This window comes from Salarias fasciatus, chromosome 5 (assembly GCF_902148845.1).
Source record: "Salarias fasciatus chromosome 5, fSalaFa1.1, whole genome shotgun sequence".
Lineage (NCBI taxonomy): Eukaryota > Metazoa > Chordata > Actinopteri > Blenniiformes > Blenniidae > Salarias > Salarias fasciatus.
In genome coordinates, this window is record NC_043749.1 from 15,673,064 (window position 1) to 15,907,294 (window position 234,231).

At 41.2% G+C, this 234,231-nt stretch overlaps 2 protein-coding genes and 1 long non-coding RNA gene across 14 annotated transcripts; 1 reads left to right on the top strand and 2 right to left on the bottom strand.

Annotated features, from left to right (window-relative positions):
• Nucleotides 1-376: 376 nt before the first annotated feature.
• Nucleotides 377-64,037, top strand: cadpsb (Ca2+-dependent activator protein for secretion b). 12 transcript variants are annotated; one of them, XM_030091232.1, is made up of 32 exons: nt 380-811; nt 14,904-15,017; nt 17,051-17,383; nt 26,651-26,731; nt 26,948-27,181; nt 28,639-28,760; nt 32,468-32,579; nt 33,611-33,750; nt 34,153-34,219; nt 34,462-34,570; nt 35,682-35,894; nt 38,503-38,514; nt 41,490-41,626; nt 42,198-42,385; nt 43,120-43,221; nt 43,327-43,390; nt 43,496-43,619; nt 45,958-45,990; nt 48,298-48,404; nt 49,830-49,859; nt 50,419-50,427; nt 52,500-52,656; nt 52,756-52,897; nt 53,664-53,825; nt 55,176-55,331; nt 55,434-55,581; nt 55,724-55,798; nt 55,907-55,990; nt 56,406-56,438; nt 56,536-56,643; nt 62,542-62,646; nt 62,741-64,037. In XM_030091232.1, exons 1-32 carry the CDS (start codon nt 479-481, stop codon nt 62,915-62,917), a joined length of 4,011 nt encoding a protein of 1,336 aa, XP_029947092.1. In that variant the 5' UTR covers nt 380-478; the 3' UTR covers nt 62,918-64,037. The 12 variants fall into 12 exon arrangements, with proteins under 12 accessions (XP_029947099.1, XP_029947100.1, XP_029947101.1 ...); XM_030091239.1 differs by lacking the exon at nt 53,664-53,825 and having other exon boundaries at nt 377-811; XM_030091235.1 differs by lacking the exon at nt 45,958-45,990 and having other exon boundaries at nt 379-811.
• Nucleotides 14,819-38,301, bottom strand: LOC115388227 (uncharacterized). The gene is made up of 3 exons (XR_003931457.1): nt 38,247-38,301; nt 22,648-22,650; nt 14,819-14,876 (listed from the first exon to the last, which is right to left on the bottom strand). It is a non-coding gene; the product is annotated as an uncharacterized LOC115388227 (long non-coding RNA).
• Nucleotides 64,038-64,510: 473 nt separating the features above from the next.
• On the bottom strand, nt 64,511-174,786 carry LOC115388224 (receptor-type tyrosine-protein phosphatase gamma-like). Its single transcript, XM_030091231.1, has 29 exons — nt 174,702-174,786; nt 150,424-150,528; nt 115,743-115,922; nt 108,629-108,777; nt 101,676-101,771; nt 97,272-97,338; nt 94,687-94,844; nt 93,340-93,532; nt 88,527-88,711; nt 83,433-83,541; nt 83,277-83,326; nt 82,428-83,175; nt 81,038-81,176; nt 78,326-78,417; nt 76,524-76,615; nt 75,474-75,570; nt 75,276-75,358; nt 74,791-74,925; nt 74,563-74,697; nt 73,595-73,767; nt 73,366-73,501; nt 72,717-72,863; nt 72,160-72,253; nt 71,032-71,108; nt 70,710-70,838; nt 69,596-69,742; nt 69,362-69,504; nt 68,469-68,604; nt 64,511-67,613 (listed from the first exon to the last, which is right to left on the bottom strand). The coding sequence occupies exons 1-29, from the start codon at nt 174,784-174,786 to the stop codon at nt 67,467-67,469; spliced, it is 4,227 nt and encodes a 1,408-aa protein (XP_029947091.1). The 3' UTR covers nt 64,511-67,466.
• Nucleotides 174,787-234,231: the final 59,445 nt, after the last annotated feature.

Sequence of the window (234,231 nt, forward strand, 5' to 3'; positions counted from 1 at the left end):
CCCGCTTCCACCACAGGAAAAAAAAAGAAAAGAAAAGAAAAAAAAAAAAAACAGAAGAGGAGCCGCTCCGGTCCCCTCATCTGTACACTACACTCGCCTGCCCTGCCCCTCCCCTCAGCTCCCTTCTCACCTCCCCCCTCTCACATCCGCAGCGGTGACTGGCCAATAAAAGAGAGAAAATACGTAAGCAGCGACGAGCGGTCGGCGCAGGCGGAGAATGCTCCGTGTGAAGCAGACTGAAGCTCTTCCAGCTCCACTCATACTGCTGACATCTCTCAGCGAGCCAGTGCAATCAGGGCCCATCCCTGTTTCGACTAAGGGCATATTCTACTAGATATCCAGGCTCGGATACGACTATTGCAGAACTTATCTGCAGACTTAAAAAAAAAAAAAAAAAAAAAAAAAAAACGAGAAAACAGAAAAAGAAGACGCTTAAAAGGTCAGTGCATCTGCAGGGGCGCGTCGCTTCCAGGAGAAGATGTTGGATCCGTCGTCCAGCGAGGAGGAATCTGATGGGATAGTGGAGGAGGAAAGCAAAGAAGCGATGGCACCTCAGGCCGGATCCCGCATCTCTCCCAGCAGGACCAGCGAGAGCTCGGGTGGACTTGCTCCCAGCAGCAGCCGCAGCAGTGCCCGTCCGACCAGCCCGAGCCCGTCCGCCGCCAGCGAGGAGAAGGAGGACCTGGAGAAGCTGCACAGAGAGGAGGAAGACCGCAAGAAGAAGCTGCAGCTCTATGTTTTTGTGATGCGGTGCATCGCTTACCCGTTCAATGCAAAGCAGCCCACAGACATGGCAAGGCGACAGCAGAAGGTAAGGGCCCTCGGTGCAAAGCCATAATTAATAACCACATGATGGCGAAATGCCTCCTTTCATATCGCAGATGTTGTCATTGATGACCTACATAAGCTCCAGCACAGAGGGGGGTTTTGGCCACTAGGCCTATCCGGTAGCGTACGGATCGCGCGCAGACCCCCGTGCACGCCACACTTTGTTATTTGACGCAAAATGTAGAAATCCTCGGAGCATGACAGGAGCAGAGAGAGACGCTGCGAGCTCCGGATAGTAAGAGCTCTCTCACAGTGCTGCAGAGCTGCAGACCGAGTGCAGTCCATGCTACTCCAGTACACAAGCTTATGAGTGAGAGCAGCCCTACTCTCCAGCAAACCCATTAATTGAAAGGGCATTCAGGAGATAGTGGATGGCGATTTACAACAGGACGGCCGTCCATGTCTTTGTTGGCCTACATCTTTGCTCTCTGTGGCTTTGCATCCTGCCTTTTCAGCATATCTTGAATTTCAACCCGTTTGCGCCATCATTTATCCTGTCAATTTGGCCTCCCAAGGTGACTTTTAGGCACAAGCCACTTGAGGAGGGTGGGTTAATAGCCTCTCTCCTCTGCAGATGAGCGTGGCTTTCCTCAATGGGCTAAAGTAAATTAATTGCATTAAAAACCAAATTTCTACATCCGCACGATTAATGCCTTTATTCAGTTTTGTAAACAAGATCCAGATTCAGAGGTTTATGAGAGTTCTTGTGAAATCTGCTGCTATGTTGCTCCCTTGATGGTAAAGCCAGTTTTGGGTCATGATGTCCTTACTGTCAAAGTCACCATGCTCAGGCCCTACTGGACAGAAGGAACAATTGATTGTTTTCACAGATGATTAGCAGCTTTATGTCCTTGCTGTGTGCTTCTTGTTGTCACAGCAGAAGTAGGCCACTGACTGTTTATTTTCCAAGTTAAGATCTGACCATCATGACCAGCATGTTATATATATTTTCATACAGAAAAAGCCAGGAAGGAATGTGGATGTTTAAGTGTTAGAACAGCCAATTCTACCTTCTCTAACAAGGCATAAGTTGTATTTAGTGTGCTCAGTGGGCCTGGTGAAGAATTATTCAGCACAGTTAATCACAGGCCAATTACATGTCACTCACCCGTTTAAAACACTTATAAACAATCCCATGGAAATCCCATTTGTCGCTACTTTAGGATGCGGACGACCCGTCTTCCTTTGGACACAGTTTTAGGCCATATGGTCTGAATTTTCTGCTGACTCACGCACAAATGCATGTGGGAGGCATAAACCACAGTGTTTCCATCTATTTGTTTGTAGTAGTGTCGACTGTAGGTTACTGATAGTTTAATGTCTGCTTACTAATGCACTTTCGGATCTGGTAACACAGACTGCCACAATAATTAGCTGTGGTTGAGTGAAATTTCTGCACTAACAATTCTGCTTCACCAATAAACCAAAGCATGTCTGCATTCCTCCAGTCGGATTTGTTTCAAATCGCTCAACAATGGTTTGAACTAAAACTAAATATACATTTTTTTTTTAAACAAAGTAAATTACTTTGTCTGAAGGTTTAATGACACACAAATATTGAACTACAAGGAGCTCCACAGTCACACAGATGACATTTAGTAGTAGTAGTTTGTAATGTCATTGCATTGTACACCGGTCAGCATTTCAGTGTTACAGTGTGTTTCTGTCCCACGTGGCTGTGAGAAGTTATTCATTTGCTTAGTGAAGATAAAAAAAAATACATATAGTAAGGTCAATTCATCTTATACCAAAACCTGACAACAATGTGGGTTTCCTCAAATGTCCACAAGCAATGAATTACTAAGCAGCTCTGGATGCACAATCTAATGCGCCTATTAGAATTTTGGATATTATTGACGAGCCACAGCAATATGATGAAGCAATTTTCACTATGAAAAGACTTAAAGGCCTCAGCAAAAACATGTGGAGCAGCTCCACGATAATCCGTTATTAGAAGCTCTGGCACACAAACAGCAGTGATGGGCTATCACACAGAAACAGACCAGGCTGCAGTGAGCTGGGCTGCTGCTGCTGCTGCTGCTGCTTCAGATGTATTCTCACAACCTTGTGAAAGGATAAACCGACAGGGCAGTAACAGACAGCCGCTTCCCTTTGAGGAGTGGAGGAAACAACTTCTTGTTCAGTCTGAAAGATGCCTTCAGAAAGCCGCGGCATGGAGGCTGCTGCTAGTTAACAGCTGCTCCAGTGTGTGCGCAGGAATGACTGGTGACACACTTGTTTGTGAGCTAGGCTAATCATCATGGGAGACACTGACACTAATTCCCCTCCAGTGGTGAATATAAAGCCAGTAATCTATTAAGCACATTGAAAGATAATAATTGTTTGGTATAAATTGTGAAATTGCGGTGCTATTGTGATGCACCATCGATATTCGGAAATATATGACCCAATTAAATTCAATTGTGAGCTCTGGGAAATAGCAAGGGATAGTAAAATGATGATGAAAAGTGGTGGGTTTTTTTTGTTGTTTTTTGTCTCCTCATGTGTTTTCTCAAGAAAATTGCTGGTTGCTCAGGCACAGGTGTTACTAGTCTGGTACTTCAGTCCACAAATCACATGAAATATTTGATTTGAGTTAGATTGTTATTAGAATTTGTAAAAGCAAAAATATAGATCAGACAGTATAAAATATGTAAATATGTTCGACTTGAAATACTTGCCAAAAATTCGCACGTTGTCATTAAGAGCATGCCAACTTGTTTTCACATCGAAGCAGCACTTTTCTTCAGCGCTGTCCCACAAAGTCACCGTCACGACCCTCCGTTGTCTGGTAACGTGAATGCCGACCTGATTCATGAAAGTAGTCAAGGAGAATCAAACACGGTGTTTCTGCACATCCCCAACATCACACCTGGTTGTTTTCAACCTGAGAAAATGCTCTTTTTTTTTTTTAATCAAAAAGTGTGAACCCTGAAGATAATGGGATCCAATCAGTTCATCTGCCAGCAGCTTTACTTTATGGAGTTCTTCTTGGCTCAGCGTTTTACTACACTGTATGCTGGATGGTTAGAGGGAGAGAGGCTCTGAACAGTGCAGCAGGGTTTGTGATGGGAATTTGAAACAGTCTGAAATGCAAATTGGTGATACTTGGAAGAAGTTTGCTACTTTGGCATTTAGTACTGCTGGCAAAGGATTTAGGGTGTCTCATTGTGAATGATTTTTCTTTTCTAGGAGCTTTGTTTCTTTAATATATATATATATTTTTTTTAAATCTTGAACTACATACTAGCTTTCCAATCATCTCCCTGACAGCTTACCGTGTCTGGATCAGAGCTGCCCATATGCTCAGCTTTATTGGACGAGGGAGGTGTCAGATTTCTCTCACCTCTAATTATCAATTTGTTTTAGATGATGAAATAAAAAAAAAAATCTTGGAAAAATATTGCTGCTAATCACAGAATTAATTAAAATATGGACATCTGCTGCATTATTTTAGACAAAATATGAACAAAAGCAGGGCACTTTTGTAGAGCTCAGCAGAATCTTTCTATGGTAATTACTGTGACACAATAAAAGTCAGACATTTATTCTTTACTGATGATTTTTGATACAGAGGATGCACCTGATAACAGCTTGTGTGTCGACTGATGGAGGATAGATAACAGAAGTGGCACAGGGATCACTGGACATACTGCAACAGAATCAAACAGCATTAAAAGATATACTGTTTCAGCAGCACACATCTTAATTAACGTGACTTTACCATTTCTCCTATTGAGTATCTCATTTTATTCCTGTTCCCCTTATTTCTCTGAATCTAAAAGTCCTTTTGGAAGATTAGATGAGCAGAGCTATTTGAATGGCGAACACGTAGCTCGCGATAAATCAAGGTGAACTGTCGAGGCTCATTATGTTCATGAACTACACAGTCATGTGGGCAAGAGGCGGCGGCAGTGAATGGAGAGCTCAAGTGTGACACTGAAGTCATTTGCATCATTATGTAAGATCTCTAAATGGTGTTCTGCCTGAAAAAAAGGCATCTTTCAAGAATAAAAGACGCACCGCTGTCAGTGTCAAAGTCAAGCTTTGAGTTAGTAACAAAACATGTTGATCAGAATTTGAAGGCTAATGTCAAGAAAAAATAATAATAAAAAAAAACCTTTCATAATTTAAGAAGTGCAAGATTTTTTCCTGCATTGAAGAAACACAAGTGAGAGATAGAAGCTTTCCATTGATGGCACGGATACTAAAAGTGGATTCAGAAGGGGCGACAGCTGAAGAACAGCAGGCGGACTACCCCCTCACCCACTGTCTATGCAGCCGCGTGGAACGTATCGCAGCTCCACATATTAAGCGTCTCCTCCGTCGGAAAGGGAAGCTGAAGGTCTTCTGAAGTCATTAGAATATTAACGTCTTCTAATGAAGGCCCGACCGCTTTGAAGCTGGCACCTGTAGACGAGATAGAGCTGACTTTTCTTTAACCTGATAACGATCCCGCCGTCACCGCTGATTTTCACAGAGCGGTAAAAATAGCTACAGAAATGCAAATACTTCGCCATGATTGCACCGCATTTAATCTTGTGGAGGGATTATTTCACACAGGTGGACATCAAATACCAGTAATGTGGCTCAGAAGTGACCTCTTTACTGTCTGCATTCATTAATTATAATTTCAAGTGTTTATTGTCTATAAATCTTGTCTTTCATCCAGAATGTTGTTGCCAAGTAGGCAAACACGAAATGTCTGCAGTGAACATTTGTCTAACCTTAATCCTTATGGCACATCACGGAGATGTATTGCTGCGATCTGAAGGACACGCTATCCGGACATGCACCAGATTTGTGTAGCTGTGTTGCGCTCTGCATTTGAGGATTGAGAAAGATTAATCTGCGGTGTGGACAGGATTTATTTTGCTTTGCTGCTACATAGGATAAAATCCATACTCACAGTTCTACACACTCACTATACGAAGAGCAAAAATAAGAGAAAAATGAAGTCCTGGCCTGATGAATTTGGGTATTATGAAACTACGGTTCAGATTTATTTTCTGTCCATTGTTGACATGAATTCTGCAACAGTTGAAGCATATATAAAGCATGCATAATGTATGGCAAACTGAAATATTTAGGAGGCTCAAATAACCGCAGAGAGATCAGCGTGCTTGAAAGATAAGAGCTGCTAAAAATGTTTATGCAAGGTAGACGTTATGATAATAACATGAACTTCACACAGCCACATAAATACTTGTGTGTGTGTGTGTGTGTGTGTGTGTGTGTGTGTGTGTGTGTGTGTATATGTGTGAAATGAAACAGTTGAGCAGAAGCAGGCTCTCTCTCATTGAACTGTCACACTGATCACACCCTTTCTTTTTAGACTGTGATTGTGAGTTTTTCACATAATTACAACATAATTTTCCTCATAATTATGAGATTCTGAGTATAATTATAAGTTCTGAAAGTCACAATTACACACACAAGGAAAAAAAAAAGTTTTGTGAGTCTTTTTAATGTTGACACGTAACGTGTAGCTGTGTGTTCATCACACGTTTGAGTCTTCTAAATGAAATGAAAGCTGCTCGGCTGTTGGTGGTCATTTAGGACTTGAGAATGTGTTTGTGCAAATGAACCCTGTGAAATATTGCTTCAAAGGGAAAATTACTCAGGTATGAGTGGGAAACCGCGAACAGGAGAGAGACTGAGAGAGAGAGAGAGAGAGAGCAGCAGTGATTTTCCACATTAAAGACCGAAGAGCTCAAGCCGGACCATTACTGCAGTCCTCTGTTGAACCTCTTTCCTGCTTTGTGATGACTCTTACCGAGGCATAAAGCACACAAATACCAGCCTGGGGCAGGCACGAGGCTATAAGTCAGGTAGACGGTTTGCTCTGAATCCTCTTTGGGTGTGACATGTTCACTACACCACTCCCCATCTGATGCTCATCAAATCCCCAGTCTGCTCGCTGTCTGCTTTGGAGGAACTGCATTTTAATCAGGATCATTCATCACTAACATTGATGACAGAGGGAACATTACCGAGCACGCACTCGAGCAGAAGAGCAACCCGATAACCTCGCTTCAATACCAACCTTATGCTAACATGTTCACATCATTAACACTGACGGATTCAACAGTTTTTACTCAGCAATCATTACCTACATTAGCCAAAGCAATAACCTGACTGGACTTTACGTTAAACACCATTAATTCCCTTTATTATTGGTGGTGGGTGATTAGTGTTACAGTGTTATAGAGGTTGTGGGTTCATATGTCTTTCTGTGTGGGGTTTCCATGTTCTCACCATGTTTTGGTGAATCTAAATTTCCCAGAGATGTGTTGTGTGTTTGTGCTGTGATGGACTGGCGAGCTGTCCAGGGAGTATCCTGCCCTCTCTCATAGTAAGCCGTTTGCCTTAAACACCCTGTAAGCCTTTTTACCACAGCATAAAGCATTATAGAAGATGGATGGATGAATAAAAAATGGATTGATACGGGAGGGCTTGGCTTTTGCTCATTGTTTGGTTGATCTTGATGACTCCTAAATTCATCAAATTCCACCGTTTTAGTATTGATGAATGTTACTATCAGCTGTCTTTAGCCTTTCACTTCACCCCACGGAGATTAAACAAGGTAACGAGGCAACGCTGCTCAAGGTCACCACAGAAATGATGGAGAAATCCTGAGTGTGCCGCCCCCACCTCACAGTCACTGCTGAATGGAGGCCGATCTCTTGACTCGTCTATCAGTAGTTGTATTAAAGTTGTTTTTCTTTATTTTTAGTATGCCTTTCTGAGAACTATTTTTATAATAGTTTTCCCTCCTTTGCTTTTTATTAATAGACTTCAACACCGTTTAGTTGTGATGAAATTGATGGGATCTTTTGTCAACAAATCAACGGTTTCCTATTGGTGAATAAACACATTGCAAACATCAAATGAGAGTTTTCTGAAATAGGAAGGAGAGACAGAGAGCACAGGGAAGGACAGTGAGTGGTTTGTGATGGGCGGGCGGCAGCAAAGGATTTGTGTTTAAGGCTCCTGAGGAGAGTAATGCACCAGCGATGGAAACACTGATCCAGCGTCAGTTTCGTTTGCTCTACACATCATGAATCTGCGCTTTGGGTGATACAGTTAGTGGTTATTCGTGTTTTGAGTTTGTGACCCTGTGAAAGCAAGGTGGATGTTATTTTGCCACACCCAGCTCTGCTGACGTGGAAAAGGAGAGAGAACAGCTTCACTGTATGCAGTGTAAAGAGTTGACTTGATTTGATTATCAGGTAATATAGATATTATTATATTTCATAATCCCTAAATTACAATGTTTTCCATTCCTTCAGTCATATTAAATTTTAGTTAAATCACTCTTACATTACTATCCCACAGCTGCAGAATTTGGCCCCCATCCGTCTCTTAATCATGGCGACTAGACTATCATTATAACATGGAAAACCTTCAAAATCTGGCTGAAAGCAGTAAAAACAGAGCTCTCAATCTAACACAAACCATCAGGGAGCCCATCAAGACTTCTGCAGTTCGATCACACAATCACGGACAGGCAGGATTGTCATGTCACACATTTGTAGAATGTCCAGTCAAAATCACACACTGATATTGAATGACTGACAGATATCGAAGTTTCGAAGGAGCAGCATGACTGAAATGGTGAATTCTGCTGCCATTAAATCTGAAAAAACTCCATCCAGCCTGGATATGATTACTGTCATAAGAGGTTTAATCTTACAGTGAAAAAAAAAATCCATTGATACTTTAAGTGCAGAGCATTTGAAAACTATAAAACACAGTGTTAGACTTTGCTGTGTGTAAAGATAATTACATTATAATAAAAGTCCTCAAATGGCTTTTGTAGAAATCTGGCAGAGTTTACTTCGACTTCCAGATCCTTACTTTGTAAATATCATGTCTGCAAGCAGTAGTCTGCTCTCTGTGAATTGGGAATGCATTTCTGGGAGACCGTTCAGTGGATTATTTTTCTCTCCCCATTCCATGGATGTTCATATGTTCATACCATTTCATGTTCTTAAGGGATTATTCTGCACTCACTAACTGGATGAACATATTGAGGAACCAGCAGAGCTTTATGGCCGACGCCAGTCAGTTGGTGGTGTGATAATGGATGACTGTTTCAAGCAGGGGCTTTGCTGGTTGTGAACACAGTGTTCTCCTGTATATATCAGCAGCGCCACGCCACGGCGCCCAAATATGACAACAGTGCGAAGGCTGGTTATACAGAGCCAGAGCTCCCTCTTTCATCCCTGTTTGCTGTGTGTCATGCTCCGTCTGCAGAGTATACACCTGGCTGTTTACTAACCCAGAGGAGTGGTATTTACTCACACAATGCTGCCCGTGTGTGCGTGTGTGTGTGTGCGTGTGTGTGTGTGTGTGTGTGTGTGTGTGTGTGTGTGTGTGTGTGTGTGTGTGTGTGTGTGCGACTTCAGAACAAATCTACGTGAGCATGTCTGGTTGAGGATAATAGCTTTGTGCATCTGTCTTGTATAATTGTAGTTTTGCGACCATAGTCAAATGCCGGTGTTTGGTGTTTGATGAGGCCTGATGCTGGTTGATTTTGTGCAGCTGTCATGCGGCGCTTGTGCCCTTACTCTGTTTGCTGTTTACTCAGATGTGGGCTGGCGGCGGTGTCATCTGCAACATGAATGAAATGTGTTTTTGTCCGCCGAGAGGACCCACTGATATCATGTTTCGTGAAAAACAATAGAAGAGTTAAAGCTGGTTTATTCTGAACTTGGTCACATTTAGTAGCTTTTTCTACCTTTTCATCAGTTTTAGTGAAGTTCAGTTGTAAAACATACATTTGCATGTTCCATGTGAACATGCACATCGAATATTCAGTATTTATTTCTCGAATGTTTTACCAGCATATGTTTATCTAGGATTTTTGAATGAGTTGACTAAATCAATTACCATTAAATTTGCTTCTGCTTACCACAGACGACTTTCCATTTATTTTGCAGCCATTTAATTTTGGAAAACAGCCCAATTTAACCGTCTTTCAGTGTTATATAACTTCTTGAAGGAAGCACAAATGTGAGTCAGCACAGCTGAAGCCGTATTGCCCAGAACTACACGAGCTACAGTACACAGTGCACTGCATTCAATTAGATAATTACTCCAATCATCACAGCACTGCGAGATCCAGCTCACAAGTTGACGACGACGACGCGTTCATTCAAAACTTTCGACCAGATACAGGGAGTTATGAGAAAAGTGTCAGAACTTTTCTGCCGGTGTGAAATACAGGTGTGGTGATGGAAGCTGCTGTAGTCGCCCCTAAATTTATCCAAAAGTCAAATGTTTCTACCATTCGGTGTTTTGTGTTATTCTCATGAAAACAACCAGATATTTATTTTAATTTGATGAACTTTCACCAGCCAATAACAAAAGGACACGTTCACTATTCACCTGTTTGGTAAAGGTTTGCCACATTTTAATGAAATCTTTCCTTCAAAACATTCATTTCATTGTATTTACTTTGCTAAAGCTATTCAGCGTCATCTGCACACCATGTCGAACTGCTATACTTAACAGCTAATTTTGTTGCATTATTTCTACATAAATGTCTGCTGTTTGTAAATTGTGAAAAAATGACACACATTGACATCAGAATAGTTTAGCAATCCATTTTCAGTTCACTGAAGAATCACTGAAGGAAATGAAGATTTTGCCACATATCTGCCTGAAGGGCTTTAATAGCACAAACCTTTGTTAAAGGCTCAATGGGCTTTAGGAGACAAGACTCACATTTTAAAACAATCTCCTTTTGAAACTGACAGGCTTCTCTAATACACTTCAAACAGAAATTAACACATTTTATCTGTCGTTGCAAAGACCTGAAACTAGGGTCACATTTTAAAATATTTCTTCAAACCACTATCTTTTTTTTATTGATGGAATAATTCACAGCAACTCAAGTACTCTTTCAGCTATACTGCCGATGTAGAAAATAAAATCCACAGTCTGTTTAAACCATAATAAAGCTGGTGTACATGTGCATGTCCTATCTATTGATATGTGAAAGCTGATTAATGTCACTGCTTGCAAGCAAGTGAATCACTGCATAATACTGCAATCTTGATAAGAGCCACAGAGAGGGAATCGATTGGAGCAAAGCAGGAAAGTAAGTCTTGGGAGTCTGGCCTGTACTGATGAATATGGAGGCATTTTCTGTCATCCATCAAACTGGTCACTAATCAGCACAATTCTCCAATCAGCAGAGAAGCAAAAAAAAAAAAAGCATGAAAGCTGGGGCATCATAAATACTTTATGCGTTTGAAGTGTGTTTTGGTGAAGGAGTGGGCACAACTCACCTGCTCCACTGCTGCGCGCCTCAGTGTCAGCCGGCCAACAAATCACGCACACATGCACGGAGTTAGCAGCTCGCTGTGTTGTCACATAAAGTCAGATCAGCCAAGAGAAACTGTCAGCACCAGCCAAGGTATTATTAGCTTTGACCTTTCATTGTAAAAATTTCAGGTGAAACACAAATGTGTTCTGCCAGCGTTTCGACCAAAATATCCCTTCCCAGTACCTTAGCGACTCGACTATTGCACGTAAATATGCCGCAGTAATAAATGAGATTGATTGAGGGCCCTTTGGTTTTGGTCATGTGCTATATTTGGCATTAAAAACTTGGTATTTTAATTTAATGCTCAAAGAGAGTGAAACATTTCAACTAAAGTTTAAGATAATGAATTGTACTTCATTAAGAACAAAGTGAATAATGAAATCCTCACAATACTGAGGCTAGTTGCAATTGTTATCTAGCATTTTGCTTGAAAAATTAACCAAACAATTAATCAATTATTGTAAAAGCTGCTTGATTAGTTTCCTGTTGGTGGATTGCTTGAATGGTAGTTTCAGCTGTAATTACAGCTGCTCATTAATTACGATTGAAATGGTTTCAAAAATCCAATTTCATCCACACTCCAGAGTCTCGCTTGTGCTGTTTGGAGTGTCCACCGTAATGCTTTTCAAAGTGTGTTCAGGCTGTGCAGCAGAGCTGGGATGAATTTAAAGAAACGCTGCAGTATGGACGACCTCAGGTCTAGTGGTGCAAGTGTTCACTTTGCCCTGAAACATCTCAGTCAGCTCGGTTCAAGTAAGTTTTCACGCTTCTTTTCAAAAGCCCAGCAGCCAACAAGCAGCATCTCAGACTGTATTTTCCTCAACATATTACACATTATTCATGCTGTCTTCTGATGTTGTAGTTTTTATTCTGCTTTGGAATCATAACAGCTCTCAACCTGAGCTTGCAGAAACACTCTTGGGTAAAATGTGTAGCTTTCTTCCAGATTTACTCTTTGGTCTCATGAGATGTAGAGTTCTATAATAAATCCTTCTTTCACTGCGTTATAATCTACATTATAAGCACAAGCTAAATAAAGTGAAAGCTGCATGGCTTATTTATTCTCAGCCTCTCAGAAATGGACAACTAGCGAAGGACGCTCATGTCAACTTCAGGCTCCTTGTGTCTCTATAGACGAGTCTCATTTACATAGTAGTGGTAATATTACCATTTCAGGCTGCGTGATGTTCCTTGAACTTCACAATCTGTGGAAACCTTCTCTTTTAATTTCACAGCTCCAAAGATAAATAAGCCTGAAACCTTGAAGCCTGATCTTGAGTGCTGATCTCTGCTCTTATTGATGTGCTGTTTTGTGTTGCTGGTGCAACTTTCATGTTTGAACTTTAAGTAGCAACATCCCAAGTTTCAGTCTGCTGCAAGGCAAGGGAAAGGCTCGTGCGTTGATTCGTCATACCTCGACTTCAGTTGTATATTATTTTTTCAGACAGTAACGACTGAGCTCATGGATCTTTGGTGTCGGTTCTCATACCTGTCTGCACACCTGAAGTCTTTCCCACTGCAGCCCTTCAAACCTCATGTCCCTTGACCCTCACTTTCTAAAAATAATGAGGGGGCATCGGGGCAGTACGACGAACACACAGATGGCATTGAGATTGCCTCACAGGCACATGATATGTGCTACTTTTCCATCTCACTCCCACACCAGAGTCTGTCACTCGCAATGTGCTTCTGAAAACACGCAGACACACACATTACCAGCAGGTCCTTGTGCTTGTTTGATATATACAACAGCTTGACCTGCGAGATTGAAGCCAGTTGTCAGAGGGATATTGTCAGCCGATTGACTGCGAGGTCACTGACTCAGGAATGATGTGTGAGCCGAGGGAGGGAAGGGGAAAGCACCACACGTGTGCAAAAGGTAAAACCAGAATAGCAGGTGATTTTACTGGATAGCTGTTGAGGAATGGGAAATATAAATAGATGACATGTTGCTTCCATTCCAGCACATTTTACACTAATAATTTTGTTTTTTTAACACAATCCTTAATTTGCAATGACTTTGAATTATTTACTGTTTTTCATCGAAGCACAATAGATAACACCATTACACTTCATTTCTGAGTTACACCAAGCAGACAGGGGTTTTTCTGTCTTCTATGAAGAAACACAAAGAATCTGTCGCCACAACTTTACATTCAAACGTATCCATCCATCCGCCTTCTGTACTGCTTCATGCAACATAAGGTCTCTGGAGCTGATCCGAGCTAACAGTGTGTGAAGGCAGGCTGCACCAGGGACAGGTCACCAGTCTGTCTGGTAAAGACGGAGAGACGAACCATCACATGCACTTATATTCATGCTTACTGGGAATTTTGTCACACCACTAACCTCAAATACATGCTTTCAAATTGTGGTAGGATGCCAGAGTACTTGGAAAAGAATGGATGCACAGGGAGAACATGCAAACTTAGCACCGAAAGGCCCTCAGTTTCTTACTTAAACTGCATATATCCACAATATGAGAGAAGAGTGTAACCACAACACCACCATGGGGTCTTTATTGATTTATCTCGACTATTTTTCCTCCCAAAATGTGTAGCGCTGCTGGGAGGAATTCAATGTTTTCATTATTTGTTCATATCCACTGTGGCCAGAAACAGGTCAAAGAAGGCATTATGAAATCTATTGAAGAGCATGGCACACCTGGCTCAGACACAGGGAGGTACTTGGATGAGAAAAAAAAAATGCTTCAAAGACGGAATTATATTTTACAGGAAAAATCAAGTGTTTTTGTCTCAAATTACATAAAAAGAGACACAGATGCAGTCGTGAGCAGTTAGACCAGTAAGCAGCTGCTGACTTGGATGAAGGCAGTGTTTTACCTCTTCATTTCTTGTTTTCACCATGACTTTATGCACCTTGACCTCACCTGTCGATGATATTCAGGCTGAATGTGAAAACTGGCCTGGAAAGTGTCCAGTTGAGTGACGTTAGTGACGTCTCCTCTGTTTGCGGATGATGTTGTCCTTTTGGCTCCACTGGACCGTGGCTCACAGGGTCTGTTTCAGCCGAGTGTGATGTGTTTGGGTTTTTCGGGGTGTTATTTCATGCAGGTTTGGGTTTTATTCATGAGTGATGTGTAAAACGTGTCGTCTGGTTGTTCGCAGTTCGGAAGCAACAGCTGCAGTATCGTCGCCTCTGAATGCAGGCATGAAGACAGAAATCAGCTGTAAAGCAAACCTCTCAGTTTAACAGTTTTAATTCCCGCTCCCACCTCCATTCGCAATCTCTGAGCGGTGATGGAAAGAACGAGTTTGCGGATACAATCGGGCAAAATGAGGCTCCGGAAATTACTCTATCTGAAATCTTGAGCAGCTCGGGGATTATGGAGGACTATTATTGTGCCGGTGGATGACGACCGTCTAAATTGGGATGCAAAGGTAAACCTCGGGGAGACATTGTGCTTCCCAGCTGGCCGGGAAGAGCTTAGTGTTTCCCCAGGGGGAGCATGAAAAAAATTTCTGGGGAAAAGGATGTTAGGGCAAATCCCTGTGGGTTATGTGGGTCTGACCTGGGTGAACCATTTAAACTGATGCAGTGTTAATCATGTTAAACTATTGTGTGCATGCTTTCAATTTGTTTCACTCTGTTCCTTTGCTCAGATGTCCCCTCTCTCTCTCTCTCTCTCTCTCTCTCTCTCTCTCTCTCTCTCTCTCTCTCTCTCTCTCTCTCTCTCTCTCTCTCTCTCTCTCTATCTCTCTTATTTTTTCGTCCACAGATAACCAAGCAGCAGCTTCAGCAGACCAAGGATCGCTTCCAGGCGTTCCTCAATGGAGACACACAAATTGTGGCTGATGAGGCATTCATCAATGCTGTGCAGAGTTACTATGAGGTACTGGCACACTGTAACCATAGCTGCACAGTCACAGTCACAACCACGTTTTCTCCAACCACAAGGACCTGACGCTATGTGCATTCATGTCTGATTCACTTTTAAAATGCTGCAAAATATTCTAGAGCCCGACTGCAGAACGCGCAAGATTGTTGCTGCGGTATAGGAGCAACATGCTTTCGATTCTGTGTAAATTTGCAACCAGCCCTTCACTCTGAAAGTCCGAAATGCACGACACAGTCCTCTCCTGCTATTCCATGTCAAAATGCCTGAATTGAGAAGGCTGAGTGGTAAAATGGTGGCTGAAGCTTTTCACTGCGCAGATTATGAGTCAGAGCATGTGGTTGACACAGCCGTCTTTTCCAACCACACTATTCAAAATGCAGATGAAAAAGTCATTATTAGCAGGCACACGGTACAAAACGGATAACGAGGTGCATCATGGGATGTGCTGAAGGCAAAAATTCATGACAAGAAAACAAGCTGTTATGAAAAATTGAAGATTGAGATTGGGCCCGTATGGATAAACATGGATAATGGCTTTCTTTTTGTGGAAGTTAATTACAAGCCGACCTCTGCTCCACGTGAGCACGTGAATATTAAATAAATAACTCCAGCTTGTTTGTGATTTTTAATGTCATCGTCAAACTCCGTGCTCTGCAATTGAAAATGTGGCTGGTGGTGGAGATAATAATCTCACTACATAGAATGTGCGTTCAGAGTGAATGAATGGGAGTCTGCTTTTGGACGAGGCTCACTCGAGCACCGCACCGCCTGCCTTCCCCCAGCCAGCCATCATCAGTGTCATAGCAAACTTTTAGGCAAACACATTTTTTGCAAAGCGAGGAGCGTGACATGTGATTACTGCCGGGGACGTTTGACTTCCATTCCTCTCTGAGCTCGTGTCGCGCCTGTCTACCAAAAAGAAATATCAGGAAAAAAAAAATACAATCAGAGATTTGCATACAGACGTGCGTTTTATGCGTCGACAGTAGCTGCTTTATATGAATGGTTTAAGGTCAGCTCAACATGAATTTTCTGAATGATTTCCCTGAAACTCAGACATGCTCTGCAAAAACATTCAAATACTGAAACATCTAAAATATGTTTAGATTATTTGACTCTCAGACAGTCATGTCTGTTGATCCACCTTCTTCAGAAGTGTAGGTAACATTACAAATAGCCACAGTACTATAATTACATAGCAGTTTGGGGTCCTTGCACTGCATCAGTTGTGTTGAAGTACATTTACATTGTTTCTCTTCTGAGGACACAAACAATTTGAGGCAACATTCAATTTTATCTGAAATAAAAAAATAACCAAAAAAGCAATTGTTTGAGTTTGGATACAGATAAATGTGAGGAGTAAACTGAACTAAGATATTTCATGCAGATTAATTGACTCAAATGTCTGCTATTGCTGGCACCACAAACTGTGGCTGATAAGGAAATAATACTTTGTTTACTTATTACTATATTATTATTTTTCAAACTTGTAGTTGAGTGTAATTAAGCTTGTACTATAATTTTTCGTTACTCTGTGCACCCGATTGATGATCATAGGTGGTTGCTTGATATCCAGGGTGCTTTTTTTGTGTTTCACCAAGCCATAACGCATTGTATCAGCGCAACACGGAGAGCAAATTCAAAGCCTTTTACCAACGAGAAAAGAACTCTTGATCAAGTATTCCAGAACAGCATTGGCTGGCTTTTCAGCCATCATGGATGCGAAGAACAAAATGTGACTGTCAGAGTGACAAAGTAGTCGGCTCTAATGGTTACATCACTCGATCCTGTGACAGTATAGTCTTGTCTGCCTCTCTTCTTGATAGTCTGTCATCAGCAGGAGGCAGAATGCTTGTATTGAGTCACAACAACACATACGTGTCTGTTATTTTTCAATTCAGTAAACATCAAAAGGGGACAGATATTTAATGTGTGACGGCAAAGCTTTTCGCGTCTCCTCAGCCATGTTTTTTTGCGCGTTATTTTCCATGGTTTACGACGAGTAACTCTGGTCTCTCACAATGTAGGTGTTCCTGAAGAGCGACCGTGTGGCTAAGATGGTTCAGAGCGGCGGCTTCTCGGCCAACGACTTCAGGGAAGTGTTCAAGAGGCACATCGAGAAGCGCGTGCGCAGCCTCCCGGAGATCGACGGCCTCAGCAAGGAGACGGTGCTCAGCTCCTGGATGGCCAAGTTTGACACCATCTACCGTGGCGACGAAGACCCGCGCAAGGCGCAGCAGCGCATGACGGCCAGCGCTGCGTCCGAGCTGATCCTCAGCAAGGACCAGCTCTACGAGATGTTCCAGAACATCCTCGGCATCAAGAAGTTTGAGCACCAGCTGCTTTACCAGGCCTGTCAGGTAAGTTATCATACTGCACCGACCGGATGGGGTGTGGCGGATGTGTTTTTTTTTCCCCCAGCATACCTTCTTTTTTCTTTTTTTATTGAGGAGGCAACAAATTATTATTGAAAAAGCAATAAAAAGATTGAAACGTGAATTCAAAGATTTGAATGAAATGATGCAATCTAAATGTATTGAAGACTAACTAGATAAAATAACCTTTCTTTTACAAAATCACAAGTGTGACCAACAAAACCTGCTCCTTGGGGCCTGATGTGCTCCACTTTTGGTTAAGTGAAAATGGGTGCAAATGTGACGTTGGACACAACCATGTGGGACTTTCAGATCCTCGGCTCTCCAAGACAAACCTTTTCTGTCGGGATTCTATTTAAACTGGTGGTTTTCAAAGTGTGGGCCGTACATCCTCTGAGCCACATGGAGGTGGAGGAACAGAAAAAAAAAAAGAAACGCCCACACTGAAAACCTCTGAGACCACAAAGGTCTGTTGAAGCAAGATGTCACATCAGACCCTTTTGTGGCCTTCAAAGGTTTGAACATAACAACACAAGACACGTTTATTTCTTCAGACTTTGGTATATGGCTGCAGGCTACACTGAAGTGACAGCTTACATATAAAAAAAGAGTGTTTTATAAAATATTAAAAATGCATTAAATTGCATAAATATTTGTCCAACATACAACAGCTAGTGTTGGTGTTAAATGGACAAAACAGCAATTTAAAATCAAGCATATTGTCTGGAGATACACCCCTTGATACCCAGCCAGCAATACTTCATTGTGTTTGAGATATGCTGAGATTGCTGCAGGATAATAGTGGACACTGGGGTGCTCGTGTCGGACATAACTCTGCTTCTCTTGCTGCCTTTACAGCTCTCTGTGGGACTGCTGAAAGCAGCACTAATGTAGTTTTTCCCTTGGAGCTTGATTAAAAGTCTTTCCATGGCAGGATTTGGAGTCAGCCCGTCACACCTTTACATCACTTTATCATTTAATGCACAGGGAACATACCTATCTCCTCTTGGTGGCATCCAGGCATATCAGATGAGCCGAGATTTATTTTTAGATCCCAAATGTCTGTGAATCGTGATTGATTTTGATGTCAACGGTAGCAAAAGAGTAAATCTGAGGAGATGGCATGTGTTGCTGTTAAACAAATTAGGTGTTTCAGGATTGTTCAAATGTCTCAGCTGCAAAAGATCAATATAGGCTCTGTTCTGCAAGAGAGCTCATTACTTCGGTCCTTCTAATGCTGAGGTACAGCGCAGCGCCGTAGCCCTCATATCCACTGTGTATTTTTCCTCCCAAGCCTTTGAAGATGCTTAACCTACTTTTTTATATGCTGGCAGCAGAGCTGTGAGTTTAGGGTCAGAAATCTGCATGCAGAACATAATGCCATTTCCCTGAACAGATCTTACTCTGCACAATGCAGCGCTCCTGATAAACACCGAACAATACTTCACCGGGAACGCGTAGTGCATACTGCAGCAATGTATTTGTACAGCTTCGTAATGTGGTTTATGACAATTACAGGTAGGTGAAAACTGCATATTGATTCAGGTTTATAGTTGTAAAAATTATTCATTTCTTTTAAACTGATCATTCATTTACTTGTACATGGATCAATTAAAAAGCATTAGCTTTTTTTTCTTCTTCTTCTTCCTCTTTTTGCTACCTTCCAGCTGTTTTTGGCATCCATTCTTGTTTGGTCTGCTCTTGTAATGAGAACATCAGACTGCCTTAATGATGACTTTGAGCGTCTCTCAGCGAGGAACCAGCAGCCGTGGTGATACTGCTCTCTGCTAAATGATAAAACCCTTACTAAAAAGGAGATGCGGCAATCCAGTCAGCATGGCTCAGGGCTGCTGGGATTCGATGAAAGGTTTTCATGGATTGGCTGGGTTTCAGAGGCCATCATTTTTAGCTGCTATGGTTGGGGATTTACATTTTTTTTTTTTTTTTTTTTACAGTTACATCCAAAGGAAGCACTGGTTTATTCCTGTCTCACACTGAAGTGTGAGCAGCCCCTGGAAATGACTAGCAGACTGATTAGACTGGTGTGGCCAGCTGCTGCAACAGCCACACTCTGAGCATGCTCAACTCCCTGATGGCTGCACAGCGATTCAGCTGCAGTGACACCAAGCATGGCCAAGTAACTGTAAGAAAATGCGTTTGGTGTCTACATCGAAAAACCACAGCTGGTTTAACCGTGTTCACAGCGCTTATGGGCAGTGGTGACTTTCAGTTTCAGTTCAGAACAGGAGGCAGAACGCCATCTTATGAAGTACATACTGTGTTGAATGTATAAATGCAGGCCAATTGTGCCTTGTAACGTCCTTTTAAGATTGAACAAGCGCATGACATTTATCAAAATTTCCTTCAAAATAAGCCTCATCCTTACTTCGCCTTCATTTTCAAGCTGTTTTTTTGTCTTTGTGCAAAAACTACAAATCCAAACAGCAGCTGTAGCAACTCTTCATTGTGAGTGTGTGTGTCACTCCAGTAGATCAGATTTTTAAATAGAGTAACTGTCCACCAGGCTCTACGAACACAGCAACGTCAAAATAAGGCAATCAAAAAAAAAAAAAAAAAAAGAAACGCTGACCATGAAATATAATTTGAAAAAAAAAAATGCAATAAGCAAAAACAGGCTAAATCGACGCACCCACGGATTCCACACAGTGCAAAATGCAGCCAGTGTTAAAAGTGAGGATGTCTGCTGTCCCTGTTTGCTGACTGGAGGTCAGAGTTCACAGTCCTGTCTAGCTCGATATCTGTTACAACTGCCCGACAACAATCCATCAGATTATAATCACGATAGTGGTATAAATATCTGCCACATTCTTGATGCTCTGTTAATAAATGGTGAACCAGCAGGCTTCTACAAGTTATTTCTATTTCAATATCATGCATGACCTTTTTATTTTTAATCTCCGTTTTCACACATAGAAACTGCTGTCTCTTTTCCTCCTGGTCACACTTAAGTGTTTCTCTTTGCAATTCATTAATTATCACAACTGCTACGTTTTTTCTTCATTGCCTGATAAATGAAAAAACTGATTGTTCATCCCAGATATCGTCGCCACTGCCGACAGATTCTGAGGTGTTTTAATCACTGATATTTATTCACATCAGTGGACTCTCGCTAACTAAAATTATTCCCTGATCTCAAGCGGCTGATTAAATTACCGCAGGCTGGCAGTCGCGGAAAAGCACAAGCGAGTCAGAATGAGACTTTTCACCCCACAGAGACGTACAGTAAATCACGGCCTGTGGGCTCGGCGGCCTGACAGACCACACTCAAATCAGCTTTGCCTTTGACAGGCTTTGAAGGTGGCCCCTCCTCTTCCCCTTCAATTTGTCTTGTCAGCAACTGTTGGTTGGGAAATGAATCCTGAGCTTTCCCTGGTTTAGCCTGGAGCTGCTGTAATTGCGTAATGGAGCCTCTTCGCCGCACTCAGGGTTCGGGAGTGGACCGAAGCGTTTTCTGTGCCTGCCGAGGCACCTCTGAGCCGCCGGGTAGTTCGTGACCATGCAGACGCAATTTTGGTGTCTGGACTATGTTTATCACATTGAAGGAAAAAAAAAACAGAAAAACAATAAGCTTCAAATTTCTTAGTAAAGTTTTGGAATTTTCAATTCAATTCATAACCTTTTTCTTGCATGAAACTGCATGAATTGGCGATGCAAAAATTGCAGATGTTTTAAAAACCCAATGAGCAGAAATACATGTTGATCAGAAGATGGTTAATACTCCTCAATCCTTACAGCCTAACAAATCCAAATATAAAAGAAATGAACAATTATGGGAGCATTTCAGTAATAATGATAGACAAAATAAACCACATATTATCAAACTATTAGAAATCTGAGGGCAAGGATTTTGATTTCTCGTCTCTTTCTATTACACATTTTGACAGACACAGATTTGAATAGAAGCCAGCGTCTGTGTCGTCCTGCCCGCTATCATTGTGCTCAGTGTTCCAGCATCCACCCAGGAATCTTTCATCAGCCGGTCCGCGAACTACGGTACCTGCCTGCCTCTGCTCTGACCTTTGACCTGCTGTCGGCTTGGCTCCACTGACAGCAGGTGGCGCCGCCTTTGCTCGGATCCCATGCTGCTGTTGGCTTCAGCATCATGAGGAGAAACTTACCTTTTAGCTATTCTTCCTCGATATGAGCCTGCCTGTGCGCCTGTGTCGTGCCTGCTGGCCGTTGACAGCAGTGACCTTTCGGTCGTTGTAGGCTGAATGAGATCGGGGTGCTGTGGCGCTCGGCAGGTGATGTCAGGACTGGTAATTCATACAGATAATGCCCTAAGCTCTCTGGCCCTTTCTCACAGCCAGGACCTTCTTCTTTGCTTTTCACTCCTGTCAAAGCTGAGACGGCGGTATGGAGAGAAAGCAGCCCCATCCCCCACCCCGTCCCGTCCCCGTACAGTTCCTCCACTCGTTAGCCATTTTGCAGATGAGCTCCAATCCCACAATGACCAATTTTTTTTTTTATCTGCTGCTGTCTTATTTGATTTCAGCAATGAAAGGTTTTTGCTGAGAATGTTCCTCGACGTCTGCTGTGCTCTGTGAGTTTGTGGGAAGGAGGAGGCGCGCAGATGAGCTACAGTAAAAATGCAGCGTCAGACTCTGACCGGCCGGACTGCTGGTTTTTCAGGCATGGCACTGACGGTTCTTTTGGGATCGCACGAGTCAGATGTCGCTTGCACCGCAGTCCGATCGTGCCCAGAGCTCTTGAGTGTTTTGACAGGCAGTGCGGGACTGCCGGCAGGAGGAGGAGAGAAGCTGTTTGAGCACGGCCCAGGCAAGAAAGCAATCAGTATCAGTCACAGTTATGGCTGTGGATAATTCCGCTTTTTTGCTGGTGGACATAAATGTGAAAAAAGAAAAATACTGGCTTATGATATTTCCTGCCACGGGAGTCGGTTGAATGGCGGATCCGTACCGAGTGCCACTGTGTTTCCAATGCAGACATTCTGCTGCTGCTGGTGGCAAAGTCTGATTATGTGCTCTACTAAACAGGAACTCTGGGTTATGCAGTAGGGTAGTTGTTCAGTGGCCAGCGTTGGTAGCGCTCTGCACTTGATGGTTCACTCTGCCGTCCTTTTGAGATGCGTCTGGCTGACTCCACTTCATAATGCACATGGCAGGAAATGGGAGAAATGGCAAATAGGTTTGTCAGATATGTAAACAAACAAAAAAGCTTTTCTGTTGATTGCAGGGCTCAGGTATTCATAGATCCTGCCAAAACACTGCCTGTCGCTGTGTTTTATCTGTGTTCCACTGCTGTGTTTGTATCAGCCTCTTTTTCCTTTGTGTGTTACTTACTACACCCCTCCCCTCCTGTTAACGGCAGCTGCACTGTGACTTTAGCTCATTCTCTCTTAAAAAGGATTGCTGGAGGGGGCAGAGAATCAATATGGTGAAGCCTGAAAGACAAGGGCTGTTAATGTAATAGGAGTGGGTGAAATACCATAAGGCAGAGCGAGGTCAGCTCTGGCACGTGTCCCAGCAGCAGGAGACCGGCGGAGTTTTTAGCACCGTGTCAAACAGAGTCAGGGGCTCCGTTTGGAGAAAACTTTGCAGCTGTGTGGATATTATTATTTTTCTTGAATCCATCCATCCATCCATCCACCATGCCATATGTGGTGTAAAGATTTATTTCTAACATGAGTTATTTGTATCTATTTGTGTGTTGTTGTTTGTTGACTTCAACAAGTTGTCTAAGTGTTCCCCTTCCACTTCAACCAGGAAACACTGCATACAAAACACACTGTTAATATGCATAGTGCAAGAAGAATTTACAAGAAGATTGCTCCTCAATAACACCCGGTGAAGAGCTATTACAAGGTCTTTACAGTGCGTGGAATAAAATCTAAATCCTTTCGATTCCAATGAAATAAAAAGAATCCTAAATAGCTGAAATTTTTATCCAAATTAAATCAAATGTGGTTTCACTGAAATGTGAAGCATGAACAATCTCCATTAAAATTTTGCTGTAAAGCAGTAATTGTTCCGTGCTGCTGCTTTTTCCTGGAAAATTTAAATTCTCCTTTTTTCTGTTTGTACTCATAAAAATTACATTCAATTTTTTTACCAAAAGGTCATGTAAATTATGGATAACATTAAATAGAAAATAGTTTCATTTTGCCCAATTCAGAGCCATTCTTAAATAACCTCACCACTGTTCTAGTCATCCCGTGGCCCAAATACTTACTCTCATCAATAATATGAGCAATTTGTCTTCAATACCAAAAATTGCCTTTAATCACAAATTTTCAAAAGTGCTCATCTGGACATCAACAATAAAATGCAGCCACCATCATATTTCTTCTTCCTGTTTCGAAACACGTGTAAAAACTCAAGGATTTTACCACATAACAGCAGCAGACTGTGACAAGTTTGAGTTCATTTTCCAGAGTGAACGTGTGCTGCACCGCGATGTGGAAAGCTTTGTGACTCCCCAGGTGCAGCTGTGCTGCAGCTTTGTCTACATTATGCCACAGAGCCCATAGTGGAAATGGTGCTGACTGGCGAGTCACAACATCACATCTGACAAGAGTGAGACGGTTTGGCTGAAGGAGCGGAGCATACAGAGAGCAAGAAATAGACATCAGCCATCTCCACAATTTTCTTGTGTCAGCTAATATAAAACTCTCATTCACGATTGATGCAGGAGAGCCATGAATGTCTCTGCTTTTCATTACTCCAGGGCAAAATTTAGGCTAGCATGAAACTTTTTTATATGCCTGAATCTTGTCCAATACATGCAGTTTGCAAATTTGGATAGAAATGACATTACTGGTCGCTTGCATGTGCAAAAATCTGTTACGAATGGTGCAGTCAATTTACAGGAGCTTTCTTTTTTAGTCCCTTCACCTCCTACTGAGTTATATAAATGTGGACTCTCCTGATTGAAATGAACAAGAAAAGGAAAAATTCAAAACAGTTCACACTAGCCTGTGGTCCATTCAGGGTCTCTGCAGTGATTTCAAATGGTTCCTGCGAGGAAGTCATGAATTTCCTTTTGATTTTGAACTGTTCATACGTGATGCCACACTGTGCTTCTGTGATTGTAGTTGGAACGAGCTGGATCTCTAATTACCTCTTTTATGCCATGCTATACCATTTGTCACAGTTTCCGGTCTGCGTCAGCGCCTTTCGGACTGCATGGCCGCATGCCATTCAAACTGGGGCCATTGATTGTCAATTTGGTTGAAATGAGATGTCTGTTTTTCCAGGATTGGGTGCCAATCGACAGAAACATAAAACTTGCAAGTGGTCATAATTTTATGTTCTGTCTATGTGTGTGGTGCTGAATTCTCTCGGAGCCATGCTTTAATTCTGAATGTCAGAAGAGTAGAGAAGGATAAAAAGTTGAAGCGCAGTCTGACTTTGGTCATTTGTCATTCACATTAAAACGTGATTGACCAAAGGGGTACAGCGCCAGGCGGGTGTTACGACAAAAAAACCTTTCATTCAAAGCCCTGAAAGGCAAACTGTAATTAGACCAGTGCACACAAGCATGTTGTGTTGTATTTAGCTGTCAAGATCAAACACAGTGTCCTTCCTGTGTTCACCAGACACACGGACAGTCGAAAATGTTTTCATTATGTTTAAATGAGACTTTCTGGTCGTGCTGAGAGGTGATCGAGTTATCATTATTTTATTCTGTCACACTGGTTGAGATATTTTTTTTAATTATGAGAAAAACAATATATAAAATATATTAAAGGTATTATTTACCAAAGGAAAAAGAGGCTCTTTCAATAATTAACCAGCACATAAATAAGTGATTTATGCTCTTGAATCTTTTGCATGGCTGCAGGGAGGAAAGGAGGCGATACACTGAATATGAGGAGAGGAAACTATTGAGTTACTCATGTGTGGACTAATTACTTTTGTGATGAAAGGCTAATTTCTCCCATCTAAATTTAGACTTTTCTTCATCTTGTTCTCGGGCCAGCAGCTGCAGCTGAAAGTGTGAATGAGATAACGGAGGCGCTGCCCTCATCGCCGTTATGCTGTTATTTATTCATGACAGTTGACAGAGCTCCAAAAGACAAAACTACATTCTGCATAGCAATCTTTTTGTACAATATTACGAGGGTCACAGTGTCGCATCCTTGCAGCCTCTTGCCTTTAAGAGTTGTCTGGTTGCAAGTTTTCATTTCTGCGACCCGAGTTTGATGAAGATCCAAGTCTACAGCGTGGCGTCACGACTGTGATGAAAGAGGAAAATCCACTGACGGCACGCCGAGGCTCAGGGGAGACATAAGTTCAGAGCATTTAATGGCTTTGGGCATTAAATCCCACAGAGCCTCAGGTAATGAGTCAACTGCTGCTGTGGCTGGAGTCCAGGAATTGACGAATGTAAAAAATTGAGAATATTATATGTGCATGTGTGTGTGTATGAGAGAGAGACGGAAATACATTAGTGACTTATCAGTGATGTGGCCACATTGTGTTAACATTGAAAATAGATTTTAAGAAAACAAGGCCACTCTGTCAGTCTTAATGTGACTATTATGTGATCTCCGCATTCAACATACAAACACGTGAGTCCATGTTTTCTTTGCTAGTAGTCGTTGTATCTCTGTGCATCTTTGTGTGTCACTGCCACCAATGGCTAATTGGCTGTATTTCGTCAAGCTGGTGCCAGGGTGTGTCCCCTCCTTGTGTATCGGCTGTGTGTGCACGCTGGCGTGCACATGCACGTTGTAAGAGCTCGTGTGTGAATCAGGCCAAACTGGGACTCGAGCCGAAAAACACGACAGTGTAATTCCATTCGTCCATCCATCCATTCATGCATCCATCTTCTAAACCTTTTCATCCACTTGAGGGTGTGTGTGTGTGTGTGTGTGTGTGTGTGTGTGTGTGTGTGTGTGTGTGTGTGTGTGTGTGTATCTGTACACGCTAAGCTTGTACTTTGTGTAAGGGAAGCGAATGCACATGATTAGATAACAGTGACAGGAAACATGGCACAACTAAAATGCCACGCTGGAAATATTTAAATAAGATTGAAGACTACAGTCATGAGGGATAAGAAGATTAAAAGAAGCATATTATACATGAAGCACAACAGATAGTAAGGAAATCTGACACAGAATAAGGCAAAATACTAATAGCATAACGCTACTGCTGTAAAACCTCAAGATGCTTAAATGAGGCTGAAAGAAATTAAACACCACGTCACTAGGAGTGAAGAATGCAAAGTATGATCTAATTGACCCTCTCTCCTCTTTCCTATCAATAGCTGGACAACCTGGATGAGCAAGCGGCACAGATCAGACGAGAGCTGGACGGACGTCTTCAGATGGCAGACCAGATTGCCCGGGTGAGTCAGCCTCTGTGGGGGGGGCCTCGGTTAATATGTCACGAATATGGTGCAACTTGTATCAGCACCACAGTGTTAAAGAAAATTATGGAATTAAAAGAAGAAAAGCTTTTTCAACTGTGTATTTACAAATTGAATTTAATTACAAAAAAAAAAAAAAAAAAATCATATCCTGACTGTGGTTGTTTGCTGAGTGTTTTCTGTTTTTCCCACCAGGGTGGAAAGTTCCCCAAATTTGTGTCGAAAGAGATGGAGGCCATGTACATCGAGGAGCTGAAGTCTTCAGTGAATCAGCTGATGGCCAATCTGGAGAGCATGCCTGTGTCCAAGGGTGGGGAGTTCAAACTGCAGAAGCTGAAACGGGGACACAACACCTCCATCATCGACATGGGCCAGGAGGACGAGAACACGCTGTCCAAGTCCGACGTGGTCCTGTCCTTCACCCTGGAGGTAAAACCAAGCATGGATGATGCGAGAAAGCTGATGCAAATGTCAGCATCCGAACAGACGAGAACCGTTCTACACAAATCTGTTTTTTTTTTGTCGTCTTTAACTAGGATTTGAACATCCTTTTTACAATGTCTGCAAGGAAATCTGTCTAGAGCATAACTCCTAAATCAGATTTGTTGTTGACAACTTGTCTGCTCCAGACTAAGTATAGAAGCAGACAGCGGACCCGTTCGGGGGGTTGAACAGACGCTATGTGAAGAAGAGACTGACACACGTGCGCACACACACACACACACACACACACACACACACACACACACACACACTCACACACGCACACACCCGCGCGTGCACAAAAACCTTTTACCTGCTCCTTAACGGGAAATGTGAGTCATCTTGTTATCGGCTTGTCTGAGATGAGCTATCACCACAGAACTGGGAGTAATCGCACCTCTCCGCTCATGATGTGCTGCTATTTCAGATTCAGGAAGTACATCATGCGCAAAGACGACGACCCTGCTTTTTCTTGTTTGCTCACACAGAAGTGGGCATACCACTACAAAGTCTTAAAGCTGAGTTTATTCTCAACAGTGATTTAAAATAAAAGACTCATAATTAGGTGACATTTAAATTGTTCTATTTTTAGTGATGTTTCTGAGGCTTGGAGAAGTGAAGCTCTCAGTTTCCTCAGCAACTAACAAAAAACGTCAGAAGAAAAGTTACATTGTTTTGTGTGTTTTAGTCCATGTGAAATCCATCCATTGATTTACAATATTTCTCTCAATAACCAGTACCATGCTGCACCTGTAGGTAATTATGTTAATGCTGCTTGGTTGAGATGCGCAATGTGGCAACGCCACCAGTGTGATGTTGAAACATGTTGATCGATCTGCCCTCTTCCAATCATCGGCGTCCCTGAATTGCTGTCAGCTGTACTTTGCAGTGATTGGTGATGAGGGAAAGAAGACGACAGGGAACACAGCAACAGATACTGACCCCAGTAAAAAAAATAAAGCCTTGATTTTCTCCAGCTTGACTGTAAGGATGCGAGCCAGACGTTTTATTTTGGAGCAGTTTTGTGCCCCCCCCCCCACATGAAATCTGAAGCAACATAATCACCAATCACTCCCAGACTTGGTCCCTCTGTGTGACTGAAGAGTCAATTATTAGTGAATGAAGAGCGACAGTAAATGAACCACACTGGTTCCTCAGACATCTCTGGATCAAATAGTTTCATTTTGGCAGCATATATGTATTTCTGTCATTGTTTTCACTGAGTTACTCCTGGAAGTGTCTGTATTTTGGTACAGCTGAATCACTGATTGCAGTGCAAATACTCAGTGGCCGTGTCTTCAAAATAGCTTTTCTGTCGTCGACCTTTTTTTGCTCTCTAACCTCTTTGCAGAGATGACTCACTTCTCTTCTCTACCCTTGACTGAGGTGTCTGTGCTTCCCAGGTGGTGATCATGGAGGTGCAGGGGCTGAAGTCTCTGGCTCCAAACAGGATTGTTTACTGCACCATGGAGGTGGAGGGAGGAGAGAAGCTCCAGACTGACCAAGCGGAGGCATCCAAGCCAACGTAAGAGTCTGAGCATGCTCATGCGAGTGTGTCGTGCTCATTTGTACGTGCACAAATCACAATGTCAACACTGGAGCGCTTTTCAGAAAGCAAAAGCATCAAAGTTTATGAAGCCTGAAAACAAATCTTTTCAAGGAAGATAAACCTTAGCGGTTGATTGTGATGCCAAAACAAAAAAAAAAAAAAGAAAAAAGAAAAAGCAGCTTCCTTCTGGTTGCTCAACGGTTCCTTTTTATAATTAGGTTCATGCAAGAGTGAGAGAAAACTTAAAGTAGCACTTGCTTGCTCGATAACTGGAAAAATCATCGGTGTAGAAAATACATTTTGATCTTCCTGTTAGCTCTCGAACTCTCTCAGATCTCGGCTGCGTGGAGACGTTTCCGGTGATTCTGCTCGCTTCCTCTGATACCTCATTCCCTGCTGAAGGCACTTTGCATCTGAATGACCGCATTTAACAGAATCAAGGCTGTGCAGTTGAGCAAAGCTTGTATTAGGTCTGTGATTTGGTCCAAAGCAGGTGAATCCAATTGAGTGTTATTGATTTTCCAATAATGTACTCATCTTTATGAAGCTCCAACAAAATATCAGTCTGTCTCTCTCTCTCTCTCTCTCTCTCTCTCAGTTTGCATGAGTCGCTACTGATTTAATTGCTGCATACTCAAAACATTTGTGATTTCTGCCTCGCCCGATCAAGGTGTGAACTCTCTGTCCATCGTTCTGTGATCTTACCACATAGTTTGTGCATTTCTTTTTCTCCATTAAAAGCCCTTGTGGTTTGCATTTATGTTAAATTACCGAAATATCTCACTTGTTGCACCAGTTCAACAGAGCCTGTTCATGATTGTCTCTCTGTGAAGACAAATGTACCCGCTGCTAAATATACCTACCTCTTTTTCATTTAATTAAAACTATCACACAGGATGAAATGCAAGAGAAATGACCATGAAACATTCATGCAAAGATGAGCTATTTTAAGGTCCAAATGTCTTCCTCTGATCTCCCTAATTCAAATGCCAGTTTATGAACAGAGTATGAAAGAGATGGAGGGACATGAAGGAGCGAGGGGATTAGAGGAGAACAAGGAGATCGGAGTGTGTGTGTGTGTGTGTGTGTGTGTGTTGTGGGGGACGTAAATCTTGTCATGCAGTCTCTCTGTGGGGACCGGTAAACAGGAATCAATAAATGTTATGCTAAAGATGTGGTTTAAGGGACGGGTTTAGGTTATAGCCAGGATTAGGTTAAGTCTCCAGGAAATGACTGTAATGTCCTCTGAAGGGAAGGAAACATGACTGTGTGTAAGCAGTTATGGACAACACACGCACACACACACACACACACACACACACACACACACTCACATGCACACAGCGCTGAAGATAAATGTATTAATGTACTGACTGCTGCGTGTTATTTGCATACAGTAATTGGACGTGTTCAGGAACTGTGCTCCCAGACGAACATTCAAACCCGCCGTTAGGACTTTGCATTTAACTTTGATGAACTGATTAGAAGCTTGATATAGTCCACAGTATTCTTCCAGTAACTCTGCCCCTTGTTGTTTTGTTTGACTCACTTTTTTGAATGCAGGATTTCATAGGTTTTGCAGAAAGAGCTGCAGGAGCGGCGCAGCAATGTCACGTCCATTAATAGACCTTAGATTGAGGCACAAGGTCACCTTCATGCCAGCACAATGGTTCCATTTGAAATCAACACAGGCCTCCGCTGACTCCTCGCTGTCAGTTAGCAGCTTTTGTTCATGCTGGAGCTGCAGCATCTTTGTGTACATTCAGCAGCATTTAATTATAAATGTTAGAACTGCTTACAAGAGAAATGCTTCCCAAGCCTGGAATCAACACTGTGTTCGCCATCCCTCGGTGCAGAGTGAGAATCCAGGCACCTATATCATGCTGGTGAGGCTTCATAAAGGAGCATTAAATGTTGGCAGGCACAGATGGCAGCGAGAGGTAACACAGGCTCATTTAAGTTGTGTAACATGATCACAGTAAACTGCGGTCTCCTTGTGTTTTCTTCCCTCTTGTTTGGTTTCTTCGTTTCTTCATTTGGACTGTGAAAGGGTTGCTGGTGAAACGGTTCAGTCTTTAATGCTGACTTTCTTTTGAAAGATAGGCTCACGTTTTCTGCGGCATATCTTAAATGACTTGTCCAATTATATAACAGTGCGATCATGAAAGAAAAACAGACTATACAGAGGAACCAGATATATATAAATCTTCAGTGGCTTCTTGCTTATTTTATACCTACATATGGTCTAAATATCTTTTTTTTTCTTTCAGACATCACATTAAGCTTTTCAATCTGAATGAATTGAATGGGTTTTTTTCCAATAAAAAGACCAGTTTATCCCCTCTAAAGCAACTTCATTCTCAGGCTATAAGCGAGAATAAGTTATAAAGTTCAACTAAGATCATCACATAAGTCTTTGGCAATTGCTGTAAAATACATTCACTGACAAAGTTTTAGTCTTTTTGTAAGAAGTTTTCTGTTTTTTCTCAATACTAAATTCTTTTTATGTTCCTCCGCTGCGGCTCTTCAAAGAAAGCCCTGCTGTGGAAACAAAGACGAATCTCAACCTAAAAAGACCTAACTTTAGAAAGATAACCCAGTTATTTTGACAGACATAAACTGAAGTCTCATAATATCACCAGCCCGACTTTACCACAGAATAAAAACATTCTCCTTTTTTAATGCTGTAACGTTAAGGCTGATTTGAAAAATGAGTGTATTTCCTTTGAGTTTTGACCTCAATCTAAAGGCTTTCTTTGAGGATGGTCTTTTCTCTTTGCACTCTGGCTTTCGCCGTGTTTAGATTGGCTTCCTGCAGGTGCTTCACTTTCTTCCTTTCGAGTATAAGTACACGGCGGCCAGCTGGATTAGAGAGGCTCTTATCTATCTCACAGTGTGAAAGTCATTTTGAATCCATTCCATGGTTTGTTTCATAAGCGCTTAAACTCTACATTTCATTTGTTTTGTCTTAAAATTAGGAATTATCTCGTATTCTTTTGATGATTTTATCATGCATTTCTCTCATTTCATATATTTTATTAAACTGAAGGGCAGTTATTGGCATTTGACAACTCCCTTCTCACAAAGTAGTCCTTTTTTCCTGACAGCGGGGCTGTTTGGTTATATAAAACTCTTGCTTTGTGCAGCTTTAAAGATGTCTGGTGTATAAATAGCAAGGATACATTTTACGAAGTGACAGCAACACAGAGGAATAAAGTGCTTATGTGTTATCTTTAGTGGTTTTATCCTGACTTTGACGGAGTGATTCTGCGTGACTGTGCAGTATTTCCGCCTCTAAAATGACTTCCAGTCTCTTCATCGTCAGAGTTCTTCTGTGATGAACAGATTTATGTGTGTGTATTTGCCCAAAGATGACGCTTTCTCTCTATATTTCAATCCATGTGGCCCAAATACCGCAGCTCCAAGGCTTTCCCCCAAAGTAAACACAAAGTAAAACAAACATTATTACTTTGATTGAGGCATAATTTTTCTTTTTGAAACTCTTGACTCATGTGTTTTTTTTGTGATTTGTGTGTAATATGTTGTGAAGAAAGTGAAATCACTTTCCCAGAAGAGCTGCTGAAAATAGTTAGCCCTGCAAATGAAGTCCCCGCGTCGGGGCGGTGCCTCATCCCGCTGTCATGGAAGCGAACCTCCTGAGTGTGTTTTGTTGTGTCTTTCAGCTGGGGGACCCAGGGGGACTTCACCACTACACACCCTCTTCCTGCTGTCAAGGTGAAGCTGTTTACAGAGAGTACAGGAGTGCTGGCGCTGGAGGACAAAGAGCTGGGCAGGGTGAATTTTATTTGATTTTCTACCAACACACACAGATTCCGACCGCTGTGAGATTAATCTAAAGGCTCAGATATCACATAATCAGTATTAAACTCATGCTTTTAGTTTTTATATCACAACTGGTCGACACTAAAAATAACATTTGTTGTTACATATAGCTTCAATCGTCTGATAGAAATAGGAGTTTTAAATCCAGGAGAAAACCATGAACCCAAAAATTTGATCTAGATGGGAAAAGAAGATGAGAGGAGGGATGTATCACACTTCCATTTAATTGTGTTTCAGCAAGTTAGACATGAGGCAGGCTGGTAAAATGAGAAAATCTGTGCCCCACACATAAACTCGACTGTATTCTCACAGATTTTTTTTTTTTTTTTGAGAAGTTTTGCAAGTGGTGGGGGAGTTTTATCAACACATTCTTGCAAGTGTGTGTGCTTTCAGCAAACAATTCTCATTTCAGTACTTTCACATTGTGCTTGTGTTTGACCAGCACAGTAAAATTATCTGAACATGTTGCAGAAGTAGCTTGATCAGAGCTCCTTTCACTTTCCTGCCAGCATATCTCAAGTCTTTCAACACTTTTTAAATCGCCAATCCTACCCTGACTGAGCAGAAACATCAATCAGACCTCTACGCTGTGATTTTCGGTGGTGTAAAAACGCGATAGGTGGGTAAGGAAGGTGAAGTTTCCGGTTCTGCGTTCCAGCAGCAGCATTTCAGACACCCCTGTAGTGGCAGTGACCTTGGCTGTGACGAGGCTTCTTTGATCTCCCACTGCAGCAGAGTTGGCAGGAAAGCAGGCTTCCTCAAAGCTCTTTAACTGAGCAAAGAGAGATTAGACCTCCTCTTTGGGGAGGCAGAGCAAAGCACTGTTCTGATTCTCCACCATGACTAACTTTATTATTTCTCTCGTGAACAAAACACACGTCACCGCCAGTTCCTACATTTACTGGTGCTGCAAGATAAGATCAAAGATTTACTCATGCTAATAACACCTGATATGCATTTGTTTATTTGCCCCTTGAGTGCAGGTTGTCCTCCACCCGACTCCGAACAGCCCCAAACAGTCGGAGCTCCATAAGATGACCGTGACCAAGGCTTGCCCCGATCAAGATCTGAAGATCAAGCTGGCCATACGCATGGACAAACCACAGAACATGAAGCACTGCGGGTGAGCGATCCAACTGGGACGCACGAGGATGTTCTCATGTGCTTTTCATTTTTCATGTCTCTCCTATAGACCTCCAACCCTCTCAGCTCCTTGGCCTCATTTCTATTCACATACTGTGGAAAAATACTGTGAAGTGCACAACTCCCCCTGGTGGACGCCAGTCTGTAGTTTAGCTTTTCTGATTTTAAGCATGCTGAAAACATGGGGAGGCGTCTTTAATTAGATCTGCTTTATGTAACTGCAAAGAATTGAAACTGTTTTTCATGTTTCCTTCCTTCACAAATTATTTGATCCTAAATGGAAATGTAATTATTGTGTTTTATACAACACACTCAACAGTCAGTGCCGTTTACCACATATAAATGTGCTGCCTTTTGTCTCTGCTGTGTCTTATGTTAACAGGTATCTGTGGGCTTTTGGGAAGAATGTGTGGAAGCGCTGGAAGAAGCGTTTCTTTGTCCTTGTGCAGGTGGGATGTTATTCAAGTGCACATTCAAGCAGCATTGGCCTCTTTGTTGAAGTGGTTACTGTGTGAAGCACGTCTCTGAGACTGGTGATGATAGTGGGGATAAAAAACACAGAATAATACAATTTTATTACATGTGTTAACATGTAAACTATTTATTTTTAGATTTATTCCTAAATACAGCACAAAATGAAATAACTTATCATGTTGCTCCTCTTTGAGACTCTTGTTCTTTTCGTTTGTAGGTCAGTCAGTACACATTTGCAATGTGCAGCTACAGAGAGAAAAAATCAGAACCGCAAGAACTTCTGCAGTTGGACGGGTATACTGTGGACTACAGTGACCCCCAGCCAGGTGAGATAACATTATAACACACACACACACGCACACACGCACACACACATGCACACACATAGATGCACATGGAAAACGCTCCATCTTTCAAGAGGTTTCTGGTTCAATCCCTGATGTGCTCCTGATCTATTTTAGATCCATACTTCATTCATTCCCAAGATAAATTCAGTTTCCAGCAGTATCCAGTGTGTAAAAATTGAAACTCTGAAAAAATCTGACATGCCATACGCTCTACTAGTAAAACTAGAGTAGAAGTAAACTTCATGGAATAAACTGTGAATTACAGTCCTACGTTGCACGGTGTGAAAAAACAATTATTGACTTGGAGGCATTGTTGAGTAAGCCACGAAACCCCAAACTGTTCCCAGTGATGTGCAAACACCTTTCTTGGCAGCTCTCACCTCTGGTGTGCTTTTCTGTAAATAATCGTACACACTATCATGTGAGGCTGACGTGCAAGAATTAACAGATGAACATCTTTATCTGCCACACATACAACAAATGTACAGATGATGTTGTTCTCTGCATTTAAGCTCTTTCTGAGGAGCAGTGAGCAGCTACTGGGCAGCGCCTGGGGAGCGGTTTGGGGTCAAGGCCTTGATCATTGAGCCACAGCAGCAGCGGTCTGGGATTTGAGGACGTGGACCTCCAAACACAGATCGTTTTAGGAGTTTATCCTCTGCATGAAAATAACATGATTGACCCCAAAAAAAAAAAAGACCATGTTTTTAATCAACATTATTTTCGAATATTTCCTTTTTTACATCAAACTAACAGTTTGTGGAAATTTTCCCATTCTCATTGTTTCGTGCCAGAAATACATCCTAGAGCTTAAGACAACGCCTCAACTTATCAGCTTTGGGTGTCTCTACTTTATGCCACCTTGATTGTGTTATTGTGATGAAATGTTGCTGCAGAAAAGCAATTTACAACTATGATGGACTCAACTGTATATAATGTCAATACAAATCTTGTTTAACTAATTTGAAAGGAAACAAATCCTGCTAGTTTGACCTGGTAAAGGTTTGTTTCACTTGATGAAGCTGCAGCTTCATTTGCAAATACAATACGAATGTCTCACAACTTGCTCTTTAATGTTTCCTGCTGTCAGGCTTGGATGGCGGCAGGGCGTTCTTCAACGCAGTGAAGGAAGGCGACACTGTGATCTTTGCCAGCGATGATGAGCAGGACCGCATCCTGTGGGTCCAGGCCATGTATCGCGCCACTGGCCAGTCCCACAAGCCTGTTCCACCCACTCAGGTCCAGAAACTCAACTCCAAAGGGGGTGCCTCAGCCCAAATGGATGCTCCTATTTCTCAGTTCTGTAAGTAACCCGAAACACAACATGATCACTTCAAGCAAAAAAAAAAAAAAAAAAAAGAAAAAAGCAAAAAAAAAGCAATTTTCCATTCACAAATCAGTGAAAGCTCTAACCCATAAATGTCTCACGCCATGCGCTCCACACTGCAGTCACAAAATGTGCTGGTAGAACTAACACACAAGCACGCACACACATGCATCGATCTCTCACAGATCCCTCCAGCATCTGATGGACTTCCACTCATTGTCACCACTCCCACAGTGTTTAAAGGTGCAATTCCATGCTATTCCATCAGTCCGTTCACAAGGAACAATCAACCATTAAAGGAAAAAAAAAAAAAAAAAGAAAAAGAATGCCCCTATCATGCAGAGGCAGAATATGGTGTGCGAAGTTTGGATAAAAATTAAATAGGTCACCACACATAAGATTGGAACATTCAAGCCTGCTGGGGTTGAATTCAGACTGACAGTGCCAGGGTGTGCTGCTCTCATCCTGTTTTAATCCAAACGTAGCTCTCCAGCGCGGCTGCAGAGGCAGCTGTAGTTCTGAGATAGTTTCTCAGATGGCTCTCTTGACAATGAATGACCGCCGAGCCAGACGTGTCCAAAGTTTTAACCGATCTGTCATTGTACTTGCACCTCTAAGCAGTCCACAGGTCAGGTAGCAAAGTGAAGGTAAGACTGTCTACAGTAGTGTGGCATCTGTACCAACTTCTGTTGTAACTGTCTCTTGTGTCCCCTCTCATTTATGAAGAGAAGAAAATAGATGTTGAGATTAATTTTTACCCAATCTATTTGTCTTTTTGATTAAAATAGCCCGAAAATTCTAAATATCGTTGTTGCACTTGACAGTGATAATAGACCCTTCCTACTTACTGAAATGTTGCATACTGCTTGACAACTCACAATAATAGATCCTGCTATTCAGAACAAAACATTATTTTTTGTGTGCATCTTTTGTCTGCAAAGGCTAAGAAATATTTATTTTTCAGCGATCATGAACAAGATTTTTACCCTTTTTTTTCTTAGAAACAAAGAAATCTGTTGTCAGTCTTTAATTCAAATAGTCAAAAACTGACAGCTAGGGTTGCAAAACATCAGCAAAAAAAAAATTTACCTGTTAAAATCCCAGTTTTTATTCCACTCTTTGTTGAACATATCAGAAGACATGAATTGGGTCTGCTACTCAGAATCCTGTCACATAAAATTCTATGTTGTTTCTCCATTGGTTTCTTTGTCCAGTATGTGATCGTTCTTGTGGTTAGTTGACTCCTCTGATGCCAGCTGTTGCCATTCAAAGCCTCCTCACAGTGGCACAGACCTCCTCCTCCTCCTCCTCCCCCCCTCCCTGAAACATTGTGGCACACCACGCGTACATGTTTCACCCCCTGGTGGTCTTGAATGGCACTGGGACCATAACACATACAGCCCTCCTGACTCTGCTGCAGTGGACACAGTAAACAAAGAGTCCCATGAAGGTTCTGAACAAGCCGTCTGGTTTGGTGCTCGTCACACACTCCAAATGCCACCGTGACTGGGAATAGATTCATTTGTTTGCTACCGAAGAAATCAGATCTCAGAAATAATGCACTAAATGTGTGTGCTGCGCTGTGTGAGGATGATAAATGGCTTAAAGGAGTACTCCAGATATTCTATTCGCCTCTCCAGACTGTCCAGTTGATTTAGTTAGCAGAGATTTCCTCTTTTGTGGTAAAATCCCACATTGAGAGTCACCCTTCCCTTTGTTGTTCAGCCTATGTGAGATGAGGGGGGCTCTGGCATGTTGTTTTACAGCTATGTGCATATATGTATCAAAAATAAATGATAGGTAAGATCTAATGTTTTATCTGTGAAACGTCAGTTAGACTTCTCGACATTACATTGGCAGGATTGTTGTTTTATTTTTTTATCAGAGGATTTAAAAAAGCTTAAACTTATCAAAAGCAATAAAGATCAGATACACTGTATAATTCACTGACCAGGCATTCCCAGTAAAATCACGGAGTGCTTCTTTAAGGCATGCTTAAATCCACTACGGAAACTATTTATCCTGATATTTAAAATATTCCCCCAACATTATTTCTATTTATATTTCCAGGACCTTCATCGTCTCTTTTCAAAATAACGTCAAAGTGCCGGTTAGGGCCTTCTCATCATTTGTCATTAGCCTTGTTCCCTGTTCTCAAAGGAAGCCCTGTGTTTGATCTGCGGTTAGACAGACTGACAGTACTTAACGTGTAGCTTCTCAACTCCTTAAGTACTCGTCATCGACTCAGAATAAAAAAAAAGAAAACGTAAAACTGCAGTGGAGTGATGAGGATCATAAGTTCTGTCTGTCTCTCTCTCTCACTCTCACTCTCTCTCCTTCTCTAATATGGCTCAACATCTGTTGTTCACATATCCTCACATGTACTCACACACCACCACTCACAAACTATCATGTTGGTATAGGTTGTTGTTTTTGAGTTGTGTTTTCTTCTTCATGCTTTGCCTGGACCCTTCTTGAGTAATGCAGCTGCTAGGTCAGGGTCTCTCGTGATTGCTCTCCTCCAGCCTTGTTGCTAGTCTTTATGTTATTCTGGTTTGTCCCTTCTTACCCTGCTGTCTTCTAGCTGGACTCAAGGGTAAGTGCTTCCCTGTAGCCGGCACAGCTCAGATAATCCCCGCTGATTATCTGACAAATGCAACGTTCTTTCTCTCTTCTTTCCTTCTTCTCCTATTTTCACGTCTCGCTTCATGTCTTAGATATTAGTTGATACTTTTTGTTTTTAATTACCTCAACTTGAGGATCAAAGTATACGCATCCATCCGTGCCAGTATAGGATGCATGTATTTTATTCTAAGAACTTATCATTTGGCTCCGTAATGGTTAAAATTGATATTATAGCTGTTTTCTGCATAATTGCCTTCTCTCTTTTACTCCTATTGGTAACTGGACTCCTCAGAGTAAAGCAATATGATGCTCAAATTTGGCATGCTAATAGAAAATGTTAGATATTCCCCCACAAAGATTTAACATATTTGCTAAATGATATTGCTAATAATGAAACTCCCATGAGCTGAAAACTGATTATTTTGTGGCAGTTAGGTAATTTCTGGAAAATAATATGCATACATTTATTTAAAGAAAGATTCATTTGTGAATGATTGAATATGATGGCAGCATGTTTCACTTATCTTTCTGGATTCATTCAGTATGTATGTCGACTATGCTTTACTTCAGAGGGCTCAATTGCTTTTAATCTTTCTCCCTTAATTCTTTCTTGACGAGAGTTGGCAAATATGTATGCGGAGTATTCTGAATGCCAAAGACAAGGAGTAGCTAATGCCGCCCCTTCTGACGATAAAATACTCCGGACCCCCCTCTCCCCCTCCTCCTCCAGTAGATGGGCCTGTAGATAGAGGCTAGACCGGTAGTTCCACACCTCCAGATAAGGAGAGATCTCATTTTGATTTCTTTTGACTGCCCTTGTTTGCCTGAATAGGAGAACACCTGTGTCATGTGTCCATACTTTTGTATAAATACAGGAGTTTTCATTCATTTCCCCCATCTCCCAGAGAATGATACAGTTCTGCCTCTGTCGGCTTCATGCTATTTACCCATGTACTTGCACCAAATTGTATTGCTACCCTATTAGAGTTCTCCGGTAGTGGTATGCCTGTTAGTGTGCTCTGTAGAGATCATGAATACACTGCAACACATTCAAGTATTGTCAACTTGCAAATGCGTAGAGAAAAGAGAAAAAAAAAAGAAAAGAAAAGGGAATGCCAACAAAAGACAAAATGCAAATTTGAAAATGGGTCTGCAGATGTGCATGACATTTAAAAGCTTAATGAGAAGTCACACTGTTCTCCAGCATGTGATCATTTCTAAATGTATGCAAAAAAAAACAAAAAAAACAAGACAAAACAAACTTGCATATTCACATTGGTGATTTTGTTTCTGGTTGAAGTCTTTAAAAACAACTTTTTGTAAGTTATGATAATGTTCCTACAGCTGGATTTAAACTGCATTTCCTCATTCACTCTGACCAAAGGAAATCTCGCCAGCTCAATGTGTCTCACAGTCCAACCCCAGGCACCTTCTGTTCACTCTGTGGATGTTTTTTCTCACGATTTTAGGTCGTCCTCAGCAACAAGACGTTCTTTGTAATGTGCCCCAGAGTGAATCTTTTTTTTTTTCTTTTTCGTTTTTGTTGTTGTCATCAGTTTTCTACAAACACGTGTTTCACAACTTTTGTATTTTGTCCCACTAAGAGTTTGTCTTCCGAAGTGAATTCACTTCCATCTGTCACCGTCTTTCAAATCCAGCACCGGACGTCATTTCCTGTCCTCTCTCTGTGTTTCTTACACCTTATATGTCAACATGTGTCCTTTTTTTCTTTGACATTATGACCTACTGTCTCTGTTTCGTCCCTTGAAGTCTCTCACATTCAGTGTTCACAGTTTAATTGTTGTCTCACAGGTTTCCTTCTCAGATTGGAGAAAAAGAAAAAAATCCTCTTAGATAAGTGTAACTCTCTGTAGGTTCCCTCTGTCAGCAGATTTAGTTCATGTTTTGCTCCCACATCCCACCCTTGGCCTTTTTTTCCCCCCCCTCTCACTAACCTGGAGGTTGACAGATGTCAGTTGTGCTCTATTCAATATCTCGGTCCTGCCGAACCAAGATCAGGCCTCCACTTCCCACACACACCCCCAGATCATCCTCACTCATGTCAGTGTGTCCCGGACATGACACCTGTCACTCACACGGAGGACACGACTGCGCCTCTCATCTACTTCTCATCATCTTTGTCCCCATCGTTTTGTCATTTTCTATTTGAAAGCCATTGTATTAATTACAGAGCAGCAGTGCTTCATAGGTGGTTCAGAGAGTGGTTCTTTTTTTTCCGTACAGTTTAATATCAATAATATTTTTTTAATAGAATTTATTGAAAATTCAAAGATTAATTCAACAAAGAAAGTATTATTGGCAAAGATGAAAAGTTTCAGGATCCATCTTTAAGGAGATGTATGCAAATTTGAAAGCATATTTGTTTTCTACCAGTTTTTTTTTTTTTTTTTTCAAATAGCAATTAATACTAGATTTTTAAATGACTCTTTGCCACGTTTGTGTCTTTTTTACTAGCACACGTCAGGACCTGAGTGACATCAGTCGCGAATGGCAGAATCTATTGACCACATCAAGAAGAATGCATTTAATTCCATCTAACAGCACTTCTTCTGCTAACAGAACATTTTGGAGTCTTTAAAGTTTCGCTCCCCCCAGTAAAACCCGAGGGAATGTGTCATACTGAGATGCTTGCATGCACATACAGAAGAAACAACCGTCCCTCTGAGCTTAGCTTCAGATTAATAGAATCTCACTTACCAATGCAAAAAGAACAAAAACAACAAAAAAAAAAAGAAGCTCTTTACGCTGTCCGACTCAATGCAAGTTGACAATGTAAGCTGTAAGTGTTTATAATTTGCCCTTAGACGTAGCCAAAAAAATCCCTGGTGTCTCTTGTGCTGTAATGAAGTTTTGCTGACTGCCCGAGCCTCACTGATGTCCTCTCCTCTGAACCGTGTGCTTTTCCCTATGCCGTTGGCTGGATAGACGCTGACAGAGCTCAGAAACATGGCATGGATGAGTTTATCTCCGCTAACCCCTGTAGCTTTGACCACGCCTCGCTTTTTGAGATGGTGCAGCGGCTCACGTTGGACCACAGGCTCAATGACACCTTCTGCTGCCTGGTGAGTGCATCAACGAAACAGGACCCGAAAACCAGAGAGAGAATGTTTTTTTTTGTGTCAAATGTAAATTGCAAACAGAATGCAGTGATTAGAAAATCAAAAACAGATCTGTGCTTTGATTTGACAAATTCTACAAACACCTTGAATGTTCCCTCTCTCTTCATTCTGGAGCCGATTGCAGTTGATACTGGATGAAAAGATGCCGAACACACAAACATTAAGAAACCCAGACGTAATTTGTATTCACAGAACATGAAAAACAATCCCCCGAACCTGGAGCCAAACCCAGAACTTCTTGATTCAGCATCTATGTGCTGTTCTATCAAAAGCTGAAACTGAGAAATTTAATTGCATTTCAACACGACTTGAGGCCAGTTTTTCCCAGAAAAGTTGGAGCTGTGTGTAAAATGAAGGTGCCAGATCTCTGTAGCTTGGAAAATGAACCGTTTCAATTCAAGCACAGTTCAACAGCTGCTTTGCTGTTTCTCCATGATGTGTTTTCAGTTCTGGGTGGAGAGCAGGTAACTTATGTGCTTGGACTCTGTGTGTGTGTGTGTGTGTGTGTGTGTAGGGATGGTTCAGCCCCGGCCAGGTGTTTGTCCTGGATGAGTACTGTGCGAGGAACGGAGTTCGGGGGTGTCACAGACACCTCTGCTACCTGCGCGACCTCCTGGAGAGGGGCGAAAGCGGGGCCATCATCGACCCCACGCTTCTCCACTACAGCTTCGCGTTCTGCGCCTCCCATGTTCACGGGAACAGGTGTGGCCTTAAATCCCTTCTTTTTACCATGTCTGTGTCGTGTAAGTGACTTTCAGTAACCTGAATTACCTGAGTAGGTGAAGTGTTCAGCTCCCTGGAAGCATTGTGGAGATTTTGTGTCTTTGTGTCTGCTTAATTTCTGTCATGTTTTTGTTATTCGCTTTTGACACGTTTATGTTCTTCTGATTTTTATGTCATGTTGTTTTTGCATGTCATGTTGTTAAATTGGTTGCATATTTCTTTGTTTTCTACCATTTTTTTTTCTTTGTTTTTCTTTCCTCTCTGTCCTTTTGTTGCCATAGTCTCTTACTGTCCATATTATTCATCCTCCCATGCGTCCATTAAAGTCAGAGAGGGCAACAATTACTGGGGGCCGCTGGGCTATGAGGCCCTAATATCCCCAACCAGCTCCCAAAGCCCAGATCCACGCTCTGCCTCTAAACGAGCTCGCATATTCACGTTTAGAAAGACAAAGGAATCCAAAATACCGCTCATTCGAGGTCAAAAAAGGTGAGACATTATAAGTTATTTATATGTGTAGCATAAAAAGGGGCACAACATAAAAAAAAAAAAGCAACATCTCACACAATTTGCACTCGGCTTCTCAGGAGCTGCGAGCTGCCAGCCAGTGTTTTTATTCCTTATGTTTGATTTGTTGTTCTTGTTGGGCTGTAATGGGAAGTTGCATAAGTTGAATGTCGCTGGGTTAAAGCTTGTGGGTGTGATCCCCGCAGGCCGGACGGGCTGAGCACAGTGAAAGTGGACGAGAAGGAGCGCTTCGAAGACATTAAGGAGCGGTTGCGCGTGTTATTGGAAAACCAGATTGTAAATTTCAGGTGATTGCCGGCTCTGCAGCGACACAATACCCATAATCAGCGAAAGCGTGATTGCTGTGATCTTGTTCTGTTTTTTTACATTTTTGATTGCGTCTTTCCATGTAGATATTGTTTCCCTTTCGGTCGTCCAGAAGGTGCACTGAAGGCCACTTTGTCTTTGCTGGAGAGGGTTCGTATCAACGAGACAAACATTTTTTTTTTAACCAAATGATCAAACAGCAACTGTGCCGTGATGAAGGTTATATAATCATGGGCTCCTTGACGTGGCCTACAGGTCCTGATGAAGGACATTGTGACTCCAGTTCCACCGGAGGAAGTTAAAGGAGTCATCCGCAAGTGTTTGGAGCAGGCTGCTCAGCTCAACTACGAGCGGATTCAAGAATATGCGAAAATTGAAGGTAACCAGAACAACACAATGCAGCATCACACTATGAGTGTTGGTTGGAGTTAAAGTGCTAATAACACAATATAATATTGATTAAAAAAAAAAAAAAAAAAAAAAAAAAAGTTTGTTTTTGTATAGTTTTGGAGTGAAAGTGAAAAGACTGAATCTAACTAACATATGACATTTTCCCAACTTGGAAACGAGATTGTATTTGTCACTGTTTACTTTTTATTGCACATGGTGGTAATTTCACTTGGTATATGGTATATCTGTGTCCATATCCCAAATGATTTGTGACATCCCAGATTATCTGTGACAGCCTGTCAGTCACTCTCTGTCTCTCAGTCCAATAACTCTCTCCTTTGTTTCAGGCCTGCTTTAGCTCTGTGCTGTTCTGTAGGTCAAGTTGGCTTTTGTGTAGAGGTGTGTGAGTAAAAATGCATTCAAATCCAAAGCCCTGAAATCTGTCGATGTGCTGATCTCTCATTGTGCCTTGACTATTCAAGCTGTGTAGTGTATCCCGGTCTCTGATATTCTGACGACTGGACTGTGAGTTCAGCTTAACTCAACCTCCTCTCTGACTCCCAGCTCCCAGTCGGCGCACACTCTCCCTCCCCCGCCGTCCCACCGTAGCTCTCACCTCTCTGATTCCTTCAGCTAGAGTCTACCCGCCCGTCTTTTACACCCCCGCCCCCCCGCCTTGAAATAGCAGCGGCTCTCCTGTCTCCTTCGTCTTTTCGCTTTTTGCCGAAGACCACTATCTCTCCACTTCCTGTCCTTTCCTGTCCGCTCTGCTTCTTCCTCCTATCTCACTTTGCCACAGGTATCTCTCTGTTTGACTTCTCTATTATGTGATTATCTGTCTTCTAACCAAAGGGATGCTGGGATTGAACGCACACAAACCAGCATCAGCAGCATGCATGTGCTTTGAGACATAACAACATGACCTTTCTTTATTGGCATGGATCACATTCAAAATCAAACAGACATCGATAACATGAAGACATTGCATAATGTCTTCTTCTCCTCTGCTGCCTCTTTTCTTCCAGTAAACTCATTAAATGCATCGGCATGCCCTTTGGACATTGACATAGAAAACTCAGATGTTGTTTATGCCTTGAAAGAAATCCCCCAGGGTGCTAAAGATACTAAGGTATCCAACCTTACTATCTTTCCATTGCTGTGTGAATTGACGTCCCCCTGTCCTCGTGAGGCGCCTGGTTCAAAATAAAACCAAACATTGGACTTGAGTATCGGGGCTTCCCGCCCGGCAGAATGTCGTTTTCACCTGGACAGCCCCTCGCCCCATCAGCTTCTGACCTCCAGCCCTCCCACTTCTGACCCCAGCCTCTTGCATGCCACGATCCTGTTTTATAGGGAAAAAGAGGGAAATGTTTGAGCACCCTGTCTTCTGCTTGGCGTCTCAAGTGATGGATTTAACCATCCGTGAGTACCTGCATCATCCTCTCCCCTGCAGCCTCCCTCCCTCCTCCTCCTCCTCCCTGAGCGCTCTTTCACCTCATCACCCCCTCTTGCCTTTCCTCTCTCTCGCTCCTCTCTTCAGAGATCTCGCTCCTGACATGCTTGTTTTTATCTGTGCCTTTGTCTGTGAGAGTGAGTGGGGAGCGCACCAGTTGAGAGATCTGAGCAATACACCACACTGAATCAGTCGGGGGCCTTTTTTTAGCACCATCTGTTTGTGATGGACATGAATGAGCAGTCTGGTCTGTAAGCTTCTTTCTTTTGGTTGGATGCCCATCCCTTTGACTTGAATGCATTTTTATATTGCTTACATTGGTATCTCCTCCAGTCATTTGGTCTGATCATGTGTCAGTGGTGTGCTGTGCTGAACAGGTAGGCTTTTTTTTTTTTTTTTTTTTCCCACCGTGCCGGCAGAGATAGCGAAGGAGCATCTGTCGACATGCTATTGAACGGGGAAGACAGGATAGGGTGTGTGGATTCAGCAGCTTGACTTCAATCAACTCCAGTCACTCAGTGTGTCCTGTCTACGACTCGAGTAGCTGTTTGTGTGTCCTACCTGTGTTTTACGAGAGTCTAAGCGTTGTCTGTTTGTTAACGAACATCCCTTTTTTTGATTTTCAGTTTTCCACAGGCTGACGTTTCAGTGTTTCTGTTTTTACTGTGTGTTTGTGACGTTTGTGTGTGTGTGTCGCCTAGACGCCTCCGTCCCTGGAGCTGAAACCGTCCCAGCAGATTCTTTGAAAGAGTCACATGGCGGTGAACAACAAGCCCGAGCCTTATCCCCCCCCCGTATTACGACAGTGACCCTAGAGCCGTGCTAATTCTAAACATCTCCTCTTTATCTCTTCTCTCCCTTTATCTCGCTGAAGTTGAGAAGGGTCAAAAGGATCAAAAGGATCCAGGTGAACTCACGTTTAGCTTGTGACCTTAGCTACAGCACACACACACATACACACACACACACACACACACACACACACACACACACACACACACACACACACACACACACACACACACACACACACACACACACACACACACAGACCACACCCATTCTCAACCTCACACATTTTTCCCATTCAACATTTTTCTCACACTTTTAATATTCACATTTATACAAATTCTCAAATGTCTTGGCATGTTTTAGATAAACATCTATTTTTATAATGTCAGTATTGGGAGATTGTACTACTCTATACTCATACAAGTATGTTTCAAGTCTGCATTCTTAGAGGTTTTTTTTTTTTACACTTTTGTAACTTTTGTCCAACAGATGTAAACAGTCATGGTGGGAACTCAGAACCCATCAAACTCGTAGAGTAATACAATCTCCTACACAGAAAGAGGAGGATCTAGATTTTTTTTAGCTATATGTTAGTGTAACAAAAGACATAAGCAACATTTTAATGTAACCTCCATCATCAGTTAAAACATAAAGTAGCATACATTTCAACTCAAGGTCATATCTGGTAATGTAACTGTACACAAATATGTGTGTTCTTATTACATGTATGGTCATACATGTAAACCAATCCTCCCGTCACTCGAGCAGCTTCGTCCCGTAGACCAGCCTCTTTTCTTTAAACAGAAAACAACTTTCCCCTACTTTGGAGGAACCTATTAAAGCAGGTAGTTTAATTTGTAATTTAATTATGTTTTTTAGTATTTTTTTGTCTTTACTATAGTATTTGAGGCCAGTTTGGAAATCATGTTGTTTTTGAATTGGCCGATCAGTGTTGCACAATAGTCTGTAATATATGAAATTGAATTTAAAATGCTTTAACGGTTCTTATCAGGCTCAATTTGCTGCTTTTCTAGACCAAACCATGTTTAGATTTCCTCCCAAGTGCTCTTCTTCACGTAAGACTATAACCACAGAATATACAGTTACTGTATTACAAATTCATGCGATTCATCCATTAGCATTGATTATAAATCCCTAAAGACCGTGGTTACGTCTTACATGGCTGTTTGGGCATCTCAGATTTCTCCTGCCGATGAGACTTCATGAGAACTGAAAGCGTAAACCTGAAGTCCAAGTCAGCGTTTTCCACATCATTTTCCGCAAATATCCCAAAATAGATGAGTAACACTACCCAAGAAGATACCACTCAAAGTGGAATCAAAGAAGAAAAAAAAAACTTTCCGTAAAACTGCTACTGTTTCATGTAGAGTCGCGTATTTATGTGCTTTTAATTTCAGATGTGTGTAGCCATTCGGTTCCATGGTCCAGTTAAAATGCAGTCATACTGTTTTGAAGCTCCCATTTCATGACATGTGTCTGTTTAATCAATCAGATCATTCTTCAGCGAAGGTTTAAGCACACGATTTGGAGCTTTCGCGAATTATAGCACAAATTCAGTAGTAGAGAACAAAAGGAAGGCCCAAATGGCTTCAGAGCACAATCCAAGAACAGCACACTGTAAAAGTATTTTTCAAGTAAATCGAAATATTATCTCCTTAGTTGTTATTATTTCAATAATCTGATCTTTTTTTTTTTACATGGTAAAATTTAAGCATTTTTTCGATTATTATATAAATACGCTTGCTACAAGTTTTGACCTGCTGGTGAAGAAAATGTGTCACTATTTGAAAAGGTTCAGTAGATTTTAGTATGTATGCCAACATTTCATAATGATTACATTAAATGTCTAATAATATCTTCAGAGTGCTCCTGCTAAATGCGTTTGTTTTTAAATATCCAAAACTCCACAACTCTGCAACATTTTTTGATTAAAAAAAAAGAATAGATCTAATCATGTGTTACTGCATATAAAATTCAAGCTGATGGAAATGTTTTTACAGTGTGTGTTCTTGTTTTTTTTTTTAAGATACCGTGAGAATAGCTCCTTATTCAGACGGCTTTACCGCAGTGCCGCTTCACAATCTGCATGTTTCCGATGCCACATTGCGCCTCCATTTCAACGCCACTCAGTCCGACGACCCCACAAACACATCGGCTCTGTTGCTTTATGTCATGCAGCCCAACATGCATATATAGCGAGTGATAACTTGTTGTTGGAGGGGGGGGGGGTGGTAGGCCAACATCACAGTGTAGGTGCTGTGTTTATACTTTTTTTTTATTAAACAGTCAAAAATACAGACAGGGCAAATAAAATCTTCTGAATAGTCATCAAAACCCCCCCTGGGATCCTTCTCTGTGCTTGACTAACCACTCATCCCTCACCCTCATCCTTTTGTCTCAGAGAACGTAGGCCGCTTAGTCACGCCTGCCAAAAAGCTGGAGGAAACAATTCGCCTGGCGGAGTTAGTCATAGAGGTCCTCCAGCAGAACCAGGAACACCATGCGGAGGTGAGTGAGAACCCTCTCCTCCTCTCCTCCTCAAAGCACTTTCCCTCTACGCTCTCACTCTTATCTCACTCGCCCCACAGCAGGGAGTTAGTCTTATTATCAGTCTGCGATAAATATAACTGCTTTCATCTGTGGGCAACAAAACAAACCCTTTTTAGAGTTGAATTTAATTTAGGAAAGCTGAGCTCTAATTGATGTTCGACAGTCCGTGGCTACATGGAATCAGAGCGCCGTGTTTGAGTTTAGCTGGTAAATTAGACAGAGAATGATACGGCGCGCGCGTCTCCTGCCTCTGATCGCAGCGCCACTGCCGACGGTACTGATAGGAGCAGCCTCCATGAGGGGGCAGGATAAACATTTGTTGGGAAAGAATAATAAGTCAGGTTTAAGGCGGGTTAAAATTTTTGTTTTGCCATAAGAAATAATCAGTCATATTCACGCCTTTCATATAGTAAAAGTAGAAATTCAGCAGATAAAAACAGTCCTGCATAATGAGACCCTGCTTATGTGCAAAGAGCAGTTTTATTCACCGTTTTTGTTTTTTTTTTTTTTTTTTTTCCCCACCAAAAAGAAAAACACTTTGACATTAATTCAATAAACTCAGGTGTTATAAGATGATTGGTGGTCCAATGAAAAACTAAATACTCCTGCTTATTTTTATTTCCTAGGTATGAATCTACTTCAAAATACCAAATATTACACAAACAGTTAGCATAAATGTGTCCTTGGTTTTCTTTTTTATTGATTCTAATTAGCTGTGACAGTTTTTCTAGGCATTATAGGCAATATGTATGTCCTGTGTGTCATATATTCATGAATAAAGCTATTTTTTGATTAAACTAGCTTACCTGTAGAAGTTAAAGAGGTAATAAACCCACTAATATTTGGCCTCATTTTCATCATTTTTAGTGGTTTTCCAAGGGAATGCAAACTTAAAATACAGCAAATATTGATAATTAGAACTCTAATAAATCCTTTAATTAACTGAACAAGATACAAAATGCAAATATTTTCAGATTTAATATCGGTAAGCACTCAAATATATTTAGCAGGATTAAATGACTATTTCTAGGTTAATTTTTGTTACTTTCAGAAAATAGCTTTTTGTGTTTGTAAATCAGAAATGTTCAAAATTATTGAGCAGGAGAATTTTAAGCTTAAATGTATAAAGTTTTCATCTGAGAATTAACAACAGATGGGCACTGAGAGTATTTGCTTGGTAAATGTAAGACAGATATTCTAAAAACAGAAGTCAATATTCATGATTTAAATCCCGGAAAACTTCCCTCTTCTCTGCCCTAAACATCACGCTGACAGAAAGCATGGTGAAGATGTGCAGTTGTGTGGATTTAAAGGTGATCCAGTGTGATCTTAGATCATGCAGATAAAGCAGATTTATTGTATCTCTCTGAATATGCTTGACAGGCGGCAGTCACGAGTTCTGGAGATCAATCGGTACAGTATTTTTATTTCTTTTTCCCTCCTCAGTCCCCATCACGACCCTCCTGTATGGCATGTGCGCCACTATGGCAACAGGCACGTTTCTAGGCAGAGTGTGAACCCACAGGCACAGTGGCAGTGGGTGGGCTTGTCCAGATATAACATGAAAGCCACTTTACTTTGAAAATGACGAGAAAGCACTTTAGCTTGCACAACATACCTGTGACCATAAAGCATGTTCATCGGGCCATAAAGAGGTTTCCTTTCTCTCCAAGCATGCTAAACCAGTAAAATCCCCCAAAGTATGCTTCATGTGAACCTTTTGGAGTTTGATCCACCATAAACATTTGTCCCCCTCCCCCACTTCCTCCCCCCCCCTTCCATCCAGCGATTTATTTCACAGTCCGCACCTGTTCAAGCATTACTTCTCCAGCTTCTCCTCTTCCATCCCTCTCTGCTGTCCACTAGTTGAACGAACCTTATCGAATAAATGCCTAAAAAAAAACCAATACATGATTACTCTGTACATCTTCCTGTGTTCTCACTGTCATATGATTGGTGACTGTCCAAACAGGGAAAAGAGGTATGTAGTCGAAGTGGAATGAAAACGGTCATGAGGCTCTGTGCATGTCGAGTAGATGATGCCGCGTCTCCTCCCTCCCCAGCATCAGTACACTACCCCCCCACCCTCCGGGACTGGTCCCCTTTGACACGGTTGCATCGATAAAGCTCTACTAGAGTCTGTGTGGCTGAACGCTGAGTCTGCCATAGAGCTCTCGGGGTCCTGTTTGTGTCCCAAAATCACGATCAAAGGTTGGAGGAAACTCTGCCTGCTGACCTTTGAGTGCTTCCCCTTCCCCAACCTCCTTGGAAACTTTTGCCGTCTTCCCCGCCCCCCTTTTAACCATTTTAATACGATCTCTCCTTGAATGTGATGGAGAAAAGCCTGGTGTGCTGCCTGTTTCTAACATTAGAACTAATACACTTTTTATATTTTGGGAGTGGGCAGGTAAGTAGGCAGGTAAGTAAGATTTCTGCTGCCACTGTTGTGGTTAATCAGATAGGAGAAAAACTGAAGAAAAAAAAAAGACGATTAAAAAAAGAGCATGCAGCATCATTTGGAAAGATTAAGCTTTGTTTATTGAACTTGGCAACATGTTAGTCTGAATGATAAGCATATAAGCCAGGCCAAGACTGCCAGCAAAGCAACTACTTTACTTGTGCTGTCAAAGAGGAAGTCGACTGGAAGTCCTGACTGTGCTGGAAAACCGTCAGCTGGACGTCAGACACTTACTTAACTAATTGGAACCGACGTGATTCAACACGAGGGATGCTGTGTGCTGCAGTCTTTGGTGTGCCTCGTCAAAGATGCGCATGAGTCACATTCACATCTGGTGGGCGATGGATTTGCTGGCGATGTGAATGGTGGACCCCCACCCCCCCCCTCCTTTGTCCATTACTGCAGTTTGATATTAAAGCATGCAGGGTCGATTCACGTTTGCATGACGGAAGCACCTTGGTCCTGAGATAGATGGATACTGTCGTAGAGTCTCTAACATGCACCCGCACCCAGCAAATCTTTTAATAATTTTAATCTGGATTTACAATTAATCCCACTTTTAAGTCCTCATTAACTAGAGCTGGGGATTTGATGTGATTGGAAACACACACACACACACACACACACACTGGTGTGACAAGCATTCGTCTCTTTCTGTTTAAAAAGAAACATCATTTCCTGATGAAACGCGCTAAAGTCAATCAGTTTTCACACAGCTGAAGGGATTTATCATCAAACTAAAAGAGCTCAACTGGTGAATATTGAAAAGGATGCTTTGATATTTTAGGAGATGAACCTATTTGCTGTGTTGCAGTTAATTAGATGAGAATATTGATTGCGCATTAAACAGAAATCTGGAGGAAAGACATGAAACAAGAAGCAACAGCTAGTCCAACTCTGCACGAACGTTGGAAAATCCAGCTTTTCCGCCGCTCTCCTCCGGGCCGAGGCGTTCAGCTGTCAGAGCGTAAGATGCAGGGCCAGTGGTTTCACGCTCCGCTGTTGTCCAGATTTCATTACTTTTGTGTCCTTGGACAAAAACAATTTATACATTTATGTCGCATTTATCATGTTACTTTAGATAAAAACCAACCATCTGGAAGATGGTTAACACTTTCAGGCGAGAAAACACAGTGTAGAAATGGAACCGTGTATCTTTCTGTAGTTGTCAGGACAGTGAGTTTGGAGGTGAGCTTATAAATTATGAGGTTTCGAGCATGAGAAGAAAAGTCTTCTCTAAGAAAATAATGCCCAGGCTACTGATATCAAAAAAGATAATATGTATATTTATAGCATTATAAATCATATTTGTATGATCTGTTAGAAATGCTTGAACTCGCTGCTTCCTTCTGTTTCATGTTATCATGCAAACCAAATCAAAACGTTGCCTCAGTTCTGTTACTGCAGGCAGCCAAAGTGTATTTAAGAAAAAAACAAAAAACACCAGACTCTTCCCTTTACAAACAGTTCTAAGACATTAATGAATTCACTTTTATGTCAAGAACAACAAACTTTGTTCTTGTCTTCTGCCTTTTTCGCCCGGCTGTCTCCGAGCCACGCTCACCCCTGGGTGTCCCCCCCTGCTGTGTCTGTAGGCGTTTGCGTGGTGGACGGACCTCATGGTGGAGCACGCGGAGAACTTCCTGGCCCTCTACGCCATCGACATGGACGCCGCCCTGGAGATCCAGTCCCCTGAGAGCTGGGATAGTTTCCCTCTTTTCCAGCTGCTGAACGACTTCCTCCGGACAGACTGTAAGCTCGCTCGCTCGCTCACATCCACGCTGTGACCTGTGGGTATTTTCCTCTCTGAGACACTAATATATTCCTGTCACTGGTGCTTTCTTTCTGTAGATCATCTGTGCAATGGAAAGTTCCACAAACACCTTCAGGATCTGTATGCTCCTCTGGTGGTTAGATATGTGGATCTGATGGAGTCCTCCATCGCACAGTCAATTCACAAGGGCTTTGACAGAGAGTCCTGGGAGCCTGTAAAGTAAGGAGCCTCAGACTTTATAGCTAGGCTGTAGGACGGCTGCAGATGCAGGGCTTTTATATTCAGATGACAGACTGACTCTGTGGAGGCTGAAACCTAGGAGAGTAGCTGTAACGTTCACCCAAGCTTCCTGTGGGTTCACGATTAAAGAATGAGCCGACAGTGGGCTGAATAACCTATTTTCTCCGTGAAAGAAATGGGTTATTTATTCTGAGAATAGTCTTTGATTAATGTGTGTGTCTTACCAATTTCTCCGCGACACATTGGGGTCAGGGCAACACATAATATTTCTGTTGCTTTGTTTGTGAACTAACCTTCATAGTGTGTGCTTTGACATGTTAATAGAAACAGAAAGGCCTCCAGTTTGTTCTGTTGCCGTTTTAGTTTGTCTGTCGTGGCTTCAACACGTTTGCTTTTGGATTTTTCACTGCCGAGATTATATATAAGATTTACTGAGGTAAAAGTTGTTTTTATTTTTCCTTGGTCTTTATGTGTGATCATTGTTTCCAGTATTACTTTGCTTCTCCCACTCACTGCATTTGAAACACTGTATGTGTGCGTCCTGAGTCCAGCCCCTTTAACTCTCCAGGTATTTCTGTACGATGTGTGTCTTTGACTACTGCTGTCATGTTTACATGTGCTCGCGTACGTTTCCTGTCTTCACCTATTTTGAGATTTATTTTTCTGATGAGTGTTACATGGCTTTCTGCAGCTCCCACACCACTGTTATGGATTCTTTTTTTCTTTTTGTCTGTCTTTTCTGCAGGAGTTTAACAAGTAATCTGCCCAATGTGAATCTACCAAATGTGAACCTCCAAATTCCCAAAGTACCAAATCTGCCAGTGCCAGTAGCAGGACTATCAGTTAACCTTCCACAAATGCCTAGCTTTTCTACCCCGTCATGGATGGCTGCTATATATGACTCTGAGTGTGTATTCAACTAGTTTGCTTTAGACTTACTGAGCAGAGAGTAACTTGGTATGAAGATGCCTTCAGATAAAAGAAAAGAAAAGAAAAGAGCCATTTTACAAAAACACAGAGCGTCATCTCTTTTGAAAGACTGCCATTTGGAACAAAAATCAGCGATTTCTTAAAGGCTCAGCAGTTGAATGATGTCTTCTCTTGTGTGAGAAGTGGGTGATGATGTTCATGCCAAGGTCACTCTGAGAGGTGTTAGAGTAGATGGGGTTCTGCTTTCTGAAATGAGAGGTTGAAACACTCTCATTTGTCTCAACATGCATGCCGTTGAGCTGAGGTGTGGAGATACAGGCCAAAAAAAAAAAACAAAAAAACAATCAAACTAACAAAAATTCATAATATATATTCAAACTTTCAAGGCTATTGGGGATTTTCTACACAGAAAAATGACTAGTACGCCTTGCTGCCTATTTGAAAACATTTCCTAGTCCAGATCTCCATTGCACAAAATATGTATCTCCCCAGAGTTGCTGTCCACAGACATTTGCTTTAGTGATGCTTAGCGTTTCGTAGACTGTACATGGCCATAGGCTCATCTCTGACCTTGGCCGCCTGATAGCAGTCTGATTGGGAGAGCCGGCAGCGTGGCCCGGAGATGATAATACCGAGAGGTTTGTGAGGCAAATTGTCAAACGCCTCCCTCTCCGTTTCATCACATTTCCTTCCCACATGCTTATTGTAGCACTTTCCTCAATCAGCTCTGCTCAGGATGGCCACAAAGGTCTGCATGGTTTGTCTGGTAATTCTTCCAGGGGCCCCACCAGCCGGGGAACATGGATGTTGAGAGAGGGCATGTCACGACTGAATTTTTTTAAAAATGTGTTTTTTGGAACTTGAATGGCTTTTTTTTTTTTTGTGTTTTACATGCCCTCCCTCACTCCTCCATTCCCCTCCCCCTTTGTCTTGACACAGTGTGATCCGCTGCTGTATCTGCAGTGACTTTACCTGCATGTGGCCACTTCACATACCAGTCAATAATCATGCTCTGCAGCATGGTTATTGATTCCTTGACAGTAAACCCTGCCCGCTCTTTTTTCAGCCATACACTGACTGTCCACAAACTCCTGAGCAAACAGGAAATTAGACGCACGCCGGTCAGTGTATGGTCAGAGTAAAAGTTGACTGTGTCCGGGTGCAGAGGAACAGCATCCTCCTCTGCATCTGCCACAGTAACCCCCCCTCCCCCCTTCCTCCCTCCTCCCCCTCCCCTTCCTGAGACCCCCCCCCCCAGCCTCTCTCTGACAGTTTGACCCTCGTCTTCTGACCTGTGTTTGTGCGTTTGTGTTTGGATCAATGGCAGTAATGGCTCCGGTACGTCGGAGGACCTCTTCTGGAAGCTGGACGCCCTGCAGACCTTCATCAGGGACCTGCACTGGCCCGAGGAGGAGTTCGCCAAACACCTGGAAAGTCGCATCCAGCTCATGTCGAGCAACATGATCGAGAACTGCGTCAAGCGGTGTGTTTTCTTGGCGGAGGATAACAAACGCTCCGGGAAAACAAAGGAAAAACAAAACCAGACTGAATTTTTCATGCACGTGTTGTTTCTCTTGGATCTCAGCACCAGGATGGCTTTTGAATCCAAGCTGGCAAAGAGCAGCAAGTCCACAGATTTCCGCATTTCTCCAACATTATGCACCATGTTCAACGTGATGGTGGATGCCAAGGACCAGTCAGCTAAACTGTGCGCGATGGAGATGGGCCAGGAGGTAAAAACTTCATCTGAGTTACAGACTGCATGCTGGACTTCATTTTGACCCCACTGATAAAAAATACTGTAACACACGTCTCAGAGTATATTGTGAGCCTGACGAAGTAAATCAGCAGCGACCGTGCGCTCTGTCTCTGCAGAAACAGTTCCACTCTCAGATAGATGAGCTGATTGAGGAGAGTGTGAGGGACATGATCCAGCTCCTGGTTGCAAAGGTGAGACTTTAGCGAAGGACGTGAGAATAAACAACACTGTGACCTTTATTGAGTGGATGGTCAATAGCTCGGGGCTAATTCTGCTGTTTTTCCTCCTTTTTTTTTTAGTTTGTTGCCATCTTAGAGGGAGTGTTGGCAAAGATTTCCAGATATGACGAAGGCACCCTCTTCTCTTCGTTTCTTTCATTCACGGTGAGCTGAAGCTTCGTTTCTTTATTTCACCTCCTCGATTCAAGAACCGAGTGGTTTCTGCAGAACAACTCAAACATAATGTATTGAAAAACTGCTAGATGCCAAAGTTGGTGATTCGTCTGATTTGCTTTTACCAGATTTTTCTGGATTTTGTCCAAGAAAAGATCTTTTTTTTAATCTTGTGATAAGGAGTTAGAAAGTTTTATTTCTTCCTCAGCATGTTTGCAGGAGTCGTTGCTTTGTTCTCACAACATATGAGATTATTTTCTGCACATAAGCTGAAACAAATGTTATCTTTAAAGACCCCTGGGAAAACGCACATGCTCTTCCATATTATTGTAATAATTCCAGTTCATAATATGGTTTGGTCTTTTATTGTTTCACCTTCGATTTGACGGTTTTGTTTTGATTTCAGGTGAAAGCTGCCTCAAAATATGTGGATGTACCTGTAAGTTTAATCACGTTCGGCTGTGAGCTCTTCTCACCAGTAATTACACAAATAATGTGGCCTGATGCGTGACCCTGCTCTGCTTCTGTTTTTATAGAAACCTGGAATGGACGTAGCCGACGGCTACGTGACCTTTGTGCGCCACTCTCAGGATATGCTTCGTGATAAGGTCAATGAGGAGGTGTATATAGAAAGGTTATTTGATGTAAGTAAGATGCCGTCTCCTCCTCACAAGAAGGGAGGGGCCTTCCACAATGTGGCAAAACAACAGGGCAGAGGGGGATAAGTCCCATTTTGAGACCAGGAAATGTATTTCAGCCTGGCAGAAGAGGCTTTGCTGGCCTTCTACCTCTCTCGACTCGCTCTGTTTCTCTCTGTCTCTCCTCTCTCTGAATCGTTGCTGCCCTCTGCATTCTGGTGTGCATTGCCACAGTGCTTTTGGGCCTTTGTGTATCAAAAAAAGGAAACTTTTCTTTACAAAGAGTCCATAAAAGCATCCTCAAACCAAAAAAAAAAAAAAAAAAAAAAAAAAAAAGAAAAGAAAAGAAAAAGGATTATCGGAAGCAGTGCTCTCTGTGGAAAGGACAGAACAATGCACAGTGATCATGTAGCGGGGCTTTTTTAGATCACCTCTGTACTCTGCCGTCACACTCTTTCCACATGAAGCATGTCAGCCTGCTGAATGAATGACACTCAGTCTCCTCGGCCTCAGTCCACAGTGAAGCCCCCCCCCGCAGTCTCTTATTGTGAAAATACTGGGTGGAAGGTTCACTGCTGGATAGGCCCGAGTCACCAAATGATGTCAAACTCAGACGCTGACATGTCAAATACCCTTCATCTGTTAGAACAGTGGTTCCCAACGTATGGTTCAAGAGTAGCCCCAGGGTCCAGAGATACATTGGAGGAGTCGCACAGGGGATTCAGATGATCGGAGTGTGTGTGCGTGTGTGTTTGTGCATTACATCAGAAGCAGCCTATAAAATCCGCCTTTATACATTGACAAATAAACACAAATATGCTGAATTTATATCTGCTTTTGACATCAATTGAACATTGTCCCTAAATCGACGGTGTTCAGAAAATAGAAATTAACCAACTAAACTTCAGTTTAGTCACATAAAACTAAAAATAGAAATACATATATGAAAAGTATCAACTAATGTAGAAAATATATGAAGAGAAGGAAGCCATGTGGACGGTCCAGTTTTACTTGAGTGAAGTCAGTTAAAAAACACGCCTGTTGCTTTGCGGTTGCCTTCATAGTGTATTTTTCTACGGAGCTGTTCTGTTTTAAGCAGAAATCCATAAAGTGCTGGCCTAAAATAAGGCCTCCCTACTTCTCTATTGTTTTCCCTCTTTTTAAACATTACACTGTGGGCTCAGCTGAAGAGGGACTCACACCTTGTTCTATGAAGTCTACATAGGAGTTCTGACTCAAGCTGATAGTATTTTTTTGTGTAGTGCAATCCATCTCTACTCCCACACTTTTCAGCTGAGGAACAGCAGGACTCCTCACAGCTTTATCCAGCTCCAAATTTAAACCCGAGCAGATAGTACGAGGCGGCACATGCGACGAAGGGCTGACGATCGCGTGTGACCGCGGAGAGTCATGAACCAAAAGAGTTGGGAACCAGTGTGTCGGAGGGTGAAGAGAGCACTGACTTAACAAACATAATCCTGACGGGATACATTGGCCTAAATGTGTCCTCCATGTGTGATTTGAACGACACATAACGCTGTGACGTGTGCGCTTCATGTCATTCAGAAACTGTTCGTACACAGACCTGTGTCTCTGCAGGTGTGTGACAGCTTTGTGTGGTTCTCGAGACTCAGTTCTGTCTGTGAGGCGATGGTGTGAAGTTTTATTTTCATGTCTGACAGACTCTCAGTAGTCTGTCTTTATTTTTGTTTTTCGTTTGTTTTTCCTTTTCTGTTGGTGTGTGGCTGCAGAAGAGGGAGTCCCGTGCCGGATAAAAATCCTTCTGTTTGTTTTTTGGTTTTTTTTTTTCTTTTTGTTCCAGTGTGAGGAGTGATACTGTCGTGAAGTGGGTCTGCTTTTGTCTTTGAGGTCCACACTGGCCTGCCCACCCTCCCCACCCCTCCCTGTCTCCCTTTTTTGTGTGTTTTTTCAAGTTGTACCCCTCGTGTACAGAAATCCAACTCAGCACTGTCGTGTTCAATGAAAGATAAATCGAGCTGTGAATGTTGCAGTTTTAGCCTTTGAAGCCACGTGTCAAAGACGTCAATGTTCCTCTCTTTCATTCGAATGCATTTCCATCCATCCATCCGCATGCATGTGAAACTCGCTCCTCTGCGCTGCATCGGCTCTGCCTTATCTCTCTTTCTCTCACAGGTTTGTTTCAATCCTTTTTATCTCCTCTTTTTCTGATTAACACCATTCCTGCTGCCTCCTCTCTTCAAAAAAAAAAAAAAAAAAGAAAAGAAAAAAAGAAAAGTGGCACTTATCTCTAGTGTTGCATTGCGTTGTTTTATCACATTATGTTGGTTGGCATGATTTTAAAGTCAAATAATCTTCCTGTGTACATCTTCTAGCATGACCCTCCTCCTAAGAGTTCTGCCTCATTTGCACATAGAGCAGTCTTCCTTAGCACGTACTCAGCCACCCACCCACCTGCGAGATCTGCATGCACTGCACGCTCAACTCGACTGTGAAGTGGACAGGCATCTGCATATCCGGCTCAAACCCTTCAGCCACTCACCCAAAACCTGATCTCAACCAAACCTCGTCCAAACAAGCCCATTCACTCCCCACACTCCTGATTCGGGCCCTGTGAAAACTTTTCCTCTTGGTTTCCCGAAGCGTGAATTCCTGCCTACTCACATGTTTAAAGTTGACTTTTTTCCTATTTCTTGAAGGTATGATACTGTTTCTATTAGGCGTGCTGTTCTCTTGTAACTTTAAACGTGCACAATGTGGGGAAAGAAAAAAAAAATTCAGGCCCAATGCAAACCGGAGAAAAGATACAAGAAAATAGCACCGCTGCTCTTTGCCTGCAAACCATTCGCTCACTCTCATTCTATTTTTCTTTTGCTAATGAACCTGTCAGAACTATAATTTTAATTCCCCATGGTAGTTTTACATCTTACGGTGTAGGGTCTTTAACTGCATCCCATCATCGCCACATTAATAAATTATAAATAAAGCCTAAGTAATTGCCTTCAGTAACTGATGGGCCGTGCAGCTTTTACAAAATACTGACCTCAACATTTATTGGGAGCTCAAAATGTTGCCGCAATACAAAGCAGATAAATCTATCAGTGCTTTATGTCTTCCCCATTTTACTCATTCCCTCATGTAGCCGAGGCATCCGTCGCAGGGTGTGATTTACAGGGAGTCCACTCTACTGTGTGTGTGTGTGGTTTTCAGGAACATTACTTACTGACCCATCAAAAAATATCCTCCATTTATCCTCAGAAACTCTACTTACTTCGGTCACTGTAATCGAATTTACTTTATTTAAAACAGTTCAAACACACAATGCAGTTATTTCATGTAAAACTTTCGCTCTGGCGAAGTACCTGTGTGTAAGAATGGTCTGACTTTCTCTTGAGATCAAAAAAGAAATAATTTATTTGAGTTACTTAAAAAAATGTAAAAAAAAGAAGTTCTCAATAGAGTTCATGTGGAAACAAATTCTGTATTTACGTATAGTCTAATTTTGTGCCTTAAGTTTAGTTATGCAGGTGCATATAAACCATGGAAAGCTTGTTTTTCACTCAGTTTAATTTGACAACAACTTTTCTAAATACACCTTTGATTTCAGGCACTCTTTTTTTATATAGTTTTAGCTTATAAGGCATAAACATCAACAATAGAAGCTATTGAAAGAAAGATTAGAAAGTTTATGTTCTCATGGTTTTGACTGATAAAACATTTGACTTTTAAGAATAATTGTAATTTCCTTAAGATGCACTTAATGATAAACATGTTCAGTTCAGTTTTCTGTTTTATCTCACTTAAAAATAAAAAATAGTAGTAATAGCAATTTCTGATTAACAAATGCAAGTTTTCTCTGATTTATAAAGAGTCAGAGAAGAAATGAATGAGTTTCTGATGTGTGTTCTCAGTGTGAAGCTTGAGCCAGGATGCCATCACCTCTCATAAGCTCAGCGAGAAGACAAGATCGGAGCAGGAGTTTACATCTTTAAATTTAAATTTAAATCATAATCACAGTTTATAGGACGTGTTTAACCTTTTTTTAGCTCTTGTTTGGAGGATTTTACTACATCAGTAAGGGGAATGAATGAATGTTTCTGGAGCTAGTTTGTTTTGCTGTGTACGCTCTCTGCTACTTGTGAGAAAGACGTGAGGAAGACCAGGTGTTTTATCCAAAGGTAGAATTACCAGAGGTGGAAAAAATATTTAAAGTTAGAATACCGATTCAGACTTGTTTACTTAAGTACAAAACTGAATTCCCAACTTTATTGAACTTTTTCTGGTTGTGGTAGGAAACACAAACACACACTCACAAACACACACACGGCAAAGCCACATGCTCATTCTTAAGTAGGTAAAACTGATATAAAACTCATTTTATATATAATAAATATAATACTTCATGGATAAACTCTTCATTTCACAGCTGTTACATAAATAAAACACTAACAGGTCTTAATCAATAACAACAATAGGGTTGCGGCTTTTGAATTTGATTTTCAACACTACTCTTATGTCACCTTTTTTTATTTTAATCACAAGCTAATCCTGGAGTGTATGGTGTGTGTGTGTGTGTGTGTGTGTGTGTGTGTGGAGCACTGTGTTGTAACTTCAAACAAGTGACTTTGTATCACACACTCATTTAAAAACTTTATATTTGGGAGTATCTTCTAATTTCACCCTGTTGAGACTGGCGGGGCGCTGAGGTCGATCGCAGCTCAGTCTGGGAAGCAGGCGGAGTGTGAACAGACTGCCGGCCGATCACAGAACAAACAGGACTTTTAATTTTGGGAACAAAGTCTTGGCATTAAACCTCTATTGATTTGACTTATTCACTCTTCATTAGCCAACTTCTGCAGCCCTCAGTACACTTAACTTTTTGCCTTTCTCCGTCTGACTCACGGGGTCGAGGATTCAAGGAATCTTATGTGACTCATCGAGGTTAAACGGGGAACTCGGCAGTTTGTTGGGAGTAAAGCTAAATGTTCATCAGAAAGGAAAAAAAAAAACAAGAACAGATAGCCAAAGGATTCAGTGGAGTTTCTTTGACAGATATGTTTCTTTCTTCAGTGGTTCAATACTTCACATCACTTTCTCTCAACACATTTAGTCACATCAGGTTGAAAGTACTCGATTACAACAGAGGACAGTATCCGGTCTGAAAGCTGCAGATTATTACTATTTCTTCCACGGTGGAAAGAATCCGTTGAAGCAAGCACACAGCGGCTTGTGATTCCTCTGTAGACGATAAGAATATTTTTAAATTCTGAACATGACTTCATGTCTATGTTGTGACAGCCTGTTAACTTGCATTGACTTCTAATTTTGACGTATGAAATGCAAGACTGTCTGGTGAAGTGGGCTAGACGTTCACTTTTAACAGCTTCTCTAGATACTGAATTTTTCTTGACGTGATATTTAAAGGCCCCATATTGTAGAGAATTTGTGTATTTATGTTTTGATTATAGAAGATGTCAAAGTACTGCTGGGAGAATCTGAAAGCGCTCACTGAAGAAATTGCGCTCAGAAAGTGTAAAAAGTAGCTTGGCTGTCTAAATTCATCACGGTGGTGAAAAGACTCGCTGGTGTGTGTCGCTCTCAGGCTAACGAAGAAACCTAAGTGTCTGCAGGATTACTGAGCTTTAAAACTGAAGGTGACCTGCTGTTGGCCTCAGTGTGTCTCACTCAGAAGACCGTCAGCTGAAAGAGACACAAAACAGCCTGATCATGAAGAAATAAACCATATAAATGAGATTTAGGTCTTGAAAAGTAACATATGGGACCTTTAAATACATTTAGTGTTTCTGTATGAACTGAGTTATTGTCCTTTGTGTGTCTCCTGAAGCTTAGTTTGATGATGTGGTGTCTTGAGTATGTGTGTGAGTGTGTGTTTTTTTGCTGGAGAGTGTTGTGTTTGTGTTTCAGCAATGGTACACTGCCACCATGAACCTGCTGGGGACCTGGCTGACTGAGCGCATGGATCAGCAGCTGCACGTCTACCAGTTAAAGATCCTCATCAGGATCACCAAGGTGAGTGGGCTCACGTCCAGGCCGGGGTGCTGAGAGGTTCAAATCCGAACCTCAACGTGTAATACCCTTTCACCCCCCACCCTCCCCTCTGCAGAAAAAGTACCGGGACTTCCGCCTGCAGGGCGTCCTCGACTCCACCCTGAACAGCAAGATGTACGACACGGTGCGCAACAGGCTGACGGTGGAGGAGGCCACCGCCTCGGTGAGGGAAGGAGGCATGCAGGGCATCTCCATGAAGGACAGCGATGAGGAGGACGAAGAGGACGACTAGAGCCCGCGCACTCAGCCCCCCCCGCCCCGACCCCCTTCCACACTTTTGACTTTAGCCTGGTTACCGATGCATGTACCAACTCAGATAGCCACTCTAGGACCTCTTTGTCAGCTCGAAATGCCTATGAAGGAACTATTAACTATAAAAATAGTACTTATACTGAAGAAAATCTAAATGAAAAAAAAAAAAAAAGTGGAAAAAATAACCATGATTGGCAGTTTAGCTGTGTCATGATAAAGATAGCACCTATCTTTGAATCATTCATTTCTAAATTCATTTCTATGTGTTACTAAGCAATATGGAGAAACCATTTGTTTGACAATGTTGAGTGAGATTAATAGGTGTGTCCCTGTCCAATGCAAACCTATATGGCGCTTCTTTGTCGTATTCTACATTCATTAATGGTACATTGTCGTGATGATGAGTGTGTGTGTGTGGACCCTTCTCTTTGTCTTGTCCGTTTTTAAGTGAATGCCAACTGCTTCAAACTGAAAATAAAGACCTCTGTATTTGTTTACGGCTGTTCCAGATAAACTGTTGTCTACTCGCTGTTAATTAACATCGACAGTAAGTCCAGACCTGCATTTTTACCATGTGTCAATGCTATGTGATCTCATCTCAATTACGAATTAGACACGATTCAGCAGGAATCCTGAACTTCAACGAGTGGGTATTCTAGAGATGCAATATTCTCATAGCTCCATTTTGATAACTTGGGAGATTCTATTTTTATTTCAACATTAAAAGGCCTTGAAAACAGGTTCTATTTTAATTGAGTTGCACTTTTACAGAGAAAAGAGCAAAAATAATTTTTTTTATTATAAAAAAAAAAAAGTTGGTCCGTCTTTGTTCTGTAATTGTGTAGAATGAGATGTCTGGCATTTGTTTGGGTCTCACTGTTGTTTTGTATATATTCTATAAATATATATATAAATATAAAATGCTGTACATTGCATTCTGAGCCATCGCTGCATGCCTGTGGGTTCCCACCCTCCCCAAACGCTTTCTGTTTTCTGTGTGAATTAGCTGGTGGATTCATTCTTGCTTTTGCCTTATGAAAGCCAACAGTTGTAATATGCAAGAGCTGTGGCCTCTAAATAAAAATTATTGTACATGTCCATCCTCTCTCGTGTTTCCTGGCTGCACATCAGACAACGGGCGCACCGCGTTCGGCCGTGTTCAGCTGATCCATCCATTTAATAAACCACTTTGTCCAATTTAAGGTTCTACTGGGATCAGTGCCCAACTGCATCTCTTAAGTTGGATGAATCAGCATGAAATATAAATTAGCGTTGATAAACATGCTCAGATATACCTTATAAAATGTGGCAGAGCTATAAAGAATCGATCTACTCCAATGTGAATTCTCCCTCCTTCAGCTGTTCTGCGGGCTGACAGTAGGGGGCGACATGAGGAACAGGAAACCATGATGCAGTGCACCCAAAAGCCAGACTTTATTTAATGTAGAGCAATACAATTTACCTATTAAATAACACCATTACACTAGAATAAGGTATATAACGGCATCATAGGAATACACTGCTATGATACTGTCATATAAACTTGATATGATGGACAAAACCATTTTATTTCTTTTTTTTTTTTTTCCTTTTTTGCTTTTTTTCCTTTTTCTCTTTTGAGTTATAAAATAGACTTAACTACCAACCTGGCTGAAATGAGCTGAAGCAAACACACTGGCTCTCTGGACCATTTAACCAAATGTCAAGAAAATCTGATCTGAACGTCAGTGAAGCAACTGCAGCAATTCAGACAGGAATCTTTTCCACAAAAAGTACAATCTGTCACAGGGCCACTTCACAAACCAAATCTTTGTATGAAAATATAAACTTCTGTGATCACAAAGGTTTACAGGTTTTTTTTTTTTGTTTTGTTTTTTTTTTCTTTTTCAGTCAATGTGTGCAGCTACAGCACTCATGTTTTAAATGTGAGCAGAAATATCAAACAAGGAGGAGGCCGTTTCTGATGAAAACCAGAATCTGGTGTTAAAAAAAGAAAAAAGAAAAAGGTTTCAAAGCAGAGTGGTCAGGACTTTTGACTTTTCTCCAAATGTTGGAGAGTTTTAAGCGGGTTAAACAAACTCCCCCTTTGTAGAGAAGTGGATGGAATCAGGAAAGGAAATAAAAATAAAAATGCTGTCGTTAAAAAGCACGCAAATCAATCAGGAGCGAGGGGCGTTCAGGGTTCGAAAAGGGCTTATAATTATAGCAACAAGGTAATGCAGAGGAGGATTATCAGTCCAGATAAAATACAATTTACAGTATGAATTTAAATCCTTGTTTTCCAACGTGAGGAAAGAGTCTGATTATCTACTGGAAGGGGAGTTTACCGAGGCGACGGCAGAAACGAGCTTCACTCGGCTCCAGTTCACAGCAGAAACCTGCTGAGTGACCGTTTTAGACTCCAGTCGATTCAACAGATCTCAGGACAAAACCACTCACACGTCGCAAAGTGGAACCACGTCTTTGGTTACAAATAAAGCATTGATCCCCCTAAAAGAAACTACAGCGCCTACAGAAAGTTCCCACCCTTGTTCTTCTATCTGTTCAAAGCAGGTTTATCAGTATTAAAAATAAGGAAAAACCGATTGCACAAATTTCCATCTCTACAAGAATGGCTAATATAAGGCTAAATAAACTAAAAGCCAAAAAAACTCAAGGAGAGAGTTTGTCGACATCTGTGAAAAACAAAAACTTCATTATGAAGACAGATGAATATTATAGCATAACTAAAGACGATCCAACAGGGAGAGGAATCAAACACTCTTCCAAGGCACTGATCAGCGTCTTCTCTGTCAACTACACTCATTTAGTCTGCTGCACATTTCTTCTAATTTACAGCTAAGCCCAAAATCTTACTTTAACCAAGGCAAATTTTAACTTAAAGCGTCTCCCAAAAGAGAATAAGACAATGTTCAATAAGCCTCATATTGGGGCAAATAAATACAAATCTCAGCTTTTATTCACATTTGAACAAAATCATGTCCAAAATTATTCATACTGATGGAAAGACCCTCCAACCTGAAAGAGCTGAAGCTCACTGCTGAAAATATTGGGCAGAAATAACCAGCGCGGACAGGCGAAAAGCTGGTCGCTTATGGCAAGTGTTTCAAATAGCCAACGGAAGGCTTCCTCTACAGATTACAGAGACAGGTATGGATAATTTTGGTCATGCCAGTTGTTGTTCAAATGTAAATAAAAACAGATTTTTTTATTTTTTTACTTTTTTTCCCCACAATGGTCCTTCCTGTGCATTGCCTGAATTTGCCTGTGATATAAAGAATTCTGGGTTTAACTGTTCTAAACATCTGTAAAACAGCAGTGCAGGGGTCCGAGACAAGCCAAGTACGATCTGCCCTGAATATCTGGGAAGGTTCAGGAGCATCTGATGGAATTATGAGATAAAATGCAGCCGCCAGAAGCCCAGAGCTACACAAAGAACAACCCATTAAAGAGCAGGAGCATTTGTGCAATCAATTTCAGGTAATTGTTCCTAATCTGGACATATCCGTCATATTTCATTTTCACATTGATGCCAAAGTTGTTTTGTTTAATTATTCTCTAAATTACAATCCCCCACAGTGAATCAACAGAAAAACAACATAACTTCAAGGAGAGTGAGAACTTTGTGAGGGCACTGGTTTGTGTAAGTACAGAGAATCACTACATGTGTTAGCTTTTGAGTTTTGACTGCAAACGTTAAAAAAAAAAAAAAAAAAAAAAAAAAACTAAATAAAATTTTGGAGGAAGAAAATATTGCTGGAAATGTGTAGTTTATACATGACAAAAAAACTATAGATTTCCCAAAGATATGAATTTACAGCAAAGCCAGTGGACAAAGAGGCCGAAAGAACAAAAAGAAAAAACATTGGTTGGATATTAAGGATATAATATATATATATAGCGATATATTACAAAACAATAACAATATAAATCCCTGTAAAAAGCAATAAATGTTCACATTAGATGTTGTAACACAGTTTAACAAAATAAGCCATAAGTACATTTTACTAGACAGCAGTGAGATACTGGGACAATAATATATAGGCAGGTATGAGTCTTCTGGTGTGTGATTAAAAACAAAAAGAAAGAAAAGCCTCAGTTAGTTTGAAGTGACGAAGTGACAGAAGTCATGCTGGGCTGTGTTATGTTATGACGTGACTTTTCCTTTTGGATCGCCTCAACTCGTCCTGATCTTCATGCTTCAGGGTGATCTCGACGCGCTCAGAGATCCCAGTGCGGGATCGAAGACGGTTTTCCCTCACTGGAGTTAGGCAGTAACACTGATAGTATAGTGCAAACTGGACAGAGTTGCTTGTTTGTTTTTGTTTTGTTTTGTTTTTTTTCCTCGTGTCAACTTAAAACAGGTGCAAACGCTCAGCAGGATAACATTTAAGACCAAAAACATAAATATCAAAAAACTTTTATCAGTATAAAAAGTAATAAGGTTATTCATTTAATCAATAGTCTGGCAAAAAAGGCCTCAGATAAGTTCTCGGATTTTTACAAATCAAGTGCCTGGAACAATGTCCTCAGACGAGGGACTCCATGCTCTCAGCAGGGTCCGACTCGTCCGCGATCACCGCCACCCCATTAGTGTCCATGTGCATGGGGCTCAGGCCGCCCTCTCTGTCACCGACCAGGCTCAGCATGGCTTTGTAAAGGTACTGGTACTGCTCCTGCGCACACAAAACACAAAATATATTAGCGCTACAGATCACCGCTTCCTGGATAAATGGCCGCAGTAAGACGTGTGACGCATGTGTTGGTGTTGCATTAGTACCTCCTTCCTTTTCTACATTATTTTAAATGACCAATTGAACCAAACCGCTGCCGAAAACCATTACGAATGAACGCAGCAAACAGAAATCACACTTCAACGGGAAGCATCACATCAGTATGACGGATTTGGAGCCCATGCTGAGCTGTCAGACACCCCGGTAAAGAGCATCTTTCTGGGTGTTAAAAAGGTTTGAAAAACTAGTTTTTCCTCTGCACTGAAAAGCAGATAGGGTTTGTAAACACAGGGAATCATCAAGCCAATAAAGGTCAAGAGTTGGAATTCATTTTACCAGCTGAGGGGAAGAAAGAGAAAAGCTGATGTTGTGTTGTGTTTACTGTGTTTACTGATGTGCTTGATTTAAACTAACAACGGTGGTTTGTGTGTGTGATCCGGTAACAAACTGATCAATGCGGCTCTCAATACGCCTTCAAGCAGTAGGAATTGATTTCTTTTTGGCCACTTGAAGGCAGCAAAACAAACTAAACACAACAAACACCAGCTAGTCAAATGAATCTGGTTTAAAGTGTCTGTAAACAACTCATGAAATCTTTATACCTTCTTCCAACTGATTGTAACGTTTCAGATTAATGTTTTGTTTATAACCAAGATCTTCTTCTCACGTGTTCATTATCTACAGTTTGTCTTTAATTCCATCGTATTGAATTTATTGTGTTTTGGAATGTTAGCTCATGCACGTCATCGACATTGTTTTCACGTCGTGTGGCGGCCGCATGCGTCTGCTCCGACTCACTAAATCAGTGAAGACTCCCGGCCTCATGAGATTGATCATCTTGGCCACCTGATAGATGTCCACGACGCCCTCGTTCTCCAGCTGCTGCGACAGCGTGGTGAGCCCGCAGAGCATCCCCGCCGACACCGCGCCGTACCTGAGAGGAAGAGACGCTCACAGTCACCCGGACCGCCTGCCAAGGCGTTTCTGCACAACACCCGGGACCGCTCCACCTGTCGCGACAGATCGCACGGCTGATTTCCTGAGTGTGTCTTCAGCTTGCTCGGATCGCAGCATCACCTCAAATAATTGATTGTTAAAGTGAAGTGGCAACTGCACTGGGAAATAACCCCAAAAAACAAAGCTTTGAAAACAAGGTTCAGAAAACTGAAATTGGAAGGGTTTTTTTTTTTTTGTTTCTAATAAAAATTGCAAGCCAAACAACAAAATGGATCGTCAAGATCTAAGAAGAAAACAGTTCATCTGAATTAAATTGCACTCGTCAGGGGATTTAGTCTTATATTACATGTTGGAGATTGCTCTGCACCAGCATAACATCACGTTAGCTTCGAGTGCAGATGTGAGTTAATGAAATTAAGATAGAATGAGAAAAGAAACTGACTGAAATGAGGGGATGAGGATGACTCGGTAACAGACTGAGGTGTGAGAGAGACAGCAGGAAGTGTCCTGGTATTTGTGACGACTGTTTATCACCCAAACTTTAAAAAGCTCACCAGATTTCGTGGACAAATGGAAACACTTATTTTGAAAATCTAAATGTCTGAAGAGATTTCTACCATTTCTTAACCCTTTAAAAATTCAGTACGATTTGGAACTGAAACAGCTCCAGAGACTTAAAAAGAGGGTAAAATGTTTCAGAACAGAGAAGAATGGAGACGTGCAGCGTGACGTACTCATCGTGCACGATAGTGGGGCCATCGCGGGTCATGGCTTCCTCTTTGATGACACTGATGAGCTCGAAGGTGCTGCTGAGAGGAGCGTCAGGATTCGGCCACTTGGGGCACTGAAAGTGTCGGACCTCCAAGACGTAGTCGTCCTGTTCCAAGCCGGAGAGAGCGCACGTCACTACCACACATCACCGTAACGAGACGCGCTCGATCCACGCCACACCGCGGAGCGGCAGGTACCTGCGTGGCCTCCAGGATGAAGTCGTGGATGATGATCTGCTCCTCGTTGGAGAGGCACAGTCTGTCTTTACTGATGAGTGTGACGGTGAAGGCGATGCAGTTCATGGCCTCTTCGCGACTCGGCCAGTAAACAAATTCATCTTCAGCCTGCCGGGAGGAGGGGGAGGGGGGAAAAAAAAAAAAAAAAAAACGGTGACACAGACGAGGCTGCTTAACTGATTCATCGGCACATCACCTCACTGACGGCTCTCCTTTCTGTGCAGATGACGGCGTGTTCACACCTGTCAGGTCGAGTCTACCTAAAAGCAGATCCGGCGCAATCTGTGCTTCATGTGTGAACGCCGAACCGGCAGAGTGAGAGCTCCTCTAAAGAGCAGAAGCAGGTCCACGTTCAGACAGACGGTTGGATTGAGGTTTGAATGCAGTGCCGACCAAAGACGCCTCAACAAAGAACAACGGGATGTGACAGGTGTTGGATTCGCCGCTCCCATGCTGTGCAGCTTCACGAGTGAGCGGAATGGAGGGATCCCTGCTGATTTTCTCTCCACCCTGCGTAACGCCTTGAAGAGTTCTCTACTGCTAAAATGCCAACACAATATTACAAGTCTTTTTAGATAAACTACCAGTGTATTGGAAATAACTAATTTTATAGCATGTTTTCAGTCATTCTGCTTTTGTTTTGTCTCAATGGTGAATCATTTGGCTGTCAGCCGTTGTAAGAAAAAAAAAAAAAAAACTTCATCACTATACCATCCCTAAAATTCTTGAAATAAACTTAGCTACATTTTGTTGTTGGGACATGAAAGCAGAAGAAGGAGCACTTTTACTCACTGCACCACCTTGTGGTACAAAGCGGTAATACATATCTGACTGGGCTGTTAACTTGATAGATTCTCTGCAAAACACTGATGAATATTTTAAGTTTTTTTTTTTGTAAGTAAAGATATTACAGACTGTATCTTTAAAAATCTGTCACATCATTAATGTACCAGTTTATATATTTTGGCATTTCTCTTTGGGGCTTTGGTCTGACACAGGAAACCACATCATAGCAGCATTTTTAAGTAATAAACCAGACAAAAACTCAAACTTTGTGTGCTCTACTTTCACGTACCAGGCCCTGGTTGTCAGGCAGCATTACGATAATTTGAGCGTTGTGGTCCCAAATCATTCTCCAGAAGTCTGTGGTGGTGTGGGGCAAAGGATGCTGGGTAATGATGAACTCATTACTCCTGTAGTAGCCCTGAGGTGACAAAGTAAGCTGTTAGCCTCGTTTAAGCTCGGATCATTCACACAGGCGAAGAATTTATAAAATGAAACAGATCATTTTCTATTTCTATGACATCCTAATAAAAGTCACATCCGTCAGGAAAATCCTTCAAACGACATAATGAGCACAGATAAAGAAACAAAGCTCTGTAGCAGTCACGCCGTACCATTATGTAGGATGCATTAATGTAATCTGTTCCTTTCATGCCAGGCAGAGTGGTGAGTCCGACCCTTGCTCGCTCCGCTGTGAAGAGGCGCAGATAGAAAAGCAGCCATTAAATCACAACCCGGGCCTCTTTAATATATCACCGGCTGATAATGCTCACATTCATTACCAGGCCCGGCGGTTGCTATGGCAACAAGCACCTCCTTTCCCACCCTCTCAGGGTTGTGAAAACGCACAGACAGATTAACTTATCGGATTATGGAAATTGATTCTAATTTTGGAACATGAATTGTCTTGAAATATTGAAAGATAAGATAAAAATATTGGAAAAAAAAAAATCCCCACTTCATCCTAAGTGTAAATCCAAAATCCAGACATCAGTGTGAAAAGCAGAAAGCCATGTAAAATGTTTACTATGACTGCAGATCAGATGTTAAAATCTGCTCCACATATAAATGAAATTCAGCAATATTTCTGAACAATACAAACTCCAATATCTAGACATTAACATACCTCCCCATGATGATACACAATAAAATAAGTTAGAAACAGACGAGCTTCTTGAAAATAATTAAATGTCAAGATAAGTTCTTTGAATAGCTCTCTGAAAGGATCCTCAACAGCATTTAAGGAGCCAAATATCCCTTTGGTATGTGTGAATACAGAAGGGAAGGACAAAATAAACCAAATAATTCACAATAAACAAAATTTCTGTGCATCAATTTGGTGTTTTTGTGCGTTGACTAAAAGTCCACTGTGTGATTACTCATAAATGTTGTGAATATCTAATCACAACCCTAATTATTAACAGAGCTTTGATTAAATACTCACATCCCTTAGGGATAGAAATGCTTCTGAAAGACTGAACATTTCCACAGCAATCTTTAACTTCCACACATTCCCAGAATTACCCCCATCTGTCAGTGTTTACCACACCTATTACATCCTGTCTCCTGTGGCTCCACTCATCATTGTGTGTTTGAAGGAAACAAAAAGAAATTTGGGAGCTACTAAATATGGTCACTCGCACAGCGGAGAGCCATGAGACGAGTGTGTCGCAGCTGTCACCGTATGACTGAACTGAAAACGTCTGGCGCGCAGGTTCGACGTGATGTTTCCAAATACTCACAGGGAACCACTGAGGAATTGCGGTTCTTCTCCTTGTTGCAGTCTTTCTGGGCACTAAAACACTCCACAAAGCGCGTGTTGCACTGAGTCAGCAGCTGGCGAGAGAAAAAGAAAGAAAGAAAAAAAAAAAACACAAAAGTGATTCCTGGGAGTGACTGTAAAATAAAATCAAACACTACCAAATAGATAGGACGGTTTTTAACACCTCGAATCAACAGTAAGCCTCTCACATTAGTAATGAGCCTGTGAAGCCCAGAAGGAAGTGACATTATGTGGGAGCAATTAGTTTGTCTCTCCTGATGTTGAAAGAACGGGAGCTTGATGAAACATTCATCAAGCTTTGCATAAGGCAGCAGGGGTGACAGACATGACTTCATTACAGCGAACATCAGAGGCGCGCTCAAACTATTCCCGTCTGGGAGCCGGAAGAGTCACCGCGCGTGCCGCTAACGAGCGTTTGATCCGCGAGACCACCTCAAATTCGGCTGACGCCGCCACCGCGGGCCCGTGACGGCTGGGCTAACCGGACCGGTCAGGCGCCCGGACGGTTTTACTCACCCTGAACTGCTTCTCCAGCCGCGTGCGGCCCGTCGAGTTGGGCGTCAGGATGCTGTTGACGTAGCTGTGCAGCTGCCAGGCGGGCACCTCCGTCTCCCGGCACAGTATGGCCTCCATCAGGGCGTCGTGGATGAAAACATACTGCTCCTGAGGGCAGGCGCAGGGGGGGGACGTGATTAGTATAAACTATGCAAGTGAACACAAAAAAAAGAAAAATCTAAATGTATGAAAATAAAGTATTGCGACAGGTGACATATGACACAACTTAAATATAAAAATTAAATACAATATAAAGTATCAAGGAAGGTGTTGAGTTCAGCCAGCTAAAGACCTCAAACGAAAAAAAAATGTGACAATAGAGCTCTAATCCTCTACTAGTTAAAAAAACAAAAAAAAAACTGACATGTAAGTTCAGCCTGAGCACAGCGAGAGCGGACTTACCGCTGTTATACAATCGCCTGTGTTGTGGTGAGCAGATAACTAATTGTTCAGTGTGTTGTGCTGAAAGCACGGTGAGCGTAACCTTTAGCTGAGCTCTCAGCATTAAACCGAGCCACTTTCATAACTCCTTATCCATCTTTAATCACACATGACCTTTAGAAAAGAAATCCAGTTTCCAGAACACACTCGGTGGTGGGGAGCTTCTCACCTCGGTCTGGACCAGGTAGTTGCGTTGTGTGCGGATATGCTTGAGGAAATCCAGGACGCTGACTGTGCTTTTGTCCTTGATCTGTTGCAGCATGCTGTCGATGACGATGTACGTTCCGGTGCGCCCGACCCCGGCACTGAAGACCAGAGCGCAAGACCATCTGAGTGAACCCCAGGCGCGATCTGAAGCTCATAAGTAAGTCTCAGTTCGAGCAGCAGCAGTGACGTACCTGCAGTGCACCAGCACAGGGCCCATGTCTGCGGTGCGAGCTGCAGACGAGCGGTTGATGAAGGTGAGCACGGGAAGCGTGTACTCTGGAACTCCCATGTCAGGCCACTGGGTGTAGTGATACTGGACAACTACGCGCTCATTCAGCTTCCCTTTGGGATTCCCCTTCTGACCCTGAAACAAACCCTGTCAGTGTTATCCAGGTAGTGATACAAAAGCGTATGGAGAAAAACCTGAAGAGGAAATTTTGCTGAAAGCCACATTTGAGCACAGCGCGCAATAAAATATGTATAATAACACTGCAATACTGATAATACTGCCGTAAGGAAATGAAGATTAACTATCAACCTGTAGAGATGAAGGAGTCAAGGTGTGCTATGCTCCACATATCGGATGAAAACTTCCATTGCCTGTTGCCTATAAATGATTACGAAGGTAATATTACTTTTGCGAGATAAATGTCTGCTTTGTGTTTTCTCTACTGACTAAAAGCACTTTAATCACACTGTAGGTTTTTAGAATTGATAGAAAGAGGAATATGGATCCCCAGAAATTCAGGCAACTCAAAACCGTGACGGTAATAGTGTTTCACCACTGCAGAGGTGGGGGCATAAAGACAGCACATTAAAATTGTTATTGACTGGAGAACGAGACCGCAATAATTGTGACACAGGTTAGTTTTACCAGTCTGATAATGTTTTGCTACAATAATAATCTTCATACACAGAAAAAAATGTTGAATGCAATTAAAAGAAATTGTTTGAAAATCCAAATGAAAACATATTCTGAGAGAATTAAAAAACATTAAAGGATCTGCGGACTGAGCGTCTGATTAACAATGTGAAGCACATTGAAACAGCTGAACTCTAAACGTAGCTAAAGTCTCCTCACAACACCAGTCTCATCATGTCCTGCTAAACAGAAATTGTGAAACTAATTTTAAAACTGACAGAGAGTGATTTTGGTTACCTTCTTAACTTTAGTGTTTCTGATGAGGAAGCGTCTCAGTGTGTAGCAGGCGTGGACTTTGGTGCTTTTCAGTGTCACCACAATGTTTCCATACTGCTCGCTGTTTTCTGTGGGCCAGTACTGGTCACATTTCCTCTGAAACACAGACACACACATTAAATTAGGCTTCAGCCGTGCGCCCGCCGCTGCTTGATATTCTCGGACTGAAAGAGACGGGAGTGAACCTACTCTGCCTTTTTCCACGAGGTTTGTGATCATGACGATAATTCCGGTGTTCTGCTCCCACACCATCCTCCAGAAGTCCTCGAACGTCGACTTCAGAGGACCCTGAGCAGCTATATAAGCTCTGGGCCGATTGTAACCCTGAAATAAGAGCACGTCGGAGCATTGTTTACTGGTGAGATGCAATCAATCCTGTCTCAATTTCCCCTCAACTCTGCTGCAGCTCAGATAACTCACTGACACTGGATATTCGGAGGTCACGGGATTCTCCAACTGACAGAAACTGTCTGTGTTCAGGCATTAATAAGCATCATTCAAATAAATCACACTATTTTACTGGCTGTTGGTTTTTATTACCCTGACACCTCAGTTGACATTTGAATAAAGCTGTCAGCACATTTAGCACTGTGAAAAATTCCTCAATAACTCAAATACTTTGCAGAGAGATAAAACCTGCAGAGGGAATACTCAGCCCGGCTGGTGGGACTCACATCCACATAGTTAGCGTTGATGTAATCCGAATGTTTGGCATCTTTTCCCGCTAAAGCTCGTAATTTCACCCTGCTGTGATCGTCTGTGGAGAGCATCGACACGTTTGTGTGAATTATTGAGCGGGTGAAAAGCACTTGAAAAACATGATCGGTTTTCACAGTGGCAGTCTTCATAATCAGATTTTGCGTTCGACTCACAGGCCACGATGTTGATGTATCGGTTTTTGTGCTTGTTGTCGGGATGATTGGAATGTTCTGCTGTGATTTTCAGGTCGGCTGTGGAGCGCTGGACCTCCTACAGGGACACAAGAAAAGCCAAAAATGGGTTTTGATTAAACAACTGAGAAGCTCCGACAGAACTGAGGAAGTTATATTCATTTAAACTGGTAAATAGTTTGATATGATAACTTATTTCTTTTTTAATCTGAAGACCAATAGTATCACGACAATGGCGGCTTTCGTCTTTCTTTCCTTCGGCTGTTTCCTCAGCATGAGGAGCTCTGAGAGCGGGATGAACGGGGATTTGGAGTCTCAGTGAAGGACGCTTCAGCAGAACAGATGCTTACTGCCACTGGGGTTTGAACTCAAGCCTCCAGTCGAACAGCTTTCTTCTTTTCTTCTTCGCTACACCACAGCGCACTTACCCAGCCGAAGAAATGAACAATATTTTCCTCCGACAGAGCTCCACGGTGGTGCAGTTTGAAAAAAAATCACACACACGAGCCTCACATCAAATGACCCCAATTAGAAGGAATACTCCAGGGGTGAAGCTTTTGCCTCCTTTCTTAACCCAGTTACACAAAAACTGTGTTCCCATCCAGCCGACCAGCAGACAGACCTTCTCTAATTAACCTCTGTCGCTCTGAACTCTCTCTCCATCCTTCTCTCAACCATCTGTTCAAGATTAGCCACTCGGCACACGAACACGTGCACGGAACGATGTTCAACCGCTGCTCAGACACATGCATGTGGACAGCATGTTTCTGCATTTAAAAAAAAAAGACTATTGTTGAATCATAGCTAAACGTTTCGGTCTTTATTACCTTCCTGACTCTGCATGGTTGAGAACTATAGTCTGCACTGACCATGATAAACCACAAGCCAACCGTGTGTTTATTTTCATTTTTAATGGTCACATTTAGCTTAATTCTACTGTCAAATTACCATTATATGAATGTCACACTTGAAAATAGATATTTAATTAAAAAGAAAAACATTAGAGAAGGTTGAAGTGGAATGGGCGTGTACCTCAAACTCCTCAGCGAAGCCTTGCATGTTGTTCTTGTAGAGCTCCATGATGTGTTTAACAAACTGTTTAACAGGAATGGCCTCCATGTCGTCTGAAAGACACCAAAAAAAAGGAGTTAAACCATATTTTATATTAGTTACTAAAACAGGACAACCATCAGATCTTTTGGAATCGATATGACAGAAATATTTCATCATTTCATGATTAATAAAAAAATGATAAATAATATTCCCTAAATATGGGAAAGTTTCCCTCGTATACAAGCATAAAATGAGTTGCATCTAAATTATTTTGGCTAAAATATTTTCTTTCATAAATGAATAAACTCCAAAATAAAAAGAAGGCATTTTGTGCAGACTAACCTCTACCAGAAGCTCGTATATTTGGCATTCTGAGCTTTTATAGATCAGCGCATCTGTCTCATCTGAGCCAAATCTGTCTCAAATCACACATGAGGGATCTCAGATAAGGCTGGTCGGAATCACACAGGGACAACATTGCAGAGGACCCAGCTGTCATCGCCACCGATGCCGGCCAATGTCTTCACTAATACACCCCTGCAGCTGGGGCCTGCGGGGGCGCCGACTTGCCTCGGCGGTTACAGTGTGGAGGTGAACTCTCGCTTTTTGAATGCGCTCATTCATCAAAGGCGTCCAGAGGCTTATCAGTTTAATCAGCTCGCAGGCGTGCTCAGGGTGAAATGTAGCTTCGGCAGCCAGAAAATGTGACAGACTAAGGCCAATTAAGCCCAATTTTTTACTTGACAGGATGCACATAGAAGGAGTTGCACTTGTACTGAAAGAACAAGGAGAATTAAACGTGTCAAATATCCTAAAATACAGAGTGCCTAATAAAGAAGAGCGCGGGTCAATATTAAGTCAAAGAAAGAGGACTGCAGAGTTGATATTGGCTTCAGTTGTGCTCTTTAACGGTGATTTCTCCACCTTGAAAAGTCCCCGAGCCCTAAGCGACAGTAAGAGTAAAGGCCGATATCGACGAGCTGCCAGTTCACTGCTGTGTGGAGCATTAAGAGCGAATAAAAGCCACTCGCACAACTTGTGCTGCACTCTTCGCAGGAGTCATTGCACATGTAAATGAAGAGAAGTGGCGCTAATGTACACATCAAGGTAATAACTGGCAGCCATTTGAAAACGGCTAATGACTCGCTGATGTGGTCTTCATCAACAGAAAGAGATCAGTTGAAATAAATAAGTCAAGACTCCATTAGTGTTCACTTTCAGTCTTTCTCGGGTTAAACGATACACTAGAATTTTAATTCCATCGAGCAAAATTTAATGACAGGCAGTAAAAGTACACACTAAGATATGATTAAAAACAACTGTGTAAAAACTCAACTTGATACGACTGTGTTACTCAAGTGTGTTACACACGCTTTGAAATATATTTGGTATAAATATAAATCTATAGTTTTAGCCCACAGAAAGATAACATCACTATGGATGTCCTTTAATTGTTTGCTTGTAATTAGCTTCACTTTGACCCATGAAACTACACTAATATTCACACAGATATCATTCAGCAGGAGTTTTAGTTTCTTCCTAGTGGCCAAGCTTCTGTCTTTTCTCTCCTTCTCAAGAACTGTTAATTTTTTTTTTCCCAAATAAACCAATCCAAAATCTCTACTTCTGCAACATTGTTCATCAAACAAGACATAAAGAAATGTCTGATGTCATAAAAATAGAAATATAAGCAATAATGATTAAAATCACTGATGATGATGAAAAGAAGGAAACACAGATTAACCACATGTGTTTGGATTTTTCAACACTGCATGGCTCACCTGGTATGGGAATGATTGGGATGCTCTCATTGGCCACCACCCGAGGGGAGCTGCTCTCCTCCACATAGAAGTGAGCTGTCTGGAAAAATCTCCTGCAGAGACAAAGAGAGAGACAAAGAGAGAGAGAGAGAGAGAAGTACACTGAGTACAGCAGAGTCCAACTCTCAGCACAAATGATGCAGTAAAGTGTATTAGGGAGATGTTATCCCATTGTCCTTAGATCCGGTCTGTCAACATCAGCATAGAAATGTGGAATCAAATGACAACAGCAGAGAAGTGCTAATGAAAACCCCAGAGTGGCCGGGACACAGCTGATCGCACACGGACGGCGTGAGCAGCTCCTGGAAACAGCCTGAGCAGACTACAGGGAGCAGGTAAACAACTCATAGCGACACCAAACACACTGCCAAGTTCAGATCTTCAGGCAAACTGAAGGCAACTAATCCAAACACACACACGCTCTCTCTCTCTTTAGGGCCACTTGGAAAAGGTCCCACTGCACTTTGAAGACAAAATCACCCATAAAAGTAAATTTTCTGGAAGAAAAGAAAAAAAAAATCATAATCGTTTCCAGCTACTGCTGCTGGAAAGGTTAATGTTGAGAATCCAGCAATTATTGATGGATGGTTTCTAATTTTTTTTACATCCCTGTTGGATGATTTCCTCCCAATTTTTACAAAGCCCAAGGTCCAAAGTTCACAGAATGAAAAACTGCAAGCAGCCATGATCTCTTGAGAGTGTCTAAATTATTTATCCGGGCATATTACAGCTTTGTAAAAAGGTCAGTTGTGCATTTTTTAAGGTTAATGCATTCCAGACTCAAGATATCCTTTTAGACTTTAAGGACAAATAAGGAGTCTACAATTCTAATACGACTCAAAACAGCAAATGAGGCATCTTTTATGTCCTGAACCCTTTGCATATTCAATCCTTCCTCTCACACACAATGCATACTAATGAATGCATATGAAAGGCATATCTTAGTCATGAGGGATCAGATCCCAGGTTTTATCCTACCTGTACTTGATGCAGAGGAGGGAGCAGATGCTACTCATTCTTAAAGAGAAAAAAAAAGTGTGGCTGATCATGTAGGAAGAGAGAGAGAGAGAGATGGAGAGAGTGAGTGGTTGAGAGAAGGAGGAAGAGAGAGACAGAGGTGAAAAACAATTGGGGGAGGAGAGACCCCCCCTAGTTTGCATCACAGCCTCCCAGTCCAATGGCTCCCTGTGAGTGCAGATGTGCTCTGGTCTGTCTAACTCCCCCTGGCTCACTCACACTCTCACTCCGATTTGAAGATAAAAAAGAAAAAAAAATGAAGATAAAATTGACTTCTTGAAATAACATCAGGTTAAAGAAAAAAAAAAAAGAAGAAGTGAGATCTCTCCTTCAACACCGGCATCAGCAGCACCGAGTGTCTGAGTGGGACATGCTCTCAGTTCGACATCTGCCATTTTTTTTTTTTTTAAACAAACCCTCCAAGCCTCACCGGGTTCCAGATGTGATTCTGTAACTCCTGCAATAATTTCGACTGAACAGACTCATAACCCGAAACCAGCCAAATAAGTAAAGGTAGAAAACAAGTCAGCGCTATTGAACTCTAATAGATACTCGAAGCCATATATCTCAAAATCAACATTTCAAAAGCTAATAGCTGTGGTGTTAAATAGTTAATGCTCAAAACATCTGCAACCACAGAAAGTGTGTGTGTGTTTAATAGCTGCTCTGTCACAGAGGATGGAGAGTAAAGAGAGTGTGAACGGGCTGATTCCATCCTTCATCGTGGCCTTTTCCCCGGGGGAAAGCAGGCATTGTCTGCGAACTGTCTGACTTGTCACAACAACAGCTGTGATGGGCATTTCTAATCTTGAAGCTGCCCCTGCTTTTCTACCTAAATACCACAACTTTAAGGGATGAATTCCCTAAATAAATCTGCTGCGTCTCACTTTCACCCATCTGGTTTTTTTTTCTATATGTAGAAACATTTGCTGCAATAACATTACTAATGCTGTACTTATATTTACTTCATCTTCCACAGATTTACACACAAACAACCTTTGTTAATTTTTAATGTGACTTTTAAACACGTGTCTTTATGCCTGGTATTTTACTATCTGAATATATCACATATATTGGCACTTTCCTTGTATAACATACAATGGTAATAAAGCCTTCAGGTTTCTCCACAAGCATCTCAGTAAAGCGAAATACAATCCGACACACACTTCGGCGGCGGCAGTGGTAAATATGCGCAGGACCAACTGAGTAAATAGTCTACGGTGCTATTAGTAACTCATTAACCAGCTGACACGTGCTGGTGGCCTGGCTTATGTAATTACCGGGGCTCCAATAGCGAGGCTGGAAATTAGCCCAGCAGATGAAGACACAGCTGGGACCCGCGCTGCCTCTGCAGGGCCTTCAGGTCTCCTGCCCCTCACCCAGGTGGGTGATGGGCCCGATGTGCACAGCTCAGGAAACAGAGCTGCCTTGTGACCTGACTGATTGAGATTGATGCGTGTGCAGAAAGTGGATAAAAAGATACAGCCAAAGCGGAGAAGAGCCGAGTGGAAAAATCCTAGTAGTATCCTTATCTCAATGACACTCGGTTTACAACAGCACTTGATTAACTGTATCAGACCATTGAAATGAAGCTATTCAGTTTCGAGATGAAGCGTCTGGGATGAGGGTTTGTAGGCATAATGAAGGCCGTCTCACCTCCAGTAAATCATCACGATCAGGAGCATGATGAGGCACAGCAGGGTGAGAGCAGACACCACAACCAAGGGGACGATCCACACCATCCTGCCCATCCCGGGCTGAGAGGTCCGCGTCACGTTGGACAAGTTTGTTCGGTCTGCGAAGATAATTACAGACAAATGTGTATTTAAAATTACCTGTCATCCTCAAATGAATGTTTTGAACAATGGAAGGAAATCAGAATGAGCACACACAACATGCAGATTCCACACAGGAAGGACCCGAAACCCAACCTGGACTCAAACCGAGGTAAATTCTGTCATGAGGTAAAAGTGCTAACAGCTACAACTGCTGTGCAGTCGACGTATGAACACACACTATGGTGTTTCACCAGGTAATTAGCCATCACGTCGCCTTTCTTCCCTCTGTTCTGTTGCCATGCTGGTTTGAGACAACATGCATGAATTTAATGGCAATATATCGAGCCTGTTAAAAAAATAATTATCATCCAGTGCAACCGATGAAAATCCCTCATTTTTAATGTACATGCCGACTCATCAAGCAACTGATCTTAGCCTTTGATCATATACACGAAATCCGTTGATCTTTCAGTCAGTATGTGAGCGAAATTAGAGGGAAACTTCTGCAGGCACTTCCAGAGATGTCTCATTAACGGATGAACACAACCTCAAAACGTTATGTCTGTGGGTGCAGGAGGATAAGTTGTATTAGTAAATGAAAGAGTCCACAATAAATATACATGGACTTTGCCACTGGATGTTTGCAACATCAGAGACAAAACAGACATCTACAGAACTGAGACCGCTCCCGCACGACGCTTAAAATCCTTTTTTACTGAACACCGGCTGACTTTGCTCGTCTCCAGATTAACTACAGCTCCGCAAATGGTGGTTTTATTTTCTCCTGCAAAATGTGACTTTGAAAAGATCCTCAGAATAGTGACTGACTGCAAGTTTTAATCAATGTTCACCATACTTGCCATTTTTAACATGACGGCGGCGAAGAAGGGAAAAAAAAAAACTTTATAAACGTTCTTGCTTGAAGCAATGTCTTCTGAAATCTGCTTAAAGGAATTCCTGGAGGCAGAAGCCCTCTGGCACAGAGCCTGCTGCTTCCTTCGGGCCTCTGTGTTGTATTGACACAGAGCCTGGAGCTTTGTCTTTGACTGAGACGGTAACCAATGTAGGCAATGACTTGAATCAAGTTATCTGTTCTGATAAACTGGGCTCCATCGCTGTAGGTAGTGTTTATAGAATTCTGCTTCGGAAGGAAGTCTTGCCATGTTTAAAAGCCGACCACAGTTTGAGTTCAGGAAAAGATTTTTCCGTTTGAAAAACGGGGATCAAATAAGTGTCTTATCTGTGGAGAAAGACAGAGGTGCGCTCACCGGTGTGGACGTAGAAAGGCCAGAGATTTTTCCCTTCGCTACTGATCTTTGGAGACGTGGTAGAGCTTTGAGGGATCTGCATCTCGGCGCTGTCGTTACGGGGCTCCTGAGTGGAGACTAAATTTACATCTGTGGGCTTGCTATCCACGTCGGCCAGCTGCTCGTCGCCGGTGCTTGCAGATGCTGCGGTACCTTTGACTGTGGGCTTAAATTCTCCTTTCTCTTTGGCTGTGGGTGCCGGGGTGGGGATTAAAGGCTCTTTGGCCACAGTGTTGTTCACATGTTTCTCCTCATTATCAGGCGCAGTCTTGTTTTTCCTCTTCTTCTCCTCCTCCTCGTCTTCCTCCTGGTCTCCTTCTCTCTCGCCCTCCTCTTCCTCCTCCTCGCCGTCACGTGCGGCCTGGTTCTCGCCGGCCGGGCTGTCTGTCTCGGAGCCCTGGGGGGCCGCCTGCTCGGTGCTGGACTTCGCAGGTGGCGCCGCCGCTTGCGTGGGGTTGTGTGTGCCTTGAGGCGCCTGTGTGGGCCACACGGAGCTGGGCAGAGAGGAGATGACCCCTCCGCCGACGCCCAGGCCCGCCAGCAGAGTGCTCGTCACCACCGAGGCCACAGTGGCCTGGCTGCCGCTGGAGGACGGGCCCATCCCCGTTGCCATGGAAACGATGGAGAAGTGGATACCGGAGGACGTCCAAGTGGAGGAACCGGAGCTGATGGGAGCCATGTCTGCAGAGGACGCTGGAGAAATGGTGGGCTGAGGGGGGAACGAGAGCGCAGACGCATAATTTACTTAACAAATGACTGTCACTAAAAACACAAAAAGAAATTTGCACTGCCATCTCCTGGTCAACTCACCATCCCCGTCTTCACAATACGAGAGCCTTCAAATATCCTTGTTGTATTGGCTGCAAAATAAAAGACGGAATCAGCAAAAATAAGTCATTAATCTGGGATACGTTTTGTGTTCGAGTTGCAGAGGTTACAGCGCATTAATAGGTTTTGATCACGCACCTCTGAAGAGCAGCGTTTGGCTGAAATCACTGCGCAGGTCATGCTGACACACCGCCTGCACCCTGAACAGGTACAGCGCGTCGGGGGACACATTAGTGATGACTGCTTTCTGCAAGAGAGAACACACACACACACACACACACACACACACACACACACACAAATCATGACTAAAGCGTGTGTCCACTAGAAATGTGAAGTGTAGTTGTTGCTACAAAGTTTTTTTTTTTTAATGAAAATGAACGAGGTGACTATTCTGTCACACGCAGAAGAACAGGATGATTGATGCCTTTTAAAAAAACCTAATTTGCTGTCTAATTTAATTGTGTTTTTCAATTTGCAGACAGCTGTACTTCTACTCAAACTGTCCTCAGAATAGATGGGTGATTGCCTCTGACGTGGCGGAGCTGGTATTTGTCCAAAATAATTCAGATAAAGGTGTCCACAGATGGAAACTGAAAATGCGAGAGAGAGAGAGAGAGAGAGAGAGAGAGAGAGAGAGAGAGAGAGAGAGAGAGAGAGAGAGAGAGAGAGAGAGAGAGAGAGAGAGAGAGAGAGAGAGAGAGAGAGAGAGAGAGAGAGAGAGAGAGAGAGAGCGAGAGCGCGAGAGAGAAAGAGAGACAGAACTGAACGACAGTCCTGTTAAGAAACAGCCTGATCGACTGCATTAATGGAGCAGAACTGTACAGACAGATATCTGCACTCTCGGTCACTTGTTTCCAGTGAAATCATGTCAAAATAACCAAACATACAGCTTGTCTATAACTAAAATCTAGGGTACTCTGGTTTCCTCCAGCAGCCCAAAAACACCTAAAAACACAGACTTGTGGTTTGCTGGGCACTAACTAGCCCTAGATCGATTTTAGTGCAACAAGACTGAACAAAGCCAAATAAAATTGGTGTTAATAGTTAATACATTACATTTTAAAGCTTGAAAAATATCCAAATCAGATTTTCTGAATGTATAAAAAAAACTGCATTTTAATTGAATTTGTCGCACTAAAAACGTTTCCTCACAGCATTTGTCCTCCGAAGCACAATATTCTGCCTTTTCATGCCTCACCACAAGAGCACAGAACAGGAAATGAGAATTGTTAGACTGGTGGAGATATGACAGCTGTGCCGGAGCACCCCGGGGTGACGTACGGCTGATAGGGAGCTAAAAGGTCAGTACATTTTGGAAAATGCCTAAAGTGGAGGCTGTGGGAGAAGCAATATCTTTGTTAAACATAGAACTGAACCGTTGTGGAAGTATTCCTCAGCCGAGTGAGACCTGATCCTGATCCTTTCAGATCCTAAATCCTGGTGTTTTGGTTCGACTCATAACATTATCAGCAATATTAGAATATATTTTAATCAATCATCTCATTGTCATCACTTCCTGTTTTCAACTAGAATACATCCAAAACACAAAACACAAAGGAAACGGTAAAATATCCACAGACACTGTCAAGTTACATGTTCAAATCCCTAATTACTGTTAATATGTCAGTTTTATATGTTCACTCTCTCTGAAACCAATATTTTATAGGCGATGATCTAATTTTAGATGATAATGTTGATTGTTTTTTAAATGAAAAAGCTCAGCTAGGCGTGGACGCACCAGCTGTTTTCACCGAGGAACCAATTTTATCTTCTCGCCCTCTACAAGGAACGATAGGAAGGATGTTGGTCCTGCTTCAATAATTTCTCATTCATTTCCGATAAAACAAATCCAATTTAAAATACAGCACTTCAGAACAGCGCGCTGTTGTTCTTAGCAGTCATCATGCATGGCCTGTCCACTGGTCTGTCCTCTGTCGTTGACTTGGATGCGTCTGACCACTACTGTGTGTCTTTTTTTTTTCTTTTTTCTTTTTTTTGTGTAATATCACTGCTTTTATTCAGCAGGAGACCTCGTTGCAGTGGGAGTACACTATCTTAGTCCAGAAGTGGCTGCAAATTTCATTGAAGTCCAGGATGAAAGTCCTCCAGTTATTTTACCTTCATCCTGTGATTTCAGTGTGGACGCTTTTATCAGCGGACTGAAATCATCTCTTGATTCCGTGGCTCCATTAAAAATGAGGCCGGTATACGCTAAGGCTACACTGCGATGGAGAAATGAGAGAATCCAAAGGCTGATTAGAAATGGCAGAATGTCTAAAAGAAAACTAAGGACAACAATTTAAGGTAATACTAAATTATTGTGTACAGGGAAACCGTTACCATTTGGGACTCAAATACAGAAGTAACATCATTTTATTAATATAATAACTCAAATAATCCCAATTTCTATTCAATTAATCAATTTTGAAAATCAATAATCTGAAATGGCTTTAACAAATCCCTCAGCAGCAAGTTTACTTTTACTAAATTGAACTAATTACACAGTTAGTTCCTGTTTTTTTTGTTTTTTTTAACTTGGGCAAACTCTGCACAACCTGTCCTTTCAATCACACATCCTACAGGACTATAAATCCCTGTATGACTGTTTGAAGATGTTTAGAGGTTTAAAAAAAAACAGTGATTGTCATTTTTATGATGTATTTTATGATATTTTATTTAGAATAACTGGTTTTTGTCCAGTTTAATGAGATTTCAAATTTTCAAAACATTATTGAGAAGCTCAACTTTGGATGTGACGAATCCCAGAACAGAGATAGCTGGAAAGCCTGGTTTCCATCTCCAGTACTGTCCTCAAGTCATACATCTCATAGCTCTCAGATCAAAAATTTATAGTAAGCATGGACACATGCTCCCGAGGAACTCATGGAATGAAATATGCTTACAGGCCGCCTGCTTTTTAATCTGTACATGAGCCCAATGTGGAATGTCATCAAAAGACATGGTATCAACTTACACAGCTGTGCTGGTTGATGCTCTTTTTTTAACAATAAATAAGACATTAAATCTCTGTTGAAATAAATGTTCTTACAAATCAACCAGGACGGAACAGAACTTTCCAATGAAGGATTTTAATCATGTAAAGAACAGAGCACAGTTAGTCCATTTCTGTCTTAGGCCAATTTGTGTATGATTGCTGTAATAACCCTGCTTCCTGGTTTTCCTTCAAAATGTATTTCTGGCCTGCAGCTTTTACAGAACTCAGCTGCTTTAACTCTGACAAAAGACCAAGAGATGGGCCCACATTACAGCATTTAGAAAGTCTCTGCAATGGCTCTTCATGTTTGAGGAGAAATTGTAAGGTTCTCTTGTTGGTTTTTAAATGTTTCAATGGTCTTGAACCTTCTGATCTTGCAGAACTGCTTCCATTATTCGCAGACCTTGAGGTCCTCTGGCTCCGGCCGTTTACAGATTCCAAAAGGGAGAATTTGCACCCGCAGCGAGGCATTATTTCAGTGGTGTAGATCAGCCACGGGGAACCTGAGGGCTGCTGAGAAAACTGACATTTCTAAAAGCAGACTCAAGACCTACCGATTAAATTACACTTTCAACTAACATCACAAGTATTTGTTTTTTATAAAAATGTGTGTGTGTTTTTTTTTTAATTAACGCAATCACCTTTTCAAACTAAATTTATCATAGTGTTTTTTTTCCTTATCCATGTTTAATGCCATCTTGATGATTTAAACTTTTACTTACTTACAGCATTGGTATGAACTTTTTTTGAAACATTCTTGCTATGAGCCGATCGTGCTCATGAAATACCATACATAAATTTCCTTTTCCTCTTCCCTCCTATAAACAGCCACTTTCAAAATCTGGTTCATTTCATTCATGTGAAGTCTCATTTAGTGTCGTATACATCCTGGGGGTTGTGAACATATACAACTTGTGCATATTTATATTAACCCTAAAACCAATTACAATGTCACAAAATGATCTTGCAAATTTTAAACGGATTAATACAAAAAAAAAAAAAAAGAAGAAGAAGAAAATAGCCTTTTAGCATCTCTGCCCATGCACCATCCTGCACAATAAGGGTTGAACATCAAAGTGATGCAAAAAAAACACCATCTTGTGAGGGTTATTACCTAAAAGGATTAGCTAGTCCGAGGCTTCAATCCCGCCCCCTCTGTGCGGTTACCCACACAAAATCTGAGTCGCTCGTGCAGCAACAAAGCGAAGCTTCCAACCCACGACAATGACAAGTGCATTTATGGGAACACATGACCAAAGCTGGAGGTGGGAGTGTACCACCAGGGAACTGATCCCAGGTCTCTGAACCGAGTGTCCCCCCACCACCCCGCCCCCCACGTTCGCTGTTTATGTCCAGAGAGGCAGTCATGCAGAATATCAAGACAGTTGGGGTCAGCGCGCTTTAACTAGATGCACAGTTGGAGGTTGGATCTTTCACGAATGTGTGACCGGAGGGGGAAGGATGTATGGTGTGAAAAAGAACACTGCTGTAGGTGAAGCCTCCCGCAGGGTGGGATATATTTCTTGGAGACACACTGAAAAATCTTCTAGACGGATACAATAAGAACATAAGAGCTACTCATTGTTTAAAGCAGCCGAGCTGAATTATATGATCAGTGGATCAGAGATCTGAAGGACTACACTTGCTCTGCATTTGTTGCTTAAAAAAAAAAAATGTGTTCAAAGAGCTGCCTGTGCCGTCTGAAACCGCAACGATCCTTTCTTCTGAATTATTATGGGCTTTCAAACAATATAAAATAAAAGCACATACATTATTTTGTTGGTGCGGTTGTTGTTTGAATGAGGTTTTTTGACCCTAATATGCAAACAGCTACTTAAGAGAAACTCCTGTTGAGTCCAAAGAAGTAAACAAGCAGATGAAGGGAAATATTACATCTGGGGAAGGAGCCACAGGTGCGTTTGTCAGCGCGCTATCAGCCCGGCTCGTCTGTCTGTGACAGGGTGACGCTTCTATTGTTAGACAGGTGAGTGACAGGGGAGTGTCTGAGCCCTCATATCAACCAGCAGCCACTTGCAGAGTTCATCACGAGCTGCCACCTCCTGTACACACCGTCACTGATCCAGCAACCTCTGATCCTGACACATACATCTGAGGCTCCGCAAACCATTCGGAGCCGCTTCGACAGTAGCCACTGCTAAAATAAATAAATATGTTTGGAGAGAGCAAAGAAAGGGAGTGATCGGGGTAGATTTTTAATGGGAGCTCATCCTCACCATGCTCTGGTCCCCGGTCTTTGTGAAGGTCTTTTCATCAGCGACGTCACGTTTCACCCAGCTGTAGGAGACCATGTAGCTGGTGATGGGTGGGTGGTAGACTGTCAGAGGGCGTTCCCAGCTCACCATCAAAGCCGTCTGGTTCACTGGCTTGATCTTCATGTTCACAGGGGCACTGCTGCACACTGAAAGACCCGAATCGAGCAGAACAACGTGACAATGCGGCAGTGTTAGGGGGAAACACACACACACACACACACAGGAGTGGCATTAGATGCGAGATAGAGATGAGGGGCTGTGATTGGGAGGACTGCTTGACCACATGCATTTGTGCCTGCTGATGAGTGGGGGAAGAATTCAGGCTGCCTTTTAACAAGCCTAATATTACTGAATCCTGCTGACTTGATTGAAAGCGTTTTCCTCCTGAGTAGCCTCTAAATATGTAATATGTTGTTAATATTATGGATCAATGTAAAAAAAAAAAAAAAAAAAAAAAAAAAGGCACTCCTGTGAGCTCAGACGAGACCTTTAGATATCAGTGCCGTAATGCCCATCATGATGCTCAAGATCTTCTTCATGGCAACAAAGAAATGCCCCCCCCCTGCTGAGCATCCAACAGTCTTATATAATGCTTTACATGTGGATCAGATAATACAGCAACTTATTGTTTGTGCATACCCTGTAAGCCCCCTTGTGTAACATAAAAACTGCATGCATGAGAAGGATGTTGAGGGAAAAAAAAGTGAAAATCAACCTCAAGGTGGCAGTGCAGGCCACAGCATGGCTGCTTTCCACAGGGCTCCATCAGTATGAGTAAGGGACAATCTGGACATGCTTCTCAGCACATTAGGGCAACAGCAATCAAGAACTAGTGTCAAATGATTATGTGCTCTCAGACTTTCTGTCAAATTGAAATTGTCACCACAGCTTTCTCCATTTGCACAGTGTAGCCATGACGCAAATTGTGCCCCATGATATGTGAGAGGGAGAAAGGAAGACAGAGTGGAGGGTAATCAGTCAAAAGGAACACAGGGGAAAAACAATGGGGAGAAAATCTCAGGGTGTTGATTAGCTATGACAAGTGTGAAATACATTAGAACCTGTTGGGTATTCATTGTCAGCTTCTGCAGCTTAAAAACATCCATTTGATGTTAGTTGAATACGTCACTTTGCTTTTAGTGCCTGCATTATTAGTGTTGATATAGTCCTCTCCTGTTCTTATGGCCTCTTTATCCATCAAATCATCTACTTGATTTGTATCTGCAGTTACTCGGTGTGGTAATCATCTTCTCGCCTGCTGTTCTGCAACGTGCAATGAAACACTGTTATTGCTCAATGTTTGAAAAAAAAACAAAAAAAAAAAAAACGATTCAAATAATATGACAACAGGACATTTTTTTTTTGTGTGTGTGTTCGACTTGGGAGTGAACATGCACCGACTCTGAATTTCACTGAAAATGTTCCCGTCTCAATCTGTTGCAGCAAGGTTTTCATCCATCATCCATCTTGCACTGCATGAATAGTGAACACATCAATGCATTTATTAAAATGTACATAATACTCGGCGAGCGGCCAACTTATTAACATGCCAAAGGCTCAAACAAAATGTGGCATTTCTTTGAATATATAAACTATATTCCTTAAAAAAAAAAAAAAAAAAGTCCTCAATCCATCAAAGCAGAGCTTGAATGTTTCTCCGTGTTGCCCCCACCATGGAGCAGATGAGTTGACTGTTGTCAACAAATAGTTTTTTCGGCGTCTCACTCCTGATGTGGGAACGGCGCATTTTATAAAAGCTCTCTGCAGACATTTGAATAATGATGAGAGCAAGAATTTCAGTGAAAACTCACAGAAAGAAAAGAAGAGATAGTTCCTACCTTAGCATAAATAGGCTTTTTAAAACTTTCAAGGAGAGAGGGGTTTTGTAAGGCATGCTGCATAAATAACAAATGACAACCGTGTTTATTATATGATCTCTTGTTAATGCAGCGAACAGCTTGGATTTGCATCTGATATTACATTAAGTCTCAATAAATTGGGAAATATTTTTGTATTTATTTTGCTTCAATGCGATGCTTTAATTAACATTAGTTCATCGCACATTCTTTCTTTTGTAACCAGAAATATAAGCCAGTTCAAGGTATCACCTTAGGCTGTGGGAAATTGTGATTGACATTTAGAATGTGATTTTCTGACATTTTACACTCAATGAATTTGCTAAGAAAACACTCAGCAGAGTATGCGATAATAAAAGTGATACCAACCAAAATCATTATCCTCTAAGCAGGTGGTGGACTAAATCTGGTTTATTTCAGAGAAAAACAAAAAACAAAAAAAACAACAAAAAGAAAAAAAAATGAGGGGCAGACAGGCAGGATCACTGCAAACAAAAAAAATAAATGCTGCCCTATATATCCTGACATGATTACTGGACCAACAATCAATCTGGACCACACAAACTAATCTGCCATCTCCATTGTGGATCTGAAAGGTTAGCTCTGCATCTAATGGCCAAACAACTTGCATGGCTATAAAAGCCACAGTGATGGAACATTCAGTCAAGGTGCGGCCCCGGCTCTCACAACATTTTACAAGCAAAGCCATCATTTACCGAGCGTGGACAAATACCACCCCACAAAACAACCTTGACTGATGTCACCTTTGAAGAAAAGACTGACGCCGTTTATACCCTGCACCTCCAATCACCCATAGATCCTTCTATCTCAACACAGAGGCGAATAAATGTGAGACAGACACAAAGGGAAAATAACCAAGAGGAGGGGAGCAGGAAAAAAAAAAAATGGAGAGACTGTGGTCCACATTCATTCTGCCTCCTGACATAATGCCACAAAAGCAATTTCACAACTTAATTTGTATGGGTCTATTTTAGCTGTGCCACATATTAATGATGATTGCTGATCGGCCCTGTTAGAGTGCTCCAACTTCATCACAAGCGTGCCCAATCAATTCTCCCCACTAGACACCAACAACAACATTTTAAGGAGCAGCAGCCTTTCTCATTAGTCTCCATAGTTCCTGTACTGTTCTCTTAAAGTGAGCGCAACAAGATACTCGCATAAAAGAGAACGGCAAACTAAATACTGTGATCAAGCGCCGCATGACGTCTGTTTGGATTTAATGTGTTCTTTGAAGAACGACTTGTAGTGAGAGAATGGCGTGTGCCGAGCAATAATCAAAATGCTCCAGTAATTGTAGTGACTTAGCAGGTAAAGTATGGAGGAAAACAATAACAAAAAACCGCCCTCCAAGAAATGTTTCATTGACCTTTTGTTCAGAGCAAACAGTGAGGCAGAGGTTAGTTCTGTAATCTCACTGGAAAAAAAAGAAAATCCTGATTCAAAAGTGATGGATGACAGGACCTTTCTGTGTGGAACTAACATGCTAGACTCCGATTGAATCTGTGTGCTCGGCAGTGGCTCTCTGCTTTCAGGCCGCTATCAAGCAAGCTTGGTGATATCTTAAAATCTATGGTCTTCTGTCTTACAGTGGGATGGACTCAGGAGATTGTTCCAGTCATGTGAACAAAGCCAAATGAGCGATTAAAGCCACACCTGCACAGCACCAGTTTCCCACCATTCCCATGTCAGGCTTTTCTCCTGCCAAGGAAAGCTACAAGAACAGCTCCACACCTCCATAATCAATCCATCAATCCATCTCATGAATGTAGAAGATGACGTTGTTATTTTAGCATGTTGAAAACATTGTAGTGATTGTTAGGATTTATTCAGGACCAACATTGTTCAGCAGGACTCAGTTTTGGAACAAAAGGTCAAATAAATCAAATCACACGATGTAGCGGCGAACAAATCTAAAGGACTCCTAAAATCTTCATGTGTTTAGTATTGTGATGAAAAACTGTGTGACTGCAGCCGTTCTCCAACGATGTTATCCTGGATGAAGCGTTTATCTGAGATGAAGGAATGAATGCAGGGACGATATCAGCATGAGTGTATGAATAAACTACACGCATTTGACCCTAATCCTCCTAAAACACAAATGTAGGCACATTTATCTTTTTAAAAAGGGATATTTGAAGCTATTACTACAGTTTTAACTGCACCATTTATCAATTTAAAATGAAAGGCAATGGGATGGTAAATAAAAATCATGAAAGACTGTCACATATATTGTCATAGTCTGTTGAGTACATTTATGTATTCAACATTGAAACATCTTCGGATACAATTTTCTAACCAATAACTTCTGCTGCACATGCTCTTCAGTACTTGATGTGATACTCGCTAATTTCTAACATAACCTTGGCTCAAGGAAGTAGACATCATGTCATCCAGCATCCATCCATCTTCTATGTCTGCTTCATCAAACTTGGGCCCCTGGGGGCTGGAGCTCAGCCCGGCCGGCAAGGGCCAAGAAAACAGGCTGGACCCTGGACACAGCGAGCACGCACACGTGCACACACTCACACTCGCTCCTACAGGCAACGTGCACTCACCAGTTAACCTAACGGGCATGTTTTTTAGATTGTGGTTAGAAGTCAGAGTACACACAGAAAGCACTGACACACACACACACACACACTGGCACACAAGCAAAACAACTTCACACAGAGCCTCAAAGCGAAGCGTTTGTCCTCCCGCTGCGAGGAGAGAATGCTCACCACTAAATCACCTCTGCCCTGTGATATGACCATGCCCCAAGTTTACAGTAAACTTGCAACAATCTAGCAAACACAAATGAAATCAGAAATAATGGTAAACATAAGAGCTCCCTTTGTTGTAGTTCAGGAGAAAATAACAGGAAAAGTGGACGGCAGAAGGAAAACAAAGCTCACCTCTTGAGGCCTCGGTGCTATAAGGGCTTCCCAGGATCTCTGTTAAATCTCTCTGCCACGCGTCTTTTACGGCCGACTTGAAAACTTTCCGACTGTCCAGGTCCTGCAGCGGCCTGAAGTTGTTCCTCAGGTACTCGACAGACTTGACATGGTCCTGTTGCTCCGTTGTAAAGATGGAATAAAACGCTTCCAGCTGGAAGGCAGTAAGACAAGAAGAGCATATTTAGGCATTATTGTCACAACGCACGTGTGTGAGTGCATATGCACGTTACATTTAATGCATGGCGCAGGCCGGCGTTTGGCATCACTTGCTAGCAGCTGACTCCTCGCGGCTGGAGGAGAAGAGTATTTTGCAAGAAGCATGCACGCCGCAGGCACCAGTCGACACAGGCTTCAATCATCATCCTGCTACCTGCTGGGCTGTAACTTCTCAATGGGGCAAATTTGTGGCCATTGATTGCCATGAATGATCTCCTGCCGCGTGCTGTAATGACTACACATTACAGATACTGTGGAATCAATGTGTCCTATGGGTGCTTGGAGAAATGAATTACAGGTTCATAAAAGACTATCTGTGAGCGTCACAAACATTGTAGAGGTGGTCAATATTCCTGCGGCAGAAGTCATTTCTGAACAAAAGATTTGTCCTCCTGCAAGTTGATAGAAATTCCACTGAGTCTTGCAAATTTCCACAGCACAGAAAGCTCTAGAGGATAGGCAGCTGGGTAACCCGAGAATTGTATGTATAAAAGATGCAGCAAAGGACTGTGTATGGGATCAGCAAAAAAGCGCCGGGCATGATTTGGCATATATTATCTCTCAAAATCACAAACAGCAGAAACAGTTGGAGCGCAGGCATTTTAGCACATAGGTGAGTGCAGCAAAATGCTGTTTTTCACTAAACAGACATTACAGCGGTAATTGAGACGGCAGTGTTTGGCATTTAGCAGCTTGAGCATTGATTAATTTGGATAGTATAACCGTACTCCATCGGAAGCGGTTTTCTATTTAAGGGCCCACAGACGCCCTCTCAGACCAAAAGCATGATGTATGTGTAAGTGCTATCTCACACTCACTATCAGTCAAATGCCAGTAATTGGCTCCCCCTTCCTGCTTAATCAACCACTATATAGGAAGTTATGGTTTCATATGCAGAGGAGCTGGAGAGGAACGAGGGAAGCGGGAAGAAAGGGAAGAGGCAGATGAGGGGAAAAATTGCTTGTGCATCGCCACTGTGAGACAGCGTGTGATCCACCGACTGTGTGCAAACCAGGTCTGGCTGTGTGCGTGCGGTGCGTGCGTGCGTGCGTGCATGCATGTGTGTGTGCGTGTGTGTATTTAACGCACCTGCGAGTGGGACACGTAGACAGGCCTGGAGAAGATGATCCACTCCACTACCTTGCTGCAGGGCGGGGTGGTCAAAGAGCCGGTGTATCGGTAATAACTGTCCACCGACGACGGCAGCAGATCCCTCAAGATGAACGACCTGAGGTTGGTCTCTTTTTCTGGTTAAAGCAGGAAATTACAACGTGTCAATACACAGAGATGTACAAGACAAAGACAGAGAGAGAGAGAGAGAGAGAGAGAGAGAGAGAGAGAGAGAGAGAGAGAGAAAAAGCCACTGCATCTTTCACCTGGACCTTAAAACCTCTGCATATCATGAGCTACATTTACGTCAACCCTTTAAAAGGCTGTTTGGTTTCATTCCCCTCGTGGCATTTCTACGGGCTCCTTGAAACTTTCATTGGAGGAACCGCGGTAGTTAAATGCCTCAACACTTGTTATCACTCTGGTCAGATCTCTGTACTCGGATGGGCTGAGAGAGGAGCAAAGGGAGAGGAGTCTGATAAGATGGCCAGCTCTGACAGCTGATCTGCGGATGGGTGGTTGCGTCCTCTGTTCCATGTAACAACTGTGGCATGGGCCACAGGGATTAAGACAGATCCAAATGATTACAGCTCTATCCTCTGATCAGAACCAGGCAAGACTGTGCAGAAAAGAAAAAAAAAGAAAAAGAAAAGAAAAGAAAACAAACCAACAAGCAGGACTCGACCGGAGGAAGATGCCTTTATCTCCTGCAAATATGCCGTGCGGGTTATACAAGTGGGTTTGTTTTTTCCTTGAATTATGATGAGAAAAACCTAAATAAAGCTGAATTTATGTCAAATCCAATCTCTTGCAGCTCACGGCCTTATCTTTAAAGAAACAGAGGTTTGGGGTGTGGTTTGCATTCAGACTACCGAGGCACGGGAAGCCTCGCCCCCACGCCTCATCTGTACTCAGATTCTGTATGCGCAGCCTTTCTTCTCCCTGCCTTCAGACAGCCTACGTGCCCTATCGCTCATGGGCCGCACAGATGCTGATGGATGGATGACTGTGGGATAACGAGCTGGTGGAAAACCGACCGTCCTAACAGGGCAGAAGGCGAGGAGTGTTTAGCGCTGAGCAGGAAGAGAGTCCAAAGAAACCACCACACCCACACCGAGCTCTCCCCCCTCCGTCAGCTGGGAAATCGTCTTAGCACGAACATCTGAGCAGCTGTACGGCTGAGTGCAGAATCCACAGAGGCAGACTCATGAAATAATCAAGTTTTGGGAGCTTCTCTTCATCAAGGTTACTTAATAAAAGAATAGCAGTGCTTAATTACCTCTGTAAAACAAAAAACAAGCGACGTAGACTCCAGGCTGAAAAAACTAATCAGAAAATAGTCACTTTTTTTTTTTTTAACTGTAGTCAATGATATGTAAAGAAGAAAAACTTGCTGTAGATCATGACCTATTTTCTTGTTCAGCGGAAAAAAAAAAAAAAGAAAAATCACACAAGCTTCTCCCCTCACACATTAGTTTTTAGCATTCAGTAGAAAATCACTTTTTTTACAGCTTCACCAGCACATAATGTTCTACATCAAATGTCCATCTCTGGAAAAGAAAAGAAGTGAATTTGAATCACTATCAATTAGTGAGGCCTTGTCTTGTTAAAGCGGCACGAGAGCAGTCCAATTACTTTGTTACCACGCGTCCTCGTATATTCAGATGCACTTGTCAGTGAACGATAACGCACACAAAAAGACTGTCGGCAGCAGGTTGTTAAACAAGCCATACGTGTCCGTGTAAACAGAGCTTCTCGTGTCTCCATCTGCATTGAAGAATTACACAGTCGAACTAAAACTAAAAACATGAGCTGAAGCTCCGCATCAAGCCGAGCAGCGATAATTCAGGACAATACGAAGCGCTGCGCAGATGTACACAAAACACGGGCAGCTTTGATGTTAGCATGAGTCGATGCATTCCACAAGTCCAAGTGAGTGTGTGTATGGATGTGTGAGTCAGACTAAAAAGCAGGGGGTTGTCTAATTGAGGCTCACATGTAATTAATAGTTATGTCTCTATGAGTGAAGCTCCTTTGAGGGCTCCTACTGTGGAGCTACAGTAGCAAAGGGAGAGGCGGTCTCTTGCAAATTTTGCCTCCTTTTGAAGTTAAACTCTTCCCTTTTCCCCCCTGTTTAGACTCATTTGGCCTTCTCAAAAAAAAAAAAGAAGGGTTGCTAATGTTTAAGCAGCTGAATGCAATATTTGTTTCCTGGATGCAGGGAGGAGCACAACGCCCGCACTGTCAAGAGGAATTTACCTCCAGAAACAACCGAAACATCAACCACAGCAATGTCAGAGGGATTTCATAGGGGTCAAATTGCTTTTCTAAATCCAACAAGAACTTAAATCCCACTGTAATGTTTTGTTGTGAGGAGATTTGGGCATGATGGATAAAAAAAAAATATATATATATATCTCCAACAAACACGCAGACAAACAGAGGAAACAGAGGATGACTTTGTATCTGAGATTTAATAAATGTATGTACCTGTCTTCAGCAAATAAATGCTACTGTTCTGCGTGAAGCAGAGATTTATGAGGGGTTGCTGTGCCATTCCTTACCATGATGAACCACTCCTTTCAGTCCCTGGATAATAGGGTCCACAGCTGGGTTGTCTTTTTGTCCAAGCTGTGGGAAATGTCAAGAGACAAAGGATTACAAAAGGGATTACGCAACTAGTATAATCTTCTAAATAAAATACCAAAAGACGATCGACATGAACAAATCAAAGGGGAAGAGCTACATCTTTATAATACAACATAATCCAGCAGCACCTAATACCATCCATCACTGCTGTGGCGCATGTTACGCTGGCGTGCAGGGCTGGGATTGCATCGTGTCACATAAAAATAGATTCAGCAGTCTGTTTATTTCCAAGGGAAAAGTGCATGACAACTCCTGAACTTCAGTACTATTTCATAATGGCTTAAAAAATAAATGTTAACCTGTCTTATTATGAAAATTCACATAAAAAAGCAGCCCTGCATAACCACAAAGAAAAAAAAAGAAAAAAAGAGAGTTTGGATAATCGGCTCACTGTTCTACCTGTAATTGGCTTTTGTTTCCCACAGATTAGATTAAGGGTGTCAAGCTCATTTGAGTTAAGGGTCTCTCTTAAACCCAGTTTGTCTTGGTTCCAGTATATATATGAACAGGAAATCAAATCAAGGATCCTTTGCTGTTACATATTATTTCAGCTTATCAGTAAGGAGTCATGACTGGTTAAACTACAACATTAACCACCACAATAATGGTCTAAAGTCAGATAGTTATACATAAACCTGAGATGAAAGACAGCAGGTACACATGCACTATGCGATCATTTTGAATATTACATTATGATTCCTGATAAATACAAGCACTTATGTGGATGATGTTTTGGGAATGAATTCTTCTAAATAAACATGCTCTTCTGTAATGTATGGATGTAAACTGGCTGTTCCACCAGCAGTGTTGTAGAACAGAATCAATGCACTGACTTTAGTAATTTTTCCTCAAGTTTTTTGACCTATTTCTTCTTAATCCACCATATTTTGTGGATTAATCATAATTATTTACAGTACTGTAATTTCTCACAGTGTCGTCTTGTATCATGTGCATATTTGCAAATAGCCAGTTCATGAATTGATGGAGTCACTTGAATAAGGAGCTGAGCATCTTCTCAAACATATGACCAAGCTTAATTGACCAGATTTAATCTGCAACGACAAAAATACCAGCCTTGGAATTACGAGACCACCCACTGATGATCGCGCTTGATGTTTACTGTTGACAATATGGATACAAGGTTATCCAAGGCTTTTCAAAACTGAAATCTACCAGACAACTATTTACAGTGGCATCTGCTGTTAGTGCTTAGTTTTTGGATGCAGTATTTGAAATTGAAGTTTGTTTGGCAGCAGACTGTAGTGAGTCGCCACGCTGTGAGGAGAGATAGCTTCGCAAACAGCAGCAGCGATGCGTGAGCACAGCAGCAGCAGCAGCAGCAGCACGGTAATTCATAGAAGGCAGCCCGTCTCCACACTAAGTGTCTGAACACTTACACACTTTATGTATTTCGGGCTTCGAGTTTGAGCACAGTCAATAAGGAGCTAAGTATAGGAAATTCATTCAAATTCATTAGTGCAACTTAAATATGAATGTGTTTACATCAAGATCCAAAGCACAAAAACTGGCACTTCATCACTGTGGCACTGGATTTCTTTGGCCCTAACCCCTTATTAAAATACTGTTAACAGCATTGTTTAATGCCAATAGTACCTTAGTTGGTTTAATATAACTTGATGGATTAATACAGGCTCCGAGGCCAGAGCTCGAACCGCCACATCCCCGTGTGGCTTTAAATTCCACTGAATCTAGTTTAATCACTTTCACTTTGGTTTTGTATCTTACTCCTATCTCACCATATTAGCTTGGTTGTGTCTTATTCTATCTTTCAATATCTGGCAGTTATTCAATATTACTGTGTATATTTGACAGTTCTGAGAAGCTCATGGTCCAAATGTGTCACATCGTGTGCGGCTGGGCGGTCATGCAGAGGAAACACCATGATGACTGATATACTGTAAAGAAAAGCTCTATTCCTCTGTTTTCTGGACGTTTTAGTGTTTCCTTGGCATCACAAACAATACAGAAATTAAAGAGATGAGAAGGATGGACTCACGTTTTCTCCATCTCAATTTTAAAAATCACTCAGTATAACTTAAAAACACGTTTCTCATTCATGTCTTGTCCTCGCTTGTTTTGTCCTATGATCACTGCGCTTTGAATTTTAACAGCCTGCTGGGAAAGTTTTTATATGAATGAAGTTTGATTGATCACAAATATCAAAGGAACTCCAAAGTCGTCGTGAATTTCGTTTCCAGTATTCGGATCTCATTTCTTCTTTGGGCTACGGATGCCAGTCAAAAAGATCCTGTCATGTCCGCTCAGGTCTACCGCCAGTGATGATAATTGTTTTGTAGTTACTTAGGACGGTTAATATTGTTTAGCTGTACATTTTACAAAATTCCCATTGTCCTACTTAAGAGAAAAAAAAAAAGAAAACTGGACAAAACAGTGTTGGGATGCAGGGACCAATCCTCCCATGCTCGACATTAATTCAGGTCAGTCAGAGGAGAATAACCGTGTGGAACTGAATGCTGAATGTGGATAATATGCACACCTTAGAGGCCGTTAATAGGCCTTTGGGGAGCACAGGAGGAGCTCTCCTCATTGATTAGAAAAGGTAAATCTGAGCCAATGTGTGTGTGTCCGCTTAAAGAAGTAGAAAAAAAAAAAAAACCCTCACACTGTAAACTGCTATTCAGCGGATTGTGTATGGCGGTGCTAATTGCAGTAAGCAATAGGGTTGTCAGGACCCAGCGGAGGCATTTAGGTCCTCGTACACACACGGTCCATCACTGTCTGAGAGCAGACCTACATTATAAACACCTGTGTCCCCATTCCAGCCCGGCTCTGCCTGAGAGCTGACCCCTGCCCAAATACTATTAAGCCGAATGTTAGCGTGCATTGATCACCTGTCATCTGCTGCACAGGTATCGCTAATAGAAATTAGAGTAACACGGACAGAAACATTTTTAAAGCCGCCGCTCACAGTTTGTAAATCTCCGAGGTGTTTTTACACTTAACGGAAATTAGAAGCATTCTTGCCCATTAAGAGCTTACGTGTTCAGATCTTCGGGGGACAATTTGTTGAGTCTGAGTAAGCAATCTGCCACAGACCACAAGAAAAACAATCAGCAACCAGGTGAGGAGAAAATATCCTAACGACTTACAGTGTGGGAGCAAAGCTTCATTCCTTACAAATATTTATCATTTACTGGCCTAAAAAAAAAAAATACTTATGTCAGTACAAATGCTATTTAAAATGTTCCTCCGCACTCGTACCACAAGTTCACACTGGCCTTTTTTCTGTCCTACTGTCAGCTTCTTTTTTCCCACTTTCTATTTATTCACTCGTCTCTTCAGGCTCATAAACCATTTCTGACAGTTGGCAGTAAGCACCTTTTATATAGACAGTCGTTTTACATCCCTGTGAAAAAAAGATATTTCCCATCAATACCACCCGCACCTACACACAGATGTATTACAATGCCACTTTCCTCAAGAGCAGAGTAAATCTTCAGATGCAAACCAAATCTCAGATATGAGGGTTGCACCGTAACGCATGATCGGTGTGTTTTCGTGATGGTGAATTTATCAAACTGTAAGTTCAGAATCTAAATGTCGGCATCGTGAGTTTCACTGTGTTGTCAGTAGAAAATCATTTTACATACTCAAAATGGGGAGTAGGAACTGATTAAGGAATCGGTTAACACAACATTTTTGCAATTTGAGATCGCAAACAACAGGTTGCACGCGGCTACAGAGGACATAAGCACTGTGAAGACAGCACACACACACACAGAGACATATCTGCCTTTAAAGTATCAGTCGTGTTTATATTCATAGTCTCGCTAATTATTCTCGCACAAACTTTACAACACTCAGATTTATCATATTCTGGAGGTCATGTGTAGCTTAGAGTGTTAAAAGTTGCAAGTGTGACGATGTAACCTTGAAGCCAACTACTGATGCTTGGCTTGTTTTTCTACTGAATATGAGTTTTGTACTTTCAATGATTGAAAAAAACATAAAAGTGGTGATTGATGCAAAGCTCCTTTGGTGGAATAAAACATGTACGGATCATAAAGTTTTGATATCTCGAGTTTCTGCTGCATTTAAAAACCTTTGAGGAAAAATCCCACAGATGTTTCAGTTGTCGGAGGAAAAAAAAAAAAGCAGAAATAGTGTCTTCTGTTTTAAAACAAGCCAAGTTGAGGCTAAGTTTGTTTAGTTTTGCCAATAACTTCTGTGATGGTATTGCATGCTATCGCACATCAACCCACAGCTCAGTATTTGAACCGGATTACTGGATTTTTCTTCAGATGTGCTTGGGCATTCGTTCGTGTGCGATACTTTACCTCAAAGAAAACGGCCATGGCAGCGATGATGCGTCTTTCCTTGATGGCGGCACTGAGGCTGTCAAAGTCGTCTGAATTATAAAGGTAGATCTGCATCTGGGATGGGAAACAGAGCATAAACAGTTTGAGGAGTGGACAAGGCGGGCAAACTGTTCGGCCATCAATCACACGGACACCGTGCTGAGGAGCTGATGAAAAGCTGTTCTGAGGGGCATAAAAGAAGGTGTATTTATCACTCTTATAAATCTCCCATAATCTGTGTCATTCCTTTTTGTGTGCTGCCACTCCTGGAGGATGCTCGAGAAATACAGCATCCAGCACCTCAAGGCGAGCGTCCTCGCCGCCGCAGTCACGAACAGAGAGGAAGAACTGGTGAAACGCTCTCTTTTCCTCCTACCCCTGCTCTAACATCTAACAGAATGGTGCGCTTCTAATCATTGCTCCCAATTACCTTAAATCACCCACAACACGGCTTCTGATTTCACAACAAAGCGTAGGGTGTGTGGGTATAACATTTAAAAAAAAAAAAAAAAAAAAAAAAAAAAAAAAAGCAACCCCGTATATACCTGTCATGTCTGGTTTTCACTAAAAAAAAAGATTCATATTTCTTTAATTTCAAAGCAGACATATTATGGTAGGGCTGATCAAAATCAGCAAATGAGTCTAAAAGCAGCAATTGGAGCTGTCCATCATCTTACTGTCAAGCCTCTTTAAATGGAATAATCCTTTCATGTCAGTGAACCAAGTTAATTGGCAATAAGAAAAAGGTCCTAGATGTTGATTTAATTACAGGGTGTGGAGCCTTTTTTCTTGTTCAAAGAAACCACCCGGCCCAATTTGGTGTGCCGACAACAGATGCAAAAAGCCAGAGCAAATAAGTGTATAAATAAGGACGGATCCTCAAACGTGAACCACAGGCATGAACCAGGTACCAAATGACTCAATAAAGATAATTCAAGTTAATCAGTTTCCTTCAGAGCTCCTTTAACTGCAGCCTTTAATGGAACTAATTTGTTGTCTGAGAACTCAGCAAGAAAGAGGGCTGGCCATTCATCACCCTTCAGATGTTATTAACTACATTACCCAATTAAGCTGCCCCCCTTAGGCTTCATTTACTCACTGAAATGAGCTCATGTGACCCGCTCCTGTTAATGGCACACTTTGGAAAACTTGATTTTCAATTATATTAGGCATTACATAGCGATTGGGGGAAAAAAAAAAAAAAAAAAAAAAAAAAATCAAAAAATTTGAGCGATGTTGCATGCTGTTTACTGGTCGTTTAGGAAGATGTAACACGAAACCCCCCTTGTTATCACGATAGTCATCCGCACTCATATTGTGGGAAGTTGTTGCTACAAAGGAGCACAGGCAGGTGGTCTGACCAATCTACAAGCTGTCTGTAAAGGCAAATTGAGGCTCTGGCTACATTTCTTGAGCCTTAGTTAAGTCTAAATTCAGCGTATACCAGTTATATTTTTTCTCCCATTCTCTGGCACAAAGTGAGAGCGAATACAAAGCGCTGAAAGCTGCTCTGCATTCCCAAGTTCCACTTAAGCACAAACAGGTGAAAAACAAAGTCATGTTTGGCATGATTTCCCAAGACAGCAAGCTATCAAGGCAAGACAAGAAGACTGCGAGAAATGAGTTTGTGTGAGCAGAGATTTTATCACAGCCACACAAATGTATTTCTCCTTTCTTTTAAAGGTAATTCTTTCCTTTTATGCAGCTGAATTACCCAAAATCATTACTCCATCTTTTCACTTACGCAGCTACAAAAGAGCAAAGCACCCTGATTTTCTACAAGAATAAAGCATCACACTTTCTACGGCAGGTGTTATTGAACTGGAAAAAAAAAAAAAAAAACCCTAAATAGTCACATTACAGATGAGACGCAGAACATCTGACATTATCAAAGGATGGAGATTCATACCAGTCAATATCCTGCATGTTCTTTTGACACTGGAGCAACAGAGCGCAGAACATCCACAACAACATGATTTTCACATTGACCCAACATTGAACTGCTCTGAATAGATGTTTACAGTGTAACGGCACCGCAGACCTGTCGACGTAATCAAATATAGGAGTCTGCTCACTCCAGCGTTTCTACAGCTTCTTATATGGAAAAGAAGAAACCCACATTTGTATCATCTTGACCATGTATTAGTGTGGTTGTGGCTGTTGCTAGGCAGACGCCATGAATGCACATTGTTTCATTTGCTTTAACGGCATGCGCTGCTTTGTCCAGTAAATACAAGCGGATGATCTGAACATCTTCACCAATGATGATTTCTGGATTCGGATACCGAGACGGACGGTTGCAGTAAACCGGGCAGGAGTCTTAGCGGCTGGAAACTCCATCACTTCCCAGCATCCTTCACTGGATGTCATCATCAGTAAGTAAACACCTGTTTTTTTAACATGTTTTATTTCATTTTATACAAGTGTTTTAAGAATTTTTTTTTATATTTGTAGTGTGTTTTTTTATTTGGATGGGTTATCTGGATGGGCGCAAACGTATGGGCATCGACCTCAGCTCATTTACTCAGTCAAGGTCTCCAGTGCGAGCGACGCCTCGCTCTTTTTGTGTATGCGCGCCTCGACACTTCATACATTCATACATCTCGAGTGCTTTGCGCAAACGCATAGCCTTCCAAGGTGTGATTTGTAATCCATGTATAATTAATCTAACCTCGGTGACACCCTAATAAATTATTAGGAAAGATCTCCCCGTGGTACCCCGCGGGAGAAAAAAAAAAAAAAAAAAAAAAATCCACAGTTTCATTTTTCATTGCGCTGTTTGAGCGAACAGGTGGTCCATCTATCGATTTCTCCACTTCACTCCCATGAAAAAGACCATGGCTAGATTAATGTCAAGCTCGGGAGCCACCGGTCGAACAGCCCACCGGGTTCCCGTCTTTCCTCACGCAATCATGTTACAAAGCCAGATGTACTCCATAACACAGCTCATTGAATTTGAATATGTCTTTTTCCAACGTTTTACTGATATGTATACTATACTTGTGTCTAGGCAGGTGGGATTAAAATAATTCCTCCCACTGTAGGCGTAAACGCTTTATGTGGGATGTTATATGCAACGCAGGGCTGATTGTGACTCATTCGGTGTGGAGAGATAATTAGGCAGCAGATTGGAAAACGGTCTCTGTTTAGCAGAGACAAATAAGCCCTGGAGCTCAGCCTCCAAGGTCAGGCTACTCAAGCCTTAAAAAACAAAACATATACACAAAAACAAAAGCCGGTCTACGCGGCTGAAGTTCACCGGGTGCGCCGTTGCACAAACATTTACACACAACGCGCAGAGTTGTGCTGCAGACACCGTGTCAGATTCGATATAATCCGAAATACATCAAATTGTGCCAAGTCATAAATATGAAAAATGAAAATGGCACGTCTTACAGGATGGAGCAGTCAAATGGCTAAAGGCTATATCCTACACAACCATATTCCCCTTCAACCATTCATCATCTGATTTCACTCTTTTACCTTCTGGTTCACAGTGTGAAATAATTCATCATGTTTGATATATGCGGGCTGACTTATTGATAACACAGAATAATTTCTGAAAAGCAGGCCTCCCACTCTGTGCTGCACCATGTGCATATATGGTTAACAGGAAGTACCTTTTGATCAAATGTGGAAGAAATTCCCTTTATGCACTTCCTGTGGGAAATGCAACTGTTAACTGTGCATTTTTATGTGACTGCTCTATTGCCATGTGTGGCTTTTGTTGGGCCTGGTTTCCCCTCAGGTTTTAATAAAGCGAGGGTCAGGTCAGTCCTGTCTGGGCTGCATGTTTTTGACTCGCTTGTACGAAGAATGAATGACAATGTCTTTTGCATCAAAATAAGTCATTACTGACCGCAGCCACATCAGATTGTAACATTTCTACCATCAGTTACGCCCTTTTTTTCCTGATAACTTTTCCGATTCTGTTCACCTCCAACTTGTTTCTTCTAATGATTCACACATCAAATTAGTGATCAAATCACTAAATTTGACCCTCACATTTACCGATTTATAGAAACTGCTCAGCCACCTGGTTTTATGACGCTCCCGCATGTAGCATGTGTTATTCGGCTCATGGTGGCTGAATGCATAACAGCAAATCCACGAGCCACATTTGTATTCTCCTCCCGTATAGATTTGCGTCACTGTGTGCGTGTTTTGTTTTTGCTCTCCGTGGCCATGTGTTTGTGTTTTTCTTCCCTACAAATTATTTCTTTTAATAATGGAATGAGCGACTGTGTACTGTTCCCACACGTCCCCTGGTGAGTCTGTATTATGTTGCTTATTTATGTAAAAAAAACTCCCCATTAGGCACGCCGGCGTTTGATTCAACGTCCTTTTGACAAAGGAGTCAATGCAAAAAGCTTTCGTCGAGAATGCACACGCAAAGCTACACATCTATATTTCACATCTATACATTATATAACCGGAGGGCATAATTTTCTTGTTCTCTCAGCTTTTATTCCCCCCCCCCCCCCCCCCCCCCCCCACCAACAGCTGTCCAAATTAGCCATTAAAGTGAATGCCGTCGTCTTATTTAGAGGCGCACCATCAAAGGAGCCATATGCACAACAGCTTTATAATGGCTGTATATAATCTGCTGCCCTTTAACACTACGCTGAGCACAAAATGATGTGGCAAAAAATAAATCTAATTACTCAGCCATTCAGCATCAAAAGCCGCGCCTGCAGAGAGGACTCCAAAGAGGAGGGCCGAGAAACAAACAAGAGGAGGACTCTCGCTGCGTTCGGAGATGGATAGGACACAGAGGCACAGCAACAGCTACTCCCCGTTTCCATACGCCGTTCAATTTAAACTAATTATCAACAATTTGAGATCAGGAGGAAAGGGAGGTCCAAACCAATTTTTTTTTTTTTGTCTCTATAAACTCCACAAATATAAAAAGTAAGCTACATCCGCAAATTCAATTTAGATAATGAATAGAAAAATGGCATCATAAATGATAAAAAATTGAAAAGCGCTAATAACTCATTCTCTGCACAGCGCAGAAAGACTGCGCGTTCTGCTTTAATCCATGAGCCAGAATAAATAATACAGAAGGATTGCAGACTTCATACCCTTTTATATCTCTGTAACAAGAGTGGAGGTGATGATTTTTGTAGCTTTCCTTTATTGCTCACAGTCTGTTCTCTCTTCTTTCAGGCCGGTTCGATAATACGGCTTGAATTCTTTTTTATAAGACCGACGTTGCCTGAAAAATTCCAACGTCTTTGAAAATCCGCAGTCCTGCTTTGAGACAAAAGCCCTGTTTCACTTTACATTTGGGTCCAATAAGACAAACCGAGACAGTCGCGCATTACGTCATCCGGGGGAATTATCTCACCAATGTCTGAATGAGCTTGTTTGTAAGTAAATTAACTTGAAAGTGAAAAATAAAAAACAAAAGGCGGGGTTGTCTGGCAGTCTGGCTGTGCACACAAACATGACAATCAGCTTTTAAATCTCTCGGGTTGCGCACGGCTCACTTTAATTTTTAAAATTGTTTTGTCGGTGTATATTTGACCTGGGTATTCAACATGAGCGAGGATACTCTCAATTTTGCCTTAGTTTAACTTGGCTCAATCTGAATATTTTAAGTTTCTGGTGTTTTATTGAACAAGTTTCATATCAAAAGAAGATATTTCTTAAAAAAAAATAAATAAATCTTATTATGCTTTTAACTAGCCTCTGCTGGGCTTCTTTCTGGAGTCAAGTAGAGTTTATTTTTTGTCATTAGTATCAATTACTCTGATTTTTGTGGCCAAACGTCGTGATAACTCATTGCCGGGAATTTCTTGTGCCATCAGAAAGCTTAAAAAAAAAAAGATCATTTAAAGATGGATTTCTTAAATATTGGCTGTACGCTTTAGTCTTGACTTGTTTGATCTAATAGACACCTCATTTCTAATTCAAAGAATGTGAATCTTTCTTTCTATACTTAGTGCAGCAGAAAAATAAAACTAAGCCTTCGTCCGGCGAGAGTCGATACTTAACCAGATGTGTAACCAGGAGGCAAGACACCTGAAACTGGCACAAAAACTCATTCATTCATTCATTAAAAATCAAAGGTCACCAGAAACCTTTTTCTTTTCCGAAAATGCTGCCACATTATCTAACCAACTGGTCTTATCTGTATGATATATACACAAGGACTGAATCCTTGGTTTAAGACTTCAAAAAAAAAAAAAAAAAGTTAACATAATGTGAAATATTGAATTAAATAAAAAAATGTATAAGCTCTTTCTTAACCAGAGCGGCTGAAATATGAGTGGAATGTTGAAGGCGGTTTTCAGATAAGCATCGAGGTAGCTTTAATGCCTATATGATTCATGTCGAAAAAAAAAACAAAGCCACTCCAGGCACAGCCGCTTTACTGACATGCCTAAGATTTGAACCCCATGTTTAAAGGAACGTGGTTGAGGCTTTTTGCTGCTTGTGCGGCATTCAATTGGTGTCAGGCACACCATCAACCTTGTGCGATGAATTGAATGTTAAAGTTCAGTTTTCTTCTCTGGAAGCAGCTCCAGTAGCAGCGTGTAAGTCAAAAGCTTCAATGCCGATAGTCGAAGACTGTAGATGTAGATTTTAGTGTTGATGATTGTTTGGGTCAAAAAAAACCAGACCGTATATTTCTTCATTTCCCAAGTGGCAACACTGAGCTTATATGATAATTCGAAATGTGCAGGGAAATGTCTAAAAACACCCATTTTTTTTTTTCAAATTAAGTGAAAATTTTCAAATGTGTTCAACTGACTTCAAACACAAATGTTTTCTGCTGTGGCGTTTAATATCTAAATTAAAAGTCACAGCCATGACTCTAACCGTTCACGAAGGATCGTGGTCTAAACACTTCATGAACAATTCAGCAGGACATTCGACGACCTGCACATTTGTCACATTGTATGTTCGCAACAGGGACGTTTTACCTCCACAGGAAACTTCCTGCCATTTATGCTGTGCTCAGAGCCTGCTGATCCATTACTCTGGCCCCAGTGGAACTCCATCTTCTCAGCCTTAAAGCGCCCTGGCAGTCCAGCACCTCTCACGAAGTAGTCATCCTTCAGAAGGACGGCAACTGGAGACGGGGGGAGGGTAAAGAAAGAAGAAGAAGAAAAAAAAAAAAAGGTCGGTATCAAATTAAGAAGGAAACTCATGCAAAGGAGGTAAAATGAGATCACTGATCAAAGACTAGCCTCCAGAAGCTCAGGTCTGCTCATTATTTCTTTACACATAAGAACACAACTTCATTTTATGATCTAAAATCACGCGTGTCTTCATGTAACTGTTGTGGAATTGTCTATTTCAGTCATGGAATTGTGTGTTTTTTAGTTTGTATATCAAAAATAATCTGAATGTTGTCACTGATGTGTTGATTCTGAAATGTCTACATGCTTCAGATATGAATCAGCCATCTTTACTTCAAAAAAAAAAAAAAATCTCAAGCTGAACAACCTTGGACTAACTCTTTAAAGGGGACCACTTGTGCTCTTTTGTATCTTCTGTTAAATACAAAACATTTCACTGCAGACTGTTCGCAGAAAATGCACCTCGGGTTTCAGAAAACCTGAGATTGAGGGTGTCTTGTGAGGAAACGCCGCCCTTCAGGCTGACGTGAACGTTTGGTACGGACCCAGTTTGCACGGTGTAATGTCAGATCTTCACACGGGTCTGCATCAGGTCCGCCGCAGCCAGCCATGCAATTAGGCTGGTGTCAAATTACAAACTCTTGATGCGGCACTGCTAAAAGAGAGGTTTTCTGGACGCTGGCCAACAAGAGCAATGCCAGCTAAAAGGGAGGGAGGTCAGAGATGCGAAAAAGGCTTTTTTTTCTTCTTCTTCTTCTTCCTCCAGACAGAAACCAGGACAAGCGACAGTGTAGGAATAAAATCTGAAAAAGCCTTGGGAAGTTGCATAACACGAGACTCCCAGCTCACCCTTCACAATGACAACAGAGTAGCTTTGACTTGTTTTTATGCATAAGAAATATCAACACTGTTCCCTTTCCCCCACATTTATGTTAATATTGAGATTCACAACTACTGAATCGCAGACCTGATATAATACTAACCCAGAAAATGGTGAAACACGATTTCTTTAGTCAACTATTCTTTGCAACATTTTAATGGCTACAGAAGACAGAATCGCCATGATATTTGCTTCTTCAGGCTTTTAATGGGTGCTGATTTCAGAAATGGCTGAATGCAAAGTCTGTATCGACCCACACTGGAACCAACGGCGTGGCCTTCAGAAAGAGTAAAAACAAGTCTCCACTGTCTCCGACGGTCGATTGGTGGGATTGTGAAAAGCTACACAGTGAAACGGGTTCTGTCAAAGCCACCATCTTCCTTCAATCTTTTGAAAGAGATAGAAACATTCATACTCTTTGTGATCGTCCTCCACGTGTTGGCATTTTATTTTATTTTTTTTTTTTAACAAGGCTGTAAAAAGTTGGTGCTGCTTCTGCAGAATACGAGGCGTTTTGTCATACAACATAACGGACAGCCTCTGCAAATGTGAGGGTTTCACATTTTTCAGCAGAATTAAAGAAGATCTTTAGTATTTTGAGTGAGGCTACAATAACTTACAATGTCTTGTAAAGACTCATGCAGTACTCACCCACACACACACACCCACCTATGGGATTATAAACAATATCTATCCATCTATCGATGATTGCAAGAGATTGTGAGTAAATACACATATGAAGTGTTTGCCTGCATGCTTTCCTGGAGACGTTTTCACTGATTGCTCAATAACTAAGTGTAAGGGAACTTTTCAGACCCTTGAGCTGTGAAATTACACGGTGCTAGGCTAATGTGTCTACATTATGAATTTCATGTGGAAATTAGCTGGTTTTACTTCCAAGAGGACCTCCTCTGAATATTGATGGCTTCTGTTTTTATCTCGCATTCGCACTAAATTTGAATTTTGAGAATTTCATAATGATTTTGCTGGTTCAGTGGAATGGCAGCTTTCCCTGTGAGCCTGCTGCTTCTGCTAGGATTTTAATCGGGCTGCAGTTACGTTCCCAGACACATTTAATGCAGATTTCTTTCTCCAATTATATCTGAAACTGCCTAACAGCTTTCTGAAATCCCCCAAAAAAATTAAGCAGTAAGAAAACAGTCCCTCTGTGTGAGGGATGTTGTATCTTAACCTGAACTACGGATGCAATCAGTCAACTTAACAACCCCACATTCAAATAACTGAATGTGATGATCTCGGTCTTTAAGGAGTGGAGACTATCAAAAGCCATAATAGAGACTCAAATGTGAAAATAAATAAATAAATAAATAAAAAAGTGTTTCCCTCCTAGTGGCACACTGGGCTAAGTCTTGACCTTGGGGACGTTAAGAGTCATGACTGCAGAAGGGAACTCATTCAGCGTGAAAAAAATATCTAAAAATCCACGGTGCAAGCTGCAATGACTTGCTGTGAACCATGCAACGGCCGCAGCCAAAAGACTATCATCGATAATGATGAACACTGTACTTTGAAGGACATTTTTACGTCTGAAAAATGGGAACTGGGGCTCCCACTCTGCCTGCAGCCGAGCTCCAGCCAAACATCACATCCTATAGTGCATCGTGTAATCCTCCCCCTCAAGTCAAAGACATCACTGCTCTTATTAGGTCTTCTTGTGCCAGCAGCAATTTGGATTCACCTAAAAAGGCCTGTCTGCTTGTTGATGCACTCAGCTGTCTTCATCCAGGGTAAGTTTAAGCTGTGTTCATCTGCCGTGACATTTGAAACGCCACGACAAGGCTGATAAATATCCCTCCGCCGTGGTTATATGCTAATGCATCTCCAACCCTTTGCCACATCTACATTTGGCATCATTAGCAAGATTAGACCTGGTGCTCTGTCGGCTGATCCCTCCCGTTACTGGAGGATTTAGCCAGCCTACGAATAAGGACAGCCCACTTTTAATCATATCACAAAAGCAAACGAGGATGAGGAGTGTGTGAGCAAACAAGCACAGATTGTCGGTAAACAGATAACAAGATGAACAAGTTGTCCAAAGAGAATAAATAAAACCGAAGGAACTCAAACACTCAAGCCGATGGACAGGAGGGGACAAAGCCGAGTGCGACACTCGGAGGAAAGGAAATATGAGAGAAGATGTGAAGAGAGGAGGACCTCACTGGATGAGGGATGAGCTGAGCCTCTGTCAGGAGGCAAGAAAGAATCTGCCAACCATACTGATGTTCCTGTGCTGGTCTGCTTAAGCTGAAGGCCCAAAAGCAGGAAGGAGGAGACACGATGAGACATCCGAGGCTGAAAACGTCAGGTCAAAGGGAAAACTGGCCTGCGAAGGTAAATAACTCTGTAATAATTGTGCATCGCCTCTCCAAACGTGTGAAACATTTACAGAGATGACAATAAATCCCAGTTACTGCTGTTGTTGAAACAGTGTAATCCTGCATGCAACGCAAGAAAAGCCAAGAAACGGGGATGCTGGCTGGCCTTGGGAGTTTCATTAGAAATGCTGCCCTGGGTGTGTTTGAACCCTCCAACAGCAGAGGAGGAATTAGAAGCTAAGCCAAAAAGACCTTGAATCACAGCCTGTGAAAGAAAGGGAGTGAGGGTGAAAGTAAATCCTTGATCAGTGCAAATGTCTCTGGGGCCGTCCGATTCCCAATGAATTTGGTGGAGGCTTGTTTGAAATTTTTACAGAGAAATGTTTTTTGTTGAGGAATGCCGCTTGAATGGCAGCCAATCAGCCGGATCGCAAAGCGGGTCAAGGCACAAGGGGACGTCATGAAATCAATCGCAATGAACTTTAAGATCCATTCACTCAGTTCTTAATTACAACATTGACTTCTAAATAGGGTGAGGGATGTTAAAGGCCCTTTGTGGAGGAAGTGAGCGATCTGACGTTAGCAGCCTCTGACGTAAAAAGCGCTTAAATTTTGCGTGTGTTGAAATCCAAGCAACATGTGGGAATGTGGAAGGACTCACTCTGATGACTCTACACTATTATGCGAATCGGCCGATTCTTTAATTGTGCTTTTGGCAAAGTGAAAGCTTATTGTTTGGCTGTCTGGCCTGCAACTTAACCGTTGTCGTTCTTTCATTGCAGTTTTCAGCATCGGTACGCCGCTATCTCCTGTGGCAAAGCTTTAAAAATCTGTTGCACATTAGCAGCTTGGCACCAAACAGCGAAAATGACAAGGTAAGTCAAACCGCACAACAGCTTCAGGCTGGGGACAAAACATTTTTAAACACCCAGAATTACCAGTTGGATTACAGATGTGAAACTTAAATAAATACGCATGCGGAAATGTTATATATTAGAGGAACAAAACTGTAAATATGGCTCTTAAACTGGTAGAAAATACAGGATATTTGGCGCTTAAAGCCAGAAGGTCATGTAGCAGGCATAAAGAGAAACGTGACAGCCACAGCTGGGTGAACACAACACAGTGACACTCAATGGGCTCGGGCGCTTTGTTGCTTCAGACATAAAACTTGGATACAAATGAAAAACAAAAGATGCACAAGAAAAGATGTGTGAATGAAATGAAAAGGCAAAATATTGAAGACTGGAGAAAAAAAAAAAATAACACAAAACGCTGCAGAACTGAAGGCCAGACTTGCTTGCGTCCAAAAGTTTTTGAAAACACTCTTCTGAGATCATGAAGGATGGGTTTTGTTGTGAAATACTGCCAACTCCTGAAAAAAAATTTAAAAGGGCTGACATCGCCGTGACAAGGTCGATTACAGTTTATGCATTGATTCTCACCCTGTTTTGTTGATAAGATGTTGCAACCATTAGAACAAGATACTTTGCAGGCAGTGGCGATGTATCCATGGTTATTTCGTGGATTTGCCATTTTTTTAATAGAAAAAAGAAAGAAAAAGAAAAAAGTATATTTTAACTATTGGAGATTTTCAATCTAAACTCTACAAAACAACTATAAATTTAAAAGCACTTCCCATTCAGGACAAACTCATAATAAATAAAATTCACAATGTGCTGAGTTGAGTTTGCTGAATATTAAATTGGCCTTTTGTAGGTGGCCTTTGTGTTGCAATATTTTGTGGTAATGTAGTTCCATTTCCTCTCATTTTTGCAGCGCTTTGCAATCCAAAACTCCCTCTGTACTCTATGTGCACGAAATTACAGCCGGTCGTGTTAGTTCCATCTTTGTAAATAAGCAGCCCGCAGCGTTGCTCAGCTGTGGCAGCGGCCTTGGTTGTCATGGAGGCTAACAACTCTCATTATGATCAAACGCAAAAAGATGACACTACTCCCAGAGAGAAACGGTGCCAAAAGCAAAGAGATCAATTAAGGTCATGGTTTTCACACCAACAGTCCACATGAAAAAAAAAGTTGGTGCCAATGGTTTGAATTAGCAGTTAATCGAGTGAGCTTCTGTAAACAAAGCTGCACATAGACAGACTGCTGGGAGAGGGCCGGGCGACACCGACAACAGCCACGACAAAAGGAGAAACAAAAAAAATTACGACAGAATCAAAACTACTTCATGAAATTGCTACATAGGAAAGCTTAAAATATTTTTTTTTAAATTTCAACAGTGAAGATGTGATTTTTATTAGATCCCTGAGCCGTTTGATTACCTAATTTTTTTTAAATTATTTTTTGTACTGTTTGTCTATTTACTTTTTTAAATTAGCATTTTCGATAACCTTGGTGTTTTATTTAGTACTCTGAGCAAAGCTCATTTATATCATTCATTCATATCATTACTATTAAGATTATGGTAGCGGTAATAGTATTTGCAGCAGGAGCAGTATTAGCTGTAGCTACAGCTGTGTTATGAGAATTGTTGCAATAACAGTAGCTGTAGGATGTAGCAGTAATCAGACGCCTTGATCAGCTTATACACATAATTTTCTTTTAAAATCTGAGGCTTATATCTTCTTGGTATTTGACCAGCAAGTTTATTTTCTCCATTTGCAAACAAAAGGACACAACCCTGTTCATTTCCTAACTATTCATCGTGACTTGGATGGTCTCATTCTCATCCTTGGCTCTATAAAATCCAGGAAACACTGCTCGATTTAACTGAAAAGTGTCCGGCAGTGTGCAGTGTGGCTCAGTAGTGACGTGGGCTGAACATCAGACGCTCCAGATGTTTTTAATGAAACTAATAGTGACCATTTGTAGTGCTGTCACGTAGTTTGTAGTTCAGCTCTGATGCACTGGTGTCCAGAATATGTTGCCGAGATGGAAGGACACACACATATAAGCTCTTTCCACACTGCTGATTTTTGAGCTGCTGCGCTGGAAACGCGGTTACAGGTTGGTTTGTTTAAGAGCCGCTTTTGCCACAAATGTTGCTCAGTTTACGGCAGCTGCCATAAAATAAGACTGTCCGAGTCGGTCGGTTCAATCTGCCGATCAATTGGGAAGCACTGATATCAGGCTCAATCTAATACTGCCCATCTGATCAGGACATCACTGACACATGTGGTTTTAGTAGCAGCACATGCAGATTGGAAGTTGTCGTCACAATAAGAGTTGTCACCGTCACAGCCTGTAGCTGCACTTAGAACACTCACATTAAATTATCCCCGATCAATGAAATTGCATGTGGACGCATCGATCGTACATTACGTCCCAATGTCGTTCAAATAATTATTTGTGGACGAGGGAACTAACCGTTTATAGATTTGCGTGACCACGTGGGATGTTTGCTTTCTGGTTAATTGAGTGAATCAAATATCTGAAAAAAGTAGAGAGCTTCATCACAGTGATACATAAATCCTGCAAATCCAATACTGGCACAATTCCTGATGATTCTTTCCCGTACTGGATAATTGCGGCACTGCCTGCAAACGTCTGATATAACGAGAGGGGAAAATGTATTAAAGCTGCGGTTATCTCAAGCTGCATTGTATCATCACGTTGTTATACTGCAAGCCACTTTTTCATCGTGGTAAGACTTGAAAATATTATTGACTGAAAGTCGTTAACGGGCCAATGAGTTGAAATTTGGAGTTTTGTCATCACTGTGCTATTGTTGTGTCTTAATTGGGCTTGTTGGTCTCGACAAAAGAAATCCCGCAAACCTGTCTTTCCAGTGTTTTTCATGGTTGTTTGGTTCGAGGACTCCATGTTGAACTTGTCGAGCACCAGCTCCTGGTACTCCTCTGAAACCAGGGCTTGTTCGTCTGCAATATCCACAGGTGATTGGTTCTTCGCAGCACATTCTGGGAATAAGGCTGCCCAGCCCCGAGGTCCGTGGCTTCCTGTAGAGACACAAGACAAAAAGATGTAAGACCGATACCCAGATATCACCTGCACTCGGCTCAAACAATTCACAGAGCAGCCAAAAACAAGTGCTCTGCCCTCTAAATCCCACCGCGGCCGGGGGAACACGCTCACAAAATAAATTCATCACCTCAGTACAAGCCGGCTCCAGTCTTAGTTGTCCATAGATGATATAAATATCAACATGAGGCGTACTCCCTCGCAGTCACAGCGACTCAAAGGAAGCCCAAAGCAGGGATGGCATTAACGTGCATCACTGCCTCCTACCATGATTCAAAAACAATGAGAAATACAACAAATAGACTATTCAAGAGAAAATGCTCCACGTAGCCATTCATTTGCAATGGCTGCTGCACACCAACTTTCCCAAGAATCCTCATCCACTGTCTGCTCTTTTAATCCCCTATCCCCTACAGTGGCGCTCCTACAAAGGAATAATCCACAACCGACAGGGGTCCCCTTGATCTCTTCCCGGGTACAATTGGCCAATGCAACAACAAAAGCCGAGGGATCAGGGGAACAAGGAAGCATGCATGGATTTTAACTTTTCTGGGTTAACACAATATTCATGATCCTATTCCCTACAGATATAGGGCAACTTTGCTCCTGGCTCATGAAAAAGATATGAGAAGTTCCCTTTGCGAAAACACCCTGGATCAAGGGTAGCTTTATGTCTCGCTATGTATAAACACCTTGCAGTCAAACACACTGTGCTCAAGTCACTCAAAAAGCCACAACAACTCAGGATTTCCCCCCCCCCACTGAATATTTAATATATTACCACGTTATCCGGAAGACGGCCATTAAAATATGTCAAGCATAAACACAAAAATTGTTTTTGCAGGCTTTCCAAAGAATTAGAATCCTTCAGCCCTACAAGGGCAAAATGTGTCGTAAAATCCTGAAATTCTGAAAATGAAGATAAATTTTCTGCTAAAACCACCTGTAAGATTTCAGGCTTAAGACGTCTGGATCACATGGGAACGCGAGAATGGATTTGAGCTGCATTTCGAACTAATGACGGCATTAGCAAGCAGGATTAGGCCCGTCAGTCATGACTGCGGACTTAAACTGATACGTCTGTCGCAGAACAACCCCAACATCCTATACAGTGAAATAGAGCTCATTATGAGTCACACACTAATACACTAATACGCAAGTGAAAGCTGCAAGTCAATCACAAGAGAGAAAAGATTTATACGAATGAAGAAAATGTTAATCATGTCTAAAGTGTTCAGGCTTTTGTTTTAACTTCTAGAGAAATTTTAATCCACCCAGTATATCTTGCTTTGTATCTATTTGAAGATCATTAAAAAGTAAGAAATGCATGTCTTATTCTGATAGAAATCACTTGAAATGCACAAATCACGATCCAAAGAAGAAAGCTTAATGAGTTAATTTTTTTTTTATCCTAACAATGAAACAGACTCAAATGTAAAAGCCTTGCCGCTACGATATTAAAGGCCCTCTGTTTCAGAGAGTGGAAAAAAAAAAACAAAAGAAAAGAAAAATGGAAAATAGAAACAATAAGGAAGTTAAACAGAAGCAACTCCAGCTGGGGTCATCAACCTTTTTGAGACTTGAGATCTACTTCAAGAGTATGAGGCGATACAAACCGCTATTTATGGCAAACTTTATGAATAATTACAGTGCACGGTTCACCCCAATGATAACCAGAAGTGTCTTTTCGCCTGCTTGCTTTAAGAGGGCTGCCGCAGCAAATCGGTTTAAGCAGGATGACTACGATGTTACAGGAAGGCTTCATTTCAACATTTAACCAGGCGAGCCAGGTGACAACCTGTCCACTGGGCCTTCAAGCATAGAAAATACTAATTCTTTCAAAGATATTTTTTAAGGTAAGATTTTGAATTATTATTGCAGATTGAGCAGATTGAAAAAATAAAAACAAAACATAGGATATGACATATTTTATAAAGTCAATAACCCTCACCATTTCAAGTCGTGTTGTTTGTGCTGGGCGCTATTTTTAGAACATGCCCTGAGCGCTACGCACAAAGTCCCTGCAGGCAACCGAGTGCCCGAAGGCAGCGCAGCGGCTACCTCTGAGGCACAGGCTTCATAACCACACCACAACTAGAACCCAAACCAGGGCCTACAGCACGGCTGTCATGCTGCTTGGCTTTTCTCAAGTCGTTTTGAAGATAAGTATATGAAGCCTGATCTATGAATGCCCCCACCAGTAAACGTCTCCCATCTTGTAACAAATGACTCATTTTAAATCTGGGCTGTACAATATACTCCAATTTTCATGCAAATGTGCAACACAATATCACAAAGTACTGATTTAACTGCAATAAGTTATGTTTTCAATTGACTGTGCTTTCATATTATCTGCATTTCAACATAAACGGTACAGGTGATCAAATGGAGCAGTTCTGCACATGATACCTTTGTACTGGGAAATGTGAGTGTCAGTTGAAAATTAGTTGCCAGAGAAAGAGCATTGAGCTCATTAATATCAATGTAGCTGTTCGCATTTACTGTAAATGATGTGATAATCGTTATGCATGTAGGTTGGAGATGGGAGAGACATACAAAACATGCAAGAGCTGCCAGATTAGTTGTTGATTGAACGATGCCGCTATGAAGGACGCCTTTTGTCTTTTCGCAAGGTTCATAAACGCATCCGTTCTTCTGTACACTTGAAATGGAGGATACGTCTGGTGAAATTTAGTTGGGTGTAATCTGTATCTTCAATGCTGTCTAGAAAACCCTTACAATTCTGAAAATCCCTGACGACTTGAGGAAATGTTGCCATTCGTCAGAGTCCCGACCTCGCTGTCCTAACTGACGCCATGTCCTGCTGTAACACGACGTTCTCTTGCTGGTAAATTTATATATTTTAAAACAGTTAAAAGCAGGAAAAACAGCCAAAGCATTCTGCTGCAGACGGCACCAAAATAATTTTGTGTCTAAAATTTCTGCGTCTGAATCCAATCTCAGTCAACCTCATGGCACTCGCGAGACAAACAAAAGCGCGTCACTTTTCATGCCTATCCACACAGAACTAATAATTTCTAGGTCTTTGCCTCGAAATATTTTGCCAGCAAACACTGGAGGCTTGACTGAAATAATGTGTTGGGTTACCCACATATCATCTCCATTGTGGGGGACGCTACTGGGAAAGCAGTTCACTTTTGAGGCAGTTGTTCGGCTGGTTATGACTTACTCCTATCCCATTTGTGTTTGCAGAGAATGTATATTCTCTTTGGCAGGGCAGTCAGAAGCACAATGCCTCCAGCTGCTTTGAACATTTACCATTTCTCTCACCAACAAAGTGTGCTATGTGGGTTACCAGGGAGAAAAAAAATACTGAAAACTATTCTGGTTCTCTAGTGGGCAATTACAAAGCTCATTTTCTTGCTTTTTCCTTCTCGCCTTTAGTGAATTGTGGGGAACTATAAGAACCACTTCAAATATTTCTCAGACATGCGGTATATAAGGTTTCACACAATCTGACAGAATTCAGAATACCTGCGAAGTTACAAAAAGAAAGGTAAGCTTGGAGCTACTGCTTACAGACGTGAAAACAGGGAAATATGTGACTTCATTGCATTATAAGTACATGATATGACACGACAATAACATGTTTCTTTGGTCACTTTAATTCCAAGTGCAACAGAGTGTGAAAACGTGCCATCCTTTGCCAATCTTCCATTTAAAAACACATTACATCCCCATTTACTGGCACAGAGAAAATTTTGCCTTTAAAGAACAGAAAGGGAGGAGCAGCGCTAAAATCAGATAAGTGAGGGTTGCACAGCAGTCAATTAATCTGTCTCAATGCAATCCATCAGAATGACTATAATCTGGATAGTTAAGCCTTTCCCACTGTAGCCCAGGGTCTCTGTGAGGTTGAGGTGAAGAAATCTAAAAATACATGCTTGTTCCGACGACGACGAACGTATGAAACATGGCATACTTAAACCGAGCACACGGCTCGGAGAAAGAGACTCGGTTATTGGATAGCGCGACTCATTTATTTATGACTTACAGTTTACTTCTCAGTAAATGCACGATTAAGTACGGCTTGTATACATGTCTGAGTCCAAAGGCAAAAAATAAATAAATAAATAAATAAAGCTACAGCTCATCAAATATAAGTTCATTCATCACAAAAAGAAACACATGGATGCTTTGGTTCACTGAAACCAACTCATTTGGGGAATAAAAAAAAAAAAAAAACATCGTGAGAGTCATGGACACTAATTATAATAACAAAACCCACGTTTTGACAGTCGCCAAGGACATAAAAAAGATTCACCAGGTATTTTGGAATTAAAACATCGTGCTAGAACAAGAAGGGTTAGGCTCATTATCCATGGGAAAAAGGTGTATAGTTGTTCAGTAGCTGTAAGGGGCAGCCCATCTTCCCACTCTGTTTAGTGTATTTAAAGGCAAATCCAAGCAGGGTCACAATAAAAACTGAAAAAAATAAAATATCCTCGATGCCTATTTCAACCCAAAGATTAGCGATGATTACTTTATTTGGATCTCTGTGTTGGTATGGCTGAATTATACCGCTGCTGTTAGTTGTCATTTATGCTGTAATTGCTAAGCCCTGTAATGATGTGATTGCTTTGGAACAGATTTAATTTGCCAACAATGGGAGTCAGATGTGTGTTTTTATGCCGGTGGAAAACATAAATTCCAGGAAGGACGCATCGAAACAAATAGTATAGACTGATTCATCTGGTCAGCTGTTTACAGTAGGAGGCTCGCGGTTGCAGAAGATGAATGACAAGTGGCTCATTTGTGGATTTTCATTATGCATTTGTGCAAAGAGTGTACAATAGTCATTAGCACAGCCAACACGTAAAAAAAAAAAAAAAAGGGAAAAGAAAAGTGGTACACAGCAATCTGTGCAAAGCATAATGAGAGACGTACAGTTCACACCATATAGATTCCTTCAGATTAGACGCTAATATATTCATAGGCATATTTTTTGCTTTTCAATATTCATAGCTGACAGAGTACCTCACCAGTGACGCTAAGATTTAGCCTCTTGGATCACATTCAGCCTCATCTTATGAATTTTTACCTAAGATTTTCAGTGTTTTCACACTCTGATGCATTTTGATCAATGGGAAGACAGGTTTGATGATTTAAAAAGGAAAAAAAGAAAAAAAAAATCCTCACACCCGCATCAGGCTTTCACAGAAATGCAGTTGTATTTCCATTAGGTTATTCACAGCCCATGTTAGAAGACGGATGGGTGAGGTTGTAGCACAGGGGTTTTTTTTTTTTTTATTATTCATTCTGTTAATCCAACCTGCTCCACGCTCACCTCTGTGTGACGTGACACCGCTCTCCGCTATCTACTTCTTTTAAGTAAAACAGGCACATGTTTCTCTCAATCTGGCACTTTCAGTTCCAGGCGTCATCCCATTAACCTTGGGATAAACAGCCGTGCCTGCGCTACCATGGTAATGCTGACAGAATGGCGATTGCCTTGTCATTTCCGTTTTGTCCCTCGCAGTGAAACTGTGCGTGCCGCACGCCGGCTGGCAAACCTCCCAGAATTGGCACAGTAGCACTTGCAAAAATCTACCATGATGAGTCCATATGTATGAGGGGCACAGACAACAGATCCTGGGCGGCAGACAGCAGGCACGGCGTCGGTGCAGGGAGAGGTCACACCGGCTGTATAGAGGGAGGAGCGGTAACCGCGATCAGAGCCGCGCGCCTGTCGTACAATGCCTTCAGAGAGCGCAGTAGCATCGGATAACATTTTGAACAACATCCCCGCTGTCGATTTCAATAAGCGGGTAACACTGGAGACGCACACGCCGCGGCACTGGGGAGTATTAAATGTCGAGGTTAGACGAACGATGAGCTCAAGGCTGCTACAATGTCGAAACGGACGACCTGTGCGGCAACGTGCGCAAGAACAGGCCACGGCGTTCGAGTGTTCACTTCATCCAGATTAAAAAGTTGCTTTCAGAGAAAAATCAACACTCCAGAGAAAGTGGCATAAAACAGATTCCTTGATTGAACCTGCACCAGTCCGAGTGCAGCGAAATGCAGTTTTCATCTCCAGTGTAATCAGTAATAAGCTGAGTAAAAACACACAAGTTAGAAACTGTTGGTTTCTGGAAAAAGTTCAAACCAACAGCAATAATTATATTGGGACATGTCTGGCAGCATACGTAAAAAAACAGCATGTATAAACCTAAAGTTATTAGGACAAACTGATATCTGCAAAATGCTCTAATGCAATAACTTCCAAACTTTAGTACAAAGTGACTTCATGTACCATTTGCATTATAATCTAATTAAATAGTTTACACTGACATGTCATACTTTTAAAATGATCTCATTAAATGATGCTGTAACTTGAGCCAGACGCTAAAGGGTCTTTAAACACAAATTCATCTGTGATAGAAATTGTGAACAGCTGTAAAATTTAAAAGGTCCCCTTTTCTTTTCGGTGTTGACGATTCAGTAATTAAAAGGTAGAACAAGTGAAATATTAAGTAAACATCATTAGGCTATTCTAACAAGTGTTTTTCACCTATTGATTTTAAGAAAGAACTTTCAGTTTCAGTACAGTGGTGTAGCAGATCGGATTCTGCTACAGAGTGAGAATGTTCCCGGTTTAAGTCCGGGTTGAGCCTGGAAGCCATTCTGTATGGATTATGCATGTTTTCTCTTTTTGCATGGATTTTTTCTCCAGATCCTCTGTACTCCTCTCACAGTTAAAAAACACATTTGAGGCCAACTGGTGATTCTGAGTCTCTGTGATGATCCAGCACTCCGTCCAGGGCGCACCCTCCCTTCACCCATCACACATTGATCAGATGATATTCGAAGGGAATTTTCAGTCATAAGAATATCTAATTTTAAACCAGAAGAGGTCAACTGGTTGAACAAAAGTGAATCTTTTTGAAACTAACTTGAAAACCTCTTCAACATATGCGCCACTGAACAATTTACATTTGAAAGAATGACGCACCATTTGGCGAGTCGGTATGCAGTTGTCCTTGGGAGAAAAAAAAATGCGCCAATTAGTGCTAAGACTACTAAGAGCATAGACAAGACCAACATGAATATCATTATTTCTGCAGGTATACAGTAATTATACTAAATACAAGGAGAATACTGAGACGCTTCAGTCTGGAATAAAGTGATGAACAGACTAAATGGACCAAAGATGCCCTTACAGAGATCCACTGCCAGCATACATTTCCTCATCTGCCTCTCATAAATGAAAGAAATGTAACTCGAGCGCCGTGCTTCAAAAATACGACGAGCGTTTTCATCACTGAGAGACTTCAGATTCATGCATCAGTTCAAAATGTTATAGGTTTCTGTGCACACGGTATAGGGCCTTCCATTCCCTCTATATACGGAGACATTTTCAAGGCTTATATACTTTAAATAAACCCCAGCGTGGCGACTCCGAGGCACTAGTCTGTCGCCACGTGAGCATATTACAGCCCTATCTGCAGCAAAGTGCGACGCTGGAGTTCCTTCACACAAAACACACAGACACACTTTATCCCCTCCTCCCACTGTCTGTGTCATGCAGATCTCTTTACATGCTTCCCGGCAGCTCGCTGACCTAATGGCTTGGATGTGACGAAGGAGAGGGAGAAAGCTCAGAGCGCCGCTGAATCAACTGAGCGAAAGGAGAGAGAGCGAGAGAGAGAGAGAGAGAGAGAGAGAAGAAGAAGATCAAGTTTAGTGAACGACGTTGGTTTGTGAATGTTTAACAATAAAGATACGGACTCCCACGGCACTGAGCATAAGCAAAGCAGGAGCCATCTACAATTTACTGCCATTGCTGGGATTCACTGCTGCTTTGCAGGCGAGCGCAGTGCAACGCTTTTCTCTCCGCCGTGTGGGAATCTGGTCGTCATTTCCAGACATTCAGAATGAGGTCTTTTGAAAAGAAAAAGCAGCAGAGGGAAGAAGAAGAAGAGAGAGAGAGAGGGAAAAAAAAGAAGACTATGTACTCCTGAATGTAAAGAAGCCTGAATATATTTGTAATTGTGTGCGACTGCGTGTTACAACAATCAAAGTGAGGAAACTCGTCCTGACAAAACTGGGGCAGCCAATTTTGGTTCCTGACTGTTCGTGAGTCTCAATGGGGTCATGCTGCCAAAACTACATAACGCTACACCAGAGTAAAATGTGTGTTTAAAAAACAGTTCAGCTGAGGAGACTGTCCTTTATTTCATGCCGATAACGTACAGTTCAACAAGTGAGATATAACGAATTAAAAAAAGGCTCCTCTGAGCCACTGATGTCTTACCGAGACATATAGAGGAAACTTTCAGGTAGCGGAAAGCGCTGTTTATGAAAGAGAATCATCATTTGCAACAATTAGATTCATATCTCTCGCGTGTGTGATTCTGTGTTCGTCAGAAACTGTACTTTCAAAGGAGTTTTCTTGTCAGATTCCTTTACTGGCCCATCTACATAAGACGACTCAATTATCAGTGAACCGTGAAGGTAAAAACTCTAATGCCCTCGGTGGGCGTCAGTCGGCTTCAAAGAGGAGTGAGGGAATGTGCGATACAGAACAGTGAATAATTTCAACCCAGGAATTATGAAACGAGAAAATAATTGAAGAGTCTGCTTCCGAGCTTTTAAAAACCTTTTCTTCCTCGGCGCTGACCGAGCATCCACTCCTCTGAGCGAGATAGGGAGGAATGGGCTGTCGACGTATCAGTACAGTTTGTGAGAGGGGGGGGGGGGGGGGGGGGGGGGGGGGGGGGGGGGCACGGTGGTGGCACTGGGGGGGGGCCCAATGTGGGAGTACATAGAGGGCGATGCATGACTGACTCTTCACTTACACTTCACCAAATTAAATGTGCATTTATCTGACCTTGTCAGCCCCGTGATGAGGAAAGAGGTGAAGGCAGGCTAAAGTACACCAAATATAACGTCTTTATTCACACTGCCCGGGCGACGCGGGCGCAACAGCTAGAGTGACAGAGCCTGGGAAAGTTCATACGAGCCACAGTGTTTTGCTCTGCCGGGAGGAGTGAGTGAGTGGAAAATTCACCCCCAACAAGTAGGAGAGCTGCGTTTCTCTGCAGCATTTTAAAATAAATGCCTCCTCCAACACATTTGATTTTTTTTCCCCAAAAGATTACCAGCAGTGTAATTCTGACTTTTTATAATGACAAAAAAAAAAAAAAAAGAAGTGCTCATGCATGACTGATACACTTGTCTGAATGTAACTGGGGCGATTTTTCAATTTATTTAATATTGGTGGTTGTTCTCAACCTTGACACTCCAACCTGCCATCAGCTCTGTGCAAGGAAGAGCAAATATGGTTTTCTTAGTGATGTGCACATCAATATTGACACCCCCCCGCCCCAGGTTGGGAACTACATTACAGCACCATTACAGCATGGAAGTGGTGTGTGGAAACACAACGCTTAACAAAGCTTGTGACCAAAAAACAGATTTTATCTGGGTTTAGAAAGGCTTGTGCTTTTAAGGATTTGGCTCTTTATTTGATGCACCGTGTTATTGAGTGGAGTAACATGCAGTTTATCACTGTAATCAAGTTTTATGCGTCTACATGAAAAAGAACAAGAAATGCTCCAAATGCTTTTATAGATTCTTCTAAATAAATTCCAATAAACATGAAATACCTTAAAGAAGCATTACTTAGGTGGTTTGCCCAAAAAATAGGCAGTTTCACAAAGAAGGTGAATTTGTACATCAATGCAGTGAAACCTGAATATTTTCCTTTCATGAGCCAGTGTGAAAAACTGCAATATATATCAGCATCACACAAAACCATTTCCACTTCTGCCACCTCATTCCAAACAACTCCATCCACACATTATTGAATCAGCTCTAGTTTCAGCGTGCACATTAGTTTATTACTAAGATACGACTTTAGTCGTCTCGCCTTGACCTGTGGTCGCACCACACTGACTACACAAGCAAATCACAACCGTTCAGTATGGAGTGAAGGAATAATGCAATTGTAAAGCGACTGAGCGTGCTGAAGAGAGCGCCATATAAAACCAATGCTTTTTTTTAATTATTATTATCACATGTATGCGAGCTGAACAGCCGAGCTGTTTTTATTTACACATCTAATAGAGAAGCAGACTTGCAAATGAAGCCTTTACACCGTGTTCTCTTTACGATCTCGGAAGCCGCGGCATGTTTGTCAATTCTGTGAGATAAACCCGAATTCTAAAACTGCTGGAATGTAAAATGTAAATAAAAGAAGGGACTGAATAATTCACATTTGTCATGAGTGTATATTTCATAACTGGTACCCATCAAAGAGCTGGTGGAGCATCTCGCAACTGATAAAATGTAGTGGGAGACGGGCCACTCTACCAACTGAGCTGTCTCCGCCAGTTATGATTGAGCTGTTTCCACCTCAAAGCTTGGTGGATTCGATCCTCCATCCCTGTATGAATTATGAACCCCAGATTATGTCCAATGGTATCCAAGCACATTGGCACCATTGATGTGCATGAATGACTTGGGGAAAAATGTTGGTCAGGTCCTGATCTCAGAACTAGTTCTGTAGTGCCCAACTGTCTTTAAACACAGTGGGCAAGTTGATATGCTTTAATACACCTTTGCACATTGACCATCAATACTGAATAAGCCATGGGACACACTGGAGGTGGGTGTTGGGCAGAACCGGCTTGTTTTCAGCGTCTTGCAGCATCTCAACCAACGAGCGTGTTGGGCTGGGTGCTGTAGAGCCCACCTGAACCGTAACCTCAAATAAGTTGCAGTTGACGCCAAAGTAAAGAACGGGTGCAGACGTTCATCTACACATTTTCATTTTAAACTTCTTTAGCTGGTGATACAATCAAAGTTATTATAACCACTGCCAAGTTTAAGTTTCTTATCGCTGGGGTAGGTGAGGACACGGTGACAAAGAACGAAAAAAGAAAAAAAAAACTGAAGCAAGGAAGAAAAAGAGAATCTGTTATATAAAGTATAGTATAAGGGTACTGCTGGCTCTTCATTTCCTCACACTTAGGGTCTCCATGGTCCAGGGCCGTGATTGATGCAATCATATCCGCCCACACTACAGCACAGGAAGGAACCCAACGAGAGAACAAAAGCTGTACATTAAAAGAAAACATGGATAAATACAAACGGTAAGCCGACTATTATAGTGGACACTTGCTAACAAGGACACTTGTTACTAAAAACTAAAATTCCAAAGTGAAAGTTAAAAGAATCTAAAAGAAGATATGCGTCCATGTAAACACTGAACTCTATAATACCTAATTATTTGTAATCACTGGTAAAATAAATGGTTTTGCATATTATGTATATTGCAGCAGTTTTGAAATGAGAATACACAATTTAAAGTCATTAAAAATGCAATTATTAGCGATGATTGCCCTGCAGTCGTAAACATAAATAATACACACTATGTTATACACACTGTACACACATACAATATAAAGGAGAGTCCACATCCTCTCTGGACTGAAGCTACAATAAAATAGAAAATGTGAATCCTACACAATGTTTGTAATAAATACATGCTGCAAGGTTCAACTAGGTCATATGCAAAAAAAAAAAAAAAAAAAACAAATGAACAAACAAACAAAAAAAAACCCAATATGCATTTGAACATTTTCATGTTTAAATATTAAGTTAGTGTATTTTTACCTAAACATGCTGCCATGAGTTTCTAATGAAGGCAAATAAGGGTCTGACAGCACTGTTGTACAACCTGAGGTCATATACTTTGGAAATAAAGTAAAAAAAAAAAAAAGAAGAATCCTGATATGAACTCTGTTCGCCTGTTGACAAGATATTATTTCTGGCTAAAAAACATGAAACTACAGAAGCTGAGCGAACTGTGTCTGGATTCTCTTTTATTCAGTCTGTCCCTGCCGGGTAGCTAACGGTAGCAAGCCAGCTGTCTGCACATATCAGGCTGATGTCTTGTCAACACAAACACTGCAGATGAACTACTGAGCAGACTTTCAGTTTTTGCCCAGTCTGTGCTCAAAGTGATCATTAAGGTCGATGCCAGTACCAGATGCTTCAGCTAAATATCAGTTGATGTGCAGTATGTGGAAATGCATTTATGTATTTAATATGCATCATGTGTTTCAGGTTTTTTTTTTTTTCTTTCCCCGCACCAAGAAAATAAATTCTCAATTGACAGTTTTATGACAGGAGAATGAGTTTATAAATCGGCTAATTATGAGCATTTTCACAGTCCTGTATTTTCATGAAACGCCGCTGAAACTCAACCGGAGGGAGATCAGTACTAAAATGCATTTGACTTTAAGAGGATCGACCCTCCAAACACCTTCCTTATTTGCAGAACAAGGTTATTAAACATTCCCATCTAAAAAAAAAAAAAAATAGAATAAATTCTTGACCCATTGTTGCAGTCTCCCATCCCTCAACAGAACGGCGACAGTATCGGCTGCCTCGGAGTCGCTGCAGACACCAGCTGTGGCAGGTGATTAAAGGTATAGCTGTTGGAGGAGATAGCTGGCAGGGGGTTCAGATAAGATAACTACCCTCACCCTCGGTGTAATCTCGCAGCCAGAGCAACATAAAAAGCAGACAAGATTCAGTGAATCATCAGATCAAATGGATCATCATTAATCTGCTGCAATCTCTACGATCAAAATAAAAGAGCTCGAGAGCCATTTTGAAGTTCTACTTCCTTTTGCTGATGTCGCAGGTCACTGACTGACCCCAAGTTATATAAGTTCAAATTGTTTTTTTATATAACAGGAACTCACTCACTTTGGTGCGGGCCGATGACTGATATGATAAGACGTTTTGTTAACCGATTCTGTCCTTTGGGTCTGAATTATGAGTCAGAGTTCTCGGCATCTGACTGCTTCCTTGAGCGGTGTGTGAAGTGGTACTTCACACAGATATTAATCTACTTTATTAGTTGGGAAATATCTGCATTTATCCGTTTTTCCTTGAAACTACATCCAAAGTTATCACTGTGTGTCTGCGAGACTGAACAAAATGCTTTAGTGGGCTGCTGTTGGCCATAAAGGTTGCAGGCCAAATTCATTTCTTGTACAGTTGCAGGCCTGAAGCACAAAAAAAAAAAAAAAAAAGAAAAAAGAAAAAGCTCTCTGCCACTGCATTAGACACAGAGTGCTTTGGATTTAACTTTCCTCAAAAGCTTTGCTCTCTTCAAAACAGTCTGCTCTTCAAAAATTGGAACAAGCTCTCTTGACTCAACTGAAAAGGATCAGCCAGAGGAGCCATCTCAATAAAAGCGATAAAGCAAACCGGTGTCACGAAAACTATTTTCTTCCTTCTCTCAAGCATTCACGGCAATCTAATGACCAATTAGCAGGAGTGAAGCCAAATGTTTGAAAGTGAGGAGTGTAGGTTAGATGTCTTATCTCCCGAGAAGTGAATAATCACAAACTAAAAAGAGATGGGTCCACAACTAGGAATCATTATCGGCAGAGGCTCTTTCAAAACCTGTTCATGAGCCCAACAAGTTAGCCTGAAGCGAGTGTGAAGGGAGACGGATTGAAATAAATAAATGCAAATGTCGTTGCCAACGATTGGCCCCCACAATAGTTATTGTCCGTTTGTTTTGCCTAGCCATATATAGAGCAACACAGACAATAGAATAAAATCTGACGTCTGTACTTGAGCGAATATAAAGACCTCACTTGTCAAACTGAATGAAAAATGAAGGAGAAAATCCTTTAGTCAAGCAAGTATCTGATTATGTGCTCGTTAAAGCTTCCCACTGGCTGCTGATTGGTCGACTGAATGTGCTGATGGTTTCTGCCACCCAGTCGGTATGGAAAGCTGCAGCTTCACGAGATTCACGAGACCACATTTACTGGAGGGGAAAAAAAAAAAGCTCTCAAACACACCACATCCGGCAGGAAAGTCTCCAAGCTGGCAACGATGTTGACATTTACTGCTGCAACATACTGTCCACCACCTAAGTTTACTGCAAGAAATCATGAAATGACTTTATATACTGTCACAGTAATTACTATAAAGGGCACGAAATTGAAGAAAGGGAAAGTCCAGACGCCATCCAGCTGTATAACTACTTTGTATTCTGCTTCATAGAGTGCCATCATCTTTCTGTGATATGTTAGAGGAACTGACAGTAACCAGTCAGGATGCAATTACCACCGGACTCTGGAAACTCATTTACCTTGAAGCTACCAGCTATTGGCTTACCATTTCCACAGTGAAGACGGCACGTTGTGTGATTGAAGTCAACAATCTGCTCTGGAGACTCTGCCAGTCAAACGGAGGAGCTAATGTTGATTTTATTTGATTCCTTTAAGGAATTTATTGAGTGTTTTCGGAAGAAATAAACTGCGAGCAGGCCTGTGGAAAGCCTGTAACTGTTAGACAAATTAGAATCAGGTTCAAGAGCTGGGAGGCAGGAACCGGACAGGACAGACAACCAGGCCCCGACCTCCGTGAGCATTAAAAATGTTTTTTTTATTTGTATTTGGACACAAAAGTTTGTGAATACGCGGTGTCTATCTATGCACTGCCTCGTGCATACTTTAGACCAAAGGACCAAGCTTACTGTGTGCTCCACACACACACACCCCATCTCGCTGTTAATGAGTGTATCAGTCATACTTTAATCATGTTTAGCATGCAGCGTTGCTGGTGTGCGAGTCCCGAACCTCTTTAGCATGTACCATGCATCATAGCTCGGAGTGAAATCCTGCTGGCTGTTAAACTAATGAGTGACATCCGCTGGTCCGAATCATACCCGAGACCAAGTTGATGCTGTTATGTACAAACTATCTCATCTAAGGTATGGAATCAGAGCAATGGCTCAAGAGCCGTTCTCATAAATCTCTGCGATTGGGAGCAGCTTTGTTTAAGTTTGCATGTTCTCTCTGTGCCTGCATGCTTTTATTTTCAAGTTTTAATGAAGTACTCTGAAATCACCCGCGATCCAAAGATTAGCTTGTTAGGTTAATTAATGACACAAAAATACTTGTAGGCCTGAAGGTGTGTGTTGTGTGTGTGTGTGTGTGTGTGTGTGTGTGTTGGTTGAGATCCAAACATCCCTAAATTGGATAGCGAGCATAAACTATCGCTAAGGGGCCGACTTTATTTGAAGGGAGATATAATTAATGTGTGAAATGTGTCTTAATAGAGGCACATTTTCTTAAATTAGCTGCAAATAGTTTGCAATAATTTGCATCATTCTTGTTGACCTTTTGAGGCCGCAAACGGCAGACACGCTCACTTCTGTCTCCTTTCAGAGGCGCTTTGCCCTCGGTTTGGTCATCGCCGTGTAGAAAGTACTCTCATTTTGATTTAGGTCAAAAGATTTGACCAGTGAAGGGCACACTGCTGCTTGCTCATAAAAAAATAATCCTGGCAGTCAGCCTGCTCATTTAGGACCATTGTTCTACTTCATTGTCTTTAAATTGGTGGATTATTTTCCCAAAGAGCCCCGCAGTCTCACACAGTTTACCCATTACCGACACCCTCAAGCATCCTTAAAGCTAAAGAGGTTAGCACTTAGATGTAAGGGCGCCTGTTAAATATCATCCGAGTGTGCTTGAGCTAAAACGCTGAAAAACCTATCGCCGTGCTAACATCTGACTGAACCGTAAATGTTTTATCAAACTGCAGTCAGCGCGGCTGTTAGGTTACGTAACACATCCTTTGAGGCATTATCTCGACCCAAACGTGTTTCATTACACAATTAGCAGCGTGACCCCCCCACAGCCCTCGCTCCCCCCCCCCCCCCCCCCCCCCCCCCCCCGGCCATTCAAGATCCCAGCCCCACTTCCAGTCCAGCCCATGTCTCCAGGAGAGGGTGGAGGAAAAGACAAACAATCCATTCGTCTCTGTACGTACACAATGTGTCTCAGCGAGTGCTTCGGAACACAAAGACCCTCAAATGTTTTTGCTGCCGACTTCGAAGCCTTAAATACTCCATATGTGCCCGAGCCGGCGATCCACGTCTTTTAAAACGTTTGTCCTGATTTGAACGGGATGAATTATTAAAGATGCCGATGAAGCCCTTCTATGAGGCCTTGGCGACCGCTTCAGTCAAAAGGAAAAGCAGAAGAATGGCTCGTCTCATAATAAAATCCTTCCCTTTTAAAAAATAAAAAAAAGACAATATTTGAATCAAAGTCAAAGTGATTTCAACTGTCGGAGTGAGTGAGGCTGAGTCTATACGGCCATTGATTTCAGGTGGTCTTGCTGAGTTCTGAGAAGTGGGCATCTGATAAGAGCGGCGCCACGGCCGTCTCAGAGCCGGAGCTCAATCTTTAATCAGGGGTCATTGTGTTCCACACAGCAGCCCCAAACACATAAAAGCAGGTAGAGGAAGTGGTAAATCATACAGGCATTGGGGTCTAATTGACCACCAGAATAGGCTCCAGCCAAAATATTGTTTTCCCTTGGCGCTATCTGCTTCCATCTCGTGGACTTTCATAGAAACTGTGGCTTCCTGTTCTTGGGTGTTGGCCGCTGCATAAGTACAACATCCCCTAGTCTGTAAAAATAATCTCCAGGACCTTGTGTGAAGAAAAAGAGGGACAGAAATACATTCTGTCCCACGAGGAAGAGCTTCCCCTGCAATTCAAAAACTTTTAACAGTTTCCTCTTTAATTTGGAACAAAGCCATCTTGCCAACAAACGCCTCTGAACAGTGTCTGGATGCTCAGAAAATAATGAAATGTATTACATTTGTTTGATTCAACCGACTTAAATGAGTGTGTGAAATCTTCTGGCAATCAAACCGCAGAAAAAGGAAAAAAAGAAACTTTTCAAACACAACAGTGCAAATTCTGTCTGTGCTCATAATGTCTAGTCCTAGAATGAAATCAGGGCTCTGACAGAAATGTACTTATTGAGTACAATGGGAGTTATCCAACTATATACAACTAACACGACTGACGCTGCCCAGCTGACATTTGGGAGAGATGTGTTGTGTGGCGTTTGTGGGGCGTCAGTGTGTTCCAGCGTGATCCGCCTCAACATAAAGCTATTGTTCGACAACAGGCGACGGACTCACTGCGGTCAGATCAAACGGCAAAAGGAAGACCGTCTAGACAAAATAATCCCTTTAATAAACTGTTCAGTACAGTCCTTCTTAAATACTTTTAGAACAAGACTACTTGACATGTCTGAAAAGCAAAAAAAAAAAGCTAATAAAATCTCAATTTTGCACAGTTGACCCAATGTATTCTATTACCTTTCCCGAAGCCTTTACCTTCACCAAAGCTAAGCGGCAGCATATCTTGCGAGGTCATTGTCTCGACGAGGTTTGTCTCGTCCCAGACTGGCAGGGATCACAGCGTCTCCACGTAAACAAGGTGACCTGAACGTGGCCGGCATTGCTAGTTTCACCAGCCGTCATTTAGAGAATGTCAATATTAAAAACACCATCACAGCCTATTTTGGAACTGCATTCTATTTCAACACGATGGATTATTGTCATATTGCTCTTCAATCCTGGAGTGATGAATAAAAAAACCCTTTGATTTAAACGCTTAAGATTATTGATATCAATCAGCAAGAGGACAGTGATTTGATCATTTTTTTCCCTTACAAATTGAAGCAATGCTGTAAATAATGCCATTAGATGAATGCACCGAAGCAGTCGCTTGGTTTTTTTTCGACTGTTCGTTGAATCATAGCCAACAGTTCTGAGTGGCTTGTTGTGAGGACGACTTTGATGTATTTAATTTGAGGTGTAAAACAAGTAATGCTCATTGCATATTTTGTGGAGCTTCTCAAACAAAACAGACTCAATACGATGAGTCACTGTTTGTTTGTATCAGCTCTCTGAAGCCGAATGGGAGCAGCAGGGACCTCAGTTCTACTACAAACCTGATCTGTGTGTGAATTGAGAGATGTGAGCGTGTGGTTATGAAAATGTCCTGTTTTAAGTGGACAAATTTGTTCATTATTTTTGTGCATCCACCATGTCAAAATAGGGGCTCCATACAAACAAGGTAAAAAAAAATAAAAAATCTTCAAAGTCAGAAATTCAGGATTTAATTAAAGGACAATTTATGTAATCAAATTTGTGAGGGGAAAAAAAATGACTATCGATAGCATTTGGATTTCTGGGGAAAAAGAAACAGCTGCCAAACAAATATACTGCAAAGGGAAATTACATTTTTAGCTCCAGGACATTTAAGCATCAATTCCTGCAATTCAAATGTGCATGGCTGCATTGTTATGATAATGATAAAAAAAAGAAAAACTAACATTTTACGATTCTATCCAACCTATGCTATCACTATGACAATGTAAAACTCAGGATTTCAATAATCAAAATTCTGTGTGTGGGAGTCAGCCTCTTCCAGAGACCACCTTCATCCCATCAGCTGCTGAAACTGTAGCTAGTTTAGAAAACACGAGACAGCATTCACTGGACATTCAGCTCTGATTTTAAAGCATGGCAGGAAGAGGAACCTCTAATTAAAAATTAAATATTGTGTACAATGGCATCCTGGAGTTTTCTGTAACTAGTGACAGTTGTTTCAATAACCTAGCTCCTTAGGCAAACTTTACAATTCAGTTCCAAGTTTTTTTTTTTTTTTTTTCAATTTAACATCCAGCTCAAATGAGTTTGGCCCTTGAAACTTTAAAGTACTGTTTTTTTATGCAGAATGTATTTTATAACAAACTTCCAGCTCATTTACTTCATTTAGCTAAGGATTAGAAGCCTTATGTTTGTTTGGATAATGACTAAGTTTGAGAGAGTACATTTGTGCATAGCAGCTAACCCGGTTAAAAAAAAAAAAAAAAACATGATATAAAATAAAACTTTCTCCCTTTCAACTGCACAGTCGTGTTCCTGCACATTTAAAAAGTTGTTTACCCGTAAAGTATGGAAGACTAAAAGTTCCCACTCAGGGTTTTGCAATCTGTGTCAGTGCGCGGCGACGCCGATCCAGCACTGCACCGGCGTGAGGAAGCCTCCTGCTAATTGTAAACAGGAGAGGGAGGTGAGCACTCTGTCGAGCAGAACACAGATCTCCTCTGTAGAGCTGCAAAGTGAAACACTGATTAGTGACGCTACATTACTCCGCTTTGTCCAAGGGCAACTGTTTCATATCAGCTAAAGCGTTGGAAGCACAGACGCTAACCTCAGCACTCATAAATGTCCTGCAGCTGTGGTGAGACGGACATTTTAATATCAGAAATAGTGATTGTATTCAAATTTGCGGTCAAAATTATACGAAGGGATAATTAGTGTTTCGGCAGTTTTTCCAAATCGGGGGCCCGGAAAATGGAGATGAAGATAAAGCTTTGAGGCTGATGTAGATAGATGTGCTAATGTGTCGGGCCATCTGCACTATATGCATTTACTGTAGCATCGGTCCTCACTGAATGCATCGAATACTCAATCGTGCAAACTTCCACTGTGAGCCGGCACACAGACACGTGTGTGTGTGTGTGTGTGTGTGTGTGTGTGTGTGTGTGCGCGCGCTTCTAATCCTCTCATCTTCTATTGTTAGGCTTCTATTCAGCGACCACCTCATCTCACGCTAAGCAGTCACCTCCTCCTGAACTGTCACCCCTCATATTCCACCCGTGCAGTTCCTTCCATTAGTTTAATTAACTCTCCTGCGGGTCTCGGACCCTTCCGCTAAGCTATGACTTCAGCGCCTGGCTATTAGAGGAGGCATGCCGCAACCAATTTCTCCGCCGAGTGTGCAAATCTAATGACAACGCCTTGCTGGTCAGACTGAATCATTTCAGTCCAATTAAGCATGAGAGGAATCCGATCATACATGTCGTCCTTTTGTTGAGTGAAATACACCAGTCTTGTTCATGAGAATCAGAAGATTCTGGTTTTAAGGTCATACATTGTGGTGAAATTATATTTTGTAGCAAGTTCTGAGTCAGTGGTAAACTCTCTATTGAAACGCTTTGCTGGATAACTGGGCCTCCTCCTTCCTCTCTCCAGGATAATTCTTCAGCTGGGGAGGAGGAAGCGTTGTGTCTCATCACAGGACTTCGCAGGTGTATTCAACGGGGATGCGAGCCTCGGCTACCCAGCCAGTGTGCTGCTGTTTAACTGTCATGAGCCAGCCCGCCGCTATTTAGAGCTACGGCGCCTTCAGACAGCAGCGTCACGCCGCAGAGTGGAAGCAGACGACAATTTTACAACGGCGCTGTGGGAAGTGGCAAAAAAAAAAAAAAAAAAAAAAAAAAAAAAAAAAAAAAAAAATTGTCTTCTTAAACCAACTCCGTTTGTCAGGATGTTCATCTGGAAAATGAAAACAAGGCAGCAGGTAGGCTGCATCAGGAAGGGAAGAAAAATGGCAGATACACACTCCAGTGGAGCAATGAAACACTTGAACCGTACGACAAGTTTGCAATTCAAAGCTCTTACTCCACACAGTTACTGCTCAACAATAAATTATGCCAATAGTTGATTGTTTCCGAACCATTTTACTTCTAGATGAATCAATTTTGTTGTTTTCCTAACCAGTCTCTGAGAGGTCCACATGGTATCATCAGGGACAGAATGGCGAATAAAAACTGTTGATATGAAACGTGACATGATGATTTAATGATCACATCTCGGTCGCTAACAGAGCAGCCAGTACGGAGTCCGAGGATCCAACTCTCCGACTTGTTCTTGGCGCAGTCTTTCGCAGCAGTTGCCTGACCTTTTGACATGTCACTTTGACAAAAGTTTGTAGAGGAGTCGGGGCAAAAAAAAAAAGCCAGAGAGGAGCAGAACAGCTGAGGGTGGAGGTATTGACATTTTTCTCAAATTTTCTCAAATTGTTGCTCAAAAAGACAGGACAGTGACAGTAAATACTTTTTAAAAGTTTTCTAGCTGTGACATGTGTGTTTTTTTTTTTTTCTTTACTGCTGCTATTTCTGCTGGTTTTTCAGCAGCGTTTTACTTGTTTTGATTTGCTACACTATTTTATAAATGAGTATAATAGAAAACCAAAGATTTGTGTTGGTATATGAGCATGTGGAAGATTCTCTAAATACACCTGATTGAACAAAACACTAAATCAATCACATACATGGATGACATTGTACTAGAGTTCAAACTCTGTGACCGCTCTCCCACTGTTTCTGGGAGGATCGTCGGCTCATGCAGCTTTCTCAGTCTTTTCCACCCACTTTGAATGAATCTTTTGTTCAACTCTCAGTAATCCCACAGCACATGACACATATCTATTCACTCCTGTTTGCGTGCTGCCTTCGCTGTTGCATGCTTTCCAGGGATATTTACGTGAATCTGAAAACTGAAGCCAGCATTCAATCATCGCTTCGACTATTTGGAGCAAAACTCTTCCTTTGCAATCACAGGATATTTCAGACTGGCGGTAGCGAGGGGCCGGCCGGCACCGACCATCACAGAGCCCCCTAAACTGTCTAAAAACGGCAAACAACAGCGACGGGGGAACAGGCCGTGTCATCATTCTTGCATTAAGCAGCCGGCCATCAGATATGGAGGGCAGTGGGGTCAGTGGTGGATACCTGCCACGGGGGCCTCGTTCCACCGACAGCATAGTGATAAACCATGACAAGCATAAGGAGGCTGCAACCGTCTCCCAGGGGGACAGACGCTGCGAGACAAACCGAAACCTCTCACTTACTCTCCTGTCATGGCATCAGGGTGACCCCGCAGCATAAGGTCTGGACTAAGCAGACCATTAGCCACAGTCGGCGGGTGAAGGTGAAAGATCTCCACCCACACAGTGACCCCCTGCAGATGACATGTTATTTAAGAATTTTCACTCTCACAGCCTGGCTTGTTCTGTTACTGCAGCTATTTTGGGTGTTTTGGTCCCACTGAGGATTGTATGCAGCAAAAAAAGTTTCAACAATCATATAATTTACACCTATTTAAAATGTTTAAAAACTGGCAGGAGAGCTTTAGACAGGAGGCGTATGCACCATATGTCCTCATGCTGGCCAATGCAGACGGAGGACCACTTAGTGTGTTACAGGGGCTAGCTTTATCTGTGCGTGTTTGTTTTACCCCCCATCAGCTCTGCTGCAGTTTCCTCCCCAAAACCAGGAGTAAGAGCTTCAATCTGTTTCTTTATCTCTGAGCCAAGTAAACTAATACATGTGTCCAATGCACTGCGCTTTCTGGAGAGTTGTCTGCACTGTAGGTGGTCCCTGTCAGACTGCTGTTCCACATAGTTTTCTAGTTACAGCATTGATCGTTACATCTTTTTTTTTCTTTCTATTTTTTTTTGCTATCTCTTGTTTAAATCGCGATGAGAGTTTAAACAAAAAAAACGTGATCACGGAAGGACAAGCTAAATATTTTTACATGATTCTGCAAAAACGCACATGTTCATCAGCATCAAACAGAAAGTCGATACAATATGTGTAAAATGAAATGACCACACCGATGTAAGAAAATTCCATTATTGCTCACGGACAAGTTTTAAAAGACAGAGGCAAAGCAAAAAGCGTGGATCCACTTAACGCTTTACGTCGGTGCTTAAGCATTTCCCAAGGTAACCATTACTGCCACAGTGTGCTGGCTGCATAATGATGACCGCAGAGCGACTGCATGCAGCCAAAGTTCCGCTGGTGGTGATCGCATATGAAAGGTTGCAGGGGTCTCCACATTTAATAGGTATCTCTCTCTTTGGTGCAGGAACTTCCTAGAGACATCAGTTAAATGCTGCACAGTTTGACTTGATCCAGCCATTAATATGAGGTATTTAGGTTAGGGACCATAGCAGGCAGCCAGGGGCCATATTAGCATAACCTCTCTGGCAGAGGTAAACATCAGCTCTCGCCAAATTATTTTTCCCCCGATTTTCACCTGTGAACTTTGGCCTTAGCTGAACCGACATGTGTTTATTTCCTCCCGCAGTGATAAATTGGCTGCATGGCGAAGCCTCTATCAGCACAGCTAAACCCTTACGTCTGCAGCTTACTCACACAGTCCCAGTCATCCCAAGCTTGGATTTTTGAAGCTTAAGAGAGAGAGCATGCCTGCATATGTGGGTCCACGTGTCAGTCGGTAGGTGCAGAGAGGAAAGAAAGTCGAGGAAATATAACCTGAAGGCAGCCGAGAGAGAGAGAGAGAGAGAGAGAGAGAGAGAGAGAGGAAAAAAAAAAGCCAATTCATCTAGCCTTGGGTACCCCAAAATTGCTAATTAGACCACAAATCACGAGCTTGCATATGACCACATCCCCAGATGAGTGTTGAGCTAAGCACAGCGAGCAGCCATCTTAAATCACGCCTTAATCCACAGCTCGTCTCAGCCTCCTCGCCGCACCGTGGCATCCACATGCAAACCCCTGCTCAGGAGTGAGACGCAGCCGGCATTAGGAACGATAGACGAGGAGGAGAAATTGAAGAATGGAAGGGAGGAGGAAGCTCGCATAAAGAAGCAGAAAATTAATTCCTGGGGAGAGGTGGATGCAGTGGAGGATTGGTTAAATTCATTTTAAAATTAGAGTTGCTGGGGTAAGTATTGTAGGTATGTGTGTAAAACAGAAAGAAGAGAAATCTAAATTTTCCTCTGTGGCCTGTGTTTTGCTTTTACTACTTCCTCTTACGAGCACCTGAGGAATCCAAACTCAGGGATATCAAAATAGAAGCTATTAAATTATAATTAGCACAGATTATATAAAACAGCACAATATCTGAGGAGGATTTCAAATGTTCAGCACTAAAAGTATAGCAACTAGTAACTTGTGTCAAAGGCAAATGCACTGCAGTGTGATGAATTTCTCCAATGGCATCATATATAAAGGTCTTTCACCTGCTGACAAAACTTTCTTGATGGTTTGAAAATTCTTTCCTTCCCACTTTTGTGCAATCAGTGCAACAATAAAGTTCCAGTTGGGCAGCAGCTTTTCCAGTACAGACACCAGAAAATTGTGATATACCGGAGAAATGACAAAGAAAAAATAGCCAGTTGTGTTATTTTTATGAACTCTGTAGCTCCCATGTATTGTAGCTGTCACAATGTTTGGAATAGAAGCAAAAATATTAAATCAGGATATTTGCTAAGATTTTTAGTGACTGAAATCTGAAATAAATAAATAAAACCTCCTGGAGGAGCTGGAGAAATCCCCACACATGCACAGGACGATCATGCAAACCCCAAACAGAAAGGCCGTCCTACCCAGCCTGCTCCCTCCGCTGTGAGGGGGAAAGTGCTGAAGAGCAACTGTGTAGCCTCGGGATCTGAATTCTCGCCACCGACCACGAGTTTGATCAAGTGTCGATTTCATGCAAATGACTTCAGCTTCAAGAAAAGAGGTCACGCTTCTAAAAGGAGTGAAGGAGCGGCCTGCAAGATCCTGCAGTGAGCAATTAAAGCAGCTAATAGCTGGAGATGCTGATGTTCACTGGGACGGTTGACAAAGTGGTCCTTTATCCTCTGGCTTCAGTTTTTTTTTTTCCCCCCTCCTGCTGGATGCTAAAAATGTACTGAAACAGAGGAAGTAACAGATTAACAGCTCTATTTATATTTTCAGAAACTGGACACATCAGCACACAGCTCGCGCTCAATGAAAAGGTCCCTATTGACGGTTCTGTTTAATGCACCTTTCCGCTCGAAAAACAGAAAAATAACATAATAAGAAAGGACATTTGGGAAGCTGCATGAAAGGTTTAGACTGTCACTTATGTCTTCTTCTTCTTCTTTTTTTTTTCCAAAACACAAAATAGAGCTTCTACCCCAATAATCCCATAATACGCCTACATTATTTATCAGCCCTCGCAGGTATATGAGCTCCAACCTAAATGAATCATGCGACTCAACAAGACAAAGGAGGGCAGGATTGAGTGATCTCTCCTCTACCTGCTACTGTGAGCGGTCACCTCAAATCAACATGAATGTCTTTTAAATTTTAGGAGGGATTCTGGTGGCTGGCAGCCGTTTTAAATTCCGCTGTAGCGACGCTCAGGCTACCATTACTGTTGTGAACAACGGTGCTTCATAAACCAGATTAACTCGCTGATGTTAGTGCAATCACGGAGCTCCGATCCACATGTGTTGATTTAAAGAGCGAAACCGTATCACACACTCCACAGGCAGCGTTATCCCTCAGAAATAATACAGTACAAAAACCGGCTTGAAGCACTCTGAGCTATCGCCCTCTCTGCGCTCAGCACGCACCCTCAGCAGCCATTACTCTTGCAGCTGTTCTGCAAGCTAAGCAGGGACAACAATGGCTCCATGTTTACACAGCAAGTGTCCTTATAATTTACAATCCGGACAGGAATCAATAGTTAGCAGTGTAACTCGGTAAGCCGGAGATAGTAGTGCAGGATAAACGACCCGATGAGCCCACCGGACGACACTAACAAACACCATCCAGCACTTCCAAACACTTACTTTGCGCCCCGAATGCCAAAGCACAATTTTATGCAAACACATCTCGCAGCATTTAAACAAATGATCATCAATCAGGCGTCGTTTTACAGTTCGAGGGAAGCGCCGCGCGGCTTGGAAAATTGTGCCATTATGTCACGATTACAGCTTTGCCCCCTACAGTTAACTCCTCACCTCTAGGGGGATGTGCACTCATAAAGTAAGTCATCATGATTATGAGTTTAAGAATTTGCTGAGCCGCTATCTAAGCTCATACCCGCTCATCAGCATAACCACATTAGAGAGGGAACCTGTGGGCTGGCAATCTCACACACTTCCTCAATATTGCACTCCCAGCAGGCGGAGCATGTCCACATCTATTACGTTGGACCTCAGCCACCAACTAAGCTTAATATGCAGCCAGAAAGAACACTAACACCATGTGACACCTGGAATTTAATTAATTAGGTTTACACAACACACTTGTCGGGCCAACACATCAATCTGCCCTAAACAGGAAAACCAGAAAATTTGGCTGTTTTAATAGTGGCTGTGCGTTTGGCGCCCTGGCTTTGTGTGTCTAGTTGGTGAGGGCCAGAGAACTCGCCGCTGCAGCATCCTAACTGCACAAACAATCAAGTCCAACAAAAACTTACTCATATAATATTAGTTCAGGGTGCAGGAATACCCTAATTTATTTCCCCACCCATAATATATTTACCTCATGTAGAAAAAGGAAACAGATTGTCAGAGGCAGTGGGAAGTAAGATGATTTGGAGCTCAATTCTGCTAAATTGGTTGCTGCCAGTGTGATACATCATGGAGAATTAAGATGCCTCTCCCCCTAGCACAAAACTTCGGCAGCCATATTGGCACATCTGTCAAGGGCCCACCCTTGACAGAGACAAATGGACCAATTCTGGCACACGATGGCTGATCCAAACTGCGAGCAATAACCAAGATGAATAATGAGTCGGCTTGGGCTCTAGCAAAAAAATTCATTTTTAATAATTAGTGTTCCTGCACCTCTCATTTTCTGGGGAAATGAGTGCAGGTACGTCTACAGGTTGATACAACGCATCAGCAGGACCGGAGGAATATAGATGATAGTGTGTTAAGCTTCCATCATTGCGTGGAACAGCTGAGAGTACAAACGCAGGGTGCAAGACGGATGAATCCCTCTCTGTTCTCCCCAGAGCGGGAAATTAATCAAGTCCAGGGAGCGCTGTGGGTACAAGAGGCTTGTAAAGAAATGTTCCAGGATGAGCACAACAAAGTTCAGAAGGTCCTTCGATTTTACAAATACTATAAAAGAGCTCAGTTCCTGCAGTCAAAATGAAGGGGGGGGGGGGAGAAAGGAGGAAGAAGAAAGAAAAAAAACCCCCCACAAACTGCACCAATAGATGGATGCAGATCGCATGAAGCTACTCTACAGAGAATCAGCGCTGACGTAGAGACTGAATACGATAAAACTGGTTCTTTTCATGAAGCTTGACATGTGTCATCTGGTGATGTTTGTCGAGATGTCGCCATTGTAAACGTGGAAAATAGAAAAGCGTGTGTTGGTTTTTCAGAGCTTGTCACTTGATGTCAGTGTGCGTTGCCCTGAAGTCCAGCAATCCTGAGAAAAAAAACAGCTCCGACAGGTTTAATAAGGATTATATAGTAAGAAAAGTTTCTCATCGAAACTACTGCAATGAAAGACTCCAAGGTTATTGGTTTTACTTGGGAACTTTTAATACATGTTGTAAATGTTCTAAGTCTAGTGAAAGGTACCCTGAAATCATTTAAAAAATAAGAAGCTGATTTGCAAAAATTTATTCTCCCACAGAATTTCTAATAATCCTTACAACTAGAAAAAGTCAACAGACTCTCATTAATTACGTATCTGAAGTGAAAATACTGATAAAATAAATATTTCACTGTTCGCGTTTCTGCGAACAGATAATTGCAACACATAATGCAATAGCTGTAAATAATGCACCTCACATACAGCAGGTGCTGTTTACATGCTGCTCGGAATCTAAATTTTGATTCGATAGTTTTTTGTTCGCCAAACTTTGTTTTCACTGCACGTTGAATAAATTTTTTCCCCCCTTTTTTTTCTAAGCAATGTCTGATCACATAATTTCCTTCAAGGATAATTTACATTTCCCATGGCGGTAATAAAAGCGTAAAATACATGCACAATAATCTGGTATATCATTGCACGGTGCCTGACCTGAAACACTTTTAGACGGCATCACATATCGCTGTAATTTTTTACTACTTTGTAGAAAACTGTGCCCATCTGTCAAGCTTCCCTCTGCACATTTTTTTTTTCTTTTTAATTCAATAATAAACCTACAAATACACTTCAGGCGTATTCCTCCTGGATGGCATGTTTTCACTGACCCATAACACGTGTGTGTTGCACACCGCTCCGGCGGGCCTCGGTGGGGGACCGCTGATTGGTTTGTTTGATGCTGGACAGAATTTCTTGTGAGTTTTTTTTTTTTTTTTTTTTTTTTCCCCCCACGCCGTGTTAATCACACAAGGTTTTAATGATGAATCAGGACTGAGACAGTCAAATAAATAGGAGTGCAGCTCATAATTAACCGCTTCATCCCTGAATCAAAGTAAGGTCGAGTCAATTCAACAGAAAACGTCCAGATTGTTGACGTGTTTACATATCAGTTGAGGATGAACCACATCAGTCAAACATAATGAGAAATACTCTCATATGACTTAAGTATAGAATGTTAAATTTTTTTTGTTGGGGAAAAAAATCTAAAATAAAGAGGCACACAAAAGAATCACATGTATTTTTACTTGCTGACCATACAGATCAAATCCACTTGCAGAGTTTCAGATGTTGTTGACATTGTTGTTTCCAGTCATTTTATATCTATTTATGTGCTACTGATTTCTGGGATGTTATCGTCAGGTATGTCAGGTTGAAATACTTAAAATCATTACATCTCAGGCAGTATTGCTCCAACTGATTGAAACGTTAATATTCAAATCATTAAAGCATCAGTGCGTGACAACGATTCACTGTGATATATACAGACAATTATGATATCTCAGTGGTGATGAATTTGCAATATCTCGTGCAGCCTTGTGATGAGAGTGAAAGAGTGATTGCAGTGTGCTCCCTGAATACATCTCAAGTGTAATAACTAATGCAAAATTTCATCTGCTTAATGTGAAAAAAAAAAAAAAAAAAACTGCAATCAACAACATCCCCTTTCATATTGCTTATTTTCATCACTGCGTGACATACTGTAATGCTATTGGACTGTGTAATACTTGAACATTAAATTCAACAGTCATTGCCTTTGAAGCATTTCTTCCACAGAATGAGAGACGCAATCATATATAGACGGAATCAGGAGGGAAGCGTCAAACACAATGGGACAAATTTCGTTTGCTGAGGCAGGAGGAGACCCGGAAACCCTCGGAAAACACAACCTCGTTCTTGCAAATTAGTAAGCCTTTCTTATCAAAGATGAAATGTGTTTTTATCTTCATCCCTGGGGAGTGTGTCCCTGGCTCTCGGTATAGAAAGCCACATATTTCACCCAATATGTGTTCCCCGCACTTCCTTAAAGCTGTATATTAAGGGAGCTTTGCTTTAAACTCAAGTGCTCCTCATACGTGAGAGTCTACCGGGAGCAATCCTCCTCTTGATTCAATGCCTCCAGGAGGCAAAGCTCCTACTGTTGGGCACCATGACAACATGGCATTGCTCTTTTCCCTACAGCTTTAGAGAGTGGGGGGGTTTGAGAAGCAGGAGACAAAGTGTAAGTGCACTGCCTTCGCCGGCAACCGACGACTTCAGCGCTACGCCGCGAGTCACAGGGTTTAGCATGTCACACCTAACAGCAGATCAGAGGAATCAAACCACAAACTCACGTCTCACTGCGTGCAGTAGTGAAACGGAGCTGCACACTAATATATCTATACTGCAGGAAATGTACGACTGATATGTTGCTCTTAAAAAAAAAAAAAATAAAAGAAAGAAAGAAAAATAAAATATGCTGCTTGCCAACTGGAAGAGAATGTGACAAAACTAAAGTGGTGAATATATACATGGAAAAGGCAGCTAAAGGAAACAGCGCGCTCTCGTAGAACTGATGGTTAATTCAAGGCCAAAATAAGCAGCCCAGGCAATCAAGAACAGTAAGTTACCCAATCTTATTTTGTATCCTCTAAAGTACTAATTAAGTTGGATCAACATAGTAGTTGATTGAAAATGGCACGTCCTTCACTTCATTATACCAGACATGAGTGGAAAGATTGCTAATGATCATGAGCAACCCTTACTGAAGTAGGAAAAAAAAAAAAAAAAAAAAAAAAAAGTCGGGCTGAAGGGAAACATAATCCAGGCATATCAGACAATCGCAGGCTCGCTCGGTGGCTGCAGCGGCCCATCGCGGTGGCTTCCAACCAAGCATTCACACAGCTCCAGCTCCACTCAGGCAGACATTAGCTAGTTATTAACGTGAAAAAAAAATACACTGAGAGGCAGAGCCTTAAGCTATATTATTAATTCCTGAAGGTAAACTACTATATCATCCTAAGGATTAGAGCATATGGTCTTTGCTGCATTTTTAATTTCCACGATTTTGCACGGTTATCCTTTCTCTCCGAACCAACATCACAAATTCGTGAGTGATCAAAGCAAAAGCATAAATCTTTCATTAAGGAATGGCTCCATGTCAGCCCGAAATGTCATGTGAGCTAATTCAGGGGCTTGGCAAAATCTCATAATGCAGAAAAATTAAAATCGACTATTATCTCTGTGACGTGCGTCTATATTTTTCTACATCGACCGCTTGTATTCATTTGCCGTGTTTATTCTTTCTTCATTCTACACACTGTTAGAGGGAATCAGACATAATTCATCTGCAAATGCACGTTAAGGTGCTCCAACTGTTGTGCTGTAATTAAAACTCGAACAATAAATCAACAGGAGACCGATCAAAGGCAAACTAGTGCACATTATTGGCCACAAAAACAAACTACTGATAAAAGAACCCGGAAAAATGAACAGATATGATGCGAGAACCTGCAGGGACATAAAAAGCAGGGAAATTAATGCACAGCCCTGTTCCTGTGGGAATCTTATGTTGAGTCTGATTCGGTCCCTCTTATGAAAAATGCCTCACACCGTGCATATGCACACGCACCTTCAAATGACTTCAGGGTGCGGGTTTCGAGCTTTCTTCCATTATGGCCCATAATCAGAGGAAGCACATGCATGACATGGGATGGACTGATGAGCCGCCCTGTCGCTCTGCACCTCGTTTCTCAACTCGCTGGACAATGTATAGAGAGACAAAAATCTGAGGGTGTAGCACAAAAGCTGTATATATTTTGGTTTTGATGATAGCAACAGCAATAAAGAGTTAAAGAATCCAAAAGTATGTCTATTTCTGGTATTCTACACATTCAAAACAGTAAAAAATGCCTCATAGCTACCAAAAATGACACATTTCCCACAACACAGCCCACATTTACAAAATGTTTGTTAAACTTCCAAAACTGAAATAAGTTCTGGATTTAATAATCTTTCAATGGAGTTTTTTTTTTATTATTATTGATTGGCTGGAGTTCCTGACACTCGTATCACTCTTTTTAACGGTTCTCCCCCACAGTGGTCTGTTCACCGGCAGGCCTCCCACTGCGGGCTGCAGAGTGTTTCTCTCACAGCGCTCCGCTGCATGCTGTCCACTTCTGTGTCTTGCTGGTGGATCTCAAGGATGTTTTGCACCACTACCTGCTAGCTTTAGGCTAACCCCGGTGCGCGCCTCTCTTTTTTTACACTCACTTGCACAGAGCAAATGCCCTTAATAACCATTTAGCTGCAAAGGCACGCTTGTCTGTCCTCTATTCACAGCCTTGGCCGCTAATTACCTTCCTGAAGTAATGGACATTTTCTGTGTTCCCTCAATGCATTCGCCTTTTCTCAGTGCAGTCGGCCAGCTGCCTTCGCTGGTAGTCCACACAGGCCGCAAATGAAAAGAGGAATCAAAAATCCTCCTACGTCAGGCGGTTAGTTCCGTATCGCCACGTTTCTTTTTTGAAGATTCAATCTTGGATGAATTTTGATTCCACCTCTTACTGAGCATTTATGTAACTACGAACAAGCCCAAAAAAAATTAACATATGTCCTGGACGGTTACAATATAAGCATCAAAACAGTCTTTGACTCTGTTTGCATAAAGATGTAGTGGCTGTCAAATGGTCCTAAGATTTAATTGACCAAAGACATTTGGCAAGTCTAATTAGAGCCTTGTGTCTTAATTAGAAAAAGAGAAAGAACTCCACATGAATATTCAGACAAAGTGTGTCCCGCCGGACTGTGGACTCACGTTTGGCCCTTGTACTAAGAGACAATGACTGAATTGGCAAAATTAAAAGCTCTACACAGAGAAAAGAAGATGAATAAAGATACAAAGCTCTTGCTGCTTCCCGCAGTGTTTAAACATAGCGGTGGTTCCCCTCAAATAAATCAAATACCACTGCCTCTAACAACATTGAAAGAACATGTTAACCTTTATGGAGCAAGAAGAGAAGTGGCATTTCACTCAGCAAAAAATGACATATCGGGAATAAAACCGTTGTTTAAAAAGCTCAGCTTCAAATTAGAAAAATCCAGCTGGCTAAAGTCCAGAAGCCTGTTTATTCCTTATAATGTCTACAGATCCGTCTTGACATTTCACTAAGACCACTAACAAACAACAGGTGTGTGTTAAAAGCCACACGTTATTGCCGTATCTCACAGACTATAAGACACAGCCACCAAAGGAAACCGTCATGAAAAGGTGGGGAAATAAACAAAAAAAAAAAAAGTATATTTTATATTTTAGCACTCTGACATGACTGCTCCGTTGACCGACGATTAGCTTTGTTTATCTCTGTAGTTCTCCAGTCTCACATTTTCCAGACACTCTTTGCTGCATATCTGATCATTTTTAATACCTTAAAGAGCGACTATTTTAAAGTTAAGACAACAGTGAAACAGTTTCAGCTGAATCAGCGTCTTTTCTCTGATTAAATTCACTCACACCGAAACAAAATCTAACATATTGAGGCAGTCTCATCAGAATCATCTTTTAATCCAACAGAAAGACGAGATTGATTTTGATGTTATATAGGAAGCACAACAAATGAAAAAGGCGACTTAACTCTTTTTTTTTTTTGGGGGGGGGGGGGGATATTTGAAGCTATTAGGATTCCAAATAATGGGCTCCAAATACCTTGCACACAGTGGGGGGAAAAAGCAATCACGCCTGGGTAGTCAAAGCAGAAATTCTTTCACTGCCTCGACTACATGACTGGGGGAGACGAGGACTGCTATCAGGGGTGACATGAATACCAAACAAACTTGAGTCCAAAGTAAGCACAGTTCGCTTTTCGCTGTTATTTGCACAATTTTCTTGCCTAAAACCATGAGATTTGGGGCCCACAGCTGCAGAACCACAGACAAAATATTCCATCAGTATAATCATTTTCAGCGCTGCGATGCACTTCACTACCAGAGGGACCCAGTTAGTTATTTACAAGGTGGTGTTTTTGGACCTTGGAACCTGTAAATACAATTCCGCTGGCTGCTCTTTCCTTCCCGAGCCCTTCCAGTGAGGTGCCCTCGATCAAAGCGCATAACCTCCATTTCCCATCGGAGCGGCTTGATGGCCGACAGGGGGCTGTGTTTGCACTGGGGTGTGTGTGTCTCTGAATGAGAGGCAGCGCTCTAAAAACACCAAATATGCTTTTCAGAACTGCCCAAAAACAACCGCAACATGCTTACGTGTCGAGGACTTCGGCAGACGCTTTCAACCGATTACCGCCGTGTGGTATCAGGATGCAGAGAAAATAATTAACTTAAAAAGACCAAATAATGAAATTTATGGCTGCTAAGTGCCCAGCAGGCACTCTTCAAGTGCTGCAGATGGGCCGGATAATCAAAATGTTACAGGTGAACAGAGTTCTTTAATTTTGTTTGCTACAAATATGAGAATGGCTTTTCAATTGTTTTTTTTGTTTTTTTTTTTAGCATTTTAATAACAGGAAACACAAAATGAACACACTCAAAATAATGTGTGATAGAGCTGAAGTCAAAAGGTTAACTCTTATGATGATTTATTAAGATTTCAGACATCTGGATTCATCTTCATCATGTCTGTCATTGGACAGTCGTAAGTCTTCTACATTCGGATGGCTTCCTGGTAGATTTTGAATTTTACGGATATTATAAACTCGAGGAGTTCTGTTCGTGGGAAATCCGCGTGCCAAATTCCGTCGGAGACAATAGGATATTAATACAAGGGTTATTTGATAAAAGGATATTTTCTGGCATGCTAAAATAAACTATTTCCATAATTACGCTTTGCTGAATGCATTTATTTGCAGAGACTTTCCACTCTGATTCTTATGGCTCAGCTGCGGCCACTTCAAGGCCGCCACCCCAAAACAGACACGTATGCAAATGCATATTACACTGAGAACATTCACACACATAAAAGTGCACATAATGAATCATCCATTAGAGCATACATCAAACTGTTCACTCTGGGCCTCCATATTCATCCATCTTCCCAATTTGTTAAGGTAGATGGCTGAAAAATTAAGAGGAGAGGGCAAACCTAAATCCTCACAAGCACTTAGGTTGACATTAAAAGCATGCACATTATCAATAAGAGCGCAAATTAAAACAACCAGTCACGTTTTCACAGCTCGGCCCACCGCATGTCTGCTGAGGACACTCACCAACTAAATGTCTCACATTACTCTCTGTTTTTTTTTTGGTTTGTTTGCACTTCATGATCGACTTTCATCTTCATCAAATGAGTTCGAGTCTGTAAAAAGCTCTAAACCTGATCCGCGCCGCAAAATAGACATTTAAGCAACAGTGACTTGATTATGCGCGGCAAATCACAATAGGCTACATTATAATCTGAACATTAACTCACTTTGCTATAAATCGATGTTTTTCTTTCCCCATCGCATTAATTTAATTACAGTTATTAGGAGCAATAAAAACACAACAGAGGTATGCTATTATATGAATACTAAATGGGCTACCGCAGTGACGAGGGAATAAGTATTGCCGGTGAAACGCGAGACGAAAACACAAAATAGGACGACACAGAAGGAGTGTGTAAACCCCCCCCAACCCCCCACCCTCGGTGAGGTGACCGGTGCACAGACGAGAGCTCACCTGAATAGGACCAGTAGGGGTCACCAGCTGTCCTCCTCTCCCTCATTACGCCTGTGTTTCCATGATGGCCCCCTCCTGCGTGGTGAGGCTGGCCACCCGATCCAACTGTGGGAGGCAGAAATAGAGGTCAGACGAACCGCCGGCGGAGAAAAATCTTTCTTAAAAGGACCAAAGACGACGCCGATATCAAGCTTGGGTCTGCAAAAGATTCGCGGAAAATTAAAAACCTTAATACTAAATTTAGAGGGTAGAAAAGTAGCAGGATCGGATAAGTATGCATGACATCCTTCCACAATCCAAACAAATACTTCAGTCCGTCCTTCTGTAATGTGAAGGCTCTTAAATGCCCATTTATTGCGAAACGCTTGTGTAACCTGTGTCGAGTGTCTCCAGCCTGCATGAACACAACTTGGATGAAGCAGGTACACAAGTCAGATAACCGACACAAACCACTTCCGGTTCTCTACTCCGGAGGTTATGTTCTGGTATTACGTGTGATTTATCACATCTAATACATTTAAGGATTCACTCTGACAACCTAAGAATCAGAATAAGAAACATGAACTTTTAAAAATGTACTAATCTAATCCTTTTGAGTCGCTGTGACATTTAATTTCTTTTTGAGTAGACTGAAGGTTATTTGCAATCAGCTATTTTAAGTCTTAAGGCAGCACAACCTCAAACTGTAATTCCCCTGTATGTATCTATTGTTTCACCGCTGGTGTGTGTGTGTGAGTGTGTGCTCAGGCTGAAGGAGGCTGAAATGAGTGCAATGTCAAAGACACGGAGTGACTGAATGACTCAATGTATTACTGGAATAAAATGGTGAAATAAATCAAGAAAAAAAAGAGCACTGATTTGTAAAAGATTGCTGTGAGCATTGCGGACGTCATTCGCTGCCTTTCAGTTTTTTTTTTAAAATCATAGTGAACTCAAATTTTACTGTCAAATATAAATTGGTGGTTATGCCCAAGTAAATGTCAGAGACTGAACCTAAAAGAAGGGCCTGAAGCTGCATTAGTATACAGTAAGTTTGAGTCCCTCAATACTTCTGTTTCACGGAAATATTTAGTCAAAGTCCCTAAAATTCTTCTCATTTTAGTCGTTTCAGTCAAAACCCCTAAAGATGGCAGGTACTGAGATATATTTAATAAGTGAACCAAGTCTTCTCATAAATAAACTCCTGAATATCTTTGTCTCTGGTCACGTACAAGTGGACATGCAGTAGATAATACTGGAGCGATAACGATGCTGTGTACAAAAAAACAAAAAACAAGTGCTTTTATTCTGAGCCATCAATTGACACAAAGAGTTAATGGGCAGTAACGATCACCACTGTTTGGATCTACAGAAAACAAGAGGCGCTTCCTCCACAGCCTGAAGACTCCTCCTGCTCTCTTGTAGTCAACATCCATCACATCTCACGGCCGGATTTGGACGCCAGGAAAGAAAAGAAGACGCGCGCCGGATTGTCGATACGCGCACAATGCACGCTTTACTTCGTGGCAGCTTCCCCGCAAAGCTCCGATACACAACTTTGAATTAATGAAATGCAGAGAGCCTATGTTACCGAAGTGTTGACAATCTGTCCCATATCCTCCGGGCACAAAAGTCTTTTTAACTCCATTGAGAAAATTGCCCAAAAGGAATCAAACATTGTCAACAGAATTACAGCGAACGCTCGGGGCACAAATAGTCCTTAAGCGTACACACTCCCCGGAGCATGTAGCCTCAGAATTACAACAATCAAGCTCATTGGGGAAAATGCGCCGTGCAACGGATGCAGCCGGTGCCAGAAAAGAAGAAAAATGTCTCGTTGAGGCCATTGTCAGTCATGTGCACAAGCAAAATAAGAGTGTTTTGTGTTGCTTAAAGCAGTCAAAACCCGCTGTGGCATTCAAAACCTGGAGATTGGCTAATACCGGTTCCCTGTTGCTAGAAGGATGTGAACAATTGGGCGAGCAGATTGTTTCTGAGTGAAGGGAACAGCAGGAAAAAACTAAAACAAAAAGCAGAGATGACAATCTGGACGACTGAAAATGGAAGCACAAATCACTCACTTTCTGCAATGTAGCATTAGACTCCCTTTAGATAATCTGTGTGGTACCGCGGCTCTGTTTCTACAAACCAGTTCCACATTGTGAACACCATTGTGTTCAGCATTTTAAAACTCCTCACACGGTTTCCTTTGCAAACGTGCAGCCTGGCACAACAGTCCGTGTCACTTCCAAAACGACTAGAGCTACCAGAACAGTGCATTCAAGGAGTCTCAGCTTTAGTTCCTACAAAAAACACCAGCAAACGAGCCAAGAAAACACTTTTTCTTTTCCCGGCACTCCGGCCACAGCGGTCTGAAAACACTGATGACTAATCCTCCTCCAATGGAAATGTCAACCGGACATTTACGATAGAGATCATCATTGTTTGCTTATTTAAAAGTTATAAAATCTCACTCATCAATGCAACCACATGACACAAGATATGCAACAGCGTAACCATGACAACCACTGTATCCTATTCATTAGCGGTCTCGTGAGGTTAAAGGTTACTCAAGAACAATAGCAGGAGTCTCCGGACTCCTGAAGCGAAACCTCCTGTTAGACAATGAGGCGTAGTTAGCCTGATCAGCATGTACACACACATCAAACACACACACACACACATACACACGCCTAGTCGCTTAGGCAAGCTCTGCTCTTACTAATAGTTGCATCATTACTGAGGATTAATTAAACTAAGCACAACATCAAGTCGTATTTTCTGGCCTTTTGAAAAGTTTGTGCGTTGCCGCCTCTGAAAAACGGTCTTCAGGAAAGCACGAGGCACTCACGCACTGCCTCCCAAATCAGATTCATTGCTTAGAGGGAGGTCACAGAGGCTACACGAGCGGAGTCTTAAATGGCTGCTTTGTTACTATCAGACGTACCGATTTATAAAAAAAAAATAAATTAAAGAAAGAAGAAGAATAAGCGACACGGGTTAAGACACAGTGTGAAACGGAGAGGGCGGGGAGCCTTGGTGAGACTTGGAGCATATTTGAAGGCAGGTTGTGAAACAGGAGGGCTGCACCGTCTTTGATCAGAGAGCATAGGAGACAGCACCATGTCAACAGTTTACACACATCCATGTCAGCCGTCCCCTGTGGGCAAAGGATTAAAGCCACGGCGGCTCTGATAGAGCGGAGCAGACAACACAGGCAGCGCCGGGGCCCGAAGGAGGCTGGAGGAGAGCCGTGCTGCACTCACAGCCACGTACAGGAATCGGAAAATACAGGTGAATTATGTAGGTTAACTGGTAGGAGACCCTACATGTGCTACGTAACGCCCTAGATTTCCCCAAATCTATTTTTTGAAATCCGAGAAGAAGAAGAAGAAAAAAAAAAAGAAACGCTTGAAAACACCTACAGATCAACACTTTGTACACTTTATAGAGCTGCAAAAATCATTTTTCCTTTTTCTATTGCCCAGAGGGCAGTTAAATCATCTACACCACCATTAAGCCCTACTATTTGTTCCATAATATCACACTCAACAACAAGCCAAGAACCCCCGAGAGCCCTTGAAAAACAGCCGCCTAACAACGACCACAGGAGCATTTAACTTGCATTACTCATTGGGGGACGGAGCTAAAATATCAATCTAATCGCCGGCGTTCGCGTCAGGTATGCGAGGGATAGCCGGGCTGGCACATCCATGTCACCGAGAGGATTATTTGGAGACGGATTAAGCTATCAAATGCATCCCGGGCTACAATGTCCGTGTGATTTTGGATAAACTGTGTGACAGAGTGCCGGTGTGTTTAATGAGGCGGATAACAAAAAATGCAAAACAGAGAGCCATATTCTCTGCACCACAACAGCGTTTGTGCTGGAGATGAAAGGAGACCGAGTTTCACGGCGAAATTTCCAATGATTAGTTAGAAAATTTGAGCACTGTTAAAATTCTGTGTGATTTAGTTTCATTTCGAGGCTGTGATTATCATCCAGAATTCACCAAATATAACAGTAGACTTCTCAAATGCAGGTCCTGGTGAGTAAACACATGCTGCGAGGATTAAGTCAACTTCCAAAGCTGAATCCAAACCTCGGCTGTTTTCCACCAACGGACAGCTTAGGGAAATGCGAGTGGACATTAATTACAAGGAGTCATTTTAAATGACGGTTCCTGGATTTGACTGTAACCATAAAAATAATAAAATCAAAAAGTTCCTTGCGCTGTCATACACTGTCGGGATGTGTTTTAGTCTTTCATGGTTACCTTTACGTCTGTCCTCATTCTTCTCAGAGGTTTTCACTCTGAAAGTTGAGTCTTTAAAAAAAAGTCTTTACTGTTTCAACATTAATGATAAGTTATAGATATTTTTCTCCTGTCACTTTTCTGGGTATAATTTCTGAATCTGCATTGAAATATCTATAATATGCTGCCATTTTCAAGACTCTTGCTATCTAGTATTTATTTGGTTTTGCCATCAATTCTGTGCGGCAAAACCTTTTTTTTTTTTTTTTTTTTAATTTACTTATGAGCCTTGGTTTTTGACATATCCCTGTACCAAAAACTGCTTCATATATTTCCATAAATTTAATCTGAAAGCCAAAAAACCCTAACTTTATGTGAGCAGGCCATTTTCCAGTATAATTTATGGATTCGCTAGAGGCCAATTATAGCTGGACCATGGCCTTTGGGCCGTAGCTCGGACACATCTGAATCACTGTGGCCAGTTATAGTTAGAATTTAGTGCAGTAAATAGTCACCAAAAGTCAGGCACATTTAATCACTTCATTACAGCTGTGTTTGCATTCTATTCCAAATAGGTATGGATATTTGGTACATATTAATGAATTTAAAGCAGTTTAGATCGTTTTAACTTAATAAATAGTGGATCTACTGAGGAAAGATGGAGAAGGACGGCAGGAAGAGAAGAGGAATCCTCAGAAGACTGATGAATGCAGAAAAGGTGAACATGGAGTTGATAACAGAGGAGGCAGGGGGCAGGGTTTGGGGAAATAAACCCATTTTCCCTTTTCTTTTTCAACCGTTCCTTACAACAGCTTGTCTTGTCACAATTAACAAGACATGAAATTCAAAAAGCTGTTGCATCCCGAACCAATTATCAAGCCAAAATGCACAAATTCTACATTTTCATTTGATGCACCAATGAAGGGCAAGACGCTTCACAAAGAAGGATGTTTTAGATAAGCTGGAAATAGGAAGAGGAACACCAAAAATAAAATATTGGGTCTTAGAATAGAGCGCAAGGCCTTTTTTTATTTTTCATGTTATCTAGGTGTTCTCGTTTCATCTGATATAGAAATAAATCGAAGATCACTTAGGCTTGTTCAGCAGCCATCTGGTAATATTCGCACCGATCCTCTGTGGCAGCATTTGGCTTTAAAGGATCAAGCTGTCGATATTTTATATTTTTTGTTATTATGAGCAAATCCCATGAAAAACCCCAAACTCAGCAATGCATTTAGTATCTCAGCACTGCTCACTTTCCCTACCGAGGGCAGAATTCATCATGAAAAAGCCGCAAATACAGTTTTTTCAAATGACAAATAACCTCCCACGACAGCCGGGCGTTGAGGTTTTTAAGCAAATATTGTTCATCAACATTAATTAGAGTGCTTCTCGGGATCTAGTTTCAGTGTCGGAATAAGTTCAGTAATGAATATTTACTACAGCAGGAAATAAAAAGCCCACCATGCTCATGATCAGCGTAATGTGGTGGTCCGCGCGCAGAATGTGTCACTGAGTGAAAACAGGGTGACTCACAAGAGTGATTAGTGTTTTTTCTAAGTAACACTGAATCAGCACAGTTCAGGTTTTGGCCTTTTAATAATGATTACAAAAAAAGACTACTTCCTTTAACCTTATTTTTGGAATGAAGACTATTTATGTTTTGAACTCTGATTCTTCGGACATATTATTGGTTTGATAAATGACAAAATACATTAATCATGATTTAAAGCGATACTTCAACATTTTTGAAAATTGGCCCATTTAGCGCAATTCCTTAGTCATTTCGAACAGCATACTTACTTTTTTTTGTGAGGGCGAGCTATTGTTTATTCAGAGGTGAGTCGGGGAAGGTTTTCGGGACGGACACAATGGAAGTGAACGGTATTTTTGTTCCCCCTCGTCAAACTCATCAAATACACAATCCAACAACCCCCAAACACTTTGGTGGACACGTTATAATCCGCACATTCACTACGCTGTGAAATATTAATGCAAAATTACGAGATTGAGTTGTTTATGCGAAGATTGCTAAGAGGGAACTACTTACTAAATATGGCGTCTGGGCGTAGTGATTTCAAAAGAAAAAGTAGTTCCCAGTATTTGCTTCAGTGTCGTAACGCTACAATATTATTTGTTGGTGTTCCACAGCGTAGTGAATGTGCGGATTATAATGTGTCTACCAAAGTGATTTGGGGTTGTTAGATTGTGTATTTCAAGAGTTTGACGAGGGGGAACAAAAATACCATCCACTTCCATTGTGTCCGTCCCGAAAACCTTCCCCGACTCACCTCTGAATAAACAACAGCTCGCTCTCACAAAAAAAAAGTAAGTATGCTGTTCGAAATGACTAAGGAATTGCGCTAAATGGGCCAATTTTCAAAAATGTTGAAGTATCGCTTTAAACATGTAGAGAGATGCATTTTTTTTAACTGTGATTAATCGCAGAACTAGGATGAAGGCTAAATACCGAAAATTAGAACTGTGTTTTTGCACTTTTATAACTTTAAAGTTAATTATGTTATTTCATTAATCTAATCTTGTTTTAGGCCATTATAGACAAATACACTGAACTTCCCTTGAGCATCTCAACTTTTAAATGTTGGATGGTTCAAATCCCACATTTGTACATTTCAATGTGAAACTTTACAGTTAAAAAGCATGCTCCACTTGAGTTAAAAGATTCAGAATAAACCATTTTTGAGCATTAAATTGGCGATTTTGTGTGTCGATTACAATAAATTGTGAATGATCACAATTAATTACAGTGAGATCTGTGATTAATCAAGCTAAATTATTGAATTAATTGTTTTCTGTAGCCAAGTCCCAGATCATCTCTCAGAAGCAATCTATGGTTGACATGTCTTCTTATTTCAATGATTGGCTAACAGCTGTTAAATCTCACAGTCATACCATTGGCGCTGCTTTGTGCCACATAAACCAATTTCAAAATAAACAAAAACACAAGATCATTTGATTTAACCTTGATAATGGGGGAAATTGACTCACCACACTCGCAACAACATATTAATGACTGCCACCCCTTCAGTGACCAACAGGGAGCTCCGAAAAAACACAAAATGTGAAAAATATCTCTTGGCAACTCAATTGTCCCTGAAGAGACTGCGGCTTTATTTAACAACGCGCTTCACATCGCCTTCATTAGGCACACCGAGGCGGTGGTCTCGCTGTGCGTCTTAAATAAAGTGGATACTTTCCAATGAGTCGGTCGATACAGTTCCATTCACATTCCTCCCCAGCATTGTCCTGCTTTACATTCACTCGCAGCCACACGCGCAGACATTTTGACAGAGGACGTCGCACAGCTCATCGACTTTACCCATCCCGGTTTTCTCATCTCGCCCCTGCAATTAGAGCCAAAGTGAATGCATATCATTAAATTTACTAATTATACAAACTTAGTTAAATCTAAGCGGCTTTTTACATTATTCTGTCTGTATTCACACTAAACACAAGTGAGCCGTGCTTTAACAGCCGTCAGGAGCGCATAAAGGGCAGCCGCTCTATGCAAAACTGCTGTGTGGCTGAAAATGCACATATGAGGAGAGGAGACAGCTGCAGTCCGTTCAAACTCCTCTCCAATGTATACGGCCAAATGTAAGGACATCTGCTCGGTTTTCCGTAAGCCAACACATATTTATGATTTAACACCTGAATTTTAAATGTGCTAACTTAAAAAAAAAAAAAAAGAAAAGGAAAAAAGAAAAAAAAAAACTATCCACAGAAAGGGAAGCCGGGCTATTCGTTATTACAGTACAAGCCACAGTGGTTTCAAAGAAGGAGAAAAAAAAAAAAAGCTGTGAGTCCCTCTGTGCAGCAGAGGAGCAAGAAGTAAGTGGAGCTTGATCTTGTGAGTGCATGTTTTTTCTCAACCCCTCAGAAAAGTGGGCAATGTGGCTCGATTTCCCCGGAAGTGTTCGAGTCACACCAAGGACCTGGAGAACACGAGAACTGCCAAGATCAGCCAAAGATAGGGCACAGAGGGAGCCGGGGCCCCGGGCCGGAAAAACATCAAACCCAGAAATAATAAAACAACAACTCAAATCCCAATGCAGATATTTGGACCTACACAGCTAAAAGCAAATGAGCAGCTTCAGCAAAGAGGACATCAGCATCCTTGGGCCATAGAAATGTAGCCATATTACAGCGAAATTAAGCCCATTAGTCTGGTGTTAAATCTGTTGCTTGATTGAATTTTTTTTATTTAAATTTCCCTCGATACTTTGTCTTAATCTTTTTTTTTTCTTCTTTTTTTTTTTTTGCCCCCCCGCTACACGTATGAGTGTGTGTGTCTCGGTCCCTGTTCATCACGTTAATTGACAGGAGGCGCTGGAGCACATCCTGAGCTCAGAAGTTTTCTTGTCAATGCCATGCAGGGCGCTGAAAGCCTAAAATACAACTTCATGGTGAGGCGCCGAGACAAGCCGAGATAGCAAGGTGACAAAAACTGAGAAACTGGGGAAAAAAAAGTTTTCAATAAGTCCAGAAACTCTGCCAGATACGCGCCCGATTGTGGGCATTGTATGCACCGCAGCCTTGGACCTCCTCCCAAACAGAGAACACTGCTGTTTGTGTTTCTCCGGGAAACTTAAACAACAAAGCGAGCAGAATAGGAGGAAGGGCAAAGGAGGCACTCTCCACTTTCTCATTATGCTACATTTGCTCTGCAGTCTTTTCTCATAAATTCATCTGGTGAGAACTGGATAAGGCCATCTCATTATAATCAAATCCAAAATGTGTCACTAGCTCCCAACCCACTCTCACAGTTCAGGCCTCCCATCCCAAAAAGCTTTCTGCCTTTGGAAGAAAAAAATAAATAAAAAAAAAGAAGATATATTTGGAAAATCTATATTGCCTGTGCTGTAGTATTAAATACGTCAGAGGTGGGAAGGCCTGAGCAGCACAACGCCTTGTGTGCTACAGTCTTCTTCAACCTTTTACCACGAGAATAAGTGAGAAACACAGCACATCAAATGTCAGACTTTGATAGAGCATGTGGGCGAAAAGGTTCAGATGAAAGCCTCGAGTGTATTCTTCCTTCAATAGAAAAAAACAAAACACACATCCTGGCATTTATTCTCTATTCATAAGACGCCGGTAAGGAAGCCATTGTTCTATTGTCAAACCGGCTCTTTTATGAATAAAAACTGCATGACTTCCTGTTGGGGAGTCAATGTTTAACATGGCGACTTACAGGCAGGCTGAGCGGACCGACGGCGGCCGCCCCTCACAAACGGTAGAAATTACACAGTAAATCTGAAGTGTGTCAATCTGCCCGCTGGACGCGCTTCCAGGGCAACGCAAGAACAGGGAATTAAGTGCATTAAATAGCTGGAGTGATCACTGATTGAGTGCATCAAGGGCCCTGATGAAAACCATTAACAAGATTAAACAAATTCAGGCTTGTGACCTTTCCTGGACATGCCGGAGCTCGCTCCTTTCACCGGCCAGCGATAAACAATCTTCAAGATGTGTCCGTGCGCGGCGGTGGCAGGGCTGTACATAACAGTTCTGACACTGTCAGGAGAATTTACTGTGTAAAGTGAGTTTTCAATTTTCAATATGTGGCAATTGGATCACTTAAGTGCCAGGAGCTTATGAGGTCATTCTTCAGGACACGGTGTGCAGCCACGCATGAATTGTCTAGTTATTGATTCTGAAATAACTTCAGCTGCCTCTGGTGGATACATTACAGTCCTCGCACATTACTGGTGGTCATGAGCGACGCTGGTTGATTACTGGTAATGTAAATGGGGCCCATCAGAGCGCGACGCCGACGTCGACAGGTCAGATATTTGATCGTGGCGAGCGTGGCGGCCGTCCGGCCTTGAAAATTCACGTTCGGGCGAGTGCAGCGAGTTGATTTTGAGGAAAGCATTGATTAACAGAAAAAAAAAAAAAGAACATCATACAGCTATGTTGTACCAAACTACTACACTACAGCTGGCAATTGATTCCTCTGCTTGGATTCAAATCAAATACCTGTAGAAATGTGCCTCGGTGGAAAAAAAAAAAAAAAAAAAAAAAAAAAAAAAAAAAACATTGTGCTCGCATTGATGGAAAATACCTAACCTTCAGGTCGCTAAATGACTCAGTGTTAGCCATAAATAAAACCACTGCAGCAGGACTTTGCATGCATCACTTCCAAACCGACTCCTCATGCCTGCCCGGGGCCATACAAGCAGTCAGACCTCCTCCCTTCCTCTTTAAATGTGCTTTGATGTTGAACTCTAATCAATACTTGAAGGCTGAATTTAGAAGTGACAAATAAAAACCATGAAGAGAAAATGCACTTGATACTGCTTCAACAGCCTGCTCCAGATTCTCGCTAAAATATCCCGTTTATTCTACATAGCTCATTGTTTTTCTTTTACCCTCCCTTCAATAACCGTACAACAAGAAATATGCAAATAAGAGCTGGCAGAAGTACAGAAAGTCAAAATCTCACCAGGCATATTTGTCTAGTTTTTCCCATCGCATCCAGTGAGCTATAAGGTCGTGTTTTTAGAAACTGCATTTTGAAACCAGGAAAAGGCGTTTTAATAAAAAGAACATTCTGACTTGCTCTACTGGCAGATATTAATTTGTTACAAGCATGTTAGCTGGAGCAAGTGAAAGCCAGACAAAAAGCACTCGTACAATCATCATCATAATGTCTTTCTTATATTAGGTGTAAAAACATATTTTACTATTTTTGTTCAGTTTTGGTTTTACCTTGAGTATGCTTTTAAGCCTTGTGAAGTAATGTTGCACGGGCCTGCTTAATATTCTAAATTTCTAGAACCAATTTTCCCAAATCTAACTTTTAAAATGATTTTTGCTAAATGTGTTTTCCTGTGTAGATTTCTTCACCCTGTAGGCCGTGGACTGCAGGAGATTCGGAACAATTCATTATATGCAGCCTGGCTTCGACGCAATAATAGCCGAGAAAGAAATGCTACAATGTAATTGGAGAAAGTGAAATTAATTTCTTTCTCACACCAAGATGTTCCTGATTTCCTGTAGATTCTCCACTCCCTGTTGCTGAGAGAAACAGCGCACTATGTGTTTCCAACTGTTCAAATTGATTGTTTACCATTTAACAGCCAATTTAAAGAACTTATAGATACAAATAGTGCAACAACAAAACCCTTTTTGCATTATTTTTGCCCTTTAAATTCCAACATACTTGTAGATCTGCAATTAAGGAGCATGGATAATTATGAAACTTAGCTGTAGTCCAAACAAAACAAGAGTGTTCCCGCTGATTAACTTGGGAGGTGCTACCGTAGAAGAAACCGAGCACCATGCAGCAATAAGATGGCCACTAATTAGCCAAAAGGGATTACAAGACTATTAGAGTAGCAGCCATCTATGCCAACATATCACTCATGACAAATGAGGACATCTGCTCAGACCACAGCTAAACAACATTCGCTGCTCCTGTTTGGCCTCATTTTCACATGCGGCAGATTGGTGGGTTTCTGTTCAATCGACAGCGGACCACCAAAAGACGACCATACACGCCGCACGTCACACTTACTCAAACCACCTTGGCAGCGACTACTCTTTCCACAAGTAGTCAAAACTTGAGGAAGAACAAATCCAAGGCTAATAAACACCAGATCCAGAGCACAGGAGAGCAGGAGCAAACAAAGGCTGAAAAAACAGCATTCAATTGAGGGGTACTTGGCTGTGACTCAAGGTAATGATTCTAATCAAATACCACGCTCTACAGCTGAGTAGTGAAGCCAACATGCAAGGGCATTTAGCTGCAGTGCTTACAACCTAATAATGCTGGTCCAAGAAAATACCAAAACACTCCATCACTGCACTACAGAATATACCATCGTTCAAATTACCGAAGAAGCTTTTAGCACCGCAGCCAAAACAAGACTTCATTTACCGGAGAATTAGTGGATCTGTTCTGATCATGTGCATTCATTTAAGCTTGTTTTCTCTCTGCTTTTGTTTTTTCGTACTTTGGTGAAAACAGAAAATAAGTCAACAGTAAAACTATAACAATGCAAAATCGGAAGTGCAAAAGTTATAAACAGTTGTGGATGACGAAATTATTTGTTGGATGTTTTAAAGTCAAAAGCATTAGCATAAAAAGCACGGTGCTTTTTATTACCGATGGATGCCGACATCAAAAATGTTTCACTTTGCACGAGACAAAGCGTGCATGTGAGCGGTGCGAAGACCCGGATATGCCCGACGCTAAACATGCCGTCAGACGAAGCGTCCTGTTTGACCATCATGTGCATGATTTAGCACGTTTCTGGGGAGCAGTGGATCAAACTGAGTAAAACCAGCGAGTATCTGTGGGGGCAGTGTTGCCCCACATGAACCCGACTCGTGCTGCCCTCTACTGGAAGTACTGCACGGCAATCTAAAAGGAGTAAGAAGGCAGCAACACATGAAACACATCTACTTAGTCTTTTACATCTATGATTAGAAAAAGTCTGGTAAATGTACTGTTATTTCAGCCCAGGTGCGTAAAATGTAACATTATAGTTACAATTTTCTTTTTTTTACAGAAGCTATCTAGAAAGAGATTATTTCCAATAATGTTACTGTGATGAATTCATGGTCAAGATTTTACTTTGGCACCAGTAGCATATAAAATATTGTTGCACAATATTGTTTTTATCACTGCCATCAACAACACTAACTCTTTGCTCACCATCCCTTGTTCCATTCAAAACGAACTGAATTCATTTATTCAAGCAAAGGGTTAGTGGTGTAAGCTCAGTTGTATACCCAATGTGTTATCTTCAGGCATGTTGACAGGTCACAAAACATGAAGCGTGATGTTCGTGTTAAGCTGTTTATCTCCCGAATCCTCTTTACCAAACAAAAAAAAAAAAAAAAAAAAAAAAACACTTTATCTGTTCATCGACAGGATCGCTGGCCTAAATGCATGATTAATCTTTCTTTACCTCACCAGCAGCAACCTCCGCTTTAACAAGCCAACACTGGGTGATGTTACTGGTGCCATAAGGGCTATTTAAAGCATTTAATTTCAAACATTAAAGCAGCACAGATGATTGTCTGGAGAGCTGCGAGGCTGATGCAGCAGAGCAATTGCTCTGAGGCTGACGCTGGCTGTTCAGTGAGGGGACAGATGATCTCTGGATCCCTGAGTGATTAGCGGTTACCTTGGGAAAGGTCTCCTCTGCTGCAGTAAACACGTATGTTGTGAGGTTGTAGATTAGCTGTGACAATAACACTGGGCAAGCTGTCACATCCTCGGCTCATATCGCTGCTTGACACATCAGCAGAGACGCTGGAATTTAGACAAGCAGCTAAACTGATTCGGCCGTGACCTGGAAGAACTTTCATTCCCCATTTTTTTAAACAACGAATAAATTCATCTGTTGAACGCGTCGTCACCAAATTTCTCCGCCTGATAAATAAGAACGTTGTCTTTGTCGAGGAAGCGTAAAACATTGTCTTTGTGAAATATGAAAATGTCAAAGGAAAAGGCCATGGTATTCAAATCCCTAGTTAATTAGGGTTCCACTACCAGGAGGGTTTGAATGTTTGTGTTGAAGAACAGAAACATTTGCATTCCCCAAAGGGGGCGCGTGTCAACAGGATCGATAGGCTAGTCTCTGAACTCCCGTTCTGGCTACAAAAAGCATCCAACTCAGCAGATCTCCTCCGCAGGAATCCCCCCAAAAACTTAGCACCAAATTTTCTCACAGGCCATCGCCTCCATTTTCCTCTGTTAGAAATTGTTCAGCAAAACATGCAAAAAAAAAGCAAGCCTTCAATTATGATGTATTAAGATCGTGGGAAAGGCAAAGGCCTCGTAACACTGGAAATGTGCTGTGGCCTTTTAAATAACACAGTCAAACTGCAATACCCCCCTCCCCCCTCCCCCCTCCCTTCGACTACCTCCACTGCTGCTTTAGTGCTTTCACTCAAAGAAAATGGCTGAAGAGAAACAAACAGAGCTCCAATCTCATCCTTAATCTAAAGGACAGAGCCATGGGATGTCAACTTAGAGAGGGAGAGGTGGAATCATTTGACACAGAATTAATGAAATGGATTTAGCGCTGGAGTGTACAAGCACATATTAACTCAATGTTACCACACAGAAGGTTAATAACCTCTTTGATTACTACCAGCCCTCTTTATTTGCCACTTATGTCATCTCTTCATGATAAATGACCCTTAATATTCCATAATGAAATCTAATACGTGGTAAACTAAAGTGCCCTCCTACTCTGCATCACGGGCTGGAAGTAACAGTCGACGGTTTGTCTGCTGGAGAGCCACAGCTGGTTCTCAAACTTCGCACGATCCAAACTCTTTAAAAGGAAAGAAAGAAAGAAAGAAAGAAAGAAAGAAAAAAAAAAGGTGGCCAGTTAAATAAAGTACTGTGGAGTGATTGAAACTCTAAGAAGCAGATATTATAGTGCCAACATTTATTATTTTCACAGCCAAAAAAACTTAGCTTCTTAAGCAGACTTCTCAAACCACTCTGCTCTTTGCAAACACTTCACATCTCATGTGAATTCATGAGTTGGAAAAACCGCCGTGACATAAGTCGAGGGTAAAATGATTTAAAAATACCTTCTTTTCTTTTTTTCCTTTTTATCATCGCCAACAGAAAACAGCCTTTTTAATTGACTGAGGAACAAACAAATTTCACTTCAAGCATCGTGGGCACAATTTCTGTGGATTAGATCCTTCCCCCATCCTACGTGAAGATGTGGACAGCGCGAGTAAATCGTACTTGTACTGCCCGAGATGAATGATTAAGATATTAAAACACAGCGGTATGGTTTTTATTTGTGTCTGAGGGCCAATTGTGCCTTTATTTGTTGGCCTGTGCCAAATGAATGTCAGAATTATTGGAGCAGTTCCAAATCAAATTCCAATTGTTTCTCTTCCGGTGAAACAGTTTTAATGCGTGACGACTCATTCTGCCCTTAAGGGAGTCGCCCAATTCTACATCCAATAAAAATGTTGAATTTCTGAGCCCCTCCACAATGTAATATGAAAGTTAGCATGGTGTCACCATGTAATAAACACCAACGGTGGCTTTGAATATCAGCTTGACTCAGCAGGGATATATACTGAAAATGTCAAGCATATCTGCAATAAGATGTGTGTTGCAACAAGCGTTGTCACCCATATACTAAATAAAAACCAATCAAAAATCACTGACAGCTATTTTACCCAACATCTACGTGCATGTAGTGGCAACTACCTCAAACAAACCGCTTTGTTCCTAACTTGTTTTGGCGTAAAAATCCCGAAAGTCCACCTGGCAGCGAGCCTGATGTGTGGCCGGTCTAAATGTTAATGGTGAAGCTGAACGGTTTCTAATGCACATTTTCCACAAAGTCATGCACCTTGACTGAGACGGTGGAGGTGATGTGATGGCGGCTGACAATCTGTTGAGCTCCAGTAGGCTGGGAAGCCTGTGAAATCCTGGATTTTCCACACAGGACAACTTGTTGAGAACAAAAAGAAGCCGCAAGTAATGTCACTTTCAGCACTCCTGGGTCATCTCTGGACATCTCCTGCTCTTCTTGTTGCTCAAAGTTTGTTGTCGGCGTCTTGCACAGCTAGCACTATTAGTTCAGTGGAGCAAAGCTTGCAGCTCACTTTACTTTCCGAAGATTCAATATTGTCAGGAAGGCAATTTCCATTTCTGTGGTGATGGTGAGGCAAGTCTATTTGCTAAATCACCACTATTAAAATATCAAAGAGCACAGTTTACGAGGAAATGCTCTCAAGAGGATTCAACCACGGAAATTTGTTTTCATATGAAGAGAATAGAGCAAATACTGGAAAACTATGATAAAAATTGAGAAACCCTCTGAAGCCAAACATAATAACTTGTTGGTATGAACAGAAATATGAGCAAATTTGTTCTGACTGGGCCCGGTGTCAAAAGAGACCCGACGCTGTAAAGTCATCCAGTCAGAAGAAAGGGATCAATGTTATCTGAGAAAATGAAAGAAAGATGCAATAAAAAAAAAAACTAATCTTTCAATATTAATATATTATTCCTCCCCCACCTGTTCTGCCAAGGGTTGCGAGTATCTCTATTAAAGCAAAAGTACATGATCAGACTACATATTGTAGAAAAAACCCAAACAAGTTTCTCGTTCTATAATCTTAAAAACCAAATGAATGACTCTCAGTGGTGCCACTGCCGCCCCATGTGGATTAAACAAGGGGAGAAGTTGGATGGAGGGAACAGAGTTTTAATCACACTGAGGTAACGGACCAGAATTGGTATGTTTGAATTTTTTTATTGATTTGTTCGAGTGGCAGCATGCCTGCTTTCAAATCTCCAATGCATTTATTTGTTGCAGACAGAAAACTCTGCCGTGCGTAGGAAACATCGTACAGAAATCCTGTGAGAAATCAACCACTGTTTAGCAAGAAATTGTCAATTTGTCAGTTTTGTACATTCCAGCGTTTTTATAGACAGGAAAGAAGATGATTTGACTGCTCCACATGTAATTTTTAAGTATATAAATGAGTGTCACTTTAATACTAAGCTTCTTTAAACTACCAAAGTTGTCAACATTGTCACGTTTACATGGGTAATTATAATCCAATTGTTACATTTTATAGCTTATACTTCATATTTAAAATAAGCTATTCTAGGCAGCATGGATGAGCTGGATATCTGGAGCTACGCGCTCAATAACATATCCAAACCCTGTCACGACTGGGTTTAAAACCATAACCAACTGACATGCATACAAACAAAAGGCATTACTGACACACGGGCAAATTCCACTTTCTACCAACAAGGGGTATAATTTATGCAAAGGTTAAAATTTAATTCATCAAACACACCTTGACTCTCATTCAGAGAACTTATTTTGCATTCTGCGTGGCGCCCTGAGCTTGATAAAACATGCACAGCCTAATCCTATATCTTCACTGATTGTCGCCATAATTCATGACAGAGAAAACGAGCCTTGTGGAGGAGAGATAGCCTACTTTCGGATTCGTTCTCTCCTTGCCTTCGAAAAAGACAATCTTGAATGTCGCCCACAAAAAAAAAAAAAAAAAAACAGAAAAAAAAAAAAAACAGATGAGCACAAAGCAAACACACATGGTCTGTTGACCCACAATAACACAATGCAGGAAAACGGGGCCTGAAGGTTTCCATTGTCTCGGCTCTCCACGGGGCAGCGCTGACTGACAGTTCAGCTGTAAGTAAAGCTGACACGGTATCACGTCGCGGCAAGATTGTCTGAGGGTAGGAAGGACATGGCAACTGAAGGACACAGGACATTTATTGATATGGCCGAGTCCTCCCGTGCAGCAGTCGATGTCCTTCGGTGAAAGTGCCTTATTGCCCGGACATTAATCACTATTGTCATGAAGCACAGGAAATAAGTGGACGAGTTTCCCCAACAGCATTTCCCTCCCTTGTTTCAAACCCGCCTGGTCAAATCCAGTGCGTGTGTGTGTGTGTGTGTGTGTGTGTGTGTGTGCGTGTAAGAGTGCTCTGGGTTAGATGTTGCTGGGACAGATGAAATGATTTGGAGTGAAGTGGCTGTGAGTCATTCTGAATGATTAAAATGCGACTGCGACCAGCTTCGAGTATCTTGGCTGAAAAGACGGAGTGAATTCAACCACACATACACACACACACACACACCAAGTAATGAAGTGATGACTGATTGCCTTGATTAACATAAGTTAAACAAATAAACAGTTTAATCACTATTAATGTCAAATCACTGTGATTATCTTATAAAATAAACATTGTTCTCTAAATGCTGGGCTCACACCGACTGAAATGCTCCACTTCAGTATTCATTTCTGCAGAGAAATTTTCACCCTCCACGTTTCGGTTCACTCGCAGCTCTTCTCTCCCACTTCACAGTGTACATATTACACCAGATTGGTCTCTGCCAGACTGCTGTCTCTGAAGCATTAATTTCACCGGCGGACGTATAAACGTCTATATTTATTGACAAGCGAAATTAAATTAACATTTAATGAGGATGCTTTACATTTGTTATCGTTTTTCTCCACGCGCATTAAACGGACAAGAAATGCTGCCGCTTCACTTCTGACGAGAGCATCTGAGGCAATTAAAACGAGTAATACGCAGTCCTGAAAGTATCGCCAGCCGCATTGATTATAAATGAGCTGCAATTGTGTCTTCAATACGCTTGTAAAACAAAAAAAGGACACCCAAGAACAACTGCCAACAACAGCGCAAAAGCGGTTGCTAAAGAACAGGCTGCTCGGCGGTGCTTCATCTCCAAAACTTATGTAAATCATGACAGTGACCCGATACGACTGGAAACATCCAGCTGCAGGCAGCGCCCGGGACGCCAAACGTGTCTCTGATCCCCGGCCTGGTCATCATCCCAACATGATAAATTAATCAAAGAAAGCACATGGCAATGACGATATTCCAATAAAAACAGCCTATGATCAAAATAAGTGTTTACTGGATGCCCCCCTGGCCACACTACCCAGAGCCCCTTCAGTCCCTGTGATGGTAAAACACATCATGTGGCGTCTTTCACCGCTCACAGCGCGGCGAAGCCAAACACTCCCAAATTTGTCCGTTTTATGAACCCACACGAAGGCACAAATGCGTCGCTGTGTGATGCTACACACGTCCCGATAAGGATTTTACACTAATCCATGAATCAATAGATGAGTGGCTGATCAGCAGGCACCAGAGACAGCGAGGCAAGGAGAGAACCGCTAGTTAGTGAATATACGACCGAAAACGCAGAATATTAACTGTTCCTGTGTTTTTTATCAGTGTTGCGAATACTACTGTCCAACATAACAGGAAAAGGGGAGACACCTGTATATTTGGTTCAAAAGAGTGATTTCCTTTAAGGTGGCAATGAAGAAAAATATTTAATCAAACTAACAAAACAGCCACTAAAAATAATCGAGTTACCCCCAGTCGTGAAGCTGTCTGGTTCTATCACGATCACAGACAAACTCCAAAATCTGAAGCTTCATTCCCACTTTCTGACCTGCATCTTTCTACTAATGTCATTAAAGGCAAAAAGAAACTGAAGCACTTTTATTTCTCAGACAGATCCTGTCGACATATCACATTTCCATCACTTTATTACAATTAAAAAAACACTGTATCTCCTAATCTCATTTTAGCTCAATGCTTAAAAATGACTGTTGGTTTTGTAGTCAAGTAAAAGTAAGTACTCTCTAAATTCAGCTCATCTGCAACTACATTGTCAACACCAAATATTTGATCAACTTCAACTGAATAAAGTATCTGTTTAAAGCATATTTAGACCGGCAATGAAGTATAAAAACATTACATGATGGTAAATCAAGAGGCTTGATTACAGTAATATATTGGTAATTTGTTGCATTCGCCCCCTGGCTTTAGCATAAATGCATCTGCGTTATCAGGAGCTACACATTCTGTGAGGTAGCCGAGGAATAATAAAGGGGAGCTCATTTCACAAGCTGTTTCATGGAAATGAAGCCCATTTTTCACAGCTGATCAGTTCGAGGTAAACATGCTGGGGTGCTTCTCCCAAACCGCAACGGGTGGTCACTGCTTAACCACCATATTATGACATGAAATGCGTACCAAGCATTGGTTTCTCCCGCTTCCAAAAGGGGGGGGAAATCATTTCTGTGCCACAAAATTAACTCGCCTCTTGGTCTAACCAACCACTGTTCAAATAATCTTATCGCCAACAATACTGCATTGTTGTTTTAAAGTTTTCCCCGCATCTAATTAGAAAGATAGATAAGCTAGTCATTAAATTTCGAATGCAATAAGCAAAAGGATAAACAGCGAATTATCTGCACACCAGTGAAAAGTGATTACAGTTGCAATGTTTCCCCATCGGACCATTTAGTGGGTGGCACAGGCAGCTGGTGGAGAGACTAGAGATAACAGTGCGCTGAGCCCATCCATGATTGAGACATAGCATATGGTACCGCTGCTATTTTAAAACCAGCAGAGTTGGTTTTTTGAGCTGTTGTGTCAGTCCTGTACATATTGAAGCAATTATCCAGTGAAGATATAGGGGACCTTGATGATAATGAAACTGCTGCCAACATCAGACATGTCCAGACAGCTGGCATCCTGCTGGCTCTGCAGTGCATCAGGACCTCATTAATGACATTAATAGCATGTTTGAGCACTAATATTCTGTTTGCGGCTGACAGTGATAGTTAAAAGGGCCATTGTTACTCTGTTCAAGAATTCTGCCGAGGAACTGCTTCCATTGTCTTTTTTTTTTTTTTTTTTTTTTTAGGAATTTTACGCCTTCCATGCTTTAGGATTGTACTTGTTTTTATGACACAGAAAAGCAGGAATCTTAAAAAAATAAAGCATTATAAGTACAGGAACAGATACTTAAGGAAATATTGACATATTTCAGTATTAAAGTGCTATTTTTTTGACATGATGAATCCTCAGGACTCTGACTTAATTGCCAGTTACATACAAAAGCTGTGGGCAAACAAAGGTGTGTTTTGTTCTTGCATGAACAGTGAGCCATTTACTTTGCAGATTTTCCATGCAAGCCATTTCTGATGTAGTTTTTTGGCTTAAAAATTTTTGACATTCTTCCTTAAAATGCTGCGATGCATCAAAACGTATTCAGACGTAATCTCTCTATCACGACAAATCTCACGATACTTGACAAAGTGCCATTCGGTGGGCGTCATAAAGTTATGTTCCTCAGACGATCTAATGAATGCAGTTACATGAACTTCATACATAAACACAGATGAGATTTTTTTTTTCCTTTTTCTCTCTCATCCACCCACTTTCAGCTGGAGCGGCAGCGAGCTCGCACTCCCTCTCTGCAGAGTGTCAGAGGTCTGGGGAGACACGCTGCGTAAGAAAACGCAACTGAACAGTGCTCGTACAACGAACAGTCAATAATGCTCCAAACTGAGGACATGAGGACGTGGAAGCATGCGGGGGGGTGGAGGGTGGGGGGGAAAACAGGGGGGTTTTGGGGGTGAGGGATGGGAGGGGTGACTCAGAGAGGAACCATTCTCCTGTGTTACATCACTGCTCCTCGCCTATAGAGGCCGATTGGTGCCACAGAAGCAAAGTCAATTAACTTTCACGTAAAGAATTATTTCACAGCGTTTACAGACGTGAGAAAAGTGCTTCACAAGCTCCCACGAATGCGAATGATACTATTTAATATAGAAAAATATGGATGACTAAATATAGCGTCTGCAGATGTCACTGTGATACTTCTGCTATATAAGGAGGGCCGAACTGAGTCCAGTAGATAAATTCAGGGAGGCACTTTCTGCATGTTGAGTGAGAAACAACAAGATGCTATAATACTGAAAAGCTGGTATTGGGGCATATTTCCCATTGCATCTTATAACAGTAACAACTTCAAAAAATTTTTTCTCTCTCTAAACTTAATATAAAATCAATCACAATTCATGCAATGAATGGTCAATAGTCTAAAGGTTATAAACCGATATATGAAAACATGGTCATAAGACATGCCCCTAATAACCCGGTATTGCATGATTTAAAATGAACTTGAATTTAAAATATGGCTAAAATCCATGAAATCAAGGCCGTTCCTAAAGTCGATTCAGACTCCAGATGAAGCCTAAGACTCGGGAGTATGGAATGTCCTGACTGAAACAAAGTTTTATCCTGCTGCTGGCTCAAGTCAGGAAGCAAACTTGTTCATTCTGGAAGATGAATAGGCCTTCAGCCTGAAAAGATCAGAGAAAATAAAATCATATTGATGTGAGCTTCAAGTAAAGGAAACTGAATATTTTAAAGGGCTCGTCATAATCTATATTTAGGCTGTTGTTAAGCGAAACTGTATCTGCATAAACATTTCACCAAATACACATTATTACATTCATTCAAGATATTTAAATTCAACATCTGTGTGGCAGATATTAGACTACAGCTCAGGTACACCTTCAAACTATATATGCACAGGCAGAATGTGCAAATTACCCAAACTGTCCAACGCCTGACTCAAACACACACTGTTGTGATTTAACAGTACTGACCACTTCATGTTTATCTAAAATACTGTATTCATCTCAGCCTATCTTACAAACTCTGAAACCCAATTTGCTCACACATCTGACCCTGAAGAGTGTGTTAACCCTCTCAGACTTCCACGAAATACCAGAACAAAGCTCAGCAAAGATACAAATAAAACCACTACTCAAAAGATAATAGAGGCTGTGACACAGACACAGGGTGGATTTTTTTTCTTTGCGATGTTAACAGACAACTGGACTTGTTTAAGATTGAGAAGGTTTCACCCCTAATAGTGACAGAAGCTTCTGGAGCTTAGATCTGATAGAGCCTGTCCGAGAAGCGAAAGTGAATAAAGCCCCGGTCGCCTTTTAAGAACAGAAGCAGGAACACAGTGACCGGCATGACCGAAGGTCCCCAGAGACGGAAGGGCGAAGGCTTCACGTCCATGTTGGCATGTTAGGGGGAACAATGCAACAATAACCAGCAAGATTTTTCAAGAACAATTCATGGTAGGTCCAGACATGAAATGCTGGTGACTGCAGTGGGAGGGGGATCATCTGATGGCTTCCTTTCAGCTGTACCAAAGTCCCGACGTCATCAAGGGTCACCGAGCCTTTGCTGTTCAGGCTCCCCTGCAGTGGAGAGTTTGTTTCCTCGTTCAGAGCTCTTCTTAAAATTCACTTCCATAATACGACTCAATCATTTTTTGCTAATGTTCCTTTCAATATGAAGCATTTTGTAAAATTGGCTTTGAATATTGCTGCATAATGCAAGTTCTCTTAATCTAAAGAAGGAAGACCGACTCCCTTACAGTCCTATAAGTTTCATTGTTGTTGATACCAAAATATCGATGCATCCCAAATATACTTGATTTCCTCCTCTTTCTAAACACATTTAGAATTATACCGATGTCACTATTTAAGGAAATGCGTTTAATTATGATTTATTGCACGATTTAGGTTCCATTCCATGTCAAGAGGCCAAGATGTGTTCAGATAGGCTAACTTAATCCTGTGGAAGTAAGATGGACGGAAACTGTTTCAATAGCTATAATATGAAAGAGTATATATTAAGCTCCTTTGTCTTACCACACAGGCTTAGATTTGCCCTCACACATTAGGCTTATGGAAAACAATATATCGGATTGATATCGTCAATATGGTTTTGGATCAGACACGAACTGAATGCTGTTGTATCAAAATCTAAACATGTATAAAACCAGCAATACTAAAAAAAAAAAAAAAAAACATAAAAAAACGACAGCATACGATCGTCCATTTTCCACAGATAAACATCAGGGGTCACAACGTGACTCATCCAGTGTCGATAAACGCAAAAAAAATAAATAAGTAAATAAGAAGCAGAGCTCGTTCGGCGCCTCTGTGGCATTACTCGTCCTTCATACATGCACATCCATCCACGAACCAACAGCGCTAACTATCGCCCTCATCTCAGGCTCTACCTACGCACATGACAAGGAGACACGCGCGCGCGCACACACACACACACACACGTTCGTACCCCACAGAAACTAGGACCACAACTAGTGCAAGCCTTGCATAAAACTTGGGACGCCTTATCAACAGTGGTGTAAACCGACAGGCCACGGCGGCGGCGGAGGAATCACGGCGGAGGCGCCGGGCTCAAAGTGAAATGTTCCAAAAGTCCGGAGCGCCCGTGGGAATGTTTTAATACGTCTCTTCCGATTAATGCATCGCATTGCATGCTGATGAGATCGGAGAAGCCGAGCGGACAGGAAACGGCCAGATTAGGAGCCGAGGGGTCCGGAGGCAGGATTCACTTCTAAATTGTTTCTTGCAGGCACGTAAACGCAGCACATAGTTTGCGCCACAGTCCGGCTTGCCTAATCAATAACATGCGCACATTTTCCCGGAGCCTGAACGCCTCACCGTTAACACAACCCGCCGGCTCGGCCCTGAAATCCTCCACAACCCAGCCTCTGGGAGAGGAGGGGGGGGAAGAAAAAAAAACCCTCGGATTTCCCCTCGATTTACAGAGAAAAACAGCCCCGCCGAAGCAGGAGTACTCACCAGGTTGACAGTCTTTGTGTTTGGGCAAGGTTAAAAAAATTAAGGATAAAATCCACCAGTAACTCGGTTCCCGTATTCTCCGCATGTTAGAATACTCATCGAGAGCAACAAGAAGGCAGCGGGTGACAAAGTTTGTGTGTTTTTCTTTCCTCTTTACGGGCAAAAAAAATAAATCTCGCACACAATCGGAGCTGAAACGAAGTTGGCACAGCGGCCACGAAGGCAGAGCATCAAAGTAACGAGGTTACAGTCACTGTTTCACTTCGGATCGTCCAATATATATGCTCAAATATATGTATATATATATATAAAAAAAAAAGACTGGTTTATTCGTCTCCAGTCCGAGCAGAGACCGCTTTTAGCTTCGAGGAATAGAACGGTGCTCGCACCGCGGCGGTGCTGGAACAGTTCACGAGCTGTTGTAGGACTCCTCCGTGTGTCTGCAGCGGGCTTCCAGATAGCGACATTCCCGAAGTGTGGACGGCTCAACCGGCGATCGATCGCTGCCTTTAACTACCGGAGAGAAGGGCCAAAAAAGTGTTCGGGCAATATTGATCGCACGTGGTCATTATTAAGTGATTATCCGCGGTGCGAGCGAGGCGAAGGGTGAAGCAGGGAAAAAAGAAAAAGAAAGGAAAAAAAGGGAAAAGTGGAGCTGGAAATGTCCCATTCTTCCATCCAGGAAGTAGACTGTAGCGGTCAGGCATGCACGGATATGAGGCTACTGCTCTGGTCCCATCCTACCGGACAGGCTGCGTGTGTGTGTGTGTGTGTGTGAGAGAGAGAGAGGGGGGGGGGGGAGGAAGAGAGAGAGAGAGGGGGAGGGAGTCTGGGAGGGAGGGGGGAGGGCGCTTCTTGGATTTGCTCAATGCAAAATGACTGGTAACGGAGCCAGAGGCGGCGTTCTGTCCAGAGGTGCTCCGATAAGAAAGACTGCAGGAATCAATGGCTTGTGTCGGACTGTCAAGTCATCGCGGTAAACACTGGATCCGTGTTGCATCAAACACGGTGGAATATATTATTTAACCCTTTGATATCCCAGGAAAAAAATGGGGAGGAAAGCATTCTTCAAAAAGACTCTGAAGGTTTGACCTGGACTCTAACAAGTGACCTATATATAGACTCAGACATTAGACTTGACTCTGGATCTTAGACCTCCAGCTGGATATTTTAAAACACACTCAGGCTCTTGAAGTGCAAATGCAGATTCGTTGAATAAGACTTGGTTTCTGTAATCCAGACATGAACCCGTGGAAAGAAAAATACCTAATATACTTTAAATAACACATGGATTCTCAAACCCAAGCACTGAACACTCTGCCACCAGGTTGCCACTACAGCTGACCTGCATTATATTAAAAGAAAAAAAAAAAAAAAAAACAGAACAGACCAGAAATACTTTATTAATCCCACAGGGAAAGTCTGGGAATACAGAATAAATTGCATATAAGACAAAATGTCAATACAACAGAATGCAGTAAAATAAGTAATATTAAATATGAATGAATACAGGGTTAAATGGGAACTGGTATAAGCACAGAAGAATGAAATTACCAGAAAAAAAAACATAATAAACAATGTTTACAAGGAGGAGTGATAGTTTTATTGCCACAGGACTGAGGGATCTCCTGTGGCGCTCCGTAGAGCACTTTCATGGCATTAGTCTGTTGCTGACCCTCAAAAAGACTCATACTCTCTCTACTGGAGTCTTTCTCCTGGACACCTTTTTAAATACCTGATCAAGACAGTTGAAAACAGAACTGGGTCATCTTTATAAAGTAGTGAGAGATTTTTTTAATCAGAAATGCTTTGAAAGTTTTAAAGTATCTGGATTCATGAAATCACACCTGAAAAATCCACGGGTTCCTTCTCCCCTCAAACCCTGTGTTCTCAGTAGTGTTGCTGCTCCCTCCCAGGTCCTATTATTAAAATGACCCTTGTGTGACCACACAGTAAGGCCCCTTTGCCTCCTGCTGGCAGAGCTGTGAATGGAATACTTTAGCAGTAATCATCACCTGGAAATCATCGTGTGCAAGTGTGTGCTGATTGGAGAATTATGCATCCACTGGTGATACTCCCCTAGGTAAATGTGTAGTCAGTGGTGTTCCTGCAGAACTATCCAGCTGGACATTTAATTTGAGGAATCTGATTAAATTTCTCATTTAATTACCCAGTTCTCTGCAGGGCCATTGAGGACAGTCACAAGGGCCCTTTGCTTTTAATGTGGGCCATCTGCTTCCTCTCCAAAATGCCTACCTTTTCAAAGCCCCCACAGCCTCGTGGGCATCCTCGCATGATCCTCCAGGCTGCACTACGTCCATACACGCTTGCAAAACACCATCGTGGTTTGACAAATACTCCAAACCCGACTGTATTCTCACTGATCGAGTGTAATTAACCTGAACAGAAGTTGGTGCACGCTATTCAGTTTTGTTTTCACTCTTGCTTAGTCGGATGACACAACTGCAGGGGGGCTCTCGGTTCATCATAAGGACTCTGAAAGTGTTTGTGCAGCTGACCCAGTGCGCTGACCCTTATGTGAATGGGCGGATCTCCCAGAACATCAGACCGCAGCGTCGATAGCAAAGCTGCAGCTGTTAGAAAAATTGATCATTTCCACAACATATCTTTTTGAGGAAACTATATCACTTTACAACACACAATAATTAAAGAAGAATGCACAGTGGTGTAGTTTTCACCATCCTCACCTCAGTGAGAAGGATCCCCAGTTCAAGTCTCAGTGTTTACCTGGTGATGAACTGGCAACCTGCCTTCCACTTCATGTCAGCTGGAACCAGCTCCAGCTCTCTGCAGCACTGAGGTGGATGAAGTAGGTGTAGAAGATCGAGAGATGGTGGATCTCATCGTTCATATGCACTAAAATATGCTTTTGTAAACCTGCAGGAGACTGGATGGAACAATGTGGATTCTAAAAATGTTTCTCTTTATCGTCCCTCCTGAGAATGAAATGATATTTCTCAACTTGCTATAAATGATTGTCAACTGTGAGTGAATACACACATCTGTAAATATTATGTGTAGTATATCAGAATAATAAATAATCCCATTTAAAGATATACCTTATCATACCTTATCAGTGATTTTGCCCTACAACTGCTTTATACTGTTGACTTTTTATGTAATTTTTCTGTTTATAGTCAGTTTTATGGAAAAAAATACCAAACTTTTTCAGGTTCCAGTAATTCTAGTAGAGATTTACTGTTTCTTTTTTCTGATTCGATAGTGTACAACATATTTTTAGTTTCAGGACAGATGGCCCAACATTTGTGATATTCTGTGCCATTAGAAAACCAAACAATTGATTCATTAAGAAAATAAGTGACAGATGAATCTACAATGAAAGTAATTCCAAGATACAGTCCTGATACTACAGTCAGACCATTGCAATTAACAGTATTTCCACTGTGTCCTTTCTCCCTGTTCCAGCAAATTACTTTTCATGTACTGGGAATATGCAAGTGCCCAAGTTGGGAAAAAAAAAACTGTGCACAAGCAGGAATTGATTGAAATTTAATTAATTGTTAGTCTGAAATTAAAAGTCCACGATCACACTTGTGGTCATAATTTAATCAATAAGTCCACGGGCTCCTCAAAGTCAACGCTGTGATGTTTTCCTTTGCAAACATTGCCTCGCTGCTGTTTGGAAATGAACCATTACACAAGCCCAGCTCATAGATTCAATGAAATAGGGATGGAGGAGAGCCAGAGTGTAGTTTATATTTTAATTAGATTGCATTCAAATTGCAGTGAGACAAAGCAGCTGGGTGACATGCTCTTTCTGAGAATTCCTAACTTAAATATATCGCTAAGATATGAGGAGTGCTTCATCACATGGAAGTACTTGTAATTTTTTGCGGTTGCATTGTCAGCTCCTGTTGAAACTCAATTTTCTCCCAAACAGCAATACTTATTGGCATCCCTGCATGCAGCACACCGCTGATTGGAAAACGTGGGAATAAGGGAGCAGGCAACACATTATGATTACACCATTAAGTTGTCATTCATGAAATCCAGCTGGGAATGCACTCAGGTAATACTGCACTGACTCGGACAAAGCCAAAGCCCTGCCCTGCATCCGTTTCAAGAGAAAGAGTCATATTAAAATAGTTTTAAAAAGTTACATTTTCTATTTATTGTTCGCCTAAGAAACATTTGCAATGCTGCCTATATTTGACATTTCAATACCTTCATGTATATATATATATATATATATATATATATATATATATATATATATATATATATATATATATATATATATATATATATATATATATCACACACTCACACACACATATATATAATATATATATATATATAAATATAAATGATCCCAATCATGACACCAGCATTGTCCCACAGCTGTCCTCCCTCTTTGCCCTTAAGTGGTCTGAGAATCGCACTTGTATTATTTTTTCAAACACATTTCACATGTTGACAGTTTCTACATAATGTACGACTGTGTGCATCAATTATGTAATGCAATTCAGGCTATGACCATATATAATTTATTTGATTCTCGATCTCTTACATTATTTATTGGCAAGCTATTTTTACAATTATTACCCTCCCCAAATAGTTTTATCTTTTGTTGCTCTGTTCTCGAGTTTTCCACATCAATATGTCATGTCGCCGCTCTGAATCTGCCCCACATTAATGCTTCAGGAGGGTGTCACCGGCGTCTGTCAGCCACAGCCGGACAGCCTTAACAAGAGTTGCGCACAAATCTGCAAAACATGAGTTCAAAGGTAGCCAGAAAGCCAGTCAAAAGCAGTTTGGGGTTTATCTGATGAAAAGCTTCAAAACTAAAAAAAAAAAAAAAGTCCCCCCAAAAAAGTGGGATTCACGCCAGGATGGCAATTAATGTTGCATAATGTGATCTTCCTGCCGAGTGTTGTTCTAATTTGATTATTGTTGAACAACTGCCAACATAAATCATATGACGAAAGTGGGTTAAGTTATATTTGCATAAGAGTTACATGCTAAAAAAATCATTTTCATCTTTTGGAGAGTTTTTTTTTGGCCAATTTCAGAGCCAACAATATATCATGTATCCAAAAAGCTGCACTGCTTTCAAATAAGTCAAATTTGTGCCAAAAAAAAAAACAAAACAAAAAAACTTTCAATTACAAGTACTGAAGGATGATTCAGTTTGCTGGTCTAACCTGGGGTCAGACACAGCCGCAGCCAGTCCAAGCTGACTGAAGGAAAAAGACGTGACCCAGGTCAACAGGCTGCAGACAGACATAGAACCAAACAATCAAATTTGCAGGGAAGTTAAATTGGAACATGCAAACTCCACAAAAAGCACCAGGATTCAATGTGAGGGCTTTGCATTGTGAGACATAGGTGCCAGTACAGTGCTGCTCCTCCAACAAAGAATCAAACCCCTGTTTTTCATCTCTTGACTCCTTTCACAGATTAATGCCAGCCATTTTTGATGAGTTTTGTTGCTTTCTTGGTAGCCGCTGGCTTTACTTTTTTGTCTGTGTGGTATGACGGACAACTTAATCCATAACAAAGAAACATCAAGTCTGATTTAATTTTTGTCAAAGTCATATTACTGTATGAAATGCATAGAGGGGCCTTGGAAAAAGCCTGTCTCCGCTCTGATGTATTCTTGTGCTGCGGGAAGTCACTTGCCAAGCAGGATTGCATTCATGAGTTATGCTGATGGAAAGCCGCATGCACAATCAATAAGCAAACAGGTCCAGATTGCAAAAGAAAACACAAAGTGGTTACTTTTTCAGCAGACAGCGAAACCTTGGATACTGACAACGATTACAATTTCATTAAGGGATTTAAAGTCGGAGCTTTACTTTTGCAACTGTGTGTGAAAACAAAGTTGCCCCTGAGAATAGGGGAGTGTTAATAACAATGACACTTAAACAAACAGGATTCTCTGAGAGCAGATGGGTCTGCTCTGAAGTTCCTGTGGAAACAGGAAGGTATCGCTGAGCTGCTGCTACTGCCTTCAAATTATTATTGATTAAACTCCGTTTCGTCATCTTCTTTCTCCCTGAGCGCAGACGACCCTGGCAGCCATTGTTAAAATAAGCACAATGAAGTCCTCACACTTCTGTGTAAGGACTCTTGATCCTGTTCAGCTTTAATCTTGTTTAAATGCAGGAAGCTTTCACTCTTTAAATGACACAGAGGTAAATATAAAATATGAATATCTGTAAATGCACAGCATGCATACGCATCTTTATTGTTCTCGAGAAAAAAAGAAAGATTGGAATAACATTGAGGTGATCAATTCATTCCCACTGGTTTCCCAGGATGTGTGGAATCACAGAGAAATCGTTTCTGCCAGTCACTTCGAACATTAAAGAAATACTGAGCCACGCAACGGCACGAGACATTATGTTAGGTTGTATCTGCTTGTAGGCTGGAGAATAATTTAGTGATAACAAGAGAAAACATGGAGAGAGAGAGGGAGAGAGAGAGAGAGAGAGAGAGAGAGAGAGAGAGAGAGAGAGAGAGAGAGAGAGTTATGACGCTAATGATTTGAAGCTGTAGTAGTTGCTATTTGAAGCCAGTAGAGGGTGTCTGCAAAATTCATGCTGCCATTAATCACTGCAGTAGTTCAAACCACCTAGGACCATCAGTGAAGCTGCTGAAGAATATAAAGGCTTCATTTTTCACAGGAGGGCAACAAATTCCAGAAAAAGAAGTTGTGGATGATTCAGTGGCAAAAAAAAAAAAAGTGGTTAAAAATCCAGAACATTGAGAGTCTCATCGAGTGGAACCGAGTACACTGTTGCCGCGATAATTTACCAGATGTCCGTTATGGAAGGCTTGTACAAAACATTGATGCAGTGGTTCTTGCCACATTTTTTTTTTTTTTTTACTTTGTGCGAGTTCAGAACTCACACCGCATGTTTTCTGCAGTCTTTTCAACATGCGAATAATAATAAAAAAAAATACACAAGACATTCACTCTGCCTTGTTAAGTATGACCATCGTTCCACATTTTTAAAGTTATTGACTTCTACTGTTGTACTTTAGCCAACAACGGTCCCTGCAAAGGTGTCAGTTCAGAACAGACTCACGTCAGCAACAGACAGTTGTTTGTCAAACAAGCACCATGTGACAGGGTTCAACCAGCTGTATGACCTTGTAAAGTGAAGAAATATTTTGCCATCCCTCATGTGACCACTGGGGGCAGCACTGTTTCAGTAATGCTAGAAATAATATAACCAAGTTTGCCAAGTTCGCTTTTCACCAGAGACTTGTTCAGAAATTGTTCAGAAATAGGAGTGATAGTCATTATTGCGAGCTTGTTATTAATCCGAGTTTGCATTTGGGATTATTCTCATGTCCTCAATTTGTCCAACAATTAATTTACCAAATATCTGCACATTCTGCGGGTTTAACAACTGGCAGCCTGCTTATGATTGGCTCTGATTTTTATGGAAATTAATAATAGCAAACCAGGGTCGGAGTAAATCTGTCTGTTTATTTCCTTGTCAGGAAGTGAATGAAGCAGATTTAAATGAATATAAAAGGAGGGAGAAGAGTGGTTTATTGGTTTTTATTCTGTAATACCAGGGCCAACGCAGGAGAAGCAAAGATGATACATTTTTGCAAGTTTAGTTAGGACCTTTCTACATTTTTCATTTGGTTTTCAAAGCAGTCCTCAATTTTCTAGCTGTAGATAATCTGCAATTTTTACAGTTTCTGGGTTGCAATTATTTTAAATTAGGATCTTTTTGCAGTTCCTCCTGCATGATTTCCAAGTCCAGCAACTAAAAGGAAAAAAAAAAGACAAGTAAATAAAAACAATAATAAACAAACTGTTTATCTGCTTTTTTGGGTGTGGTCATTATGATTTTTATTGTTCTATTTCATGAATCATTTCATATTCTGTGCATATTCTTTGTTAATGTCTATATTTAAGATTTTTTTTTTTTTGCTCAATTTTATTCTGACAGAAAGTCGGTCGCTTGTTTTGGACTTTTTCTTTCATAACCCCAGTCGCTTGCTTCGCTTGTGAGATCTGACAACACTGAGATGCACAAATGAACAGCTGAGGGCAAAAACACTGCGAGCTTCAGCCAGCCCTAAGCCAGTTACTTTATTACTTGCAATCTAGCATTTGCATCAAAACCTTAAGATGAGGGCGAGCTTTGGGAACATGAAAGCTGAAAGCTGCAGAAAAAACTTTTATTCGAGACGAGACGGAGGAACACTGTGAAAGATCCAGCTTCAGGTTGCGCTTTTTAGCTCAATGTTTGCGCTCAACCTGAGGGAAAACGTTGAAGTTGTCAACATTTATATGGATATTATGCAACCATTTTACTTGTCCTGTCCAATTAGGGTCAAACTGAGGTTGTAGCCTCTGAATTAAAATGAGTTCAACAGCGCTGACATAAACCGGCGACTGGAGCCAAACACGAATCCTCCGCAGCCGAAGACATTCAAATGATTTGAGGGATGAATGTGGAATGGCTGCTGGGACGATAAGGACATCAAAGGTTATTGGATAAAAAACATTTTGCCACAACCCATGTTGTAATTTCTCATCGCGTCTCTAAATGGCAGCTCTGATAGCAGCGATACGCTGTGGCTGCTACGTCTCGGCCATCATTACGGCGGTTCATCAGCCGCCGCTTGTTTGTTTGCTTCTCAGTTTCTGAAATAGATTAGAAGTCAGCTCATTGTTAAATTAGAGGGTGCTTTTATATCCTCGCCCCGATTAACAAGAGCGATGACAATACTCAAATTCCCATCATGTCCAAAGACATTAAAATTGAGATACCTCTGACTTCAGTCAATAATTCAGAAGTTGCTGCGTTCGTCTCCCTCCTGGCCCTATCTGGCTTCTTTTTTAGGCTCAGAGCGACTGCTGAAGCCGGCAGATGTCTGTGCACATGGCCACACAAGCGCCGAACAAAATAAGTTGTCACAGTAATGCATTCCAATGAAGGAAGTCAGCTTATCTTCATCACGGTGAAGGAACTGCACTGTGCTGTACGCCGCATCATAATTTGATCGGAGCATGATTCTGCTCATGGTTTCTGCGCGACTGTTTCTGTACGTTAACAACTGTGCAAATGAAATGTGACGATCCTCAGAGCTTTATGTTCAAACACACCTGATTCAACCAACTTGGCTGAAGTGGTCGTCATTTGAACGATTTCACCACATTTAACTCCAAATACACAGTTTGGATTGATCGGAGGAGTTGACTGACGCAATTAATCAAACTGATAAACCGATTAAGCTCCTGATTGTCTTCATCAATAATAGAATGTTTGAAAGTGCTTTTCACAATCAATTTAAATGTGACATTTTCATTTTCAAAAGAGCTAAGATTATTGAATTTCATGCAAGGTAAGTGAAATTCATTTGAATTGAAGTATAATTTTTTTTATGCAATTATTTTATTCAAAGCTGAAAATATAAATCAAATATTTGAAAAGTTGCAAAAAAAAAAGCTTGATGAGCATATAATAGATAGCACAGCAGCATACTGGTTCACAAAGAGAAACGCTCAGGTTGAGCTTGTCTCACTGTCGCGCTCTCGCTCCGATACCTTGATTCTTTCACTTCACGTTTTGATGAGCATTTCCATACTGAATCACATTTTCATAAACTTGCTGCAGTCTAAACTAGCACACTCAATCTCGGTGTCTAAAACAAAATCATCGAGACAACATCAGTATCAGACAACATCAGTATCAGAAAATAATGATTCAAGATTGACTTAACATTTGCTTCAATCTCAAAATGTAAAAATAGATTTGATCAAGTGAACAAAAGCAGGCCTTCACATCACACTGCAGAGATCTAATTGGTGGAGGAAACAGTCAATCGGAGCTCCACTCCTTTGAGTTTGTGACACGATTATAACAACGAGCGGAGGATGCAGAGGGAAACGTTGAGCGGGAAGAGAACTGAGATAGAAGCTGCCACTGCGTGCCGATACGCATGATTTCCATCTTTGTTAAGATCTATTGTTTAATCACTCGTGGAAAAGCTTATTCTCCAAACACAATTTAAATGCTCATTCCAAAGTGATATTTTTGAGCTCAAAGCCCTCTGATGTATCCTCACTGTTTCTACATAAATACATGTGGTGGCTCTAACAGCAGCCTGAGTGTGGTCAGTGGTCACTGCGAACAGAGCGACAGATCACAGAAAGCTACTGGGGACTGCTTAAATCATAATATCACATTTAATAATAAATAACATTTGAGATTGGCACGAGATTTAAAGGAGAAAAGTTCACCCGCTAAAGTCCGTTTCTGAAGTTTGAAAGTCTATTTTTGTTGGACCCAGAGGGAGCAACAAGCCATGTGATAAACCGAGCATTGGTCAACAGTTTGGCTCGAGGCGACACTGATTCAAGGTCACATCAGCAAACCTCCAACACCAATCTCCGAGGGAACCCTCTTTTTCTTGACTGTGTTGTGGTTACCGTACTGGCCTGATCATAAAGACAAATGCGTGAAATTGAAAATGTCAGTATGTCTGCTTGTGCTGTTCTTTTCACTCCGTCCTTCAAGACTTTGACAATGCAGCAGGAGTTACAGCTCTCGCTTGAGAATGCTCAGAGTTCTTCCTCCGTACAAAGGCTGCACGGTGTGAATCTTTTCTAGTTTATGAAACAGAACCTCAGAAAGATCCAAGGTCATATTGACTGGGTTAACATCAGACAAGGGACATAATTTTTTTTCCAACATCTACAATCTGAAAATATATTGTATTGCACTTTCCTTTAAGATGAATGCTGAAGTACTGGACCCAGGAATGAAATTTTATTTCCTGCAATAAAATGACAAAATCAGAGACAAGTTTAAGACTTTTGGTCAATTACACAATCACTAATGAAAGTGCTGTAACATTAATATCTGTGAAAGTGTGCATAACCTATTATGAGATGTAATGTATGCAAAACTGTGGGATGAATATTTTACTACCCTGCTGCTTTATCATTAGGTTTTTCTTTTTTTTTTTTTTTTTTTTTTAATTGCGAAGGCAAGTGTGAAAAATCACTAGCCAGAATCTGAAAGCAGCATCAGGGAGAACGCAGCCAAATAGTGCTGCTGGGCAGGTGCCTGGAGTTCCATTTGAGCAAAGCAATTATGAAAATTGAAGTTATGCAGATGAACAAAAGGATTGCAACTGGGAAATATGGCATTGTCCTCTATTTTTGTTACACGCGCTAAAAAAAAAAAGACACACACAAAAAAAACAAAAAAAAAAACGTAGTGAACCCAAATTTAATTGCTAGATACGGCAACTCTTTTTGTTTGGGGCAGTTGTAACTTGGAAATCTCTCGTGTTTCCATGGTTTTACTGATGCAGTCAAGTTAAAGAGAAGAAAAATAGACTACAGGCAGTGGGCATGCTGGACAGTGTGCTCCAAACAAGCTGGCAGCAAGGTCAACCGCTCACAGCTCTTTATTAGCCGGAATCAGCTTCCACTCTCATAATGAAGCAACCCATTTTTTCCTCCTCTAGTTTGCTTTGAATTAAATTCCACCGTTAGATGTGTAAAGAGTTAAACAGTACTGCATTTGTTTGAATTTCAACATGTAACCCTAACCTGTGGATTGAACTGTGTTTTTTAGGCATTCCTTCTTTCTTTTTTTTTTTTTTTTCTGATCCAAGATCAGTGAGTGAACACACAGCTGCGAGTGTGGGTTAATATGCTGTTGCTTTAGTAACTGTCTCTGGGCTAAATTATATGCTTTGCTGAATGTATGCACCATGTTTACCTACAGGGATGCAGTGAAAAAATGTGAATGGGTATAAAAAAACCAAACATGTTTACGACGTCATAGACCCAGATTGTCCGAGTGTAGAGGCATGAATGGATTTAAATAAAGAAATCTGCACATGTCATCAACGAAAACAACATAATCAATATTTTTTGCAGATACCTATCAACTTAGTTGACCATTTAGATATAGCAATTTGGTTGCACCTGTAAAGCAATGCTGCTGGACTCTTAGTAAAAACTCAGAATTCATAAGACACCCAGGAGGCATGTGGGAAGGGAAGAAAAAAAAGACATTAAAACAGTGTTTTCAATCAGCTAAGAATAAGATTAGTGTGTGCTGCAGTATTTCTTAATATAGGTGATGTGGTATTAGTTCCATGTGGGAACAAAGAAATCAGTTTTAACCAGCATGCACTATGTTTTGCTGGTATATTTTGGTAGCAGTGTAATAAACTAAATCTACACATAACCTTCAATATCTGAGCCCACTGATGTTTAAAATAATGCGGAACAGCGTATGTAAACATGAAGCTTTTTTTTTTTTTTTTTTTACTTTCAGTTTTCATCCCTCCGATCCAACGCCTGGAGCATACATCCAGACACCTTAATTTGTTTGTTTTGCAATGTGGGCTTTGCAGACGAGCTCCATTCAGGCTCCCCACCTGAATCATTGCTAGATTGATGCATGCTGAAGATCATTTTCTGAGCTACTCGTCTGTGCAGTGGCTCACATCCAGCACATGCTTTGTTTTAGGTCCCAGAGAAAAAGATGGATCCAAATCCAAGAGTAGACAAAAAGAAGCATTTCCCCCCACCTGGATGCCAAGATTCTGCTTCGAATCAGATTAAACTACATTATCGGGTGCGCGAAATGGACTGAAAATAAATCAAGCTTTATTGTGTGCTGGAGACAGATACACGTCCCATGAGAGAAGAGCCGGTTCAAGACATTCACAGGAATTTCACATTTAAGGAAATGCAATAAATCCTCATGGGTTTAGCAGTGCTTCATGAATCACTTTTTACTGAATTATGTTGTCTAGATACCTTGCATTTGTACACTTAGCACATAGGAAACATTCTGAGTGGGTCTATATTAAGAAAGATAGGGGCGGCAGACACAACCTCATTTAGTTTTAACTTCCATTTTGTCGCAGAAATCACTCACTGGATTCCTTCTGCATACCGCTACGACAACTGCAGCGCCTCGCTCTGCAGATATATGATCTGGGCCGGCGACCGGATTCATTATGAACACGCAATGGCTGGCTTGACACTTGAAAAAAACAATACACTCCAGACACTCGGCGAGCCTTTGTTTTATCGACCAGCTTCTTCCCGCAGTCGTTGTGAAGTCTATAATAAAAATGCATCAGATGCGTCTCCCTGTCCTCAGCAGAACGTCACTCAGGGGACAGCGTGTAGACCTTTATGAGAGCTAATGACCCACGGCTTTTAGAGTCTCACAACCATCAGCATAATTAGGTTCAGTGTCTGCACTCAACCTTTCGTTTATTCGCCCTTGAAAAAAAAAGAGGAAGAAGAAGAAGGCAAGTGATATTGACAAATGACCAAAAAAAGTGTGACTCGGATTACAAGGACAGTTTACTCAAGCTGATGTTTCCAACACATGCAACAAGGAAGGAAAAATAAATCTGCCCCCACTGTTTGATTCCAGGTAACGCTGTACTTTGATACCTCCTGTTTAGCATTCATTGGCAATCTTTAACATTTAATGAAGAGCTCATCGTTCTGTTCATCTGAGCTTAGATGTAAGACGGGTTGAAAACATCATTAAATGTTTTCATGTGTCGTATTGAGTTCATGTGATTGCGGTGAGACTGTTGTGCGCGAATCAGTGTCAACTGTTGACATTTACCGGTTCACAAAAGTAAAAGCTCTCCATTTCTTTCTGTCTCCCAAAATATGCACCAGTCAGCCATAACATTATGACCACAGGCAAGTGAATAAATATCTCTATGGAGTGTACTGACAACGGCGATCAAGACTCATCGATACATACAGGGACTAATTCCAAACCAACAACCTGAGTGGTCCAAACAGTTCAATCCATGGACGCCCAACCTCAAAACCTACAGAACGTAAAGGATCTACCACTCACAGCTTAGTGACATGAACATCTCAGGGCTGTTTTGGCTGCGAAAGGAGGAATTTTCTATTACAATGATAAGGATGACCAATATCTTCTGCCATGTTCTGAACATTGATTTCTTTGTACAAGTACAATTTAAAGCTTAGCTATATTGAATTGCAACAATAAATAGTGATTCAAAATGATTGATGACATTGTCTGTACACTCCATACATTTGTCGAAGTAATGCATGGAGGTCCAGAAGGATCATCAGAGTGGGCTGTTTTCTTGTGAAGGGTTGTTCAAGGTTGTTTGTTTTTTTTTTGACTGACTGAGGAAATGCTTGAGAAATAATTTAAAACCATAATTTTATGATATGAATCAATGTTCTGATCACAAATATATAATATTGTTAAATGTGTTCATGTGAAAGTTCAGTCCTAATAGAAAAGCAGCCATCCATGCACGAGCTTAGCTGCTCTCACATCAGTGATGGATACTTCTTAGACGAAGTTCTCAAAACTTCAGGAACTAAATCGGGGTGCCATAAGCCCTCCGCTGAGCTCAAACAAAGTGTTAACACGTTGTTTTTTTGAAAGACTTTCCAATTTTGGTAAAATTATGTGTTAAATTATTCTGATTGCACCAATTTCACTGCACAGTGCGGTGGTAACACTTATGATACATGACGTTTGACACTAATACGGAGAAGTCAGGAAAAAACACAGACAAGAAATAATTAAAGCCTTATAGGGGGCGACAAGTTCATTAAAAAGTTGGCGACAACACTAAACCGGTGGAGTTCAGAGTGCACATGCTTCAGTTAGAAAATGAATGCACATTTTGATGAGTACTTATTGCCAGTGGTAATGATGATCCTCAAGCCCGTTCAATTGTTGACGCACAGGAGCTATTAACACGTTTTTTGCACATTGTACAACGTATAATGATGCCCGAGCTGTTGTTCTAAGTTCATAAAGACACCTCTTCCTGCCCCTGCTTTAAATTCATAGGTAAAATAATGAATTATGGATGAGATCCCTCGTGACTGATTATACCTCCCCCAACAATGTAACAACAATTAGCACCTCATGCTAATGTGGGAGCATGCTAAGCGCTTGGAAATGAAACAATACGTAATGATTATCGTCTCATTTGTTTCTCCTATTTCCCCTCTTCGTTTGGTATTTTGCTCAAAGTGTGTGGTGTGATTAGAAGAGAGAAAATCAATGCCTGTGGGATAATTTCTGTTTTCAGTTTGGTTTAGCTTTATTGATGTCACTTAAGTGTAAATCATTCTTAATTTATTGTTTCCGGTACATTATTAGTTCTTTCCTGCTTGGTTTTAAGAGAGTCACCCGCGTTTGGAGTGCGAACGCAGTTACGTTACTTTTTTTTTTTTAATCGGCAAGATATCCGCACTTATTCAAACTCAGAAAACCTTTACATCTGCAAATGAGCTAAATGACATGCAGAAAAAGAAAAAAAAATCAAGGAATTGGTTTCCTGTCTTAAGAAGACAGATGTTAAAACTTAATGGACATGATGATTCAAAGGAGGAAAACCCATTTTGGAAGTAAATATGCATGATTTCCAGAGAAGAGTCTGCTTTGACATGGTATAATATAACTTAATTTGTTTAATGAGACCTTCGCTAGGACTGTATTTGGACTGCTATATTTTTTTTTAAGTGAGTAAAACATCATGCGTCAGAAACTAAATATTCCTTTCTACATCTCAAGTACTCCATCAAATCCACGAAACCTGGTGCGTAGGAGACGAACGGCAGAATAAAAAGCGCCATCCTCCCGGCAAATGGATGGAGATTGCAGATTGTCTCTACAGTCGTTTCTGTTATATTCTCCAAACATCTTCTCATTAGTTCTGAATTGTGAGGATGAGTGTTTTCATCACTGTTGAGCTCACAATCTCTCCATTCGGCGCCGTCAAAAGTAACGAGTGGCGAGTTTGTTGCCGGTGACATCATTTCAACACTTTCCAGTCAGTTCAAAGCTGGACTCAGACAGAAAGTCACGGTGTGTAATGGAGCCAACGCTGAAAGCAAATCACTGCCCAAAACTGTAATGAGGCTGCATGAGTATATGAAAAAAATAAAACTTTCTGGACAGGGCTGAAACTACAACTATGAAGAGTTGAATCACGGTTGAGTTTCCTCTTCCAGATCAGTATTCTGCTGAGAATCACAATGGCAATCACGCTTACATTCAGTTATAATGATATGCATTGTGAAATAACACTGACACTGATTTTAGTCATTAACTTGCCATCAGGGCTGACAAGTACGGAAGAGAGAAGAATGCTATTTCGGTTCAATCTATATCTGCAGTCCAGACTGAGAGCATTTCCACAGTTACATTTGGGCTGTTTTTCAGGCTTGGAACAAAAGGGGTAATTCGAAACAGAATTCTTGATTAATGTGTCAGGTCTTGGCTGTGATTTAGTGCAGAAACACATCAATACAGGAAAAATAAACACGATGAGGGGGAGTTCACCCTCTTTAACTATTCTGAAAGGTTAGGGCTTCGACTGTAATTGGAAGCCAAATGAAATTATCACATTTACTATTCAGTGGAAAATCCTTGACAGTCAGCGAATGTCTGAAGTTTTTAGCCTACAGACATCACCAGCTGCTACTTATTTTTCCTGGTGATGCTCTGCAGACCCTCACTGCAGACACTTTGGGTCCCCTCGGAAATGTTTCAAAATAACCATCACTAAGCTTTCTTTTTTTTTTTTTTTTAATGGACACTTAGTAGCTCTGGACTGAGAGTTTATGGAGAACTCCACATTTTTTCTTCAGCTAAAGTGCAAAAAAAACCAAAAAAACAAGTACATTCTGAATATGTTCCCACTTTTTCTTTAGGGTTTATTTTGTGTGTGTGTGTGTGTGTTTGTGTGTGACCTGAATTGATACTCTTCTATTCCTCTTCAGACTAAAGAACCTTGTGTGTTCTCAGAACATTGGACCAGTGCAGCCTTCAGCATGCATGTTTTCACAAACACATCTCCAAAGTAAAACTCAGATGCTTGTTCGATTGCAAAAAAAAACGCGGTCAGCTATCACTGCTGCCTCCATGATCTCTTACAAGTGGCTACGAGTGGTTCCATCACTGGCAATCTTTCTGAATCAGCTTTGAATTAAATCCAAATTCTACCATCTAATTTGTGCCAGATAGAAAAATAATTGGCTTAAATGACAAAATTACTAAACATTATTTTACTTACTATGAACATTAAGAAAAATTTTTAACTGAAACTTAAGTAATTAATCTTACTTGTCATTTTTTAAAAACCTCCTGCAGGTCAGTCAGACTGATAGTGTGACTCCGTAAGCTGATAAATATTTCACTGCTTCACCTTTAAAAGATTTTTGGATGCTTTAGTTGTGTGTTTTTGATTGTTGTTCCACTGATGACGAATGAAACGTGGTCAGATACATTTTGAGACTGGCCCTGATCACACAGAATGCTACTCTGCATTCATCCTGTTGCTTCACACACTGAAAAAAAGAAAAAAAAATCATCAATAAACAGCATCAATAAATCACCATGTTTGAACATGCGGTACTACGCTTTAGGTCACTTTTTTTTTTTCCCTCCGCCACTATTTCCTTTTTCCATCATTCTGATAAAGGTTGATTCCTCTTGCATCAGTCCACTGAACTTTGTTTCACTTCCCTGCTAGTTTTCTTCGGTATTTTTGTGAAACTTCCACGCTGACCTCTCTGTATTCGAGCCGCTGCAGAACTCTGGATTTAGCTGTGATGAAGTCAGGCGCCTCTTAATCATTGACGAGGAGACTTGTGTACACGCAGTCTGGAGAGCGTTTTTGACTTACTGTGCAATGTGAAGGTCTCTATTTCTTTACTTCATGCTGCGGATAGTTGTGCGATTAAACCACTCATTCTTTACTCTCGTGAACTTTGGGTTTTTTTTGATGTTCCCAAATGTTGATGTTGCCAAAGTCATCTCTCATTCGGCCTGACCTGCTGAGGCTCTGCAGCACAGTCGCACTCATCTGAAACACAACTGCTGCATCTGGACCAGAGGAAGTATTCTGTAGCTGTAACCTTGGGGATCGGGCGCATCGCTTGTTTAGTGTTTGTGTACACGAGTGGAACCGGGAACCTTATTACCGGCTGCTACTTTGTTTACGGGGGCTATTTTCATCATCCCACTTCGTACTTCTCCTTTTCTCCTCCATGACTCACGAGGACAGCTCCAGCTACTGTCAGTATGTCGTTTATACACACTGATACCCGAACACAACACATTTGTTGTAACATGACACGTGTTTTACATTTCATTTTGAAAGTATGGGCCTTGTTTTTTTTTGTTTTTTTTTGTTGGTCTCTGCCTCTGTCCTATCCTGTTCTACCTTTCTATTGCCTAACAGAAAGCCCCCAGCTCTCAGCCTGGATCTGCAGAAGTTTCTTCTAACTCAAGGTTTTCCTTTCCGATGCTCGGTCACATGGGATGGGTTTTTTTTTCTCTCTCTCTCTCTCTCTCTCTCTCTCTCCCTCGCTCTGTAAAAAATCTATGCCGTGGCTTGTTGTAACTGGCACTTTATAAATAAAACCGAACTGAATTAAACTGAGCACCAATGTTGGAAGATCAACTCCACAAGCTGTTAAAATGGGACTCCTCAAAGCACACATAAATGAAGCGTTGGCAGGGAAACTACACCCGCTTATATTTGTCCAGATCAATTCAGAGTGATTTTAATGAGTCAAAAGGAAACAGAAAAAAGAAGAAATGTGAAGTTTTGTGAACATTTCAATAGCCTATGGTCATCTCAGATAAAACAGGGTGAACTACCACAATATCATGGCTGAAATCGTGCGGTGATATGAGATTCCTGGATGGTCGCTGTCAAGGTTGTGCGACAAAAGACATCCTGAGATAAATGTCTGTTAAAGATAGAAATGTCAGCTTCACCTCACAGCCTGCCGGCTACTATGAGCATCTGCTGCTAACCAAGTGAAAAGAAGCAGAAAATTATGCAACGGTCAAAGTGACGCCAGCAATCCACCAAAACAACAGTCGGCCAATTCTACAGTTCCCTTTGTAAATTTGTTTATAATTGAAAAAATGCTGCAGATTATTATTCGTTATGAATTATACTGGGTCATTAGAGTTGTCTCTCTGAATTGTCAGATTGAATTTTTTTTCTGACTGTGATTGTTTTGAGATTTCGTATTTACATAGTGTGATCAGAATAATATCTGAGTTCAAATACATCAAAAATATAATATGATTGATCCAGTGGATCCGTCCCATGATGCTTTACGCCATGAGATTGACTGTTTAAGACATGTGCGCTTGATCCCACGTCCAGATTTACCCAGGGATCCATCTGCACTGCAGAGAGCTTTGTTAGCTACAATAATCAAGCTTGTTTTGATTCTGGAAAATCTACAACACCAAAGAAACAGTTTCCCTTCTTCAGAGACTGATTGGGTGAAGACAATTGTTTATTTGAGAGCAGCATTGCCCTCCGACTTCGCCACCACATTTCTTCTCAAAACACTGTGTGAAATGTCATGAGCAGACTTTATGAAACATGACGTGCAGTAAGAATAATTTCACTCCATTTAGTGATGTACGTTCAAAACTAGAGTGTGCACGGACTCTGAAATCGCAAAAGCAACATGAACAGTTGAGGTCAATCATTTCTACTTACAATTTATGCTGCACATCAGACAAACAATGAGAACTCTTATTCCGCAGCCTGAGGTAGCAAATGGTGACACTCAAATAAAATAATCAGAATCATAAATCACATACACATGTGACCTGCCTGATGTCTTTCCATTCAGGTGATTAATATTGAGTTTCTGACTATAGCTATCAGTAAGTTAACCACTGATATGTTTTAAAAGGAAAATGTCTCAAAGGTAAAGTAGGTTTAATTTTAAAAAAGGCAGTTTCTTTTACTTACAGAGCAAATGACACTGGGTTCCCAGTACATTAGATATGTGGAGATAAATTTGCAAATATCTAATAAATTAATGTTTGATGAGAACAAAGCAAAAGCTTCAAACAGTTCTAAAATATCCGTAGTTTTCCACTGAGTGATTAGTTTTGAGAAAAAAACAGCAAACCCTCCTTTTTTTTTTTTTTGCTATGTAGAGCCAGAGTGTGACGCAAACTTGCATTATCTTCTTTTTAAAGATGAATTACAGCTCATGACGAAAAACTGTGTCAGTTGATTGTAAAGGCTGCAGACCCACGCTTCAGAAATATAACCTGAGAGGCTACAAATGTGCTCCTCTGCTGTATCCAATCTAACAGCTGGCCTGCTGTAGAGGGATGTTTAACTCATCAGCCCACACTTCTTCCCAGATAAGTTATTCCCAGGATATCTGGCCGAATAGCTGAGAGCCAGAATGATGCAAAGGTTGTTGGACTTTCATCGAAGCTCACGTGACACGACTGCACCGAGCCGTTCGCTGAAATGATAAGAAGGTCAAATATTACCATCAGCCATAATCTGTAAGACGCTGAAATCTATTCTCTCTCCATCTTGCACTGCCTGCGAAGGAGTTTAGAAAAGGGGTGGCTGTACTCTGAAGCCTTGCAGAAGTGACAACTGCTGCTGCCAATGTCTCAGTAATCACATTCCCTCCTCCCAATTTATCACCCAGCCCTCCACTTTCGTTCCCAGCACAAATGAGTGCACACACACAGGAAGTGCTGTGATCTGTTCAAGCTTTTCAAGCTCCATTTCTGTACCGTTGGAGAAAGAAAGAAAGAACGAAAGAAAAAAAAATAGGAAGCCACGCATCTTGAGTTCAAGATGTTGTGCAAGTTAGAAATACAAAATAATTTACGTGGAGTACAGAAACACAAGTCGATGCAGGTTATGCTTCAGCATTCATCCCGGGCTGGCACGTGTTGATCACTGCGAGGCTAAATTCTCCTTAATGAGCAGAGTCCATGCTTGCCACATCATTGTGCCTGCCATCACTAAGTGAGGCTATTACCACGTCTAATGACGCTGATTAGGTTTTTTCGAGAGTCCACTTTACTCTATTCTAAGCAGTTATTCTTTATAAAGAAAATTAAAAATTACTTCCATTGTAGAGATTTTACCAGCAGTAAAGCTTGTCACGTGGCATCGAGAGAGCTGCAGTCCCCCCGTGTTCATGCGTGTGTGTGTGTGTTGAAGTGCCTGAAAGCTATTCCACTGTTGACTATCCCCCAGTGAGAGCTGGCAGTACTGAAACGCAGAGAATTTGCAATGGAGTCCCATTAGATTGATGGTGCCTTCTTTTCGTTGCATGTTTCATTTCCCTGTTGTTTGCCACTTACAGCAAGACCACATCTTGGTGTAATTTTCCCGTGTATGGGAGAAGTTTTGCAAGTCTAATTCTTGCCCTTGAACTGAATCACAAAAAAGCAGGCACAGCCATACAGTGTATTTGCATTTGGATCATTTAATATCACCACCGTCAAGGGTCATTAATCTTGTTCTCGTCTCATATACAATTTGTGCATCAATAATGTAGTGGGACAGGGACGCGGAGACATAAATCACTTTTATATTATAACACTTTCGATTAATCACACGTTCAACTTTTTAATCAACATGAGGAAAACAGAAAAAAAAATTACAAATCTCGCTCCTCCACTTGAGGTACAGTTTCCATACAGACAGAGCAGTGAAAATCTGTGGCAGGTTGGTTCAAACGCTGACACAAACACTTCAATTTGTTACTCGGCTTTGGATAATCACACACTGCGACGAGACGACAGCAAAATAACAGCAGCCTTACAGTACATTTAGAACCTGTAGCCAGCTCATTTAGCGCCGTACAACACCCACCGCTTAATTAGCTCTGTCAGTATAATCTGCAATTCTGAATGTTTTCACAGCATCGTTCTGATGCTTGGCTGAAAGACACATTTTCTCTGTAATTTAGCTGGCTATTAATCTAATCATTGCCGTATCTTGTGAGTGTTTTCTCACTTTAGCGGGCAGTTAGCCGCGATCTGACAGCCTACATTAAAACCTATGCTGTGAGTGCACAACACTAACTGTGTGACACATTTCAGGCACTAATTAAAATTATGATTAATGAGCACAGCCACAGAATTTCTTTCTTTTTTTTTTTTATTTACATTGAACTTGTGGGAGTTAGATCAGTTCCCAAGATGTCCATTCATAGCCAGTGTTTACCTTCAAGCATAATTTGTCTCTACCCATCCAAACTAACAGTATTGCAATCTGTGAAAGGACAACTGCCAGGGCCAAACACTTACCACCAGATGATTGCATGGAGAAAGGTTAATTTGTAAAGTTTTTCACAGATCAAACACTCTGCGTGACTGTGTGTCGTTTGCCTCCACCGGGAGGTGTACTGTATGTTTTCACTGCTGTTGTCTGGTTAACAAGATAGCTAAAAACCTTGTGGTTGCATTTTGATTAAAAAACAAACAAACTGGGAGGCTAACAGATAATGGAATAAGGAAGAAGTGTTTTAATTTTCAGTGAGATCCAGACCATATTCTCACCAGGCAAAGGTTTGCGCTCTTTGAGTACCGTCTTCTCGTTTCAAGTGTGTTCACTTTAAGTATCACCCAATAAAGCTGTCTGGATTATGGGAAGGAATAAAAGAGCCCCGTCATAGCCAGGATTCACATTTAATGAGCCTATATTTTTGTTGTTTCATGTTAAAATTTAAGTAGGGAGTAAGACTTGAAGCTGCAGTAGATGCTCCGCACATGGACACATATCTTAATGTATATCAAATACCGCAGAGAAATGAAATGAGTTTTTTGAAAGATAATTTTAATAAACGCCTCTTTTCTCCTTCATGGAAGATTTTTGCCATTTTCTGCTTGTTCTAGTGAGACTCAGTCTGTAATGAGAAAATGCCAGTCCAGTCTAAAAAAGGTTGCAAAGAATGTGTAAAATCTAAAATGATGAATGGTATGCAAATATAATAAAACAATGTGAACAGATCACATTTTTAATGTAATAACATTTTATGTTAAATATTCAACAAGTATTGAATTTGATAGGCACCATAAATAAATTGATTTTATTAAAAACATCAATAAAGGTGAAATAGGCTATTATAACAGTATTTTGGGTTAGCAGTGTCGCCTCATAGTGAGAAAGTCTCAGTCTCAGATGAGTTTGAGGGGTTTTTTTTTCCCTCTCTTTTACAGTCCAAAAACATGCTTTTGAGGCAAATTAGTGACAATATGTGTAAAAATGTGTGATTGCGGCTTTCAGCCAGACAATTTGGGGCATAACCTGCCTTTAGTCAGCTGGAATGGGCTCCAGTGTCCAGAAAGCATAAGCTGGATGAAACAGTATGAGAGATGGAAGGAGGAGCAGTGAGCAACCAATCAGGTCAAATGAAATAAAAGAACTTCTCAGGTATTAAATTTGCTAAACAATGAAGACTCCACCGTATGCAGGAGAAGCTTCAGCTCAGCTGGCTTCCAGTCCCGAGGTTGGAAGTTTGATCCCCCGTCATCGCTATAAGCGTGTGAGTGTGATTGATAGTGTGAACGGGTAAATGTGACTGGTCATGTAAAGCTTTTCGAGACTGCCGAAGCAGTGGAAAAAAAGCGCAGTATATGTAAGTGAAGTCCATAATGTCATTAAATGGTTGAGAGAGTCAGGAGAAATTCCTTCCATGCATGATGGAGCCAGGGGAACAAGGCTGAAGGTCAGTGCCGGATGCTTGTGATCTTTGGGCTCTCAGGCACCAATGCATTAAAACCCGGCGAGATTCTCTATTGGAAACCACTGCATGGCCTCAGGACCACTTCCACAAATAACTCTCTGTGAACTCGGTCTGCAAGTTAAAGCAGATGCTGCACACTTGAGTCTTTTTTTTTTTTTTGTGAACCAACAACATGCCCGACACATTTTTCATTCTTTACCATTTTCAGGAATTTAATGTGTGAGGCACTCTGCGAGCCACATGCCCCCTCTCTCAATGTTAATAAGTGTGAAAAATAGTTAATCAATCCTGTCTGTGAGTTATTTACCCTCTGAATTCTAAAGTATCTGGCTTCACCCACGTTTCATAGAAATGTGTGACAAACATGCAGATCCCATTACTTCCTCGCTGAGAGGTCTGATAGGTCTGATATAACCTGAAAATAAATGAAAAAAAAAAAAAAAAAAAAAAAAAAAACAGGAGCAGAAACTTCAAAGTCACTTTGTGGAATAAAGTTCACATCGTCTTTTAGTTGAAGTGGCGTTTTGGTTTGAGATTTTCATCTCAGTGCCTTGAATAGCAGTGCATGCAGAAGTTCAGAACCAATTTAATAAGAACATTGTGCTGCTGTAACATACAAATGATGCTTCAGTCCATGTAAATAAGATCCAAATCGTTAAGACACCTAAATCTTTTAAGTTGTAATGTATGCAGAAACTATATATACCCCATAAAGTCAGTGACAAACGGTGGTGACTGCATGAGCTATTTTCCTTGTGAAAAATGATCATAAATATTGATGAGAAACACACATGTATCTTTAGCATTTATGTGCGGAGGTAATCCCTCTATAATCTTTTGAGTTCTGTCACAGTCTACCAGTTCCTTTGTACCTGCAGTGGCAGATTTGTTTTAGTATTTATTTGTTATATGCTAATAATGTATTGTATTTTCCCTCTGCATTTGATTATGCACACTGGAAACATTCCCAACCTCATTAGCTGCTTGCGATAAATCTTGCCAACCATGCTTTGGTATTAATGCGATTCTCAATAGCTTTATCTCGCATCAAAGCTGAAGAATTGGCCTGATGATAAAAGGTTTTGCCGAAGAAACTCTTTCTATTGACTTTTAAAAAGATAAGTGTCTCTCTGGAAAATTAAACATGATTATTAAACATTAATTAGTGCATTGTTTAAGCCAACAACGTAGCAGAGGTTAGGGTTTTGCGGTTTGTGTCCATGAAGTGAATATGACAAATATGTAAATCCATTCAAAATGCCTTCAGATGAAGTGCACTCATTAATAAAGTCTAAACTTCTGCAGTGTTTTGTAATAAAGACAAGTGAAACGCAGCAGCACAACAGCGTTAATACTGTTCAGCAAGCCTCTGCTTGAACTGCATTGTAAACCCGATTAGCTGTGGAGAGTTAACGAAGTTTACTTCTAATACGGCGCTGTATATATTGATGACTTTTGCCAGTCAGAGCCACAGTGACCAAAGCAGAATCATTAAACTCGTCCTAACAAGATTCAGCATCGCAAGGCAGGAAGATTAAAAACAATAGCAGAGCACATAAATTGTGCTCTCAATCTTAATACATTTCTAGATTTGTTTCTTTAGTAATTGATAATATTTGATTTGAATATAGTCCAAAGCAGTAATCAATGAGAAAACCGTGAGTCTGGTCAAAGCATTTCTTCAAAAAGGAGTTAAGACTCACAGAAACTAACAAATAAATAGCAACACGGACCAACTGTAAGCCGACCAAATCTGGTACACAAAGCAAACAAGCACAATCATACTCATTTAGACCCACAGCAGAATGGAAATGCTCCGTCTCTTCTCTGGGCTTTGACACTCCCAGTCCTTGCTCAGCTGTGAAAAGTGCCACATGCAAACGCTTAATGGTCCCGCAGTCATGACAATAAGCAAGATAAATGTTCTACGGATCAAATGGATATTTCGGGCCCTGCATCATATTTCCACATTTTGTACAAGCATTTCCAAGTTTCAACTCATTGCACTCTCTTCTTCTTCCTTTATTTTATCTGGGAATGCACTGATGCAGATACCAGCATTGGGTATCAGGTCCGATGCTACATGGAGCAGTTTGGACATTATTAGTATGAGCAAACAAACACAAGATAGAGTGTAAACTTTCGTATTTAGTATGAATTAGGCTTTATGGCATTTAAGTACTTGTACTCACCCTTTGAAAAAGTGATATCAAAGCATCTCTACATTATCTGACTTAAAAGCACACACACACACACAGACACACACACACAAACTAAAACCTGAGGCAACATTCATGTGAGTCTCTTGAAAGGTAAGAGGTTTGTTTGCTTCTGCCTTCAGAGTCGAGTTCAACATGATTTCGTGTTCACGGGTCTTCACAGAAGATGACACAATGTGAAACCCACTTATGACGCACCGAAGAGAGGAGTGCACACATATCACTCCGGGTCTTAATGGGGTTAGACGCACGGAGCCGTCCATTTGTGTGCCACGGTTTAAATGACTGACAAGAGCACTTTGATGTATCGGCCCGTTCGTCTGTTCCGCCGATGATCACATACTGTAGTGTTTTAGAGGAAACAGGAGCGTAAACAGCTGTCTTATATTTAGACTGTTAGCCAGCTCATTTAGCACCACACTACCCCCACAGCCGAATTAGCTCCTTCAGCGTCATCTGCATTTCTGAATGTTTTCGCATCCTGGAGTGGAGGCACATTTTCTTTGTCATTTTATTCAGTTACTTATCCAAAACACTGGTACAGGCTCATCTTTATCTGCAGTTCAGCACGCCTTCTCACTGTTTACCACAAATCCTACCCGTATCCAAATGCCTTATATCCAGCGCTGCCGAGCAGGGAGATGTGTGGTGAAAGACTGAAACACTACTACTTTTCACAAATTCTGAAGTTTCCAAGAGCTTCTTCTTTTGCTTTTTGAGTCTTCCTTTTCCCTTAAACTCCTATTTGCTGTAGGAGGAGTGAATCATTACTACTGAACATACTCAGTCCTCCTGACAGCAACATGAAAAATGTGCAACCGGAAATAATTTTATGATTCATCTACATACACTACTTATAACGTATGCACAGCCGTAAATAAAAGCTAACTTACCATCAAAGGAGCCGTTTGTATTTCATTTCCTCTGTTTTGTTGCCGATTCCTCTGGTTGTAAATAGTTCATACATATGTCTTTTTCAGGAGCAGTTTTTAAGTTCTACGTGACCTCAAAAAATGATATCCCCCCCCTCATGGAATTGCATACAGTGGAGCACTTGAAGTTTAAAATATTGTGAAACTAACTGAAATAAGATGTGCAGCACCATCTTCCTTCTGACTTACTGATGGGCGAACCAATCATCAGACTGAGACACAGCGCTGACAGATCAAATAATGTGTCTAGACTACAGTAATGCAGATTCTACACACTCAGAAATCTGTATTGAAAGAGACAGTTTGAAGTAGCGCATATACATATTTGCCTGAGATTTTTTTTTAGAGTAAAGAAGTAAACTGGAGCACAAACCCATGCATGCAGGCGTGAACTCATGCAGCCCTCCCTCGCAACTCTAATCAAGCATTTGTTTACAGTAAAAGAATTCAATTGACATAATTCATCCAGAAAAGATGACAGCGAGTGAAACGTAAAACAGTATATAAAAACTAAACATATAACCACTGGGGCGGTTGACATGCATAGATTAGAATCCGTGTTCGAAGACCGAACTTGCTTATTGACCCGTGGTAAAGGTGCAATTAAAGGCAGTATTTGTTGTCCTGAGCAGCAACAGCTGCTGTAGAAGAGGCTCAGTTAATCCACCTGTGATTTATCAGCTGAGACGGGTCTTCAGTCCGAAAAAAAAAAAAAAAAAAAAAAAAAAAAAAAAGAAACTTTCTGAATTCGATTCATTTGGCGGAAGTCTTGTGATGCTGGCAAGCTGCTCAGGATTCATGTGAGCAAATTTATTCAGAAAATAAAGTGACAAGTAAATTACATGACTGACAGTTTTGTGACAGAAAAGCAAATAAAGAAAGATGATGGTCATCAAGCAAACACGTCAGTTAAATCCAAAATATGGACAAGCTCATCTTGCTTTTGGTGTTTCTGCTATCAGGTGTAGAAGAAAATATTTGTTTTTCCTGTGAAACTCAATTTGGTTTGGTTGGTCTGGTGTCATGTTTGTTTACGTGAACTATAGGAATAACAATATGTGGTCCATGTTCCTGGTAATTTTATGCAATAAAGCTCCACTTCAACATTTTTGTGTGCAGTTTTCCCATAAATATTAAAGTCAGTCGTCATAAAGAGACACATCATTCACAGCGGTGGCGAGAGCACAGGCATTCTTTTCACAGTAGTGGTTCACACACTCACCATATCATGAGTGGGAATGATTGTAGTTATTGGGTTTTTTTCCCATAGTAAAAAAAAAAACCCATGGATTTCAAGCTAAGTGGTGACTCGGATGTGCGAATATCAGTGTGTGTGATTGTGTGTCTTTCTTCTGACCCTTCTACCACAGACAGGAATAAAAAAAAAACAGAATATGAAATGAATATATATAATATAAAGGTTGTGAGCTTGGATACACTAGTAATAAAACAGGCCACGATTCAACTTCCGTCAGAGTTTTGAAGAGGAGAAAAAAAAAAAAAAATGAAAAATGTGTGGAGCCACTATCACAATGGAATAAGTCACATTTTGCCCGGAGCGTGCAGAGTTTGCAGATGGACAGCAGTAGCAGTTTATGTTTTCATAAACATTTATTGCTTGACAATTAAATAATGGGGCATGTAGAGATAAATCCTAACAATGCAGCCTCCTAACTGTTTCCATTTTGTCACTGATTGTATGGCGACTGAGAGTAATTCCAGTTGCTATTTACATTTACACCTCACAGGAACACGGTTTCACATAGGATCTCCCAGCACAGCTTGCACGTTGACACAGAAACCAGGTGTAAATAGGATGTTAGGAGCCAGAATTGAGTGAATAATGACTGCAGCTGCATTGTTTGTCAGTATCCTACAGAACTGCAAGTGAAATCGGTGCAACTGCACGTACAATCCACGCCTTCAGCGAGGACGGGTGTTTGGCTCTCTCGAGGATTCATTTTTCCAAACATAAAACTGAACTACAACCTGGCATCCATGTATTTTAATGAAAACGGCTTGAAAGCCATGAAAGTTTTCTAGCTCCTGGGTTTGCTTCTGCGCCGTCGCTGTTGCCGCACCGCGGGTGGTCACTGGGGAACCAAATCTCCTAACGACACTAAATCTGGTTTCCACGATGTATCCGTGGGCAGAGCCGCGATACAAAAGAAATTGTGTTTTGAAAATGTTTTTGCAAAACTGCTCTGAATCCATTCGGCAGCATCTGACCGACTACAACAACTCGAGTTATGAGCTTTTGGATGAACATTTGAGAACGCTTCAGTTTTTGGTGCCAGATGGCTTATTGTCTCCTTCTAGCTTTACCGAGGTTTGATAAATTAATTGCTGACATCATTTAATGTAGTCCATTAGAAGAGATAGGAGAAGATGCTGTGATCCAGTTGGCAGAGAAGAAAAAAAGAAGAAAAAAAAAACTTGTAAGGCAGTTTTCCACACAATGACTGTGTTCTACAGGAAAGTAAAGCTGATAGATGTGTCGATGGAGCATTTTTAATGAGACCATGTTCTGAGCCTCATTTGGGGTAAAAGTGATTTGTGAGTGTAAATGGCTTTCATGCATAGTAATTATATCAAAATGTCCACATGTGGTTTTCCAGTTCTCATTTGCCTGCAGGATTTTAATAGTACTAATCTTGGTTTTTTTCAAGGTAGGGATGAGCTGGGGGCGCGCTACAATGCTCGAGTAGGGGGAATCCGGGGGATGCCTTATTTCAGCGTTGTCTTTTAATTTTTAAGACAAAATTATGATGATATTATTCAGAAAATGTCTAAAAACACATCAATTGGAAGAGAACCTGTTTCAAATGTAACAACATAAACAAGATCATGGACATTGTGAGAGTTCTGCTATGAAATGTGGCTCCACCGTTTGAAAACCGTAGTTTACATCATCCACAGGAAAACACCTGGAGAAAACATTAAAATTTGTTGCTGAGAAAAAAGAAAACAAAAACTAAATGGCAAGTTATTCCCTGTAAAGGTCAGAAACACAGGACCACAGTGGCATGAAGGAGTGGAGAAGTTTTCTTTACAAAGCTTGACATAGCCTCTTACACTCTGTAGAGGCAGCAGACTGTAATTTATAATATTGTGCGAGCTGCCAGGAACGGCCTAAGTCTGTCTAACAGTAACAGGTGTGAGAGTTAGATGTGTTGAGCTGAAAACAGCTTGTGTTCGTTTCCTGCCGCAGCAGATGGAGAGCGGTCTCCTCGAAGTGCGCCGGGTCATATGCAAGCGCGATTATACAGGAGGCAGCGAGGAAGCAGAGGAATCCTGTTCTCCACCCGTTTTTATACAAACGTTGAACATTAAAATCTGGTCACGAATGCAATGAGTCATCGAGGAGAAGCTGTAAGTGCAGCTAGCCAGATTTAGATCATTACTTTAAGTTATGGCATGATGCTGTAGTGGTAATTGCAATATAATGGGCCATCAATGTAAATGTGGATGTTGGTAATTGTAGCTGTCTCGCTGAAAATACACAACAAGAGAGGAAGTTCATTTTACATTACTGCTAATAAAAACTGCTGCTTCGGTATCCCCCCTTTTTTTTTCCCCCACTGTGTAACTTAAATTTAAATTAATCATTTGGGGTATATCCCTCTTACTTTGGGAACAAGATGTGACATACAGGTCAGTCAGATATATATAACAACCTCAGAAAAAGCTGGTGGCTGCTTCTATGAAGACATTCAATGTGTTATGCTGGATTGTGCATTTGGGATTCATTAGGACAGGTCACTCTTTTTAGCCCAGTCTAATCAGCAGAAAGCTAGCAGGCAGTATGTGTCTCAATTAAAGAGCCAAGCGGTCCATTTATATGTGAATCAACAGGGCCAGTATAAGAAATAATTTAACAGTGCAAGTAATGTTCTGCTTGAGTGAAAGGGTACTGCCGGCTTCACTTCACCGTCTCATTGGTATGCATAAAATACGATATAGTCCTGACAGAATCCTCTTCTTCACCTTAGTATTAATTGTTAGCTGCTGTAATGACTCTGACCTTCATTAGTGAGTTGTTTAAGTACATTATGTGCACTCCCCATTCACCTTCACCTGTGCTGCAGCAGGATCAGCTTGCTATTAGCACACTGAAGAATAGAAATGCAACCTCCTGCATTGAGTTCCCTCAATTCTTATATATATATTTTTTTCAGAACTGTTTACAAAGCCGGAGTTTTCAAGCTTAAATCTTTTCTGGCGCTGACTTGAATGCACCAGTAGCCAACCCTATTATCAAAGAAGAGTGACAGAAATTGAGGTTGTGGCAAATAAACTGTTGTTAGGGTATAGATGAGGGAATAATGGGCCGCGTTAGTGCTGAATACTAAAAAGTGTGCCGACTGCATCTCAGACTCTGACAAAGTTTGATTTTCTGGATAATTTCGACTGTTTTTTGCCTGAAGGACACTATTGTTTATCATGCATACAACTGGAAAAAATCTGATGTAGTTAGAACCAGAATCTTACCCCGTTAGGCTCAACAAACTTTGTGATCTTGTCGTTTTGTAGGTGCGAACAATGATGCTATTTTTTTTTTCACACAACATGCACGTAAAAAACACAGTATTATTACCTGGAGAAACACTCATACTTCGATGATTTTTTTTCTCTCTCAGTTTCTTCAATAGATTGTAACAAATGCAACGTGTCAAAGCAGAAAAATATTCACATTGTCGGGCAGAATTTCACTTTCTGAGGAGAACTTGAGTTGATTTTCTTTGCAACAAAGGTAAAAACTGTTGTATCATACAACACTGCCAGATAAGCTAGTGGGTGTATGTCAAGGTTATGTGAGTAAACACCATTGATTTATGAACAGGCATGTATACATGGTTGACATGTTTAGACCAGTTGATTTGAAAGTGTGCCTGTTATAACTGAGACCCTGTCAGACAAACGGCACACACATCTGGTGTTTTATTTTTATTTTTGCCATCTGAAAATTGCCACTTGAAATTAGATGGAAATATTTCAGAGCTCATAAGGGAATAACACCTGTGCCCTGCATATAAAAAAAAAAAAATCATATAGAAAGATGTAAAGAGATCCAGAAGTCTTTTAGAAGAAAAGAAGTGTATGCCTTGGAAAGTAGCAAAATATAGTGCAAGATCTCCACAACTTAAAAAATTCATCATTTTCCTCAGGTCTCATGGTCTCACTACTTGAGTAAAGAAAATGAGCCCAAACGAGCAAAGGAAGTCTGGAAAAAACAAAGAAAACAGCGTTTCAGAATCTGCAAGTAGCTTCTATAACTACTGCGGTGAGATTATGTGCAAAAATGCAAAGAAGAAGGCTTCCCTGTCCCCAAGACGATCACAGTCATGAAAAAATATAAAGATAAATGAGTCAAATGGCAGTTTGCCAATGGACATACACTGCTGTTGTTGTTGTTGTGTACATTGCTGTTGTTGCACCGCTGAGTAGATTTTAATTGACCCTCCTGCGCCATATTGACAGGGACAAAAAACATTTATTCACTGTGTCCTTGAGCGGGGCGTTTAATCCGAAGACTGTACACCGAGGTGGAAACAAACACCACTGGTACGTGTTGTAATGTTAAATGTGATGCAAGGCTAATGGAAATCCATTATGAAAATACAAAAGATAAGCATCTCCTATATTATTTTTTTACCTTGGACAGTTAATTGGTAAACATTTGCTCGGTGTGTCTGTTTGAGAGAGACGCCGCTTGCATGCAAAACATCATTGTTATTTGGATTGTTAAACAGATGTCGAGTTGGAATAAATATGTGATGCTCATTTGCAAACGTAATTCTTTGTGAGATGCACGGAGGCTTTTTTAGAGAAGTTGTGTAACTCTTGGGTGAATAAGCCAACCTGGATCAGCTGGATTTTCCGTGACAAATCGTTTATTCACCAAATCATCACATAAACAGCTTTGCCTGACACTCTCCATGGCCATTCAATGAGAGGAGATCAACTTGCCCCCAATGCTGTTTTTTTTTTTTTTTTTTTTTTTTTTTTTTTTTACCCTTGGCTGCATTATCAATCCTCTTAGCAGGATGTGAGATTGAGCGTCACGGCGCATTCATAGGTGCCGCAGCACGGCGACGGCCACGCCGCATCTCCGCTCTGAGCCGATAACAATCGTCAGCTATCACAGCTCACTCGGGCCCCGCACCAATGTCAGAAGCAGCCTTTTCAAGATGTTGGCGATTAGCATGGGTTGGTCCCATCCCTAATGACATTTCTGAGCGTATACTCCAATGACAATACCCGCTGCCGCATGCATTAACATTCCAGCCGCAGCGGGCTGGGTCAGAGGTGGCAGGCAGACAGGCAAGCGAGCAGAATGTCTGACAGCATGCCAAAAGCAGCACAGCTGTCCACTTTTCCTGAAGACCACAAATGCCCCCTCAGTCATCCTCGGAGTCGTGGTGCAGCCTCACCCTCTGGTGCACAGGTTGTGTGCTGACTCACCCGCTGCATGCAGTGGCCGCAAACAGACTGTGATGAATGGGCAAGTAAGCTGGCAGGTTCCTTTATCCATCTGAGTTATTTCCTCTGCAGATCGAGAAACAGAATATGTTTTGGGGAGTAAAAAAGCAGAGGGTACGGTCGAAACGAGCAGCGGCAGAAAATAAAGACTGGATAGTTCTCAAAAGTACATTTTCTTGATGCAACTTCTCTCTGAGGAAAAAAAAAAAAAGCTCCTTTGAAGCAAGAATACAATGAGAGTAAAGACAGAAAAACAGACAGTCGAGAAATGACACATTTAAAGAGCACTAACCAGTCTGTTTCTTTTAATTTTCCTGTCATATCCTGTCATAAAGTTTCCTTTAAAATACTGTTCCTCTTTAGTTTCCCGGACATGATGCCATAATAATAATTGCTAAACAGTCACAGTAACAGATGCTGACAGGTAAGCTGACAGATGGCTTTTTTAAAGTCCACTGTGCTCAGAAAAACATAATAAATAAATAAAACTGCATCATGTCAGAGATTAGGTGCGACTGTTTTCTAGAACCGTCGCTGTAAAAAGAACCATTAGCATTTATTTCAGCACTCGGTTAGAGAACCACGCTGGCTGCACGCCCATCGGCGCAGCATTTAACCCCAGACAGGTGCCAGTGATGGAGCCTCTGATGTTGAGTCAAAGAGATGATCTTTGTGGTGAAACACAGACACTATGAGACTTTACGCTCTCCTGACTTCAAAATGAACACTGCAAATCTGTCCTTTAAAGCTGACCTTCGATGAGCATGTATCTGTGTGTGTGTGTGTGTGTGTGTGTGTGTGTGTGTGTGTGTGTGTGTGTGTGTGTGTGTGTGTGTGTGTGTGTGTGTGTGTGTGTGTGTGTGTGTGTGTGCACGTGTGTGTACGTGAGAGGATGGTTGCTGTGTGTGTGTGTTAATGGGTGGCGGGGTTGCTCAAAATGGTAATCACATATCTCGTTGCATGTATAATGAATCACTGAGAGTGAAATGGGCAATCCAAACACACAGACACCCACACTCACACACACACATACACACACTTAATTTGTATAGCTAATGCGGGAAAAAAAGCTGTATTGTCTGTTTACATTTCAGCAAGTTGAAAGTTTTGCGTGGTTGTCATGTAGGCTGAAGCGACTGTATGTCAACTGGCACGAGTCTTTGAAAAACAAAGCAATTTTCTGACGTCTTCTGCTGTTAATGTGTGGGTTTTTTATATTAGTTCTTCTGGGTATTTCCTTGTTAATTGAAACTATTTTTTGTTATTATCTCCTAAAATCTCCTGTGGCATATTCTAATTATTATTATCTTTTTTTTTTCCCCTGCAAACTCCAAAAAGCAGCCTAATTTGACACAGATGAGTAAAAACAGTTGGTTTCTTTACACTTGGAAAAGCTGAGATGATTATTCAATTATCAGAAGAGAGAACAACAATACCATAACAAAAAAAATCCAAGAATAACCTCAGATATAACCAGATGTACATGCACATTATGATTAATATGTGAAGATCAGAGTGAAGTGTAAAAACATTGAGATTATATTCATAAATCAATCGTCTGTGCCTCTTTATCATACTCAGGGTTAAATATTTCAGCAGACTTTGAGTGAAGGCTGCAATTATGCTGTTTTTGAGCTTGACTTTGTGCGCAAAGCAAATTTACTACAGTATTTGTAGGCAAAACAATTTTTATCTTCATGTAGCAACATTCAGGCACCAGGAAAATTCAAAGTGCTTCTCGATAACTTTCAAATACATTAAAAAAAATCTCTGAAGGAACATGAAAATGACATTTCAGATCATAAAGCAATAAAAAAATAAAATAAAATGCAACAATAGACAAAGAAATCACTTCAGATGACCCAAATAATAAGAAACATACCTATTTTACTGTTAAGCTGCAGTAAAGTAGTGAAGTATTCTCTATGGCTGATTTGAATGAGCAGACAGCTTCAGCCAACGATCCTTTCAAAAGCAGGTCAGTGCAGTGACTTGATCACTGAATTAATGCGCTCCACTCCTGTAAATCTGTAGCGTACATTTTTCTGGAGTTTGTGTGATGAGTCTGTCTATAAGCCTATCTAAATAGTGTATGGTTTTCATAATCAGAACACATCAAATGATGCTGTGTGTGTGTGTACTTGGGAGGATTGGCTCCCAGCCTCCTGGGTCACTAAAGAGTACTGGGACCATCTGGTTTCTTACAAGCACACGGTTCAAAAGCCTGCGTCTCTGATGTGTAGGGTTGCATCAGTGCCTATGGCGTGGGCAGCTTACAAATCTTGCTGCGGATTACATATAGGTTTTAGAACAACGTACTGTATGCTCCCATACATCTGATTGAGAGGAGACCGGTGTGTTTCAGTGAGTTCTACATGGCGAAAGAGTCCATCCGCACAGTTTCCGAACCACTTTATCCTGCTTGCAGGGCGCTGCAGCTGACTCCAGCTAACTAAGGGTGAAAAAAAGGCAGTGATGGAGTTCAAATGCTAATCTTGTCTGCCTGCAGTCCAGACCTTTCATCAATAGAAAACATTTGACACAAAAGCCACGAGAATCCAACAGCAGACAAGAATAGGACATTTCTTTCACAACTCCCGAAACTGATCCCCTTTCCTTGCTCGTTCTTTAAAGATAATGAGGGAATGTTACATTTTTATAAGCGTGCCTATATCCTAACTTTTTTAGATGTGGTTTCTTTTTCTTTTTTTAAATTTAGACCATCAAATTCTATCATATTCAAGAAATGTAGAATTTGACTTCCCGTATGTTTCATTGTGTACAAAATGGTGATCTTAAATCATTGAAAGTTAATTTGTTTAATGACGTACAAACTTCTAACCTTTTTGGAACTAAGATTATAAGTTAGTGTTTTTACATACCAGCCATACCGTGAGATATTTTTCAAATGTGCTCTTGGCTAAAGGAGTCAAGCAAACTGGCCCTGCTTTTGTTATCAATTTTCTCATCTATCTTTATATAAGAAAAAAGTCAATCTTTGCATTTCCCCACGCTCAATCTTCACCTACGTTTTTTTCTTCTTCATCTCGCAGGAGCTGAAGGCATCAAACTGCAGTTTATCAGCGGGATCGAGAACCCTGAACCCAACACCAAAGACTACCGTTATATAAACTGCAATAGTTTGCAGCAAGGCTCCGTTTGGGAATGGACAGGGTGAACTGTGAACCTCTATAAGCGAATGAACCTATATGTAAGTTACAACAGTTGCTTCTGGAGCAGTAATTCACCGCGGTTTGCTGTCCGCGCTCCGTAACAATGCCTCACCAACAACCACTGGCATGGTGTTTGATGAACTGTACGCCCTGTTGGCCCCTTTAGTGGTCTCGTCTTGCTACACAACCAATTAAGCAGCACACAAACGCCGAAGAAACTTCTATAGCTAAACATAGTCTGATAAAAAAATTTAAGTTTTGCATCTGAACACGAACACCCAGGGTTGCATGAGGTATTGAGGAGTACAGAACACAGGATTTCTGTTCGACTTAATTTTTTGGCACAGTTGTTTCAGTAATTACATGGACATATGCCTAATGTTGATTTTTTTTTCCCCCCTCCCAACATATTAAAGTTGACAGGCTTAGACTTTTAAATGCACTTTTCCTGTAGTTGTATAAAAATCCACCACGAGCTTAGAACTCTTTCTTTTTTTCACAAAGGCTTGTTTTTCCCAGTAGAAAGATAGCTCTCTGTCAGCTGTCATCGTAGAGAATATTTTAATTACATTTGGCCAAAATCTTTGGTTTTTATTCAAGTCAGTGCCAGACAGCAGAGTCGTGGCCAGGAAAGGGTCAGTACGTCAGAAAATCAAATTATGTATGATTACACACCTATTGATCTATAAGCATCTAATCTATCTCTTGCTATCAGTGCAGTGAATCCTTTGGAGGGCAAAACCCGGACATGATGTCGAAGGAAAAGGTGTTTTGTAAGATAGTAATTGCACCAATTGGCTACAGTAATTTGACTGTTTGAAATTTATTTTTATTTGAACATCTCATTATTTATAGATCTCATCATTAGCTCCATTTTTGTTGTTCAACACTTGAATCATTTTTCCTCCAGGCTTGTAAATTTCACTCTCACAGGTCATAGACCAATGGACTTCGTTGCTATTTGCATTAAAAGCTTATGATTATATTCTATTAAACACAAGCGACTGATTAACATTGGAAAATTAGCTTCAGAGCCAACAAACTGTGTATTTCTGATCTTTAACTGTCAAATACTTTCAACAATTAATTCATTTCTTGAGGGATATAATCTACCCATTTGATGTGCAACACTTTCCTTGTTTTTATAAACGCTCATTAAAACTTCGCCTCAGGTAATATACACAGGTACATGGTCTGCAGAAATGGCTCATCGCACACTGTGCGCATCAGGACACTTTGCAACACAGAACAGAGACTCTGCATGACAAATCCTGAAAACACTGTTGTTGCTAAACCCCCCCCAGGAAGGTAAGCAAGATAATATGTGCTAATGCAAATGTTAAAACCGGAGAAAAAATATATTTAGGAGAAGCCAGCCTTTTGCTAAAACCCCTTTTTAACAGCTTGGAAAGGGTTTTATGAACAGTCACACCAGAGTCAGACACATGAATCCTGCTGTAAACTCCACCGGGAGTCACAAGTGACTTCATATTAGGCCGAACAAATGAAACTGTCATAATCATATTTAGTCAAAGACCTGCAGTTTCCAAAAGATCATTTCCATCTAATGGTGATTAGTAAAATATTTTTGACTCAAAACAGTCAGATCTGAAGGAGATATTCTTGATTAATTTTGTTTCAAGGATACAGACGCACACTGAACTCAGCACAGGATGGATGGCGTCAATAATGATTGTGATTAAACTCTTCACTTAACATCCTCTGCAACTGAATCTTAAGAATTGCATTTCCATACAGTTAAATTGCATTCTCTATTCTCTATCTCACTGTTACTGTACACTTTTCACTAGGTTTGCTACAATATACTTTTTGCAGGAAGTTTTTGTTGTTATGTACATAGATGTTTTTAATGGTAACTTGGGAAAACATTTTTATCATTTAAAAAAAAAATGCCTGTGAACAGAAGCACTCGGGTATCCAATGGAAAGAATTGTTTTATGATTATGACCACAAATTGATAACCCGGGGCCATTTGTAGTTACATCCATCTTGGATACAGCTTTATCCAATTCATGGCAGCAAATCGCTGGAGTCGTTCCCAGCTGACTATGGGCGAAGAGAGGACACATGATGGCATCACACGTTCACACACACATGCACAGCAACAAACAATTTATATTCACCAATTAGCCATTTCTATTTTTTTCTTTGCGTATGTGTGTAATGTATGCAAACTGCAGAGGGGCCCCCCACACTCGAACAACACATTGTTGTTGAGGTGAGGGTGTTATCCACTACACTATTCTGCTGCTTGTTGTAATTACACTGTGTGTTAGTGTAACCCATATTCTGCATCGTGTTGCATTGCTTTGAAAAAGCTCATTCATATGTTTGAAGGCCAACTTCATTCAATTCTAAGGAGAAAATTTAAATTAAAATCCACCGTTAGTTTTCAGTGAAACAGAGAAGCTCGAGCCCTTCCCATAACATAATTCAGCAAAAGCAGAGAAGCAATGAGGGAAAGCGTCACTCCTGAAACTGAATGTGGTCTCAAATGTTTCTCTTGTTAATTACTGAAGCCAAAGCATATCAGGTAAAAAGAAAAGCAAAGGTCTGTGTGATTAGAAAAGGCAATGTCAATAGACAGACTGCTTTTCACACCAATAGATGCAAATAACATACCGTGTTAGATTATGCAGGGCGCAGGGTTGCTGGTGGAGCAGGATGACTCACAGCACACTTTCCATATGAATAAATGTGACCCGGGATTAACCCCAACTGGACACCTCAGACCACACAGGAAATAGACGATCTAGAGCCTTTTATGTGCTGACAGTGCACGGGCCGATGTGTGGCCGTTCCCCAAAATAAGCAGTCAACATGTAAAGGCGTGCAGACGCAGCAAAATTATTAAAATGCAGGACTTAGCTGCAACATAACTACCTGCGGGGCTGTATACTTTATACAGGTGTTGCAAAGATTAAATGCTAATGTCAGAAAAATGTTCACACTGACAAACATGTGCATATTCAAAGATATTGCAGCAGGTTTTTGTTTGGCTTACAGACTAATGAGCACCAAACACAAAGCTCTGCTTTTAAGGTATTCAGGCAATTTCAAAAGTTAACCGCATGTTGGAAATAAAGATGAAAAGACGTGATCAAGAAATACATTGTGAGGGAATTATTCATGTCTGTAAATGTTTCATCAAAGAAAACCACGGCAGCATAAAAGCATCACCTTGAATTAAGGCAACAACGCATGCATGTTGGCACAACCACCGCTTAGAGAGGTTTTTGTCTGTGCTGGGGTCAGAAACTGTTGTGTTGTCAATTTGTGAAGGTTATTCAAACATAAAAACTTCCAGTTTATAAGGTGCACTGAGGTGAAAGTAAGACAATCTAAAACATCCTTTCATGCAGGCTGTATTAGATTTTGTTAAAGACGAGGTGTTAACGGAACATTATGGCCGCTTTGTATGTCATTCAAGTACATACTTTCAAAGATAAATGAGGATTCTGTAAATTATTTCAAAGTCAAATCAAGAATTTCAAGATGCGGGGCCTTTAAATGTCACAGTAACTTAAAATTGTTGTTTAGTTGGCTGCTGTACAAAGTCCTCTGAATTATTGGTTTCAAACCAATTTTTCAAACTCGATTAATCTCAATTGTTATGATTATTGATTAAGCCTTTTTTTTTTTGCCGGGAATGAAACTTGCAGTGTTTCATACAGTGAGATTCATGGCTGAAGAACTAAAGGACTGACTTCAAGGAAGTGGAACTGAAAGGCAACACAAGGGGATAGAGCTCATTTGTTCAATGCTAATGTGATGGAAAAAAGATGAGGTCAGCACGGCATCGAAGTCACGAAAGTGGAATTGATTCCAGATCAGATCTCACTTACATGAGAAACATGGGTGTAAACGTATCGATTATGGCTGCTCAGAAGTCCTCAGTGCCGCTGCCCTGCTTTAAGCTGGTGCAGCCAGAAGCAGCAGTGTCCTTGTCCTTCTCTGACAAGATCATGATTATCTGAGGTCTGATTCTGTAAATTCTCCCCACGATTGGGTTTCACAGCATTAACAACCAGTCAGTATGACATGGCCTGAAATCACACTTGCCAAAGGGTGTTTATTGAAAAGCAACAACTTCTATTTGCAGGACGATTTCCTTCGTACCATAACCATAAAGCTGGAATATGAGACTTAAGACAATGAAGCTTAATTTCCTGTTCACGAAATGTAACAGTACATTGAATCCTCTTGGCACACGGCACAGGAGTCGATGCATCCTTGCCAAAATGTATCATTTGAGATCTCAGTTTTTCCTCATGCCAGTATTTTCACCGAATTCAGTAGAAATTTCAGGCTGCAGGAGCAAAAACAGCGTCTGTACAAATATCTAATCATTTGCAAGGTGACACTTGTAGACCTCAGAGGCGGTCCTCGTTCACAAGTCTCAATGATAATCTGCACTTACTTACATCATTGATTATGTCTGTGGAAGGGAAAGTCCACCGGGCATTCAATCCTGCTACTGCACTGAGGCAGAGAAACACGAAACAAACAAGATTAATAATAGCCCGTGGTGCTCATCCCTAGGGCCAAGCAGCTAACAACTCTTGACAAAACAGGGTTTAGAACAGCAGATGGATTGTCTGTAGAAATGAAGGGAATGTGCAATGGGAGTGTAATGAAGAAAGAGAGCTGGGTGCAGGCTGTTCCCAGAGTCCCTGCGAACCAGCCTATGGAAATTAAATCAGCCTGTGACAGTTCCCATCGACTGCTTCCACCTGGGGAAAGTGACCACAGATATGACGGCGCACTAATCAGCCTTTGGTTTATCTGAAGAAATGAATGCATCTAATAATCACAAACAATACTCTTGTGATTAACTAAAAAGACAGCCAGTTCTTAGGAGAGTTTCCACCGGGCTGACTGAGAAATTGAATGCCAGTATCAAGAAATTGAACACGGGCATCAATATTCTGAGCTGTGACTGAAAATGTGACATGCATCAGAAAATTGCCTGAACCAGTACAGAATGTTTAGTTGTGTTTTTTTTTTCCTTTTTTTTTTTTCAGTCACCAAATTAACTGCTGCCGACTCTACTGACATTAAAGTAGCCAATGTAATTTATTTGAAGGAGAAACCAAACATGAGCTGTATAATTATAACCCTGCAGTAAACATAGTGCCGGTCCAGTTTCGGCCTGCTGTACTCGGTGCATCTGCATCAAGACATTCATTTAGCGCACAACGAGGCATCACTGCCAACATTTCAGGTGTGTTCACGTTTCTGTTTTTTGGACCGTCACAGTGGCGGATTAAGCTGTGAAAGATCCCCCTGGCGTCCGACAAATGAGCCCCCAGGCTCCTGTTACCCCCTCCATTTAGCAGACCCCCTGCTGGCTAATTTCACTGTCTATGTTGTGTTTACGGGTTTTCTCAGTCTAAACACAACGTCACACAGACAAGACCGTTAGCGGTGCCAAATAATGGACAATTTTAGGTTGATTGCCAGTCCAAACAAACAAAGAAAAAAAAAAAACTCATTTGCTATAAAAGCAGGTCCAATATGTTTTATGTTAGGAGGAAAGGTGCCAATTCTCTGTGGACACTCCGGTGCAGGAGCACCCACTGAAACGGTTCAGCACCGATAACTGAAGGAAGAAATGTGTGATAGACACGGTGCATTGAAAGTAATGTGATTTGGACTGATGAAGGAGTTAAAAATAAGTAAGATCCATTTACCATTTTCATGTCACATGTGTGTTGATATTTTGTCCCACCCACTAAGTAAGCTCCACCTAGTTTATTGAAGAGCTTATAATTTTTTTTTTATAAATATTTCACTAATATGAGCAAAATCTTTCTTGTACTGTTTTTTTTTTTCTTCCTGCGCTGGAAAGCTTCTCTGCCCCAGATTTTCTGAGAGGTGATTCTATTAAACAGATTAATTGAGGACGACGCTTCATATAAAGACGAAACTGTAATAATGCAGGTCTTAAAAGTATATGATACTCAGACAGACTAGCAATTAGGGCCTCAAGATGAAGCAATAAAGTAAGATATATTTTAAAGTGGCTATAATCAATGTTTTATGTTAATAATAAATCACATGGCCTCCTTTACAGTACATGAAAGAGGTTCTTGTATTATGAATACACTGACAATTATCACCTACTTTCAACTTTATTGTTTCAACTTAACTGCTTTTATCTCGCAACTACAAAAGTGTTATATTTGGTAGTGGCAGGCAGCTTCTTTCACTAAAAAGCTTGCTGTACGGTTGCTGCCCAGCGCCAAGCAGTAGACAGAGTCAGACAGAGTCAGCAGGTTAGAGAACCTCGGCCCGAATCTCCAGCAGGAACACCCAGCCACACAGCGAATAACAAACAGAACCAGGGCTGCTGAATAAAACAGCGCGAGATGGCTTTAATCATGAGGTAAAACTGCTAATGTTGTGCTCATGTCTGTGAAAAACAGAGATCAGAGATCAAATCCAGAAGCTGTCAAGAAACTACACCCCCTGGAAGCCCCCCAGGCAGCTGGCAACACAGCAGTGATGTGAAGGCCAACCACTAGCCGACACATTTAATCAAGTAAGAGGGTCTACATTTAGACAGGCAGGGTCCACTGGGAGCGTGTAGAAGGTTCTCACGGCAAAATGAAGAGAAAGGGAGAAAAAGACCAGCTAGTCTGTGCTGGATTGATTCTTTCTATCCTTGATTGAAATTCACCCACGGCTATTCAAACACATCACGACAGGAGAGGGATTCAGTTTGACTACTTTACATTGATCACAGTGACCCTAAAATGCCAACAGAGCAACAGACGTAGGAGTTTTGAGAGTACATTTGAAAAATAACCAGAAACAACAAGAAAATGTTGTTTGGAATGTAAAGCCATGTCCAGGTTGCACCCTGCTTTTGTCCACAGTTAGCCGGGATTGGATGAAGTGGAATAGAAGATGGATGGATAGATGGATGGATGGATTTTACAAAGGAACTCAATGAAATGGAAAACATCAAAATGTGAGTCTTCAAAATCTGAACCTCCTGCAGATATGTCACGATTGCTTCACTCAAACCTGTGCTACACCTGTCAGTTTTCTGACCCTGAAAAAAGGTGCAGATAAGTAATTAGTCACATGGCAACTTCTGACGCCTTTCCACGAAAGAGGTTCAATTCCAAAACATTCCTGAATATTTAGGAGCAACATAAAAAAGATCTAAAGTCTTTCATGTTAACCTTTAATGAATTAGCAGCAGTATATTTCAAGGCCTTACATCACTAGAGTCCTAAAATAGAATCATCCTTTTTTTTTTTTCCCAGTAATTTGATTTAGACATCAAGGACTACGATTTGTATGTGACTTCAGTCCTCAGAAGTCAAACGTTTGCTGAATACGCCGTCTGTTCGAGGCATAATGTAAAGATGGCAGATCAAGCTTTGAAATCCAGTCTGCAGTATTTTGGTCCTTTTATCCCGAGAGAACATCCGGTTGGTGGAAAACAACAAATATCAACAGTTTTGAAGGTTCTTCACAAGAGATTACTTTGATCTAATTGGAGTCAAACTGAGGGCTACTCTGAAAGTGCCATTGTGCCCTCTACTGCTGAATCTATATACCCTAGGTTGGATAGAAGAGGTCCAAATATCACAATAGCAACCCCATTCTATGTGCAGGAACAGCAACAACACCTGGAAGGCAGGTAGGCAATGGTGATGAATATCTAAAGATAAATTAACTTCAGGGAAGATGGTCCTTTTGTATGTGAAAAGATAAAAGTGATTTGGAAAAAGTGGAGCCAGTCATAGAGAAATGAGATGCCAGTCTCGTTTGGCAAATGTTCCTCTTGTTGTCAGAAGACAAAATAACACTTTTTCAGAAATATTCTGTGTGAATTAGGAGGAGTCATGGTACAACCAGCTGCCAGAACATAAAAATGAATTAAATAATAAGAACATAATAGAAATAAGCAGAAATGCTTGAAAAGAGTTAGAGCAGATCTGGGAGATCAGATAAATAAAATAAGATAGGTCTCCATTCATCTTCTATATCACCTTAATACGCTTCGCGTTGCAGGGCACAGCCCAGACAGTGTGCCAGTCCATCACTGGATAAACACAGAGAGGCAGACCATCAAACACACACTCACACTGTTTCTTCTGAGTGATTTAAAGTCTGTAACTAAAATAAAAGGCCTGTAAGAAGAAACCTAAAGGCCATCCATAGGTAGAACATGCAACCTAAACACAGAAAATGAATGAATCCCTTTTGGAATCGAACTGAGGAACTTCTCACAATGAGTTATAAACCACTTATCCACTTGATGAGCCAGAAGGATGTCAACCTAATGTCACTAAGCATATCAGTTTGCTACAACTGCAGCAGGGTGAATCATCTTCATAGTGACTTCTTTTAATCAAAATTCAAACCAGTTCAGAATTTTCTGACTTCACTCTGGAGTTCACTAGAATTACAAAAAACAACCGCTGTTTCAATTAAACTTCACTTTTATGAACAATTTTCATGAATTTAGTCTGCTCTGTTGAGTGATACTGTCACAATTTCAAGAACTCACAGCCACCATATAGTATGTCCTTGGTGATGTACATAGATGGAGAATTTCAGTCAGTGAGTCGTGACAAGACAAATATGCCATCAATTGAGTGGTTTCCACCTCTGTAAATGCATATTCAACCTTGAAGTGATCCATTCTGGCGGTTTTGTTGCAGGCTGAGCATTCCATGGAGATATGCATTACATTACTTTAAAGTTGCTACAATCAATATCTTAATATCACCTTCAAAGGTGCAAGAATACAAGTGAAAGTATCAGCAGAGCTATAGGAATTCATGACTTTCATCCTCCTTTACCCTCGACTTTAAATCTTTGTCTATGTTTTGAACTCCCATAGTTCAGCTTTCACCTGCAGTGACTTGTTCTAGCACAGGTCACAGCGTTTGTTAAACTGTATGTCACAGCCAGTGTTGTGCATGTTAACGCAAATTAGTACTGAACAACACAATTATGGACAACAAAAAGAAGGGAAATTTTTGTTTTTTGGATTATCTCTTCTCCTTAACGATGCTTCTTTGACATAAATGTTATGCAATTGGAAAAGTTGTTTATTTCCAAAATGGTGGTGCATGGATTTGAGGGATTAGCAGCAGAGCTGATCTGCTCCCATGAACAAAATGGCCTGGTCTTCCCAGCTAGTTGATAAACTACTTGTATTTTTCATGTTTAAAGTTATTTGATGGGGTGGATGACTTCTTGAAAAACAAACAAACAAGAATTATTGTCAATCTGTCAATTTATTCTGGCTACTGAACAAATTGAGTCTTTGTGGAAGAACCCTACACAGTCACAACATCGTAGCACCTCTTCATTATCAATAGCTTGGTCACCCTGTGTCAGGCAGCTTAGTTACTCTCATTATGTTCTGCTGAAGTGACATTAGTTAGACGGATGCACACATTATTAGCGTGTCGGTATTGAAGTCCTCTCGTTTCAGCTGCAGTCCTGCTTCTGTGCGCACTCCAGCAGAGAGGAAGCAGAACAGCGTAACACCTGCGCTTGAAGGAATCAGATTTATGAACTACTGAGAGCATTAAGAAGCAGCAACAATGCAGAGAACAGCCCAACAAGCAGACCGTTTTCATAAAATTGGGCACATTTTTATCAACAAAAATACATCACAAAGTAGGCCAGAGACCAAAACAGAACTCAAAAACACTAAATTATAGACTCAAATGCATGTGGTCAATGACAGCTTATGAGCGAAAATGAGCGTGTAAAAAGCTGCCGTATAAACAACCTCGAAGTACTCAGAGAGTCAGTTACAGGAGGTTTAGAGGAAGGTTTTCAGCTGTGGTGGCACAACACAGTGACAGATTCTCCCTCCCGCTTTGGAGAACAATGGAGAGTCGGTCACTGGCTGAATGACTCCCCAGCACACTGTTTACTGGAGTTATGTGACAGGAGGGTGTTGTTGAAAGCATCATGTGTGACTAGAGAGTAATTAGTAACTCCAATGAGTGCATTGCACAGCTTTAAGTTGGTGAATTAAAAGCCAAGTAAATAGTGTTTACTTTTTACTGCACCCAGCAGTGCCAACTGCAGTATATAAAAATCTGTTATTCAAGCTTTTCTCTCTCTTCCTCTCTCTCTATCTCTCTCTCTCTCTCTCACACACACACACACACACACACACACACACACACACACACACACACACACACACACACACACACACACACACACACACACACACACACACACACACACACACACACACACACACACAAATTATTCACTGTTGTTGTATAATAAGAGTGTTTTCAGTGAATCATATGAGAAATATCATATTCTCTTACCCTGGGATGAGGCTTCATAAATTAAAGTGAGAATAGCATCTTTTTCAGCCATATTAGGTCATGTTCATTATTCAAGCAAACGACATTGGCACAGTTTTCTTATAAGTTCTATACTCTCCCTGAAATCATTAATAGAGCAAGAAAAAACATTGAAATTAGATTATTTAAAAGTGAAAGTCTTTGTAGCGCAGTCGGGGTACAATACAACTGAATAACAGACTTTTTTTTTTTACATTCGAGTCGTGGCCCCAATATATCAGAAGATTAAAAACTGATTTTCTTCTCCATCTATTTCTCATTGACGGTTTCTCAGCGGGTTGATAAATAGGCATACAATATGGGATAATTAAAAAAAAACGAAAAAAAGAATAATACGTAATATATCTTGACCCCGATCGCAGGATCTGTACTTGGAGCTTTTTCAATTTTTTTCCGTCGTAATGAGTCATTGACAGCATTTGCCACTGTAGGGATTTTTCAACCCTCAAGTGAATGCATCAATGCTTGAACCTGTGTAAGCTGAACATATGGTGAGCACCATCAAGGTCTCTTTAGTGTTTTCGACTGAAAGGCTTCTCATCGACAGGTCCAACGTGAATGGTGTTGGCGGTGGAAAAAGCTTGGAGAATCTAAACTGTATGTATTCTCCTTTAAACGCGACTTGCAAGGAAATCATGGCAAAAGGGCACATGCACTGCTCTTTTATTTTCCAAATTTGAGGTTTGAAAGAATATTTTCTGCCGCGCAGGGAAAGAGTTAGAGGTAAGTACTTTTGAACAGCGCTCGATTAGTTCTCATCACTGTCACAGCTCGTTCAGAAGTGTCCTGTTTTTCCACAAACAAGTCATTCTCTCGCATTATTTTCCATTAGCAGAGGCCATCACACGGGATCAATAAAACACAATTCACCTCGCTCTGTAATTGATTTTCATTTCTTTTGTTGTATTCATTTGTTCTTTGTTTGTTTGGCCGTAGCACCATAATTAAAACAAGTTCGAAGCATGAGTGATGATTGCACTCTTCACACTGACCTCTGCTGAAGGATGAGTTATGTTTGTTTTTGTTGTTATTTGTGTTTTTGCAGAATATCAAAACCATTTTTTTTTTTGCTTTTTTTTTTTATATTCTCTCAAACACTCATCTCCATTCAGCTTGCCCAAAATTAGAAAGTGCTTTTAATTATTATTTGTGAACTATTATGGTCGTCTGCATGATGAATGCCACACATATCGTCATCATGGTGAAATGTTACAATTTTTTCTCCTTATAAGATATAAAAAAAAATATGCATTGTTTTTTCCTTACTGCAACATTTTATTGGAAAATGTTACAATTTAATTTTATTGCCTTTTTAAAAATATATGATGCAAACCTTTTTCATATTCTTTGGTTTTTTAATTTCCTTTGTTTTGCTTTTGCTTGTCACTTCATCGCGCTAGTTTCTGATGAGTGCGACATAAATAAGCTTTGTTGTTGCTCTAGATGTAAATATAAAATTATGTCTAGATGAGATTGTCTTCAATTGTTGACAACAATGAAATAGCCTATTGTCTACACCGAACCATGGATTTCTGACAGGTTTGTGAACGATTCCTGTTTTCATGTACTTGTAACAAGACATTTTTCAAATCTGGAACTGACTTTTCAATTGCAAATTTCCCTTATTGCACCAGTAATTGTAATTTAAATGCCATTTACCATGAAGCCCTTTAACTCTGACTTCAAAATATAACCCAGAAAAACCAATGCTGAATCAAAAGGCACTGGCAATAATGTTTGTGTAGGAAGAAATGAGAACAATCACATTTTGGCATGGGAACAAAAAAGATTTCATTAAAAACACAAACTTTCATGTGGCGATTAACAGATTAAATGAGAGGAAAGGCAGGTTGTTGTGAGGCACACAAAGATGTACTGAACGGTGGATTTTTCTTTCAAAGTCAGCGATTAAATCTTGTGAGCATTTACTGTGATGATGATTGACTCTCCTCCACCCTTGTAGTTAACCTCTTATATAAAATTAAAGCCCCACAGACTGAAGGAACTGCTGAAAATTCGAGAGAAAAGGTCTATTTGAAATTATCCAAGCATTTCAATGTGCACTTCCACAATACGTGAGAACAAGAAAACAGAAACCCTGAAAGAGTAACCACCCGACTCGTTTTCCCCCCAGCATGCATTCTGCTATTGTGGCTTTTTTCTAAAAAAGAAATGGAAGAAATGTGACATTTTCTCTCCTGCTTTGTTTTTCCCCTTACATTTGATTGAACTGTGTTTTTGGTGTATTAGGCCAGCTTTAGTATAGCTCATGGGATCACTTAAAATTGTGTATGAGCAAAAAGTGTATTGTGCATCTACAGCAAGCAAAGCAGTGACCTTCCTTTTCCCTTGAAGAAAACATCCTTGAAATAAAATAACTGTGATGCTCTGGGGCTCGGGAGAAATCTCCATCCCCAGAAGAGACGTTAGCGCAGGCAGACCTGCTTTGGGAAGAGGAGCATCAGAGGGCCCGAGGGCTGATGAGTCACTTTGAGGCAGATCTGAGAATACCGTTATGGCTGCAGGGGCTGGAGGATTGTCAACCATCCGGTCTTAAACCTGAAGAGCTGCAAGAGGGAGTCTCACCCTCACTTCCACACTAATATTAAACAACAGTGAATGAATCATTTTTATTCACATCACTCCGGGAGAGAAGTTATTGAATTACTGCAGTCACACTTTGAGGATGAGCACAATGCAGAGGTAAAGCTTGGTGTTTTGTCAAGACAAACACAAAAAAATATGTTTCCAAGGCCTGAGGAACTCGGGCCACTGACAATAATACAGCAACCTCTAAACTCACTGATAGTCAAGTGCAGATTCCGCCGGTTCAAAATGCCAAAGAGCAGAAAATGAAAGTTTTCAATGAGGCCTTATCTTTTTATGTATTGGAAATTACTTTTTTATCTTAAGAAGACTGTAGAAACTGATGAACTAAATGCAGTGCATAAGGTCTCTTCTAAGCAGTGCAAAAGATTACCTTACTCTATTATACAGTAATTTGAAAGTGAGGTAAAGGTTAATGATGAACGAAGGGCTGCTGTCTGTGGCCAAAGGTGCAACACGAGCTGACAGGGGGATTATTCGAGAATGTTTTACAGATATGACTCAACACTTGAGGAAGCTGTTTCAGTGATTAGTTCATCAAATCCATGCGATTTTACATGACCCGATTCTAAAAAGAAATGGACTGTGTTTAAAGCGTCATTTAAATAGAGAATGCAATAAACACAAGTTTTATTCACAGAATGAATATGAAAGCTAATGGCTCATTGGATTTGATGGCAGAAACACATCACAAGTGGGGTCACTAATAGCTGACTTTTCTATAGAAGTTATCCTATTTTTGTCAGACTGTTGATTCTACACATTTAGCTGCTCGCTCTTCATCATTGTCTGGGTCTTCTGAAGATAAATTCAATATTCTCTCAAAATACATTTTAAGCAAAATACTAATTGACTGAACATCAATCAAATAAAAGTAGATCATAGAACCTCTTTACCTTATTTACCATTTTCATGGAAATGCTATTTTTTTAAATTTTTGCTAACAAATGTTAATGGTTTCAATGGAAAACAAAGAGTTAATTGCGTTCTAACGTATGTAAAATAATAATAATGATAATAATAATAATAATAATAATAATAATAATAATAATAATAATAATAAAATAACCCCTGAGTGCATGTCCCTAGGAGTGTTTTTTTTTTTTCAAAATACTTTTTCGTCCTACAGTCCGAAAGTGTGGTGACTTTAAATTTGCCTGAATACAAATGTGCATGATTGTGTGTCTCTTTGTGTTTGCTCTGTGATGGATTCATGTCCAGGGTGTTCCCTGCATCCGCCCACCGTCAGCTCGCATCGAGCCCACTGCCCCATAAACCGGTAAGCCAGCGACAATATAGATAGATTAATGTTGGTGTACAACAGCATCACTTCACTTTCTCCTTCTCGTCAATCACAGTCTTTTCTGTCTGTCCTTCAAATGCTATTTCTTACAGTTGCTTAAACAACTGTTGCTCAATGCTTTTCTTGGGAGCACTGTTTCCTGAGAGCAGTGTTTTATTTATTTATCTTTTCTTCATAGAAAACGCCAGTTTCCAACCTTAGTTAGATGCGGTATCGATCCAACTACATCAACTGCATCCACCCACAGCTTATATATTCATTTCAGATGTGTTTACTGTGGTTAAATACAAAGGTTGGAAACTGATGTGAAAAATTCCCTTGTGTCTTTTCCGAGTCTGAAAAAAAAAAGACATTTAAAACTCCAGTCTGAAAGTCAAACCTAAAATGCTAATTTGACAAAAAGCATAGTTCAGAGAGTTCAGGGTTTAATGTTCCTTCAAAACAATCATATTTTTTTTCCTAATCACTACCTCTCCAAGGGTATAACTGCAGTGTTTTTTTTAGTAACGTTAATAGAAAACAAAGAGAAGCATTAGCAGATCAAAAAAGCTGACCCCAAGACTCCACACATATTGAGGTTACTATGGAAACATGCTAGCGGTAAATTTCCACGAGGAAAAAGAAATGTTTCAGCGAGCTAAATACCAAACTGGAAACATGAGATTAACAAGCAACATCCTCATTAGGAAGTCATGCAATTAAACATATCCCTGACCAACGCAGCACACCCCAGAAACCACAGCATGTCAATTCAATACAAAAATTGGTGACTGTCAAACCTTTCTTTTTACTTCATTGTATGGAGATGAGGCAGGAAGCAGAGTGCTTTTTTTTTTTTTTTTTTTTTTTTTTAATTTTGTGAAGCCAATTTTCTTAGGAAACTTTTGCCTGAACACTTCCTACTGTAACAGAATGCCAACAACGCTTTGTGTTCAAAGGACTTTCATTACTGTTTGCTGTTTGTCTTATGAAAACATGACTCAGGTGTACTGTATATGAATGTACACCAACTGCGGACAGCTTCTTTCGTGGGGGAGACGATAAATCCTGCCAAGAGGAGAGTAGTTTTTTATATATATATATATATATATATATATATATATATATATATATATATATATATATATATATATATATATATATATATTATATAACATTTTAACTCAATACGCAGAAAACCACAAGCTGCACTGTTGCCGAACGATATGATTAGTTTTCTGTCAATCACACAATGGAGGCGATGCCCAGGTCATGATTTTCTGCCTTCCTTCCCTCCATCCATCTTTCCAATATACCTGCAATATCCAGCTTGCAATAAGCAAAAGGCATGGCACACCCTGGATAGGTTAACAGAGATTCAGACAAATGCACCTACGAGCAATTTAGAAGAACCAGTTAATCAAACACACACAGAGCAGAGACACAGAAGGGCCAGTATTGAACTGGGTTTTCTTGTTGTGAGGCAGGAGTGCTGACCACTACATCACTGTGGGGTAAAAGTTGCAATTTTCACTTTTAAAAACTAAACAATTAGCTGTTGACCACAATAATTTCAAATCCTCCAAATTAAACCATAAGCCATACTTAATCCTCCCATCTATCTTTTATACAGCTTTATTCAGCTCATGATCACAGGGTGCTGGAGCCAATTCCAGCTGAATATAAGAGCGAAGGCAGCACCCACACTGGACGGGCCGAGCGTCCACGTTCAACAATTAAGATGTAAATGTGTTCCTTTTGAACTGTTAGAGGAAACTGGAGTATCCAGAGAAATCTCACACGCATAGGGCGAATACGCAAACTGTATGCTGAAAGATCCCTAAACCCAAGATAATAATAAAATATTAAGGTCACCAAGAACAACTAAAGGAACTTGATACATGAACAAGCACACTGTTTTCATAAAGTCCTCTCTTCAGTTATTAAAAATATGTTTTGGACGACATGTATTGTCATTTACTTAATTAGCAGGGGTAAAAGTAGGTAACTAAGCAAGCAACATGTACCCACACTACTACAGTCATTCTTCTGCCTTACAAATATAACTGTTTTACCACTCAGGGACAACCACAATGCATGATAAAATCTTACTTTGTGGCAATGCAAGCACATTAGATGAATAATGTGCCCCAGTGGAGTGGACATTATTATGTGCAGGCATGTGTTCAAGGCATAGCTTGCTTCAGTAAACGCCTCATGTCCAAGAGCAAATTAAATTAAAATGACCGATAGGGATTACAGAGCACAATGAGCCAAATTAAACATTTTCTTTGTTCCTTAGAAATATTTAATAAAACATGTGTCATGTTTTCATTAACTCGTCATTTGCATTCAGTGACACAGTGCTAGTGAAAAGTGGTTTTACGAATTAGTTAAAATAAAGGTGTGTTGTATATTCTGCTGCTCTTCACTGACAGTGACGAAAAGGTGCAAACACACTCTTGACAGCAGCTGTCTTCTACCAATATTTTATAGCTGGAAGACTCCTGGTTTCCCTCATGTAGTTATTAGTTATTATTTAGTCCTATATAGCATTGTTATGGCATTTGATATTTTCTATGCTATAAGGTGCAATAAAATAGAGTGGCTCTCTGATGGCATAGTCCTATAAAACAATAAAAACAAAAAAAACTTGCAAGTGAACTGAAGCTTGCCAACATTGTTCTGTGGTATACTCTCAAAATACAAACACTATTTATAAATCACTTTAGTCAAGGTTTCCACAATGGCGTTACCTTACAGTCCAGTCTCACACAAGAACACCTTTTGCATAAATTTAGCTTGAAACACAGATTAAGTTATTCCCATGCAATGAAATATGCTGAATACCAGGGTGACCTCACTGTGAATCCACTGAAGTCTTTTGCAACTTTGAAGCTACAGATAAAGGAACAAAGGTATGTCTAACAGCCACATTTTGGAGAAACAGCTCTATGACTGTCAAGGATACACAGGAAAGTGGCTCCACTCTCAAAAATGTAGCATATTTGTACATTCACAGGTTCAGACTTTGTCACTGAGGCAGAACCCTTCAAGAAGCTGCGGTCACATCGTTGGCAGTAGGGCTTTAATTCAAAACCTTGCTTCAGTGAAATCATATTATTAGTTTTTGATACACACAAAATTCTTAAATGGTGGGTTTTCAGCTTAGTGGTGTGGTAGCTTCAGTCATATTCACTCACACTCACACTCATCAGTGGTGACAAGGCTGACATGCATGGTGCAAGCTACTAGTCGAATTGACTTGGTTCAATGTCACAAGTACACTTCGACACATGGCATCATATATGTGGAAGTGTCAGACGACCGACCATTAGATGAAAGGGTGAGATTCCCTATCGTACGAGACAGAGTTGCCCCATTGCCCTATTTGTCAATAAAACCTTACAGGTTAAAAAAATCCATTTCAAGCAAAGAAGAAAAGGTTTCATGGAAAAAAAAAAATAGTAGTCATTAATAAAGAACTAATTTTGTTCTGAGTTTTTTTTTTTTTTTTTTTTTTGCTGTTGTTCTGTTAATATAAGCTATATCTCAGCCTGCATGTAGCGCCAAACAACCACTACACTGTCCCACTTGCCAAGCTCATCTCCTGGGCTAAAAACCCAAAGACATAAAGAAACTGGCATCGATGAAGGATCAAGTTCGGGAAAGCAGCTCCGCCGAGACACATGACTAAATAAATCCGACATTTACATGCCGATCCGGAAATTATCTATAGACCAAAAAGCAGACAGGGTAAAGGTAGCCCTGTGATCAGTTGGAAATTATGAAATGACAAAGCAGTGTTTACTGGCTGGTAGTGTAGGTGTGTCCTGGGCAACCAGTAATGTGCATCTGTCGGTGCTGCTGAGCCATATCAGGGTTAAACAAAACCACCGCAGAGCTCCCAGTCAAGCTATGCCAAGTACCACAGAAAATAGCCAATTCTACCCTGTCTGTCTTTTATTCTCTCCAGCTCTCATACCCAGGCACCCAACAGACAGATGCAACTGCAACAGTGTGGTTTTAAGAGGAAGGTCAAATGAAGCAGTCTCAAATTTATTCACTGCTGTCCAACAACATGAAAAGACTCGGGCTGGTGAGAAGAACAGTTTTTTTTTTTCCCTCCCCCTTACTACAGTTCACTTGTTTCAGTGTCGGATAGCAGTGTGCTTTTCATTAAGAGAGGAAAAAGTTGTTTTTTTTTTTTGTTTTTTTTTTAATTACAGTTTCAGAAAGATCGGTGTCTCAGTTCTACAATTAATGAAATCATTTCAACATCAATGAGATGAGTGGTTTCTAATCTTCCTTCCTTTGCAAACAGAGTACAATACTTTAATATGTGATGTTTGGACACTGTGCTTTAAAATCTTATTTATCCTTTGTCAGAAAGATTTGTAAATACTAAAATAAATAACGTGACTACTTTAATGACCCACACAGGAGTACACAGCATAGTGCTATCCGTCATACTGTGAACCTAATGTGCTATATGAATGTTATTTAGCTTTATGAGATATAATTTTAAAAATTATGTGATTATTCTAATGGCAGCATGCATATCTAACTCCTGACATTCATATTATCTTATTATTACGATGTGTTCCCAAGCATACTATACAACAGCAATGAAAAATGTTAAGTCCTTATTAAACAGATAATATAATTCAGTGCATTTGTACTGTTGCGAACCTACTTTGCAGCATGAACAGCATTAGAGAGCAGCTTCCGTTCACTGGTCCCTGTGCAGCTTAACTGCTCAATTTGGCTCTTTGTGCAGTTCACTGGACCAGTAAGCACCAATGAATATCCTTCATTATTACATCACATCATCGCAACCTCCTGGGAACGTAAACAACAAAAAGCATACAAATCATCACAAACAGAATGATCAGTTCAAAACTGTGCAGAAGCCCTCATATGATCACATTTAACAATTTCTACAAACAAGGAAAAAAAAATGGGCTACAAATCAAGGTAGGAATTAATTAGGCCTGTAAATCTTCCATTTTTTCAGCATGCCATGTGTCTGCTTTGCCAAAATAGTCACACAACCTGCTGACAGGTATTAGCTCTGCCAGTTAACACGTTTTTGTGCTGTCAGCTCTTGTCATGAAGTGCGAGTTTATGTGTTTGTGCCATAAAAATTATTCAGGTAAGACCATTTATTTATTTATTTTTTTTTTTAAACCAGACAGCATGAAGTGGGATGCATCCTTTTTCATCCAAGCAAACACACTTTCTGTTTTCCCTTCTTTTGATACGAGTTTGTGTGGTGTGAACAGTATTTACAGAAACGACACACTATGTGCATATTTGTTGGTGTAACATGTTGGAAATCACGAGTTAAAAAAATAAACCAAAACTAGACATCCTTAACTTTTGTCTTTCCTGGTAAACACAACCATCACATCCACCTACACTCCTCTGGCGCACAGTCGACTTGTTTTAACCATTTAATGCCACTAATGCAAGTACCAGACTGAATGATAGCTGTGAGGTCTTGTCAAAAAATACATTTTCCAAATTCAGAAAGCTTTTGTGTTCACCTTTTCAATATTAGATAAATGAACTTTATTAAAAATGGAAGATGTGTTTTTGTGTGAACATCAAGAGACATCCTCGTGCTGCTCTGCTGTTTACTAATGTGTAATGTTGCGAGTGTGATGAAGACGCTTGCCTTGACAAAGACATAACGAGCTCAAACATTAAACAGGGAAGAGACACTGTGACGCGGAGCTTTTTAATCCTTTATCGGGCAAGTGACCACATTTGGTTCTCCTGCTTTTCTCCCTGTCACCTTAAAACAAAAGTTCAACTAAGTAGTGCTGGACGGTGAAAACATCTACAACACAATTAGCAAATGAAATATTATTTGTCCAATAAACACTAGATACTCATTGCGAGAAGGTCATGGGGTCAAAAAAAAAATGAAATCGCATGCACATAAATATTCACAAGGCTTGGCTATAAAGCTCAAAATTGAGCTCAGGTGCATCCTGTTTCCACGGATCACCCTTGAGATGTTTCTACAGCCTCACTGGAGTCCATCAGTGGTAAATTAAGTTGATTTGACGTGATTATAAAATCGTTTACTCAAGGTCCCACAGCTGACAGTGCATGTCAGAGCCCCAACCAAGCATTAAGTCAAAGGAAATGTCTGTTCACCTTTACGACAGGAGAGTCTCGGCACAAATGTGCAGAGGGGTACAGAACAACATTCTGTTACTTCCAGTTTGCCAAAATGCAGCTGAAGGACTCCTAGACCATGAGAAACAAAATTCTCTCATCTGATGAGACAAAGCGTGAACTCTTTAGTTAGAAGGCCAGGATCTGGGGAAAACCAGCCACCACATCACCACACCAATACCAACACCATCCGGACAGTGAAGCACGGCGGTGGCATCATGATTTTCCAGCCAAATCAACTGAAACACGAGTCAGGATAGAGGCAAAGATGATTTCAGCAATGTGTGGCGACATCCTGGGTGCTTTTGCCCGCAGACTGGAGCAACAGCTCATATTTCAGCAGGACAACGACCCAAAACACACAGCTAAGATGTCAAATAAGTGGCTTCAGGAATACTCTGAAAATGCCCTTTGGTTCAGCCTTGGGCCTGTAACTGTAGACAAAAACTGGACAAAGACACAGCTATTCCTGACAGGCCAAAATATAACAAAATGCAGAGAAAGTATAGTGAACACTTTCCAGATGCAGCGTATCTTGATTCAGGGCCGTAAATACCAAAAACCAACTTGTCTGTCTGACAGCCTGCATGTGAATTATCGCCTGTCATGAAGGTGACCTGTATTTTCAGTGAAACACAATTTTAAAAGAACCCACTGACAAATTAATCCACACTCTCCTTTATGACTTTACTGACTTTGGTTTTATGCCTCTGGCTAATTTGAGTGAATTGGAGTGCTCTACAGATGTTTGGTTTCCAGCTCACTATTTGCCGATATGGGATGGCATCACAGCAAGTTTTAATCCAAGATGATGATAAAATGGGAGAAGATGAAATAACGTTCTGACAACATTCCGCTTTTCAAGTACACCAATTGACAACTACTTCAGCACAGCCTGACCCCCATCTCTTTGAACTCAAAAACCGATTATTGAAATGTCAGTGTAACTAAATAAAAAGATTATTTATATCAGTGGATACCTGAAGGGAATATTGAAAGACATTTTTACTGGTTCCATTTTTCTGAAAAGTTCTCTTACTTTTCGCCATTTCCATTTAAATTATGGAAATATTTCTCTTTCAGTTGTGTTTTACTTATTACAAAATGGAAATATTTAATGATAAGCTTGTTTGGAGAAGGCAGCGTCCAAGACTCTTGGTTCCAACCAATCATAAAACAGCCAACATAAAGTTATTGTCGAGTGATTTTCTTTTCGTTTTTTTACTATGAGGTACATAAAAGGACACAAACCATAAGTGTTTGCACCCCACTTCTTCCCAGCTTCTAGACAATGGCACATCATCCAACAAAACGCCAGTCTATTTAGTTTCCTCCCGGCTGCTGTCTGCACAGCCTTCACGTGGAGTGTGTCTCACTGGCTCAGGAGAGAGCGCATCCAGCTGACTTGGAACAGTGGAGCCAATTAAGCTCCATCTCTGCCACTACTCACAAAGCCCATCCTATCACCTCTTCACTTAGTCACACACAACAGCGGATCTTTTGCTTTTTCCAAAATGTGGGCAGGGGTCTGGAGACTATCTCACCTAACAAAAAAGTCAAGAGGAGGATACGGCTTCGATAAGTCACTATTCCATGAAAATGGCTAACAATCAGCACCAAACACTCAATCCTTTGTGTAAATTACAGCCAATAATTGACCAAACAAGCAAGAAAATAGACACAGGGAAAGAAAGAGCTTCTCACAGAAAGGCAAGGTGTTCTTGCTGTGAGGTAGGAGAGCCACTCTCACTCTGTTTTTTGTTAACCTTTAAAACATCTCAGGACCAAACATGTACATTTTGCATCATATCAATGGGTTGGTCAGTTCAAAGGCTGACTCTTTTATATTCGGCAAGGATTTTATTTCAAGAATGCAGTTTAAAACTGGTCACCTCAATTCATTGCAAGAAGAAGAATAGGAGATAGGGCTTCTGTAAATAAATGTACATGTATTTTTTTTTTTTCTTGATGAAAACAGAGAGGTTTTTCTCCCTCTCATTGGCTGTGCGGTGCAGCTTGTTTATTTGTCTATACTCGTGTGTGTGTGTGTGTGTGTGTCAGAATAGCTTGCAGCCTTGCAGGGTCTTCATTTCTCCTACAGACGTTCATAAACAGAACACTTAAAATAGAGAAAGTCCTTATTGCAGACTTATAGTCCACTTGAGACGGTGAACAATCTTTGACTGAGGTCGATGATACCGGCAGTGGGCATCAGAAAGGAGGGATCTGAGGAGGGATTCCTGGCAGGCACTGAGGGGTCCTGCAGTTCAGAGGAGAACAAGGAAGAGAAGAAGGAGAAGGAAGAGGAAATGGATGATTAAACCTCTCCATGAAGGTCAAAATATTGGTTAGTGCTTTGGTCTCCCACACATGGAGAGGATGTGTCTTTTTTCACCATGACCTTAAAGATGATAAGGCCAGTGAAGGAAGGAAAGAAAAAAACAGGGGAAGGGAGGGGAGGTGGTCTACCTGGAGCTGCTGATCTTGGGAAGCATGTTTGAAACAGCACAAATAAACCAAGAGCCTGTAGGACAAAGAGACATAGCGAGCAGCTTTTTCTGCCGCAATGTCCAAGATGAAAGTTACGTAAACCAATTTGTCAAAGACACACTGTAATGGCCAGATCACAGCAGGAGAGATAAGCTGGCCAAGATGAAGCATCTGTGGATCTGTGGAGTTCCAAAC

Excerpts from the sequence above, each read along its gene's own strand:
- cadpsb (XM_030091232.1), top strand. The coding sequence starts at position 479 with ATGTTGGATCCGTCGTCCAGCGAGGAGGAATCTGATGGGATAGTGGAG. Across the intron at positions 26,732-26,947 it reads TGGCAGACCAGATTGCCCGG|GGTGGAAAGTTCCCCAAATT; the intron begins GTGAGTCAGCCT and ends TTTTCCCACCAG. Across the intron at positions 56,644-62,541 it reads ATATAGAAAGGTTATTTGAT|CAATGGTACACTGCCACCAT; the intron begins GTAAGTAAGATG and ends TTTGTGTTTCAG.
- LOC115388224 (XM_030091231.1), bottom strand. The coding sequence starts at position 174,786 with ATGCGGAGAATACGGGAACCGAGTTACTGGTGGATTTTATCCTTAATT. Across the intron at positions 81,177-82,427 it reads GCCTTTCTACGTCCACACCG|ACCGAACAAACTTGTCCAAC; the intron begins GTGAGCGCACCT and ends TTATCTTCGCAG. Across the intron at positions 67,614-68,468 it reads CGGGAGTCTTCACTGATTTA|GAGCAGTACCAGTACCTTTA; the intron begins GTGAGTCGGAGC and ends TTGTGTGCGCAG.